The sequence below is a fragment of the Rhinoderma darwinii genome, chromosome 5, assembly GCF_050947455.1.
Source record: "Rhinoderma darwinii isolate aRhiDar2 chromosome 5, aRhiDar2.hap1, whole genome shotgun sequence".
Lineage (NCBI taxonomy): Eukaryota > Metazoa > Chordata > Amphibia > Anura > Rhinodermatidae > Rhinoderma > Rhinoderma darwinii.
Window position 1 is genome coordinate 225,031,758 of NC_134691.1, and position 288,358 is coordinate 225,320,115.

Sequence of the window (288,358 nt, forward strand, 5' to 3'; positions counted from 1 at the left end):
GTATGAAAATCCTTCTACTTTATTCTTATCAGCACGTATATTTATACTCCGACAATAACAAGTTTTCAACAACAAATGAGTCAGAAAGTTTAGATAAAGTTCCAAAACTCAATTGGCTCTTAGGGGGGCCGTTCCCTTATCTTCCCAATTATTGCTGCGTAGTGCTTTGCACACGCACTATAATTCTCCATTTTAATTCTTATTATTGCTGCGTAGTGCTTTGCACACGACACTATGATTCTCCATTTTAATTCTTATTATTGCTGCGTAGTGCTTTGCACACGACACTATGATTCTCCATTTTAATTATTATTATTACTGCGTAGTACTTTGCACACGGCCTACTGCCTTAAAGTCCTAGAGCATCTACCTTCTAATATAACTAACTTATACAAGCATATAAAGATATGAGTATATAAGGTATACAGTAAGTCTAAAACACTTTGTCAGGTTTCAAGGGCTCTTTCGGTGCCAAAACAGTGGAAATCCACCAAAAGTGACCCCAGTTGGGAAACTACACCCCTTGAGGAAATTATCTAGGGGTATAGTGAGCATTTTGACCCCGCAGGTTTTTTGCAGAAATTATTGGAAGTAGGCCGTGAAAATAAAAATCGTCATTCTTTCAAAGATAATGTAGGTTTAGCTAATTTTTTCTAATTTCCACGAGGACTAAAGGAGAAAAAGCACCACAACATTTGTAAAGCAATTTCTCCCGAATAAAACAATACCCCACATGTGGTTATAAACGGATGTTTGGACACACGGTGGAGCTTAGAAGGGAAAGAGCGCTATTTGGCTTTTGGAGCTCAAATTTAGAAGGAATGGTTTGCGCAGGCCATGTCGCATTTGCAAAGCCCCTGAGGTACCAAAACAGTGAAAATGCCAAAAAAGTGACTCCATTGAGAAAACGACACCCCTTGAGGAATCCATCTAGGGGTGTAGTGAGCATTTTGCCCTCACATGTGTTTCATAGATTTTATTAGAATTGGGAAGTGAAAATAAAAAAAATCCTTTTTCTTCAATAAGACGTAGCTTTAGCTCCAAATTTTTAATTTTCTCAACAAATAAAGGAAAAAAAGAACCCCAACGTTCGTAAAGCAACTTCTCTGGAGTACGGCAATACCCCACACGTGGTCATAAAATGCTGTTTGGGCATGCGGCAGGGCTCAGAAGGGAAGGAGCGCCATTTGCTTTTGGTGTACAGATTTTGCTGCATTTGGTTTCTGGGCGCTATGTTGCATTTGCAAAGTCCCTGTGGGACCAAAACAGTGGATCCCCCCCAGAAGTGACCCCATTTTGGAAACAACACCCTCAAGGTATTCACCTAGGGGTGTAGTGAGCATGTTAACCCCACAGGTGTTTTGCAGAAATTCGTGTGAACACGATGTGGGAGAATGAAAATTGGAATTTTTCCTTAGATACGCCAATATGTGGTGCCCAGCTTGTGCCAGCATAACAAGACAGCTGTAATGATGGGGGTAGGGAAACGGACAAGTGAGCCCTAATCTACCCGCCACTCTGTCCCTGCCTACTTGCAACGACCCGCCCTAGGCGACGGGGTACAACTGGGCGGCAGTCCCTACGCTCAGTAAGTGCACGAGACAAACAGACAAGGGTACACAAGCTAAGGGAAAAGGGGCAGTTGCCCACGGCAACACTGTGAGCAACAAGAGTGGTGAACGAGCCGAGTCAAACCAGGAGAGGACGAGGTACCAAACGCAGAGCAGGAGAGTAGTCAGTAAGCCAGGGTCTGTATGGAGCAGGATCAAATAGTTAGAAGCTGTAGCTGGGCCAGGAAACCACACGAGAAGAATCACAAGCAAAGGAGGAACAGGAAAGGCAGGTATAAATAGACAGAGGGCGGGAGCTAGCTCCGTCTGGCCAGGCTGCGATAGGCTTTCCCACTCCTAAGCCTGCTATCCTGAGTGGTGGAAGATGGAATCAGTCTCAGAGACATAGACTCAGGTGCAGACTGATTACCTATGGGCGTATACACAGAAGTTGTGCCTGGCAGATCCTTTACAACAGCTCTCAATTATTATGCGGTGTTTCCCTGTTTTAGAATCACCCTACATGTGGCCCTAATCTCTTGCCTGGACATTCGACAGGGCTCAGGAGTGAAAGAGTACCATGTAAAATTGCGGCCTAATTTGGCGACATATAAAGTATTGGTTCACAATTGCAGAGGCTTTGATGTGAAATAATAAAAGAAACCCCTGAGAAGTTACCCCATTTTGGAAACTGCACCCCTCAAGGTATTTATTAAGAGGTGTAGTGAGCATTTTCACCCCACGTGTCTTTTCCATAAATGATTGCACTGCGGAAGGTACAAATTTAAAATTTTTCCCTAGATATGCCAATTCAGTGTCAAATATGTCATGCCCAGCTTGTGCCACTGGGGACACACACCCAAAAATTGTTAAAAGGGTTCTCCCGGGTATGGTGATGCCATATATGTGGAAGTAAACTGCTGTTTGGGCACACTGTAGGGCTCAGATGGGTGGGAGCGCCATTTGGGTTTTGGAGCGTGGAATTTGCTTGGTAATAGTTTTGTTTGGAGTATCACTGTTTCCGTTTATAATGTGGGGCATATCTGAGCTGGGCAGAGTACATCAGGGGCATAGTCAGGTGGTATAATAAGGTAAAAAAAATAATAAAATGATCCATAGATGTGTATTACGCTGTGATCGATCATTTCTGCACAGGCCGGTGTCGCACTGATAAATGTCCTTCCTTATCCCCCTTTTGGTCCTCACTCCGCACCTTTGCAGTTTGGGGAATTTTGCCGGGAAAGTGTTGTCCTGGTATAATACGGGCACCGTTGCTTCCAGCAGATATGTTTGGGCCCTCCCCTTCCTGGTTCCCTAATTTTAGTGCCTTGATACATCGCCTTTTGAAACAGAAGAAATGTTCCCTTCGGGCCTTCACAACTGGATATTTTTCTTTCCTGAATTATTGGAGCCTTAACTTATTTTATTTTTTCATAGACGTAGTGGGGGCTCTTTTTTTACGGGACGAGCTGTAGCTTTTATTAGTACATATTGGGGTACATGCGACTTTTTGATCACTTGTTATCCTTTTTTTGGGAGGCAAGGTGACAAAAAAAAACAGCAATTCTGCCATAGTTTTTAAGTTGTTTTTTTTTATACAGCGTCCACCATGCGTTATAAACTACATGTTACCTTTATTCTGCGGGTCAGTACGATTCCGGCGATACCAAATTTATAGAACTTTTTTATAACTTTTTGCACAATAAAATTACTTTTGGAAAGAGAATGTATTTTTTCTGTCGCCAAGTTGTGAGAGCCATAACTTTTAAATTTTTTCATCGATGGAGCTGTGTGATGGCTTGTTTTTTACGAGACGAGGTATAGATTTTATCGGTACCATTTTTGGATACATGCGACTTTTTGATCACTTTTTATTTCAATTTTTGGAAGACAGTGACCAAAAAACAGTAATTATGGCATTGTTTTTGAGTTTTTTTTTTACGGCTTTCACTGCGCTGGATAAATAACATAATATTTTTATAGTTCAGGTCGTTACGGTCACAGCGATATCAAATATGTATGGCTTTATTATTTTTTTCTATAATAAATGACTGAAGGGTTTTAGTGTTTTATTTTATTACTTGAAACTTTTATTGTATGTTTTACAACTTTTATTTTTACTTTTTTTACACTTTTTTTTACACTTTTCTTTAGTCCCACTAAGGGACTTGAATGTCCAACTGTTTGTTTGATGTTCTAATACATTGCACTACCTATGTAGTGCAATTTATTGGAACTGTCAGTTGTTCACTGACAGCAAGCCGATCAGGCTCCGCCCCTGGGCGGGGCCTAATCAGCTTACGTAATGGCAGACAGGAGTCCATTGTTGGGGCTCCTGTTGCCATAGTAACAGTCACCAGCCTTGCCATCGCATGGCAAGGCTGCCGATTTTTCTACAAACCTCTAGGATGCAGCGATCACAATGGATCGCTGCATCGAAGGGGTTAATGCCAGGAATCGGAGCTAGCTCCGGTTCCTGGCGATAGATCGGGGTGTCCACTGTAACATACAGCGGACACCCACTGCTGATGACGCCGGCTCAGCTTCTGAGCCGGAAGCTGAGCCGGCGCCATCTTGCCGATAGTACCGGAAGCCTCCTGGGCCCCGCTGACTGATCGGGAGGTAAGCATTAGCCCTCCGATCGCCTTTGCAGCCACCGGCAAACCAGCGATCACGTTGCTGGGGTGCCGGTGGCTATAAACTCCTCACATGCTGCGATCTCTATTGAATGCAGCATGTGAGGGGTTAATCGGTTGGATCGGAGGCTAGCTCCGGTCCTGCCCGATACCTCAGGGTGCCAGCTGTAACATATAGCTGTCACCCGGCGGTGATGTTGCTGGCTCAGCTCCTGAGCCAGCTTCATCTCCATGACGTACAGTAACGTGAAAATGCGGTAAGACACCAGTTTTAATGACGTTACTGTACGTGATCCGGCGGGAAGGGGTTAAATATAAAGAAAACGAATATGTTTATATTCTGTTTTAACGCCCATGCACTAATTACTCCGTTTGTGATTGGAGAAAAGTGACATTGTTATTACTACTCCTAGGTGTTACTTAGAATCAAACAGTCAATGATATTAATTGATTGTGACCAAGATAAAAGTAAAGGGGAGGTTATTTGAAAAGAAATGCAAGGATAAGGTGGAAGAAAATATAGTGGCTAAAAAACTTTAACATGTAAGAAACATATAACATGCATGTACAGTTGGTTAAAATGTGAGATGGAATAGGTTGGTGAGGATCGACTGGATAGGAATAATTGCAGGTGACTCATAGGGTTTAATGTAATACTTGTAGCTAGGCTGCGTAATTATAGTATATTCTATCCAATTTGATTCCTAATGTATGATCAGACATTAGTTATTAATAATGTATAAGGAGGAAAAAGCTGGAGGAGAGACATGTGTCTTGTGAAGTATGAAAAACTCTCAAAATCTACGGTGAAATGTACGGTGTGACCGGAGATTCCACTACAAGAATAGCCCCTGTCGTATGTGTCCATTTATGAACAGTGACGTCACTTCTCCTGGAGTGGAATCCCCTTCAGGAGTTGCCCCTGATGTCACTGTCCATATATGGACAGAGACATCAAGCGCTCCGGCCACACGGGGATTCCACTCCTTAAGGGAGTTAGAGTGGCGCTAGTACATAGCAGGGCAGGAGATACCTCCCTGCTCTGCTATAGTGGCATCACTACCGCTGTAGAAGCCGCAGCGGCATGGGGGGCCCGTCCGGCACGGGCTCCAGCATGTCCGGTGTCGCCGCTAGCAGCCGCTATGGCTGCTACAGCGGTAGCGATGCCACTGAGTGAAGAAGTGCCCGGGACCCCGCAATTCAGCAGCCGCCTTTCCGCCCGGGCGCTTCTTCAAACAAGCAGGGGAAGGGAGCCAGCCCAGTGCCCCCTTCTACCTGCTGGAGTGATGCGCACTGTGCAACGGCACAGGTCACACATCCCTAAGGCCGGCCCTGTGTACTATTCTGTCCTCATACACGTTAGCACGGTGTGTAATCTGACATGTAGCTAAACCCCCTGTCTTCTTAAGAAAAAGGCTGTGAAACTGTGAAATCTTTCTCTTTATTGCTGGTAGACAGGAAAGGGTGAAACTATAGGATGAAATAACAGCAGTATTCAGAATATATCAACTGTACAGTGCATAGGATACAGATAATCTGCTATACATACACAATATAACATGAGGTAATACTGCAAGCTGACAATGTGATATCTGATACAGCAAAACATACAGTGAACCACAGGATTATAACATATAGATATGGATCTTACCGACTATGCTTAGAACAGGCTGTTGGCACTGAACTTGAGGTAGAAATGGAGAGTGGCCCCTCACACTGGCATGATGAGGAAAATGGCTGCTACTCATACACAAACAGGAACAGGAAATAACCCACAATGCCTCAGGTGCTTTCCCATAATACATAGAGAACTACAATCTAGGAATACACAAAACCACCAGTAGATGGTGCTATAACCATACAATACAATATAGATGGGGTACAAGAATAGGCAATTGCAATATCTGTACTGGTAATCATACACAAAAAAGAGGTATTATTACGTAAATAACTGGACTAGCTGGCGAGGACAGAACACTCCCCGCTTGACGTCAGCCGACGTCACTATTGGGTTCGTTGGGTGAAAACAGTAGAACGAGTTCCCCTACTGGTCTGAGGAACAATTTGGTCTCACTCTGCTTCCGTACTTTTACTTCGACCTTACGTATATTTCCGTCTTTACTCGGGAATGTCTTGGTAATAAGACCTAATGGCCACTCATTTCTTCGTGACTGGCAATCTTTCATTAGCACCACATCGCCAGGCTGGAGGTTAGGCTTTGCCACTTTCTCCTTGGTTGCAGAGTGGGAATGTATTGCTTTTTCCACTTGTCCCAGAAAGTATTGGAGAGACTCTGTACTTGCCTCCATCGACTTCTGTAGAGGTCTTGAGCATTAAATTCTCCAGGTGGAGTGCAAATAGTGTCAGTCTTCTGAGTAAGCAGCGTGGCAGGGGTGAGAACGGTTGGGTCATCAGGATCACTGGAAATCGGAATCAACGGTCTGGCATTTATGATGGCCGATACTTCCGCCATAAAGGTGGTCAAGCTTTCGTGAGTCAGCTTTGTAGATCCTACTTGTAAGAAGATTGAGTCGAGGATTCTACGTGCGATGCCTATCATTCTCTCCCAAGCACCTCCCATGTGTGAAGAGTGTGGTGGGTTGAAGGTCCAAGTACATCCCTGTCCACTAAGGTATCTTTCTATGTTTTTAGCGTCCAAGTTAGAAGAGAGTTGTAGTTCCCTTGCTGCCCCAACAAAGTTTGTGCCTCTGTCAGAACGAATATGTTTGACAGGTCCTCTGATGGCAATGAAACGCCGGAGAGCATTTATGAAGCATGAAGTATCCATAGATTCGATCACTTCTATGTGGACAGCTCTGATGGACATACAAGTGAATATAACCGCCCAACGTTTCCCGTTCGCACGGCTTCCTCTGGTTTGCCGGACAACCACAGACCAAGGACCGACCACATCTAGGCCGACATTGGAGAAGGGTGGATCTGTGCTAAGTCGATCATATGGGAGATTCGCCATCTTTGGAGTCTGTGACATACCACGAAGTTTCCGACAAGTAACACATTTAAAGATGAATCTGCACACACATCTCTTTGCTCCAACTATCCACAGTCCGGCTGATCGTAAGGCTCCTTCTGTGAACAGACGACCCTGGTGCCTTGTTTGCTCATGGTGATGTTGCACCAGCAGAGTAGCTATATGATGCTGTCCGGGAACTATCAAGGGATGTTTCTCTGCAAAATCTACCTTGGCTTCCTTAAGGCGTCCTCCTATTCTTAAGAGCCCATTTTCATCGATGACTGGGTCAAGTTTCCTCAGAACACTGTCTTTGGGTACGGGTCTCTGACCGATTACACAGTCGATTTCCTTGGCATAGATATTGTGCTGTACAGCTCGGATGATTACATTTTTTGCCTGTTCCAGATCGAGAGCCGTGTAAACATGTTTACAACGATGCCAGCCTTTACAGTCCCTTTTTATTTGCTGACGAGGTTGTCTTGTACGACCGAGCCATGTGAGTCAAGCAGGTGATTGCACGGACAAGTGATCTCCAAGTAGAGAATCTACTGAATCGATGAGATTTCAGGTGGCTGTCCAAAGTCTCCGTGTGCAACGCAGATACCAGAGGGCGTATCTCAACATCTGCATGTGGGTCCACTAGTTCAAACATGGCGCTTTCTGCTGTGCTGGGCATCGGTCTATACAAGAACGTAGGGCCTGTAAACCAGATTGTGTCTTTCAGACGGTTAGCGGCAACGGATCTGGTTGCTTGGTCTGCAGGATTGAGATGCGTAGGTACGTAATGCCATTGTTCGGGAGAGGTAGATCTTCTAATCCTTAGCACTCTGTTGCTTACGTAGACATAGAAGCGTCTAGTTAAGTTACAGATGTATCCTAGTACTATCTTGCTGTCAGTGTAAAACTCAGCATCTTTAATCTCCATGTTCAATTCCGTAGTGATGAGTTCGGCTAACTCCACTGCTAACACCGCGGCGCAAAGTTCCAGGCGTGGTATTGTGTGTTCAAGAAGTGGCGCTAGTTTTGCTCTGCTCATGACGAACCCTACGTGGCATTGTCCGCTGGTATCTATTGTCTTTAGGTAAGCTACAGCAGCAATCGCTTTGACTGAAGCGTCGCAGAAAACACAAAGTCTTTGTGTCTCAACCTTGGTAGTTGGTACAGAAGCATACGGGCGTGGTATGTGAAGACCAGATAAGTCTGTGAGGGAATTTCTCCAAGCCGTCCACGTGGCTCTTTCCTTCATGGGAAGAGGAGCATCCCAGTTCGACACTTCCCTGGTGTAGTCTCTCAACATAGCTTTACCTTCGATGGTTACAGGAGCTGCAAATCCCAGTGGGTCGTATAAACTGCTTATGGCCGACAGTACTCCTCTGCGAGTGAAGGGTTTTCCTTCTCTGCTGGCCTGGAAGGTGAAGGTATCAGCTTTTAGGTCCCAGAGTAGGCCAAGACTCCGATGCATGGGAGGGGAGTCGATGCCTAGATCTAAATCCTTTAAGTCACTTGAGTGGTCATGAGTAGGAAAGGCTTCCATCACTTTCTGGCTGTTAGAAGCGATCTTGTGTAACCTCAGGTTAGATAGAGCGAGCATTTCCTGGGCTCTCTTCAGAAGACAAATTGCGGTTTCATTTGTGGGCATTGATTTCAAACAGTCGTCCACATAGAAATCCTTTTCTACGAAGGGTCTGACATCCGTTCCGTACTTCGTTTCGACCTCTTGAGCCGCACGCCTCAGCCCATAGATGGCGACTGCAGGGGAAGGACTATTACCGAAGATGTGTACCTTCATTCGATACTCTGTAACATCTTTAGAGGGATCGTTATCCTTGTACCAAAGGAATCTCAAGAAATTTCTGTGTTCTTTTTTGACGAGGAAGCAATGGAACATCTGTTGTATATCAGCGGTGAATGCAATAGAGTCTTTGCGAAAGCATAGAAGTACTCCCAAGAGCTTGTTGTTTAGATCCGGGCCTGACATCAGGACGTCATTCAACGAGACACCTTCATACTTGGCACTTGAGTCAAATACTACTCTGATCTGACCTGGTTTCTTCGGGTGATACACTCCAAACAGGGGCAGGTACCAGCGCTCTTCAGAGTCTGGAAGTATAGGTGCTAATTCCGCATGGCCGTTCTGGAATATCTTTTCCATGAAGGTAAAGAAGTGGTCTCATCTCTGGTTTTCTTTGCAGGCTGTGTCTGAGAGAGACGAAACGTTTGTAAACCTGTTCTCTGTTGTTAGGTAAGCGTTGTCTTTGAGGCCTAAATGGTAGAGGTGCAACCCAGCTCTTCATTTCGTTCTGCACCATTCCCTGCTCCATTATGTCTAGGAACAGTCTATCTTCGAATGACATCGCCATACGATTGTCCTCCTTTGTCTGGCGGAAGATTGTGCACCCTAGGTGATCTTGGTTGCCATCCCAGATGTAGTCATCGTAAGCAGAGCCTACAAGGATACTTGATGATGAAGTGCTGTGTGGCAGTTCCTTTATGAAGAAATTATTTTCACATGGTCGGAGGAGAGATGGGCGTCCATTCTCCAGTGTACTGGTAAGCATGCTGTTGACAGTTGTCGGTTTGTGTACACCTCCCAAACAGACCTCTCCTACGACGACCCATCCTAGGTCGAGTCTCTGTGCATATGGAGCGTTGTGAGGGCCATTGATCTGTTGCCTAACCTTGTGGACTTGAAGAATATCTCTCCCGAGGAGCAAGACTATCTGAGCCTCTGGATCAAGTTTCGGGATCAAGTGTTCTATACGCTTCAGGTGAGGTTGGTGCGCTGCTACTTCCGGCGTAGGTATCTCAGACCTGTTATCAGGAATTTGGTTACACTCCAGTATGGTTGGTAAGGGCAGACACACTTGGCCATTTATAGACTCGACTACATAGCCGCTTGCCCTCCTTCCAGCTGTCTCTACAGTACCGGCACAAGTTTTTAGAGAGTAGGGGGCGCCAGGGCCTCTGACGTTAAAGCTATCAAAGAAGGCAGACTTGGCTAACGAATTGTTGCTTTGATCGTCTAGAATAGCATATACTTTGATGGCTTTGTCCCGGTCGTCTGCTGGGTAAATCCTCACTAGGGAGATTTTTGAGCAGGACCTTCCTCCTATGAGGCCTCTACAAACCTCTGTGCATTTAGAAGTAACCGCTGGAGTGTCAGTACTTGTGTCCTTCAGCTCCCCGCTATGCTCTTGGTCTTGGGGCGAAGTCCACGATGGTGCTACAGGGTGTAGAGCTGTGTTATGTTCTGTGCTACCACATTCGATACACTTTGCACGAACCTCGCAATCTCTGGCGAAGTGTGATGTTGAAGAACAGCATTTGAAGCAGATGTTGTTTTCCTTAAGGAAGGCCTTGCGGTCCTCTAATGACTTTTTTCCCTGAAGGCTCTGCACCTAAGTAGGGAATGTGGCTTCCTGTGTAAGGGACACTGTCTGCTCGGGTCTTTGGGTTTGTCTCCTTGATGGGAGCTGAACTCTTTATGGACTGAACCTGTGGAGGAAACGTTAATTTTGTGGACCTCCACCATTGCTCTACGAGGTTTACCAACAGGGGTGGCGGCACATGACAGCGTGAAATCAAAGCTAGGATCATTTCTAATTTTAGCTTGTTCAGAGACAAAATCTACAAACACATTAAATGGAGGAAATAGTACATTATAAGTCTGTTTATATCTAGAACCATGCATAACCTATTTCTCTTGCAGGTTGTATGAGAGCTTCTGAACTATGGGGTTCACACCTCTTGCAGTGTCAAGAAATGTCAATCCTACCAGATCCCCTTCTGCCTTTGCGACACACAACTCCATTAACAGATCACTTAACTCCCTAAGCTTTGTATAGCCTTTGTTCGCTATTTTAGGAAAGTCCTCAATTCTCTTGAATAAGGCACTTTCTATGACTTCGGCCGAGCCATAGCACTCTTCAAGTCTGTCCCAGACCCTTTTAAGACCAACATCTGGATAATTGACATTGATATCTCTGATTCTTTTAGCGTGTTCGGCGGACTCACTTCCTAGCCACTTTACCAGGAGATCCAGTTCCTCACTACATGATAGATCTAAGTCTCTGGTGGCATTTTGGAAGGAAGCTCGCCAAGCTCTGTAGTTTTCAGCGCGATCGCTGAACTTTACAAGTCCCTTGGTGACCAGCTCACGTCGAACAAGGAATCTGGCAAAGTCCATTGTGGCTTGATTAACGTTAGATCCGACTACTGGTGTGTGGTCAGAGTGCATGTGTGGTGTGCGACCATACCTGTTGGGAGTCTCTGGTTTAGTACAACCTGCATAGTACCGTTCTGAAGCGAAGGACGTCTCTCTTAGCTTCAGCGGGTTTTTGATCTTCTGTTCTGAAGAGAAGTTGTTATAGCCGGTTTCCCTTTGATGTGTATTGTCTTGTTTGCAGTAAGGAGACTGATAGTCAACTTTCTGGCGGTCTGAATAATCAGGGTGGCTTGGCTTGTTAATAAAACCCTTTGTGTTGAGTTGGAAGTCGGTATCGTATTCTGACTTGGAATGTTGATAGACGTATTGTAAGGTACACTGTTCTGGATCTTGGTGTTCAAGTTCTGGCTGGAGAACGCCGCGACGATTCTCGATTTCTGGAAGTTCTACCGCTTCTAGAAATTCTGCTTCTGCTATGGCAGCCGCTGTCTCTTTCTCAACAGTGAGTTTCTCTAGAGTTGCTTCAAGGCGCGCTTTCTCTAGCTTTATCTGTATTTCCTGTTCTGCGAAGCCGGCTTTCGCTTTTGCCGCTTCAGCTTTTGCGCGGGCAATGGCGGCAACTTCTCTGATCAATGTCCTGTTAGAGCCACTTGTCAGGGACCTTGTCTTGACCGAAGATGCTCGACTTTGAGACATGATGCGACCGTTAGGAGGTTGCTGCGATATCCGTATGCAGGCTCTGCGTGGATAATGGCGGCCACCCTATGGTCTGATCTTCTGAGCTTGTTCTCAGCAGTCGTTTCATTATTCTGTCCTCATACACGTTAGCACGGTGTGTAATCTGACATGTAGCTAAACCCCCTGTCTTCTTAAGAAAAAGGCTGTGAAACTGTGAAATCTTTCTCTTTATTGCTGGTAGACAGGAAAGGGTGAAACTATAGGATGAAATAACAGCAGTATTCAGAATATATCAACTGTACAGTGCATAGGATACAGATAATCTGCTATACATACACAATATAACATGAGGTAATACTGCAAGCTGACAATGTGATATCTGATACAGCAAAACATACAGTGAACCACAGGATTATAACATATAGATATGGATCTTACCGACTATGCTTAGAACAGGCTGTTGGCACTGAACTTGAGGTAGAAATGGAGAGTGGCCCCTCACACTGGCATGATGAGGAAAATGGCTGCTACTCATACACAAACAGGAACAGGAAATAACCCACAATGCCTCAGGTGCTTTCCCATAATACATAGAGAACTACAATCTAGGAATACACAAAACCACCAGTAGATGGTGCTATAACCATACAATACAATATAGATGGGGTACAAGCATAGGCAATTGCAATATCTGTACTGGTAATCATACACAAAAAAGAGGTATTATTACGTAAATAACTGGACTAGCTGGCGAGGACAGAACAGTACATCTAATAAGTTATGTTTGTTCTATGTGTCGTTACGATTGCAGCGGTACCTAATATGTAGTTTTTTTTTTATAGTGACCCATTTTTAAAGAAATGTAATAATTTTGAATGAAAAAAGGATTTAATAAAAAATTTTTTGGGGGGGTTAATGTTTACATTTTATTACATTTATTTTTGTCCCACTATGGGTTTTGAAGCAGTGATTCTTTGAACACCTGTTTAATGCTTTGGAAGACGTAGATTTCCAAAGCTTTATTGCCTGTCAGTGTATCACTGACAGGCAATCTATTAGGCCATGCCTCTGGCATGATCTAATAGGCAGTTACTGACGGCAGACTTGGGCGCCTTTGTTATGTCGCGGGGAGCCGATGGGCTGACAGAGGGAGCTCCCGGTGTCAAACACCTTAGATGCCGTGGGGGCTGTTGACTGCGGCATCTAAGGGGTTAAAATGCTGGAATCAGCGTTCTCTCCAATTCCAGCAGTTTAGGCAGGAGCCTGGCTGATCTTGTCGGTACAGTGGCAGTATCGACCTTAGTGCCGCTGATCTCGTGGGTACAGTGGCAGTGCCTACAAGATCCAAGTGACGAATATATCTGTCGCTTGTTGTTAAGGGGTTAAGAAAGGTTTTAAAACAAAAAATAATAAATAGCAGGTACAAGTTACCAGCCTATTTTAGGCCTTAGTAACTAAGCATTTTTTTCTGTTTTTTCATCGTTGCATTCAAAGAGCTATAACTTTTATTTTTTCATCCATATCCAGCTGTATAAAGACTCGTTTTTTGTATTTTGTTGTATTTGTAGTATTTGTAGGTTGTATTTTTTAATGCGACCATTTAGGCCCCATGCACACGACCGTAAAAACTACGGCCCGTAATTAGGGGCCCATAGACTTCTATTGGCTACGGGTACCTCCCCGTATGCTTACGGGAAGGTGCCTGTGCCGTTGAAAAAGATAGAACATGTCCTATTTCAGGCCATAATTACGGCACGTGCAGCCCATAGAAGTCTATGGGGCTCCTGTAATTACGGGTGACTACGTATGTGCACCCGTAATTACGGGAGCGTTGCTAGGCAACGTCAGTAAATAGTCACTGTCCAGGGTGCTGAAAGAGTTAAACGGTCGCCAGTAACTGTTTCAGCACCTTGGACAGTGGCTACCGATTACAATATAGATAAAGCTGTAAAAAAAAAAAAGACGTTCATACTTACCCAGAACTCCCTGCTTCTTCCTCCAGTCCGGCCTCCTGGGATGACGTTACAGCCCATGTGACCGCTGCAGCCAATCACAGGCCAATCACTGGCTGCAGCGGTCACATGGACTGCTGCGTCATCCAGGGAGGTCAGGCTGGATGTCGAAAGAGGGACGCGTCACCAAGACAACGGCCGGGTAAGTATGAATTTCTTTTACTTTTATTACGGAAAGGGCTGCCCCTTCTATCTATCCTGCACTGATAGAGAGAAGGGCTGCCGATTAGTGCAGTGCAATTTTGCAGCCAAAAACGTGCCCATAAATAAGGGTGGAATATGGGTGACACCGGACCCGTATTTACGGGCATGCTTCCGTAAATACTGGTGCAATACGGGTCGAATACGTGTAACCAAGGACCTGTATTTACGCCAGTATTTACGGGTGGACAAAAATACGGTCGTGTGCATGAGGCCTTAGGGTACATAATTTATTGATTAACTGTTATTACATTTTTTAAGTGGGGTAATGGAAAAAAAATTATTTCGCCAATAGTTTTCGCATCTTAAATTTACGTCATTTACCGTGTGGTATAAATAACATAATAACTTTAATTAGCGGGTCATTACGACAACTTTTTTTTTTTAATCAAATAATTTTTATTAATCATTTTATAGTTATAACATACAACAATAAACCTGACATATAACCCCCCCCCCCCCAACCCCACAAGAACTCGTGTGGGGTAAATCCTCCCCTCATTCTACAAATCCAGAGTCATTGTTATTACAATCATAAATGGAGCAGTATATACATAATGTTGCACAGAGTCAAATACAGAATTGCCCATAACATACGCACCTTTAGCATTTTATCTTTGCAGTTGTCTAGGAACAACAAACAGAGACCTTTGTATTTGTAGTGAAGGCAATCCCGGACTATCTACCCAAGGACCCCAGATTCTTTCAAACTTAGCATCCACTTTTCTTTTACAGTATACTTCTTTTTCCAATCTAATAATGTTATTCATTTTAGCGACATATTCTAAAATCCTCGGGGGGGGGGGGGGTGTCGACGGATGAACGACTGCATCCAGTGCTAGGCAATCAGTTTTCTTGTCTGATATAGCATTCTGGGAATTCCCTGGGATATCCCTTCATTAATTTCGCTCTGTTCCAACAGTCCCAATACACAGATTTAAGGATCTGCCTGGATTGTAATTCCATAGAGCTTATTTTCAAAAGGAGCCTAGGAGGGCATATTCCCACATCATGTAAAGTAAATGGGCCCCATCCATATCACAATGAGGGCATTTTGCATCCCCTCTAAATCCAACCCTATGAAGCCAAACAGGTGTTCTATACACTCTATGGATTAGTAGCGTCTGTGAATACCTCTGGGCCTCACAAAGAGATAGCTCAGGTGTGTGGGTCAGAATATCACCCCGTTGTTCATCCATTAAGGGGCCTACATCCGCTTCCCACTTTGCATAGATGTCAATGAATCACTATTTGATCAATTCCCCAGAGTGCAAGCGTTTGGAATTGCTATGCAAGACTGTCTGGATCAAGCGTACAGGTAAATAAGCTACTTCAGGTCCGTCACCACTCTGGTCAGCAGAGTCTAAGGCTACTCTAAGGTCTTCACCAGGGCCCGCAGCTAGGCAGGTTGGATTTAGCTGAACAGAACCCAGGTTACTTTTACAGAATAAGGAGTTGGACAGGAGGTGCACATGCAGGCAATACCAGAATGGATAACCAGACAAGCAAGAGGGGTAATCAACAAGCAGAGTTTAAAACCAGGAGATAGTAAAAGTCCAAGTCGCAAAACAGAAGAATACCAGGAGTTGCAGAGGTCAAAACCAGCCGAGAGTAGAATGTCCAAATTAGTGACCAGAGGGTAAATCCAAAGACAAAGCCGAAGTCCAAAGAGTCCAAATAGTCAAGGTAATTCAGGGTGTAACCAGGGGCTTGATCAGACACATGCATACACAAGAAAATCACAAGCAACAGTGAGAAAACTGAACAGATTCAAATACTCCACTCTTGGTCCTGATAGGTTGCAGACAGAGAAATGGAATTGGCTCTGCATCTCAAACCAGTAGTCATGACAACCTTAAAATGGCGGACGTTTCCTAACAGTACCCCCCTTTCTACGAGGGGCCACAGGACCCTTAAACTTCGGGCTAGGTTTCAAAGGAAACTTCAAATGAAAAACTTTAACTAAAAGATTAGTATGGACTGAATAAGCAGCAACCCAAGTTTGTTCTTCTAGGCCATACCCCTTCCAGTGCACCAAGTACTGGAGTGTACCCCTGACTCTTCTGGAATCCACAAACCTTTGAACCTCAAATTCCGTATCTCCTCCTACTTGAACTGGAGGAAGAGGTTTCTTGAGTGGATTAGATGGTAATACAAATTTTTAAAGGAGAGATTGTGAAAAACATAAATTTTAAAAGAAGCAGGAAGATCCAAGCAAAAAGACACAGGGTTAATAACTACAACAATTTTGTACGGACCAATAAACCTAGGAGCAAACTTACGAGACGGAACTTTCAGTCAGATTCTTAGTAGAAAGCCACATCTTTTGACCCACACTGAACACAGGACCCACCGTACATTTTTTGCCAGCATTTTTCTTTTGAATTAATTGGGAATTCTTCAGGTTCAATTGAACCTCAGCTCAAACTATGCACAGTTTATTTGATTAACTTCCACCTCAGGGTTATCACTAGAAGAGGCGGAAAATGAACCAAAATGTGGATGAAAACCAACGGCGAGGTATCAAGAGAAACATGGTGGAGATTATTTATAGAAAATTCCGCTAATGGAAGATACGAGACCCATTCTGCCTGGTTATCAGCAATATAACACCTAAGATACTGTTTCAATATTTGATTAAAGCGCTCCATTAGTCCCAGGGTGAAATGCCGAAAAGAAAGATAACTGTACACCAAGTTTCTTACAGAAAGCTCTCCAGAAGTTAGCCACAAATTGTACACCTCTATCAGAGACAATATTTTCCAGAATACCATGCAGACGAACCACTTGATCAATAAATAATTTAGACAAAGTTTTGGAATCACGGAGTTGAGGCAATGGAATGAAATGGCACATTTTACTGAAAAGGTCCACCACAACCCAAATGACAGCTTTCCCTTCAGAAGGAGGCAAACCAATAATAAAATCCATAGACAGATGGGACGAAGGTTTCTGTGGAACAGACAATGGAAGTAGTTCATCCATAAGACGAACTCGAGGAGGCTTAGCACGAGCGCAGACATCACAAGCAGAGACATAGGAACTAACATTACGAGATACAGACGGCCACCAGTAGAGCTGTGAGACTAATTTTTTAGTACCAGTTATCGCTGGATGACCACACAAAACAGAATCATGTAACTCATTAAGCAAACGAAATCTGAACTGAGGAGGTACGATCAATTTCCCAGCAGGAATGGTTTGCAGAGCGAGTTGCTGACATTCTTTAATCTCAGTTGCAAGATCTGACGATATTGCAGAAACCACTATCCCTTTAGACAAAATAGGTTTAGGCTGAAAGTCGGGGACCTGTGAGGAGCAGAAACTTCGAGATAATGCATCAGCCCTGACATTTTTAGACCCGTGTCTTTAGGTTACTAAAGGGTGGAGAACAATAGGGCAATCATATGGTCTATGAGGAGGGAAAGATTCACAACAAATTTTAAAAAATACATCCTCAAAATCTTGAATACACTCAGGCAACGATGGTGCATTACAAGATACATTAGTAGTAGACAGAGACATGCAAGATACATAACATTTGGGATTCCACTTACTCAAATCTGCCTTTACCCAATCAATAACAGGATTGTGTGCCTGTAACCAGGGGTGGGATTAAAATTTTTAACAACAGGTTCCCTGTTTTTCGGACGAAGACATACGTGCCACGGGGGGTCATGGTGTTTTGCGGTGTATCGCGCCATTGAAAATGATTCTAATAATAAAATAAAACAATTACGATATTCCAAATACCCCCTACATTAAAATGGACTCTAAATAAAGAAATTCCCTGTCCAGAATGCTTTAGTGTGGATTGCCACACTATGTATATAATTACATAAGCGTACAGACCTACCCACACATTATATTAAACTCACCCATTACGTATAAGCCTATATGGGCATATTCCTAAGCGTGCTCAGCCCATTTAGTTAGGCTGTGCACATGAGAAGGATATAGGACAGTGCAGAGTGCGCCGTAAGCCGCAACAACTCTCCCAGCTAATGCACAGATACGGTGCCAGAAGCAAGCTCAGTACATATATACAGCACTAGAACCAAGCTCAGTACATATATACAGCACCAGAACAAAGCTCAGTACAAATATATAGCACCAAAACCAAACTCAGTACATAAGTACAACACCAGAACCAATCTCAATACATAAATACACTAGAACCAAGCTCAGTACATAAATACAACACCAGAACAAAGCTCAGTACATATATACAACACCAGAACAAAGCTCAGTACATATATACAACACCAGAACCAAGCTCAGTACATAAATACAGCACCAGAACAAAGCTCAGTACATAAATACAGCACCAGAACAAAGCTCAGTACATATATACAGCACCAAAACCATGCTCAGTATATATACACTAGTCCTTCTCAATGAATTCGAATATCATCAAAAGTTAATTGATTTCAGTAATTCAATTCGAAAAGTGTCTCTCATATATTATATAGATTCATTACACACAGAGGGATCTATTTCCAGCATTTTTTCCTTGTAATGTTGATGATTATGGTAACAGTTAAAGGGGTTGTAATGGCAGGAAGGAGGTGAAGGGAAAGTGAGCCCTAATCTACCCACCGCCCTGTCCCTGCCTACTTGCAACGACCCGCCCTAGGCGACGGGGTACAACTGGGCGGCGGTCCCTACGCTGTCTAAGTGCACGGGAGAACAAACAGGGAACATGCAAGGGAAGGGGCAGTAGCCCACGGAACGCCGCGAGGAAACGGAGCGGTGAATGAGTAGTCCGGACCAGGATGAAGTGGAGTATACCCAGGTGAGCACGGAGGAGGAAGCAAGCCAGAGGCAAAGCAAAGCAGGTTAAGCGGAACTGCAGCAAGGCAGAAGCATGGCAGAAGCAGGCTGGAGCAAGCAGCAGTGGGGCCAGGAATCCAGAAGAATTACAAGCACTGAGGAAGAGAGCACGGCAGGTAATAAAGGACAGGGGGCGGAGCTAACTCCGACTGACCAGGCCGCGATAGGCTCTCCCACTCCTGAGCCTGCCACCCTGCTTGGTGGGAGATGGTGTCAGTCGAACAGGTCTGGCCTCAGGTGTGGATTGATTAATCCCAGGAGTATACCTAGACGTAGTACCTGGCAGATCCCTAACAGTACTCCCCCTTTTATGAGGGGCCACCGGACCCTTACTAAGAGGACCCGGTTTAGTAGGGAAGAGAAGGTGGAACCTCCTGATCAATACCCCAGCGTGAACATCACGGGCAGGTACCCAAGTCCTCTCCTCCGGCCCGTATCCTCTCCAATGGACCAGGTACTGGAGGGAGCCCTGGACCATCCTACTGTCCATAATCTTGGCCACCTCGAATTCCACCCCCTCAGGGGTGAGAACGGGAACAGGAGGTTTCCTCGAGGGGGACCAGGACGGGGAGCAGCGTTTAAGGAGGGAGGCATGGAAGACGTCATGTATGCGAAAGGATGGGGGCAGCTCCAGACGGAAGGATACAGGGTTGAGGACTTCAATGATCTTATAAGGTCCAATAAATCGGGGAGCAAACTTCCTGGACGGGACCTTAAGGCGCAAGTTCCTGGACGACAACCAGACCAAATCCCCGACGACAAACCGGGGGTTAGCAGAACGTCTACTATCCGCCTGAATCTTTTGTGCGCTCTGGGACGCCTCTAGGTTCTTCTGAACCTGGGCCCAGACAGTGCACAGTTCCCGATGAACATCCCCTACCTCAGGATTATTGGAACAACCAGGGGAAACGGAGGAGAACCTTGGGTTAAACCCGAAATTACAGAAAAACGGGGAGACCCCTGACGAGTTACTGACCCGGTTATTCAGGGAAAATTCAGCAAGGGGAAGGAATGAGACCCAATCGAATTGACAGTCAGAAATGAAACACCTTAAATATTGTTCCAGGGATTGGTTAGTCCTTTCCGTTTGGCCATTAGTTTCGGGATGGAAGGCGGAGGAGAAGGACAGATCAATCTCCAACTTTTTACAAAAAGCTCTCCAAAATAAGGAAACAAATTGTACCCCTCTGTCAGAAACGATATTGACTGGGGCCCCATGGAGACGCAGGATGTGTTTCACAAACAAAGAAGCTAACGTCTTGGCGTTAGGTAGCTTCTTAAGGGGCACAAAGTGGCACATCTTGCTGAAGCGGTCTACTACCACCCACACCACCGACTTGCCCTGAGATGGAGGCAAATCGTTGATAAAATCCATGGAGATATGGGTCCAAGGTCTCTGGGGAATGGGCAAGGAACGTAGTAGGCCCGCAGGTCGGGACCTAGGGGTTTTGGACCTAGAAGCGAACCTCACAGGCGGCGACGTAAGCCCTAACGTCTTTAGGCAACCCAGGCCACCAATAGTTTCTGGTAATGAGGTGTTTGGTGCCCAAGATGCCAGGATGACCAGATAGAGCGGAGTCATGGTTTTCCCTGAGTACCCTTAGCCGGTATTGCAGGGGAACAAACAGTTTGTCCCCAGGAACGTTCCCGGGAGCTGCACCCTGATCAGCCGCGATATCAGAAGCTAAATCAGAATCCGTGGCAGAAACGATTATACCAGGGGGTAAAATACAAGCAGGATCCTTCTCGGAAGGAGGATTGGCCATGAAACTACGTGACAGGGCATCAGCCTTAATATTCTTGGACCCAGCCCTATAGGTAACCAAGAAATTAAATCTGGTAAAGAATAGTGCCCACCGAGCTTGTCTAGGATTAAGCCTCCGGGCCGATTCTAGGAAAACCAGATTCTTGTGATCCGTAAGGACCGTTACCTGGTGTCTGGCCCCCTCCAGGAAGTGCCGCCACTCTTCAAAAGCCCATTTAATGGCTAGAAGTTTGCGGTTGCCAATATCATAGTTACTCTCCGTGGGCGAAAACTTCCTAGAGAAGTAAGCACAGGGGCGGAGATGGGTGAGGGAGCTGGTACCCTGGGACAAGACGGCCCCCACTCCCACCTCGGATGCGTCAACCTCCACAATAAATGGCTCCTCTTGGTTGGGCTGAATCAGCACGGGGGCCGAGATAAAGCACTTCTTGAGGGTCTCAAAGGCCTGGACGGCCTCAGGGGGCCAATGGAGGACATCAGCACCCTTGCGAGTAAGGTCCGTAAGAGGCTTAGCGACAACCGAGAAGTTGGCAATAAATCTCCTGTAATAGTTGGCGAACCCTAAAAAACACTGTAACGCCTTAAGGGAGGCAGGTTGGACCCATTCCGCCACAGCCTGAACCTTGGCAGGGTCCATGCGGAATTCATGAGGAGTGAGGATTTGCCCTAAAAATGGTATCTCCTGTACCCCAAAGACACATTTTTCAGTCTTAGCAAACAGATTATTCTCCCGAAGGACCTGGAGCACCTTCCTGACATGCTCCACGTGGGAGGACCAGTCCTTGGAAAACACCAGAATGTCATCAAGGTACACAACAAGAAAATTACCCAGGTAATCTCTCAGGATTTCATTAATAAAATTCTGGAAGACAGCAGGGGCATTACACAACCCAAAGGGCATGACCAGGTATTCGAAATGACCCTCGGGTGTGTTGAACGCAGTTTTCCACTCATCCCCCTCTTTGATGCGGATAAGGTTATATGCCCCCCGTAGATCGAACTTAGAAAACCATTGGGCTCCCTGAACCTGATTAAAAAGATCCGGAATCAAAGGAAGTGGGTACTGGTTCCTTACGGTGACCTTATTCAGGTTACGATAATCAATGCACGGCCTAAGACCACCATCCTTCTTCCCCACGAAGAAGAAGCCAGCACCTACAGGAGAAGTCGAGGGGCGAATGAAACCCTTGGCCAAGCATTCTTGAATATACACCCTCATAGCTTCACGTTCAGGACATGAAAGATTAAATATCCTACCCTTAGGAAGCTTGGCACCAGGCACCAAATCGATTGCGCAATCGTAATCTCTATGGGGGGGCAACACCTCGGAGGCCTCCTTAGAAAACACATCAGCGAAGTCCTGAACAAACTCAGGAAGCGTGTTTACCTCCTCCCGGGGAGAAATAGAGTTAACAGAAAGACATGACATAAGACATTCATTACCCCATTTGCTGAGATCCCCAGTATTCCAATCAAACGTGGGATTATGCAACTGCAACCAGGGAAGACCTAATACCAGATCAGACGATAATCCCTGCATCACCAGTACAGAGCACTGCTCCAAATGCATGGAGCCAACCAGGAGTTCAAAAACCGGAGTATGCTGAGTAAAATAACCATTAGCAAGGGGAGTTGAGTCGATACCTACTACAGGGATAGGATAAGGTAAATCAATAAATGGCATCTTTAGAGACATAGCAAATTCCACAGACATGATATTAGCAGATGAGCCTGAATCCACGAAAGCACTGCCCGTGGCAGACCGGCCAGCAAACGAGACCTGAAAGGGAAGCAAAATTTTATTGCGTTTCACATTAACGGGAAATACCTGTGCGCCCAAGTGACCTCCCCGATGATCACTTAGGCGCGGAAGTTTTCCGGCTTTTTATTCTTGCGCCTGGGACAGGTGTTCAGAAGATGCTTGTCATCCCCACAGTAGAAGCAGAGACCATTCATTCTGCGAAACTCCCTACGTTGTCGAGGGGACATGGAGGCCCCGAGTTGCATAGGTACCTCCGAGTCCTCCGTGGAGGGGCGAGGAGACGGGACCTCGGGGGGGATCGCAGAAAAGTCAGAGGCGAGCACATTGAAGCGTTCAAGCTGACGTTCCCTGAGACGTCGGTCAAGTCGTACTGCTAGGGCCATAACCTGGTCAAGGGAGTCAGAAGAGGGGTAGCTAACCAGCAGATCCTTCAGGGCGTCAGATAATCCTAACCTAAACTGGCACCTTAGGGCCGGATCGTTCCACCGAGAAGCTACGCACCACTTTCTAAAATCAGAACAGTATTCCTCAACCGGTCTCCTACCCTGACGTAAGGTCACCAACTGACTCTCGGCTAAAGCAGTCCTGTCAGTCTCGTCGTAAATGAGTCCGAGGGCAGAGAAAAAACGATCAACAGAGGAAAGTTCAGGGGCGTCAGGAGCCAAGGAGAAGGCCCACTCTTGGGGCCCTTCCTGGAGTCGGGATATGATGATACCCACCCGCTGGTTCTCGGAACCTGAGGAGTGGGGTTTTAGGCGGAAATACAGTCTGCAACTCTCCCGGAAGGAGAAACGTCTTACGGTCCCCTGAGAACCGGTCAGGTAACTTGAGGTCGGGTTCTAGAGGTGAGGTGAGGGGATTTACTAAGGCAGCGTCACCCTGGTTGACCCTCTGGGCCAGGGCCTGGACCTGTAGGGAGAGGCCCTGCATCTGCTGGGTCAGGGTCTCAAGGGGGTCCATGATAGCGTCAGCGTAGGAGAAATGGTAGACTAGGTATGGGCTTGTAATTATGTAATGGCAGGAAGGAGGTGAAGGGAAAGTGAGCCCTAATCTACCCACCGCCCTGTCCCTGCCTACTTGCAACGACCCGCCCTAGGCGACGGGGTACAACTGGGCGGCGGTCCCTACGCTGTCTAAGTGCACGGGAGAACAAACAGGGAACATGCAAGGGAAGGGGCAGTAGCCCACGGAACGCCGCGAGGAAACGGAGCGGTGAATGAGTAGTCCGGACCAGGATGAAGTGGAGTATACCCAGGTGAGCACGGAGGAGGAAGCAAGCCAGAGGCAAAGCAAAGCAGGTTAAGCGGAACTGCAGCAAGGCAGAAGCACGGCAGAAGCAGGCTGGAGCAAGCAGCAGTGGGGCCAGGAATCCAGAAGAATTACAAGCACTGAGGAAGAGAGCACGGCAGGTAATAAAGGACAGGGGGCGGAGCTAACTCCGACTGACCAGGCCGCGATAGGCTCTCCCACTCCTGAGCCTGCCACCCTGGTTGGTGGGAGATGGTGTCAGTCGAACAGGTCTGGCCTCAGGTGTGGATTGATTAATCCCAGGAGTATACCTAGACGTAGTACCTGGCAGATCCCTAACAGGGGTTTTCCGGAAGTAAAAAATTACTTTTAATTAAACTAAACAATAAAAAACATTTAACTTTGTAATGTACTTACGTTTGATTAGCTGGCTGTATCGTCGTATCCCCTCTTCCGTCACGTGACCGCTTGTCCATGTAAAATTTGCACTTCCTGTGCATACCCGTCCATTCGCGCCTAACTTCCGGTTTGCGGTTTCCGGTTTGCACAGTGTACGGCTACGTCATAAATGACGTAACTGTACCACGTGTTTTCCCCATCTGCTTAGAGCATGCGTGGTTGACACTACCACGCATGCTCTGTTAAATGATATGGCTGCGTCTTCAGCAGCAGTGTTTCATTGCGCATGCGCAAGTCTTAATATGTGGTGTCGGTGTGCACTGTGACGGCCGTGTCTGCCGTAGCTCGCTCTCTCCTTCTCCTCCTCACAGTCCGAAGCGCATGTGAGGAGGAGGAGGAGGGTGTTAATTTGCTCACTGTAGGAGCGGAATCCCCAAACCCGGGATTGGGGATTCCGCTCCAGGAGAAGTCACAGACTTCACTGTGTCCATATATGGACACAGTGACTTCTGAAGCGGAATCACCGGCGAATTGGCCGGGGATTCCGCTCCAAGAGAAGTCACAGACTTCACTGTGTCCATATATGGACAGTGACGTCAGGGACTAATGAAGCGGAATCCCCGCCGATGTGGCCGGGGATTCCGCTCCAAGAGAAGTCACAGACTTCACTGTGTCCATATATGGACAGTGACGTCAGGGACTTCTGAAGCGGAATCCCCGCCGATGTGGCCGGGGATTTCGCTCCAGGAGAAGTCACTGACTTCACTGTGTCCATATATGTACAGTGACGTCAGGGACTTCTGAAGCGGAATCCCCGCCGATGTGGCCGGGGATTCCGTTCCAGGAGAAGTACCTCACTTCACTGTTCATATATGGACAGTGAAGTGAGGGATTTCTCCAGAGCCGTCCCCTACAGGAAAGTACGGAGGGTGGCATTGCCTACAGGGGGGGCTATGTGGCATTACCTACAGGGGGGGCTATGTGGCATTACCTACAGGGGGGGCTATGTGGCATTGCCTACAGGGGGGGGCTATGTGGCATTGCCTACAGGGGGGGGGGGCTATGTGGCATTGCCTACAGGGGGGGGGGCTATGTGGCATTACCTACAGGGGGGCGGCTATGTGGCATTACCTACAGGGGGGGCTATGTAGCATTACCTACAGGGGGGGCTATGTGGCATTACCTACAGGGGGCTGTGTGGCATTACCTACAGCGGGGCTGTGTGGCATTACCTACAGGGGGCTGTGTGGCATTACCTACAGGGGGGCTGTGTGGCATTACGTACAGGGGGGCTGTGTGGCATTACCTACAGGGGGGCTGTGTGGCATTACCTACAGGGGGGCTGTGTGGCATTACCTACAGGGGGGCTGTGGCAGTATCTATAGAAGGTAGTGAATGGGGCCGCAATTCTCTCGTGGATTTTCGGGGGAATTGCGCCCACAAAAGCACGTTAGTGTGTATGGGGCCTTACATACATTTATAGTAAATTATGTAAAAAAAAAAGAAACGTTTTACCATTGTTTGGAGTAGTGTTTGGCGTTTGCTTCACTGTAAGGCCCTGTTCACACAGTTATTTGCAGGCAGAAAATTCTGCCTAAAAATTTCACTTGAATTTTCAGCCAGATTTTGATCTGCCTCCACGCCGTTTGCCACGATTTTTTCCCGCGTGCATTGAGCGCAACGGGCAAAAACGCTGCGAAAAATGCTTTCTCTGCCTCCCATAGATGTCAGAGGGAGGTCAGAGGAGTAAACGCCCGAAGATAGGGCATGTCACTTCTTTTTCCCTCAATGGCCGCGGACAAAAAACGTCGCAAACGGCGTGCAGGCAGGTCAAAATCTGCCTGTAAATTCAAGACAGAATCTTGATGCAGAATTTTCTGCCAGCAAAAAAACTCAGTGTGAACAGGGCCTAATACAGGATCTATTGGAACAGATCCAGCAGCAGGTGAGGTAAATGTGCTGACTGGATTGTGTGTACCAAGATGTTGGACTTAGGTGGAGTGGGCAGACTTAGGGCATGTTCACACGGCCTATTTTCGTCCGTTTTTCGGGCCGTAAACTCCCGAAAAATGACCGAAAAATCCGAAGCAGAACGCCTCTAAACATCTGCCCATTGATTTCAATGGGAAAACGGCGTTCTGTTCCGAAGGAGCGGTTTTTTATGTGTTTTTTTACACATAAAAAAACGACCGCGAAAAAGAAGTGCAGGAAACCTCTTGAGACATTTTTGGAGTCGTTTTCCATAGACTGTAGTGAAAAAAGCTCCAAAAACGGGCGTAAAAAATGCAGAGAAAATCGCGATTTGCACAAAAAACTTCTGAAAATCAGGAGCTGTTTTCTCTTGAAAACGGCTCCGTACTTTGAGACGTCTTTGCCTGTGAACATACCCTGACATTTATCAGGCTGTGGAAGGGGCGGGGGAGGGAGATGGGTGCCTGGACTTAGATCAGGGATAGATGGAGGCATAAAGGATAATGATGATTATTACTGTGTAAGGGCTTATTCAGACGAACGTGTAATACGTCCGTGCAACGCGCGTGATTTTCACGCGCCTCACACGGACCTATATTCGTCTATGGGGCCGTGCAGACTGTCTGTGAGTTTCATGCAGCGTGTGTCCGCTGCGTAAAACTCACGACATGTCCGATATTTGTGTGTTGTTCGCGCATCACGCACCCATTGAAGTCAATGGGTGCGTGAAAATCAATCGCAGCACACGGAAGCACTTCCGTGGTACGCGCGTGATTCGCGCAACAGCAGTAAAAAGTATGAATGAAAACAGAAAAGCACCACGTGCTTTTCTGTTTACAAACATACAAACGGAGTGTCATAATGATGGCGGCTGCGCGAAAATCACACAGCCACGCATCATACGGGGCTGACACGCGGAGCTGTTATGTACCTTTTGCGCGCACAAAACAACGTGTTTTTTGCGCAAGCAAAAGGCACACGCTGGTGTAATCCGGCCTCAGACAGTGTGCAGGGAGGGAGCGTCTGCCTGTAATCTGTAATTAGAGCAGGGAAGGACCATGTGACCATAGAGGGGCGTGGCAGTATGCAAATAGCTGAGGTGCTTTGGAGGAAGGGGGAGGATGCAACTGTCTCCTCAGATGCAGCCGGGGATCATGGGTATAGTGGGTTACAAGACAGGAAACAGCCAGTAAGGGATGTAAACAAACAGCAAGGGATGTAAACAAACAGAAAAAGCAGCAGTGACGATGGAAATCAAACAGAAACTGGTTAGAAGTTTAATAGGGGGTATTAGGGAAGGCAAATCAAGGCTGGGGGACATTTTTTAGAATTTTTTTTTTTTCCTGGACAACCCCTTTAATGAAAACCCAAAATTTAAGTCACTCCGATAATTAGAATATTATATAAGCCCAATTTCACAAAAATTATTTTTAATACCGAAATGTTGTCCTACTAAAAAGTATGTCAGGTATCTGCCTCAATACTTGGTCGATGCTCATTTTGCATGAATTACTGCATCAATGGTGTGGCATGGGGGCGATCAGCCTGTGGCACTGCTGAGGTGTTATTGAAGCACAGGTTGTTTTGATAGCGGCCTTCAGCTCGTCTGCATTGTTGGGTCTGGTGTCTCTCATCTTCCTCTTGACAATACCCCATAGATTCTCTGTGGGGTTTAGGTCAGGTGAGTTTGCTGGCAAATCAAGCGCAGTGATACTGTGGTTATTACAACAGGTATTGGTACTTTTGACAGGGTGGGCAGGTGACGAGTCCTGCTGGAATATGAAATCCACATCTCCATAAAGCTTGTCAGCAGAGGGAAGCATGAAGTTCTGGAAAATGTTCTGCTAGACGCTGTGCTGATTCTGGACTTGATATAACACAGTGGACCAACACCAGCAGATGGCATGGCCCCCAAACCACCACTGACTGTGGAAACGTCACACTGGACCGCAAGACACTTGGATTGACGCCACTCTACTCTTCCTCCAGACTCTGGGACCACTGGTTTCCACAGTCAGTGATGAAGAAACCTGGGCTTCCATAACAGCTCAGCAGTGCCACAGGCTGATCACCTCCATGCCACGCTACATTGATAACACCTCAGGAGTGCCACAGGCTGATCGCCTCCATGCCACGCCATTGATGCAGTAATTCAGTAATTCGGAGCCCCGACCAAGTATTGAGGGCATATACCGCACATACTTTTCTGTAGGACAACATTTCGGTTTTAAAAATAATTTTTTTAATTGGGCTTATATAATATTCCAATTTTCTGAGACACAAAATTTTGGGTTTTCATTAACTGTTCCCATAGTCATCAACATTAAAAGAAAAAATGCTGTAAATAGATCCCTCTGTGTGTGTAATTAATCTATATAATATATGAGAGACACTTTTTAAATTGAATTATATATGTTTTGAGCTTGGTTTTTCTGATATATATGTACTGAGCTTGGTTCTGGCGCTGTATTTATGTACTGAGCTTGGTTCTGGTGGGTATATATGTACTGAGCTTGGTTCTGATGCTGTATTTAAGTACTGCGCTTTGTTCTGGTGTTGTATTTACGTACTGAGCTTGGTTCTGGAGTTGTATACATGTTCTGAGTTTGGTGCTGGTGTTGTATATGTGTATGAGCTTGGTTCTGTTGCTGTATATATGTACTGAGCTTTGTTCTGGTGCTGTATTTAAGTACTGAGCTTTGTTCTGGTGTTGTATTTATGCACTGAGCTTGGTTCTGGAGTTTTATATATATACTGAGTTTGGTACTGGTGTTGTATATGTGTATGAGTTTGGTTCTGTTGCTGTATATAGGTACTGAGTTTGGTTCTGGTGTTGTATATGTGTATGAGCTAGGTTCTGATGATGTATATATGTACTGAGTTTGGCTCTGATGTTGTATATATGTACTAAGCTTGGTTTTGGTGCTGTATATATGTTCTGAGCTTCTCTTTGGTGCTGTTTATATGTATTGCTATTGGTTCTGGAGTTGTATATATGTTCTGAGCTTCTCTTTGGTGCTGTATATATGTATTGAGCTTGGTAGTTATGATGAATATAACTCCAGAACCAAGCTCAGTACACACACACACATATATATATATATATATATATATATATATATACACAGCACCAGAACAAAGCTCAGTACATATATACAGCACCAGTACAAATACAGCTAATTACAGAGATAATTTGCACATTTAGTTTAACCCCTGCCATATAAGTTCGTACGGAATAAAACTACAGCTCCCAGTATAGCCAGAACGATGGTAAGGATATGCTGGGTGTTGCGGTTTCACAAAAAAGAATGATACACACATCATCTCGCTGCAGATTATACAGTGACTCCAGTACTGAGCAGTCACAGGGAGAATTTATATTTAGTGACACACCGGTGACGACTTCTTAGATTCGTTCTTTTTCTCTTTACTTTTCCATCTGGTCCCGAACTCTATGATGTCTCCTGGCCATGACCCATTTCTGCGGAAATGGGTCAATTTGCTCAATCAGATGTCTGCGGAAGCTCACTTTTTCAACATTTCTGCACCTATAAACGAAGAGCAAATTATTATGGTGCCACACTCCATGCCACTAAATATAATAGTATCATACACTGTGTCCCAGAATATAATAGTGCTACACACTGTGCCCCTGAATATAATAGTACCATACACTGTACCCCTGATTATAATAGTAACATACACTGTGCCCATGAATAAAATTGTGTCAAACACTGTAAAGTAATGCACCACACACAGTGCCCCCTGTAGATAGTGCCCCTCAAAAAGCCCCCTGTAGATAGTGCCCCTCAAAAAGCCCCCTGTAGATAGTGCCCCTCATAGAGCCCTCTGTAGATAGTTCTACTAGTAGAGCCCCCTACAGATAGTTCTCCCCATACAGCCCTCTGTGGGTAGTGCTCCCCATAGAGCCTTCTGTAGGTAGTAGCTTTCCCTGCAGCTAGTGCCCCATGTACCATTCCCTGCAGACAGTGCTCACTGTAGCATTCCCTGTAGATAGGGCCCCTTGTGGCATTCACTGTAGCGTTCCCGGTATAGTGCCCCCTGTAGATAGGGCCCACTGTGGTGTTCCCTGTAGAGAGCCCCCTGTGGCGTTCCCTGTAGATAGTGGCATTCCCTGTAGATAGGGCCCCCTGAGGTGTTCCCTGTAGAAAAGGGCCCCTATATAGTCCCCTGTAGTTAGTGTTCCCTATATAGTCCCCTGTAGTTAGTGTTCCCTATATAGTCCCCTGTAGTTAGTTCCCTATATAGTCCACTGTAGTTTGTGTTACCTATATATTGTCCCCAGTAATTACTGTTCCCTATAGTCCCCTGTAGTTACTGTTCCCTATATAGTCCCCTGCAGTTAGTGTTTCCTATATTGTCCCATGTAGTTACTGTTCCCTATATAGTCCCTGTAGCTAGTGTTACCTATATAGTCCCTGTAGCTACTGTTCCTTATATAGTTGTAACGACGGGGGTAGGGAAACGAACAAGTGAGCCCTAATCTACCCGCCACTCTGTCCCTGCCTACTTGCAACGACCCGCCCTAGGCGACGGGGTACAACTGGGCGGCGGACCCTACGCTCAGTAAGTGCACGAGACAAACATACAAGGGAATACAAAGCAAAGGGAAAGGGGCAGTTGCCCACGGCAACACCGTCAGCAACCCGAGTGGTGAACGAGCCAAGTCAAACCAGGAGAGCACGAGGTACCAAACGCAGAGCAGGAGAGTAGTCAGTAAGCCAGGGTCAGTATGGAGCAGGATCAAATAGTAGGAGCTGTAGCTGGGCCAGGAAACCACAAGGAAAGAATCACAAGCAAGGAGGAACAGGAAAGGCAGGTATAAATAGACAGAGGGCGGGAGCTAGCTGAGTCTGGCCAGGCTGCGATAGGCTCTCCCACTCCTAAGCCTGCCAGCCTGAGTGGTGGAAGCTGGAGTCAGTCTCAGAGACATAGACTCAGGTGAAGACTGATTATCTATGGGCGTTAACCCCGAAGCTGTGCCTGGCAGATCCTTTACAATAGTCCCCTGTAGCTACTGTTCCCTATATAGTCCTCTGTAGTTACTGTTCTCTATATATAGTCCCCTGTAGCTACTGTTCCCTATATAATCCCCTGTAGCTACTATTCCCTATATAGTCCCCTGTAGTTACTGTTCCCTATATAGTCCCCTGCAGTTAGTGTTTCCTATATAGTCCCATGTAGTTACTGTTCCCTATATAGTCCCTGTAGCTAGTGTTACCTATATAGTCCCTGTAGCTACTGTTCCTTATATAGTCCCCTGTAGCTACTGTTCCCTATATAGTCCTCTGTAGTTACTGTTCTCTATATATAGTCCCCTGTAGCTACTGTTCCCTATGTAGTCCCCTGTAGCTACTATTCCCTATATAGTCCCCTGTAGTTACTGTTCCCTATATAGTCCCATGTAGCTACTGGGGACTATATACAACGCTGCCCACGGTAGAAGGAAAAAAAAAATGTCTTACTTGTCCCGTTCCCGCTCCATCCTCCAGCGGCGCCAGTCCTCCTCCAGCAGAACGATGCAGCGGCGTGATGACGTCATCACCAACTGCATCATCACTAAAGCGCCGAATGGTGAGGCATCATGTGCCTTGCCAGGGCAGCGCAAGTGAAGTCAATTGTATCCGCGTCCTAAGGACGTGAATAGAATTGAGTGCAGGGGACCGGCTCCGGCTTCTCGCTTCACCCGGTTCTGCGAACCGGCTGTAATTTTAACAACCGGTTTGGGGGAATCGGGGCGAACCGGCTGGATCCCACCCCTGCCTGTAACCATGGAATACCCAATATTAATTCAGTAGGAAAATTTTCCAGGATAAAGAAAGAAGTTAGTCCAGTATGCAAGGTACCCACCTCTAAAGTAACAGGAGAACTTGACCGACCCCTGATAGAGAGGGGTATTAGCTACAGCAAACACTTTGACAGGGCTCTTCAGTTGAACGAGGGGAATAGCCAATTTTTTAGCAATCTGAAAATCCCAAAAATTACGCGCAGAACCACAAACTACAAAAGAATGACAAAGAAATACCAACATTGTTAACCCCTTCCCGCTCCTGGACGTACTATTAGGTCATGGTAGCTGTATCGTTCGCGCTCCATGACCTAATAGTACGTCTCGGGAGTAACGGCCATTTCGGCCGTCCTCCCAACACATACAGGAGCTGTGACAGCTGCTGTCTCGTACAGCAGCTGTCACAGCTCCTACAGCGGGGACCGATCGCTGTGTCCCCGCTGATTAACCCCTTAACCCCTTTAGGACACAGCCTGTTTTGGCCTTGTGGACACAGCCTATTTTTTAAAATCTGACATGTGTCACTTTATGTGGTAATAACTCCGGAATGCTTTTACCTATCCAAGCGATTCTGAGATTGTTTTCTCGTGACATATTGTACTTTATGTTAGTGAAAAAATTTGGTCGATAAATTCAATATTTATTTGTGAAAAACTTCAAATTTTAGCAAAAATTTGCAAAAATTTGCATTTTTCTAAATTTAAATGTATTTGCTTGTGAAACAGATAGTAATACCACACAAAATAGTTACTAGTTAACATCCCCTATATGTCTACTTTATGTTTGCATCATTTTTTTTCACGTACTTTTATTTTTCTAGGACGTTACAAGGCTTAGAACTTTAGCAGCAATTTCTCATATTTTCAATAAAATTTCAAAAGGCTATTTTTTCAGGGACCAGTTCAGTTCTGAAGTGGCTTTGAGGGCCTTATATATTAGAAAGTCCCCATAAATCACCCCATTTTGAAAACTGCACCCCTCAAGGTATTCAAAACCACATTCAGAAAATATTTTAACCCTTTAGGCGTTTCACAGGAATTAAGGCAAAGTAGAGGTGAAATTTACAAATTTCATTTTTTTTGCCGAAATTCATTTGTAATAAAAAAAAATCTGTAACACAGAAGGTTTTACCAGGGAAACGCAACTCAATATTTATTGCCCAGATTCTGCAGATTTTAGAAATATCCAACATGTGGCCCTAGTGTCCTAATGGACTGAAACACAGGCCTCAGAAGCAAAGGAGCAGCTAGTGGATTTCGGGGCCTCCTTTTTTTAGGAATATATTTTAGGCACCATGTCAGGTTTGAGGCGGTCTTGTGGTACCTAAACAGCCGAAACCCCTCCAAAGTGACCCCATTTTGGAAACTACACCCCTCAAGGCATTTTTCTAGGGGTATAGATAGCATATTGACCCCACAGTTTTTTTGCAGAATTTAGTGGAATTAGTCTGTGAAGATGAAAATCACCTATTTTTCTGTGGAAACATAGAATTTTTTCATTTTTACAAGGAATAAAGGAGAAAAAGCACCCCAAAATTTGTAAAGCAATTTCTCCCGATTACGGCAATACCCCATATGTGGTCGTAAACTGATGTTTGGACCCACAGCAGGGCTCAGGAGGGAAGGAGCGCCTTTTGGATTTTGGAGCGCAGATTTTGCTGGATTGGTTTTCAGTGCCATGTCGGGTTTGCAACGCCCCGGAGGGACCAAAACAGTGTAAACCCCCCAAAAGTGACCCCATTTTGGAATCTACACCCCTCAAGGAATTTTTCTAGGGGTATAGTGAGATTTTGGCCCCTCAGGATCTTTTTTAGAGCTAAGGTGACCAAAAAACAGCGATTTTGGCGCTTTAAATTCTTTATTTATTACAGCGTTCACCGTGCGCAATAAATTACGTTTTAATTTATTCTGCCGGTCGGTACGATTATGGCGATACCATATGTGTATAGATTTTTTTACGTTTTGCAGCGTTTGCACAATAAAATTAAGTTTCTATAAAATAATTTATTTTCTGGGACACGCTATTTTGAGCCGTAACGTTTTTATTTTTTCGTCAAAAAAGCTGTGGGAGGTCTTGTTTTTTGCGGGACGGGTTGTAGTTTTTATTGGTACCATTTTGGGGTAAATGCGACTTTTTGATCACTTTTTATTCTATATCTTGGGAGGGGTGGTGACTAAAAAATAGCGATGCTGACAGTTTTCCGTTTATTTTGTTTGCGGCGTTCACCGTGCGGAAAAATTAACATTATAGTTTCATAGATTGGGTCGTTACGAACGCGGCGATACCAAATATGTGTACTTTTTTTTAACGTTTTCATTTTTTCCCTATAATAAATGACTTATTATAGGAAAACAAAACCTTTTATTTTTACACTTTTATAAAAAAAATTTATTAACTTTTTTTTACTTTTTACACTTTATATTTTTGTTTATTAACTTTTCTTTTACTTTTTACACTTTCTTTTTTTGACCTGCAGCTCTGATCGCTGCTAGAATACATTACACTACCTAGGTAGTGTAATGTATTCCAACTGTCAGTGTGACGTCACAGTCACTCTGACAGTTGGTCTACGAGGATCAACAGAGGCTGATCCTCATAGGCTGACATACATGGCAGACCTGGGGGCCGTTGTCTGGCCCCCGGGTGCCATCACAAGCATCAGAAGCCCCCACGATTGCATGGGGGCTGCTGATGCGCTACAAACCCGCTACATGCGGAGATCGCAATCGAGCCCCGCATGTAACGGGTTAATTGCCGAAATCAGCGGCGATGAGCCGCTGATCGGCAACACTGGAGAGTGTCAGCTGTCGGGGACAGCTGATCTCCAAGTTCCCGATGCACACTGTCGCCGACAGTGTGCATCGGGAACGGCACAGTGACTTTCTTTCACTCTGACAGGAAGCCTATCAGGACCAGCCGAAGGTTGGTCCTGATGGGCTTCTGTCCATGGCAGACCCGGAAGCCATTGTTTGGCTTCCGTTTGCCATACTAACTATCGGCAGACCCCGCGATTTCGGACGGGGGTCTGCCGATATGTTAGAAACCCCTAAAATTCGGCGATTGCACCCGATCGCCGAATTTAAGGGGTTAATGCGCCGAAATCAGCGGCAAAGGACCGCTGGCCGGCAAGAGGGGAGTGTCAGCTGTCGGCGACAGCTGACCTCCTGGTTCCCGGTGCACACTGTCGCCGACAGTGTGCACCGGGATTAACTCAGTAACTGTACGTCCTCGTGCGGGAAGTAACTTCCCGCAACGACGTACAGTTACGTCCTGGTGCGGGTAGGGGTTAAAAGCCGCGTTCAATAGAGATCGCGGCTTTTTAGGGGTTAAGCTGCCATCGCCGGCCTGCTACACGATAGCGGCTGGCGATGGTGACTATGGCAACCGGACACCAAACAATGGCGTCCGGCTATGCCATCGACGGAAGCCTAGTGGGCCCTGACAAAGTCAGGACCCACTATGCTTGCTGTCAGTGAGTAGCTGACAGTTCTAATACACTGCACTACGCATGTAGTGCAGTGTATTAGAATTGCGATCAGGGCCTCCTGCCCTCAAGTCCCCTAGTGGGACAAAGTAATAAAGTAAAAAAAAAGTTTAAAAAAAGATGTGTAAAAATAAGAAAATAAAAGTATTAAAAGTAAAAATCCCCGTTTTTACCTTATCAGTCCTTTATTATTAATAAAAATATATAAACAAACAAATGAACTATACATAATTGGTATCGCCGCGTCCGTAACGGTCTGAACTACAAAATTATTTCATTATTTATCCCGCACGGTGAACGCCGTAAAAGAAAATAATAATAAACCGTGCCACAGTCACAATTGTTTGGTCACTTCACCTCCCAAAAAATGGAATAAAAAGAGATCAATAAGTCGCATGTACCTAAAAATGGTTCTGATCGAAACTACAGTTCGTTACGCAAAAAAATAAGTCCTCGCACGGCTTTATTGATGGAAAAATAAAAAAGTTCTGGCTCTTAGAATAAGGTAACACAAAAAGTGAATGATTTTTTACAAAACGTATTTTATTGTGCAAACGCCATAAGACATAAAAAAACTATAAACATATGGTATCGCCGTAATCGTATCGCCCCACAGAATAAAGTGAATATGTCATTTATAGCGCACGGTGAACGCTGTAAAAAAAATTGAATAAAAAAACAATAGTAGAATTGCTGTATTTTAGTCACCATGCCACCTAAAAATAGAATAAAAACTGATCAAAAAGCCGCATGCACCCCAAGAAAACTACAATGAATTCCTCAAGGGGTCTAGTTTCCAAAATGGGGTCACTTTTGGGGGGTTTCCACTGTTTTGGCACCACAAGACCTCTTCAAACCGGACATGTTGCCTAATAAAAAGGAGGGCTCAAAATCCACTAGGTTCTCCTTTGATTTGGAGGCCGATGCTTCAGTCCATTACCGCACTAGGGCCACATGTGGGGTATTTCTCAAAACTGCAGAATCTGGGCAATACGTATTAAAGAGGCTCTGTCACCAGATTTTGCAGCCCCTATCTGCTATTGCAGCAGATAGGCGCTGCAATGTAGATTACAGTAACGTTTTTATTTTTAAAAAACGAGCATTTTTGGCCAAGTTATGACCATTTTCGTATTTTTGCAAATGAGGCTTGCAAAAGTACAACTGGGCGTGTTGAAAAGTAAAAGTACAACTGGGCGTGTATTATGTGCGTACATCGGGGCGTGTTTACTACTATTACTAGCTGGGCGTTGTGTATAGAAGTGTCATCCACTTCTCTTCACAACGCCCAGCTTCTGGCAGTGCAGCACTGTGACGTCACTCACAGGTCCTGCATCGTGTCGGCACCAGAGGGGACCTGTGAGTGACGTCACAGTGCTGCACTGCCAGAAGCTGGGCGTTGTGAAGAGAAGTGGATGATACTTCTATACACAACGCCCAGCTAGTAAAAGTAGTAAACGCCCCGATGTACGCACATAATACACGCCCAGTTGTACTTTTACTTTTAAACACGCCCAGTTGTACTTTTGCAAGCCTCATTTGCATAAATACGAAAATGGTCATAACTTGGCCAAAAATGCTCGTTTTTTAAAAATAAAAACGTTACTGTAATCTACATTGCAGCGCCTATCTGCTGCAATAGCAGATAGGGGTTGCAAAATCTGGTGACAGAGCCTCTTTAAGTTGCGTTTCTCTGATAAAACCTTTTGTGTTATAAAAAAAATGGTATAAAGAGGATTTTCTGACAAAAAAAATAAATATGTAAATTTCACCTCTACTTTGCTCTAAATTCCTGTGAAACACCTAAAGGGTTCATAAACTTTCTATATGCTGTTGTGAATACTTTGAGGGGTCTAGTTTCTAAAATAGGGTGTTTGATAGGGGTTTCTAATATATGGGCCCCTCAAAGCAACTTCAGAACTGAACTGTAACCTAAAAAAATAAATAAATTAGGCAATACTTCGCTTCTTACATAATACTGATAATGAGCAGTGCCCACCCCGAGATGACCCCAGTTTTGACCGTTTCTATAAACGGAGACCCCTATTAGACCGTTTCAGTGCCCGGTTTTCCCAAGCATAAACCCCCGAGAATTGTATTTCTATTGATGAGTCCTTGGTACATTTTAAAGGGAGGCTTCAATTCCGCCAGTACCTCCCGGGTAAGAGGGCAAGGTATGGCGTGAAGATGTATAAGCTGTGCGAGAGTGCATCAGGGTATACCTACAGATTTAGGATATATGAAGGGAAGGACAGCAGTATTCAGCCCCCAGAATGCCCCCCCTTACTGGGAGTTAATGCAAAAATTGTGTGGGATTTGGTGCACCCACTGCTGGACCAGGGTCACCACCTCTACCTGGATCATTTTTATACCAGTGTCCCACTCTTCAACTGCCTCGCTTCCAGAAGTACTGCGGCATGCGGTACTGCTAGAAGAACTCTGAGAGGCCTCCCTAAGGCCCTGTTCACACAGAGTTTTTTGACACGTTTTTTGACGCGGAAAACGCGTCGGAAAACGCGCCAAAAACGACCCAAAATGACTCCCATTGATTTCAATGGGAGACGGAGGCGTTTTTTTACCGCGAGTAAAAAAAACGCCTCGCGGCAAAAAGAAGGGACATGACCCTTATTGATGCGGTTTCCGCGTCCAAAACCGCATTGAAAGCAATGGGGACACGTCAAAAAACACCTCAAACTAGTGAGGTGTTTTCTGACGAGTATATTGCCGAGTGTTTTGGAGGAGTTTCTTGCAGGACTCGTCTCCTGCTGCTAGTCCAGCCCAGCAAGGGGCTGTCATTTCCTGTCTGCTCGTGGAGCCTGAAAAACATCGTGGACAGAACTCAGGGATACAGAAAACCGAAGTCCTGCATCCAAATCGAATACAAGTAAGTGCAATTGCTCCTATGTTCCATACATGCTATACATGTATGGAGCTGTGCATTTTTTTTTTTAGATTTTTTTTTTTAATTTTTTTTTTTGATTTTTTTTTTTTTAATTTTTTAATTTTGTTATGCAGTTGTTCATGTATGTCATCTCTTTTTTATTTTTTTTTAACATTTCAGGAACAGAAATGACGACAGCAGAGGTGTACCACCGAATGGACATTGATGTTGGGAAATTGATTCAAGAAGTAAGTATACTTTTTTTTTTTTAATGTGGGCCTGTTCACATCAGCGTGGTTTCCGCTGAGGGGTTCCGTCGGTGCTTTCAGTCAGGGGAACCCCTCAACGGAAAGGCAAGTGTGAAGTGGTGACAGATCCGTTGCTAATGGTTTCTGTTTGTCCCCATTGTGCAAAGGGTTCTGTCGTTTCGACTGAACCAATACCGCAGTGTAGGGAATCCCATTAGCAACGGATCCATCAGCATTGAAGTCAATGATGATGCAAACAGAAAACAATGTTTTTTTTAATGTGGGCCTGTTCACATCAGCGTGGTTTCTGCTGAGGGGTTCCGTCGGTGCTTTCAGTCAGGGGAAGCCCTCAACGGAAAGGCAAGTGTGAAGTAAGTTCCGTTTGCATCACCATTCATTTCAATGGTGACAGATCCGTTGACAGAAGGATGTCAGGCTGGGTTCACACGACCATGTTACGTCCGTAATGTACGGAACGTATTTCAGCCGGAAGACCCGGACCGAAGACAGTGCAGGGAGCCGGGCTCCTAGCATCATAGTGATGTACGACGCTAGGAGTCCCTGCCTCGCTGCAGGACAACTGTCCCGTACTGTAATCATGATTACAGTACGGGACAGTAGTTCCACGCAGAGGCAGGGACTCCTAGCGTCGTACATCACTATGATGCTAGGAGCCCGGCTCCCTGCACTGTCTTCGGTCCGGGTCTTCCGGCCGAAATACGTTCCGTACATTATGGACGTAACATGGTTGTGTGAACCCAGCCTCATGCGTGTGAAAACCTCGGCAAAAACAGCCTGAAAAACCGCCTGAAAAACCGCCTGGAAAACCGCCTCAAAAACCACGTCAAAAACCACATCAAACATGAAAACCTCCAGGGTCAGTTTTTACAGGAGGAATTTTCCTCCTGCAAAAAACTCTGTGTGAACAGGGCCTTAGACTCTGCTTGGGCAAACACTCAGAAGGGGTGAGAGCAGGGCACATTCTAGCAGCAACATATTGTGTGTCAAGTACAAGGACAAGAGAGATGTCCTTGTATTGACAACAATACATGCCCACACCAGTACCCATGTACCTGTACGACGTACCAGTACAGAGACCCCAAACCAGACTGCATCCTGGACTACAATAGGTACATGGGAGGGGTGGATTTGTCAGATCAAGTCCTGAAGCCCTACAGCGCCATGCGGTGTGGTATAAGAAGCTGGCCGGGCACATCATACAGATGGCTTTGTACAATGCGTACGTGCTACATCGATGTGCAGGCCAGAGGGGAACTTTCCTGGAATTTCAAGAGGTGATTATCAAGAACCTAATCTTTAGGGACCAAGAAGGGGGGGGGCACCCAGTACTTCTGGAAGCGAGGCCACACGCATCGTACCAGGGAAACACTTTCCAGGAGAAGTTCCCCAAACTGGCAAGAAGGGAAAAAGTCAAAAGAAGTGCAAAGTCTGCTATAAGAGGGGGATAAGGGAGGACACAATATATCAATGTGACACGTGTCCCGAAAAATCAGAGCTCTGTATGAAAGAGTGTTTTAAAATTTATCATGCATCCCTTGGTTTATAATTTACCCCAATTTTACTTACCCTGATGTACTCCACACAGCTTATCCCCCCTCGTCTTTTCCCCTCTGGGCCCTGCTGTGTGCCCAGGCAGCTGATAACAGCCACATGTAGGGTATTGCCATAACCGTGAGAACCCACATTACAGTTTATGTGGTGTATGTCTCCGGTCAAAACGCTCACTACACCTCTAGATGAATGCCTTAAGGGTGTCGTTTTTAAAACGGGGTCACTTCATGCGGGTTTCAACTGTACTGGTACGTCAGGGGCTTCTGCATACATGACTTCGCACCAGAAAATCGCCAGTAGGCAAAATGGTGGTCCTTTCCTTCTGAGCCCTCCCAGGGGCCCAAACCGCAGTTTATCACCACAAATGGGGTATTGCCGCACACAGGACAAATTGGGCAACAAAATGGAGTATTTTATTTCTTGTGAAAATAAGAATTTTTGAGCTAAAACTACATATTATTGGAAAAAATATTTTTTTTATAATTCCCAGCCCAATTCCTTGAGGGGTGTAGTTTCCAAAATGGGGTCACTTCTGGTGGGTTTCCATTGCTTTGATACCTCTGGGGCTCTGCAAATGCGACATGGCACCCGAAAACCAAACCAGCAAAATCTGCACTCCAAAGAACACACAGCACTCCTTCCCTTCTGAGGCCTCCCATGGGCCCAAACGGCAGTTTATTGCCACAAATGGGGTATTGCTGCACTCAGGAGAAATTGGGCAACAAAATTGGGTATTTTCTTCCCTGTGAAAATAAGAAATTTTGATAAAAAATGACACCTTATTGGAAAAAATGAAATTTTTTTCATTTCACAGCCCAATTCAAATAGGTGCTGTGAAAAAACTGTGCAGTCAAAATTGTAACAAGAACCATATTTGAATTCCTTGAGGGGTGTAGTTTCCAAAATGGCGTCAGTTATGGTGGGTTTCCATTGCTGTGATACCTCTGGGGCTCTGCAAATGCGACATGGCACCCGAAAACCAATCCAGCTAATCTGGACTCCAACAAACACATAGCGCTCCTTTCCTTCTGAGCCCTCCCATGGGCCCAAACGGCAGTTTATCACCACAAATGGGGTAGTGCCGCACTAAGCACAAATTGGGCAACAAAATGGGGTATTTTGTTCCCTGTGAAAATAAGAAATTTTGATCACAAATGACATTTTATTGGAAAAAATTACATTTTTTTAATTTCACAGCCCAATTCAAATAGGGTCTGTGAAAAAACTGTGTGGTCAAAATGGTAACAACAACCATAAATGAATTTCTTGAGGGGTGTAGTTTCCAAAATGGGGTTACTATTGGGGGATTCCTACTGTTTTGGCACCTCAAGACCTTTTCAAACCTGGCATGCTGCCTAAAATATATTCTAATAAAAAAAGAGGCCTCAAAATGCACTAGGTGCTTCTTTGCTTCTAGGGCTTGTGTTTTATTCCACGAGCGCAGTAGAGCCACATGTGGGACACTTCTAAAAACTGCAGAATCTGGACAATACATATTTAGTAGTGTTTCTCTGGTAAAACCTTCTGTGTTACAGAAAAAAAATTGAATAAAATTGAAATTCAGCAAGAAAAATGAAATTTGCAAATTTCACCTCCACTTTGCTTTAATTCCTGTGAAATGCCTGAAGGGTTAAAAAACTTTCTAAATGCTGTTTTGAATACTTTGAGGGGTCTAGTTTTTAAAATGGGGTGTTTTATCAGGGTTTCTAATACATAGGACCCTCAAAGCCACTTCAGAACTCAAGAGGTACCTTAAAAAAAAGGCTTTTGAAATTTTCTTAAAAATATGAGAAATTGCTGTTTATGTTCTAAGCCTTGTAACGTCCAAGAAAAATAAAAGAATGTTCAAGCAGATGCATTTAAATTCTGAAAAATGCTATTTTTTCAAAATTTTCTCTACATTTTGCAATTTTTCACCAATAAACACTGAATATATCAACCAAATTTTACCACGAACATGAAGGCCAATGTGTCACGAGAAAACAATCTCAGAATCACTTGGATAGGTTTAAGCATTCCGACGTTATTACCACATAAAGTGAAATATGTCAGATTTGAAAAACTAGGCTGCGTCCTTAAGGGGTTAATGACTAAGCATTCTTTTATATTTTTCTCATTTTCACATTCCAAGAGTTAGAACTTATTTTTTCATTGATATAGCCGTATGAGGGCTTGTTTTTTGCAGGACGAGTTGTGTTTTTCAGTGGCACCATTTTTTGGTGCATATATTATATTGATTAATTTTAATAAACTTTTTTTTTGGGGAGGGAATTGAAAAAAAACGCTTTTCCAGCATTGTTTTTTGCATTTTAAGTTGACGCCGTTCACAATGCAGCATAAAAAACATGTTACCTTTATTCTATGGGTCGGTACGATTACGGCGATACCACATATAGGTTTTTTTATGTTTTACTACATTTGCACAATAAAAAACCTTTTAAAACAAAAATAATACATTTTTGCATCGCTACAGTCCAAGAGCCGTAACTTTATTATTTTTCTGTTGATATGAGGGCTTGGTTTTTGTGGGATGATGTGTAGTATTCATCGCAAACGCTTGAAAATGCAGTTTAATGTGTTAACTTTATTCTTCGTGTCATTACGATCGCGGCGATACCATATATGTGTACTTTTCATTGTTTTTTTTCACATTTTTATTAAAACCACTTTTTATTGAAAAAAATCATTTTATTTTTACTGTTCACCTTTTTATTTAATTTTTCAAAAGCTTTATTTAACTGTTTTTAATTATTTTTTTAAGTCCTACTAGGGGACTTCACCATGCGATTGTCAGATCGCTTATATAATGCTTTAGTATACCAAAGCATTATTGTCTCTCAGTGTAAAATTGACAGGCAATCTATTAGACCATGCTCTTATTAGGCCATGCCTTTGTTAGGGCTTCGACTGCCATGGTAACCTGTCGGCAGCAGGCGATCGCGGGCCGCCGATGCTTGACAGAAGGAGCTCCCTCCTTCTGTCAAAAAATGTAAATGCTGTGGTCGCTATTGACCGCGGCATTTAAGGGGTTAAACGGCTGATTGAAGAAATCTTGCAGCGGGAGCCCGGCTGTCCGTCACAGCCGGGGTCCCGTGGTAATCATGCGGGCACAGCTTCTGTGCCCATGCGGTCACCATCATGTACATGCTTGTCATAATGCGGGAAGGTGCCCCTTCCCATGACATGCATGTACGTGAAAATGCGGGAAGGGGTTAATATATATAATTGTACAAATTTACAATGTAACCCACATGACGGAATGGCACTATACAGGTCATTAGGTCGTGTTATCATTTATTTATCATGTGTTTTAGACAGTTTTTACGCCTCATCAGATATCTTTGGAAAAGGGGGCAAAGTTGTAAAATGCACCAGATTCGTGAAAGGCGTGCACCATTAAATTGGCACAAAATATTGGTGTAAAATAAGCTAGTGAAGAGATGGCATAAGGAAAAGTCCCTGACATGTCTACCAAAATGCGCCAAATATCTCACACAATAAATTGGTCTCATTTGCACACAAGTTTCCGTTCCATTCACAGAAAAATAAAAAAAGTTCTTGCCCATAGAATATGGTGACACAAAAGAAATGTTTTTTTTTAACAAATTATTTTTTCTTTGTAAAAGTAGTACGACATAAAAAACACAATAGAATTTTGGTATTACCCTAATCGTATTGACCTGCAGAATAAAGTAAACATGTTGTCTTTCCTGCACATCAAAAGATAGAGAAACTGCAGCACACGATTTATATCTTTCCTGCACAGTGAACAGCGTAAAAATAAAACCCAAAAAACTAATAAGGAATCCCTATTTTTTCACATTCCATTCCACAAAGATGTTGTTTTTTTTTTACATTCCCAGTACATTATAACATACTTTATCCTGTGTCCTCAATTTAAAAGGTTAAAAGGGTTGTATGTACATGGATACTTTCTTATGGAAACAGCGCTACTCTTGTCCATAGGCTGTGTCTGGTATTGCAGCTCAACCCCATCCAAGCGAATGCAATACCAGACATGGCCCATAGATAAGAGTGGCACTGTTTTTATAATCTCATACAACTACATTAATGGTATTTTTTTACATATAGTACCAAACTCCAAATCAATATGTGGGGAAAGGAGTGTTATAAAGGAAAGAAGAAGGTGGAGGTTGTGGGGCTGATATGAGTGACAGGCCTTGGGGTTGGAAGAATCACATAAATATATTGTAGCCTGCTGGAAATCTTTACTCCAATGGTCCAATCTGTATACTTAGCAAGTAAGGGAAAAAGTGCCTCCCACACTGGTACCCTTGTTGTCCACAAACCTCCTCCAACGGTACCCTTGCTGTTGCCCCCCCCCCCCATGAGGACATCCATCTTTTTTAGTAAACTAGAAGAAATCAGTCTACTTACATTTGTTGTACAGGTCGGAGGGTGTGCGTCTTCAGGAGGGCTGCGGTGGTCCGGCAATGCCTCCTTGTGGCCTACCCCGCCGAACGCTCTCACTTGCTTGTTGAACAGGTTGGCAGCGGGTGTCTGTAGACAGCAGTAGTCCGACGTTGCTTGGCTGCTGACTGCTCTTACTCTGATCTGTGGAGCAGCGGACAGCAGCCCATGCTGACTGCTGCTCCACCAATCAGCATTGTGCTAACTGAGCTGACCTGAGAGTGCTATGGGTAAGCTCAGCACAAACCCGCATGTCGTCATCCTTCTCCCTTCGCCCACCACATCAAAGATACCGGATTTACTGGAAATTAGGTTGAAGAGTAGGGAAGCATGTTAAAAATAAAATTAAAAAAATGTATGTTGTCATGCGCCGCCCCTTGCAAGTAGCCGCCCTAGGCACTGGACCCCCAGTGCCTAGTGGAAAATACGGGCCTACAGGGGCTAAATAGGGGCCCTATCTACAAGGAACACCTCAGGGGGCACTATCTACAGGGGTTGCTTCCAAAGGGCACTATCTACAGGGAATGCTACATGGGACACTATCTACAGGTAAAGCCACAGGGGGCACTGTCTACAGGGTATGCCACAGGGGGCACTATCACCAGGAAACGCTACAGGGGGCACTATCTACAGGGAATGCCACAGGGAACGCCTCAGGGAGCAATATCTACATGGAACACTACAGGGGAAACGGCAAGGGGCACTATCTACACGGAACGCTACAGGGGGCCCTATCTTCAGGAGACAATACAGGGGGCCCTATCTACAGGGGATGCGGCAAGGGGCCCTATTTACATGGGACGCTGCAGGGGCCACTATCTACAGGAAACAATACAGGGGGCACTATCTACAGGGAACGCCACAGGGAGCACTATCTACAGGAAACGCTACAGGGGGCAATATCTTCAGGGAACGCTGCAGGGGAAACTGTAGGGGGCACTATCAAGGGGAACGCTACAGGGGGCCCTATCTTCAGGGGGCCCTATCTGCAGGCGATGCCGCAGGGGGCCCTATCTACAGGGAATGCCACAGGGGGTCCTATCTACAGGGAACTCCACAGGGGGCCCTATCTACAGGGAACGCTACAGGGGGCACTATCTACAGGGAACGGCACATGGGGCACTATCTACAGTGAACGCCAGAGGGGACACTATCTACAGGGAACGCTACAGGGGGCACTATCTACAGGGAACGGCACAGGGGGCACTATCTACAGGTAACGTCACAGGGGGCACTATCTACAGGGAATGCCACAGGGGGCATTATCTACAGGGGGCACTATCTACAGGGAACACTACAGGGGCCACTATCTACAGGGAACGCTACATGGGGCCCTATCTTCAGGGGACAATACAGTGGGCCCTATGTACAGGGGATGCTGCAGGAGGCCCTATTTACAGGGGACGTCACAGGGGGTCCTATCTACAGGGAACTCCACAGGGGGCCCTAACTTACATGGAAAGCTACAGGGGGCAGTATTTACAGGGAACGCCACAGGGGGCACTATCAACAGGGAACGGCACAGGGGGCACTATCTACTGCGAACACCACAGGGGGCAATATCTACAGGGAACGCATCAGGGAGCACTGTCTACAGAGAACGCTACAGGGGACACTATCCACAGGGAACGCTACAGGGGGCTTTATCTACAGGGGATGCTGCAGGAGGCCCTATTTAGAGGGGACGCTGTAGGGGGCACTCTCTACAGGGAATGCTACAGGGGGCACTATCTTCATGGAAATCCACAGGGGGCACTTTCTACAGAAAACGCCACAGAGGGCACTATCTACAGGGAACGCCAAAGGGGGCACTATCTAAGGGAAAAAACACAGGGGGCAATATCTACAAGGAAAGCTACAGGGGAAACTGCAGGGGGCACTATCTATAGGGAACACTATGGGGCCCCATCTACAGGGGACACTACAGGGGGCCCTATCTACAGGGGACGCTGCAGGGGAAACTGCAGGGGGCACAATCAAGGGGAACACTACAGGGGGTCCTATCTTTAGGGGGCCTTATCTACAGGCGATGCTGCAGGGGGCCCTATCTACAGGGAAAGCCACAGGGGTCCTATCTACAGGGAACTCCACAGGGGGCCCTATCTACAGGGGGCACTATCTACAGGGAACACCACAGGGGGCAATATCTACAGGGAACGGCAGGGGGCACTATCTATAGGGAACACTACGGGGCCCCATCTACAGGGGACACTATAGGGGGGCCTATCTACAGGGGACGCTGCAGGGGAAACTGCAGGGGGCACAATCCAGGGGAATGCTAAAGGGGGCCATATCTTCAGGGGGCCCTATCTACAGGGGACGCTGCAGGGGGCCCTATCAACAGGGAACACCACAGGGGCCCTATCTACAGGGAACTCCACAGGGGGCCCTATATACAGGGAAGGCTACAGGGGGCACTATCTACAGTGAACGCCACAGGGGGCACTATCTACAGGGAACTCTACAGGGGACACTGCAGGGGGCACTATCTACAGGGAATGCTACAGGGGGCCCTATCTACAGGGGACACTGCAGGAGGCCCTATTTAGAGGGGACGCTGCAGGGGGCACTAACTACAGGGAATGCTACAGGGGGCACTACCTACAGGGAATGCTACAGGGGGCACTATCTTCAAGGAAAGCCACAGAGGGCACTATCTACAGGAAACACCACAGGGGGCACTATCTACAGGGAACGCCACAGGGGGCACTATCTATAGGGAACACTACGGGGCCCCATCTACAGGGGACGCTGCAGGGGAAACTGCAGGGGGCATAATCCAGGGGGCCCTATTTTCAGGGGGTTATCTACAGGGGATGCTGCAGGGGGCCCTATCTACAGGGAATGCCACAGGGGGTTCTATCTACAGTGGACGCCGCAGGGGGCACTATCTATAGGGAACGCATCAGGGAGCACTATCTACAGGGAACGCTACAGGGGACACTGCAGGGAGCACTATCTACAGGGAATGCTACAGGGGGCCCTATCTACAGGGGACGCTACAGGGGACCCTATCTACAGCGGACACTGCAGGAGGCCATATTTAGAGGGGACGCTGCAGGGTGCACTAACTACAGGGAATGCTACAGGGGGCACGGCAGGAAAAGCTACAGGGGGCACTACCTACAGGGAATGCTACAGGGGCACTATCTACAGGGAACGCTACAGGGGACACTGCAGGGGGCACTATCTACAGGGAATGCTACAGGGGGCCCTATCTACAGGGGACGCTACAGGGGACCCTATCTACAGCGGACACTGCAGGAGGCCATATTTAGAGGGGACGCTGCAGGGTGCACTAACTACAGGGAATGCTACAGGGGGCACGGCAGGAAAGGCTACAGGGGGCATTAACTACAGGGAATGCTACAGGGGGCACGGCAGGAAAGGCTACAGGGGGCACTATCTACAGTGAACGCCACAGGGGGCACTATCTACAGGGAACGCTACAGGGGACACTATCTACAGGGAATGCTACAGGGGGCCCTATCTACAGGGGACGCTACAGGGGACCCTATCTACAGTGAACACTGCAGGAGGCCCTATTTAGAGGGGACGCTGCAGGGGGGCACTAAATACAGGGAATGCTACAGGGGGCACTAACTACAGGGAATGCTACAGGGGGCACTACCTACAGGGAATGCTACAGGGGGCACTATCTTCAAGGAAAGCCACAGAGGGCACTATCTACAGGAAACACCACAGGGGGCACTATCTACAGGGAACGCCACAGGGGGCACTATAGGGAACACTACGGGGCCCCATCTACAGGGGACGCTGCAGGGGAAACTGCAGGGGGCACAATCCAGGGGGCCCTATTTTCAGGGGGCCCTATCTACAGGGGATGCTGCAGGGGGCCCTATCTAAAGGGAATGCCACAGGGGGTTCTATCTACAGTGGACGCCACAGGGGGCACTATCTATAGGGAACGCATCAGGGAGCACTATCTACAGGGAACGCTACAGGGGACACTGCAGGGAGCACTATCTACAGGGAATGCTACAGGGGGCCCTATCTACAGGGGACGCTACAGCGGACACTGCAGGAGGCCATATTTAGAGGGGACGCTGCAGGGTGCACTAACTACAGGGAATGATACAGGGGGCACGGCAGGGAAAGCTACAGGGGGCACTACCTACAGGGAATGCTACAGGGGGCCCTATCTACAGGGGATGCTACAGGGGACCCTATCTACAGTGAACACTGCAGGAGGCCCTATTTAGAGGGGACGCTGCAGGGGGCACTAAATACAGGGAATGCTACAGGGGGCACTAACTACAGGGAATGCTACAGGGGGCACTACCTACAGGGAATGCTACAGGGGGCACTATCTTCAAGGAAAGCCACAGAGGGCACTATCTACAGGAAACACCACAGGGGGCACTATCTACAGGGAACGCCACAGGGGGCACTATAGGGAACACTACGGGGCCCCATCTACAGGGGACGCTGCAGGGGAAACTGCAGGGGGCACAATCCAGGGGGCCCTATTTTCAGGGGGCCCTATCTACAGGGGATGCTGCAGGGGGCCCTATCTAAAGGGAATGCCACAGGGGGTTCTATCTACAGTGGACGCCACAGGGGGCACTATCTATAGGGAACGCATCAGGGAGCACTATCTACAGGGAACGCTACAGGGGACACTGCAGGGAGCACTATCTACAGGGAATGCTACAGGGGGCCCTATCTACAAGGGACGCTACAGGGGACTCTATCTACAGCGGACACTGCAGGAGGCCATATTTAGAGGGGACGCTGCAGGGTGCACTAACTACAGGGAATCATACAGGGGGCACGGCAGGAAAAGCTACAGGGGGCACTACCTACAGGGAATGCTACAGGGGCACTATCTTCAAGGAAAGCCACAGAGGGCACTATCTACAGGAAACACCACAGGGAGCACTATCTACAGGGGGCACTGTCTACAGGGAACGCTACAGGGGGCACTATCTACAGGGAACGCCACAGGGGGCACTATCTACAGGGAACACTACATGGGAAACTGCAGGGGGCACTATCTACAGGAAATGCTATATGGGGCTCTATCTACAGGGGACACTACAGGGGGCCCTACCTACAGGGGATGCTGCAGGGGGAACGATTTACAGGGGACGCTGCAGGGGGCACTATCTACAGGAAACGCATCAGGGGGCTCTATCTACATGGAACACCAAAGGGGGTCCTATCTTCAGGGAATGCCACAGGGGGCCCTATCTACAGGGAATGCCACAGGGGGCACTATCTACAGGGAATGCCACAGGAGGCACTATCTACCGGGAACGCATCAGGGAGCACTATCTACAGGGAATGCTACAGGGGACAATGCAGGGGGCACTGTCTACAGGGAGCGCTACAGAGGGCCCTATCTACAGGGGATGCTACAGGGGGCCCTATCTACAGGGGATGCTGCAGGGGGCCTTATTTACAGGGGACACTGCAGGGGGCACTATCTACAGGGAACGGTACAGTGGGCCCTATCTACATGGAACGCCACAGGGGGTCCTATCTACAGGGAACGCCACAGGTGCCTTATCTACAGGGAATGCTACAGGGGGCGCTATACAGGTAATGCTACAGGGGGCTCTATCTATAAGGAATGTCACAGGGGGCCCTAGCTACAAGGAACACCACAGGGGGCCCTATCTACAGGGAAGGCTACAGGGGACACTATACAGGGAACGCTACAGGGGGCACTATACAGGGAACGCTACAGGGGGGAAATATCTACAGGGAACGCTTCAGGGAGAACTACAGGGAATGCCACAAGGAGCACTATCTACAGGGAACGCTACAGGGGGCCCTATCTACAGGGAACACTACAGGGGGCCCTATCTACAGGGAATGCTACAGGGGGCCCTATCTACAGGGAACGCTAATATCTACAAAGGGCTCTATGGGGAGCACTATCTACAGAGGGTTCTATGGGAAGAACTATCTACAGAGGGCTCTGTGAGGGGCACTATCTAAAGGGGGTGCTATGAGGGGCACTATCTACAGGGGGCTCTATGAGGGGCACTATCTACAGGGGGCACTGTGTGTGTGGTGCATTACTTTACAGTGTTTGACAGAATTTTAATTATGGGCACAGTGTATGGTACTATTGTAGTCAGCGGCGAAGTGTATGGTACTATTATATTCAGGGGCACAGTGTATGATTCTATTATATTTAGGGGCATAGCGTGTGGCACCATGAGAATTTTATCTTCGTTTATAGGTGCATAAATGTTAGAAAAGTGAGCTTCTAAAGACATCTGAGCGGCAAACTCTGCAGAAATTGGTCGTGGCCAGCAGGCGTCATCATAGAGGTCTGGATCAGATGGAAAAGAAAAGAGAAAAAGAAAGACTCCAATCTTAGAAGACATCACTGGTGAGTCACTAAATGAAAATGTTTATTCTCCCTGTGACTGATCAGTACTGTAGTCACTGTATGATCTGCAGCGAGATGATGGGTGTATCATTCATTTTTTGTGAAACAGCAACTCCCAGCATAACCTTACCATCGTTCTGGCTATACTGTGAGCTGTAGTTTTATGCCGTACAAACTTATATGGCAGGGGTTAAACTGAATTTGCAAATGATCTCTGTACTGAGCTGTATTTAGGCTTGTGCTGCATTTATATACTGAGCTTGGTTCTGGTGCTGTATTTATGCACTGAGCTTGATTCTAGAGTTATATACATCATAACAACCAAGCTCAATACATATATACAGCACCAAAGTCAAGCTCAGTACATATATAAAACTCCAAAACTAAGCTCACCATATAAATACAGCACCAGAACCAATCTCAATAAATATATACAGACAAAAACAACAAAGCTTAGTACATATACACTACCGTTCAAAAGTTTGGGGTCACCCAGACAATTTTGTGTTTTCCATGAAAACTCACACTTATATTTATCAAATGAGTTGCAAAATGACTAGAAAATATAGTCAAGACATTGATAAGGTTAGAAATAATGATTTTTATTTCAAATAATAATTTTCTCCTTCAAACATTGCTTTCATCAAAGAATGCTCCATTTTCAGCAATTACAGCATTGCAGACCTTTGGCATTCTAGCTGTTAATTTGCTGAGGTAATCGGGAGAAATTTCACCCCATGCTTCCAGAAGCCCCTCCCACAAGTTGGATTGGCTTGATGGGCACTTCTTGCGTACCATACGGTCAAGCTGCTCCCACAACAGCTCTATGGGGTTGCGATCTGGTGACTGCGCTGGCCACTCCATTATAGATAGAATACCAGATGCCTGCTTCTTCCCTAAATAGTTCTTGCATAATTTGGAGGTGTGCTTTGGGTCATTGTCCTGTTGTAGAATGAAATTGGCTCCAATCAAGCGCTGTCCACACGGTATGGCATGGCGTTGCCAAATGGAGTGATAGCCTTCCTTATTCAAAATCCCTTTTACCTTGTACAAATCTCCCACTTTACCAGCACCAAAGCAACCCCAGACCATCACATTACCTCCACCATGCTTGACAGATGGCGTCAGGCACTCTTCCAGCATCTTTTCAGTTGTTCTGCGTCTCACAAATGTTCTTCTATGTGATTCAAACACCTCAAACTTCGATTAGTTTGTCCATAACACTTTTTTCCAATCTTCCTCTGTCCAATGTCTGTGTGCTTTTGCCCATATTAATCTTTTCCTTTTATTAGCCAGTCTCAGATATGGCTTTTTCTTTGCCACTCAGCCCTGAAGGCCAGCATCCCGGAGTCGCCTCTTCACTGTAGAAGTTGACACTGGCGTTTTGCGGGTACTATTTAATGAAGCTGCCAGTTGGGGACCTGTGAGGCGTCTATTTCTCAAACTAGAGACTCTAATGTACTTGTCTTGTTGCTCAGTTGTGCAGCGGGGCCTCCCACTTCTCTTTCTTCTCTGGTTAGAGCCTGTTTGTGCTGTCCTCTGAAGGGAGTAGTACACACCGTTGTAGAAAATCTTCCGTTTCTTGGCAATTTCTCGCATGGAATAGCCTTCATTTCTAAGAACAAGAATAGACTGTCGAGTTTCACATGAAAGCTCTCTTTTTCTAGCCATTTTGAGAGTTTAATCGAACCCACAAATGTAATGCTCCAGATTCTCAACTAGCTCAAAGGAAGGTCAGTTTTATAGCTCCACTAAACAGCAAAACTGTTTACAGCGGTGCTAACATAATTGCACAAGGGTTTTCAAGTGTTTTCTAATCATCCATTAGCCTTCTAACACAGTTAGCAAACACAATGTACCATTAGAACACTGGAGTGATGGTTGCTGGAAATGGGCCTCTATACACCTATGTAGATATTGCATTAAAAACCAGACATTTGTAGCTAGAATAGTCATTTAGCACAAAAAAAAGGCTATATGGGTCCGCTGATCCAAGCAAACTCAAAAACCTTAACTGGATTGGAAATTGAGATTGAGGAAATCCAGACCAAAATTAAACAAGATCTATCAAATGAGGCGCTGGAGAAACTGAACACTGACCTCGACAAAGAATTTCAAAAATGGGAGCAGGAAATTTGCTCCATCAAAACCACTAAATTCCAGAGAGATACTAATGATTTTCAACAAAATAGAGTCTATAAGTGGCGACGACAGAGGACTCATTCACTCTCTCGTTCGAGGTCGGGTTCAGTTTCTTCTGCAGCCTCTAATGAGGAGCTTGTAAGGGGCGGACGTAATGGAGACATATCCCAGAATCCTCAAGAGATAGCCTTCCCTAGACGGAATAGGGAGAGACAAGCCACGAAACGGAAAACGCCATCTGCATTCCAAGGCGGGAAGAAATACAAGAACAGTCTAGAGGTAATCAACTTGTCTTCGCATGTCCTCTCTGACACACAGCATTTCGTCTTAAGTAAGGGACTAACCTTCTCCCCAAGTAACCCCTTTGACTTCTTCACAGCACTAAAAGATTTACATCTATTCGCACGCAAACTGATTTAAAAAAAACTACACAGCAGGGGTGAAAGAGATCTGGGACTAAATAGCGATGTGGAGCGTGAAGCATTACTGGCCCTTGAGGACTTATTACTTGAACAAAGCCCAGAACAAGGTACGTTCCCACGATCTATACTACCACGTTCAACGAGATTTCCCCCTTTGGCGATCTGTCCACAAGTGGAGATTTTTACTAAATTGGTAGTAAATGACTTTAAATTCATTTCAACCAATAGACATTACGATAATCTAACAATCTCCCAACGGACTGCCCTGAAGGAATTACAGGCATATGACGATGTCGTATACAAGGCAGCGGATAAAGGGGGAAATATCGTTATCTGGCCCGTCACATTGTATGAAAAAGAGGTCTTTAGGCAGCTTAGGGATAAACAGACATACTCTAAGATGACATACAACCCAGTAGGGGCCTTTTCCTCTGAATTAGGACAGATCCTGAACTTGGCTTTTGAAAAGGGAATAATCTCTAAAAAAATCCTTGAAGGTTTAATTGTGACTTACCCCAAAATCCCGACTTTCTACTTGCTGCCGAAGGTTCACAAAAATCTGACAAATCCGCCCGGAAGACCGATTGTGTCGGGAATTGGAGGGCTTTGTGAACCGATCTGTAAGTTCATCGACTATTACTTGAAACCGTTGGTCGAATGCCTACCCTCATATGTAAGGGATACCACAGACGTACTTACCCATCTGGACGGGATCACTTTAGAACCGAACATGATCCTGGTGACGGCGGATGTGGAGTCCCTCTACACTTCCATCAGACACGAGGATGGAATTGAAGCTGTCCGCCTCTTCCTGGGGATGAGCAATTGGGACAGCCAAACTTGTGACTTGATTGTGAGTCAGGATGTACCTTAGTAAATCCACAATCTCTTTGTGTTTAGGGATGTGTTTTACTTACAGAAACAAGGCACTGCCATGGGGGCGGCGTGCGCACCGTCATATGCTAACCTGTTTCTCGGAGCTTGGGAGAGGCAGGTTTTGCATGGTGGCGGGGCCCACGCCGTGGACCATGTGCAGTGCTGGCTGCGGTATATTGACGATATACTATTCATCTGGCAGGGGACGGAGGAATTGCTTCTCGGTTTCATGCAGGAACTGAATGTCAATGACCGCAATATCAAATTGACGTACGTGGCCAATGCACACAAAGTCAACTTTCTGGACATATCCATCAAGGCAGATACCCATGGGATACTGCAGATGGATGTGTTCAGAAAGGAGACATCTACTAACTCTTTACTACATGCCACATCGGCACACGTGCATTCCACTTTTAAGGCTGTCCCGGTTGGTCAGTTCCTTAGGATGAGGCGGATTTGCTCTTCAGATGCCAGCTTTGAGAGGCAAGCTAGGGATTTAAAATCACGATTCCAGGAAAGAGGGTATAGTAATAGATGTATCAAGAACGGCTACAGACGGGCTAAAAATATTGACAGGATGACACTTTTACACCCTGCTAAGACTGGGACTAAGGACAAGAACGTGGTTAGATTTATTTCAACTTTTAATAACCAATGGGAAACAATGTGGTCAATATTAAAGAAACACTGGCCGGTTCTGCAGACTGAACACGCCTTTTCGACCTCGCTGCCAAAAAAACCCCAGATGACGGCCAGGAGGTCTAAAAACCTTAAAGATATCCTCATCAAAAGTCACTATGTGCCCAAACAAATACACCCTTTCTCAACCAGAGGCCCTATCCAGGGCTGTTACCCATGCGGTGACTGTGTGGCCTGTGTCAATGTAGTTAGATCGACCACGTTCACATCTACAGGTGGCGAACGAACTTTTAAAATTCTGGACTACATATCATGTAATACTAGCTACGTGGTTTACTATGCCACATGTGGTTGTCCTAAAGTTTATGTGGGCCTGACCACCAGACAATTGAAAATTCGCATCAGAGAACACGTTAGGGACATAATAGCGGCAAGGGAAATTGAGGACCTAACATCACTTAAAACCATCCCCAAACACTTTAAGCCCTGGCACGGGGGACACCCTAAGAGCTTTAAGGTTAGGGGGATTGACCGGGTACACTGTGGTGTCAGAGGTGGAGATGCGAAGATAATGTTGGCCCAAAAAGAATGCAGATGGATTTCAGTTCTGAACACCATGACGCCTATAGGTTTAAATAAAAACTTGAGCTTTGCAGCCTTCCTGTGATATTTCTACCGGTTTTTATTCTTTTAACTTTTTAATATGATATTAAAGTGCTTTCTGTCTCATTTTAGATTGTGCCTAGATCTGAATACCTATTAAAGTTCGGTATCTCTGTCCTATATATATGCCACCAACGTGAAGTTCAGGATGAATCATGGATAGAAGAAGCGTTTACTCTATCTTTACTCTCCTTAGTATTTTTTACTATATATTTTTTATCACTAATGCAATTTATTATAATCTATATGCATATATGTACCTATATTATCAAGTCTTTTATTAATGACACTATTGTTGTTTTTTGTTGTCCTTTACATTATTTCATTTTACTTTTCACTTTTTATTATGTATATATTTCTTATATGTGCTTTAATATGCACTCGTACACTTCCTTTACTGCATACTCTGTATTGCCTTATTCACTGTTTGTTTTTTTGTTTTTTATATAATGTAATTTGAGTTTTATGGTTATATCATTTAATTTATGAAATTGATGATTATACTTTATTATAATATTCACTGTATACAACAAAAATTCTGTTAGATTATCCAATGTATATGCACTTGCAATATGTATTTATTTAATTATTTATTTGTATTACTGATCATGTATAATAACACTTTTTTATTAAATTTGAATACATTTAATGAGATTTATATCTTAACCCTACTCACAATGCACTATGCCTTGAGATTTAGCTATTCTCTCCATTTTTCACTTTATCCACTAGATGGCACTGTTTAAGACCGATTATAAGAGTGAGTAACTGTGTATGTATAATAGATCCATGAAGAGAGTTGTAGTTGGGGTTTTTTCTTATTAATTACCTTTCATATATATATACACACTCACTGTTCTGCTGGGATAGTTGGGACAGAACAAGTAGATGGGGCGCCGATTCCTGCCCGTGGGCTGTCTTTCTGGTTCTGCGCCTGCGCTGTCTCCCTGGTGACGCGTCCCGGGATTCGCGCATGCGCAGTAGGATAATGACGTTCATCGGCAGTGCATCCCTGCGCGTCATCCCTGGGCGTCACCACTGTCACAGTTAGGCGCCGCTTATACCGGCGCCTGATTGGCTTACAACGATTAAAGGACAGTGAAGACCACTATTTAAGCTAGGCACAACCAAAATACCGGCACCCCTTGAGAAAGCTATAAGCGAAACGCGCGTCGGGGCGCACTTCCACACTCTGGGTCACACGATTCTCCTCAAAACATGGGTAAGTGCATTTGCTGGACTCATAGGGACACTTGTTATTTTCCTAGGAACACTAGTCTCCTTAGGCAAACGGTCTAACGGTCTGGTCTGCTGTACTTTTTGTATTTGCATCTTATTTCTTATAGATGTACCCTGTGTAGGAGTAATTTCGATTATTAATAAAAACTGTATACTCTAATGTGATTTAATATATTCTGTTTAATATAGGTACTTGTGACTTAGTCAAGGATCCATTTTTAGATTCTCTGTTTTTTGTAATTTTATGTATTTATTACTAATAAAGATGTGTAATTTTTTCATATGTGGATATATACGGACTCTTTTTCTCTAGTTTATCACATTAACAATGTATAGAGTGTATTTCTGATTAATTTAATGTTATCTTCATTGAAAAAAACTGTGCTTTTCTTGCAAAAATAAGGAAATTTCTAAGTGACCCTAAACTTTTGAACGGTAGTGTATATAGCATCAGAACCAAGCTCAGTAAATATATACAGCATCAGAACCAACCTCAGTACATAAATACAACACCAGAACCAAGCTCACAACATATATACAGCATCAGAACAAAGCCCAGTACATACAGGTCCTTCTCAATGAATTATGTCACGATGCGGGGTGTTGACACACTAGGCCGTACCGCATAGCGGGATGGCAGCTGGACAAACAGGTATAGTACAGAGTCTATAGTCCAGAAAGGGTACCTGTGGCAACTCGGATAGTAGCAAGGCAGGCTCGGCTGGGACCAGGCAGCAGGTAGACATCAGGCGTGGAGTAACAGAACACGACAACAGCTTCATCACGGCACTTGACCAGGACAGCACGGGATACAGGATACACTTGGGAACTGGAAGACCCTAGGAGACCATTTGCAAGACCAACTTTGGGTAACGAACAACGCTCAGGCAAAGAACAAGAGGGCAGAGCTGTTTTTATAGTCCAGTAGTATTCTGGGCTTGATGCAGGCTTCCTGCAATTATGCGCGAACTGGTCCTTTAAGACCGTGCATACGCGGGCACGCGCGCCCTACGGAGACAGTCTAGATTCCAGGAAGTGAGTGCCGGCGCCTCACAGGAGGACGACGCTGCAGGGAACTCACATGCCCATGGCAACGGCGGTCGAGGGGTAAGTCGGAACGACGGACCACAGCCATAGACGTTACAGTATCCCCCTCTTACGCCCTCTCTTCTTGGGACCAGAGCGGGAGAGAAACTTCCTCACGAGGACAGGAGCATCGATGTTCTCCTCTGGCTCCCAAGACCTCCCTTCTGGACCGAATCCCTTCCAATCCTCGAAATAAAACGTCCTTCCTCCTACCTTCTTGGTGGCCAGAATCTCCCTCGCCAGGGACCATTGCTGAACTAGGAGTCCTGGAGTAGTTCAGGACCACGGGCTTTAGCAAGGAGACATGGAAGGAGTTAGGGTTCTTGAAGGGGTAGGAGGCAGCCGCAGCTTGTAAGACACCGGGTTAATCTGCAGCAGGATCTCGAAGGGTCCGAGGAACCTAGGAGCTAATTTGCAGTACGGCACCCTCAGCCGTATATTCTTTGAAGACAACCAGACCCTAGTACCTGGAAGAAACTGAGGAGGATCCTGTCTTCTACTATCTGCCTGACACGCTCTCTCTGCCTGCGGCTCCCTCGGTCTCCAGGACATCGAGGGTTACTCGCTCGGGCACTGCCCGGCCTGGCAGACTGAGGCAGTCTGCAGCCAATAGGAGCTCAGGAGCGTCAGGCCAATCAAAGCCTGGCTGATGTTCCTGAGCTCCCGCCTTCTTATTTAGTTCAGCCTGGGATAGTTGGCCTTTGTCTGTAATTAGAGTTTCCTAGCCTGGTGCTTTCCCTTGTTTCAGACTCCCCATAGCGACTTGCTTTTTGACTTCTTGTGACCTGACCTCGGCTGACTTTTCTTTGACTTCTGACTTTTGTTTTTTCCGCACTCTCCCGGTTTGACCCTGCCTGCCTGACTCCGCTTTTTACACCCGGACTTTTCCGCGGCACAATTGCCCTGCCTCTCCCTCCATGTACTTCCCAGGTGACCCTTTGTTATTTCGTACTGTCTCTGTCTTATCTGTTTATCAGTTTCACTTGTACCAGTATAGGGAATGCCGCCCAGTTGTGCGCCGTCGTTTAGGTCAGGTCGTGCAAGTAGGTAGGGACGGAGGTTTGGGAAGAACAGGGACCTCACTGTTTACTGTGTATTTGTTCATGACACTGCCTTTCTCTTCATGCGGTCCACCGCTAGCAGGATAGAAGATCGGGTTTGTTGCCATATCTGCAGAAAGTCCCTGAAGGTAGTCAGTTGCAGGTACCTGGGACATAGTAGAGACAGGGAGAGGTATTCGAGGGTATTTGCTGTAGACGATGAAGAACGGACTGGAGGTGGTGGACTCACTACTGTGGTTATTATAGGAGAAATCTGCCCACGAGAGCAGCTGCACCCAGTCATTATTCCGCCTGGAAACAAAGTGATGTAGATAGTTCTCCATAATCTGGTTAACCCTCTCGACTTGTCCATTTGATTGGGGATGATAGGCCGAAGAGATACACCGAGGAGAACGCAGAGTGCTCTCCAAAACTTTGAGGTGAAATGGACCCCTCGATCTGAGACAATATGCAGAGGCAAGCCGTGCAGACGGAAGATGTGTTGAATGAAGAGGTCTGCCAATCCCACAGCAGAAGGCAGACCAGTCAAGGGAGCAAAATGAGCCATTTTAGAAAATCGATCCACCACCACCCAAATCACACTGCAACCCGCAGAAAGAGGGTGATCCGTGACAAAGTCAATTGCGACATGCTGCCAGGGAGCAACGGGCACAGGCAGCGGCTGGAGCAGACCAGACGGTCTGGAGCGGGCAACTTTATTTGCTGCCCATACCGTACATGAGGAGACAAAGTACATGACGTCTTTGGGCAGCGTGGGCCACCAGAACTGACGGACGATTAGATCTTGGGTCTTACGAGCACCCGTGTGACCTGCCAGCTTGGAGCTGTGACCCCAGCGGAGGGTTTTTCCACTGTCTGCCAGACGTACAAAAGTCCTTCCCGGAGGAATGTCTCTAACTTGCAGAGGGTTCACAGACGAGATGCAGGAAGGATCAATAATATTCTGTGGGGACTCCACACTGTCCTCTGTTTCAAATGACCTAGACAAGGCATTAGTCCTCACATTCTTGTCGGCAGGACGGTAGTGGAGTTCAAACCGGAACCGAGCAAAGAACAACGACCATCCGGCTTGACGAGGATTCAACCACTGAGCCGTCTGTAGATAGGTCAGGTTCTTGTGATCCGTGAAGACCAGGATAGGATGGGCTGCGCCTTCCAATAGGTGTCTCCACTCCTGTAGAGCCAGCTTGATGGCCAGTAACTCCCGATCCCCAATCGAGTAGTTGCGCGTCTGCGGAAGAAAACAGATTAGATTAGTAGCCACATACCACAGTCTTGCCTTTTGAACCTTTCTGGAACAACAGTAAACCAGCACCAACAGAGGAAGCGTCCACCTCTAATGAAAACTGTAAGGACACATCAGGGTGGTGAAGAATAGAGGCTGACGTGAAGGCTTTTTTTAAGGATTCAAATGCGGCTTCTGCCTCCAGAGTCCACACATTGGCATTCATGCCCTTTTTAGTGAGGGTAGAGATGGGAGTGGGAATGGACAGCCGGTAGAAGTTGGCAAATCCCAGGAAGCGTTGTATGGCCCTTAAGCCTTGGGAGCGTGGCCATTCCAGGACAGCCTTTACCTTCTCAGGGTCCAACTTGAGACCCTGATCGGAGATGATATAGCTGAGGAAGGGAAGAGACTTTTTTTCAAACACGCACTTCTCCAGTTTGGCATAAAGATGATTCTCCTTTAGACGAAGCAAAACCTGGCGGACATGATTCTGATGAGTTACTGGATCTGGGGAAAAAAATCTAAATGTCATCGAGATACACCACAACACAGACATAGAGGAGATCACGAAAAATTTCATTGACAAATTCCTGAAAGGCCCGATTCAGACGAGCGTGTGCGTTTTGCGCACGCAAAAACCGCAGCGTTTTGCGTGCGCAAAAGGCACTTGACAGCTCTGTGTGCCCTGTTCATATGGATGCGCGACTGCGTGCTTTTCGCGCAGCCGCCATCTTTATGACACTCCGTTTGGATGTTTGTAAACAGAAAAGCATGTGGTGCTTTTCTGTTTACATTCATTCTTTTACTGTTATTGCGCGAATAATGCTTGTCCCACGGAAGTGCTTCCATGGGGCATGCGTGATTTTCACGCACCCATTGACTTCAATGGGTGCCTGATGCGCGAAAAACGCAGAGATATAGAACTTGTCGCGCCTTCAGGGGTGAGAACAGGGACCGGAGGTTTCCTCGAGGTAGCCAAGGACGGGGAGCAGCGTTTCAGGAGGGAGGCATGAAACACGGCCTGTGATACTGTAAAGGATCTGCCAGACACAGCTTCTGTGTCGACGCCCGTGGTTAATCAGTCTGCACCTGCTCCTAAGTCTGATAGAGTGACTCGATCATCTACCACTCGGGCTGGGAGGCTGAGAAGTGGGAGAGCCTATCACAGCCTAGCCAGACGGAGGTAGCTCCCGCCCTCTGTCTATTTATACCTTCATTTCCTGCTCCTCCTTCGCCTGTGATTCTGACTGTTTCCTGGCTCGCTTCTGCTGCTCGTACTATTGACCTCTGCTTCATATTGACCCTGGCTTTACTGACTACTCTCCTGCTCTGCGTTTGGTACCTCGTACACTCCTGGTTTGACTCGGCTATAAAATGACTGGCACGTTCTCATGTGCATCCTCCAATGTAGTGTACATGATACTGTGTACTAGGTGCATCAATAAAGGTGTAATGTCGGGGTAGGGAGACAGACAGGTGAGCCCTAATCTACCCGCCACTCAGTCCCTGCCTACTTGCAACGACCCGCCCTAGGCGACGGGGTACAACTGGGCGACGGTCCCTACACTCAATAGGTGCACGACAGACAAACAGACAAGGGTACAAAGAAGCCAGGGAAATGGGGAAGCTGCCCACGGGGACACCGTGAGCAACAAGCAAAGTGAACGAGCCGAGTCAAACCAGGAGATGAGCGAGGTACAAAAACGCAGAGCAGAAGAGTGGTCAGTAAAGCCAAGGTCAATCACAAGCAGAGGATCAGTAGTTCAAGAAGCTGCAGCAGGGCCAGGAAACCTATAAGAGAAGAATCACAAGCAAAGGAGGAACAGAAAAGGCAGGTATAAATAGACAGAGGGCGGGAGCTAGCTCCGTCTGGCTAGGCTGTGATAGGCTCTCCCGCTCCTAAGCCTGCCATCCTGGGTGGTGGAAGATGGAGTCAGTCTCACAGACATAGAAGCAGGTGCAGACTGATTAACTATGGGCGTCGACACAGAAGTTGTGTCTGGCAGATCCTTTACAAAAGGAATCTACATTGGGGAAACCATACAAAAACTACAAACGATGATGAATCTTCACAGACATACAATAAAACAGGAGGTGGATACACACGTGGGAAAATACTTCTCTGGACTAGACCACAGTTTGGCAGATTTAAAGGTCCTAATACTGAAGGGTCATTTTAAGAACGACAGAGAAAGAAAAATTTGGGAATTCAAGCTGATGGTAACATTCCAGTCATTGACACAAGGCCTCAATCTAACACCTGGATTTATGAGCCACTACATGGACACACGTCACATCCCCCATCAGATTGACTCCAGATCCCTTAACTCCTAAGGCTTCTTTCACACTGGCGTTACTATCAGTTTACCTCTCTTCCGTCAGCGGAAGAGAGGATCGATACATTAAACGGAAAGCAACGGCCCTGTTAGTATTACCATTGATTTCAATGGTAATTATTTTGTTTTAGTTTCTTTCCGTTTGTCTCCGTTCACTAGGTTTCCGTTTTTTTGAACGGAAACAAAAGTTCTGTAGATTGTATTTTTGTTTCCGTTCAAAAAACGGAAACCTAGCGAACGGAGACAAACGGAAAGCAACTGATACAAAAGAATTATCATTGACATCAATAGTAATTCTAACGGAACCGTTGCTTTCTGTTTAATGTATCAATCCTCTCTTCCTCTGACGGAAGAGAGGTAAACTGATGATAACGATAGTGTGAACTTAGCCTTAGGCCCCATAGACACGACCGTAAAAAATGTCCTTAATTGCGAACTGCAGTACGGTCCACAATTATGGACCCGTTCAGTTCTATTGGCCACGGACACCTTTCCCTATCGCTACGGAAGGGTGTCCGTGCCACAGAACCGTGCCGGGAATTATGGAGCATGTCCTACTTTGCGTATTTTACGGGGCCGGCTGTGCCCGCAATCGCGGGCTGTGATTACGGGCACAGCCGTGTGAATGCGGCCTATGTCATCACCCTTCTAACCTTAGTTTTATGGCTCCGGCTTATCTTAATGATGTATCACCTCATATACCAATTGTCTTTGTGTAACATCTTAAATGTTGTACTTTTTTCTAAGTCATTAATTTGTAAACCAGCCTGAAGAAGGAGCCTGTGTGATCTGAAACCTTGCATATACAATTTCTATGGTTAGCCAATAAAGGTATCATAACTATAATACTTATGTCTTTTATGACACAAAAGTATTTAACATTGCATGCAGCTGACAGTGAAATTAATGTTATTACTGCATTAGTACTAGTTAGCGGAGGATTAACATTTTAAATACAGTAATTATAGTGTATACAGAGTAATAATATCTGATGTCCTCCAGCTGTGAATTCGCTGTTTTAGAATCCCCTCTGCTGTCCCAAAGTCTGAGACACTCTCACTGTCCTCAGGTTGGCCAGAGCTCCTCACGTGAGCAGGTCTGAGAAGCGATGTGGCAATTTTGAGACAACACAGAGGGAACCCTAAAACTACGGATCCACGGCATAGGACGACAGCTAGAGGGCACCAGGTAATATTACTCCAAATACCCATTCACATTTCAAATTTTGTCCTGAGGCCGGTGAGTCGCTTCAAGGGCAAAATGACGGGTCTAGTGTTCTGCTTCTGATGGTGGTCAACCTACACATTATGAGGGCCTCAAGTGTAGCTTTTGACCCAACACATCGTGCTGAAACAGGGCTAGTATAAGAACTAAATACATATAGAGGGAATGACATAGACTGCAAATATGACTATATAAATAGGCTTAGGGTATGTTCACACGCACTAATTACGGACGTAATTCGGGCGTTTTTGCCCCGAATTACGTCCGAAAATAGCGCCTCAATAGCGCTGACAAACATCTGCCCATTGAAAGCAATGGGCAGACGTTTGTCTGTTCACACGAGGCGTAATTTACGCGCCGCTGTCAAATGACGGCGCGTAAATAGACGCCCGCGTCAAAGAAGTGACCTGTCACTTCTTTGGCCGTAATTGGAGCCGTTATTCATTGACTCCAATGAATAGCAGCGCCAATTACGTCCGTAATGGACGCGGCGTTCAAGCGCCTGCACATGCCGGTACGGCTGAAATTACGGGGATGTTTTCAGGCTGAAACATCCCCGTAATTTCAGCCGTTACGGACGCCCTCGTGTGAACATACCCTCACTTGCAGACACACATACGTGAATCTAACATTTGGATATAGGAAATATGCCACAATGCTTCAACAACAGACAGATGACAGCTCTTCTGTTCACTATAATTGGACAGAGCTCTCTGTGTATAGCAGTGTTCCTATATGAACATTGGAGAGGACCAGTCGTCATTCCTGACATGTCTATTTTAGTACATACTTGCAGACCCCATTTAAGAGGTTCTCCAGGCATTTTATATTGATGGCCTATTCTTAGGATAGGTCATCAATATCAGATCAGTGGGGAACCGATCCCACCGATGAGCTAATTGCAGGCACGGTGCCGTACACATCCGTAGTGGCTTTGCCTGGAATTGCAGTTCCGGTCCCATTTAAGTCCAAGTTAATGGGACTGAGCTGCAAACCCAGGCACAGAAGAGTCGGCGGTGAAGAATGCTGCGGCCCCTTCAGTCAGCTGATCGGTGGGGTGCCGAGAGTTGGTCCCCCACCGATCTTGTATTGAGGACCTGTCCTAAGAAAAGGTCATCAATTTTAAAATCTCCCAGAGAACTTCTTTAACCCTTTCAGGACTAGACAAATTTTTATTTTTATGCTTTTGTTTTTACCTCCCTGCCTTCAAAAAGTCATAACTCTTTTTTTTTTTCCATTGACAGTCATATGAGGGCTTAATTTTTACAGGACAAAGTGTACTTTCTGATGGTACTATTTAGAATTATGTGTGATGTACTGGGAAGCTGGAAAAAACCTCAGAATGGGGTGGAATTGGAAAAAAACAGCAGTTCCACCATTTTCTTTTGGGTTTCATTTTTACGGTGTTCTCTGTACGGTGAAAATGATACATTACCTTTATTTTGCGGGTCAGTACTATCATGGTGATACCAAATTTATATAGTTTTTGTGATGTTTTAGTACCTTTAAAAAAAATGTAAAAGTTTGAAAGAAACAAACAATTTTTTTCATCGCCATATTGTGATCCTCGTAACTTTTTTATGTTTCTGTGTACAGAGCTGTGTAAGGCGTCTTTTTGGAGAAAGATGTCGTTTTTATTAATATCATTTTGGGGAATGTCTGGCAATTCAATAACTTTTTGTTCGATTTTAGGGGAGGGGTTTGCGATTCTGATATTTGACCTTTTTTCCCACTACGGCATTCACCATATTGGAAAAATATTTAAAAATGTGGGCATTTTCGGACACGGGGATACCTAATATGTTTATTTTTGTTAATTTATTTTTATATGTGATCTAGGGAAAGTGAGATAATTTGAATTTTTATATTTTTTTAAATATTTTTCAAACATGTATTAAAATGTTTTAGCCCCACCCCCCTAGGGGGCTTGAACCTGTGATTATTAGATCGCTTAGGCCATAGACTGCAATATCACAATATTGCACTCTATGGCAAAATTAGTGCATTGCTATTGAGACCTGCCACAGGAAATAGCAATCTTCCTATAGCAGGGCTGGGTGCTTTCACAAGGCTCCCAGCTGCTATAGGAGTACACCGGCTCCTGCGATCTTGCCGCGCCGGACCCGGTGACCAGCCTCGAAGTGAAAGGGGCAGTAAAAACCCTACAGATGCCGATGGTCACATCTGACATCAGCATCTGAGGGGTTAAATGCTTGCGATCAGAAATTTTTCTGATCGCAAGCATTGCCGCTGGGTCCCTGCTGTGCATGACAGTAGAGACCTGGCGGCTATAGCGCCCACTTGGATTAGTGTGACGTATCGGCATGTGCACAGTATATCCAATTCGACCTCTGAAACTTCAGTGGTCCTGTCAATCAGAGAAGGAAGGGAGGGACGGACTGGGGAGGGAACTTAGAGCTTTTTGGAGCAACGGTGACTACCACATTGCTCCAAACTGCTCATTTGCATATTACAAATAAACTTAGATTGCTGCAAAGGAGCCACGTATCTGAAAATGGAAAACAGCATCAGATGAGGCTACGCTATATTACTGTGCTGCTCCTTTTATAGCGAAATTTCTGCGGTCAGGCTCCCTTTACCAACAGTTCTGGAACTTCTGTTCTTATTATACATTGTGCTGCTCCTTTGTCATTCCTGCTAGAAATGTATGAATGAATTGACAACTGGGCGTTACCATTGTCTTGTCAAAAGGGTGTGTCTCTACACAGTATGAGACTGTGAGCTCTGATTGGACAGTGTAGGGACACACCTCCAGCTATTAACACCCAGTTGTCAATTTATTCATATCTTTCTAGGAGAAACTGTGGAATTTATCATTCTAATAGAAGATGTTCCAGAATTATTATTCCATGGAGAATACAATTATTTGCTAAAATAAACATTTCCGGAGTGGTGACAGGTCCCCTTTAACCTGGGGGTAAGCATTGTATCCTATGAAGATACTGGTTGGGCATAACTGGTGTAGCTGGCTAATGCAGAGTATAGGAGGGACAGACCGGTCATTGCAAGTTCTAGTAGAGGGGTAACTCGGAGCTCCTGCACCCCAATTCAAACATTGTAACAGGGCTGCGGCCCCCAACTATGACAAATCATTTGTAGTACAAATTTCCTTACATGGGGCTGAGGGACCTTTGGGACCACTATATCTCCAGGGCCCAGGTGTGACCAAATCCCCTATAGTTACACCACTGACTTTCAGACTGTAACAGTAAAGCATCCCTTTCCAGCTGTATTGATGGGTGAGGACAGTACCATTGAGTACTGTGTCTAGGAAGTAAATAATGGCTTACTATAGAATAAATGACTAAGAAGTAGAAGTTAGGCAGTACCAACACACGGAACTGTTAGATAGCGAACGCACTTGGCAAAGACGAGGACCGGGAGAAGAACAGGACGAGACGTCCTCCGGAGTACAGTACATAGGAGTCTGTAAAGGGGCGTGGTCACAGAAGCGATGACTGTTCACATGCATTGTCCCTTCCAGCAGCCCGTAGCTCCACGTTGGCCACACATGCGCAGTTGATTCTGCACGTCAAGCTGCACCAGTGTAGTGACCACCAGGAAGCGGAAGAGCCGGGGACAGTAACCTGTACAATAATAAGTATTGTGCTCCGCTCCATTGTGTATGTGTATATAGGCAGCCAGAAAGTCCTCCTGTGTGTATGTGTAGCTATGTAACACTGTAGAGGCCGGTCTCCACACGTCAGTGGTATGGTCTCCTGTACAACCTTCACTAACTGCTGTCACTGTGTGCTGTCTCCTGTCTGATTCCTCCATTAGTAGTAGCCCTTCCCTCATAGTGTAAAGCTGCTGCATCCACCAGCACTTCCTGCAAGATGTTCAAGAAGCTGAAGCAAAAGATCACGGAGGAGCAGTCCCCTGTAAGGAGCAGCCTCCAGCCCCAAGCACAGGTATGACGGGGCATTGCTGGTTATTCACTGGCCACTGGGATCAGAAGGAAATCTCTTCACATGGCTACTAATTCATGTTTAGTTTATCATTTTGTTTACAAACAGTAGTTTTACCAAAAAATATAAAGTGTTTAACTGTGTGTGACCCAGGTAGCATGAGACAGAACAGAAGGTGCCCCCCAGGAACAGCGCCACTCTTGTCCATAGACTGTGTCTGATATTGCAGCCACGTTCAAGTGAATTTCTGAGCTGCAGCACCTAGCACAGGAATACTCCGACATGAAGTGGTTAACACTGGAGTCATGATCATTGTTGTCCCTTGGAATCTTAAGTCTTCACTACGTTCATGTATGTAGAGTATTTCTTCATGTTGCACGTATACTGACCCCAAAATTGTCCCACACGCAACCAAAAATCATTAAAAGTGAGTAGTTGTTCTTTACGTATTTGAACTTTATGGCTATGTTCACACGCAGCAGAAAAATCTGCCACGGATTTGCATCTGCATGTTACACAATCAGTCCACAGTCTGGTGGAAACTATTTAACGTAGTAATTGTAATTTTTTTTAAAAATTTGGCGACCACAAAAAATGAATTTCACTCTCAAATGTGTATGCTAAGGAGCCGTGTCTATGGCTAGCTGTAGATTGTACCGTCAATGATAATTTGTCAATATACAGGCACTTGGGGGGGTACAGCACATCCACGTGTAAGCTCCTCCAGGAAGCCAGTTATACAGGTCTGTGATCAGCAGTCATTCGTGAACAAGCTGTGCCCATACAATAGGATCCAGGGTGTGTGAGCGCATATGTGTTTACATTAGAAAAGGTGGAACATGTATAACTGGGATCATTTGCTGTAAAAGTCACTAACACCGTATCCGCAGAGGTCAGGTGCTCAGCCTTGTATTTTCAGGCCACTGGAGTAGAATGGCAGTTCCTGTACAGCGCTGGGTTGGGAGTGAAATCTGAGGCTCCTAGGGAAGAATAGTAAGAGCTCATGCACATGGCAAAGTTATGTATAAGGACGTGTATGGCTTCACACTTAGTCCTGTATAACCTCCGTTATAAGGCAATCCTTGGAACATGCCACAATCATTGTCACAGGTTCTGTATGAACAACCATTGACCCATATCAGGCTATGTATGACAGATCTGTGCATCACAGGTGCATGATACAGCCTTGTGTGCCTTCTCTTAGGGATATGCCATCACTGTGGTGGACAAAATCTTTTTAACCCCTCTGTCAACTACTTAGATGCCGTGGTTGTTATTGACCGCAGCATCAAAGTGGTTAACCAAATCGATCCGTTACTCCCACCTGCTTACCCCCCACTCGCTGTGTTCGTATTTGCGGTGGATGTAAAAGGCAGCGCTCTGATGGGAAGCCGTAAAACCTCTGCTCATTCTGGGCTCAGGAGTCCAGTGGGCGGTCAGCGAATAAGAGCTTCAGTCATTGAGACCGCCCACTGGACTCCTAAGCACAATATGAGCAGGGATTTAGATAAGACATTACAAGTTAGACTGAATTTTTCCCCACAAATCTATATATCAGTAAGCTCAGCTCCTCCAGCTCTATGATATGCTGCCTGCAGATAGGACACCTTGTTCAACATGACAGGTTGTGCATGTTTGATAAACAAGTATGCTTAGTGTGCTGATAAACCACTTCATAACCAGGGTACTTATGGTGTGTACCCCTACAAATGTTTCTTCAAGTAATAAACAAAGTCACAAAATTGCCATCGTCTGATGTTTATTTTGATATATATTGGGAATTTATCAAACTTTTGTGTAAAGGAAAAGTGGAGGAGTTGCCCATAGCAGCCAATTATTTTCCAGGTGTCCGTTTTCAGAGGCCCCATTAAAAATAAAAGCATTAATCCGATTGTTATGGGCAACGTGCACCAGTTTAATAGATTTTCCCCAATGTATTTACTGTTTTGACTTTGCAATATGGAGATTTTTTTTAAATTTATTTTTACTACTTTGTATAAACTTTCATTCCCCCCAAAAGGTGTAGAATAAACCCTGGGAGATGCTATAACTGTATATTTGTGTACACCAGTTTCCCTTTGTAACTTTAGCTGACACTGGAGCTAAAATAAGCATGTAGGTGTGAAGCGGTCCTCGTCTTGAAATATACAAAATCAGCAGAACCATAGGTGCCATCTACATGAGCCGAGCGAGAAAAGAGGTTGTCCCATTGGGGAAGATATATTGAAGCAGCACTCCTGGAAAATCCCCCCCCCCCCTTCTGTATATAAAAATGGTCCTACAGTGTCTGCTGTGTAGACCGAAGTTCAGCGCCTGTATTCAAGCCTATGGGACTCACATCGAGGATCTTGTAGACTTGCATAGAGAGACTGAGCTCCGGTCCACACGGCAGTCGCTGTAGGTTTTATAGAATCAGCCACCGGTAAAAGAATACATTTCACTACCTTTCACCTAACCTAGTTTAGAATTGCATTTCGTATGCCAGTCTTAAATGCAAAAAAATTAAATCTACAACCGCGCCATTTTCTGTCTTTAAAAATGATAACTCTCCCGCAATGTGCTTATGGGCATTGTAAAGACTGCTCTACTCTGTACGTTCAGCAAACCGGTACAGTACATGAGGCCTATTTTCTGCTGTCGGGGCTGCTGAGAGGCGTTTGAATTTCCTGGGGCTGCCTATTGCTAAAACAGCTAAAAAAATATTGATAATTCAGGTAATGCGTATATGTGAGGGCTTTGCAGAAGTTGGGTATTCTGACGATTGACCTATAAATATGTGATAGGTAGGGGTCTCAACTCTGTGTCCCGTTACCCAGTTGTTCTGCAAAAAAAAGCACACGATGGCCATTATAGGGACGGGAAACCGTTGGGACCTGGTCATGTGAGCATCACTCTCCCTTTAGACGTCCAGATTTTGCCGCTTATGTTAGGTGCAATTTTGCATCGGATAAACTCCACTGCGTCTGAACTCTGAGAGGGGAATTTATTAAAACTGGTATTTCATACACCAGTCTTAATATAAATAAAGTTGAAGTAATGACCTCAGCCGTGCACCATTCAGGGTCATTACTTCAACTTTATGTCCCCATCGGACATAAAATAAAAAAAGGTATACTGGCCTCGCTGCTCCTTTTGTCCCATCAGGCTTCCTCGCATGCTGCGGCACATAAAAGGTTCTGATGCGGTGCAGCGTCAGGGTATTAGAAGCGACGCAGTCCTCAATGTCATCAGTGCTGTCACATACAATGTCCTGATACTGCCTGGCATCAGAATATTGTGTGAGCAGCGGCATGCTAAGGGAGTCTGAGGGGAGAAGAAAAACTTAGTTGAGCTTACTTTTTTTTTCCTTTTAATTGTCCGAGGACAACAAGGTACGTGGCTGCAAGTCAGTGTGTCTAAAAATGAATGAAGTGATGGAAATTGCGGCCTTAGGGAATGTTCTCACGATGGATTTTTCAAGTGAAAGTTTACGTGGATTTGCAAGAGAATCCATGGCTGACCCTCAGATGCTTGCTATGGATTTGCATGCAGATTACCTCTATTTAATGGGGCTAATCCACGTGGGGCTACCCAATGCGCGATGTTTGTACGCAAACCACGTCAAGAAGTCACATGTCACTACTGTTTTCTGGGCAAAACACTTTTCAATTCTGCGTCGTATGATTAACGGGGCTGTTTCCATTGAGATCAACAAGACACTGGGTGGTTTTTGCATGGGTTTAACTGTGGAATACGTGATTCTTCTGCGCCAAAATCCGTTGTGTGAAGATGGCCTCAGACTTAGTGCATCCTGCTTCTTTTTACTGCTTGTCCAATTGGCCTAACCAGTTTAATGCTCCACCATCAGATGTCACAGCCCTTGGTTGATGTCTTATGCTGGCCATACACATGGAATAGCCTCTGTTCAGCTGTCCGCTGCCTCTCGTGACTCCTCTCAGGAGTTCATGCATGCATGTTTATTTTAATAGGGAAAGGGGGATAAACAGCTGCCATACACCTCTGGCAACGGTTATACCACATGGGGCACAAATTATTGGGCATGTTGAAATTGAGCATGACCAATCCTTTCTCCTTATGGCAGACATTGGGCTGCCCCCTCATACGTTAGATTGTTGAATAATCGTCGGGTTTGGTTGACCTATACCTAATATGTACAATATGTCCATTTTAAATATACAGTGTTACAGGTTTAAACAAAAGATTTATTTCCACACCTCTGTTTGATACAAACCAACTCTGAACAGAGATTGATGGTTTGTTTTACTCTTTAAACGCTGGGTGGTCCTACACACTGAATAAAGAAACGGTGCTGCATTTTTTTTCAGTCGCTCATTACCTGAAAGAGTGTGTGTGTTTGTCATATTCAGCCGATCCCGAGCAATTATTTGCCACTTTGCAGATGCACGTTTTGTGAAATGATGTCCCTTGTTGGGTCAGTTCAGTGTGTCATATTGATGGTGGGGTTGTTTGTACGAATGGTCTGAAATACGATTGATTGCAGCTAATCTTTGTCTAATCTGTATAGGTAGCTATTACAAATAGTTACATAATTCATATAGTTGAAGACAGACCTATATGAACATCAAGTTCAACCATGGGAGGGAAGAGTATGTGGATGAAAGAAAAAAGGGAGAGAAGTGGGTATATCTGCCCTAAAAAAGAAAATAATCCTTCCTGACCCCAAGAGACGTTCAGACTGGATCAACATTTAGAAAAGGATTCTATACATAAGGGTATGTGCACACGTAGTGTTTTAAGCCATTTTTCGGGCCGTAAAAGTCCTGAAAATCAGCTGAAAAATCGGAAGCAGAACGCCTACAAACATCTGCCCATTGATTTCAATGGGAAATACGGTGTTCTGTTCCGACGGGACGTTTTTTTACGCCTCGTTTTCCAAAAATGGCACGTAAAGAGATGCCCGTGAAAAAGTGCATGTCACTTCTTGGGATGTTTTTGAAGCTGTTTTTCATTGGCTCTATAGGAAAACAGCTCCAAAAACGGACGTGAAAATCGCGAGTGGCTTCAAAAACGTCTGAAAATCGGGAGCTGTTTTCCCTTGAAAACAGCTCCGTATTTTCAGACGTTTTTGATTTTGTGTGTGCACATACCCTAAGAGTTTATTCTGCTTCAAGACATCATCTAAGGCTATGTTCACACTTAAATCGTGGTTTTTGTTTACAACAGAAACTACAAAACAAGGCAGGATCTGTCGTGCGACGGACTCCATTGACTCACAATGGAGCTTGTCTGGTTCTGTCGCGGTGACTGTCATTTTGACAAAAACGATTCATGCAGAGCTATTCTTCATGTCATATCTGATTGAACTACTGACGGAAACTCCGAACAAGATCTCTGAAAGCAGTGTGAACAGAGCCTAAGTCTTTCTTGAAGAGTGAACCTTTTTTCTCCAGCTGGATAGTGCCTGTGCCCCTTGTCTTTTGAGGGGTCTTTACATGGAACAGGTTTTTACCATATTTGTTCTATTGGCCATTTATATGTATGAGTTTATCATATCTTTTATTATAAATATGAGTTACTAATCTATCAAACCTTTCAGTAGAGCATTGCAGGGTAGAAATGGAAATTATAAAGTAAATGAAATATTAAAATAGATTTTTCCATTTTTTTTACTTGAATAAACACTTCTTTATTAGGGGCAATCAAGAGTGTCACCAACTGGGAACAGGAGCCGCACATCTTCAGTGACAGACCAGCAGGACGACAGCATGGCTCCTCCTGACAAAGAGGTCAGTTTCTAGCCTATTCTTAACTTTTCCAAATGTAGGTTTTATCAATAATTTTTTACTAACGTTTCTACTGTGTGGGGGCAGATATGGGGGCTTTATACGGTGTGGAGGGCAGCTATGAGGCATTATGATGTGGGGGAGCACTATAGGGGCATTATACTGTGTGGGGCACTGTCAGGGTATATTATATACGGTAGTATACAGCAGGCTCAGGGGATATACATTCAATGGCATAGCATACAAATAGGGGAGTGGCATGCAAAAGGGGTGTGGCATAAATAGTTCATTAATCGTAATTGAGGTTACATGTTCAATTAATTGTGATTTTGATTTAGATCATAATCTAGCGTACAGGTCTATTACATAACATAGAAAAGTATGTTATATAATCGGTATTTAACCAAATGAAAATAAGTTGGTGAATAAAATAAATCTAAAAACAAGAGAGAAATCATTGTAAAGGCTTTCCATTCACACTCTATATAAAGACCTATCTGTTCATTTTGTTTTATTGTTAGGGACCGTTGAGGTAATTCTTTATGGCTGTCGTTCTCCTTTTTTTGGGCCATAATATGCACTCATTAACCTCATGTTTGGTATTGGTAGACTTTCACATTAATTCCTAAGGAGGCGGTGGGGTAATGCAATTCTCCCCCAACATTTATTTTTCGGGGAATATATCCATAGTATGAAATGTGATATGAAAGAAACCATTTCTTCAGTTTGTGCTGTCTGATGATCTGTCTCATTCCATTGTATTGTATGGCACAGCTGCTGGCCGGGATGATAGCAGAGCCTGCTTTACTTTCTGAATACACTATTTTTGCTCTGGACCACACCAAACGGTCCAGACCCCAGAGTGGCAGTGTGGTGAGTCCACCCATTCCTTCTAGGAAGAGGAATTACTCTAGATCTGCTTCTAGACCCCTCCAGTAGTAATTCCGTATCGCTTTGTATTAGTAACCTGCACTAAATTCACTATGGTTTCTATGTGCTTCTTTGTGGGGTGTTAACTTTCTGTGTTAATAGGCAAATGCTTGCTCATAATTCTTTGTAGACGAGGCCATTGCTTCTGACTCATTAACCTGCAGTATTAACAGATATTTCTTTTTATGGTCTCTGTGCCTAAACATCAATTTTCAACCAGTAAAAACGTATCCACATGGCTGTGATATGGCCCAATGCATGGAGTCTTGAGAGATAACAGGAGTCTTTTTGAGCCTTTTTTTCCGAGACCGAATCCAGTCCAATCCGCACTAAACACGCAGGAATTTTTGTCTGTTTGAAACTTGTTTGGTTTTGGCTAAAAAAAAACCTGAGCCAAAACAGGGAACATTTGTGGTGCCAGGCAGGTAGTTTTTGTTTTCTATCGTATTAGCTGTTGTGAGGCCGCATATGTGCAATGAATGAATACAATATTTTAGGATGTAAAAGGATATGTTGAAATCTCCAGCCAGGAGCCACTTTAATTCATACAGAATATTATTTTATCAGCCATGTAATAAGATTTTCTTCTGTATCATGCAGCCCAGCTAGAGGAGGAGGAGGAGGATGATACAGCTGCTTGTAAATGGTTAATCTGGTAGAGGAGACTGCTGCTTACTAGAGTTTCTCACTACATTCACACAGATCCAGCAGCAGCCATACACTGAAGACTTACCTTCCTTGTATTTCTGGTGTTTCTTGTGAGAGACACTTCAGATTACACAGCAGCCTCTTCCTCCTTTAGTACATAATACACAGAAATTGATCTTACATTGCTGCTAATACAAAAACATCCAGCATGAAGTAAAATAGAAGCAGAGATGTTCATTGAACATATGCTGCACACTCAGTCGTCGTCGTCCCCCCACAGTGGGCTCTCCAAGCTTAAAAGCCACAGGTCTCAGGCCCCATGCACACGACCGTAAAACCGCGGACCGTACCACGGTCCGTGGTTTTACGTACCCATTTGGTTCTATTGGTTCTATTGGTTGCAGGCAATTATGGAGCATGTCCATTTTTTCCTACACTTTGTATGGGAGCACGGCCCGAAAATGCGCCGTGGGCTGTGATTACGGGCATGGCCGTGTGCATGGGGCCTTACAGAGCATTACAAATTTTAAAGGGCCAGAGCTTTTATTTCTTAATTCGAGAAGAAATGTTTTCATTTTCCTAAATATACATATTTGATAAAGATTTTTATTTTGGACACGTATTACTTCATGAGGTTTTCCAATAAGTGATGGGTCCTCTTTAAATAATACGTGTCACCTCTCCTGACATGTCTGTTTTAGTAAATACTTGTATTCCACATGAAATAACAATTCTGGGATATATTTTCTTAGAACTCTGAATTGTGCCCTTCCTCTGTTATCTCTCCTAGAAATGTATGACTAAATTGACAACTGGGTGTTACCATTCCATTAAGTCAAAGGGGTGTGTCCCTACATAGTCTGATACTTTCATCACTGATTGGACATTGTCAGTCTGCGTAAGGATGCACCTCCAACTCGGAACACCCAGTGGTCAATTTATTCATATATTTCTAGGAGTAATTGTGGAACAGTACAATGTAGATCTTTAAGAACAGATTCTCCAGGATTGTTATTTCTTGCTAAATACAATCATTTACTAAAATAGACATATCAGAAGAGGTGACTGGTTCTCTTTAAATTCCTAGGTTCCCTCTAGTGGCAGCATGAATTTAACTCTTGGGCATCTTTTAGACAAGCGTAGTAAAACTCGTCTGTGTTTTATCAGGTAATATGGACAATTTTCCATCTGAGTTAAATCAGTATTGTGTCTGAGTTAGTTCCATTCGTCAGTTTTTTACGTCCATATAGTATCCATTATCAGCGCTTTTTCACGTCCGTTCCTGCTTTAGTCTGACGTGAGAATCGGACCAAACTCGTGCATGCTGCAATTTTTTCTGCACGAACCATCGGGCCTCGTGGAAATTTAGACGTGAATTGGTTCATTGATTTTTAATGTGACTGAGTTTAGTCCATTCTACAATCTACGTGAACAATTCTCATCTGAATAGGGCCTAAGGCTATGTTCACTCTAAGGCCTCATGCACATGACCAGAGCCGTGTGCACGGGCACAGAGGGCCGCGTAGTGTCATCTGCGGGCCGGTTGCAATCGCGGACCATGCACATACAAGATGTGCATTGACTTTCAGTAACCCGGCCCGTAAAATGACCTCCTATTTTTTGCGGTCCGGGCTCCTGGCCAATGCATGGATCGTGGAAACCACGGTCGTGTACATGGGCCCATAGAATTGAATGGGTCCGCAATTCATGCGCATTTTTGCGGATGCAAAAACATGTTCGTGTACATGAGGCCTTAGGCAAATCTGACATTTATTTACTGTAGGATCCGCGGCATTAATCCAAGGCTTATCTCGGATTTGTGCCGCGAGTGTGTAGTTTGATCTACACCTGGATTAGCCCTATTGATTAGGGTTAAAGTAGGTGTGGAAATCAGGATGCTACTTATCCTCACGGATCTTTTTTTCTGCACCATGGGAAAAATCCATGCTGATTGTTGGTTTTGACTTGGATATTGATCCGAAATCCGCATCAAATCAAACGTATGAACAGGGCCTATGAAGGAAATGTGGAGCTTTGTGTCAGAAAAACAAAGCTCCAACCACTATAAAAATATATTAAGTATCTAATTATTGTATAATGTTGCACCTAAAAACAACATAGGGTTAAAATGTGGACATTCACTATAAAGCAGAGGGTGCATACTACTTTAGCTCAGAAACTCTTACAACGTTCCAGCTAATGTTAAAGGGTTTTTCCCATCAGGGATATTTGTGACATATCCACAGGATATGTCATAAATCTCAGATAGATACGGGTCCCACCTCTAGGACCCGCACCTATCTCCGGAACAGGGCCCCCTAAAGCCCGTTCTACCTTTTTCTGCTGCAGCTGGCTACCATCCACTTCCTATGTGGTCGGGAGTACGAAAACTGCGTAAGTCGCTGAGCTATGCTGTTTCCGTAAGTCCCATCGTAGTGAATGGCAGTTACAGCACAGCATATGAGCTACTGTTTTTGTAACTGCAATTCAGTTCTATGGCACTAACGAAAACAGCAGAGCTGAGTGAGCTACGCCGATATCATCTTCATGGTCGGATATCTCCTGCTTCAGCTTTAACACAGAGCGGCAGAACGGGGTTTAGGGGGCAGCGTTCTAGAGATAGGTGCAGGTCTCAGAGGTGGGACCCGCATCTCTCTGACATTTATGATGCATCCTGTGGATCTATCATAAATATCTGATGGGAAAACCCCTTTAAGTCCTGCCAAATGTTCTTTTTAATATAGCTGTATTCGACTACGCTATTGCTTCATGCAAAACGACGGGTGCGGTGCAAAACAGAGACAAACGGAAACCATGGGCACCGGATCCGTCACCATTGAAATCAGTGGTTATGGAAACGGAAACCTCTGGTTTCCATCTGTGTCAGTTTGTGTCACAGATGCGTGAAACCCAACACAGATGTGAACGAGGCCTAAATAGAGCCTTAGTAGCTCACTACAGTGTTTTATTGAATATACTGTAGGCTGTGTAGCGAAATACTCAAAACAAAATCAAATTATTCTAGTAAAGTATCAAAACATCCAGTTGGAAATACAAAGTGTAAATACGTCTATAATATACAATCTGTTATGAATTTGAAGATAAGATGGAAGCACATTCAAGCCTTAGCCAGTGGGTAAAATCTCCTGTATGGGATGACACAAGTCAGACATAGACACATCCCCAATGTCTCTTGTTACTAGCTGTGCTTTTGCTGACCAGTCTTAGGCCTGTTTAGAAGTTATTTTTGTGTATTGTTGCTGAGTTAATGCTCTTCAATAAATGATGAAAAGCTTTCTGTGATGTAGATATCCAAACACTAATAAACATATTGCATGGGTGAGAGGGAATTAATTTACTTAACTTTTTCAGTACTGACTACCTCACTAATACAGTTATTTTTTTTTAATGGAGGGTGTGTGCAAAGGAAAACATATACTCGTGTGTTGTAATGCTATTTACCAAGTAGTTTCGTTTATAGTAGTAGAAGTTTGTGCATTTATGTATACAGAACTGTTATTTTTTTTGTATGCTCCCCAATATATACATTCATAGCCACTCCCACTAGTCTTGAGGGGAGTGGTGTGTGGTGCATGGGATGTGTAGTAAGAAATAATAAATGAATAGTGTGTGTGCAAGTGTAATACTATAAGTGAAATATAGGGGGCAGTAATGAGTGAAGTGCCTCAATGGGAATAAATGGATAATGGGGTGCAAGTGAGTGAAACATGGAGGGATAGTGTGTACGTCATGAGGCACACCGTGTATAGCCAGGTAGAAGCCTATTTGTGACGCCTTGATAATTCATAGAGCGGGCTACCCTGCTTGCTATGCCAAACAACAACACACCATGCTCTCCCAGCATCAAAGACCTGGCTGTGTCCAAGAGAAGCGAATATACATAATAATGAAAAATACCTGGGGTATTGGTAATCATTTTGGCCAAAAGGACGCAAGCTCGCAATCCACGACAAGGATCCCCAGACTTGCGAGTCCCTTCACTCATTACTGCCCCCTATATTTCACTTATAGTATTACACTTGCACACACACTATTCATTTATTATTTCTTACTACACCTCCCATGCACCACACACCACTCCCCTCAAGACTAGTGGGAGTGGCTATTATTATTTAAAGCACCTGCTCACCCTTTCATTTGCGTTTCTGACCTGGCTGTGTCCATTTGTAAGTATGGCCTTTTTCGGTGTTTTTGTATATGTCCCCTTGTTTTTATCGGTTCTGGATGAAGTAATCCTGTAGTTAACAGGAAGTCAGCCACACTGGGGAGACTGACTTCCTGTCTACACATGAGAGCATGGTCTATTTTTGTGGTCAGACTGACATGACCTGACACAGCTGCCCATAATGAAAGGTTTCAAAATGTATTGATGCAACTGAGCTGGGAAGAAACAAATGACACTGCTAGAATATTGCTGGTGAGTTAGCGTTATTTGTGCAAATTAGCTGGACTGCTTCTTTAAACCAGATAGTAAAACACAATCTTATTTTCTAATCCTGTCTTTATTTTTTTATTTCTATTTTTTTAAATTCTATTTTCTCTACATGATTATGGGGGCATCCATCTTGTCTGAGCTGTTATAAACAACATTTAGGGATATGCTTTACAGCAGCCACAAGGACCATAGGAACCTGTGAACAAGACCCATGGACTTCTATGAGAGAGTTTTCTAGGCATGCTCTGCGACCTGTGCAGAGGTTATTGTGCAGAAAGGGATAGGGGGGGAGCTGTGTCCATCACCTACTATCCATGACCGTTCTTGTGTCCTCTATATATAGTTGTCACCTCTCATTGCAATCCTAAAAGAGATGAATGCTGAGAAGTGAGCTCTACAGAACCAGAAGTATCAGTCTATTGTGATATTCCTTGGCCAGAGAAAAAAACGCTAGATTTTAGGATTATATATATATATATATATACACATACAGTGAAGGAAATAAGTATTTGATCCCTTGCTGATTTTGTAAGTTTGCCCACTGTCAAAGACATGAACAGTCCAGAATTTTTAGGCTAGGTTAATTTTACCTGTGAGAGATAGATTATCTAAAAATAAAAACTGAAAATCACATTGTCAAAATTATATATATTTATTTGCATTGTGCACAGGGAAATAAGTATTTGATCCCTTTGGCAAACAAGACTTAATACTTGGTGGCAAAACCCTTGTTGGCAAGCACAGCAGTCAGACATTTTTAGTAGTTGATGATGAGGTTTGCACACATGCTAGATGGAATTTTGGCCCACTCCTCTTTGCAGAACATCTGTAAATCATTAAGATTTCGAGGCTGTCGCTTGGCAACTCGGATCTTCAGCTCCCTCCATAAGTTTTCGATGGGATTAAGGTCTGGAGACTGGCTAGGCCACTCCATGACCTTAATGTGCTTCTTTTTGAGCCACTCCTTTGTTGCCTTGGTTGTATGTTTCGGGTCATTGTCGTGCTGGAAGACCCAGCCACGAGCCATTTTTAATGTCCTGGTGGAGGGAAGGAGGTTGTCACTCAGGATTTGACGGTACATGGCTCCATCCATTCTCCCATTGATGCGGTGAAGTAGTCCTGTGCCCTTAGCAGAGAAACACCCTCAAAACATAATGTTTCCACCTCCATGCTTGACAGTGGGGACGGTGTTCTTTGGGTCATAGGCAGCATTTCTCTTCCTCCAAACACGGTGAGTTGAGTTAATGCCAAAGAGCTCAATTTTAGTCTCATCTGACCACAGCACCTCCCAATCACTCTCAGAATCATCCAGATGTTCATTTGCAAAGTTCAGATGGGCCTGTACATGTGCCTTCTTGAGCAGGGGGGCCTTGCGGGCACTGCAGGATTTTAATCCATTACGGCGTAATGTGTTACCAATGGTTTTCTTGGTGACTGTGGTACCAGCTGCCTTGAGATCATTAACAAGTTCCCCCCGTGTAGTTTTCGGCTGAGCTCTCACCTTCCTCAGGATCAAGGATGCCCCACGAGGTGAGATTTTGCATGGAGCCCCAGATCGATGTAGATTGACAGTCATTTTGTATGTCTTCCATTTTCTTACTATTGCACCAACAGTTGTCTCCTTCTCACCCAGCGTCTTACTTATGGTTTTGTAGCACATTCCAGCCTTGTGCAGGTCTATGATCTTGTCCCTGACATCCTTAGAAAGCTCTTTGGTCTTGCCCATGTTGTAGAGGTTAGAGTCAGACTGATTAATTGAGTCTGTGGACAGGAGTCTTTTATACAGGTGACCATGTAAGACAGCTGTCTTTAATGCAGGCACCAAGTTGATTTGGAGCGTGTAACTGGTCTGGAGGAGGCTGAACTCTTAATGGTTGGTAGGGGATCAAATACTTATTTCTCTGTGCACAATGCAAATAAATATATATAGTTTTGACTATGTGATTTTCTGTTGTTTTTTTTAATATAATCTATCTCTCACTGGTAAAATTAACCTAGCCTAAAAATTCTAGACTGTTCATGACTTTGACAGTGGGCAAACTTACAAAATCATCAAGGGATCAAATACTTATTTCCTCCACTGTGTGTGTGTATTTATATATATATATATATATATATATATATATATATGACATTATATAATATATGAATTTTTGATGATTTTTAAGTATGTTTTAACATAAAAACTTGATGTAAACAATAGGTAATTTTTTGGATGACACATTCCCGTTAAGCTATATTTACACATGATGTCTTTTTGACTAAGGCTTCATTCACGTCTGCGTCAGGGCTTCGTTCTGGTGTTCCGTCTGAGCTTTCCGTCAGAACGGAACCCTGACTGAAACAAACGGAAACCATAGGTATTCGTTTGCATCACCATTGATTTCAATGGTGACGGATCCGGTGCCAATGGTTTTTAATTTGTCCCCGTTGTGCAAGGGTTCCGTAGTTTTGACGGAATGAATAGCGCAGTCGACCGAAATCTCAGGGCTCCGTTCTGGCGTTCCGTCTAACGCAGATGGGAGCGAAGCCTAACATAGATTTTTTTTCGGGCTCTCCAATAAAAAAACTTTGCTGAATAGGCATATTTCAACAGGGGGAGGGAGATAAGTGACTGCCAGATTCCCTGATCCCCAAATTTTGATGGGATCTGCGATCATTAAAATCCGAATGGTCCGCTTTAGAATAAGATGTTTGGCTAATATACCTAGGTTGATTTTTTTAGTATTAGATTTCTGAACGAAAGCTCTCTTACCTAAATATTTATTTAAAGTTTGTATCCTGCTCTGTCCTGTATACATCTTGCATTAAACTCCTACAACGTTTTTTTGATATAGTATGTGTATATATAGTTTGGGTTTTGCAAATCTAAGCGACTAATCTTGCTATGACTAATAATTCCGGTTAACCCCACATTGCACATGTATAAATATTTGTCTTTAATTCTATTCAAAAAGAATGTATCAAGGTCTGCAGACAGCGTGAATGGCAATGATCCAGTCTCCAATCAGGTAAGCTCTACATATTATTATTCAAGCTTTTACCTGAGTCTTAAAGCATCTCCTTACCTTATAAACACAATTTTATAGAATTCATTTGCATCCCATTCTGTAACTTGTACTGATCCTATAATTATAATAGTCTAGAGCAGCATTCACAATTTTACAGACTTCAGGGCTGAAATCAAGCTCTGCATGCAGGGAAATTTGGTCATTTGTGTTTTGGGAAATGTCGTTTTTGCACACGGCACTGTACAATAAAGTGATATAGGGGTGCGTCTAATGCAGGGGTCTCAAACTCGGCCATGTAAGTGGGCCACATATAGAAAAAATGGGAAGTTGACGGGCCGCATTACTTTCAAATTTGATACAATACAAAATTATTGTTAATCAATTAGTTATTTGATCTACTATAACACTATAATACTACATTACTATAATAAAACCGCTAGGATTAGAATTTGAGATATTTCTCCACATGCTTATTTCAACAATCCAGTTTTCCAGTTTGTGTCGCTAAATGCAGTCCGGCGGATGAGTTAGCCGTGTTTGGCAGACACACGTGTCAAGATTTGGCAGCCCCTTTATGGACAGCGATGTCAGGGAATTCCACAGCGTCCCGGAGCAGAGTCTGTACTAGCGGCTCTGTGTCCCGTGGGCCGCGTGCTTGAGACCCCTGGTCTGAAGAAAAGAGAAATACTGCTGTCAATACTTGCCACTTTGTACATCAAAGAATCCGCTCCGATGTCAGGAAAGAAAGCCCAGTGTTATGCTGACCAGGTTTCCCCTAGGTTCTAGAAGGGACCTGGGATACCAAACAATATCCGTTTTTGGAAAGAACTACAGAAACTGCCGCGGAGTGAAGAAACGTTGCAGATTTGGAGCACAATAAGGCTATGTTCACACGGCATGAAAAAATGTTCAGGCTGAAAAAGATGAGGCTGAATTCAATTCCGAAAACAAGCTCTGAAATCCAGGCGTTCTTGGAGCTGATTTTTAAAGGGTTTTTTAAATTTTTTTTGCTTTAGTATTTTTAAGTTAATTTTGAGGCATATTTTCTTTAACCCCTTCCCGCACCTTGACGTTCTGTTACGTCTGGGCTTTGACAGTTAACCGCCGCGCGTCACCACACCGGCGGTTAACTGTGCAGGGAGTCTGCCCTGCATTCCCCGTTGTCGATCAGCGGCCCATCGCCGCTGATTTTGGCAATTAACTCCTTCGGTGCGGCGGTCAATTGTGATCGCCACATTTAAGGCGTTTACAGCAGATCGGCAGCCCCCACATGAAATCGCGTGGGCTGCCGATGTTAGCCATTGCAATCGGAAGCCAGACAATGGCCTCCAGGCTGCCATGTACAAAAACCTATGAGGACCATGGTACCACGTCACCATGACCGTTAGAATACATTATGCTACGTAGGTAGTGTAATGTATTCTATCAGCGGTCAGTGCTCCAAGTCTTCAAGTCCCCTAGTGGGACAAAAAAAAAGGCAAGAATTTTTTTTTATAATAGTTACAAGTTACAAAAACAAATATTTTTATTTTCCAATAAGAAGTCTTTTATTATAGGGAAAAAATGAACACATTAAAAAAAGTACACATATTTGATATCACCGCGTTCATAACGACCCAAACTATAAAACTATAATATTATTTTTCCCGCACGTTGAACACCGCTAAAAAACTAAGTAAAAAACTGCCTGAATCACTACTTTTTTGATCACCACCCACCTATATATAGAATAAAAAGTGATCAAAAAGTCCCCCAAAATTATACCAATAAAAACTACAACCCGGACCGCAAAAAACAAGCCCTTACACAGCTTTTTTGACTGAAAAATAAAAAAGTTATGGCTCTCAGAATATGGTGACGCAAAAAAGAAATAATTTTATAAAAAAAGTGATTTTATTGCACAAACGCTGTAAAACATAAAAAAAAACAATATACATCTGGTATCGCCTTAATCGTATCAACACACAGAATAAAGTCAAATTGTTGTTTATAGCCCACGGTGAATACCATAAAAAACATTGTTAGAATTAATGGTTTTTGGTCACCCTGCTTGCCAAAAAATGAAATAAAAAGTGATAAAAAAAAATCACATGTAACCCAAAATGGTACCAATGAAACTTAGATTGTCCCACAACAAATAAGTCCTCGCACAGCTCCGGTGGCAAAAAAATAAAAAAGTTCTGGCTCTTTGCACATTTTGCATAGCCATATTCTGAGTGTTCCAGAAGCGCATAAGATCAGGTCACCATTTATCAGTGCGACACTGGCCACATATCTGCGGATCATTATTTACTGCATTATTATACCCAATTATTATATCCTGATGTACTCTGCCCAGCTTACATATTATAATCCGAAATACCACTAAAACTCCAAACAAAACAACCACCAAGCAAAATCTGCGCTCCAAAAGCCAAATGGTGCTCCCTTTCTTCTCAGCCTTGCAGTGTGCCCAAACAGCAGTTTACGTCCATGTATATGGCATCGCCATACCCGGGAGAACCCGCTTAATATTTTATGAAGTATTTGTCTTCAGTGGCACAAACTGGGCACAACATATTGTGCACTAAAATGTCAAATCCGTGGAAAATATAAATTTTCACTCCGCAGCGCATTAACCCCTTCGCGCACAACGATTTATCACGTTATGGTGCATGGGCTGATGTATTGAGCGGGGTCACGCACTGAGCTCCGGCCATACGCTGCGGGTGTCCGCTGTGTACGGTAATACAGCTGATACCCGGGACTAACGGACAGGAACAGCGATCGCGCCGTTACAGATGCCTGTAAAAATGAAAATATGCTGCAATACATTAGGGATGCACGGTGCATCGAAACTTCGATACTGTTTCGATACTGTGCATCCCTAAACGGTTCGATACCGCTATTTCCTGTATTTCGATACTGAGCTGTGCAGCCGCACAGCTCAGTATAGTAATACATGAATGTATGGTAGCGCGGCTGTGTAATTCAGCCACAGCCCCGCTCCTGAGTCATAAGTTCGCGGGGTCAGGATGATGCGATGCGGCCAGCGCTGCACTAATGAGCGGCGGCACTGAAGACAGAACATGGCGGGCACTCTACAAAACACCCCCGTGTTCTGTTGTCAGTGCCTGAACTGCCGCTCATTAGTGCAGCGCCGGCCGCATCACCTCATGCTGACCGCGCACGCACTTCCTGTCAGGAGCGGGGCAATGGCTGTATTACACAGCCGCAGCCCCGCTCTATAACGGCGGAGATCAGAGAAACCTCTCATCTCCGCCGCTATTCCCGTGAATGCTGCGATCACAGCTGACTGCAGCATTCAAGAGGAAATGAGAAGGGGGGATGCCCCTGGATCGCGTCACAGGGAATTCCTGTGACGCGATCGAGGGCCATACCATATATGGGCAGACAGCCCAGGGTCTATTGACGGACCCCAGGGCTGTCCTAACATATTTCATGTTGTTAGGACATACTCAAGTATGTCCTAACAACTGCCTGTGTGCTATCCGTCCACAGGCTAATGTACTGGCACATATCTGATATATGTCAGTACATTAAAGTGTAAAAACAAAGTAATGTTAAATTTAAAAAAAAATACACATTCACCTTTTTTACAACAAACCTTAAAATAAGTCTCAATACATAAAATATACACATTCAGTAATGGCGCGCACAACAATTCTTTTGCATCATTTATGATGTGTACGCTGTAAAAAAATTAAATAAACACGGCTTTCTATCACTTATTCATGTGAGGCGCGAGGTGCGATGAATTTAACCTCCATGTTACTCACATTAATAGTAATTAACCCCATCATGTACCTCGCACATTAACCCATTATGACTGAGAAACAGGATGGGATTAATTACTATTAATGTGAGGCACATTCAAAAATCATCACACGTCGCGCCTCATATCAGAAAACGGAAGAATTTTTTTTTTTTCTACTGTTGGCAAAGTATCGAAATTGGTATAGAAATCGCAATACTAAACGAAGTATCGGTATCGAAGTCCAAATTCTGGTATCGTGACATCCCTACAATACATTAGTATTGCAGTGCATTGTACCATCGATCTAATGATCGCTGGTTCAAGTCCTCTAGGGGGACTAATAAAATGTGTAAAAAAATAAATAATATATATATATATATATATATATATATATATATATATATTAGGTTAATAAAGTTATTATTAGTGAAAAAAACAAAAAAAAAACAAAACAACCCTTTTCCCAGTTTTTTTTCTCTAAACTAAGTGTAAAAAATACACAAAATTGATATTGCTGTAAAAGTCCGAACTATTACATTATACCATTATGTAAAAAAAAAATAATTTAAAGTGCCAAAATCTGTTTTTCCGTCACCTTCGCTCTAAAAATACTTTTCATAAAAAGGGCTTGAAAAAGTTGTATGTACCAAAAAATGGTAGCAATAAAAAATACAGGACATCCCGCAAAAACTAAGCCTTCACACCGCTCAATCGACCAAAAAATTAAAAAAATTATGGCTCTCGGAATGTGGTGAAACAAAACAGTTAATTTTTTTTTTTTAACAAATACTTTTTACTTTGTAAAAGTAGTAAAATATATATATATATATATATATATATATATATATATATATATATAAAACAAACTATAAATTTGGTATCACCGTCATTGTATTGAGTCACAGAAAAAATTGAAGTTGGCGTTTTTACTGCACTGTGAAAGCATTAAAACAAAACCTAAAAAACAATGTAGGAATCAGTTTTTTCCAATTTCTGCCTGCAAAGGATTTTATTTTCAGTTTCCCACTACATTAAGTGGTGTCAATAGAAACAACACCTCCCACAAATAATAAGCCCTCACACAGCTCCATTGACTGAAAAATAAAAAAGTTATCGCTCTTGGAAAGCGGGGAGGGAAAAAAGAAAAAGCAAAAAATGGATCAGTCTGGAAAGGGTTAATTAATTTCTAATAAAAAACACATTTATGACCACATGTGTGGTATAGCCATAATCGGGGATAATTGCTTTACACATGTTGCGGGTGCTTTTTCTTCCTTTATACTGTGTCAAAATGAAAAATTTCAACATTTTAGTGGAAATAATGTTGATATTCATTTTCACGGCCGAATTCTAATAATTTCTGAAAAAGACCTGTGGGGTTTAAATGCCTACTATACACCTAGATAAATTCCTTAAGTAATGTAGTTTCCCAAATGTGGTCACTTTTGGGGGGTTTGCAAATACGACATAACCTCTGAAAACCATTTCGGCTAAATTTAAGCACCAAAAGCCAAATGGCGCTCCTTCACTTCTGTGAGTCCAAACAGCAGTTTATTCCCACATATGGCGTATTGCCGTAATTGGGAGACATTTCTTTACAAAAGTTGGGGTGTTTTTTTTTCTCCTTTTATTCCTTGTAAAAATTAAAAATGTCTAAAAAATCGATTTTTATCTTCAGACTAATTCCAATGAATTCTGCAAAAAAAAACTGTGGGGTCAAAATGCTAACTATACCCCTAGATTCCTTGAGGGGTGTAGTTTCCATAAAGGGGTCACTTTTGGGGAATTTTTACTGTTTTGGCACCACAAAACCTCTTCAAACCTGACATGGTGCCTAAAATATTTTCTAAAAAAAAAAAGGCCCCAAAATCCACTAGGTGCTCCTTTGCTTCTGAGGCCTCTGGTTTAGTCAATTAGGACACTAGGGCCACAAGTGGGATATCTCTAAAAACTGCAGAATCTGGGCAATAAATATTGAGTTGCGTTTCTCTGATAAAACTTTTTGCGTCACAGAAAATTTTTTATTAGAAATTAATTTTGGCAAAAATAAATAAATGAAATTTGTAAATTTCACCTCTACTTTTCTTTAATTCTTGAGAAACGCCTAAACGGTTAAAACACTTTCTGAATGCGGTTTTGAATAATTTGAGGGGTTCAGTTTTCAAAATTGGGTGTATTATGGGGCCTTCTAATATAGAAGGCCCTCAAAGCCACTTCAGAACTGAACTGGACCCTGAAAAAATAGCCTTTTGAAATTTTCTGGAACGTATGAGAAATTCCTGCTAAAGTTCTAAACCTTGTAACATCCTAGAAAAATAAAAGAATGTACAAAAAACGATGCAAACATGGAGTAGGCATATGGGATATATGAAATAGTAACCATTTTGTGTGGTATGCCCATCTGTCTTACAAGCGGATAGATTAAAATTTCGAAAAATGCAAATTTTTTCAAAGTTTCTCTTTAACTCCTTAAAGAGGCTCTGTCACCAGATTTTGCAACCCCTATCTCCTATTGCAGCAGATCGGCGCTGCAATGGAGATAAGAGTAACTTTTTTTTTTTTTTTTTAAACGAGCATTTTTGGCCAAGTTATGACCATTTTTATATTTATGCAAATGAGGCTTTCTAAAGTACAACTGGGCGTGTTTGAAGTTAAAGTACAACTGGGCGTGTATTGTGTGTGTACATCTGGGCGTTTTTACTTCTTTTACTAGCTGGGCGTTGTGAATAGAAGTGTATGATGCTGACGAATCAGCATCATCCACTTCTCTTCGTTAACACCCAGCTTCTGGCAGTGCACAGACACACAGCGTGTTCTCGAGAGATCACGCTGTGACGTCACTTCCTGCCCCAGGTCCTGCATCGTGTCGGACGAGCGAGGACACATCGGCACCAGAGGCTACAGTTGATTCTGCAGCAGCATCAGCGTTTGCAGGTAAGTAGCTACTTCGACTTACCTGCAAACGCCGATGCTGCTGCAGAATCAAATGTAGCCTCTGGTGCCGATGTGTCCTCGCTCGTCCGACACGATGCAGGACCTGGGGCAGGAAGTGAGTGACGTCACAGCGTGATCTCTCGAGAACACGCTGTGTGTCTGCGCTGCCAGAAGCTGGGTGTTAACGAACAGAAGTGGATGATGCTGATTCGTCAGCATCATACACTCCCATTCCAAACGCCCAGCTAGTAAAAGAATTAAAAACGCCCCGATGTACGCACATAATACACGCCCAGTTGGACTTTTACTTTAAACACGCCCAGTTGGACTTTAGCAAGCCTCATTTGCATAAATACAAAAATGGTCATAACTTGGCCAAAAATGCTCGTTTTTTAAAAATAAAAACGTTACTCTTATCTACATTAAAAAAACGAAAAACCTATTGGTACAGACAGGAAGCGATCTCGCTAATGAATAACGAAGCATATCATATGCTGAATTTAAGACAAGATCTTACGTGAAACCAAGTATGACTTGGTGCATTGACCCTCAACATCTAATATAAAACCTATAAAGTGTGGGGTACAATTAACACAAAAAGTATGGCAGAAAAAAATCACAAACTTTATTAACATATGTCACAAATATTAAAAGGTGAGTCATACAGAGCATGAATAAAAACGTTCAAAAATTGCAAGAGATATAAGTACAAAAAATGGAAACAATGTCTAGTAAATGTACTGGGGCAACCAGACTGATTAGTTGTGTAATCAAAGCAATGGTGCAAATGATAACATGTATAATATAGCAATATGCATAATGATACTGATGATATATAATAAGGACACTGGCAGTCTGTTGCCGATCACCATCCTCCTATAATGCCGCTTTAGAAGCAGAGACATGCAAGTAAGTATCACTCCAAGTGAGTGTTATGAAAGCAAGCAGCATAGAAGGAATGAAATCAATGACATACCCATAATGATATCCCTGCAATGAGAGACCGTCAGACCCGACGCGCGTTTCGGCGGGATGCCTTCGTCCGGGGGTGGCGTCTCTCCAGCTAAGGTCACCCTTTTGTAAGATCCCCCGTCCAATCATGTGCATTTGTAAAGCAAATCTTGTAAATCAATGGGATTTTGCAATTGGCGTCATGCGCCAGGTGTAGAGATGGCCGCTAGTGCACTTCCGAAAATGTGTCATCGGAGCGGGTCAACGGCGTCTAACGCCCGGACACCGCACCCACTCCAATGCAGACGCACCAATTGAAGGAAGCAAAGCCCCTCCCCCTGACGTAAGCGCACAGAACAAGCTCCGGTATAAAGAAAATGATTGGATGTACAAAAAAAGCACACGATTGGGCAGGTTATCGGAGGGCATTGAGACAGCATTACCGCATAATATGCTGAAACACTGTTAACTTGTTACATTCCATAACGGAAATCGAAACATATATATATATAGATGTATATATGTATATAAAGGTGATTATTCAAAATAGTATGAATTATATAATAAATATCAATCTTTAAATAGAAAACGATACACAACAAGATAGTCAGATGCCTATATATATAACTTTAGAATTATTTTGATGTGAAAACCGCATCCATGTGAACAGTGCAAAACACAAGGAAAAAGTGACTAAATGTAATAATTTAATTAAAAAATGAAAGTGATACGTATTTATAGATAATATCCCATACATAGGCATTAATAATCATAAAATACAAAAATAATGATAAATCAAAATGCAAATAAGAGAGTATATAAGGATATATACATATAAATAAGTGTAAGACCGATAAAATACCAACACATAGGATGCAATGGAAAATAGTGCTAGAAAGTATCAACAAAATGAACTATGAGACAACATTACTGGCCATAATAGATGCACTATATATTGAATCCTACGAAGTAACCAAGATATACTTGGTGCGTCGATCAGAAATTGACAGAAAACCAACCCAAGAAAATATGATCGACTACAGCACAAATGTAGAGAAAAATACAAATGATTCTTTATTGGAATAAAAACATGAGACAGATAAAAATGGAACTAGGGGATGAGTCACACAGTAAAAAAGGACGTCTGATCAGTCAAACATGCCAGGTATGGATATTGTGTCCACGTATTGTGTAATAGCAAAATAGGAGTAAATGCATGTAGTCATATAAAGAGCCGTGTCTAATGGAAAACAGCACGGATATAATCAAGGTACATCAGATGACAACAGCACAAATCGCAGAGAGGTAAAAAGCAGATGCCGATAGCTGTGGTAATTACAAAATACGTATATACCATCAATAATAATTACAACTAGTTACCAATGTAATGTGCACCAAGTAGTGCCAGAAAGTGCTTGAAATCAGAAGATGACCATAAATGATGAACATAATGGAGCTATGCTTGCTACACAGGACAGAAAAGATAACACTACATACCAGTGGACATGATGGAAACAGGGATGAAACGTCCTGACCCGACGCGCGTTTCGGCGATTGCCTAACCCCGGACGAAGGCAATCGCCGAAACGCGCGTCGGGTCAGGACGTTTCATCCCTGTTTCCATCATGTCCACTGGTATGTAGTGTTATCTTTTCTGTCCTGTGTAGCAAGCATAGCTCCATTATGTTCATCATTTATGGTCATCTTCTGATTTCAAGCACTTTCTGGCACTACTTGGTGCACATTACATTGGTAACTAGTTGTAATTATTATTGATGGTATATACGTATTTTGTAATTACCACAGCTATCGGCATCTGCTTTTTACCTCTCTGCGATTTGTGCTGTTGTCATCTGATGTACCTTGATTATATCCGTGCTGTTTTCCATTAGACACGGCTCTTTATATGACTACATGCATTTACTCCTATTTTGCTATTACACAATACGTGGACACAATATCCATACCTGGCATGTTTGACTGATCAGACGTCCTTTTTTACTGTGTGACTCATCCCCTAGTTCCATTTTTATCTGTCTCATGTTTTTATTCCAATAAAGAATCATTTGTATTTTTCTCTACATTTGTGCTGTAGTCGATCATATTTTCTTGGGTTGGTTTTCTTTTTATATAAATAAGTGTATATAAAGTGCTAAAATTGGGAAATTAATTTATATATATATATATTAAATGAATAGATATAATCAGCAATCAACAAAATATAGAATAAATGTAATGCTATACAGTGTGCATATATATATATATATATATATATATATATGTGTGTGAAAAAATTCATTACATAAACACTCAAGTGTAGTAGAAATGATCAAAAATATAAATCTAAGAGATACATAAAAATTACATATATATATATATATATATATATATATATATATATATGTATAAACAAGTATATAAAATATATATACATAATAATAAATAATAGAAATAAAATAAATAATTATTCAGTAACATATAGCATTTCACGAAAAACCAGGTTTCTTCAGTTTTTTCGTAATTCTCAAGTCTCAATTTTCTCCAACTATAAACTAATCGATCAGTTCTATGATCAGAAAAAAGGGGAAAATAATTAGATAAATATACAAAATGAAGAAAATAGATAAAACATACTTAAAATGACCCGCTGGAGGTCAACGGTCAGAGAAACGGAGCGAAATTTAGGTTTTCATTGAGTCCCATGGGGCGCATTGTTCCCAGAGTCCAGATCCATTTAGACTCACACTTCGCCAAGTTTTTTGCAGTATCGCCTTTACGGATATTTTGTTTAATGCAATCTATCCCTTTTATTTTTGTACGACGTAGTTGTATGAGACTTTGTTTTTTGCGGGACGAGTTGTACTTTATGTAGGTACCATTTTTTGGTACAAATACGTTATCGTTTAATTTCTATAAATTTTTATTTTGGTGAAAATGCAGAAAAAAAGCAGTTCCGCAGCAGTTTTAATATATTTTTTTTACACCGATCATCATAAATAATGTTATACATTTGTTGTACAGGTTGTTACGGTCGGGGCGATACCAAATATGTCTCTATTATTTCATGTTTTAGGACTTATATTTTAAAAAGTTTATTTATTATAAAAAAAATGTGTGGTTCTGTGTATTTTTGAAATTTTTTATTTATCAGAATTTTCTTTTTTTACATTCATTTAACTTTTTTTTTTAATCCCATAAAGGGATTTATCATTTTGATTTTTATTTTGTAACTGTAATGTACTGGCATAGGTCTATATGCTAGTACATTAGCCTGTGGACTGATCAGTATGCCCTAACAGGAAATATGTTCAGACAGCCCTGGGGTCCTTCAATGGACCCTGGGTTATCTGGCCATACGAGTTGTGGGCTTTGATCGCGTCCGTTATTTTCTGTGACGCGATCAAAGTGCAGTCCCCTCTCCTTGAACGCCGCGATCAGTTTTTATCCCTGCATTCAAGGGGTTAACGGCGGAGAGAAGAGGTTTCTCTTCTCTCGGCTGCCAGAGCGGGGTTGTGGCTGTGTATTACAGCCGTTGCCCCGCTCTCGATCGCGCGCACAGACTGCTGTCACACAGGACGAGAGTGCTCGTCCTAATGCTCCAAGTACTCGTCGCTCAGGACGAGCGTTCTCGTCCTGTGTCGGCAACCAGTTAATATTGGTGTTTTTCACACGTAAATATAGCATTTATCGAACAAATGTGTTTACTAACAAAGTACAAGATGTCACGAGAAAACAATCTCAGAATCGCTTGGATACATGAGAGCATTCCAAAGTCATTACCACAAAAAGTGACACATGTCGGATTTGAAAAAATTGGCTTAGTCCTCGAGGCCAAAACAGGCTCAGTCCCAAAGGATTTTGAAGTGTCAATGAGAAATTGGAAGAATCCGCTTGTAAAATGCTTCAAGAAGTGACCTGTCGCTACTTTTTTTTTCATGAGGTTTTTTTACTAATTCGGCAGAGTAAAAATATGCCTAATATTAACTAGGCAGCGTATATCCCATTAAAATCATTAGGAAGCTGTCTGCAGGCATATTTCAGGCCCGTAATACGAGCACTTTACGCTATGAAACACGCCTAAAAATATGCCGTGTGAACAATACCCTAAGTCTTGGTGGGGTAGTGGAGGAGTTGTATATAACCACTGTATGACAACCTCAAAATTCTTTTTATACAACAGATGTTAGGTTTATAGACCTACATGAGGCAGTGCTTGATCCCTTTTTTAAATTGCTTTCATCCTCTGTTCATTAAATATCCTACTTCTGCACTAACCTGGTTGGCATTCATTTAAGAATCTGTGTGGTCATTCTCTGGTCAGTATATTAACATTTTTGTAGTTATGGCTTTTAGACTTTTGTACATTTATTTTATTTTTTAATATAAAAATGGTTTTCTAAGTTATAATAAAAAGTTCATATTGGCACAAAATGTAAGAAAAAAAACCTGTATACTTTAGATCTTCCTAATTTTTAGTTTGCTCTATTCCAACAGCTAGTACTTGATCTTATCTCTAATTAAATGAACGTGATGATGTGACTCACTATGGGTTAAATGTCACTGTGGATTGGCCACTTCAGTCACATGATCTGTATATAGCTATAAATAAGATGGAATTTTTCTATCATTTCACTTGGGATGATTCTTGTATACCTTCCATATAATATGTAAAGCGTTAAAGAGGCTCTGTCACCACATTATAAATGGCCTATCTTGTACATAATGTGATCGGCGCTGTAATGTAGATTACAGCAGTGTTTTTTATTTTGGACGGAGTTATGACCTATATTAGCTTTATGCTAATCATTTTCTTAATGGACAACTGGGACGTGTTTTACTTTTTGGTCAAGTGGGTGTTGTACAGAGGAGTGTATGACGCTGACCAATCAGTGACCAATCGGCGTCATACACTTCTCCCCATTCATTTACACAGCAAATAGTGTTCTTACTAGATCACTGTGTGCAGCCACATTCACACACATTAACGTTAGTCAAGTGTCCTGACAATGATAAGAGTTCACTACCAGCCAAGACGCGATGTCTATTCAGAATCCTGACACTTCACTAACGTTTGTGTGAGATTTACAGCAAGGCAAGCGTAATCTCGTGAGCTTGCCTTGCTGTAGATCTCACACAAACGTTAGTGAAGTGTCAGGAGTCTGAATAGACATCTCGTCCTGGCTGTTAGTGATCTCTATTCATTGTCAAGACGCTTCAGGAGTGTGCGAGTGTGTGATGATCTAGCAAGATCACTATGTGCTGTGTAAATGAATGGGGAGAAGTGTATGGCACTGATTGGTCAGCGTCATACACTTCTCTCCACAACTCCCACTTGGTCAAAAAGTAAAACACGCCCAGTTGTCTATTAAGAAACTCATTAGCATAAAGCTAAAATAGGTCATAACTCAGTCAAAAATGATTGTTTTTCTAAATAAAAAACACTGCTGTAATCTACATTACAGCGCCGATCACATTATGTACAATATGGGCCACTTATAATGTGGTGACAGAGCCTCGTTAATTTGCAATGTATTGATATTCCGCATTTTGACATTTCTGATGCAGTTAAACGTTTGTTATTGCAGAAGAGCGAAGCTCAGTCTTTTGCACAAAAACTTCAACTCCGTGTTCCTTCAATGGAGTCACTATTTCGAAGCCCGGTAAAGGATACATTGTTCCGATCTCCGTCTAAAGAATCGCTTGTGAGAAGCAGTTCACGGGAGTCATTAAATCGGATTGATGGAGACAGTTCAGGGCCTGGGTTCGATCCTCCTTCTGATATTGAAAGTGAGGCAGAAGATGTGGGTAGTCATGAAGGACTCAGTAAAGAACAACTTTTTCATCGACTACATAGGATGGAGAAGAGCTTGGGCAACTATCGTGGGAAATATTCTGAGGTATGTCCGGATAATGTTATTATTGAAAAAAGTGTCCTCAAACTGTGGATCATAGGAAAATAACCTATCCATCTCTAACTTTGTGGAAATAACTTGCTTCTAAAGTTTCGAGTTCATTTAGTACCAATATATTGCTATGCTATACACCTAAAATGTTGGTAAACGCTATTCGTTGTGGGTGAAGTGCACTTATTCCAGAAATATAATAGCCTGCACTAATAGAAAGCACTCCGGCTACTACCCCGAGGAGTTGTCTTCCAATATCAGTTATCTTTATGTTTAGTGCCGGTAGAAACTCTTTTAAAGAGGCTCTGTCACCAGATTATAAGTGCCCTATCTCCTACATAATCTGATCGGCGCTGTAATGTAGATAACAGCAGTGGTTTTATTTTGAAAAACGATCATTTTTGAGCAAGTTATGAGCAATTTTAGATTTAGTTTCTTAATGCCCAACTGGGTGTGCTTTTACTTTGGTGAGCCTCATACACTTCTTTACAACACCCACTTGGTCAAAAGTAAAAACACGCCCAGTTGGGCATTAAGAAACTAAATCTAAAATTGCTCATAACTTGCTCAAAAATGATCGTGTTTCAAAATAAAACCACTGCTGTTATCTACATTATAGCGCCTATCAGATTATGTAGGAGATAGGGCACTTATAATCTGGTGACGGAGCCTCTTTAAGCAATTTCAAAATTCTCTGTTTAGCAACTGAAAATATTAGGATTTCTGTCCCTGCTGTGGGACACAGCTGATTCTCCTACTATTTTTAGCCTGCCACGTTCTACTAGCAAGTTACTGCATGTTAATATGAAGTTACAGTTCCTACATACAAATCTCCCTCCTCTCCTACCATCCTTGTGTGCATGCCCTTAGTATAGTGTGGGAGGAATGAAATACCAGCCGGAGTAGTATCTATGATAACAAGGCAAGCTTTCATTGGGTCTGGGCATTTTCTGACTGCCAACTTCACTTGTGGAAACGTTAATATTTGTCTTTATTTTTTATTGTTGTATCCATAAGTACATACAGTGCCCACCAAAAGTTCTGGAACACACTCAGAACTTTTGAACGTACCGCGCATACCGAAATGTGTACACATGAAATCATGTTACAATCGTAGACTGCTAACACCGGCAGTAGCCGATAATGAAGATGACATATTTAATGTTAAATATCTCAGCAAATTAAAATCCTATCTCAAAGTTGTTTGCAGCATCGTTTTTGTATTGAAAAGAGTTTTCAAATGAGCCCCCACTCGACCCCCCTGTGTCATTTAAGATTTTGCTGCAAACGCCCACCCCAACCGCCCCCAAGGGGGTGGGGGTGTTTTTTTTGGCGTTAACTGGTAGATTTTATGACCGCATTAAAGCCCAACAAATTTCAACCGTTCTACCTCGAGCCGTTCAAAAGTTATGAGGGTGTTCCCGAACTTTTGGTGGGCACTGTATATTACATTTAAATTATTTTGCCCACCTCAGAAATCGCATTGTTGAAGTTTCCAGGGATATTAGCCATTGTGATTTTTTATTTTTTTATTACCATATCTTTTAACCCCTTAGTTACCAGCCTACCTTAATGACCAAGCAATTTTTTCCATGTTTTTCCATCTTGACATTTAAAGAGCTGTAACTTTTTTTGATTTTTGCATCGACATCTGTATGAGGATTTTTTCTTTTTTTTGCGGGATTAGTTGTATTTTTTTTAATGGCACCATTTTGGGAAACCTAATTCTTTTATTAACTTTTGTGGGGGGGAGGGGGGGATAGAAAAAAAACCAGCAATTCTGCCATATTTTTATCTATGCGTTTTAAATTTACTCTATTTACCGTGCGGCGTAAATAACGTGTTACCTTTTATTCTATGGGTGGGAACGATAACGAGGATACCAGCTATGTATAGTTTGTTTTTGTTTTTTCTACTATTGCGCAATAAAAACAGTTTTGAACTGAAATTATTTGTTTTTGCATCGTCGCTTTCCAAATGACATAACTTTATTTTATTTTTCCGTCAATTTAGTTATATGTGGGCTTGTTTTTTGTGGGACGAGACGTAGTTTTCATCAGTACTTTTTGGGGGTACATGGGACTTATTGATTAACTTATTATTTATTACTTTTTGGGGGCAATGGGAAAAAATAGCAATTCCACTAGTTTTATGCAATTTTTTTTTTTTATTTTTTTTTTACAGTGTTCACCTTGCGGTTTTAAAGAGGCTCTGTCACCACATTATAAGTGCCGTATCTCCTACATAAGGAGATCGGCGCTGTAATGTAGGTGACAGCAGTGCTTTTTATTTAGAAAAACTATCTATTTTTACCACTTTGAGTGATTTTTAGCTTTATGCTAATTTTTACACTTTGTTTTTACTAAATAAAACCACTTTTTAATGGAAAAAATGTTTGTTTGTTTTTTAACTGTAATCTTTGTTAATAATTTTTATTTAACACTTATTACCGTATTTTTTGGATTACAAGACGCACACCCAGATTTTAGACCACAGAAAACAGGGAAAAATGTCATACTACTTTACTTCTTTTACAAAGAAAAAAACTATAGGTTAAAAAAAATAATTTGTTCAGTTTCACCACATTCTGAAAGCCATAACTTATATTTTCCCATCATTTGAACGTTGTGAGGGTTTATTTTTTGCGGGACGAGCTATAGTTTTTATTTGCACCATTTTTTTGGTACATAGGATTTTTTTTTTATCACTTTTTTTTTAATTTCATTCTTTTTAGCGCTATGTTGAGCAAAAGACAACGATACTGGGGTTTTAAATGTGTGTTTTTTTTTTACACCGTTCACTGTGTGTCAAATAATGCTATATTGTAATAGTTTCAGAGGACTTTAACGGATGCAGCGATACCAATTTTTTTATAATTTTTTTATTTTTACATTGTTCTTGGGGAAAAATGGGAAAACGTGTTTTTTCTTTTTTTTTTTCCTTTTTTGACTTTTTTTTTTTTACGCTCCTGAAAATGTATCTCTTTTTGTAAAATGTTTTATTTATTTTTTTCTTACACATTTTATTAGTTTTCCTAGGGGACTTGAACCAGCGATCAATACAGGTACAATAAACTGCAGTACATGGATGAGTTACGGAAACAGCGTAACTTGATGAGCTACGCGGTTTACGTAACTCCCATAGTAGTGAATGGCAGTTACATAAGCAGCGTAGCATGCTACGTTGTTTCCGTGACTACTATTCAGTTCTATGGAAGTTGCGAAAACCGCGTAGCTCAGCGAGTTACGCTATTTCCGTAACTCGACCATGTAAGCAGGAAGTGGCAGGAAGACAGCGGAGCCGGGTAAGATAGAACGGAGCTGAGGGGGGCCCGTTCTAGAGATTGATGCGGGTCCCAGAGGTGGGACCCGCATCTATCTGACATTTATGACATATCCTGTGGATACGTCATAAATGTCGTTCATGGGAAAACCCCTATAAATGCCACAGTTGCTATTGACAGCGGCATTTAACTAGTTAAACTTCACTATGCGATCTTTTGATCGCTGCTATAATGCTTAGGTATACTTAGTATACCAAAGCAGTATTGCCTGTCCGTGTAAAACTGACAGGCAATCTATTAAGCCATGCCTCTGGCACAGCCTAATAGGCATATAGCCAGGGCAGGCCTGGCGGCTTTTGTTAGGCCCCCGGCTGCCATGACCCATCCGAGGGCTGCGATTGCGGGCTGCCGATGGGTGACAGAGGGTGCTCCCTCCCTCTGTAAACGACTTAAATGCTACGGTCGCTATTGACCGCAGCATTTAAGGTATTAAATGGCCGTAATCGGCGTAAGCGTCATTCGTTACCGTTGGAGCAGGAGCCCGGCTGTCGTCAGACAGCCGAGCACCCAATCCAGCCTGCATGGGGCACCCGCTCCAGCCTGCATGGTACACCCGCTCCAGCCTGCATGGGACACCCGCTCCAGCCTGCATGGGACACCCGCTCCAGCCTGCATAGGACACCCGTGCAGGACTTCGACTGGGCTGCCATGAAAAGGAGGCAGCCTAGCCTAAGGCCCCTTAGTGACCGTCGTGAAAAGGCGTATTGGTGGTCACAAAGGGGTTAAACCGAATTCCCACACAATCACCAATCTAACAAAACCTGTTGCTCTATCCACATTACCATATTACTTTTTTTTTTCCTTTTTTGCATTCCTTCGTTCCTCCCAACTTAGCGGATTTACGAGTTCTTTCATAACTGCTTCTGGCTTAATGAGTTTGTAGCCTCCCTGCCCTGTTCTCTCTAAGCCTCTATTGGAATTTTTGTCTGTGACCATAACCATTCTGTTAGGAAACTGGACTCCATGATGTAATTTGATTGATAGATGTAAACAGGATGACATTCTGAATTATGCATTCTGTTGTATTGCCTTACAGTTAGTCACAGCGTACAGAACGGTTCAGAGGGACAAAGAAAAACTTCAGGTGAGATTTAATCTGTTCATGTTTTACAGGGGTTCAACTGGATAATACTTATTTAAAGAGACTCTGTCACCACATTATAAGTGCCCTATCTCCTACATAAGGAGATCGGCGCTGTAATGTAGGTGACAGTAATGCTTTTTATTTAAAAAAACGATCTTTTTTCACAAAGTTATGAGCGATTTAAGTTTATGCTAATGAGCTTTCTTAATGCCCAAGTGTTCGTACTTTTACTTTCGACCAAGTGGGCGTTGTGGAGAGGAGTGTATGACGCTGACCAATCGGCATCATGCACTCCTCTCCATTCATTTACACTGCACTAGCGATATAGTTATATCACTATGTGCAGCCTCATACACAAGCCCTAACTTGGTCGAAAGTAAAAGTACGCCCACTTGGGCATTAATAAAGCTCATTAGCATAAACCAAAATTGCATTACTGTCACCTACATTACAGCGCCCATCTCCTTCTATAGGAGACAGGGCACTTATAATGTGGTGACAGAGCCTCTTTAATAAGTGCTGTTCTTCAGGACTAAGCCCGAGTGGATGAGGATTTGTTTCTACACTGAATCCACAAGAGATTATGGATCTGGGATAAATCCATAGAGTGCAGCACACTTACTTTTCAATAGGCTAGCTTAATGTATGAAAAATAAAGCGAGAAAATAGGACACACAGCGCATGTAGTGTATCAACTGGTTTAAATGAGAAAACCAGTTGAGTGATCAGTTGTGCTGACCTGGTATAGTTGTGCTAGGAGCACAACATCCATAAGTGTGTGTCTCCATAAGGTTCCTAGCACTACTCTATGAGCATTTTCTACCACGTTTTTTATTGGTTTTAATACAACTATGCAATCTCTGATTGTCTGACAGTCTGCACGATGTTGTGCCAAATTTATACGATGTCATTGATTTGCATAATCTTTAAGCCTATGACACTTTTTCATGACAAAGCTTTCCTTTGGTGGTTCTTTTCTGTATATTAACCCTTACAAGGGGATTCTACACCGTTTGTATTTTTACCTGATGAAGAAGCCAGTCTGACTTTGAAACACGTCGTACTGTTTTACAATAAACCCTATGAAAATACATGTTCTAAGAACTAGCTTTCTTGCACAAAAGCAATCTACGATCTCCAGCAGCACCACGATGGCATTCCCGTTTTTTGTTTTTTTTTTAACGGTCATGTTCTCTGCTTCTTAAAGTATGAGACCTAGTGAATAAACACTGCATCACCCTGCTGCAGCAGAACAGTCCTCTGGGAATTTATGGGTGGAAGGCTGAGCGAGTCTTGCTATAGATATGAGAATTTTTGGCCAAAACCTATGATTCTGCCTGTTTTGCCCAGTTGTTGGACAAAAAAAATCCTGCTCAATCAATGGTTAACCCCTTAGTGCCCATTTTAGGCCTTAATGACCAAGCTATTTTATTCGTTTTTCTATAGTCGCATTCAAAGAGCTATAACGTTTTTATTTTTTCGTCTACATAGCTGTATGAGGACTTGTTTTTTGCGGGATTAGTTGTGCTTTTTAATGGCACCATTTTTGGGTACATATAATTTTTATATTAACTTTTATTAACCTTTTCTGGGGGATTATTAAAAAAAACTGAAATTCCGCCATTGTTCTATGCGTTTTTAAATTGACGCCGTTCACTGTGCGACGTAAATAACACATTACCTTTATTCTATGGGTCGGTACGATTACGGTGATACCACATATGTGGAGGTTTTTTTATGTTTTACGACTTTTGCACAATAAAAACACTTTTGAACTAAAATTATTTGTTTTTGCAGCGTCGCTTTCCAAGAGCCGTAATTTTTTTATTTTTCCATCAATGTAGTGATTTTTTGGGCTTGTTTTCTGCGGGACAAGACGTAGTTTTGAATGGTACTGTTTTGGGGTGCATGGGACTTATTGATTCATTTTTATTATGACTTTTTTGGGGGGCAATGGAAAAAAATTGCAATTTCGCCATGGTTTTTGGCGTTTTTTTTTTACGGTGTTCACTTTGCGGTTTAAATTACATATTAACTTTATTAATGGATTCATTACGGTCGCGGCGATACCACATATGTGTACTTTTTTTTTTTTTTTTTTTTTTTTTTACACTTTTACTTAATAAAACCACTTTTTATGGAAAAAAATGGTTTTATTTATTTTTTTACTGTACTTTTTATTAATAATATTTATTTCACTTTGATAACTGATTTTATTAGTCCCACTAGGGGAATTTACTGTGCGATGTTCCGATCGCTGCTATAATGCTCTGGTATACTTCGTATACCAGAGCATTATTGCCTGTCAGTGTAAATCTGACAGGCAATCTGTTAGGACGTGCCTCCGGCGCGTCCTAACAGGCATATGTCCAGGGCAGACCTGGGGGCTTTTATCAGTCCCCCGGCTGCCATGACACCCCATCGGAGACCCGCGATTGCATTCGCGGGCCGCCGATGGGTGAGAGAGGGAGCGCACTCCCTCTGTAAACAAAGTTAAATGCCGCGGTCGCTATTGATGGCGGCATTTAACGGGTTAAACGGCCGCGATCGAAGTAAACTTCGATCGCGGGCGTTGGAGCAGGAGCTCAGCTCAGACAGCAGAGCCCCGGCTCCTGCCTGCACGGGAGACCCGTGCAGGACTTAGACTAGGCTGACGTGAAAAGGCGTCAGCCTAGCCTAAAGCCCAGTAGTGAATCACGTTAAAAGGCGTATTAGTGGTCACTAAGGGGTTAATAGACCAACTACTAAACAGGCAATCTGTTTAAATAAAGGGGCTTTTACACTGCGCAATTATCGGGCAAATGATTGTTCATAGAACGCTCATTGCCGATAATTGCCCTGTGTACACAGGGCAGCGATCAGCAGATGAACAAGCAAGCGCTCGTTCATCTGCTGATCGTATCGTTCTAAAAAGTAAAATATCGTTGTCGGCAGCACATCTCCCTGTGTAAACAGGGAGACGTCTTGCCGACATGATGATGATGTATGGGGACGAGCGATCGGAGTAACAACTGCTCGTCCCCATGCATAGCTCCTTGTGACAGGAGCAAACGAGTGCCGATCAATGAGCTGTCTCGTTGATCGTCACTCGCTGCACGATCCAAAATCGGCCGGTGTAATAGGGCCTTTAGACTTTTTATGTTCGATTTATCAGTCTGCCGTTGGCTGTAACCTTTCTTTTTACAAACAGCTGTTTGGGTATTATAAAAGAGCACCTACAGGGGCCTTTCTATTTTCTATCTGATGCTAATCATGCTATCAGCCAAAAGTACTGTCAGACAAATGACCATTATCCATCTAACTACCAGATTTAATCTCTTGTCTATGGCAAGATTAAAACCTTGAAACCTAGTCCTCTTTACTTCAAGAATTTACCTGAATCTGTTTTCATTGCTTTTCTTTGTTGTTTTGTTACTCATTTCAGTCAATTTTGAGCCAGAGCCAGGATAAGGCATTAAGGAGAATTGGCGAACTGCGTGAGGTAAGTATTGAACCTTCATCTTGACTAAATATAACTAGACAAGTCACAAGGGTTTGGATTGCAGTTGCTAAACTTTAACAGTTTCTCAGTCTTATTTTTTCATCCTGTGATAAAATGTCTAGGTTGCGTTGCCAGTACTGATGCTTCTATTTATCTATTTGGCCTTCATCAGGACAAGTGTGTTGTAGGCTGAGGCTAAATAGCAAATGATGCTAAAATGGTGCCACTATTATGCTTCGTTCACATCTGCGTCGGGACTCCGTTCATGGGTTCCGTCGGAGCTTTCAGTCAGGGGAACTCCTGAATGGAATCCAAACTTGACGGTGACGGATCCAGTGCAAAAGGTTTCCGTTTGTCACCGATGTGCAAGGGTTCCGTCGTTTTGACGGAATGAATAGCGCAGTCTACTACGGTTTTGTCAAAATGATGGAAACTTTACACAACGGTGACAAACGGAAACCATTTGCACCGCTTCCTACGGTTTCCGTTTGTTTCAGTTTGGATTCAGTTCAGACGCAGATGTGAACGAAGCTTTAGTCCAATAATTTAGACTGGTCCAATTGCTGCGATGAAGTGGTTTGTCAAACAGTGTTGCATCACATCAACCTGCACATTACTGTGAAGGTCCAGCCTAAGGCTATTCATAATAGTTTCTCCACGCTAGTGTAAAATGGCACAATGAACATAGTAAGTGAATCAATATTGTAACGTGTAAATGATTTCCGATAGATGTAGCCGGTCAGCTGTAGGGTGCTCTCTTTTGTCCCAAAGATCGTGCTGATCAGCTACTGCTGCGTATCAGTGATTGTATTAATGGCAGTTTACCTCATTTGTTAAAATGACAGGGCTACGTTTTTTTTTATGCGGTGTTGTGTAAGCATATGGGCAAGCACAGGAACAAATATAGATGAAGTCCTAATTGTGTAACTTGTCATGCAAGAAACTCTTATCTGATCATGCCAGGTAGCCTTCAGTAGTCCCACTGTTGCATCATAACTTGACCTAGGCAAATATATCTGAAAGCGAAGAAGCCAGTCTAAAGAATTTTGTCCTGATAGACCGTGTACTTCTAGAACACTATTATCGTAGTACTTAAAGGGGTATTCCGGAACTAAAAAATTACATTTATTTAAATAAAACAATGAAAATGATATAACTTTACAATGTACTTACGTTTCATCAGATGGCTGTAGCGTCGTATATCCTCCTCCGTCACCGCCCCCTTAGTGAAGCAAAATCTGCACTTCCTGTGCAGACCCGTCCATTTAGTCTTCTGCCTTGCTTCCGGTTTCCGGCTTTCACACTGTACGGTTACGTCACAAATGACGTAACCGTACCACGTGCTTCTTTATCTCAGAGCATGCGTGGTTAACACACTCCACCGCGCATGCTCTGTGAAATTATAACCCCTTATAAATTACCGACGGAATACGAAGTTGCGGGAATAACGGCCGTTTCGGCCGTCCTCCCGACAGGTGCAGGAGCTGTGACAGCTGCTGTCTCGTACAGCAGCTGCCGCAGCTCCTACAGCGGGGACCGATCGCTGTGTCCCCGCTGTCTAACCCCTTAAAAGCCGCGTTCAATAGAGATCGCGGCTTTTTAGGGGTTAAGTTACCATCGCCGGCCTGCTACACGATAGCGGCCGGCGATGGTTACTATGGCAACCGGACACCAAACAATGGCGTCCGGCTATGCCATCGACGGAAGCCTAATGGGTCCTGACAAAGTCAGGACCCACTATGCTTGCTGTCAGTGAATAGCTGACAGTTCTAATACACTGCACTACGCATGTAGTGCAGAGTATTAGAATAGCGATCAGGGCCTCCTGCCCTCAAGTCCCCTTGTGGGACAAAGTAAAAAAAAAAGATGTGTAAAAATAAGAAAATAAAAGTTAAAAAAAATCCCCTTTTTTTCCCTTATCAGTCCTTTTTTATTAATAAAAATATATAAATAAATAAAATATACATAATTGGTATCGCCGCGTCCGTAACGGCCTGAACGACAAAATTATTTCGTTATTTATCCCGCGCGGTGAACGCCGTAAAAGAAAATAATAATAAACCGTACCACAATCACAATTGTTTGGTCACTTCACCTCCCAAAAAATTTATTAAAAATAGATCAAAAAGTCGCATGTACCGAAAAATGGTCCTGATCGAAACTACAGTTCGTTACGCAAAAAATAAGTCCTCGCACGGCTTTATTGATGGAAAAATAATAAAGTTCTTGCTCTTAGAATAAGGTAACACAAAAAGTGAATGATTGTTTACAAAACTTATCTTATTGTGCAAACGCCATAAGACATAAAAAAAAACTATAAACATCTGGTGTCACCGTAAGGCCGAGTTTACACGAGCGTGTGCATTTTGTGCAAGCAAAAAGCGCGGCGTTTTGCGTGCGCAAAAGGCAATTAACAGCTCCGTGTGTCAGCCCTTTATGATGCGCGGCTGCCTGGTTTTCGCGCAGCCGCCATCATTATGACACTCCGTTTGGATGTTTGTAAACAGAAAAGAACGTGGTGCTTTTCTGTTTTCATTCATCCTTTACAGTGCTGTTGCACGAATCACGCGCGTCCCACGGAATTGCTTCCGTGCGACATGCGTGGTTTTCACACACCCATTGACTTCAATGGGTGCGTGATGTGCGAACAGCGCACAAATATAGGACGTCGTGCGTTTCACGCAGCGGACATACGCTGCGTGAAAATCACGCCCACCTGGCTGCACGGCCCCATAGACTAACATAGGTCCCTGCGACGCGCGTTGCACGGACGTATAACACGCTCGTGTAAATGAGCCCTAATCGTATCGCCCCGCAGAATAAAGTGAATGTGTCATTTATAGCGCACGGTGACGCTGTAACAAAAATAGAATAAAAAAACAATAGAATTGCTGTTTTTTAGTCACCACGCCACCTAAAAATAGAATAAAAACTGATCAAAAAGCTGCATGCACCCCAAGAAAACTACAATGAATTCCTCAAGGGGTCTAGTTTCCAAAATGGGGGCACCTTTTGGGGGTTTCCACTGTTTTGGTACCAGAAGACCTCTTCAAACCGTTTAACCCCTTAATGACCGGGCCATTTTGCACGTTAATGACCAAGGATTATTTTTGTTTTTTTCACGGTCACATTCCAAGAGTCGTAACTTTTTTTTTATTCCGTCGACATAGCCGTATAAGGGCTTGTTTTTTGCGGGACGAGTTTTATTTTGTAATTCCACCATTTTTAGATGCTTTTAATATATTGATTAACTTTTATTAACTTTATTTTAGGAGAGAATTGAAAATAAGCAGCTATTCCAGCATTGATTTTCACGTTATAAATTTACGACGTTTACTATGCAGCGTAAATAACATGTTAACTTTATTCTATGGCTCGGCACGGTTACGGGGATACCAAATATGTAAAGGTTTTATATGTTTTTTCTACGTTTGCACAATAAAAACCCTTTTAGAAAAAAATTACTTGTTTTTGCATCGCCGCATTCCAAGAGCCGTAACGGTTTTATTTTTCCGTCTATGTGGCCGTACGTGGGCTTGATTTTTGCGGGACAATGTGTAGTTTTCATTAGTACTATTTTGGGGTACATAGGACTTAGATTAATTTTTATTTAATTTTTTATGGTGGGAATGGGAGAAAAGAGCGAATTTTGCCGTTGTTTTTTTGGACGCCGTTCATCCAGCGGTTTAATTAATGTGTTAATTTTATTGTTCAAGTGGTTACGATCGCGGGGATACCATATATGTGTATGTGTGATTTGTTTTGACACTTTTACTTTAAAAAAAACACTTTTTGGGCAAAAAAAGTAGTTTTATTTGATTTTCACTGTAATTTTTTTTTAGTTTTTTCACCAACTTTATTTAACGGATTGACATTTTTTTTTTAGTCCCACCATGGGACTTCACTATGCGATGTGCCGATCGCATATATCATGCTTTGGTATACTTCGTATACCAAAGCATTATTGCCTGTCAGTATAAAACAGAGGGAGCTCCCTCCCTCTGTCAAACACATTAGATGCCGCTGTCACTATTGACAGCGGCATTTAATGGGTTAAACTGCCGGAATCGGAGCGCGCTTCGATTCCCGCAGTTGCAGCAGGAGCCAGGCTGTGTATAACAGCCGTGCTCCTGCCGCTGATCGTGTGGGTACACTGGCAGTACCCGCGCCATCACAGGACGGATATATCCCTCCTCCTGCGCGAACTAGCAGCTGCTGAGGACGGATATATCCGTCCTTCGGCGTTAAGAGGTTAAAAACGCAGATATCCAGTGATTTCAGCTTGTGCTATCAGTAATAGAATGAGAGCACCAAAATGAAGACTGAGATTGCAGAAGTTAGTAGAGCTGGGTGTAGTAGGCGGAGCAAGTGCACTGCTGCATGCACATTGCATGCTGGGACTAGAGCAGTGCATGCAGGGAGGAGAAACACAGGAAGAGAAGAGGAATGAACTTACTGAGCAAAACAAACCTCTCAAGGTAAACAATAGGGAGTAATGTTACTAAAACCATTTATTATCAAGAAAAAGATAGTCAGAGTGCACTAATATATTAATAGAGGAACATTGCATTGATTTAAAAAAAAAAAAAAAAGGATTGGAAAACCCCTTTAAAGAGGCTCTGTCACCAGATTTTGCAGCCCCTATCTGCTATTGCAGCAGATAGGCGCTGCAATGTAGATTACAGTAACGTTTTTATTTTTAAAAAACGAGCATTTTTGGCCAAGTTATGACCATTTTCGTATTTATGCAAATGAGGCTTGCAAAAGTACAACTGGGCGTGTTGAAAAGTAAAAGTACAACTGGGCGTGTATTATGTGCGTACATCGGGGCGTGTTTACTACTTTTACTAGCTGGGCGTTGTGCATAGAAGTATCATCCACTTCTCTTCACAACGCCCAGCTTCTGGCAGTGCAGACACAGCCGTGTTCTCCAGAGATCACGCTGTGTCGTCACTCACAGGTCCTGCATCGTGTCAGACGAGCGAGGACACATCGACACCAGAGGCTACAGATGATTCTGCAGCAGCATCAGCGTTTGCAGGTAAGTCTATGTAGCTACTTACCTGCAAATGCTGATGCTGCTGCAGAATCAACTGTAGCCTCTGGTGCCGACACGATGCAGGACCTGTGAGTGACGTCACAGATCTGCACTGCCAGAAGCTGGGCGTTCTGAAGAGAAGTGGATGATACTTCTATACACAACGCCCAGCTAGTAAAAGTAGTAAACACGCCCTGATGTAACACACATAATACACGCCCAGTTGTACTTTTACTTTTCAACACGCCCAGTTGTACTTTTGCAAGCCTCATTTGCATAAATACGAAAATGGTCATAACTTGGCCAAAAATGCTCGTTTTTTAAAAATAAAAACGTTACTGTAATCTACATTGCAGCGCCTATCTGCTGCAATAGCAGATAGGGGCTGCAAAATCTGGTGACAGAGCCTCTTTAAAGTACCATGTCAATTAACAAAGATTGTAAATATTTGTTACTATCTTTTTAAGATTTTAAATAATTCACAATGACATTTGTATGGTTTGCACAATTTTTTTTAGGCAGAATTTATATCTGCATTGTCAATTCTGTTTTTCTGTTACGTCAAAAGGGCAGAAAAATTGAATTTAAGCTATGACAGACACAAAAGGTGCCTATCGGAACTCATTGACTTAGGCCCCATGCAAACTAACGTATTTATTCGGCCACAATTCAACCGCAAATCTGCAGGTGAATTGCGGCCCCATTCATTTCAATGGGCCCATGCATCGCGACCGTGGTTTCCACAGTCCGTGCATGGCCCAAAAGCCTGGACCGCAAAAAGAACAGACATGTCTTATTACAGCCGTGTTTTGCAGTCCAGGCTCATAGAAATTAATGCACACAGCCGTTTTTCGTGGGCGGCTCGCGGGTGACACTCCGCAACCGTCCAAGCCGCATATCATGGCCGTGTACATCACTACGGTCGTGAGCATGAGGCCTTATACTAGGGTCCTTCAGGTTCCGTCGTTTTGCCGGAACAAATAGTGCAGCATGTAGAGCTATCGGAAACCGCGCCGCAAAACATCAAAAACCGGCCGAAAATGCCTCCCATTGATTTCAATGGGAGGCGGAGGCGTCTTTTTCCCGTGAGCGGTAAAACCGTCTAGCGGGAGAAAGAAGGGACATGCCCTATCTTCGGGCGTTTACGCCTCTGATCTCCCATTGACATCAATGGGAGGCAGAGAAATCGTATTTCGCTGCCTTTTATGCCCGCGGCGCTCGATGGCCGCGGGCGAAAAACGCTGTTATAATCGGCGCGCAGGCAGAGGAAAATCTGCCTCAAACTTCCAAATGGAAAAACTCTGTGTGAACCTAGCCTAATGGTGAACATGATTTTTGCAGCTGTCTGAACAAGCGTAGAAGCTTCACCCCATAGACTTGATCTCAGCTAATTACATTTCTTGGTAAAAATAACTCAACATGACACCATAAAAATAAGACCATACTTATTTGATTAAAGCGCATATTATAAGCAAATTAATAAAAACGGTGACCGATGTCCTTAACCTTTTACCAACATTTGACGTAAATGTACTTCATAGTTGGCAAAGGGTTTCTGCAATTTCATCTAAATTTTCTTCATGGTGATCTCGGGGGACCAGCAGTGACTGACAGTTGGGCTCCTGCTGTAACGGCTGGGATCGGAGGTAACTCTAATCCCGACCACAATGACCGCATCATCTCCGTGGTTTACAGAGCATTCGGCACACACGTGATGCGATCGCGGGTTGACGATGGTTGCTATGGCAACCGGAGACCTAACCATGACCTCCAGGTCTGCCATCTATGGAAGCCAGAGGCAGGGCCTAATAAGTTGCCTGTCAGTGTAAAACTGACAGGCAGAATACACTGCAATACCCAAGTAGTGCAGTGTATTATGGAAGAGATCAGGAAGTTGGAATTTCAAGTCCCCATATTGTATATTTACCCTTCAGTCCAAAAAAAGATGCATAATGGGTATCGCCGCGTCTGTATAGACGCAAACTTTAAAATTATACTGCTATTCATCCCACACAGTGAATACCTTAAAAAAATAAAAATAAAAACTATTGCAGTGTAGCCTGTTTTTGGACGCCTAGCCTCCCCAAAAAAATAATTAAAAAGTCACGTGTATCCCAAAATGGTACCAATAAAAACTACAACTCATCCTGCAAAAAAACAAGCCCTCATGGAAAAATAAAAAAGTTACAACTCAGAAGATTATGTCTCAATTTTTCTAAAATAGTGTTTGTATTGTGTAAAAGTAGTAAAAAACAAATAAATACTCAAATTTGGTATTGCTCTAATCGTACCGACACACAGAATAAAGTTAGCATAACTTCTACCGCTTGGTAAATGCCATAAAAAAACAAGATGCTCTTTCACTACTGAGCCCTGTTGTATGCCCAGGTAAAAAAAAAACTGCACTTTAAAATCCAAATGGCGCTACTTCCCTTCTGAACCCTGCCGTGTGTCCAAACAGCAGTTTGCGACCACGTATGTGGTATTTTCCTACTCTGGAGAAATTACATAACATGTGGGGAGGAGCTCTCCCCTCATACATACTCATAACGGTGTCCGTTGTATTCTTCGATTGCTCCTATGAGCAAAACAGCACATTATTTTTTTCCTGTTTGGGCCAATAGGAGAGCAGACCTGTACCCACACTATACTGCCCTTATTTAGGGCAGCAAAGTCTGATGTCAGATCCGCTTTAAATGGAACTGTGTCATGAAAAAATGACCTATGTTGTAAATCAATTCCATTGTATTATTTTGTTTGGCTCCACTAGCCAAATGGCACAAAATTTTTTGTGCCGTTTGGGTTAATAGCAAAGCGGACCTGTACTCATACTAGTACACATAGTCTGATGACAGATCTGCTATAAAGTCCATTCACACGACTGTGTAAAAGGAAGAAGTTGAATAGTTTCACAAGAACATTTTCTCTGTTCACAATTCCCAATAGGAACTTCAAATGGATCAGCAGGCCAAGAAACATCTGCAGGAAGAATTCGACGCATCTCTTGAGGAGAAAGACCAGTTAATAAGTGTGCTACAAACTCAGGTAATTGCTACCCCATTCACACGCTGCGTAAAAAAAATCTACACTGTTTTTTGGACATGCTGCAGTTTTTCATGGTCTATGTGGCATGTTTGTGCTGGATTTTTGCTGCTGAGTTCACCTTTTGCATGGCAGAGGGTGAAATCCGCAGCAGATCTTCATCAAAATCCGTGGTGGAGGACTTGGTCTACACGATGAAGTTAAAGGGGTTGTCCACGACTGGACAACTGATGACCTACCCACAGGATAGGTCATCAGTATTAGGTCGGTGCAGGTCCGAGATCAGCGGTTCCGGGTGCGGGATGTTTTGAACGATATGCAGTAGTTGGAGCCGAAAGCAGATGCCTGTGAACACTGCAAAGTGGCCGTTCTGCAGGTCATCAGTTGTCCGGTCATGGAAAACCCCTTTAACTCCTTAACGCCGAAGGACGGATATATCCGTCCTCAGCAGCTGCTAGTACGCGCAGGAGGACGGATATATCCGTCCTGTGATCGCGCGGGTACTGACAGCGTACCCATGCGATCAGCGGCAGGAGCACGGCTGTTATACACAGCCTGTCTCCTGCTGCAGCTGCTGGAATCGAAGCGCGCGCCGATTCCGGCAGTTTAACCCATTAAATGCTGCTGTCAATAGTGACAGCGGCATCTAATGTGTTTGACAGAGGGAGGGAGCTCCCTCTGTCACCCGATCGGCGCCCCCGCAAACAAATCGCGGGTCGCCGTCAGGTTTCCATGACAGCCGGGGGTCTAACAAAGACCCCTAGGTCTGTCTTCAGCATCAGCCTGTTAGGCGATGCCGGAGGCATGACCTATTAGATTGCCTGTCAGTTTTACACTGACAGGCAATAATGCTTCGGTATACGAAGTATACCAAAGCATTATATATGCGATCAGCACATCGCATAGTGAAGTGTCCTGATGGGACTTAAAAAAAAAATGACAATCAGTTAAATAAAGTTTGTGATAAAAAAAATAAAAATAATTACAGTCAGTCAAATAAAACTACTTTTTTGGCCCAAAAAGTGGTTTTATTTAGTAAAAGTGTCAAAACAAATCACACATACACATATATGGTATCCCCGCGATCGTAACAACTTGACCAATAAAATGAACACATTAATTAAAACGCCGGATGAACGGCGTCCAAAGAAAACGCAAACGGCAAAATTCTCTCTTTTCTCCCATTCCCCCCATAAAAAATAAAATAAAAGTTAATCTATAAGTCCTATGTACCCCAAAATAGTACTAATGAAAACTACACATTGTCCCGCAAAAATCAAGCCCACATACGGCCACATAGACGGAAAAATAAAAACGTTACGGCTCTTGGAATGCGGCGATGCAAAAACAAGTAATTTTTTTCTAAAAGGCTTTTTATTGTGCAAACGTAGGAAAAACATATAAAACCTCTACATATTTGGTATCCCCGTAATCGTGCCGACCCATAGAATAAAGTTAACATGTTATTTACGCTGCATAGTAAACGGCGTAAATTTATAACGTGAAAATTAATGCTGGAATAGCTGCTTATTTTAAATTCTCTCCTAAAATAAAGTTAATAAAAGTTAATCAATATATTATAAGCATCTAAAAATGGTACAATTACAAAATACAACTTGTCCCGCAAAAAACAAGCCCTTATACGGCGATGTCGACGGAATAAAAAAAAAGTTACGACTCTTGGAATGCGATCGTGAAAAAACAAAAAATAATCCTTGGTCATTAACGTGCAAAATGGCCCGGTCATTAAGGGGTTAAGAATGTATTTCTAAGCATAGGAAACATTTTGGACATAGAACGGGGCCAGCTAGAAAGTTAATCATGAAGAAACATTTTACACATAAATTCAGAATGTTTTTGTTACCATTCCAATAGCGTTTGTTACTGGTTGTAATTGTTACTTAGGTCATATATTATTCAGAGAAACCTAACACGCCTCAATACATTAAAAGAAACTGCACCTATTAATAAGGCTGCATTCACACATGTGTAATACGGCTCAGGGAGAAAAAAGCATTAAGAAAGGCTTTCCTGATTACACGACTGGATCCAAACCCATTTTTGGCGCTCTTTATTTATTTCAGCTCTGTTACAGTTGTACGACTGAATCCTAAGACAAGGACTATTTTTCTTTTTCCTTTCTTTAGGTAATTTTGCTTAAACAGCGGGTTGGAAAGGGACAATTGGAATCAGAGACGTCAGTCGCTGCATCAGAGCCTGAAAATCAGAGCATGGGACAGGAAGGAGATGTGGACAGCACTCCCACCTTTGGTAATTTCACAAGGATAAAATTATTTAGGAATACTTTTATACTATAATAATATTTAAAATGTTGATATTAATCAGTATATTAAAGGGGTGTACTACGGAATATTGTTTATAGTGAAAATCCAGCCCGAAATTCTGATGATTTGTATGTACGCTTTAGGCTATGTTCACACGGGGTCTTTTGCCGAGTTTATTGACGCGGAAACCGCGTCGCAAAACTCGGCAGAAACGGCCCGAGAACGCCTCCCATTGATTTCAATGGGAGGCGTCGGCGTCTTTTTCCCGCGAGCAGTAAAACTGCCTCGCGGGAAAAAGAAGCGACATGCCCTATCTTCGGGCGCTTCCGCCTCCGACCTCCCATTGACTTCAATGGGAGGCAGGAGAAAGCGTGTTTTCTGCCCGCGGCGCTCAATGGCCGCGGGCGAAAAACGGCGCGATCATTGCTATTCACACGGAGTATTTTGGGGGAGGAATATCTGCCTCAAAATTCCGTTTGGAGCTTTGAGGCAGATATTCCTCCCCCAAAATACTCCGTGTGAACATAGCCTTACAAAAAATGCATGATTATATCTCCCTATATTTCAGGAATAATGTTCGCATTGTGCCACCTTCTGTTTCTATTCAATAGCCTCTACTGTGTCCTCCTCAGTAAATGTGCAAGTTGGTGCTCTATCTTGCTTCTGTTTCTGCTCCGGACCCTCCGGAGCTGCAGCGTCTCTTTGCTTGTCAGATGAAGATGCTGAGCGAGCCCTATTGCAGTAACGCTATCTCACTCTTTTGTCACTTGCTCAGCATCTCCCCTGATAAGCCGAGGAGACACTACAGCTTCAGAGACAGCGGGCTCCCCATATAGGGGATCCCTCCACATACCGGATGAAGCAGAGAAAGACCTAAGACTGAGCACCTTGGCACATATACTGAAGTGGACATAGTAAAGGCTATTGAATGGAAACCACAGGTGGCGCTATTCTAACATTATTCCTGAACTATCTGGAGATATTTGAAACAAAATGTATGTAAATACAAATTTTTTGGGGCTATAAACAAACATGTTTTCGGACAACCCCTTTAATATCCATGGTAAATGGTTCCAAGTAGCTTGTTTCACCAGATGGTGCTTCATTATTGCATGTAATATGTGTGTGTTTATTTGGTTTTTTTTCTTCCTTTTTTGAGATGGAAGCGGTGATAGTGCAAAAACAGTTGATTCTCTGCAAGTCAGAGTAAAACGGCAAGAGAACCTTCTTCAAAGATGTAAAGAGATGATTCGATCACATAAAGAAAAGTGCGCTCAACTAAGCAGTGAAAAAGAAGCTCTTCAAAATCAACTAGAGGAGAGGCTTCAAGAGCTTGAAAAGATTAAGGTACTTATTTTTTTTACAACTTATGCAGACGAGTGTCCCATAATATAGGACTTATTATGGAATAAGTGTCATGTCGTGCTTCAACAGACAGCGTGTTATTTTTATTTTAGGAAAAGGTTTTAATTTTCAATTTTAAAGGGGTTATCCTGGTTTTTAAAATTGATAGCTTATCCTTAGGATAGGCCATCAATATTAGAGCGGTCGGTGGCCGACTCTTTCATTCGAGTGAATGGGACTGTGGTGCAATACCTTGCACAGCCGCTACAAATGGAACGGCGCTTGCAAGTACGAACGAGGAGAACCATGTAAACAATGTAGAGGCCACAGACCCTTCAAACAGCTGATGGCGGGAGTACTGAGAATCAAACCCACACCGCTCTAATATTGATGGCCTATCCTAGGAATGGGCCCTTAATTTATAAATAAAACCGATAACCCCTTTAACCCCTTCAGGACTGAGCCTGTTTTGGCCTTCAGGACGAAGCCGATTTTTCAAATCTGACGTGTCACTTTATGTGGTAGTAACTCTGGAATGCTTTTACCTATCCAAGTGAAACTGAGACTGTTTTCTCGTGACATATTGTACTTTATGATAGTGAAAAAATTTGATCGATAAAGTCAATATTTATTTGTAAAAAACACCAAGATTTAGAGAAAATTAGCAAAAATGCCTTTTTCGAAATTTATATGGATCTACTTGTAAAACAGATAGTAATACCACACAAAATACTTACTAGTTTATATTTCCCATATGTCTACTTTATGTTTGCATCGTTTTTTTTTAACATTCTTTTATTTTTCTAGGACGTTACAAGGCTTAGAACTTTAGCAGCAATTTCTCACATTTTCAAGAAAATTTCAAAAGGCTATGTTTTCAGGGACCAGTTCAGGTCTGAAGTGACTTTGAGAGCCTTATATATTAGACAGTCCCCATAAATCACCCCATTTTGAAAACTGCACCCCTCAAAGTATTCAAAACCGCATTCAGAAAGTGTTTTAGCCCTTTAGGCGTTTCACAGGAATTAAAGCAAAGTAGAGGTGAAATTTACAAATTTCCTTTTTTTTTTTTGCCAAAATTCATTTGTAATAAAAGAAATTCTGTACCACAGAAGGTTTTATCTGAGAAATGCAACTCAATATTTATTGCCCAGATTCTGCAGTTTTTAGAAATATGCCACATGTGGCTCTAGTGTGCAAATGCACTGAAACACCGGCCTCAGAAGCAAAGGAGCAGCTAGAGGGTTTTGGGGCCTCCTTTTTCTAGAATATATTTTAGGCACCATGTCAGGTTTGAATAGGTCTTGTGGTACCAAAACAGTAAAGACCCCCCAAAAGTCACCCCATTTTTGAAACTACACCCCTCAAGGAATTTTTCTAGGGGTAAAGTTAGCATTTTAACCCCACAGTTGTTTTGCTGAATTCATTGGAATTAGTCTCTAAAGGTAAAAATCTACTTTTTTTTCTGTAAAAACGTAGACATTTTTAATTTTTACAAGGAAAAAGGGAGAAAAAGTACCCCAACATTTGTAAAACAATTTCTCCCGATTACGTAAATACCCCGTATGTGGTAATAAACTGCTGTTTGGACCCACACCGGGGCTTAGAAAGGAAGGAGCGCTATTTGGCTTTTGGAGCTCAAATTTAGCTGGAATAGTTTTTGAGTGTCATGTCGAATTTGCAAAGCCGCCGAGGGACCAAAACAGTGTAAGCCCCCCAAAAGTAAAAAGCATTTAGACCCCACACGTCTTTTGCAGAATTTATTAGAATTAGGCCGTGAAAATTAATATCAACATTATTTCCACTAAAATGTTGTTTGTTTTTTTTTCAATTTCACAAAGGATAAAGGAGGAAAGAGCACCCCAACATTCGTAAAGCAATTTCTCCCGTGTATTGCTATACCCCACATGTGGTCATAAATGTTTTTTCAATAGAAAGTAATTAACCCTTTCCGAAATGATCCATGTTTTGCTTTTTCTTTTTAGTTTTTCCTTCCCGCTTTCCGAAAGGCATAACTTTTATTTTTTATTTTTCAGTCAATAGAGTGGTTTTTATTGGTACCATCTTTTGGCACATGCAACTTTTTGAGCACTTTTTATAAAATTTTTTGGTAGAGCCAAGGTGACCAAAAACCATCAATTCTGACTGTTTTTTATTTATTTTTTAACGGCGTTCACCCTGGGCTATAAATGACCGTTTTACTTTATTATGCGGGTCGATACGATTACGTCGATACCATATGTATATAGTTTTTTTTACATTTTGCAGTGTTTGAGCAATAAAATAACTTCTTTATAAAATAAATTATTTTTTGTGTCACCATATACTGAGAGCCATAACTTTTTTATTTTTCAGTTAAAGCTGTGTAAGGGCTTGTTTTTTGTGGGACGGGTTGTAGGTTGTGACCAAAAAATGGTGATTCTGGCATTGTTTTTTGTTTTATTTGCGGTATTCACCGTGCGGGAAAAATAATATTATAGTTTTGGTCGTTACGAACGCGGTGATACCAAATATGTGTATTTTTTTTTTACGTGTTCATTTTTTTCCTATAATAAAAGACTTCTTATAGGGAAAAAAGCAGTTCTTGTTTATGTAACGTATAACTTCTATTTTTACACTTTTTTAAAACATTTTTATTCTTTTTTTTTTACTTTCTTTACTTGTCCGACAAGGGGACACTTAGACTTGCAGCTTTGATCGCTGCTGGAAGACATTACACTACACACGTAGTGTAATGCATTCCAACTGTCATTGTGACGTGACAGTCACTCTGACAGGAAGCCTACGAGGATCAGCCTCCGGCTGGTCCTCATAGGCTTCTGTACATGGCAGCCCGGAAGCAGTTGTCTGGCGTCCGATTGCCATGGGTACCATCGCCAGCCCCTGTGATTTCACGTGGGGGGCTGCCGATTTGCGCTAAACACCTTAAATGTGGCGATCGCAATCGAACACCGCATTTAAGGGGTTAACTGCTGAAATCAGCGGCGATGGACCGCTGATTGGCAACGGGGAATGCAGGGTAGACAAGGTGCGGGAAGGGCAAGGGTTAAGCATCACAATAAAAACCAGACCAAAGCCTGTTCATAATGCAGGTGTCAACATACACAATCTACTATCCATCATCGGAAGGAGATACCGATGTAAATAGAGGAAACCTTACATTTAAAGGTTTACAAGAGCAGTATGTCAAACATAGCCGCTGTAAAGAAGCGCTACACATATATTGCAAGCATTTAACGCATATCAAGCACCCCTCCTTCTCAAGACCACAAATCACCTGAGAATGGCAAACCTCTTCAGCATGGGGCAACATTATTGCGGTGGCTACATTTTTCCAGCCATGGAGACCAGATCTTCTCAAATTTCTTGGGCACTTCCGGTTAATGTATAGGATTTTATAAAACAGAATGTAGAAATTAACCAGTTTCTCGCATTGGGCCATTGAGGAATTGTCAGGGGACTTCCAGCGCCATTATAGCAATCAAAAAGTGAGAACTGGTAGAATAGCCTCTGGTCCAATGTATCTACAATGCCCAAAAGGCTCACTGGAGAGACAGAACATTGGGAAGGGCAAAAAAGGTGTTTCCGAGACACAAGAACTACAGACCAAAAGGGAGCCAGCCCGTCGCAGGACAACACTGCATGCAACAACAAAAAAAAAATGCCCTGTGAAATCTTACACCAAAAACATTCATCGCCAGCTGAGGTACTGAGCGTTTTAGCTTCATCTTGTTATTCTTCACTGAGTAGACCGTCCACTACGAATAGTACTGAAAAAAACAGATCATAAGTCCACGGCAATTCCTGCTTCATAACAAACTTTTCTTTAACAGTATTTCCACCCACAACTTACATGCCCATTTTTCAGTAATTTAGAGTTGGTTTGTTAATTTTTTTTTAGCTACAGCAGACATTTTTGCAACATTCACTTTAACAGAGAAGTGCAGTCTTAATGCTGGTCAGATTTGAATTCTTAAGAAAATGTCAATCTACCAATATTTCAGCATGTTCTACGGAAAGTAACCATTTTACCATTAGTTGTTGAAAATCGAATTCAAAAGTGACAACCAATATGGCTGCACTTTCTGTTGTCACTTTTGCGGAAAAGAACAAAACCGAAAGGAAGTAGCAAAGAGCTGTAAGCGGCTTGTTCTTGCAGCCACTGGCATGGACTAGCCTAAAGCCACTATTACAACTCCCTGCTGCCGCATACATTCTGTATCTACTCTTAAAAGCTACGGACACCTTTGAGTTTTGTTCTTTGTTTTTTTTAAACCCCTTCAGGACTGAGACATTTTTTTGACTTTGTGGTTTTCACTCCCCGCCTTCCAAGAGCCATATTTTTTTTTTCATATATTTTTCTGTCAAGAGTGGTTTGAGGGCTTATTTTTTGCAGGATGAGTTGTAGTTTCTATTGGTAGCATTTAAAGTACCATATAATGTACTGGGAAACCGAAAAAAAAAATATTTGCTGGCTGCAATTGGAAAAAACTGCAATTCCTCGATTTTTAAATTTATTTTATTTTTTATTTTATTTATTTTTTTGTTTAGTTTTTACAGCTTTCACAGTGCGGTAAAAACGACAACTTAACTTTTATTCTGTGGCTCAATACGATTAAGTTGATATCAAGTTTATAAAGTTTTATATATTTTACTACTTTTAACCCCTTCCCGCTTTGGCCACTTTTGACCTTCCTGACAGAGCCTCATTTTGACTTCTCACTTTGTGGTAATAACTTCGGAATGCTTTCACCTATCCAAGCGTTTCTGAGATTGTTTTCTCGTGACACATTGTCGTGTTACTGGAAAAATTTGCTCGATACATTCAGTATTTAATTGTGAAAAACACCAACATTTTGTGAAAAATTTGCATTTTTCTAAATTTTAATGTGTCAGGACCGTATTTCAGGGTGGCTTCCTTCCCCCTGTTATTTCACACCGAATAACCACCTCTGTAAATTGAAAGCTGAAGGCATGCCTGGAAAGAAGTAAACCAGCCAGAGATGTTGGTACACAGCTTTCCTCAAATAGGACAGGAAGCGAACTGAACTTTATTCAGAACAAAGAAACACAGGAAAAAGACACATGCCCCCTCCCTAGAGATGTGGGAGTGCCCAAGCCCCCACCGGCTTCTCAGCTGCAAGTTCTTCTGTACACTCCTCTTGCATTCCAGGGGGCGGTGTCTTCCATAGGTGTGTCCGACATGAACAAAGAACTTGTTATATATATATATATATATATCAGTATATTACACAAAAAACTGAAATGTATATACATATGTGTGAGGATAATATTTTTGCAAACAATATACATGGTAATGATCCCTGACAAATGTATCTGCTTGTAAGACAGGCAGTTATACCACACACAATTGTTGCTAATTAACATCCCCCATATGTCGACTTTAGATCGGTTCATTTTTTGAATATCGTTTTATTTTTCTGGGACGTTACAAGGCTTAGAACTTTCTCGCAGCAATTTCTCACACTTTCAAGAAAATTTCAAAAGGCTATTTTTACAGGGGGCAGTTCAGTTGTGAAGTGGCTTTGAGGGCTTTATATATTAGATACCCTGAATGTCACCCCATTTTAAAAACTTCACCCCTCAAAGTCTTCAAAACAGCATTTAGCAAGTTTCTTAACCCTTTAGATGTTTCACAGCAAAGTAGAGGTGAAATTTACAAATTTCCTTTTTTTTTGTTGCCGAAATTCATTTTTAATCAAATTTTTTTGTAACACGGAAGGTTTTACCAGAGAAATGTAACTCAATATTTATTGCCCAGGTTCTACGGTTTTAGGAAATATCCCTAGTGTGCTTATGGACTGAAACACAGGCCTCTGAAGCAAAGGAGCACCTAGTGGATTTTGGGGCCTCCTTTTTATTGGAAAATATTTTAGGCACCATGTCAGGTTTGAAGGGCTCTTGCCGTGCCAAAACAGTGGAAATCTCCCAAAAGTGACCCCATTTGGGAAACTAGACCCCTCAAGGAAATTATCTGGGGGTATAGTGAGCGTTTTGACCCCACAGGTTTTTTGCAGAAATTATTGGAAGTAGGCAGTGAAAATTAAAATCTACATTCTTTCAAAGAAAATTTAGGTTTAGCAAATTTTTTCTCATTTCCACAAGGATTAAAGGAGAAAAAGCACCACCACATTTGTAAAGCAATTTCTCCAGATAAAAACAACACCCCAAATGTGGTCTTAAACGGCTGTTTGGACACACGGCAGGCTTAGAAGGGAAAGAGCGCCATTTGGCTTTTGGAGCTGAAATTTAGCAGGAACGGTTTGCAGAGGCCATGTCGCATTTGCAAAGCCCCCGAAGGGACAAAACTGTGGAAACCTCCCACAAGTGACCCCATTTTGGAAACTTTACCCCTTGAGGAATTCATCTACGGATGTATTGAGCATTTTGACCCCACTGGGGTTTTTACAGATTTGCGACATGACCTCCGCAAACCATTCCTGCTTAATTTGAGCTCCAAAAGCCAAATGGCGCTCTATCCTAGAGAAGTTGCTTTACAAAAAAACAACTATTTCTCCTGCATAAAACAAGGCCTCATACAGCCACATCAACGAAAAAATTAAAAAGCTATGGCTGCTGAAAGGCAGAGAGGCAAAAACAGAAATATGTATCCGGTCATTAAGGCCCGTTCGTTAAGCAGTTAGGCAACCCATTGCATCCAAGGAGATTGCTTGTAGTTGAACTTTTTTTATGTTTCGTAGAATGTTTTTGCTGCTTTGAATTTGTCATGAAATATGTTCTGCATTGGAAAATTGTGGAATACTTTTGATTATTTTGAAACATATTTTATCTGATTTCCTACGTGATGTCTTCAAATATGAGCAGCTACAACAGATTGCGCTTTTCATAATCTGCTTGAAAACATGTTGTCAAGCAGGGAGAACGTTCAGTGTCACGAGTATTGTGTGTTAAATTGCAGGAACTTCACACCGGTGACAAGGCCAAGCTTATTACCCAGCTGAGGGATGCCAAGAATTTGATTGAGCAGCTGGAACAAGACAAGGTAAATATTCGGCTCGGATGGATGTCGGCAGGACTCGACATTGCCAGGGTACAGACCTGAAGTTCAGATGTACTCTCAATGGAAGCTTGTTTTACCCAACACATCTGAACCTTGCATATAGTCATGGATTCTCTTCAGCCCTGTTACCTGTTCTGCTTGAATGCAGCAGTTCTAGAATAAGAACCGATAGGTTTGTTGTTTTCTGAAAGCCTGCGGTTTCCAGAAGGAAGCAGCATCAGGAGTTAAGATGTCAGGGAGGAGTGATGGAATCTACTGAGAGGGTAATCCATCGAGTGGGGGGTAACTCTCCTGACTCCCATACACAGGCACTATTGTCATGTTAGTAAAGTCTAACTGTTAGGCCTCATGCACACGGCAGAGGTTATGTGATGGCACATGGAGTTCTGTATGTAGAATTACCTCTGTAATACCTCATGCACCTTTATGGGGGCCCTATTACAGCTTCATACAACAGGGAGCCATAATACAGCCATTTAAATTATATAAATGAAAACTGGAATGCACCCTTTAGTGTTTTGCGATTTGACTTAAGCAGTTGGCTGAATTACTGGACATTATTACTGTCTTTGCTTGCCAAACACAAGAACAGCGCAAATGTGTTGTACATACATGCTGCTTTTTTTTGCCAGTTTGCCTTTTATATGCCATTTATCTTTCTTGTCCAGGGAATGGTTATTGCAGAGACTAAGAGACAGATGCATGAGACTTTAATGATGAAGGAAGAAGAGGTTTCTCAATACAGAACAAGGGTCAAGCAGTTAACCACAAAATGTGAAAAGCTACAGGAACAGAAGGAGAAATCAGAAAAAGCTGGTAAGCGGGTCATCTTACCTTAAATTCCACATCCAAACCTGTAGAGCTCTAATGACCAGTCCGCTTCCTATTTCTTAGCTGGATTTTGTGTTTCCTCATGTACTAAAACCATAGGGAACTCCTTAAGAATAGACTTTGTAAATGAAATGGTATACATAGGAATCCACATCCCATACAGTAGATTATTTAGGTAATTCTTTCCTCCGTTAATTGTTTTAATTTGTTCTAAGGTAAAGAAACAGCATTTTGACTCATAAAAGGTAAAGTCTAGGATGGTATGCTATACATTAAAAAAACAGGTTGGCGTCATGGACACGATATAGAATAACAGATAAATGAAAAATAATTACTATTAGCTAGATAGTTTTCTGTGAAGTATATTTTATGGGGTTAAAAAAAATAACCTAAAAAAAAATACCCTTAATAACAGCACATATAGTGTTAATGTGGTCCCCGATAGTGCATAGTGTTTGTATACCAGCTGACTACACCGCCACCCGCACTCCCCTTCTTTCGTATCCATACTCCCTGTGATCAACCACACTATGGGTGTATTCCTATGTTGTGGTTGAATCACTGTTTTTGCAGTAATTTCGAGGTAAAAAAATCATGAGTTCACTCTAAATGTGATAACCTACAGTTTTAAATTTTTATAGCAGAACTGTGACTCATCCAGAACTTGTGAATTGTTTCTTTATCAGATACTAATGCAAACTCCAGCTCTGTTCAAATCTGCGTTACTATTTCCGTTGTTATGCTCCGATATAGTAGCAGGACAATGAAAACAACGGCAGTGATGGATCAGTCTCACGACGGTCACCAACGGCGCCCTGACAGAACCCATTTACTTTAAAGGGTTCTGCTGGATTTCAGTCATGTTGTCCATAGCTTTCCCGTTAAAAAATAGCGCAGGAAGCCCCTAGCCTTATGGATCGGTGGCACATGGGTTCTTTGCAATACTCCTTCAGGACGCAGCCTGTTTTGGCCTTTTTTCAAATCTGACGTGTCACTTTATGTGGTAATAACTCCAGAATGCTTTTACCTATCCAAGTGATTCTGAGATTGTTTTCTCGTGACATATTGTACTTCATTATAGTGGAAAAATTTGGTCGATAATTCAATATTTATTCGTGAAAAACACCCAAAATTTAGAGAGAATTTGCAAAAATTAGCATTTTCTAAATTTAAATGTATCTGCTTGTAAAACAGATGGTAATACCACACAATATAGTCGCTAGTTACCATTTCCCATATGTGTACTTTATATTTGCATCGTTTTTTGAACATCCTTTTATTTTTCTAGGACGTTACAAGGCTTAGAACTTTAGCAGTAATTTCTCACATTTTCAAGAAAATTTCAAAAGGCTATTTTTACAGGGACCAGTTTAGTTGTTATGTGCTTTCGAGGGCCTTATATATTATAATTCCCCCAATAAATCACCCCATTTTAAAAACTGCACCCCTCAAAGTATTCAAAACAGCATTCAGAAAGTTTCTTAATTCTTTAGGCGTTTCACAGGAAATAAAGCAATGTAGAGGGGAAATTTACAAATTTTTTTTTTTGCCGAAATTAATTTGTAAGAAAAAAAATTCTGTAACACAGAAGGTTTTAAAAGAGAAACGCAACTCAATATTTATTGCCCAGGTCCTGCAGTTTTTAGGAATATCCCACATGTGGCCCTAGTGCCCAAATGGACCGAAACACCGGCCTCAGAAGCAAAGGAGCACCTACAGGATTTTGGGGCCTGCTTATTTTTAGATTATATTTTAGGCACCATGTCGGGTTTGAAGAGGTCTTGTGGTGCCAAAACAGTGGAAACTCCACATAAGTGATCCCATTTTGGAAACTAGACCCCTCAAGGAATTTATCTAGGGGTATAGTTAGCACTTTGACCCCACAGGTATTTTGCTATATTTATTGGAGTTAGTCTGTGAAAATGAAAATCTACTTTTTTTCTGAAAAAACATAGACATTTTTAATATTTACCAAGAATAAAGAAGAAAATGCACCCCAACATTTGTAAAGCATCTTCTCCCGATTACAGAAATACCCCATATGTGGTAATAGTGATATTTGGACACACAGCAGGGCTCAGAAGGGAGGGAGCGCCATTTGGATTTTGGAGCGCAGATTTTGCTTGGTTGGCTTTTCAGTGCCATGTCGCGATTGCAATGCCCTGGAGGGAACAAAACAGTGGAAACGCCCCAAAAGTGACCCCATTTGGGAAACTACACCCCTCCAAGAAATTTTTTCTATGGGTATACTAAGCATTTATACCACACAGGTTTTTTGCAGAATTTAGTAGAATTAGGCCGTGAAAATGAATTCAAACATTTTTGGCCACTAAAATGTTGAATTTTTTCATTTTCACAAGGGATAAAGGAGAAAAGGTCGCCCTAAATTTGTAACGCAATCTCTCCCGAGTATTACAATACCCCACATGTGGTAATAATTTATTTTTTTAATAGAAATTAATTAACCTTTGCAGGACTGATCCTATTTTTGTTTTTCCATTTTAGTTTTTCACTCCCCGCCTTCCAAATTCCATAACTTTTTTATTTAATTTTTCCATGAATTGAGCAGTGTGAGGGCTTATTTCTGGCAGGACGAGCTGTTGTTTTTATTGGTACCATTTTTTGGTACATACAACTTTTTGATCACTTTTTATTACATTTTATTTAGAGCTTTGATGACCAAAAAAGTGATTTTGGCGTTTTAAATTCTTTATTTCTTACGACGTTCATAATGCGCTATAAATGACAATTTTACTTTATTCGGCGGGTCAGTACGATTACGGCGATACCACAAGTATATAGTTTTTTTATGTTTTGCAGCGTTTGCACAATAAAATCACTTCTTTATAAAATTATTTATTTTCTGTCACCATATTCTGAGAGCCGTAACTTTTTATTTTTCAGTCAAAAAAAGCTGTGTAAGGACTTGTTTTTTGCGGCACGGGTTCTAGTTTTTATTGGTACTATTTTGGGGTACATGCGACTTTTTGATCACTTTTTATTCTATATTTTGGGAGGGGTGGTGACCAAAAAATTGTGATTCTGGCATTGTTTTTAGTTTGTTTTTTTTGCAGCGTTCACCGCGCGGTAAAAATAACATTATAGTTTTATAGATTGGGTCGTTATGAACGTGGTGATGCCAAATATGTGTACTGTTTTTTTTAAAGGTTTCATTTTTTCCCTATAATAAGCTTATTATAGGAAAAAAAAAAACTTTTATTTTTACACTTTTGTAAAACATTTGTATTAACTTATTTTAACTTTTTTTTTAACATTTGACACTTTTTTTACCTGCAGCTTTGATCGCTGCTAGAATACATTACACTACCTAGGTAGTGTAACGTATTCCAACTGTCAGTGTGACGTCACAGTCACTCTGACAGTCTACAAGGACCAGCCAGAGGCTGATCCTCATAGGCTTCCATACATGGCAGACCCGGAGGCTGTTGTCTGGCCCCCGGGTGCCATCACAAGCATCAGCAGCCCCCACAATTGCATGGGGGCTGCTGATGTGCTACAAACCCCCTACATGCGGAGATTGCAATCGAGCTCTGCATTTAACGGGTTAGTTTCCGAAATCAGTGGCAATGAGCCGCTGATCGGCAACAGTGGAGTGTCAGCTGTCAGGGACACTTGACGTCCCGGTTCCTGATGCGCACTGTCGCCGACAGTGTGCAACCCGAACGGCACTGACGTCCTGTGACTCTGACAGGAAATCTATCAGGAGGCTGGTCCTGATAGGCTTCCGTACATGGCAGACACGGAGGCCATTACTTGGTCTCCGGTCGCCATGCTACCCATCTGCAAACCTCACAAATTCATTGTGAGGTCTACCGATGTGCTAGAAGCCCCTAAATTGCGGCGATTGCAATCGATCACCGCAATTAAGGGGTTAGTTGCCGAAATAAGCCGCTGATCGGCATACAGTGGAGTGTCAGCTGTCAGGGATAGCTGGCCTCCCGGTTCCCGGTGCACACGATCGCCGACAGTGTGCACCAGGAACTGCGCAGTAACTGTACGTCCCCGTGCGCTAAGACACTGGCCACCCGGACGTCCAGTTGCGTCGTGGTGCGCCTAGGGTTTAAGCTGGACAGGCTTCCATAGCTCTTCACCCCTCATGGAGCTTATTTGAGCATGCTAAACACTTTAATGTTTTTATTTTAAGTGAAACAAGTGCCTACAAAAATCTATACATAGGAAGGCTAGTTTTGTTGTACAGTTAGGCTGCGTTCACACAGAGTTTTTTTTGCAGGCAGAAAAAAGAAAACTCGTAAAAAAACTCAGTGTGAACATACCCTTACATGCCCCTTTTAAGATTAAGGAGCCTACTTAGAGCCATAACTTAGAATTTTTCTGTCAATGGAGTGGTATGATGGCTTGTTCTTTGCGGGTCAATCTGTGGTTTTTATTGATATATTTTTGGGGTACGTAAAACATTTTGATCACTTTTTATTCAATCTTTTGGGGTAGCTAGGATGACCACAAAACCGAAATTCTGCCCTTTTTGTTTTTTGTTTTTTTACGGCGTTCACCCTGCCGGACAAATAATGTTATATTGTGTAATCGTTTTTGACCTTTACGGACGCGGCAATACCAATTATATTTCATTTTAATTACTAAAAACTTTTATTTACACTGTAATACTTATGGATTGCCATGTGTTTTTTATTTTTTACTGGCTCCTATTAAGGCTTGATTCAGGGAGAACTGGGGGCCTTAGTCAGGCCTCCATGCTGCTATGACAACCATTGACACCCTGCGATTGCGGCGTGATGGAGTGACACAGGGGGCTGCTCCCTCTTTATAACTGCTTAGATACCGCCATCGCCCGCGACATCTATGTGGTTAAACAGCCAGCATCTGAGTTTTCCCAGCCGTTAGCAAAATATCAGCTGTAACGTATCACCAACACCTCCTGGGTATTCTCCATACTCCACTTTGCCGACTGATGTACAGTTATGTCAAATATCAGTAAGGGGTTAAAAAGGTTTTTTTTTTTTTCCATTTTCCTCCCCATGAAGTATGCAATGCTGAAAACTGCTTCAAAATTGCTGTTAACCCAAATGAGGGTGCTAATAAATAAAAGAAGGTGAGTGAGTTAAAGAAGCTCTGTCACCACATTATAAGTGGCCCATATTGTACATGATGTGATCGGCGCTGTAATGTAGATTACAGCAGTGTTTTTTATTTAGAAAAACGATCATCTTTGACAGTTATGACCTATTTTAGCTTTATGCTAATGAGTTTCTCAATGGAAAACTGGGCGTGTTTTACTTTTTAACCAAGCTGGCGTTGTGGAGAGAAGTGTATGACACTGACCAATCAGTGACCAATCAACGTCATACACTTCTCTCCATTCATTTACACAGCACATAGCGATATATCTATATCGTTATGTGCAGCCACATAAACACACTATAACATTACTGCAGTGTCCTGACAATGAATACACATTACCTCCAGCCAGGACGGGATGTGTATTCAGAATCCTTACCACTTCTGTAGCGTCTCTGTGAGTTACATCACAGCAGGCATAGTCTCGCGAGGTTACGCTGTAAGTTGTCATTTACAGCGAGATCTCGCTGTGCTATGCTGTAAATCACAGAGACCTGCAGAGAAGTGGTCAGGATTCTGAATACACATCACGTCCTGGCTGGTGGTATTGTATATTCATTGTCAGGACACTGCAGTAACGCTATAGTGTGTTTGTGGCTGCACATAACGATATAGCTATATCGCTATGTGCTGTGTAAATGAATGGGGAGAAGTGTATGACGCTGATTGGTCACTGATTGGTCAGCGTCATACACTTCTCTCCACAACGCCAGCTTGGTTAAAAAGTAAAACACGCCCAGTTGTCCATTGAGAAACTCATTAGCATAAAGGTAAAATAGGTCATAACTCCGTCAAAAATTATCGTTTTTCTAAATAAAAAACACTGCTGTCATCTACATTACAGCGCCAATCACATTATGTACAAGATAGAGCATTTATAATGTGACAGAGCCTCTTTAATTCTCAAAGGAACATGTCCCCTTCCCTAGAGGGAAATGTTGAATGTCCACTTTAAAGAGGTTGTCATTGTTCATATCAGTACATGTCCATAATAGGACAAGCAATCCAAATTTTCACTCAGACACACACACATGTACTATGTCTGATTTCGTAGGATGCCAAATAACCTATCCGTATATTTTTTGGAGTGCGTAAGGAAACACAAGGAGCACACACAATGCCGTTGTTGCCTTGGTTGGATTCTAAGCCAGGACCCCAGTGCTACAAGGCAACAGTACTAACCACGGAGCCATCATGCTGATACCATTAGGACATATGACATTACAGATGGGGTCCCCCAATTCTATTAGCTAAAACTAAGATGCACCACAAAGTAGATTGTGCTCTGGAGAGCTCAGCTTGACCATGTATTACACATAAATCTGTGCCATGTAATTCTGCAGCTGGGGGGATATGCACCTGCCCGCAGCTTTCCTAGGTGGTAACATGATTGCCGGGGTATTCTGCTAGCAGCGGGTTTGAATTACAAAATAGGACAGCACTTTTAAGTGTATTATAGTAAAAAAAATGGCATCATAATATAAAAAAAAACATATTAAGTGGGGTATAGGCAATTCTCATGCACCAGCTTTAAACTTTAAATCATATATGTGATCCCTTTCTATGTATTAGTTTTGGAGATATTCTATTGCTATTATTTCTGAATATTCTCTTACCTAGTTACTGTTTACATACTAACTTTTATCACTTTGCTGGCTTTACACGCTCTCACACAAGTCCTCTTATTTTTGTGTATCCATGCATGCCAATTCATGGTGCCTTTCCCAAGCCTTGTATGAACAGGATTGGGGTAAGGGATGTTTATTTTCTTCAGTTTTTAAATTCAGAAGGATAATTATAATAAAAATATTCTTGCTACTCAGACAATCAAGTATACGTTGCCTCATAGAATTGGATATACAATTTTGTCTGTGTATGTTAATGCAGATTCTTGCTTTTTAGACCATTTTATTGATGGGCGGAGAGGCAAAAAATGGTTAAAGGAGTGTTTTTTTATTTTTAAGGAGTAATCCAACTGAAATTATCTTTTCATATGTCATAGCTGTATGTAGGAAGATGAAATTCGCCACTGATTTCTAGAATAAAAAAGCTCTATATACGCTTAAAGTGAATTATGGGTAAATTAATTTGGATCTGTGGCGATCAGCTCATCCTTAGGCCTTCTTCATTTGTAAATTAGAATTCCTGAGAAGCAATTTTTAATGCAACCGTACATTTAAGCAGTTTGCTGGTATTGGCACTAACTTTCCATAATAATTAAGGTCTGGCTTTGACAGCACCTTTTGCTCATGTACGGCTGGCTGTCCTGGATTAGCACATAGAAAGGCCCTTAGGCTAGGAAAATTTCTGAAAGAAAAAAAGTAAACAAATTTATACTTTGTACAAATTTCATACTCAAAAAAATTGAAAGTTGGGTTAGTGTGCCTTTTTAAAAGCTTTAGATATGTTAGTGTCGTCACTTAGATGATATTTCTTTTCTCAATGCATGATGTTTTGATGAATTCTGCATAGTAAGAATAGCTATAAGTTGCTAGAGGGTGTAAAAACTGATACAAGAAAAGTATAAGATTCCATAAGAAGGTACAATTGAACAATTGTCTGAGCAGCAACCTAACGGAATAAAAGTCTTTTTGCTTGTGCGTTTTGGAATCTGCTATTTCCGTACTATTTTATATCTCTGAACACTCGACTATTGATATTCCTGCTTTCAAGATAAGGTTGTAGTGGTTCCTTGCAGTGCACGTAGGACTAGTGCATGTTGTCGTCTTGGTTTGCAGTGTGTCTTACGTTAAAGAGCTTCTTCGTCTTAATTTATTTTTACAAAAATGTGATCTTGCTTTAAAGGAAGTCTGTCTGAATGTTTTAGGTTAACAAACGTCTGGCACCGCTTGTTAGCAATAGGATAAAGGAAGATGTACATTCCCGTGAGGTGGATCATAGGGCTTGCAATTGGGTAAAAAACTTTTTTATTCCACCGCGCACCGTATGCTAATAAGGTTGACGTGTGCTTCACCACTCCCCTCCCTTCTGCAGTTGACTGACGGTTCTGCTTGTCTTTGTTATCATATGCAGAGCCTTCAATCAACGGCAGAGGAGAGGGGGGTGGTTAGAGCTGTAGATGCCGGACACTTCCTGGTTTAGCGGACTCTACAGCCTAATTATTATACGACGTGGCGGCATTACATTTATTGCTTAACGTGTTTAAGCCGTTATTAGTCAAGCCCTCCTGCCCCTTCCCTCTGCCTTTAATTCAATGACATTTCTGCCTTGAACTATATAGCCCTGAGCGATCTGAGACAGACTGGTTGAAAGGGATACACTGCCTAGAAACCTCATTAAAGAGACGGATTATCAGGCAGTGTCTCTCTAGCAACAAGACTGTCAGACATGATGCTGAATTTGCACTGTGTAGAGAAGACAGAAATGTATCTTGGCAGCAATCATGCCATACCATTCCCCATATCAGGCTGTGACCATTCTTTTTTTTTTTTTTCCAAAATAAAATGTAATTGGAGAACCGCTTTAAAAAAGAATTGTAATCTAGTGGAATAAAATAATTGCTTTTTATATTGTTTATAATGTTACTAGATTTTAGGTATAAATTAACGCCATGCTGTAGTAGTGCTTTCAAATACTTTTGCAGACATGGCCCTGTTTAAATTGACTGTCTTCGTATTTTGTATAAAAAGATGTTCTAAATTGGCGTGCCCTATATATAAATAGCTTACCCGGAGTCATCTGGATAATGCTGAAGGGATGAGGTGTCCTGATGTCCTGGCTGTTATCGCGCCCATTCTGCCTCGTTTGATCTCCCAGTCCTCACTAGCTCTGCTGAGCGGGACATAAATCAAGGCAGACTGGGCGTGCAAACTCCTCATCCCTCCAATACCACCAACATGATTCTGGGTACAGCACGCACCAATTTATAACTTCTTTTTATACATAATCTGAGACAGACTATTTTGACAGTGGTATTGACAAGCAGTACATCATCATGGCATTGGTTTAATCTCCTAAAATCTAGTGGCCGGTTCTCTTTAAATAGGCTTATTTGTTGAACTGTAGTTACAGTTGAATTAACAATCTGGAAGGGCTATAAATGATCTTAAGGTATTCAACATGAAAGGATAAAACTGATTGGCTGTCCATAGCAGCCAATCAGATTCTAGGTTATAAAGTGATCTGATTAGTCGCTGTAAATAACAGTGGAAATTTTGTAAGACTTCAGTTTTCTGTTCTCATTGTTTGCTTGATTGTTTTTTTTATTTTTTAATAAAGAAATTCTCTTGAATTTTGTAATTCATACTTGAGAACTTGAGTGGAGAACTCTATGTAATAAAGTATAAATAGTATATTACAAGCTAGATGGGCTGTATAAAAAATGTACTTGTTTTTTTTAAACACACAAATCACTAATAAAAATACAACAGGTTTAGGCCTCATGCACACGACCGTAAAAACTCGCGTTATTACGGGTCGTAATTACGACCCGTAATAACGGGCTCATAGACTTCTATTTGCGACGGGTGCTTTCCCGTTTTCTCACGGGAAGGTGCCCGTGCCGTTGAAAAAGATAAAACATGTCCTATTTCAGGCCGTAATAACGGCACGGACAGTCCATAGAAGTCTATGGAGCTCTCGTAATGACGGGTGGCTACATGTGTGCACCCGTCATTACGGCAGCGTTGCTAAGCGACGTCAGTAAATAGTCACTGTCCAGGGAGCTGAAAGAGTTAACTGATCGGCAGTAACTCTTTCAGCACCCTGGACAGTGACTACCGATCAGAATAAACCTGTAAAAAATAAAAATAAAAGACGTTCATACTTACCGAGAACTTCCTGCTTCCTCCAGTCCGGTCTCCCGCCCGTTGCCTTGGTGACGCGTCCCTCTCGACATCCGGCCCGACGTCCTGGATGACGTTTCAGGCCATGTGACCGCTGCAGCCAATCACAGGTCAATTACAGGCTGCAGCGGTCACATGGACTGCCGCGTCATCCAGGGATGTCGGGCTGGATGTGAAGAGAGGGACGTGTCACCAAGACAAAGGCCTCATGCACACGACCGTATTTTTTCCCACCCGTAAATACTGGCGTAAATACGGGTCCGGTGTCACACGTATTCGACCCGTTTTGCACCAGTATTTACGAACCCGTGCCCGTAAATATGGGTCCGGTGTCACCCGTATTCCACCCGTATTTACGGGCACGTTTTTGGCGGCAAAATAGCACTGCACTAATCGGCAGCCCCTTCTCTCTATCAGTGCAGGATAGAGAGAAGGGACAGCCTTTTCTGTAATAAAAGTTAAAGAAATTCATACTTACCCGGCCGTTGTCTTGGTGACGCGTCCCTCTCTTCACATCCAGCCCGACATCCCTGGATGACGCGGCAGTCCATGTGACCGCTGCAGCCTGTGATTGACCTGTGATTGGCTGCAGCGGTCACATGGCCTGAAACGTCATCCAGGACGTCGGGCCGGATGTCGAGAGGGACGAGTCACCATGACAACGGGCGGGAGACCGGACTGGAGGAAGCAGGAAGTTCTCGGTAAGTATGAACGTCTTTTATTGTTATTTTTTACAGGTTTATACTGATCGGTAGTCACTGTCTAGGGTGCTGAAAGAGTTACTGCCGATCAGTTAACTCTTTCAGCTCCCTGGACAGTGACTATTTACTGACGTCGCTTAGCAACGCTGCCGTAATGACGGGTGCACACATGTAGCCACCCGTCATTACGAGAGCTCCATAGGCTTCTATGGACTGTCCGTGCCGTTATTACGGCCTGAAATAGGACATGTTCTATCTTTTTCAACGGCACGGGCACCTTCCCGTGAGAAAACGGGAAGGCACCCGTCGCCAATAGAAGTCTTTGAGCCCGTTATAACGGGAGTTTTTACGGTCGTGTGCATGAGGCCGGTGATATAAAGGGGTTCCCTGGGGTGGTTTCTGCCACCATGTCTGTTACAGGTGATTTATTTATGTGAATAACATTATCTTTTGTGGCCTATTCACCTAGGGCTGGACTCTAGACAGACAGCCATTAGCCTTTGATACATTACTACTGCCTGACAAGTTGTCATGGTAGATCTTATGTCAGGATGTTTTTATCTTATTTTTGGAGGTAAATTAGTTTGTCTCATTTGAGACTCTGTCACCACATTATAAGTGCCCTGTCTCCTACATAAGGAGATGGGCGCTGTAATGTAGGTGACAGTAATGCTTTTTATTTAAAAAAAACGATCTTTTTTCACAACGTTAGGAGCGATTTTAGTTTATGCTAATGAGCTTTCTTAATGCCAAAGTGGGCGTATTTTTACTTTCGACAAAGTGGGCGTTGTACAGAGGAGTGTATGACGCTGACCAATCAGCATCATGCACTCCTCTCCATTCATTTACACTGCACTAGCGATATAGATATATCGCTATGTGCAGCCTCATACACAAACCCTAACATTACTACAGTGTCCTAATAATGAATATACATGAAATCCAGCCTGGACGTCATGTGTACTCAGAATCCTGACACTTCTGAATCTTTTTTTGTGAGGCTGGATGGTCATGTGTATTCATTATCAGGACACTGTAGTAATGTTAGGGTTTGTGTATGAGGCTGCACATAGTGATATAACTATATCGCTAGTGCAGTGTAAATGAATGGAGAGGAGTGCATGATGCTGATTGGTCAGCGTCATGCACTCCTCTGTACAACGCCCACTTGGTCGAAAGTAAAAGTACGAACACTTGGGCATTAAGAAAGCTCATTAGCATAAACCAAAATCGCTCCTAACGTTGTGAAAATAGATAGTTTTTTAAAATAAAAAGCACTGCTGTCACCTACATTACAGCGCCAATCTCCTTATGTAGGAGATAGGGCACTTATAATGTGGTGACAGAGCCTCTTTAAGACTGAAATTTTCTAGACAATTGATTTTGCTCATTTTATTTCTAACTTGAGCAGTATAGGTTCATTATTTTATACAGGTTAATATAAAGGTAGTTGTTAATCGTACTACCAATAAATCCCAGTAGCTGTCAGTTTTTTTTAGGCAACGTTCAAACATGGTGTATTCTTTGCGGATTCTGCACCGGAAATATGCGACAAAGTACAGTAAGATGACTCGATAGGTTTTTTAAAACCACGTGCACGTTTGTTGGAATGAAAACACTGTAGATTCGAAAATCTGCAGCATGCCTGGTATGTTGCGGATTTACTGCAAATTCTGCAGCAGAAAAATTCACCTGCCTTTTTGAAACCTCCCTTCCACTATGCTGCTACTTTAATACGCTGCGGAATTGCTGCATTGAAAATCTGGATGGAAATTCTGCAGTATTTATGCTACGTGTGAACTTGGCCTTAGGCTACATATACACATGAAAATGCCCCGAGTTGCACAACAAAAAACGCACCGAAAAACGTACGATTAGGTGCGGCATGCGAATTTCCTGTGGTTTTGATGTGTATTTTCCGCAGCAATGTACGCAACGTACATTGCTGCGGAAAATACACATCAAAACCACAGGAAATTCGCATGCCGCACCTAATCGTACGTTTTTCGGTGCGTTTTTTGTTGTGTAAATCGGGGCATTTTCATGCTGCGGGTTTTGGTGCGTTTTTTTTCCATGGAACTAAGCAGATACAGTGCGCAAGCAGAAACGCAAGATAAATTGAAATGCTGCGGATTTTAAAATGCGCAACGCAAGTCAATTTACGTTGCGAAAGAAACAGCATCGTGTACATGAGATTTCCTGAAATCTCTGGTAGTGTATTATGCTGTGGATTCGCCACATGCAAATACGCGCGGCAAAACGGCACGTAATACGCATAGTGTGCATTGAGCCTCATGGTGAATATGCTATGTAATGAGTCACATATGTCTCACTTGACTCTCCTTGCTTGACCAAGACGTTGGATATGTGTTTTTTTTGTTGTTTTTTTTTACACTCGAACTTGAGGGCGCACTTTAGATAACTATTTTCTCCTAGTAATCATATGATAAAAATGATCTTCGGATGCCTATCCTGTTCCATCCCTTTTGCCATTCTATGTGTGTCCTTTTGCATCCTGTTTTAAAGAAAAAGTAAATAACTACCTTTTAACAGCATGCAAAAAAAAAAGTGATGTGAACAGGGCCGAATAGTGTCCTTACATTATTTCATGTCCCTTGCATTTAAATTTATTACTATACACATGATGAATTGATGCATACACAGGTTTTATTTTCCTAGATATTCTCTTGTAGTTTTAGCTCTCTGTACTTTGTTACCTCGGTTACTATATTTGCTAGCTTTTTACTTCTGGGTGATGCAGTGTCACTCATTACGGTATTGATAAAGCTTTTTTTGACCAGTTTCAGGTATTGAAGGTTTGGGTATTTTCTCGCCTGCTCCGGAGTATATTGAAAATATATTGATTATGTTGATGGTAATTTTTATGCACGGTTGAGTTCACACGTGCGTTCGGTTTTCCGTTCTGCTGTGTCAGGAGAAAAAAAAACCAATAAAAAAAAAATGGAAAAGCTGCATCCGTCGACTGAACCCATTAACTTCAATAAATTCCATCATGGTGTCCCCTGTTTTAGCCCCTCTCATATCACGCTCTCGCGATCCCAGCACAAGGGAAAGGGGAAATGTTTCTTAATATTTCCTTAAGCAATTTTACTCTTCTCCCTTGTGCAAAAGACCTGGTCTTCCCTTTGATAAAAAAAAGGCGTATAAGTGAATGGATCTACCGAATGTGATGTGAAATGGGCCTTCAATGCCGATGTGAATATGCTGCCTTGACATATTAGGTCTGTGCCAACATAGTGAGCCACCTCTTCATATCATCCCTCTACAGAATCTTCTTGCAGTTGATATGAGAGTTTATGGCACCCTGCACACATTGCATATTGGCTGCAGCATTTCCATTTGGGTTTTCGGTGCAGAAAATCTGCCACGTTTTTGCAACACAAATTGACCTGCTGCAAATTCAGAATCCGCACAGTAGGTCAATTTCTGTACGTCTTTTCTCCAGATTTATTTTCACCGCTTGTGGATGAGATTTTTTTCAAATCTCAGCCACTTTGCTACTACTGTAATACAATACGCTCCAGAAAATCCAGACAGAAAATTTGCAGTAAGCACGTAACGCATGCAGTAGGCCTAGTACTGGCCTAATCTACCTTCATATCTCAGAACAAAATAACAGAGATTTGTGGTTTTTGAAAATTTGATTTTGCGGTGAGGGAAACTTTTGATACAGTTGGTGTATTATAGAAATGTTTGTTTTGTTGAGCTTTTGTCTCATACCCTTGTAAACTTGTGAAGAAACTCCTCCAAAGTAAAATATCAAATTGTGCTCTTTGTCTAACAGCCATACACCGTAAAGTGTATTGTCCGCAATTATGTACTGTTAGAAAAGCTATGATTTTATTAATTTAACCACTTCTGTATATAAATGGTTTGATGTCACTTGATATGAACCCTGTTTACTTGATGCTGAAGTAATTTGGATTTTATTCCCATATTAGCGTTTGAACAATTAGAGAAAACTGTAAGCGCCTCACAGAGCACAGAGGAGGCCCACAGAAAAGGAAAGCAAGAAATGGAAGAACACATTAAAGCCATAGAGGAGGCCAGTGAGGAGGAGCGCGTAAAAATCCAAAAGGAACTTAGTCGTGTCAAGCAAGAGGTGGTGGATATTATGAAGGTAAAGATTTCTTCACTGAATTTTACAAGATTAGAAAAATAAATGGAGAAAAAAGTGGATAAAATTCTCCATTGCTGTCCAAATGTTGTGGAATTTAAGGATTCAATCCAAAGCATGTATGTTTCTTTGCCTGATGAAGAGATCGGTCCGATCTCATAACGCGTAGCATTCTTATCCATTAAACTTATATCTTATTTAAAATACTTGCCTTGGATTGAATCCTTCAATTCCACAACATTTGGACAGCTCTGGAGAATTTTATCCACTTTTTTTCTCCATTTATCTCGATCTACTGAGGGAGCCCTGACAGCCCCTGCACGGATTTACCAGCTGCAGTCCATTGAGACCATACAGGCACTTCTGGGTGTTGTGCTCCTAGCACAACACCACAAGGTAAGCACAACCGCTTACCCCCGACCCTTTGTCACTTTAAACAAGAGATGATTCACGAGGTGCGCCGGGCATTTTTTTTTCTTTCTCGTCTATAGATAAGATTAGAAAAATGGTTATGTATTTGCAAAAACAGTACCATCCATGGGCTGTGTCTGGTACTGTAGCTCCGCTTCCGTTACGGGAATACCAGACCCACAACCCATAATCCGGAATGGCACGGTTTCTGGAAAAATAAAAAAGTAGACCCTTACAAATGCCATCTTTTATTTGTAATACTCCCACTTGAGGTAACATTTGATAAAATTTCCCATATTTATGTCTTATAGAAAAACTCTGATGAGCGTATTCATGAGATGGAAAAATTACATGTTGAAGCCTTAAAGAATAAAGAGCAGGAACACAAGGAAACTCTAAGTGTGTTGGAACAGGAGTATCAAGAAAAGTTAAAAAAGGCTTTTGTAAGTCACAGTTTTATTTTTAATTCGGATCAGATAACTACTTGTTACCGTATTATGTCTGTGGCAGTTACATAACTTTAGCAGCTTTCTAATCATTTTATCTTTGCACTATTGGCATACAGCACTCCATGCTGACTGCCCGCTGGGCTTGCACAAGGTATAAAAGTGGGCCAGTCTTGACGAGCACGGCAGCGGTGTAATGTATTAGAAGTGATTGGGGGCAAATAAGGAGCAGCAGCCAGAGGCTCAGACATCATCATATAGAGAGTAGGTAGATTTATGATCTCCTGTACATGTTAAAGGTTAGCTGGAATCATTGTTAAAAGTTGTGCTTAAATGGAGCAGAACTGCAATGCAACCAAGCAGCTCACACCTAAGAAATAAAATGTCAGACTAGCAATAGACTTTTCTGGTTTTATGAAAGTAAGGGTATGTTCACACAATGAGAGGCATTTACGTGTGAAAAGACAGACTGTTAACAGCTGCCTCGTTTCACACGTAAATGCTCCTCCTCGCATTTTGCGAGCCGTCTGAGACGCTCGTATATCTTGAGCTGCTCTTCATTGAGTTCAATGAAGAGCAGCTCAAATTACGTGGCAAAGAAGTGCCCTGCACTTCTTTGCCGAGGCAGTCCATTTACGCGTCGTCGTTTGACAGCTGTCAAACGACGACGCGTAAATTACAGGTCGTCTGCACAATACGTCGGCAAACCCATTCAAATGAATGGGCAGATGTTTGCCGATGTATTGTAGCCCTATTTTCAGACGTAAAACGAGGCATAATACGCCTCGTTTACGCCTGAAAATAGGTCGTGTGAACCCAGCCTAAAGCATAAGCATTGTGTGTGTGTGTGTGTGTGTGTGTGTGTGTGTATGTATATATATATATATATATGTGTGTGTGTGTGTGTCTATGTTGTGAATCTTTGCAATATTCTTTGTTTCAATTCCTCTCCATTTTCAAAATGTATGCTTTGTCAGTGAATAGAAACACCCTTGTGGACAACCAGAAGCTGAAAACCTGTCCAGAAAATATGCCTCTCACACAGTTGAATGACTTTCATACACTTAACATAATCTGTACGCATATTATCAGGTCAGGTCTTAGAAACATTCTTATTAGCAACCAGAGGTCTATTTGCTAACCGCAAACAGATCTTGAAAATGAAGAGGAATTGAAAAACATAGGGGGAGATTTATTAACCCCTTGAGTACCCAGCTCATTTTGGCCTTGAGGACCAGACCCATTTTTTCAAATCTGACATGTATCACTTTATGTGGTAATAACTCCGGAATGCTTTTACCTATCCAATTGATTCTGAGATTGTTTTCTCGTGACACATTGGACTTTAGTTTAGTGCAAAAATTTGGTCGATAAATTCATTCCTTATTTGTGAAAAACACCAACATTTAGCGAAAATATGAAGAAATTATGATTTTTCCCATTTTAAATGTATCTGCTTGTAAAACAGATGGTAATACCACACAAAATAGTTACCAATTAACATCCCCCATATGTCTACTTTATGTTTGCATCGTTTTTTGAACATTCTTTTATTTTTCTATGACCTCACAAGGCTTAGAACTTTAGCAGCAATTTCTCATATTTTTAAGAAAATTTCAAAAAGCGATTTTTTCAGGGACGAGTTCAGTTCTGAAGTGGTTTTGAGTGCCCTATATATTAGAAACCCCCATAAAACACCCCATTTTGAAAACTGCACCCCTCAAAGTATCTAAAACAGCATTCAGAAAGTGTTTCAACTCTTTAGGCGTTTTACAGGAATTGAAGGAAAGTAGAGCTGAAATTTTCAAATTTCATTTTTTTTTACAAAATTCATATGTAATACATTTTCTTCTGTACCACAGAAGGTTTTACCTGAGAAACGCAACTCAATATTTATTGCCCAGATTCTGCAGTTTTTAGAAATATCCCACATGTGGCCCTAGTGCGCTAATGGACTGAAACACAGGCCTCAGAAGCAAAGGAGCACCTCTTGGATTTTGGGGCCTCCTTTTTTCAGAATATATTTTAGGCACCATGTCAGGTTTGAAGAGGTCTTGTGGTGCCAAAACAGTGGAAACCCCCGAAAGTGACCCCCATTTTTTAAACTACACACCTCAGGGAATTTATCTAGGGGTATAGTTAGCATTTTGACCCCACAGGTATTTTGCTATATTTTCTGGAGTTAGTCTGTGAAAATGAAAATCTACTTTTTTTCTGGAAAAACGTAAAAATTTCTAATTTTTGCAAGAAATAAAGGAGAGAAAGCACCCCAACATTTGTAAAGCAATTTCTCGCGATTACGGAAATACCCCATATGTGGTAATAAACTGCTGTTTGGACCCACAGCAGGGCTCAGAAGGGAGGGAGCGCCATTTGGATTTTGGAGCTCTGATTTTACTGGAATGGTTTTCAGTGCCGTGTCACGTTTGCAACGCCCTGGAGGGACCTAAACAGTGGAATCCCCCCAAAAGTGACCCCATTTTGGAAACTATACCCCTCAAGGAATTTTTCTAGTGGTATAGTTATCATTTTGACCCCACAGGTTTTTTGCTGAATTTATTGGAATTAGTCTGTGAAGATGAAAAGAGACTTTTTTTTGGAAAAAACACAGAATTTTCTAATTTTTATAAGGAATAAAGGAGAAAAAGCACCTCAACATTTGTAAAGCAATTTCTCCTGATTACGGAAATACCCCATATGTGGTAATAAACTGCTGTTTGGACCCATGGCAGGGCTCAGAAGGGACGGAGCACCATTTGGATTTTGCAGCTCAGATTTTGCTGAATTGGTTTCTGGGGGCCATGTCGCGAGTCCCTGAAGTACCAGTACAGTAGAAATTCCCCAGATGTGATCCCAATTTGGAGACTATACCCCTGAAAGAATTAAATTAGAGGTGTAGTGAGCATTTTGAGCCCTCAGGTGTTTTATAGATTTTATTAGAATTGGTCCGTGAAATATAACCTGTAGCTTTAGCTCAGAATTTTTCATTTCCACAAGGAATACAGGAGAAAAGACACCCCAAAATTTGTTACACAATTTCTCCTGATTACGGAAATACCCCATATGTGGTTGTAAACGGCTATTTGGACATACGGCAAGAGTCTAAACGGAAAAAGTGAAATTTCGTTTTTGGAGTGGAGATTTTACAAAATTTGTTTTTGACGCCATGTTGCATTGCGCTGAGGTACGAGTACAGTGAAAACTCCCGAGAAGTGACCCCATTTAGGAAACTACACCCCTCAAGGAATTCATCTAGAAGTGTAGTGAGCATTTTGACCCCCAAAGGTTTTGCAGAAATTAGTGCACAGTGGATGTTGCAGATTGAAAATTGACATTTTCCACATATATGCTATTTCAGTGCCCAATGTGTTGGGCCCAGCTTGTACCACTGGAGACATACGCCCCATAAATTGTTAAGCAGTTCTCCAGAGTACGGTAATACCCCATATGTGGTCATAAACCGCTGTTTGGGCACACTGCCAGGCCCAGAAGGAGCGCCATTTGGCTTTTGGAGCGCAGATTTTGCTTGGTAGTAGTTTTGTTTAGTGTTTTACTGGTGTTTCAGTTTATAATGTGGGGGCATATGTAATCTGTGCGGAGTACATACATTTTTTGCGTGACACACTGTCGTTTTTATTGGTACCATGTTTGGCTACGCGCGACTTTTTGATCACTTTTTATTCCATTTTTTTGGAAACAACGTGACCAAAAAAGGAAATTCTGCCATTGTTTTTTATGGTATTTTTTTTACGGTGTTCACCGTGCGGGATAAATAATATGATATTTTTTTAGGTCAGGCCGATACGAACGCGGCGATACCTATTATGTCTAGTTTTTGTCTTTTTTTTTCATTTTTTTTCTAATTATAAAGGGCTTGATCAGGGAAACAAGGCGATTATTGTTTTTATTACGTAAAACTTGTATTTATTTATTTATCGAAAACTTTTTTTTTACTTTTTTTTCACTTTTTATTTTACACATACTAGGGGACTGGAAGATCTGATCTTCTGATCCCCTGTACAATACACTGCACTACTTCTCTATGTACTGATGTAGTGCAGTGTATTGTAACTGTCACTTTACAACTGACAGTTGAGCCTATTACGTCCTGCCTTGGGCAGGACCTAATAGGGTCCCGTACCTGGCAACCAGGAAGCCGTTGCTAGGCTTCCTGGTTGCCATTGCAACCATCAGAACCCCGCGATTTTTCGCGGGGGGGGCAATGGGGTGCAGAGGGAGCCCCCTCCCTCTGTATCAATCACTTAAATGCCGCTGTCGCTATTGACAGCGGCATTTAAGGGGTTAAACTACAGCGATCGGAGAGGACAGTGATCGCTGTAGTTGCAGTGGGATGTCGGCTGTATATTACAGCCGACATCCGATGAAGATGGAGCGAGCACAGCTCCTGTGCCCGCTTCATTCTCAGGGCGTTACTATACGCCCATTTTCGGGAAGGGGTTAATAAAAAGTGTTTGTTTTTTTTTACACCGCTTTCTCTGATCTCCTCACGTATCTCACAGAAATGAGGAGATCAGAGAAAGTGACAGGAGCTTTCTCCTGCAGACGACGTCACAGACGGCTGTGATTGGTCAGTCTTCAGAGACTGACCAATCACAGCAATCGCCGGCATTGGGGACTGCTAATTGGTCCCCAGGCCGGTAGCAGAGACGGTTAGCTGTCAATGACAGCTGCCGCCGCTGTTCTGTCACTATGTGATTTCACATAGTGACAGTTTATTCCTGCGCCGTAATAGTACGTCGAAGGTACGCTGGCATAAGTGGCCAGCGACGTACTATTACGTCAAAGGTACGCAAGGGGTTAAGACTGCCGTTTGATACGCTAGTCTTAATATTAAGAAATGTGGAGCAAAATGTGGCTAATTTATTAAGAAGTGCGTGCCTTTTAACAAATTAGGTGATTTTCTGGTCAGCCGTGTGCCACAAAAGCAAACCTACGCCAGCTATGAGTGTTTGTAGCTTTGTGCTATACTTTATACCCGATTCTAACGTAAGTTATAGTGATTTTGGCAGGTTGTTTTTTGCTAAATCCTACCCACTTTTTATAGAAAAGTTACGTGCGTGGTGGAAATGCACAAGCCACAATTTTTCCCGCAAATTGCGACTTTTGTGCCGTTTTATGATTTTTCTGCACCAGGAAACTAACTTTGAAATGTTAATAAATCCCCCCTCCCCCGTATAATACAAAGTTGCACCACTTGCGCACCAAAAAAAGGCCAAAGCAACCCATGTCAATACATGTGCTTTTTATGTACACACTCGTTTTTTCAGAGGAAAGATCCAATGTAGAATTGACCGAAAATCTGCAGCAGAAATCTGAGAATGACCCTCGGGTTGTTGCCACTGATTTGCCGTAAAAGCAGCCACTTTTCTGCGTGCAGTTTATCCCCATCCAATGGAAATAATCTGCGCGTGGCTACCTGACGCTGCGTTTTGGGGTTTGTTGTCCATTTGGAGCCAATCAGAAGCCTCCCTAATGATATTGCATGATGGATAAGTATCTGCCTGTATTTCTCAGCATTGAGGACACCATTAATCAATTTGCTGAAATGCAGCCCCAAACTTGCAAGGACCCTCCACCATGCTTCAGTGTTGCCTGCAGACACTCATTATTGTACATCTCTCCAGACCTTTGGTGAACAAACTGCCTTCTGTTACAGCCAAATATTTCAAGTTTTGACTCCTCAGTCCAGAACACCTACTGCCATTTTTCTGCACCCCAGTTCCTATGTTTTCGTGTATAGTTGAGTCGCTTGGCCTTGTTTCCAGGTTGAAGGTATGGCTTTTTGATGCTAACGGCACTGCTGGACATCTTCCAAATTTACAGGGGAAGCAAACATGATGTGCCTTTGTTCTTCCGCAGTAAGTTTCCTTGGCTGATCATTGCGTCTATGGTCCTCAACCTTGTTTGTTTCTTTGTGCTTCTTCAAAAGAACTTGAACAGCACATCTTGAAACACCAGTCTGCTTTGAAATCATTACACAGAGTGATCTATTTCCAGCATTTTTTTCTTTTAATATTGAAGATTATGGATAACAGTTAATGAAAGCCCAAAATTTTGTGGCTCCGAAAATTTTAATATTTTATATAAGCCCAATTTTAAAAAAATGTTAATACCGAAATGTTGGCCTACTGAAAAGTATGTACAGTATATGCACTCAATACTTGGTCAGGGCTCCTTTTGCATGAATTACTGCATCAATGCGGCATGGCATCGAGGTGATCAGCCTGTGGCACTGCTGAGGTGTTATGGAAGCCCAGGTTGCTTTGATAGTGGCCTTCAGCTCGTCTGCATTGTTGGGTCTGGTGTCTCTCATCTTCCTCTTCACAATACACCGTAGATTCTCTATGAGGTTTGTCAGGCGAGTTTGCTGGCCAATCAAGCGCAGTGATACTGTGATTATTAAACCAGGTATTGGCACTTTTGGCAGTGTGGGCAGGTGCCAAGTCCTGCTGGAAAATTAAATCTGCATCTCCATAAAGCTTGTCAGAGGAGGGACGCATGAAGTGCTCTAAAATTTCCTGGTAGATGGCTATATTGACTCTGGACTTGATATAACACAGTGGACCAACACCAGCAGATGACACGGCTCCCCAAACCATCACTGACTGTGGAAACTTCACACTGGACCGCAAGCAACTTGGATTGTTGCCTCTCCACTCTTCCTCCAGACTCTGGGACCTTGATTTCCGAATGAAATGCAAGATTTATATATATACATATATATATATATATATATATATATATATATATATATATATATATATATATATATATATATATATATATATATATATATATATATATATATATATATATATATTAGAATATATTTCACTTTTCGAATTAAATTACAGAAAAATTTACTTTTTAATATTCTAATTCATTCAGGACTAGTATGTATGTATGTATATGTATGTGTATAGATATATATATATATATGTATGTATGTATCTAGAGTCACTTGAGTTGCACTGGACTTTATTACATGCTAAGTAATAACTATTTTGATTAACTGCAGTACAATTTTGCATTCCATCACAGACAAAAGGCCAGGATGATCATTTGAATATTATGCAAGAAAAAGAACAGCAAGCATTACTTGCTTTAGAAGAGATTGAACTTCAGAAGAAAGCCATTCAAGCACAAACTGAAAACCAGCTTCAAGAAATGCAGCAAGAGCTTGAAGAATGTAGAACGGTAAGTGTTAGTGCTTGTAAATTTTCAATTTTTAGTCAAACTGATCGGAACTAAATATAGGATTGTACTGTGAATTATATGAACCTCTGACTGTTCACACAAGTGTTCTGGTACCTCGAAGTCCACTTTTAATTTACAATAGGAAAACCCTTCTGGTGAGCTTTTTTTTTTTTACTTGTGCTTTTACAAAGCAGCCTCCTTCCTTATGTAGAAGTGCTAAAATGTAATAAAGCAACCAATACTGCAAAAAAAATAAAATTAAATGTTTAGTGCTTTCTCGCTATTTAAGCTGGAGTGACCTATTTATAGCAAATTGCTTCAATAGCATTTCATCCTATCCTATTATAGTAAATATGCAAACTCCTTCCTGAAGAGGTTATTTGAAAATACCCATGTGATGGCTTGTCAAACTCAAAAAACGTAATTCTAATTTAAAGGAGACCTGTCAGAAACCCTGTATGCAAACTCCAATAATGGAACCCTATAGACTATAGGATATATTTTTGCTTTCTACCAAGCTGGTAGACCCTTTCCATGCAGGAAAAATGCTACCGGGGTTCAAACAAAATAAAAGGTGCTTGACCAGGGTCAGGGTTATGTATAATTTAGAACTAGTTGGTATCTCATAATTTGACAGTATATCTAACACTGGAGCACTTGATAATTAGAGTTTAATAGACATATGTTTTGCTCATTTTGAACACGTCCATTCACATGTAAAATGTGACAGACTACCTCAAATGTAAAAGCGATTGATCACTTTTAAAACAATCTTCTACACAGTTTACCATACAGTTGCAAGAAAAAGTAAGTGAACGCCTTTGGTATTACCTGGATTTCTGCATTAATTATTAATAAAATGGGATCTGATTGTTATGTAAGTCACAATTCTAGACACACCATCTAACTAAACTAACACACAAACAGTTGTACTGTTCATGTATGTTCATTGAGCATGTTGAGGAAACATCCACAGTGCAGGGAAAAAAAGGATGTGAACCCTTGAATTTAATCCCCCTGATGATCCCACTTCATCAGCAATCAACTCCGCCATATGTTTACTGTAGCTGCAAATAATATTTGTACACTGTTAAGGGAGGAATTGGACCATTTCTCCCTTCAAATGTTTCAGTTCATCAACCTTTCTGGAATAACTTCCATGCACAACCGTCTTCAGATCAGCGTTAAAGCGTACCTAACCTTTCAGGTGACTTTTCTGTATAAGCTCTTATATGTGTACAAGAGGAAGAACACTATTTCTTGCCATTATATTACTTTTTTTATTATGCATTTTTTGGCAATTTGCCCCTCCGCTAGCTCTATCTCCAATTATCTGTTGTCTCAGCTAGTAGGTGGAGCCTAAATGCGATCATGTCTTCTAAACACAGCACACATAGAGAAGAGGAGAATCCTGCTCTCCTATCTCTATTACATATATAGAAGTTGCAGCAACCTTGAGGACATCATACAGTACTAATGAGCAGTGCATCTGTGAATCCAGCACTGGGGGGAGATATAAAAATAGTACTTACTAGGAAGCTACAGCAGCATCTTTGTGTTTCTCTCTGCCTCTGCTCCCTCCCCCTCCCCCTCCTCCTCCCCTCTCCATAGACTTTTATAGGCAGCTGTAATCTGATCCCTCAGTGAGCTGATAGCCCATGTACTCTTGAGAAGATGATCAAAGCAGTAAATTCAGAGCGAGTTAAAGAGGATCTGTCACTAGTTTATTAATGCCCTATCCCCTAACTAATCGAATAGGTGATATGATGCTGACAACTACAGTGTAATTGTTGTTTTTAAAAACACTTATTATTTACAAAGTTATGTGGTTTTAAAAAAAAAAAATAATAAAAAAAAAATAAATATATATATATATATATATATATATATATATATATATATATATACTAATTTGGCTATACTTGCCAAATGTGAGGTTACTCTTTCTTTTCACTCTGGGCGGTGCAATGTTTTCTGTATGACGCTGACCAATCAGCGTCATACAGTTCTCCTCTTCCCAGCCCAGCAAAACAGCGTGATCATATAGTATACAGCTTCCATTCCCGACTGTGTTTTCAACTGGTGTACCTCCGGTTGTTTCACAGCTAGAATTAGAATCTGTGGTCCACAGGCAGAGATATGGCTATTTGAAGTGGAGTCTGTTCCCTCCAGCCTCAGTCTCTCACACTGTGTGAAGCAGCTTCATGCTGATAGGAAAGCATCAGAGGCTGTGAGGTAGCTCCACCTCAGGAGAATTGCTGGTGTTGACACCCACTTGTCTAGTATAGCCTCATTTACATATTTAGAAATAAGCTCATAACTTTTAAAACAAGGTTTTGTGGCACAATTTTCACTCATCAGTGTGACAGCGCCTAGGAGATTGAGCAGTACTAAACTAGTGACAGATCCTCTTTAACAATTAGAGGTGGGAGGGTGAGAAAAGATGCCTGATAAGTGGAGAAACAGGCATATTTCTCTAATAATATATATTACAAAGTTTCCTGTATTTGCTTGTACTATTGTTTTATGCAAAGTTTGTTGAAAAGTTAGTGACCATTTAAGGTCAGGACTCTCATTTGGCTGTTTCAAAACACAAATCTTCTCTTTTCAAGCATTCTTTAGGTCATTATCTTGTTGCATTACCCAACGTTGCTTCAACTTTAGGTTATGTACTGTAGTGCTGCCCCTACATTCTCCTATAAAATGTTTTGAGACACCTTTGAATTTATTGTTCACTCAATGATCGCAAGGTGTCCAGGCCCTTAGGCAGAAAAGTAGTCCCAAACCAATATGCTCCCTCTACCATGCTTCACAGTTGGTATGAGGTTTTGGTGTTGATGTGCAGTGTTCCTTTTTCTTCCAAGCATAGCTTTGTGCATTTGTGCTAAAAAGTTCCACTTTTGTCGCATTGGTCTAAAGAGCTTTTTTTCAGAAGTATTGTGGCACATCCAGTGGTCTTGGGAAAACTTGAGGTGGGGGGGCGTGGTTTGGACATGGCGCTGACCAAACGTGCTGCTTGAGAGCTCCGTTCCTGCACTTCCCTAACTCGAGCATTAGCACATTAATAGACTGAAATTTACCTACCTGATGGTCAGGAAATCCAAGGCCACCTCTGGGACTCCTTATTGCACGAGGCAGATGTCAGCAGCCGGCTCCATTCAGCGTTTCCTCATGGACGTTGCTGTTGGAGCGCCTTCCAAGTTGGTGCCGCTGGAGGGGAGATGGCGGCGGGACTCCGCTTTCTGAGGGGATTGCATCTACGGCCACCGCTGCTGCTTCAGGTACCGATTGTACCCTTTCCTATTCCTGTGGGACAGTTTCCTTCCTTGCTGGCCGGGGACGAGCTGAGTTCTCCTGGGACTGTCATGGCGCCACCTGCTGTGGAACGATCGCCACGTGGTGCCTGTCATGGCGGCCGGGTCTCCCCTTCTTCCTCCTCTTCTATACCGGGGCCTGCATTATTGCCTTCCATCTCTTCCAGGGATACAGCTGGTCACCTCTCACAATTTAACCGCACCAGGGGATGATTTACAGGGATTGAGGCAACAGTTGTCTGCTTTGCCTACTAAACAGGACATGGAGCGTTATATTAACCGCTTGGAGACCACTTATAAATCAGAGATTCAATCTCTCACTGCCAATCTCTCTCACTTGTCTGATCAAGTGCAACGTATGGAAGGAGATATCTCATCTGTCTCAGTGCAGCAGGGTTCACATGCGGATCGTTTGGATCAACACTCCCATCAGATTCATATGCTCTTTAATTTATCGGAGGATCATGAAAACCGGAACCGTCGTGACAATATTCGACTTCGGGGCATTCCTGAGGATGTTTCTCCTGGGCAACTCCTACCCGTTTTACAGTCCTTGTTTAATTCCTTACTGGAGCAGGGCGCTGGTGATCCTCTGGAGTTAGATAGAGCTCACAGGACTCTTGGTCCTCGTAATCCGGATCCTGACAGACCTAGAGATGTTCTATGCCGTGTTCATTTCTTTGCTTTCAAAGAACAGATTATGCGGAAGGCCAGTGATAAAGGCAAAGTGTTCTTGAAGGGTGTCAAGATTCAAATCCTGTCTGATTTTTCTAGGATGACTTTAGACAAGCAAAGAGTGCTGCGTCCTTTGCTGGATTTGCCAAGAGAGCATGAGATTTCTTACTCGTGGGGTCACCCCTTTCAGTTACAGGTTCGCAGGGATGGAGGGTTTTTGATTGTTCGAGACCCCGGGGATATCTCGCATTTTTGTGCTGCTCCATTTGCCTCGAGTCTCCATACCTGAATGGCCTTGCGTTCCTCAGCCACCTCCACGTCCACGATCACGCAGGCGTGGTCGCTCACCTGCATCTCCTATGAGGCGTAATGGTGGTCGTGATGCTGATCCACTGTGATTCCTTCCTGACGTCTACTCTGCGGTCTACTGATGGAACTTTATTTTTGCCTCCGCCCAGTGAGGCTGTTATTTGCTGCTTCCATGTTCACATGATGGAACTGTCGCCTGTTTATTTTCTTTTTATTCTAGGTGGATACTCCTTCCTGGAATTTTTGCCATTTCTTGTTGGTTAATTGGTCCTGTTGGGCTGTCAGACGTAATTCCAAGTGAATGTGTTTTTCATTATTTTATTTGCCTAAATGTCCATTTATGCTGTCAATAACTGCATTTAGGGTGGTTCTTTTTTGGGGTTTTCTTTCTGTTCCTGACCATGTCATGTGCCTTATACTATATGCTTTCGGTCATTGATCTTTTGACCTAACTTCACGTCCCTTGATTTCCTTTACTTTTATTTTTTTATTTTTTCATTTATTTCTTTATCAATTCAGCTATGTTTTCTATTATTGCTGGGTTGGGGGTGCGGGGCGGGGGCTAGACCTTGTTCTGACACTTCTCCTCTTAGGGACTCACTGGTTGTATCCGGTGTTTACTGTATTTGGATTGTTTCTCCTTGATTAGATCAGGGAGTGGGTGATCATTTCACCCGTTTTGTTTGTCTTTGTTGTCGTTTTGTTTGTCTTTGTTGTCGTGTTATCCCTTCCCTGTTTGTCTTGTCTTTGTTGCATTAGTACACAGTAATGGCTTGCTTATCCTGAGTACGGTGAGATGGCACAGTTGAAAGTATGTACCTTTAATGTTAGAGGGTTTAATGTCTCTGAAAAATGCTCACAGGTACTGTATCACATGCACAAAGAGCGGGTTCATATCTTGTTCCTGCAAGAAACGAATTTTCAGGTGGGCCATACACCACAGTTCACAAATCGGTATTATCCGGTTTGGTTTCACAGTGCCAACCCGGAAGCCAAGTCCAAAGGGGCTAGTATTGGTATACACAAATCGCTTTCAAATAAGACCATTGATGTCCTGGTTGACCCAGGTGGTCGGTTTGTCTTTCTTAAGCTGTCCATTAGGAATAAGATTTTCACGTTGGCTAACTTTTATCTTCCCAATCAGGATCAGGCTCGGGTATGCTGAGTATTTCTCAGGAAATTAGAGTAGTTTTCGGAGGCTGTTTTACTTGTGGGAGGTGACTTTAATTTGACATTTGATTCTAGACTTGATACCTCCTCGGGCAGGTCTGCTGTTCCTAAAACACACTTGGCGGCATTGAAGACTAAGATGCACTCTATGCAATTGATTGATGTGTGGCGTATTCTTCATCCTCAGGTACGAGAATATACTTATTTCTTTCCGTTACACAATATGTACAGTCGCTTAGATGCTTTTCTCGTTAGCCACCATTTGCTTTCCTGGCACCCTACTTCTGAGGTGGGCCCCATGTTTTGGTCGGATCATGCTCCGTTTTTTTTTTTTTGTCCCTTACTTTCCCTGATTCGGTGCCCAATTTTCAATCTTGGAAGATTAATGATAATCTCTTGCGGGATGCAGTGTGTATGTCCGCTTTTAAAGATACGCTTCGCTCTTTCTTCGCTGTGCACGCTCATGACTCTACTCCGTTACCATTACAGTGGCAAGCATTGAAGTGCGTGGTTAGAGGTGTCCTAATTCAGCACGGGGCTCGCTTGAAGAGGGAAAAATGGGTAGCTATTGCACGGCTCCTTGAGCGGATACGGGAGTTGGAGTCCAGTCATAAGCGTGCTCCTTCACCGTTTTTTTCTGAACTTACTACAACGCGAGAATCCTTGCATTGTCTGCTAGACCAATCACATGCTAGATTTCGGGATCGGATGCACAAACACTCATACGAATTTGCGGATAAATTTGGCAGGTCCTTCGCAAGGATTTTACATCCCCGTATGCAAGCATCATATATTCCTAAAATTGCGTCTCCCACTGGCGGCGAGGTTCATGACCCGGTCGGTATCACTGAATGTTTCCGGCATTATTACTCTACTTTGTATAACCTCAAAGGTCATTTTCATGATATGCAAGCTGATGCGTTGCGTGAAAAAATTGATCAGTGTGTACAGGACACTGCATTGCCGTCTTTGGAGGCTGGGGACGCCTTTGGACTTGAGGAAGAATTTTTTTACTCTGAAGTGTTGCGGGCGATTGGGGACTCTCCTTTGGGCAAAAGTCCAGTACCTGATGGGTTTAACAATAGATTTTATAAGACGCTTAAGGATCAACTCACTCCCTCGAGTCCTTTAACTCTGTGTCTTCCTCTTGTCCCTTTGCGCCTCAGTCTCTTGGGGCTCATATTACCCTCCTACCAAAACCGGGTAAAGACCCCACGACATGCGCAAATTTTAGGCCCATCTCATTGATTAATGTAGATGTGAAAAACTTTGCGAAATTGATTGCCTCTGACCTCTCTCCATTATTGCCGAACTTGGTCACGGATGATCAGGTAGGGTTTGTGCGTGGTAGGGAAGCCCGGGATAATACTAACAAGACCCTTCTTTTAACATCATTTTGTCAGACACGCAAGATACAGATGTGTCTACTTTCTGTTGATGCCGAAAAGGCTTTTGATAGGGTACACTGGGTGTTGACTCAGGTCGGACTTGGCTCTGCAATGGTAGATAGGATTATGGCACAATACCACAGGCCTACAGCTCGGATACGAGTTAATGGTCTTTTGCCTGACTCCTTGCCTATTACAAATGGGACGAGACAGGGGTGTCCACTTTCGCCTCTGTTATATGTGTTGCTCGTGGAACACCTGGCTGTGGCACTGCGGAATAATCCTAGTATTAATGGCATTTGTGTTGGTGCTCAGCATCACACGTTAGCACTGTACGCTGATGATCTTCTTGTGTACCTTACGAATCCTATGATTTCTTTGCCGTCTTTGACTGGAGAGTTTGAGCAATTTGGTCACTTGAGTAATTTTAAAGTCCATTCTAAATCGGATGCGTTGAATGTATCTCTGGATGTTCCTCTAGCTGCTCATCTCTCTCGGGTTTTTCCGTTTAAGTGGCAATCTACACCTTTAAAATACTTGGGGATACATATTCCCACACATTTGTCTGACTTGTTTACCTTGAACTATACACCTATCCTACAGCGTACCTTGCGAGAGCTGGAGGCGTATGGGGGTAGGCGCATGTCGTGGTTCGGGCGTATTAACGCTGTTAATATGGATATATTGCCTAATTTTCTGTATATATTTCACTGTCCCTATTGTGGTTCCTACGTCCTTCTTCAAGACCTTGCATAGGGCCATAACCAAATTTGTATGGGGCTCTTCTAAGCCTCGGATTAGATTTTCTGTCCTCAGTAGGCCCAAGGTGGAGGGGGGCGCGGGCTTACCGGACTTTAAACGTTACCATCAAGCTGCGATCCTCATGAGACTGGTGGATTGGTTCCGCTCGGCTGCAGGTAAGCAATGGGTGCGCATTGAGAAAGGTATGTCCTCTCTTGCATTGTCAGTTTCTTGTGGTCTGGAAGCGGATCATTGGTGCCCTGGACCTTGCTCACCATCTGGGTCCTTTGACTCCTCTTTTTGATAACCCTTCCTTCCCTCCAGTGGTGTGTGTGGACACATTCCTGTGTTGGGGGAGACAGGAAGGCGGATACCTAGCTCAGACCCTTACGTCCGATGGTGCTTTTTTGTCACTTGCTGCTGTCTCGGAGTCCTTCCCGGGGAGACGGTCAATATGGTGGTCGATTTTCCAGCTACGTTCGTATCTCTCTTCCGTTGGTGATTGTTTTGTGTTGCTTCAGGATAAGACTCCTTTAGAACTTATCTGTCCTTGACTTCTGCTCCTTCTCACATGCTGTCCTATCTGCATGGGATTCTCCGCCCCAGCTATTCTTTTTCTCAATTGGTGTTCACTACAGCATGGGATGAGGAAATGGGGGTTCAATACTCTGAAGAGGATTGGGGGACTTCCTTTTTCTTGGCTCAAGAATTGCCGACGACTTGTTTTGCTCAGGAAAAAAATTATAAAATCCTTACCAGATGGTACCGTTGTCCTTCCTTCCTGCATAAGATATTTCCTGATGTGTCTGCTGATTGTTGGAGTTGAGGGGACGCTCCTGGAACCATGTTGCACATTTGGTGGGATTGCCCCAAGCTCCGTCCCCTTTGGGGAAACATTTTTGACCTCGGAAACAAGCTGTTTGACACTGAAGTTCCTACATCTCCTTCTATTGGCTTGCTTTCCATGGTTCCTGGATCACTCTCACACCTCAAAAAGGGTATCCTTTGGCATTTTTTGACTGCAGCTCGAACTATCATACCAGGTCACTGGAAGTCCATTCATGTGCCTTCTTTGCAGGAATGGGTAACTGAAATGAACAGGATTATGGTTATGGAGGATTTGCTGTCTGCTGATCGGGTTAAATCTGACATCTTTGCACAAAATTGGTCAGTTTGGTCGGAGTTTCGGGGTGGTGCTGACTTGCCTCTCTGGTTGGTTGGCCTCTATTGAACGTTCCTATCACCAGTTCTGTGTGCTTTTGTTTGTGCTTCCTACTGTTGTCTTGTGTTTGTGTCATTTTGTGTTGGAATTAACACCAAAAAATTGTCATTCTTGTTTTTGGGACTGGTTTCCCTACATAGTGCACTACTTTTGAATATGGATATTGTGCTGTTATTTGCCATTTGATGTTATTTCCTCTATCTTATTTTTTTTCTGATGTTTGGGAGAATACCTCCTTCCTTTGATTTTATGTACTTGTACATTTGTGTACTCTGAACTTCTTGCACTGCGTGCAAAGTTTTGAAATATCGTATGATGTCTTATTTGCGGTTTTCTATTCCAATAAAAATTGTTGATAAAGAAAAACTTGAGATGGCAGCAGTGTAGTGGGAAGTTCCCAAAAATGAGCCCTATGTATGGCGCTGTTCCCTTTTCTATCCTGTTCCCTGTTCTACTTTTCCTCGGATCAGGGACTCTGATAATTTTTCACGGACCCGATTCAGCCGCTAATGTGTGTGGGTCTGTGAAGACTATCGGGTGACACTCGGACGCCGTCAAAAACGGCCCGAGTGTCACAACGGTCTTGTTCATGAGGCATTAGTGTCGCATGGCAAGGAGGCAAACACTGTATAGATGAAAGTTCTTTAATAAAATTGATGGATACAAGCGACGCGTTTCAGAGCCGGACCGGCTCTTTCCTCAGGTAGTATCACAGAGATAGATCTCTCTGTGATACTGCCTGAGGAAGGGGTGCCGGTAGTGGGAACTTCCCACTACACTGCTATCATTTCTGTTAACCGGACATAGAATTTTGTACCTGGCACAACCCGTGGCCTGCAGTTCCCTGGAAAATCCACTTATCAAAGACACTATCTGCAGGGGTGTTGTGCTCCTATCACGACATCACCAGGTGAGCAGATCACTACAACATTTACTCTATATCCGATGGTTTGTGCCATTTTTCACTGTTCAGCTTCACTAATTTTGAGATGGCAGCGGCTCCCTTCCTTGTAGTTTCATGAGAACCATTCTTGTTCCGTGTCTTTCTAATAGAGATATTTGCAGTTTGTAGAGTCTTCGATAGGTTTTTTGCTCTTACCTGTGGGTTCTTTCACACCCCTTTAAGGTCTCCCGTTGTGCTCTTGGAGTTATCTTAAAAGGATGTCCACTCCTAGGTAGAGTAGCAACAGACCTGAATTTTCTCCATTGTAGACAATTTGTCTAACCATGTACTGATGTACACCCAGGTCTTTAGCAATGCTTTTTTTAGCTTTTTACAGCTTAATGCATCTCTCTAACACATCTTTGCCTCAAGTCATGGTTCACACTAACCAATCTTTAGGCAAAACAAATTTGTTAGTAACCAGGATTTGCGTTCCTTTATTTAATGGGCAAAGCACCTGTGAAACCCACACTTCCAATCTCATCTCCTTAATTGAAACACCTTTTGCCAATTAGCTGTTGAAGTCATTAAGGTTCACTTACTTCCCCGCACTGAGGGATGTTTACTTAATGTGCTCAATAAAAGACATTAACAGTACAACGGTTTGTGCGTTATTAGTTTACTTAGATTGTGTTTGTCTATAATTGTGACTTAGATAATAATCAGACCACATTTTATTAGTAATCAATGGAGAAATACGGGTAATTCCAATGGGTGCAGTAACCTTTTCTTGCAACTGTATAAATGGTTAGACCGTTTCACTTTTGAGTATTAATTTTCCCTATGTTGTGTTTTTGATGTCATGTTTTCAAAAACTTTTATTTATACCATTTTCTTTTGACAGAGAATTCTTGAGTTGGAAAGTTTCCTTGCTAAATCATCTCAGGATAGTGACACAAAGTCAGAAGTATTATCAACTCGGCTAGAAAGTGAAGCGAACAAGCACAATGCAGAAATAACTACAATTATTGAGAAACACAAGCAAGAGCTTGAGCTCCGTATTCAGGAGAATGAAAAAGCCTTGGAATTAAAGCTAGAAAGTTTGAAAAGTGAACATGAAGCTGAGATCACTGCATTAGAAGCGAAGTGCCAACAAGAATTTGATATACGGTTAAAAGAAAAGGATCGTACATTTCAGGCTCATATTGAAGAAATGAATGAAAAAACATTGGAGAAATTAGACGTGAAGCAAACAGAACTGGAAGCCCTCTCATCTGAATTGTCTGAAGCTCTCAAGCTACGTCAGGAAATCGAACAGAAGCTTTTGGCATGTGAAAATGAAATGGTCAAAATAAAACTAGAATATGAAGGTCATATTGTTGAGCTTCAGAAGCAGCACCAAGACCATATTGGTGCTATTGAGAAAGAGAAGGAGATAATGACTCAGGGGTTAGAAAAAGGTTTGAAGGAGGAAATTAACCATTTGAAGCTCTTGCTAGATGGAAAAGAGAAGGAGATGGCACATTTACAGATTGAAAAGCAGCAACTGAAAAATGGAGTTGATAAGGCCGATGGGGAGTTGAAATCCGTTTCTACCCGGCTAAATGAGCTGCATTGTTCATATCAGAAGAAGGAACAGGAGGATGCAGAGACTTATAACACAAAGCTAAAAGAAATACAAGAGAAGTTAAGTTTTATCGCCGAGGAGAGGAACCATCTCAAACAGTTGGTTGAAGAGCAAGAATCAAAATTGAAGCTTTTGACTGCAGAGCTGGATTCTCATAAAGAGCAGGTACAAAGCCTTTCTCTAAAAATGTATCAGCAGGCCACACATATTAATGATCTGACATTGCAGTCTGAGAAGAAGATAAATGAATATAAATATCAAGTAGAAGAACTGAACAGAATTGCTGCTGATAAGGAAATTGAAACGCAAAAGCTAAAAGAGACTCATAACCAGCTTAGTAATCAGCTTAACCAAAATTTGTCTTCCAAAGAAAATAAAATAAAATCTCTACAAGAAGAGCATCGAGCAAAAACTCAAAGCCAAGACACCAAAATTGAAAGAATGAAGGAAAGGATTAAAGAAATGCAAGAGACCTCCAAGAAAAAATATACGGAGATGGAAAGTAAACTAAAAAAAGAATTGGAGAAGAAACAATTTGATTTAGACAATAAAGAAAAACAATTCAACGATAAAATGCTGGAGATGGCCCATGCAAGTTCAACTGGAATTAATGATGCATTGTCTCAGCTGGAACAGAACCATAAAGAGCAAATTGTCAGTGTCAAAGAGGCCCACCAGAGAGAATTACTGGAGACTGTACAAGATTGGGAGAAAAAGTTTAGCCAGCACGTGGAGGAAGTGAAGGAAAAGCATGATGTTGAACTTCAGGAGAAAGACCAAGAGATAACCGAGACTAAACAGCTGTTCAGTAACATCCGCAAAGAGAAGGAAGAAGTGGACAAACACATTATTGTGCTAAAGGCAGAAAATAGTAATTTGGATATCACTTTACATGAAATACAGGAAAAGCTAAATCTGATGACTGCTCAGGTTCTGTCTTTAACCCACAGTGAGAGTAATTTGAAATCGGAGCTTGAAAAAGTAGAAAATGAGTACATGTCACTGGTGAACGATAAAAACTTGCTTGAAACCGAGCTTAATAACCTAAAGACGTCGGTTGATGCAAATAAGAGCGAAATTAAAGATTTACTTAATAAACTATGCAAAGCAGAAGAAAAATTTAAATCACTTGAAATGTCTCACAGTAATGAGTCTTCTACACTTGCAAAAGCATTATCAGATAAGCTTCTAGAAAAGGAAGCTTGGTGCAACAAAATACTAGTTGAACAGGAGCGGAAATTTGAAAATTGCTACAAAGAGGCTGTGTCAATGTTAGAGTCATTAACATTAGGACTAAGTAATAAATACAATGATCACATGAATAAATTGATGCTCAGGATTGACGTTTGTGAGAAAGCAGCATGTAGATTGAAGGAATCCATTTCAAAACACGTGAGCAAAAACCAAGATTTGGAAACACAAATTAATCAATTGAGTAATGAATCCAAGACCATACATACATCCTTGGCCCAAAGCAGCCAACAATTACTGGAAAAAGAAAATGTCATCTTGGCTATAAAAGAAGAACTGAACACTCTCTTCATAGAGAAGGAAGCCTTGCATAAAGAGGGAGGAAACCAGCAAAAAGTGGTGGCTGAGAGAGAATCTTTCATTACACAGTTGAAAAAAGAACTCTCCGAAAATATTAATACGGTTACATCTTTGACTGCTGCACTAAAAGAGAGAGACACTGAAGTAAATGAACTGAAGTTAAAACTTGAGAGCAGTGTGGCCTTAGAAGAAAAGGAGAAAGCTATAGCTTTTATTAATTCCCAGTACAATGAAAGTCAGCAGCAATTACTCCGTCAAATCCAAGACCTGACATCAAGTATTGAAGATCTGAATAAAGAAAAAGCTGCCGCTGTGAAAGAAGCAGGTAAACTAAGAAACAAGTTAGATGAGTGGAAGAAAAAAGCAGAATCCAGGTTTGCCCAAAATCACCAAACAATCAAAAATTTACAAGAAAATATTGAAAGCGGTAATAAGCAACTGCTCGAAAAGGAAGGGGAAATTAAGATGGTCCAAGAAGAGTTTGAAAATTTTCGTAGCAACACAAGAAAGGATCAAGCCAACAGAGAAAGCTTAGCGCTTGAGTTAACTAACAATGTTGAACATCAGAATTCAAAAATTCAGGAATTGGAGGCAGAGAGAGCCAAATTAACAAAAGATAAACTGTGCTTGACGGAAGAGGTAGACCGACAAATTCAACAACAGAGTATTGAAAAAAGACAACTTGTAGAACAGCTTTCACATATCCAAAATGTTGCCTCAGAAAAGGACAGTCACTCGATGGAATCACAGCAGCAAGTACTCAAACTAGAAAATGAAATCTCGAGCTTGAAAGAAGATTGTAATACAAAACAAATTCAGTGGGAACAGCTAAAAACAGAGCTAACGGAAAGCAAAGATAAGGCTCTGAAAGCATTGGAAGAGCAACTTACAAGTGAATGCACCAAAAAAATCGCAGAGCTCAAGAAAAAAGCCGAACAAAAAATTGCATCTGTTAAGAAGCAGCTAATGTCTCAGCTGGAAGAAAAAGAAAAATTTAAGCAAGATCTGGAAATCCAACTGCAAAGTCTAAGGGATGAAATCCAAGGCAAAGGCCAGGCATTACAAGCAGGCTTGAACCTGGAGAAAGAAGAACTTGAGAAAAGATATGCAATTCTACAAGATGAACACCTTCACAAGGACAGCGAGTTATCTAGCATAAGAGATGAGTTAGTGCTAAGGGAAAAGAGACTGAAAGAGCTGGAAGACCTAAATGAGACGATCGAGAAAAAGCTCAGCGAAAGTGAAAGGATCATAACCGAAAAAGAGTTGTCCCTGGTAACTAATAGGGAAGCAGAGGAGCTGAAACTGGAACAACTGTCTACCAAACATCAGGAGGTTTTACTTTCTCTACAGGAACAGTTCGCTGTGAAAGATTCAGAGTTGAAAGCTTGTAATGAAAAATTAGAAGAGCGAGTAAAATCTTATGAAGAACTCCAAGCACTTTTTGATGAAATTCAATCTCAGGGGAATATGTTAAAGACAAAACTTCAAGAAGCAGAAGGGGAGATACAAAAATTCCGTAAGGAAGTAATTAAGCTGCAGAAGGACTTGAGGACTTTACGGAGGGAACATAATCAAGAACTAGATTTTCTAAAGAAAGAACTATTAGAAGAAGCTGATCAGAAAGTCAAGTAAGTCTCTGAAAAGTCATTGTTTTCATTTTTATTTTTTATTTTCCATAGTTTATACATATGTTACTTCATGTCTTTTCCTTTTTTATGTTACAAGTTTACTATATAATTTTTATTCCAAATAGGCATGAACAAGAGGATCTAGAATTAAAGCACAATTCTTCCTTAAAGCAGCTTATGAGGGAATTTAACACACAAATGGCGCAAAAAGAACGCGAACTTGAAATTTGTGTTCAGGAGACAATTGGTAAGACTAAATTATTTTTTTGACAAATGTTTTGATTTTTTAAATTTCCTATGTCCATTACATTTAGGGTTTTCTGCCCAACACAAAGAAGGGGACATGACTGTATACATGCTTATTGGTGATATCCGTATAATTTATTAGCTTACGCCATGCGTCTGGTCATTTAAATATAGTAACTATGTGGCCTTCATTTGACAGGGCAGGTTTCAGATTAATTTTTGCATTCGTACGCCTGGATGGTGTTGCAGTCATGTCTTTTAAGAGGAGCTACTGTTAAGTGGTACTCAATGTCCACCCACCTAGATCTGACAAGCTCCTGTCAGTGCCCCTCTTCCCCGTGCACCATACTGAAATCTCACACGTGCTCGGTGCAAGCTGCACTCTCCCTGGCTCTGCAGTGTGAGAAAGCAGCAGATGAAGTTAGAAGTTGTAATTCCACAGGGAAACTGTTGCTGGAAGTCAGGCTCGCTCACTGCAGAGCCAGGAAGACTGCAGCTTGTACTGAGCATGTATGAGAATTGAGCATGGTGGAGGGAAACGGACTTGTCAGCTCTAGGTGGGCGGAGAATAATATTGTTTGGGAACATTTTCAAAAAAGATTATACAGCTATTATTGCTATTAAGTACATCATCAGGTCTAAGATCTATTTAATAATGTATGCAGCTTGTATTGTGAAACCTGGTGACAGATCCTCTTTAAATACTGATGCTGCAAGTATGCCTCACATAGAGCAGGACAGGCAGGGGAATTTCTTTAATTCTTATGACATTCCTTTTAGCCTTTTAACAGGCTATATAATTGTTTTACTTCAGTCTATAATCTTTAATGGATTCTAAATGGGCCAAAAGGGAATTGTCACCTCTACTGACACGTCTGTTTTAGTAAGTACTTGTATTCTCCATAAAATAATAATTCTGGAGCATCTTTTCTTAGAACTTTGTTGTACAGTTCCTCTGTTATTCCTCCTTCAAATTTATGAATAAATTGATGTTACCAGTTAGGGGTGTGTCTATACACAGTCTCACACTGTCCAATCAGGGCTGACCGTATCAGACTTGCTAGGACATGCCCCTTTGACCCAGTTGTCAATTTTGCATACATTTTTAGAAGTAATAAGAGGAATGGCACAACGCAGATTTTATAAAAAAAAGATGCTGCAGAATTGTGAATTTGTGTGGAATACAAGTATTTACTAAAACAGGAGAGCCGACAGTTTCTCTTTAAATACGGTCTATGGCATAATGACGAAATTTAGGCTACTGTTTTTTTATTTCAAGGTCTCCGCTGCGGCCTGATATTTTTTGTATATTCCCAACAAACCAGTGCACATTAACATATGACCGAGCTTATAGAAGCTTATGTGACTGAGCTTATGGAACAGAATATTCCAGCCATTTATCAGGTTATTACAGCCATCTCATTGAACATTTTGACTATAGCTAGACCCGAACACTTCTGATGATAGCAGCATTGTAAATGTAAATGAAATTGAATCACACATTCTAGGTCATATTTTATATTACAGATCATATTCATTCTACCACTAATCCGCAAAGTGTGTCTTTGCCGTCTAATGAAATGTTTGTTTGATCCAGGCAAAGCACAAGAAGTTGAGGCAGAGATAATGCAATCGCATCAGATAGAAACAACCCAGCTCCATAAAAAGATTGCAGAGAAGGAAGATGATTTAAAAAGAACAGTCAAGAAGTATGAAGAAATTTTAGAGGTAAATATTATTGCATTGTTTTTATTGATTTAATTTATTAGATACATCTTTGTACAAATCCGTTACATCTGTATATTTGCATAAAGCTTATTTTCCATAAAATAAATTAAAGGCAAAATCCAGTTAAAAGTGATCTTTCAACATGTCATTGATGAGTATGTCAGAAAGTCAGGACCGTAGAGTCTGCCAGCTAGGACCACCAACAAAACCAATTCAGCTCAGCCATTCAAATCAATGAGAGCTTTGCATAGAATATTATGTCCGTCTTACAGTAACTGAAATCTCAGAGCAGGACCAAAAGAGTTCAGGTAATCTGTGCAGAGCTGCAGCCCCTTCATCCAATGTGATCTGACATGTATCTATGACCCTTCAACAGATCATTTTAAAGGTATTTACGTCCTAAATAGGTTATTGGAGGTGGTACCAAGATGTAACTTGAATTGTTTAACCCCTTCCTGATATCCACCGTGTATATATGGCGGGGGTCAGATAAGGGAGTATGGAGCTTGTCAGCTGTATGAAAGCGCCAACACTTCAGTGTAACGAGCAGGGTCCTGCTTGTTTAACCCCTTAGATGCCGCTGTCTGTAGCGACCATTGCATCTAAGCTGTTAGAATGAGGGGGGTGGCCACCCCTAACTTGCCATAGCAACCGGCTGAATAAAGTTATTGTGTTATTTATATCACACGGTAAACGGTGCAGATTTAGGACGCGAAAAAGCATGGCGAAATTTCATTTTGTTTTCTATTCCCCCCCCAAAAAAAGTTAATAATAGTTAATCAATAAATAATATGTACCTCAAAATGGTGCTATTAAAAAATACAACTTGTCCTGCAAAAAACAAGACCTTATACAGCTATGTCGACGCAAAAATAAAAAAGTTATAGCTCTTGGAATGCGACAATGGAAAAACTTAAAAAATGGCTTGGTCATTAAGGTTTAAAATAGGCTGGTCATTAAGGGGTTAAACAATTTTGTTATTTCCTTATAAAAGTAGTATAACCTAGCAGCAGCTATATAAATTTGGTATCGCCAAATTATTTTTCCTAAAAATGTGAATCAGTGTTTTGTGTAACTTTTACAAGTACTTTTTATTAAAAAATTAGTTTTGCTTATTTAAATACAGCTGTTCTATATTTTGTATACAGAGCAGCTGTATCTAGCACTATTCACTAAATCCGTCAGTCCTACAGACTTGACGGGTTCGGTGACAGCGGGTCCCACGTGTCTGCCACGCAGGATCCACCTGTAATCTATCACATCTAAGTTATGAGCGTATGAAATTTTAAATTAACATATCTTTTTTGCACAGTGAACGTCGTAAAGTCGAAACACCCACACAAAAAAAATAAATGGAGGAATCACTGTTCTTTTCCCATTTCAAATCCACAAATAATTTTTCCCCAGTTTCCTAATACATTATATGGTACAGTAAATGGTGCCGTGAAAAACTACGACTTGTCCCGCACAATTCTAGCCCTCATATGGCTTTGATGGAAAAATAAAAAGTTATTGCTTTTGGAAGGTGGGAAGGAATAAGCAAAAATCCAAATCCCAAAAAATGGCTGATGAGGGAAGAGGTTAAACTAAGGAACTAAAATTATTGACACTTTAATGCCCTATGTAAATGAAAACAATGGAAGCAGTAGCAGCACGTGATCTTCAGAGCACCATAGTCCCTGTCTTGTGATTGTCTAGGGTCTTGACGCACAGACCCCACTACTGACTTGTCAGGAGATGTTTAGAGGTGTCCACAATCTTTTTAAAGGGTTTTCCCGTCTGAACGTTATTTTAGCCAAAATGGAGAGCCGCATACTATGGTAAACTCGGAGTGTATATATATATGTTTTCATTTACCAGTGATAAGACTAAACCGAGTGTATTACTAACGTGTGAGAGCCCCATTGATCTCTGTTAGTTAAGTACTGGATAATGTTCATGCCTGCTACAAAACCGTTTCACCAGTTTTGAATCTTCTCTCCGAAAATATGGCTCAACTGGTAAATATAAAGCAATTTAAGAAATCATCATAAAATGGGAGTGGATGACGGCTTTGATGGTGCATTTCTAAGTTGTTTTTATACATTAAAAGTTTATGGCACACGTGTACCTTTTCAGGAGCTACAAAGAATATTCTTCAACCACATAAAGCTGTATTCCGTTTATTGGAACAGACTACTCTCTAGTGCATGGTCTCAAGAGGTATCGGCCATGGGTGTGCATGGTGTGCTTTCTTCCTACAATCCTATCTAACTTTTTTCTTTTTAAAGACTTCATATGATTTCATATTCATAGATTTATTAGTGACTATTACTAGAAAAAGTCAGGACTTTTGTTCGATTCTTCTTGTGCAGATTCTTAATATTGCTGTGACGTGAGGCATGTTGAGAGCGTTACCTCATGATTTACTGTAGATCGTTTACTACTTCGAAAAATTTGGATCCAATGAACGGATTTGATTCTTACAGAAGTTTTATTCTGTTCTAGGCACGAGAAGAAGAAATGACAACTAAAGTGACTGAATTACAGGAGCAACTAGAAGCATTGCAGGAAGAGCTGTCAAAGAGACAGGAAGAGGAGGCAGCTGAAGAAGCGGAGGTGAGCCGCCACGTATCTCTAGGAAATGTTAATAACTGTGCTGCAAAATAAACAGCCTAAAAGGGAAAAGTCGAATTTCAAGTGATCGTGAGATCTAAAACATAGAAGAAGAAACAATGGGGCAGATTTACCACAGTGTTGGTGTCTAGAATGTGCCGAAAAATGCCTACATATCATCGCACATATCATTTTAGACTAATTTATTAAGCAAAAATCACTGCCCAAAAAACAACATGTTTGTGTCTCACTGGACACTTTTAAAAAGTGTAGAAAAAAGGGGTGGGACTTAACCGGGTAGGGGTGTGGCCTAAATGCACTAAACAAAAACTAAGTGAACCAAGAGGTGGTACAAGGAAAATAAGTGTTCTAGCATGTCCAGCAAGGTGCACCAAATTAATTATATAGCATGCGCCAATGTGATAAATTTGGCGCATCTTCAGACTGCCTGTTTAGTTTATGCTGTGTAAATCTTAGACATCTCATACATTGGGGCAGATTTAATAAGAAGTACAACACTACATGCTATATTGCAGTGTTCCTCAACCATTGGCTTAGAAGCCACATGCGGCTGCCTATCAGGTGGCCCGATGACAATTGCACTGCTGAGACCCGCACCTATACAGAGAACGGGTTAGATCGAGAATTTGCGCAGCCCTCTCCTCTAATCAGCAGCCGCTGCACCATGCGAAGCAGTGGTTGGATGACCCTTGTTTCTGCCTATCTCGTCTAGTATTGTATTGTCCATCTATAAGATGGTATTATTGACTCTCCCTCAATGTCTTTTCACTGAGATTTGCTGCATGAAGTTTAAAATTTTGTGAGGAACATCTGACAAAATATAACTAAGCTGTGTGTTCCTTTTAATATGGCTTAACACCACCGGTCTTATTAGAATCATACTAAATAAAGTTGGGAACATCTGCTATATAAAGGGTTATTCATTCCAATATATGTGATTTTAGTACAATTCTACACCTCGTCCCAAGCTTCACAGTTAACGGTACCACCTATAGCCAAAGGAGGAACAAAGGGCATCAACAAATACCTCATTAAATTCTTCTTTATTGGAGCAGCATTATAATAAAAATATTTAACCTCTTAAGTACACTGCCAATTTTCGTCTTGAGGACTGAACAATTTTTTTTTATATTTCCCTTTTTGCATAACATTTTCATTTTTTGTCCGACGTAGCTGTATAAAAAAGTTGTATGAATGAATGAGTTGTACTTTATGTTGGTACCATTTTTTGGCATATTTACATTATCATTTATATAAATTTTTATTTTGCCAAAAATGTCGAAAATAAAGCAGATCCGCTGCAGTTCTCTTTTCTTATTTTTTTTACACCTTACATTGATCATCATAAATAACGGTATACATTTATTGTACATGTTGTTACGGATGTAGCGATACCAAATATGTGTATATTATTTCATGTTTTGGGACTTATATTTTGAAAAGTTTATTTATTGTAAAAAATGTGTATTTCTGTGTATTTGTTTTTTTATATATTATTTTTTTTTCATTTAACCAAACTTTTTTTATTTTTTTAATTCCATTGCCGGATTTTTTATTTTTGAACATTAATGTACTGGCATGTATCTATATGCCAGTACATTAGCCTGTGTACTGATTGTACACAGGCAGTTGTTAGGACAGACCTCAGTATGCCCTAACAGGAGATATGGTCAGACAGCCCTGGGGTCCTTCAATGGACCCTGGGCTGTCTGCCCATACCAGGAATAGCGATTGATCGCGTCACAGGGATTTGCTGTGACGCGATCAAAGGGAAGACCCCCTTCTCACTTTAGCTTTGAATGCCGCGATCAGCTTTGATGGCGGCATTCAAAAGGTCAGCTCCGGAGAGAAGGGGTTTCTCTTTTCTCCGCCTATAGAGCGGGGCTGTGGCCGTTGCCCCGCTCATCATGGCCTGCGGACACTGGCCAAGTACCCGCCACTCAGGACGAGTATTCTCGTCCTGTGTCGGCAACCAGTTAAAAACACATGCAGATAAACATCAACACAGAACACCATGATATCCAGTCCATCACTGCTACGTTACTAGTAAATGTTGGGTAGATCCTCATAACATCTAGTACATATCCAGTTGCCGGTTAGCGTATTGGAGAACACTGACCAAGTAAAGTTGTGACAATTTTGCATAAACCTTAAAATAACCAGCAACCATCAATGTTGATAGGGACCTTAGTGCCTGGGGAAGTTGCAGCTGACCATACTGGGAAAATGTAGTATTATATGCCATGTAATACATGCGTGGACTGTGTCAGCCAGGCCATTACTTAGTGGCTTCCCACTCCAGCTCAGAAGTGAGGTTCTCAGGCAGGAACACCACACTTTGACTTCCATATTCCCTAATAAGGCATATTGACATATAGTTTTCTGTTATAAGAAACTAGCAATCTAGAAGTGGCTTTCTTTTTTAAGGTGATAACATTTGTTACACTTGTCTATTACAAATGTTACTATTTATTATTGCTTCTATTTTAATAATGATTAGATGTGAACAAGCTTTTTTGCCCGATTTACAAATTCACCGGTGCATAGGATACATTGGGAGAATCAAACGCCAGTCTCAAGCATGGCAAATTGATTCACCAATGCTTCCTAATGGCAAACTGATTTTGATCAATTTTAATACAATATAATTTTTTTTCAGGATCCTGATCATGGAGAAATTCAGGTGAGATCCAGTTATAATGCATGCTTGTCTACTAGTGAAATTTACGAATTCATTAAGAATACATTACACCGGATTTGAAATGAAATTAGTTTTTTCACTTTATACATTTATGGTTCACCTCTGGGAGCCCTTCAATTGGGAGAACAGTGGTCCCGGACTCCATAGATAAAGTCAAGGTGCCAGAGGGCGTGTGGGGGCAGCTACAACCTTGAAGAAACAAAATGGAGAGATGGCCGTTCTTTATTGAAGCCTAGAAGAGTTACAGAAAAAACTAAGCTCGTTTCTGTCATATGCCATTATGAGACTTCTAAGTAAAATTATCATAAAAAGTTAAGGGTTTTAACCGCTTTTCTAGGTACACGTGTGGTTTTGTTCAGATAGCACCAGTATCTTCGGGTGCTCGAAATAGGGTCCCAACCCAGTTATAGGTCAGAAGAATTGTACTTGGCACACCTTAGTAGTATTCAACATAGATTTTTATTCCTTTAGATATATGCCAGTGGCTATAAGTGCAACGTTAACGTTTCCGTCGTGAGACCTTCGTCGGCCACTGAGCCGTACTGGGGACTGATTCCGTGTTGCTATTGGCGCTGCTATAACCAAATATGGCGGCTTACCGCCCTATAGAGAAAAAGAAAAAGCTTAACTTTTTCAAAAACAAGCCTCATGCTGTTACACCAACGTAGAAAAAAAAATTCAAGTTATGACTGCTGGAATGCAAAAACAAGAAAAGTCCACGAATCCGAAGTCTAATTCCGGGCAAAGATTGAAAGAAAAACAATGTTGCGATTCCTTGCTGCTGATTGATGACATTAACCCCTTCCCGCCGCAGCCCTTTTTCAGATTTTCGTTTTTCCCTCCCCACCTTCCAAAAGCCATAACGTCTTTATTTTTCCATCGATTATAGTACTATGAGGGCTTGATTTTTGCGGGACGAGTTGTAGTTTTTCATAGCACCATTTATTTTGCAATATAATGTACTAGGAAATGGGAAAAAAATTATTTGTGGGGTAAAAAATGAAAAAATCCGATTCCTCCATGGTTTTTTGCGTGTCGTTTTTTACGGAATTCACTGTGCAATTAAAACAACATGTTAACTTTATTCTGTGGGTCAATACGATTACGGCGATACCAAATATATATAGTCTTTTCTATATTTTACTACTTTTACGTGTAAAAACCTAAGTGTAAAAAAGAAAATATATTTTGTGTCTCCAAATTCCGAGAGCCATAACTTTTATTTTTCCGTCGATTAAGTGGTATGAGGGCTTACTTTTTGCGGGATAAGCTTTAGTTTTTAATAATACCATTTTGGTGTACATGCGACGGTTTCATCACTTTTTATTTCATTTTTGTGGGAGATGAGGTGACCAAAAATAAAGATTCTGGCGTTTACAATTTTTTTTTTTACGGCGTTCACCGTGCGGGTTAAATAATGATATATTGTAATAGTTCAGACTTTTACGGACACGGTGATACCAATTATGTTTATTTATTTTTTTTTTTTTTACTATGCTCTAGGGGGAATATGGGAAAAGGGTTTTTTTTTTTGAACTTTTTAAAAAAAAAATGAACTTTTTTTTTTTTTTACACATATAAAAGACTTTAACTCATTTTTACTTATTTTATTAGTTCCCCTAGGGGACTTCAACCAGCGATCGTTAGATCGCTTGCACGATAAACTGCAATACTAATGTATTGCAGTATATTGTGATTCTGACAGGCAACTATTAAGCCCTGCCTTAGGCAGGGCTTAATAGGTGCACATAGATGGCGGACCTGGGGGGTTTCATTAGGCCCCCAGGCCGCTAGTTACTCTGAAGTGTCAGCTGTAACAAACAGCTGACACCGGCATCGTATGGAGCGGTTTCACTCCGTGAGCCCACTTCATACTTCCCCTACCCGACTTTGGCGTATGGATACGTCAAATGTCGGGAAGGGGTTAAATGTGTTTTCCAGTTTTATGTAAATAAACTTTTAAGTACTATATAAATGAAACGTTCTATAATGGATTTCAATGATAAACTGTGCCGAGATCATCGATAATTCCAATCTCGGCCTTTTAACCATTTGATGCCACAGTCCATACCGACTGTGGCATCTAAGCTATGAAAACAAATGGAAGGTGCTCCCTTTGATTCCTCATCGCCAACCCTCACGACACGATTACACGAGACAACCGTTAAATATGGCAGTCTGGGGCCTAAGAAAAGCCTACATGGCTGCCATATGTAGATGCCTATTAAGCCTTGGCATGGCCTAATAGATGCCTGTCCATGTTTCACTCACAGGCGCGAATACATTGGAATACAGAGGTATTCCAATGTATTATTTGTTAAAAGTAAAAATCATTGCTATTTGGATTAGGTATAACCGAATAAATCTCTTCAGTCATGTATAATGGTGGTTGGGGGGGGGGGGGTTGTATGTTTTGTACTGTTTTTGTATTGTTTACTTTGTAAAATGTTAAAAAAATATCTGATTTAAAAAAAAAGTAAACATCATAGCAGCGGCAAACCGTATTAAGGGAAGGAGAGAAAGCTGTAAATACTGTGCTCTGCCGCTTCGAATGTGTCGACGTTGTATAGTATTGAGCTGTGTAAGGAATGAAGCTGGAGCAGTAGTGATCTGATCGGCACAGTAGCTGAGAATTGGACCCCCACCGATCAGATATTGATGGCCTATCTGCGTGCGTACACATTAACATAAGAAGGCTGCAGTGTGTTACGCTATATTAATGAGTATATGAATCTGCACATACAATGTTCTTTTTGTAAGGATATTATCTTGATGCCTTGTTATTTTTTATGTATTCATTCAATACCAGATCCTAACACCTGACTGCTCTTTAGAAGTACTGGTAGTTTATTTTCTGTCGTGTTATAGACTGTTCTGTGTTTCTTCTTTAGGCACAATTGGTAAAGAAAACCACACAACTGAATGATGCCAAACTAAAAGAGCAGGAGCTTAAAGAAAAGGTAAGGTGTTTGGGGTCCTTTTTTATATACCGTATTTTTCGGACTATAAGACGCAGTTTTTAGCAAGAATAAATCTTGCTAAAATGTCCTTTCGTCTTGTAGTCGGCAGTAAGGGCCCTGGCAGCGCTGGGTCCCCTGACCGCTTCTTACTTAACAGCTTCCCGACCCATGATGTGGGTCGCGGGAGGGGATGATGTTTGGAGCCCGCTCCATCCAATACAGGTGTCCGCTGTGTTTTACAGCGGACATGCTGCTCTAATGGCCAGGAACAGCGATGGCACTGTTCCTGGCTGTTTAACTAATTAAATGCCGAGGTCCATAGCGACCGCGGCATTTATAGGGGTCTTCCCATAAATATCAGATAGCTGCAGGTCACACCTCTGCGACCCGCACCTATCTCTAGAACGGGGCCACCTAAGCCCCGTTCTAGCTTACTCGCTCTGCTGTCTCCCGGCCACTTCCTGGTTAGGTGGTCGATATTTACGGAAACAGCCGAGTGCTCGCTGAGCTACGCTGTTTCCATAACTCCCATAGAAGTGAATGGGAGTTACTTTAACAGCGTAGCACCGCGAGCTACGCTGTTTCCGGAACTCGGTAGCTCCGAAAACAGAGTAAATGGTCGAGTTACGGAAACAGTGCAACTCGCTGAGCTACACTGTTTTCGGATCTCCCATAGAACTGAATAGTAGTTACAGAAACACCGTAGCATGCTACGCTGCTTTTGTAACTGCCATTCACTACTATGGGTGTTACGGAAACAGCGTAGCTCAGCAATAACTTAGAATGTGGTGAAACCGAACAAATTTTTTTTATCCAATAGTTTTTGCTTTCTAAATGTAGTAAAATATGAAATGTTTCCTATTTTCTGTTGTCTAAAACCTGGGTGCATCTTATAGTCCGAAAAATACGGTACATTTTTTTTTTCCATGCTTTAAAATAAGGTGGGGAATAGGTGCTGAATAAAGCAGTAACCAACAATAAGGTGAAGCAAAAGCCAGACGGTGGGCACAAAATGATGTGGTATATCAGGCGCAACTCTATGAATGGGCTTTTGGATTAAAGTGTAGCTAAACGTTCGACAAACTTCTGACATGTCATAGTGACATGTCAGAAGTTTGTATTGGTGGGGGTCCGTGCACAGAGACCCCCACCAATCGCTAGAACGAAGCAGCTGAAGAGTTTGTGTGAGCACTCGGCTGCCTCGTGTCTGTTCGGCTTTTTCCGGAAATAAACGTATCGGTGTACGGACTCAATAGAAAGTCTATGAGCCCGTACTCCGATACATCGGCTTTCCGGAAAAAGCCGAACAGAAACGAAGCAGCTGAGTGCTCACACAAACTCTTCAGCTACTTCGTTCTAGCGATTGGTGGAGGTCTCCGTGCTCGGACCCCCACCAATACAAACTTCTGACATGTCACTATGACATGTCAGAAGTTTGTCGGACATTTAGCTACACTTTAAGGTTTATTGCTTTACTAGCTGTGGCCTTCGTGGAAATCCGATCAGTAGATAAAGCCACAAGTAGATGAAGGAAACCAAGATCTTTCAGGCACAGTTATTTTCTAATAGACTGGCACTCATCATAGAATACTAGTCAATTGGAACACAGCAGCACCTGGAATATCTTTTGCTTCTTTAACCTATTTTGTGTATTTTACTACATACTGTGGGAATGTAAAATGTTTTGCAGCTTGTTGTGGTGTTATTTGCAATAAATGCTGAGTTTCAATGTCTCTTTACAAGAGAAAATTGGAAATTCTAATGTAGAACAGACTTTTCTTAGTAGGATATTCTTATGGGGACCTCCTAGTTTTATTCTTTTTCTTTCACCTTTTTAAATCATTTTTTTTGTTTGCATAGATAAACACTTTGGAAGACCAGTTACAAAACTACTCACGTGGTGTGTTTGTCACTCCCCTTGGTACTCCATATAAAGGTGGGAAACAGTTTGCTGGAATCCATGCTATTGTTTTGTAACTGATTAAATGTTCGGTGAATACTAACCTTTTTACTGCCAGAACAATGTTTACACTTTTGTCAAACACAAAATCTTAATTATATTGTAGCCCCATACCCATCCATTTAATAAAGGTGGATACCTGTAACATTGTGAAAATACCACCCAACCCTTCACACTCATGGGCATCTTCACGCAATTTTGCATCAAAAACATAACTTTGATATACATAAAAATTCATGTTTGTGGCTTAAGGTCGGACCAAAGCAGAGCCTGAGATGCACAACACCTGCAAGAAATAAAAGTTCAGAATGTGCAGACTTCATACATGCCACTTATGCCTATGTCCACATGCAAATATCTTCACATAGTCAGCCGATCTAAATAGACCAAATGCCTCCAAGTCACGCTGTCCACAAATGTTCGGGTTAGTTCTAATGGCCAATTACATGTGTTCATCTTCTCACTACTTTAGTAGAGAAGAAAAAAAAACAACATTCCAAAATGTGACACAAATACTCGGTAAGAGGGTGAAAACATGAATAAATGTTCCTGTATCACCCCCCTCTGAGGTCACTGGAAGGCTGTACAGGGAGAGATGACAGTAACAAGCTGTGCTCGTTCTGCCTGATGTCACTCGTAGATTTTTCTCTTCCCACTTCTCCCTGACACAGAACCATAAGATTTAAAGGCTGTCTAAATGTTTGAAAGTGTTGGTTTGTTTTTTAAATATATTTTTACTTTTTAAAATGCTGCTGCTCTGTGTGCTCTATACAGAGCAGCTGTATCTATCGCTATTCACTGAATCAGTCAGTCCCGCGGGTCATGCGTGTCTGACACACAGGATCCACCTGTAAACTTAGATGTGTTAGTTTACAGGTGGATCGACACGCAGGACTCGCTGTCACTGAATCCGTCCGGTCCGGGGGACTGACTGATTCAATGAATGGAGCTAGATACAGCTGTTCTGTATAGAGAACACAGAGCAGCTACATCCTAAAAAGTAAAAAAAAATGTTTAATAAAAAAAATGTATATAGAAAGTTTTATTAACACACACGAAGGCCAGTTTCACATGAACAAGTGCAAACTCTCTCCAAGATGCACCAGTGCGGGACCCGTTTTCACTGATCCCCCCCCCCCCCATAGACTTGAGTCTATCGAGCGATCCGTGAAAACTGAAGAAAATAGGACATGTTTTTTTTTTTTTTCAACGGACCCTTCACATGGTCTGTTGAAACAACGGCCGTGTGTACGGTCCCATTGAAATACATAAGTCCGAGGGACAGCCGTTAAAACGGCCATCATGCGTACATATACTATAGAAGTCTGAATTCGGCTTAATACACATTTTTATTTATAAAAAAAAAACACTTTCAAACATTTACATAGCCTTTAATGCTGCTCCCTGACCTCAAACTAGTGCTGGACCTCAAATATTGCACATAGAATATTCAACCTGGTGTTCTTTAAAAGTGAAGATTCTGGCCATGAATATGATTATCTGAGCACTATCCCCTCTACTCGAGCCATGGAAAGCTTTTAAAGTCGTGACCTATTACATACGTATTTGGCGATGAAAGGGTTCAGGAAATAGGGACTTCTGTTTTCATCATCACACAGATAAGGCATTGCTATACAATGACTTCACTAACTTGTAGAGCAGTCGTAGGCAACCATCTGACATCATGGCAGAATCTGTTGATTTTATCCTGCCTTTGACATTGTGGTCAAGTCAGGCATATTATGACTCTGCAATCGGGCCATATGTTTAGCTTCTAAGACAAGATCTAATTCTTTCATGGCAGACATTAAAAAATCTTTTACAAAACAAAAACTACTACTTAGGAAAGGTTTCCTGCATTCATATGATGGGATCTGAGCCAGTTATTGGCTCTAAATATGTAGCATACACTCTTAGACACCGCAGGATTTTTCTGCCTCCCATTGATTTCAACATGTCGCTTTTTTTTTCACGTGAACGGCCAAAAGCTGCCCAAGGGAAAAAAAAACGCCCCTGTCTCCAATTGAAATCAATAGAGGGTGATGTGGCCCACTTTTTTTGGCGATGATTCAGATGCGAATTCTTTATTAAAATCCACACCAAACTAACGTGTGAACTGAACCGCATACTTCCATGGTTAGGGAGTGGAAGAAGAACCAATACCACAGTCCTGCACAACTTAAAGAGGCTCTGTCACCAGATTATAAGTGCCCTATCTCCTACATAATGTGATCGGCGCTGTAATGTAGAGAACAGCAGTGGTTTTTATTTAGAAAATAAATTTTGACCAATTATGTCCTATTTTAGATTTATGCTAATTAGTTTCTTAATGCCCAACTGGGCGTTTTTTAGCTTTTGACCAAGTGGGCGTTATAAAGAGAAGTGTATGACGCTCCATTCATGTACTCAGCATAGCGTAATCTTGCGAGATCACGATGTGCTGTCACTCACACTTCGGTAACGTTTGTGTGTCACTTACTCACACAGCACATCGAGATCACGCAGTGCTGTCATTAAGTCCCACACAAACGTTACCGAAGTGTCGTGAGTGCGAATAGACATCGCGTCCTGGCTGGAGGTGATGTCTATTCACTGTCAAGACACTTCAGTAAAGTTACTGTGGGAGTATGTGACAGTACAGCGTGATCTAGCAAGATCACGCTATGCTGAGTACATGAATGGAGAGAAGTGAATGACTGATCGGTCAGCGTCATACACGTCTCTTTACAATGCCCACTTAGTCAAACGCTAAAAAAGGACCAGTTGGGCATTAAGAAACTAATTAGCATAAATTTAAATAGGTCATAACTTGGTAAAAATTGGTTGTTTTTCTAAATAAAAACCACTATGGTTATCTACATTACAGCGCCGATCAGATTATAATCTGGTGACAGAGCCTCTTTAATTATATTGATACTATAGAGTATAACGTAACATCTCTTGTTGTCTGCATACAAATCACAGGAAATTGAGGATTAGATTGACAGGATCTCATGGAGGCAGTTAAACCTAACCTCTTGAATAAATTGCCATCTATTTGCCTGCTTAGTAGTCTTATAAAGTTTGATTTCCATTCAGTAAAAAATCTAGTGTTTAGGAAAGTAAAAAAAAATTCTTTCGTATAATTACCTTTGTAATGAGATCTTTAATTTTTACTACAGATGTCAATCATCGGTACACAGATGTGTCTGTTTTTGGAGAGCCTACGGAATTTGAATATTTGAGAAAAGTATTGTTTGAGTATATGATGGGAAAGGAAACTAAGGTAAGGAGCTGCATACCACATACTTGCATGAATACACGAATGTAAAGGGGCTGGCTGCCTGGCTCAGTTAATTAGATAAGCCAGCCCCCTTCTCTGTCACATCTAATACACAGTAGTTTTATGTCCAGTTTGCAATTGCTCCTCTTCCTCCTTCTTTCCATATCGGTTAGTTCCCTCTCTTGACTGTCAGCACGGAGCGATCTGTTTTCATTGTGAGCCATCTTTATTATTATTGCTGTGTACGACTTACACTGAACGCAGATAGCTCCGTGCTGACAGTCAAGGGGGGAAATGGAGCTAACAGTTAGGAAGATCAGAAGGAAAAGGAACAATTGCAAACTGGAGATAAAGCAACTGTGTATTAGATGTGACCGAGAAGGGGGCTGGCTTATCTAACGAACTGAGCCATGCAGCCAGCCCCTTAATTACGACACCGACACACAGATGGGGGGGGGGGGGTAGCTCCGTGCATCCTGAAGCTGTGTCGGCACGTCACCGAAGGGGGAAAGCTCCACTTCCAGCACCACATCACAGGGCAGGGAAATCTGGACATCCTTGCGGTTTCGAAAGTGAAAGTATATTAGTAAGTGTCTCCATTTTACATTTCCTAACCAATTAGGAACAATTTCTGTCACCATACAATCCCCATTCTAAACTCCTTTAATACTGTAGGGAGCGTGCTTATTTCTGATTTGAATGTGACTGCAAGAAAAAAAAAACATAAAACACCCAGGTATGCAATTTCGGGGGCACAACAAGTATAATTTGGACACGATGCGGCAGTATTTTGGTGCTACAGTCCTGGCCAAAAGTTTTGCAACTGACACAAATTTCGATTTTCACGAAGTTTGCGTCTTCAGTTTTTTTAGATCTTTTAGTCAGATGTTTGTATAGTATACTGAAGTACAATTATAAGCATTTCATACGTTTTTGAACTTTTATTGACAAATACATCAAGTTTATGCAAACACTCAATGTTTACAGTGTTGACATGTCTGCAATTCGCCCTGGCATGCTGGATATCAGTTTCTGGGCCAAATCCTGACTGATGACAACCCATTCTTGCCTAAAGTGCTTGGAGTTTATCACAATTTCTGTGTTTTTGTTTGACCACCCGCTTTTTGAGGATTGACCACAGGTTCTTAATGGGATTGAGATCTGGGAAGTTTCCTGGCCATGGACCCAAAATGTCAATGTTTTGTTCACCGAGCCACTTTATCACTTTTGCTTTGTGACATGGTGCTCCATCACGCCGGAAAAAAAAAAATGTCATCACCTAATTGCTGCTGGATTGTTGGGAGAAGTTTTCCTTGAGGATGTTTAGATACCTTTCTTTATTCATGGGAGTATTCTTAGGAAAAATTGTGAGTGTGCCCACTCCCTTGGATGAAAGCAACCCCACACATAAATGGTCTCAGGATGCTTTACTGGTGGCATGAAACAAGATTCATGGTAGTGCTCTCCTTTTTTTCGCCGGACAATCATTCTTCCAGATCTCCCAAACAGTCTCAAGGGGGCTTCATCAGAGAAAATAACTTTACCCCAGTCCTCTGCAGTCCAATCCCTGTACTTCTTGCAGAATGTCAGTCTATCCTTGATGTTTTTTTTGGAGAGAAGTGGCCTCTTTGCTGCCCTTCTTGACACCAGGCCAGCCTCCAATAGCTGAATCCTCTTTAGGAGACGGTCCTGGCACTTGCTGGACTTTCTTGGGCGTCCTAAAGCCTTCTTCACAGTAATTGAACATTGGGGCAATCTTGCAAGCAGCAATGTGCTTTTAATGCAAAGCAATAATTACTGCACGTGTTTCCTTGGAGGTAACCATAGTTAACAGAAGAAAATTATTTTAAGCACCATCCCCATTTTAAAGCAACCAGTCTGCTCTTATAATTCAATCAGCATGACAGAGTTATATCAGCTGCCTTGTCCTCTTTAACGCTTTCTCCAGACTGAACGAGAAGATCACTGAAATTATGTTAGCAGGTCATTTTGTGGCAGGGCTGAAACACAGTGGAAATGTTTTGTTTTTTTGTTAAGTTAATTTTTATTGCGAGGAATGATTTTGCAATACATCTGATCACTCTTCGTAACAATTTAGAGGAAATGCAAATTGCCACTATAAAAACTGAAGCAGCAAACTTTTTGAAAACCAATATTTGTGTCAGTCTCAAAACCTTTGGCCAGTACTGTATATTAGAGTATCAGCTGAAAAGCACAGTAATCTTGCACGTGCAAGTGGAGGTTGTACTGACATCTAGTGGTCATTGTAAAAACTGTAAACCATTATTTCACAATGCAGTACAAAAAGCCCTTGTACATTTCCTTTTCAGCTGTCCATACATTTTATATTTCACATAAAATCTAATGGCATAGTGGCTCTGTTCTTAGCATGGTTGACTAAAACTAGGGCCCTGAATCCGGCCAGGGCAACATCTGCATGTTTTATTAAGTTTTTAATGCACCCTCTTTTTTTTCTTTTTTTTTTTTTTTTTTTTTCTGTTTTCTTAGACCATGGCAAAAGTTATCACTACAGTGCTGAAATTTCCAGCTGATCAAGCTCAGAAGATCTTAGAAAGAGAAGATGCCCGGCCTGTGGTAAATCTCTTTATATCTCACACATACAAAGATATGTAGTGGACAGAAATACATTTGAATGCACTTTATTGCTCATGTAGTTCAGAGCTACTGGGTTAATGGGCTGTCAAGTCTCATGTAATGTACAAATATAGTGTGTATTTTAACAACCCACCACCACCACCACCACCACCACCATCAAGTTCCCTGCTTTCTGTTAGTAAATGAAAAATGTCAATTTAAGAATCTATGACCTGCACACTACCTTTTCTCCAGGGATAGGTCAGACATCTAACAGCTGATGGGTGCAAGCGCAGAGCCTCCTATATGCCGACTGAAAAGGGATTGAATACATTAAGGTCTATTCACATGTGCAGGTTTTGTTCAGGTTTTTAGTTGCAGTTTGTAAAGTCAAAACCAGGAGTGGTTTCAAATAAGATTAGAAGTAGTATACTTCTGTACTTCATACTTTCTCTCCCTTTATAAACCACACCTGGTTTTGGCTTAAAGGGAACCTGTCACCAGAATTTCACCTATTGAACTTCACTTATCCCTCACTGGCCGCTGCTATCAAAAGTTCATTGCCATTATCCCCTCTCCTAAACTCCTCCCCCGACTGTAAATAACGGTATGCAAACATTTCGCGCTTTTTATCGTAATAATCCGGCGTCCCTTTGTGCGCACACCCCAGAAGAGGACATCAATGCACAAGCGCAGGATTTTGTGTGCTGGGGGAAGGCGACGAGCTGTCAATCAAAAGTAAGGAGGCCGGTAAACTCGGAAAGACTTGAGGAATGAAAATATGACTTTTTTCAAACGAAGATTTGACTCTTTTCTGCTCATTAGCATACGGTGTGGGAACACTAAAAAACTGAATACTAAAGCTACAGAGCCGACTAAGAAGACAATTATAGGTTATATAGAAATGATTTTTCACCCACTACCACCAGGTATTGCTGGTCTAATAGGTGAAATGCTGGTGACAGGTTCCCTTTAAACCTAATCAAAACGTGCACATGTAAATACACCATTAGGCTGAGTTCACAAGGGGCGGTTACGCTGCGTAAAAGCACGCAGCGTATCCGCCCTGTGCGCAAAAGGGAATTCCGGGTGAAAAACTGCACCAAATAAGCCAATATGTCTAAGCTATATAACTATCAATCCTCACAGACATATAATGTCCGTAAATATCCTTTATTATACCACAATTGTGGAACTCCCCAGAAACAACAAATATACATACAAAAATACATTTAAAACATCATAAGCTCTATACCAAAAATTGCCGTATAGAATCAATTCGATAAAATAGTCTGAGAACAAACAATAATGCAGGGACAGCATAAGGTGAACACAATCCTAAATCTCCATGTGAAAGATACACAGTCCATACAAAATCACAAAGCGTATAAGGCATCTATTACAATTACCCGTGGCTGGCATGATGGCTGCTTATGGTCTCCAAGGAAGACACCTTGACGTGCGTTTCGCACCCTTCGTCAGGAGAGGATAAGTGAAGTGGAACAGGGATTTTAAATAGTACTTCATTATTTCTGCGACCAAAGGCGCATAGCTATTGACAAAGTCAGACCACATGTGCCATCTGCATCACAAGCGAGAATGCAGACAAGGGAACGTACGCCCCTGCGTGCACTTCCGCCCACAGTCTGACAGCTTCCGGCCACACGCGAAAGATAGCCCGTCAAGCGCATGCGCACTCCACAGCCATTAATGGAGATAGATAACTACTGTAATAGGTAATAATAGGTATCTACTGTAACTCAAAGAATTCCAAGCTGAAGATATTAAGGTAAATTTAGGGATCCATCAACAGCCATTCTGCCAGAACACATTACTATTAACAAGAACACACCCATACATCCTTTACTCATAAAGGCTGATACATGGTTAAAGTATAATTATTATGTATAATCTAAAATGCATCACTAGAGTGTATAATAGATAATAAATCACAAAATGAAATATATAACTATATCCGAAAAACTGCACCAAACTGTGGTGCAGTTTTTCGCCCGGAATGTCCGCTGCGGACAACTGCAGCACTTAACCGGCCTGCTAGCATTTCATCCCAGGAGCCTGTGTTTGGCTGCAGCGATGGTCACATGGGATGAAGCGTCATCCCAGGAGGCCGGCCCCCTGACATCATCCAGGCAGGCCTCTTGGAATGATATTTCATCCCATGTGACCGCCGCTACAGTCTGTAATTGGCTGCAGTGTTCACATGGGATGAAACGTCATCCCAGAAATCCGCGCTGGGGGAGGAACCCTGACTTCTGGGTAAGTATGGGTTTTTGTTTTTTTCTGAGCTGCGTTTTTTTGCGGCAGAATTGCTGTGGACCCGCCGCAAAAAACCGCAACAACTACTATTTGTTGCGGGATTTACATCCCAAATGAATTCAATGGGTAAACCCTGCAACAAATAAGCAGCGTTTATGCAAATACAATTGAAATGTTGCAAATAAATTTCCGCTCTGCAGGTCAATTTCTGTGCTTTTTTTTTTCCGCTCCGCATTTACGCAGCATGTGGCTGAGATTTGTTTTATCACTTTGCTGCTGCTGTATTTGCTGTGGATTTTCGGCAACTAATTCTGTTGCAGAAAAACCACAGTATTTACGCAACGTGTGAACTGACACCTTAGGGTGTATTCACATAGTACATTTTGCCACACTGTTTTTTGTTACGTGACCAGAAAACTGCACTCCAAAAATGTTATTTACCACAGTTATCGTGCTAACTGCCAAACCGCAGCAAATTGCTGTGAAACATATGCATTTTTGCACTGTGTAGCCCTATGGTGCACCGTGTGTTGTCTTTATTTTAACAGGTGGTCCTGACATACTTTACAATGGTGCTGCAGGAAAGCTAGCAGGGTATAAGGGTGTATTCACAAGTTGCAGTTATATTGTGGGTTTTTTTCTGTGATTTTTGCTAAATCGCAGCAAAATACTACTGCTGCATGGAACTGTAACATGGCCTTGTGTACAGAGACCTATAAAAAAAAAAAAATCTATGCACGTGCTTTATAAATCTTCCCCCAAAGTATATCTCAATGTGGATAATTTTGCATTAGGCAATGAATACACTCATTCAAAGGAGATGTACGGTCGTAGAAAAACATGCCACATCTGTCCACAGGTTGTGTGTGGTATTGCTACTCTACCCTATTCACTCCGATAGAGCTGAGCTGCAATACCAGATGCATCCTGCGGACTGTTTTTTGGAAGGAAGTAGCGATATTTTTCTAATCCTGTACAGTCTAACAATTTCCCATTTTGACTTTCATTCCTTTTGTAATTTTGTACTAAACAAGAAAGTAATGCGCTGCATGGCGTAATGTTACTTCATAAAATATCATGCAATGGGATAAAGTTTTCTTTATTTTAGCATTTAGAACCCTATATAAAGTGGAGAGAATGTAAATCCTCAGTCTTTCCAGATCAGACAGAAGGATTATAGTAGTACAGAAATCCTTGTAAGAATGACTAAAGCAGGTAATACACTTCAGATGAGATGTAAGTGGTTCAGTTCCAGCCTCCACGGGAAACCAGCATTGGGCAATCCTTTGTTACCCTAATAGAGAAGTGTTGCCACAAGTGTCTGGCAGCAGTTTATCCCCCTCTTCCCATGGCGGTAAACAAGCATACTCAGCAGATCTGAGCTTGTATGTTTATCAGGATTTGGGGGTGATGGCTGTTGGCTAAACAGGCAGATAATGTTATGTGTATTTGAAAAATGATACAACTTTTACTGGGATACTGTCAGATATCCGAAAATATAAGCAAATCTTCAGTTCAAAACAAGACTATAAACATTACGGAACCTTGTCACATGGTAGAAGCCCCCAACCCCCCTTATGGCCTTATATGGCGCATGGAAGGGGTTTTCTTCATGGCAGTCCTTCATTTTTAAACAGATCTATTTTTGACTAATAATGTTGACTTCTATCACCGGTGAGATTCCAGTGATGATTTAGCGGTGTCACAATAATGGAGGCGAACGGTTGTGCATTAGTTTATATTGGGTTTTATGAATGAATGTAGTTTATTTGGTAGTAACATGTCCTTTTCTATAAAAAGCCTGATTGTATGAATTGAGTCAATGTTGTTAAAGAAGTATTTCCATCTCAGACTTTTATAGCATACCCACGGGATATACTATAAATATCTGTTAGATGCAGGTCCCACCACTGGAACCCACATCTATACCAAGAATGCAGGTCCCCTGATACCCGTCCTGCCTGGTAAGGTAGGTGCCACATGCAGGAGGAGAATGAATGGATGAACAGGTGCATGTGCGTGGCTCCCATTATTTACTTTTATGGGAGTTACATAAACATCTGAGCATGTGTGCCCCGACCCGTTCCCCTCTAACAGACATTTAATGGTATATACTGTGGATATGCTATAAATATCTGATGGGAATACTCCTTTAAATTTAACGTGAAATAGTCCAAGGTTGATGCGGGATGTTGATTTACTTTCTCTAGTCAGTGGCGCAGTGGAGACTTTTGTCTAAGGATGAGTTATTAACGCTGACCTTTTTTCAGTTCCCTCTGCCTTTTACACAAAGATTTGAACACCATTTAAGTATCATCAAACCCAAATATTTTCAATGGCAATTCATTTGGAACCAAAATGGTAATTTCTTGCCTGACTGAGACACCTTAAAGCCCTATTACACCGGCCAATTTTGGCTGCTGCAGCGAGCGCCGATCAGCGAGACATCGTTGATCGGCGCTCGTTTGCTCCTGTCACATGGAGCTATGGATGGGGACGAGCGGTCGTTACTCCGATCGCTCGTCCCCATATATTATTATGATGTTTTCAACGCGTCTCCCTGTTTACACAGGAAGATGTGCTGCCGACAATGATAATAATTTTTATTTTTATTTTAAATGATACGATCAGCAGATGAACGAGCGTTTGCTCGTTCATCTGCTGATCGCTGCCCTGTTTACACAGGGCCATTATCGGCAACGAGCGTTCTATGAACGATCGTTTGCACGATAATAACCCGTGTAAAACCCCCTTAAGTTTGGTGGTGGTGGGGTGCCAGTAGCTATTGATTTTAATAGGAGTCCTGATCTGTGTCATTCATTCCTATTTGAACAGGAAGTTAAAGTCAGGGGGAACTGATTCCCCCCTCCCCCCCCTTACGTTAAGTGTGAACTCACCGTATATGCACTCCAGTCAGCATCCCCTGTCCATGCTATATCTGTACTATCTGAGCCATGAGAGATGAAATCCAGTTTTGGTAGGCATAAATATGCCCGGTTTGGTCAGTAAATCAGTTGATTGACCCATGGGTTAAGTAGTATCATCACTCTCATGTTCAGCTTATTGTTCCTTTCAATCACATGATCAGCTTAATACGTTAATGAAACATCATCTGAGTAATATATAGAAGGCACGAACAGCAGCAAACGCGCTTTGAAGTTTTATACTTTGGGCTTTCATGTCTAACCTAATTTCTCTATCATTTTGCATTTCGACTAATATTGCCTCTTTTGTCGTAAAGTAATTATACGTTACCAGTGTGTAGCCTAGTGAGACTGAGAATGACATCTCTCTATAGTTGACTACCACCATCTCATCGGTTTATACATATTCCTTTTAATGTCATTTCCTGCTTGTACCACTCAGAAGTGTAACAAATATGTAGGATCCATTACCAGAATGCCAAGGCCTAACCGTTACCTCGTGTGCTAACTAACTCATGGTTTACCCTGACTGTCATGGTAGTTGATAATACAATGATTTTACCATCAGTGTCAGCCATTTCTTAGAAGTACTTCCACATCACAGCTACCGTGTAGGGCCCCTCACCTTTCCTTGTGGTACAGTAAGGCCCCATGCACACGAACGTGCTTTTGCGGCCGCAATTCCCCCGAAAATCCACAGGAGAATTGCGGCCCCACTAATTTCTATGGGGCCATGCACACGACCGTTTTTACGGTCCGTGCATGGCCCAGGAGCCCGCACCTCAGAAAGAATGGACCTGTCTTATTACGGCCGTCTTCTGTGGTCCGGGCTCATTGAAAATAATGGCCACGGCCATGTGCATGTCCCGTGATTTGCGGGCGTTTCGCTGCTGACAGTCCGCAGCCGGCCGACCCGAAAATCACGGCCGTGCACATGGCTACGGTTGTGTGCATGAGGCCTTAAGGTATCATATCAGACCCAGCGCTGCCGAACAGAAGCATAGATGCCAACTAACAATACTCTTCTTAGTGTGCATATCTAGACTGAACACAGTAAATTAAACAACATAAAGGGTTACTGTAGCACAACAAACCATGTTGGGCTACGTTCACACGTGGCGCATTGTTCTAGATTTGCATTTTTTGCACCGAAGATCTGCATCATGGCACAGTACACAGTGTATGTTAATGTGATTCATACACTGCGTAAAGAAACGAGCACTAATTTTAGGGCATTCATTTCTAATATGTCGCGGATTTCTTCTGGATTTTTGCCGCAGATTTCACCCTTTGCAATATAACATGCAGAGTGTTCTGTGAACTTCAATTTTCGGCTGCACTTGAATGTCTCCATACCAACGCCTATTTCTCTGTATGCCTATTGACTAATAATATCCAATCAACTATGGAAATATTATGCGTTTGTATAGGGGCTTAATCATTGATGGGGCCGCTTCATCTCTTACACAGGGGTAGTGTGGCTGTGCCCGCTACTGCTGCTCAGTTCTTTTCACTTCGATGGGACTGAATTGCAGCATCGGGCCCAGTTGCCTGTATCGACTAGGTATTCTGCCTGTGTAAGAAATGCTAATCAATGGGAGACCAGGGATCAGAACCCACCAACCATGGCATTGCTGGGAGTAAAAGCCCTATAGAATAGTATATGTCTTTTATATGGTATATGTATCTAGCTCACTTCACCGTTTACCATATAATCCCTCCATGCTAATCTGCATAGACATGTGTGTTACTAACCTCCTATGTGTGAATTTACTTCACTAAGCTCTTTTCTCCCTGGCTTTGTAGTATATCCCGCCTCGGAGTGGTATCTTCTGAATCAGTTAGCATGCGGGTGAGTGAAGAAATGTTGTATTGTAATAAAGCTTGTGTTATTCCTATTCTTAGCGCTTCTTAATATTCATCTGCAACTGGAGATCAAAACTTCTGACAAGTATGACTGTCTCTTGTCATTCTTCATAGTAATCGTGTTCTGTGAATGACTTTCTGGCTATGGCGTCATGTACATCCATTATCATCCTCCATGCTATGTTTTAGTTCTTGACATATTTGACATCTTTCCGGATGCTCTCTCTTTTTAGTAATCATTTGTTATCTTTGTCCCTGTCTCTTCCAACCTGTTTTTTCAGCTACACATATAAGCAATAGTTGTTTTAGTAGTTTGGCCTCTAACAACCAATACTAATTGATGCTAAAAAAAAAGATTTAAGGAGTACAGGAGATTTTGTTTGTTCTTTGAGACTATAGCCCAGGCTACATTGTGACGTCGGTCATCTGCAACACCTTTGTTAACGTTGCTGCGGCAATCCCTGCTGATTTGGGTTGTCTCAATCGTGACTTAGCAGACCATTACAGCAGTGAAACAGTTTAAAGGGAATGTATCATATATTTAGTTTAATTAAATAGATTTAAAGGGCTAATAGTTTCTCAGACATTTATAGCATATTCACAGGTCAAACCATAAATGTCTGATAGGTACAGGTTCCCCCACTGGAAAACGGGGGTTCCGATTGCTCGGCTGTTTACTTCGCTCCCGTAGAAGTGAATAAAGAGAGCCACGCACATGCGCGGCCACCTCTCCATTCATTCTCTGCCTGGATGCAGCGGCCACCTCAGCAGGCGGGTTGGGGGCCACAGTTCTCGAGACTGGTGCGGAGCCCACCTCTCAGACCTGCACCTATCCGACATTAATGAGATTGCCCCTTTAAATATGGACAAAAGAAACACGAGGGGGTATATTATGGAAACACAGCCTTCCTGTATTGTGTGCGTGTGTGCGCTATGGCCGCTGCAATGGATGGAAATTAATTGACACAGAAGTGTCATAGGCTATCTGTGGGATGTGCTGGAAAAAAAGGTCCGATTTATGGAGGCCCCACCTCGCAACTTAAAGGATCTGCTGCTTCCATCTTGATGCCAGATACCACAGTGGAGTCCATACCTTTACGGGTCAGAGATGTTATGGCCGCATGAGGGAGACATACACAATATTACAGCTGATTAGTGTATGTAAATATACCAACTTTAACAATCAAACTTTTCTCGTTGTTGCTTGAGTTGAGCTGATGCTACATAGTTATCGCTGTCACATTCGATGCATTAACTGCCAGAAGAAGAAAGCATTTATTGGGCTATATGCACATAAGTGGCGTAGCTATCGGGGTCACAATTGTGACCGAGCCCAGAAGCCAGGGGGGCCCATGCCCCCCTGCACCACGTCTATTAAAAGTTACTATAGTAACTGGGGCCTATGCAATAAACTGCACGAGCCCCTGTTACTATTGTGACTGACAGTATACTTACCCGCCTTATTCCTGAGCGCAGATGGTTATAAAAAATGGGGGGGACCCCACAGAATTTTTTTATTTTGTAATAAATTGGGAAAAACTATGTGGAGTCACCCCCATTTTTCATAATCAGCCAGATTTAACATAGCAGCAGCAGGCTAGCACTACCAGAGTGGGAAGGGCCACAGTTTCTGGCCTTTCCCAGTCTAATTAATATCAGCCTGTGGCCACCCAGTTCCCGGCCATCACTACAGATGGTCGGGTACTGGATCGCACCCGGCTCACCCCGGTAACCCTGGTGGCGGTGGGTACCAGGGTAATAATGGGGGTTAGTGCTAGTCTTTTCACCGGCTAACATTAAGCCCCGCCTTAGTAATGCACGCTGTAAATCAGCCAGTGGCCATTACTAAGGCAGTAGTAATAAAGTTTCCAAAAATACGAGGACATGGATAAAATATTTTATTGAATACAAAACCCCACCCATCCGCCTTAACAATTTTATTTAAAAAAAAAAAAAATAATCGAAGTAGTCCTCGAATCGGATGTAGTCCAACAACCGAACCTGTATTAAAAACACAAAAAAAATGAACACATAAAAGAGCAATTCTTATACTTACCTTTCTTGGGTCCAGCGCTGGAGGCGCAATGTCAGCAAGCTGGTTCCTATATCTAAGCCTATCCTGTGTGATAACGTCGTCTGAGCCAATGTATTTAATCGTATCCATAGCTATAGGGTCAGAGTGCTACAGATATGCTGTCTCCTATATATTTACAGACGCATACACTTTTTTTTGTGAGGGGGGGGGGTGGCATATGTATTGGGGCTATTGCCCCTGACTTTTTAAGACCTTAGCAACACGCCGGGCTGCTAGTGCTACATCGTTGGTCACTTAAGAGACCCAGCAATACATCTAAAGGGCTGTCTGCCATGAGAAGAAGTTGGGGGAGGGACCCGAGAGGGACTTTTGCACCGGGGCCAATCAGCCTTTCGCTACGCCCCTGCATATGATCTTAACATTTTAAGAATATATATTTAAATGTTGGAGATGAGCAGCATTTGTTGATTTTATTGTTGTTTTGATTGTAAGGGCGGATTCAGACGAACGTGTTTTGTGTCCGTGCCAGCCGCGTGGTTTTCACGCGGCTCGCGCAGACCTAGAGAAGTCTATGGGGCAGTGCAGACAGTCCGTGAGTTTTGCGCAGCGTTAGTCCGCTGCGTAAAACTCGCGACTTGTTCTATGTGTCGGCGTTTTCCGCGCATGAAAATCACCCATGCCCCACGGAAGCACTTCCGTGGGACAAGCGTTATTCGCGCAATAACAGTAAAAGAATGAATGTAAACAGAAAAGCACCACGTGCTTTTCTGTTTACAAACATCCAAACAGAGTGTCATAAAGATGGCGGCTGCGCGAAAAGCACGCAAACGCGTATCCATATGAACAGGGCACACGGAGCTGTCAAGTGCCTTTTGCGCACGCAAAATCGTCTGAATCAGCCCTAAATGTGAAGCGTGTTAATCGATAAGAATAGAAGCACCCTGCAAATTCTAATGTTTGCTTTTCAAAGTCTGTGTTTTCTTAACAGCATTTTAAGAGAATCTGTCACCATGTTTAACAGCCCATAAAGCGGGCGTGTCCGATTTGCGCACGTAAAAAACGCAGCGTTTTTTTCCTACGTTTCTTGTCCGTGTGTGTAACGTTTTGCATCCGTGTTCTTTGCGTGTGGCGCTTCATTTTTCTTTTTTTTCCATTTTATTTGTCTGCTTTTCTATGTATTTGATGCGTGAAACACGGACAGCACATGGATCTCGTCCGTGTGCTGTCCGTGGTTTTCACGCACCCATTGACTTCTTTGGGCGACTACGTGAGTGAAAACGCACCAATATAGGACATGCAGTGTATTTCACGCAACGGACACTCGCTGCGTGAAAACACACGCATGTCTGAATAGCCCCATTGAAATCAATGGGTACGTGTGCTGTGCGTTATTTCAACGCACAGCACACGGTCAGGTATTGCGCTCGTCTGAATGAGCTCTTACTAATATAACCACTAAATAGATGAAAAGATGTTGATTCTAAATATGTAAATAAAATTACTAGTTTACTAGCAATCCACTGCTGTAATCCCGTATTTGGTTCACGCGCTGAAGCACTTTGTAGGCCCCTCTATTGTATCGCCGAGTTTAGGGATATGCAAATTGCCATAGCCAATCCCTGTCCACCCTCTGTGATTAATAGAAGACCGCCGCCGGTGTCACCAGCCATCCTTCAGCAGCAGTGTGTGAGGACAAAAGGACAAAAATATGGGTCAGAGAAGAGTGGTAGAGTCAGTGGAGATTGTCCATGTGCTTTATGCTAATATAGTTAATTCTGCAGGATTATTGCAGGGGAATGCTGGAAAGTGGAAATATGAAAAGTACATATTTTGACATCTGTCTTTTGACCGATCATTCATTACAGTAGTTTGTGGGGGTAATACAGAATAAAACTTATTTTTCCACTAATGCAAGCAGGAACACAGGTTTATCGCTAATCCATTACCCGATAGCTAACTAGCTTTGTCAGCCGTTTGGTAGCGCAAAATCTACTGACTGACTCCCTTTAAAGGGAACCTGTCACCAGCATTTCACCTATTGAGCTTTACATATCCCTCACTGGCCACTGCTATCAAAAGTTCATTGCCGTTATCCCCTCTCCTAAACTCCGCCACCGACTGTAAATAACGGTCTGCAAACATTTTGCGCCTTTTATCGTAATAATCCGGTGTCCCTTTGTGTGCACACACCAGAAGAGGACATCAATGCACAACTGCAGGATTTTGTGTGCTGGGGGAAGGTGAGGAGCTGTCAATCAAAAGTAAGGAAGCAGTGTAAACTCGGAAAGACTTGAGGAATGAAAATATGACTCTTTTCAAATGAAGATTTGACTCTTTTCAAATGAAGATCTGACTCTTTTATGCTCATTAGCATATGATGTGGGAACACTAAAATGCTGAATACTAAAGCTACAGAGCCGACTAAGAAGACAATTATAGGTTATATAGAAATGATTTTTCACCCACTACCACCAGGTATTGCTGGTTTAATAGGTGAAATGCTGGTGACAGGTTCCCTTTAAAGCCGCACTCCAAGGATTTATTTTTTTTATCATTTGGAAAGCATACTTGGACTGGTAATCCTTTTCTCTATGCGTTGCTATAATACGCTTACTTTGAGTCTCATAGGAATGAATAGTGAAAGTTACTTCCGGACCACACAGCAGACGGTGTAGGAATTGTGGTCACGTAACATAATGGTGGCCGAAATCAGAGGAGAAAGTTCGGCAACAAAGCACCCAGTAAGAGTATTACCTGCCCTTCCTTTTATGGGGTGTACTTTCCTAATGGGGTAAAAAAAAAAAAAATTAGCGCTTGAACTAAGAAGAACGAAGTCTTCCTTTTGTATAAACTGAAGGTGTTGTGAACAGGCTTATACACAAGGAAGATCTTCCGATGTATGCGCCTAAGCCGGGCTATATGTTCATTACATATTGAACATGTTGTAAACGGATTCCAAACCATACTTTTGTAAATAAAGTTAACCAAAATAAGTGCCAAATGGAAGCGCTTGCTTGTGTTTGATGGTTCAATGCGCTTCTATGGAGAGTGGCGGTCATACTTTAATCGACTGTTTTACACTCCTCAACATTGAAATTGCAACTCCAAGAAGTGTTGGAATTGTGGAAGTCATGGGTCTGATAGAACAGTTAATGATGTGCAAAAGATAAAAAAAATGGTAACAAAATATTACAAACATCTTGATTTATTCAGTATTGAGTATGAGTGCCACACGCACTTACATTCCTTAGCATGCTATCAATGACGTTATTAATGGCTGTCTGAGGAATGTTATGCCACGCTGAATGCACTTGGGCACACAAATCATCAAGATTGGCTGCTCCCTTTGCAATTGCCGACCAATGACGTCCCAGATGTGTTCGATAAGAGACAAGTCTGGAGACGCTCCAGGCCATGGCAGCACATTTTAGACCACAGCATGAGCAACATGCAGCCTGGCTTTGTCCTGTTGAAAAACTGCTTCTGCGACACTTTGGAGAAATGGCCATACCACTGGTTCCACGACCAAATCTATGTAACGCCGAACCTGAAATGAAGACTAGAGGGGTCCGGCTACCGTACATTATGCCACCCCACACCATAATCCCAGGAGTAGGACCGGTGTGATGTTCCCTTGTGAAGGCCTCTTCATGTTGTTGCCCACGTGATCTCCAGACCAATCTCTGGTTATCATTGTGTCCGAGACCAAAGCGGGACTCGTCGCTAAAGAGGATAGTCCTCCATTCCAGCCTCCACTGCCGTCTTGCTGTGCACCATGATAGCCTTTGAGAGCGGTGATGTGTGGTCAATGCTATACCTGTAACTTGACGTCTGACTCGTAGCTAAATGTCGTGCAAGCACCTTCTGATGGTTTGTGTCAACACTGATTGCAGCCCTAGGCTTGGGATGTGACGTCCAATTTCAGTACAGAATGGATCACTACCCGCCAGTCTTTCATTCAGATGATCCGTCCATGCAGAGGTTTGCCTTCGCGCACCTCTTTCTATCATTCCCGTTGTCGTTCTCCCAACTCCTGGGACACACAATATTGAACAGTGCTGACATGTCGACTTGGTGCGTAGCGATCTGCCGGAGTGATAAACTAAGATCTCTCTGTTAAAGGATTCTGTCCCTCACCGTTTACGATAAGTGGCAATAACTGGCACGTCGATGAACGGGAGGCATCGTACAATCATCCCACAACACTTAATCTGATTTTCAATGTTTTATGTGGCTAAAAAAACTTTTCTTTCAATCTGACTTTAAAGCCCCTCCCACGTGCCACAGATTGGAGCTCGGTGCTTGAATATTTGATCATTTGCAGATCTTCGGGACATCTGCTACTTGGTTCTTGGTGTTGCGAATTTTATGTTGAGGAGTGTAACTGGACCGGTCATGAAAGCAAAACAAAACAACTTTTTGCCGGTTTTGAGTAGAGCTAAACTTATAGGGTGAGATTTATCAAAAGTGAAGTATTTGCCTATAGTACCCAATCAGATTCCACCTCTTATTTATCAGAGATTTTTAAGAAAATGAAAGAAGCAACCAAAACTGAAAATGGAATAATTGTTTCTAACTTTTACTAGGCATAAATGTCTTTATCTAGTGATAGACGTTTTGTCCAGCCATAGATTTGAACCTCACATTGACTGACTTTTTTATTTATAGGGTTGGCTGAAATCATCTTCCTGAGGACCTTTTGTGATGTCTTCTTCAGGATCTGTTCCTGGATATCCGCGCTCCTTCCTCCATCTACCAATGGAATGAACTGAGAACCAAAACTATTTCAAATGTTTAAGAACTTTTACCATTACTGCCTTGAGCTGAGCTGATGCTACATAGTGACCGCTGTATCACAGTCAATGTTTTCTTATATATTCTGTATATTTACTACCAGAAGAAATCATTTATTGTGTAAACGGTTTGCATTGCTGACTGCTTATGATCTTAACACTAACTCTAAAAACGAGATTTCTATAAATGTTAAAATTAACTTGAATTGTTAAACCTACTAAGATATTAACATTTTTCAAGCATGTTGCAGCAAGCTGATGTTCTCCCAATAAACCAGCACGCCCTGTCATTCTATCCAGAGTTGTCCTATTCCAGGGCTAGTTTTATTGGATATGTCTTATCCATTTAACATAGTTTAGTTGGATTCATAGAGCGAAGTCAAATCGGGTTTCCTTGAGGTTATTTATCATGTAACCTGTGTTATGTTTTCTTTCATTTTGTGTGAAATGATGCATATATTTTAGTGCAATATTTTACTAAGGGGAGAAATTGGGGTTACTGCGCTCACACTTAATTCGTTTGTTGCTTTGCTTTCCCCTAGGTTTGATTTTCGGTTGCTATGGGTCAGTTCTATAAATTTTCATCTATGATGAATTTTTCTAAATTGGAGTACCTCATTGGGGGTTCTCCTAGCTTTTGTATCTATATTTTCGAGAAATTGAATACACTATTGTACTGTATATTGTAAATAGTCAATACATTAATGTATTATAATGCAGTTCTTGTGATGGTTTAAATGTTAATCTTGGAAAAATACAGAGCAAAATAAATTTTATTGACATATTTTTTTTAATATATATAGAAGCCCTGAACATATTACATACAGCCCATATTTTCCTTGGCTAGATTAGTACTTTTAGCATATTTAGAAGTGCTTTGTAACAACGGAGTTGAGGAATGTGTAAAGATTTTATCGTTGGGGCTACACAGGACTGCTAAAACATAGGGGCCTTGGCACTCTGCTAATAAGCTTAGATTCTAAAAGAAATACAAATAAATGAAAAGGGTAGTAATGGTTTGTGCATCATGCCAAGGGGCAGGGTCACCAAAAATGAGGGTCCCAAGTGCAGGTTTATAAGTGAGAAGTCTGATAAACCCTCTAAGAGTATATTCACACGCAGATTTGTTGCAAATGTATGAAACTTATTTTGAGTTGCAGACATTTTTGCAACAAATATCTGGCACTTATAGATTTTACCGTAGGAAAGTTCTGCAAGTGAAGTAGCCTGATTATGTAATGGTGGAGGGCAAGAGCAGTATGTACACGAGCAACTACCCAATCATACCTTGCATTCGGAAAGTCTTCAGACCCTTTCACTTGCTTATTACTTAGTTGAAGCACTTTTGGCAGTGATAACACCCTCCAGTCTTCTTGGGTATGATGCCACAAGGTTTGCACACCTGGATTTGGGGATTTTCTGCCATTCTTCTCTGCATATCCTCTCAAGCTCTCAGGTTGGATGGTGACCGTCGGTGGACAGCCATTTTTAGGTCTTTCTAGAGATGGTCGATTGGGTTCGAGTCAGGGCTCTGGCTTGGCCACTTAAGGACATTCATAGAGTTGTCCCTAAGCCACTCCTGTGCTGTCTTGGCTGTGTGCTTAAGGTCATTGTCTTGTTAGAAGGTGAAACTTCGGCACAGTCTGAGGTCCAGAGCACTCTGGATCAGGTTTTCATTAAGAATATCTCTGTACTTTGGTCAGGGTTGAGGGAAAGATGAATGGAGCATTCCCTGTCCCAGTCACTGAAAATCTCCCCCACGCCATAATGCGGCCATCCTCATGCTTCACTGTAAAGAGGCTATTGGGCAGTGGCTTGTTTCCTCTAGACATGACTCTTAGAATTGAAGCCATAAAGTTAAATCTTGATTTTATGAGACCACAGAATCTTGTTTCTCACAGTCTGAGAGTCTTTTAGTTGCTTTATTGCAAACTCCAGGCGTGCTTCCTTATGTCTTTTACTTAGAGGCTTCTTTCTGGCCGCTATAAAGCCTAGATTGGTGGTGTCCTGTAGTGATGATTGACATTTTGAAAGTTTCTCCTATCTGCACTCAGCATCTTTGAAGCTCAGCCAGAGTGACAATTGGGTTCTTGGTCTCCTCTATAACAAGGCCATTCTCCCCCGATTACTTAGTTTGGTGGGTCGGCCAGCTCTAGGAAGAGTCCTGGTTGTTCCAAACATAATCCATTTAAGAATTATGGAGGTCACTGTGCTCTTGGGAACTTTCAGTGCCACAGACATTTTTTTTTTTGTACCCCTCTCCAGATCTGTGCCTCCATACAATCCTGTCCCTGAGCTCTACAGGCAGTTCTTTCCTCCTTATGGCTTGGTTTTTGCTCTGATATGCATTGTCAGCGGTGAGACCTTAGATAAGCAGGCGTGTGTCTTTCCAAATCATGTCCAATCAAATTAATTTACCACAGGTGGACTCTAATCAAGGTGTAGAAACATTTCAAATATGATCTAGAGAAATGGGAGGCCCCCAGAGCTAAATTTCACGTTTCACAGCAAAGGGTCTGAATACTTGCGTCCATGCGAAATTTGAGTTTTTAATTTTAATAAATTCGCAGAAATTTCTAACCTTTTGTTTTCACTTTGGCATTATGGGATATTGAGAGCAGGATCATGGGAAAAAACTTGAATGTTACTTTAGCACAAGGCCCCAACATAACAAAACGTGAAAAAAGGGTCTGAAGTGTTTCCGAATGCACTGTATGTGGTTTGAACTAAGACACAGTGATGCATGTGTAACACAAGAGGGAAGCTATGCAGACCATGTCATGATGCAGGTAAGTAACAACAACAAAGCAAATTACTGTATATTTTATACCCAACAGTCCAATCCTAGAACAGCCCTTACCTGCCACCCCCCCCCCCCACTACCACATGTATGTGGCCGTTGTCTACTTGTTTTTAACAGGCTCCAAAAGAACCAGAAGTTAACTCTTGAGTTATCATTGACCCTTTTGCTACCAGGGGTTTCTGGACATTTTACACCACCGGTAGCCAGGAAAATTTTCACATTTTAAATCTGTACAAATAAAACCTAAATTACAAAATAAAAAAAACGCTAGACCCAAATACCTATATATTTTCCAAAAGTAGAAACCTTGCACATTAGCAAAATTTCCACTTAGCACCTTATACACACAGGCACCGTCATTCCAAAAAAAATAAAAATAAGCATGCTTAGGAATTTATAATTTTTGGCTAAAAGTGTGACCCAAGCAGAAAGTTAGATGCACCACACATCCAGAATTTATACATAACATCTATTCCTATGTCTACATACACATATGTTCATAAATTCACCAGAATTGGAGACCAAAAATCTGGTTTTAAGCTGGAATTTTAAAAAAACAACCTATAAAATACTGGGGCTACAAACCCTAAAAAGTGAGCACAACTGCAAACCCTCTATTTTTATTTTTATTTTTTTTTAAAAGCAGACAACTTGAAGATTGCAGTTGTACTGGAATGTGGTTAACGGCTACGTTCAGCTTCACAAAACTTTGTGACATACGGAATTATTTGTTTTTTTTATACAAGCCGAGGTTTACACTCAAAAAACAATGTAAAAATAACAGATCAAGGTGTGAAAAGTTCATATATACCACATACTTTTTACATCAACACAAGCTCGTGCTCTCAAAAACGCTATAACAGAGCACGTACAATATTTGGCCATCATGCACAAATGTGTTAAAAATATATACTGCATGCAGCAAACCGCGACTGTGCTACCAAAGGCAACATTTTTTTTATAAAAATACAACTTGGTCATATCAAACCGTGATTGTAATAAAAAATTGCATGAAAATTCTACTTTGTGACTAAAATGTGTACTCGACAGACCACTTATGCAAGCAAAATTGACTCTGCAAAGATACCACACATATCTATGTTCACAGGTGTATGTGTTAGGCTGGGTTCACACGACCTATTTTCAGGCGTAAACGAGGCGTATTATGCCTCGTTTTACGCCTGAAAATAGGGCTACAATACGTCGGCAAACATCTGCCCATTCATTTGAATGGGTGTGCAGACGACCTGTAATTTACGCGTCGTCGTTTGACAGCTGTCAAACGGTGACGCGTAAATTGACTGCCTCGGCAAAGAAGTGCAGGACACTTCTTTGCAACGTAATTTGAGCTGTTCTTCATTGAACTCAATCAAGCACAGCTCAAGATTTACGAGCGTCTCAGACGGCTCGCAAAATGTGAGGAGGAGAATTTACATGTGAAACGAGGCAGCTGTTAACAGTCTGTCTTTTCACACGTAAATGCCTCTCATCGTGTGAACATACCCTTTCAGAAACACTAAAACCACAGGAATGCATCAACCAATTTTTACATGCAAAAAAATTGGGGATTATTTAGATATATAATTTTCCATCCCCCTATACAAACTCTAAGGCTGAGTTCAGTCAAATATTATTTTTTGACATGATTTTTTACCCCTTCCCAACATATGACACACAGTTACGTCATAGTTGGTTAGGAGAAGTATGGATTGGGCTTATGGTCTAGAGTGCGATCCTGCTAGTTTAACCCATTCAATGCCACGGTCAATAGCGACCACAGTATTTAAGGGGGCAGCCCCCTGCGATGTGGGATGCCAATGGTTGCTATGGCAGCCTGGGGGCCTAATGAAGGCCCCCAGGTCTGCCATCTTTGTTTTCCGATTAAGCCCTACCTCTGGCAGGGCTTAATAGAAGTATTGCAGTATATGGTGCAAGCGATCCAACAGTCCCCTAGGGGGACTAATTAAAAAAAAAAAAGGAAAATACAGATAACATTTTTATGTACAAAACAAAAGTGAAACTCTTTTTAAATGTTTTCCCCTAAAGCATTATGAAAAAAATAAACGTAATTGGTAACCCCGCGTCCGTAAAAGTCTGAACGATTACAATATATCATTATTTAACCAGCACAGTGTATGCCGTAAAAAAATGAACCGCCAGAATCAGTTTTTTGGTCACCCAGTCTCCCACCAAAAAATTTGCAAAAAAAGTGAAGACCTCGCATTTACTCCAAAATGGTCAAATTAAAAACGACAGCTTGTCCTGCAAAAAATGCCTTAATGCTGCACAATCTATGGAAAAATAAAGTTTTGGCTTCTCAGAATTTGGCAAAATTTTTTATTTTTTACAGGTTTTTTTTTCCTTGTAAAAGTAGTCAAATATAAAAAAAAATACATAAATTTGGTATCGCCGTAATCGTATTGACCCATAGAATAACGTTAACATGTTTTAATTACATGGTGAATACTGTAAAAACGAAGTGCAAAAAACTATGGAGGAATCGCAATTTTTTTTTCATTTTCTACCCCATAAATAATTATTTGCACGTTCCCTAGTACATTATATGGTACAATAAATGGTGCTATAAACTAGAACTCGTCCTGAAAAAAATCAAGCCCTCATGGGACTATATAAACGGAAAAATGGCTGCGGCGAGAAGGGGCTAAATTAATTGCATCAAAAACTGACTGCAGCGTGTGGACACAGTTTAAGGGCTTATTCAGACGAAGGTGATATACGTCCGTGCAACGCGCGTGATTTTCACGCGCCTCGCACGGACCTATATTAGTCTATGGGGCCGTTCAGACAGTTGCGTGATTTTTATGCAGTGTGAGTCCGCTGCAAAAAAACTCACGACATGTCCGTTCTTTGTGCGTATTTTGCGCATCACGCACCCATTGAAGTCAATGGGTGCGTGAAAATCACGCGCACCACACGGAAGCACTTCCGTGAGGCGCGCGTGATTCGCACAACAGCTGTAAAACTGAATGAAAATAGAAAAGCACCACGTGCTTTTCTGTTTACAAACATATAAACCGTGTCATAATGATGGCGGCTGCGCCACGCATCATATGGTGATGACACACGGAGCTGTTAAGTGCCTTTTGCGCACGCAAAACGCGTTTTTTTGCGCGCACAAAACGCACACGCTCGTGTGAATCCGGCCTAACCCTAATCAATAATCTCTACTCCCTAAACTTAATCTAGTGCGTTAACGATTACACCATTTTTTTTAGTAGAAGTAGATGGAAACGATTGGTTAAGTCGATCGTCAGTGGATGGAAAATTATTTTCTGACTAATGGAATTCAGAAATGTACAGTGATCGCTAAAAGAAGCGGTCAGCAGATTTTACATTAAAGATCAGGTACGAACAGTATAAGGACACTGTAAAATGTACAAACTGCTTGATGCGGCTTATTTAACGCCACAATCCAGACGCTGGTCAATATCTGGGTCGTTAAGTGAAACATCCTAATAAGATGTAGAGGGGTGATGATATGAGCTACTGTTCTTCTCGCTCCTTTTCTGAAAAAAACAAACAAAAACAGCACCCCTGCCGCATATGATAATTAGAGGGTAAGTATGCTCCCTGAATAATAATGGGGATGGGTAATAACCTGATGATAAGTTAGGCTGGGTTCACAGAGTTTTTTGCAGGCAGAAAATCTGCCTCAAAATTCAGTTTGGAATTTTGAGACAGATTTTGCTCTGCCTGCATGCTGATTTTCGCTGCATTTTTCGCCCGCGGCCATTGAGTGCCGTGGGCAAAAAAACGCTGCGAAATACGCTTCTTCTGCCTCCCATTGATGTCAATGGGAGGCAGAAGAGTAAACGCCTGAAGATAGGTCATGTCCCTTCTTTTTCCCGCAAGCTGGTTTTTCCGCTCGAGGAGAAAAAAACTCCTCCGCCTCCCATTGAAATCAATGGGAGGCATTTTCGGCTGTTTGCGCGTTTGGAGACGCAATTTCCGCGTCAAAAAACGTGTAAAAAAACTCTGTGTGAACTGGCCCTTAATGTTAACCCCTCCGCCTGGGGTCATCTACTGCCATAAACTTGATAGAATGAGGATCACTTCTATTCCTCTCCCTTTATGCTGCCAGTAGGTCCACAACCCGTCTGCTGGCCCCCTTCTCCACACACTGAAGTGAAAGCTGAACATATATGTAGCTCCTACTTCAACCTGCTCCAACTCTAGGTGTCGCTATGATTCCTAGCTTTCAAACGATCTGGATCGCAGCTCTAGCTACCTGTGGACAGGTGTGGTGCAGGTTTTGGGGAAAAAGTAGTCATGTTTTTCTAATCCTGTTCGACCCCTTTGACCATAAGATGAAATACCCACACTAATATTGTGGTAGCCATTGTTGCATTTTTTATTTGTGTTTTTTTTATTATATTTCTGTTCATTAAAATTACTCGTGCCCGTTGGGAGCATCACTGGTTATTCTTGGTCATTTCTAGCTGTAGAACTTTTTTGCTTTCACAATAAATCCAACATATTCTTGACATCAAACATCCTCTATTTTCCGCAGTACCTTTTTTGCAGCTTTTTTTCCTTGTGCAACATGTGGAATCTATTTTCTTACACTTCCTGATTCTGGCTAGTTGCTAGGGGGATGTCTTACTGTGTGTGATGTTTGCCAGTACTGAATGCAATATTCAATCTGCCCATAGTTCCTATCATGCACCTAAACAGCCAGTCAATCAGGAAAACACCAGGTTCTTGTGCTGCTTATTTTTGCTTTAAATATATGCACAGAGCTGCCTGTGCTGCTGCTGCTGCACTGCCCCCTGAACCCCGTTCAGCCGCTGTGTGTTGCGGCTGAAAGGTAAATTCCGACCATGAAAAAGTTTGTATGGTCATGAGTTAAGTCAACAGCGTAACTCGCTGAGCTACGCGGTTTCCGTAAGTCTCATAGAACTTTATGGTAGTTACGGAAACCGCATCGCTCGCATGCTACGCTGCTTCTGTAACTGCCATTCATTACTATTGGAATTATGGAAATAGCGTAGCTCAGCGAGTTACGCGGTTTACGTAACTCACGACCATATAACCTTTTTCGTGGTCGGAATTTTACCTCCGTCAGCCGCAACACACAGCAGCTCAACGGGGTTTAGGGGGCCCTGTTCTGGAGATAGGTATGGTACCCGCATCTATATGACATAGCCTGTGGATGTAAAATGTGTATGCAGGTGCAAGAACACTTGTGACTGCAAATATACAGCAGACAAAAAATGGCAACAGCACACTGCGACACTAATGCAACCTAAACCATTAAATATAAATAAATATGCATTACTGCTAAATCTACTTACAAGAGGGAGGTTCTTAGTGCACATTTTGATCAAAAAGTGTTTGCCCACCTGTCACGACAAGGCGACCTCTGTAAGGTGGGAAACTACGCTGCACATACACCTAGAACTGGGACTAAGCCTACATATATACCTGGGGATGGTAGGAACCGGCATTAAACTAATTAAAATTACCCAGGGCAGAATGGGAGGAGTGCAAGAACAAAAATGGAGGCAGTCACTAACCCCATATATATGGATCACATAAACACAAAAGTTTGAACAGCACATTCCAACTAAATGATATAAAATGTGTATGCAGGTGCAAGAACACCTGTGACTGCAAATATACAGCAGACAAAAAATGGTGACAGCACACTGCGAACGCCAATGTAACCTAAACCTCTAAATTCAAATTAATATACATTACTGCTAAATCTACCTACAATAGGGAGGTTCTTAGTGCACATTTTGATCAAAAAGTGTTTGCCCACGACAAGGCGACCTCTATAAGGTGGTAATGCATAGTTATTGGTTTAGGCGGCAGTAGAGTCGCAGTGTGCTGTCGCCATTCTTTTTCTGCTGTATATTTGCAGTCACAGGTGTTCTTGCACCTGCATACACATTTTATATAATTTTGTTGGAATGTGCTGTTAAAACTTTTGTGTTTATGTGATCCATATAGGTGGGGTTAGTGACTGCCTCCATTTTTTGATCTTGCACTCCTCCCATTCTGCCCTGGGTGATTTTAATTTGTTTAATGCTGGTTCCTACCATCGCCAGATATATATGTAGGCTTAGTCCCAGTTCTGGGTGTATGTGCAGAGTAGGTCCCCACCTTATAGAGGTCGCCTTGTCGTGGCAGGTGGGCAAACACTTTTTGATCAAAATGTGCACAAAGAACCTCCCTATTGTAAGTAGATTTAGCAGTAATGAATATTTATTTATATTTAGTGGTTTAGGTTACATTGTTGTTCGCAGTGTGCTATCGCTATTTTTTTGTCTGCTGTATATCCTGTGGATGTGTCATAAATATGTGTCCTAAAGATCTCTCGTGGGGAAACCCTTTTAAGTGCAGACTCTCTAATTTGAGGGTATTCACATCCTAATTTGAGGAAGGGGTTAGGAATTACAGCTCTTTAAGATGTAGCTGCCTCTTTTTTATGGGACCAAAGGTAATTGAACAATTATCTCAAAAGATATTTAATGGGCTATTCCCTCATTAATCCATCATCAATTAAGCAGGTACAAGGTCTGGAGTTAATTCCAGGTGTAGCATTTGCATTTGGAAGCTGTTGCTGTGAACCAACAACATGAGGTCCAAAGAGCTCTCAATGCAAGTGAAACAGACCATCGTTAGGCTGAAAAACATGAAGAAATCCATCAGAGAGATAGCACAAATGTTCGGAGTAGCCAAATCAACAGTTTGGTACATTGTTGAGGAAAAAAGAGCGCACTGGTGATCTCATGGACTCCAAAAGGCCTGGATGTCCACGGAAGACAGCAGTGGTGGATGACTGCAGAATCCGTTCCATCGTGGGGGGAAAAAACACCTTTACAACATCTACCCAAGTGAAGAACACTCTCCTGGAAGTAGGAGTATCAGTATCTTAGTCTACCATAAAGAGAAGACTTCATGAGAGCAAATACAGAGGGTTCACCACAAGGGGCAAACCATTAATCAGCCTCAAAAATAGAAAGGCCAGATTAGACTTTGCCAAACAACATATAAAGAAGCTAACCCCGTTCTGGAACAGCATTCTTTGTACAGATGAAACTAAGATCAACCTGTACCAGAATGATGGGAGGAAGAAGATATGGAGAAGGCTTGGAACGACTCATGATCCAAAGCACACCACATCCTGTGTAAAACATGGTGGAGGCAGTGTGATGGCATGGGCATGCATGGCTTCCAAAGGCACTGGGTCACTAGTTTTTATTGATGATGTGACTGAAGACAGAAGCAGCTCGATGAATTCTGAAGTGTTCAGGGATATACTTTCTGCTCAGATTCAACCAAATGCAGCAAGGTTGATTGGATGTCGCTTCACAGTACTGATGGACAATGACCCAAAACATACTGCAAAAGCAACCCAGGAAATTTTTAAGGCAAAGAAGTGGAATGTTCTGCAATGGCCAAGTCAATCACCAGATCTCAACCCGATCGAGCTGCATTTCAATCGCTTAAGACAAAACTTAAGGCAGAAAGACCCACAAACAAGCAACAACTGAAGACAGCTGCAGTAAAGGCCGGGCAAAGCATCACAAAGGAGGAAACCCAGCTTTCGGTGATGTCCATGGGTTCCAGACTTCAGGCAGTCATTGCCTGCAAAGGATTCTCTACAAAGTATTAAAAAAAAACATTTTACTTCTGGTAAGTTAATTTGTCCAATTACTATTGAGCCACTGAAAAGAGGAGGCTGTGTAGAAAAATGGTTGCAATTCCTAAACGTTTCACAGGATATTTTTGTTCAACCCCTTGAACTAAACCTACAAGTCTACTCTTCATTTGCATCTCAGTTGTTTCATTTCAAATCCAATGTGGTGGCCTGCAGAGCCCAAATCATGAAAATTGTGTCACTGTCGAAATAATTCTGGACCTAATTGTGTATGCATAGATATATACTGTGTGTATATATATATATATATATATATATCATAACCTACTGGGGTGTTTGTGGGAGCTGTACATTATATTAGTACACTTAGAGCTATAATAACCTGCAGTTTCCTTACAGAGGGCGCACGAGCTGTTAGGCCCTGTTCACACAGAGTATTTTTGCAGGCAGAAAAATTGTGCATCAAAATGTCTTTAGGAATTTTGAGGCAGATTTTGACCTGCCTGCACTTTCTTGCCGCGATTTTCGCCACAGTGCCCTCTGTAGATACTGCCACACACCGACCCGTAGATAATGCCACAGTGCCCTCTGTAGATACTGCCACACACCCAGCTATAGATAATGCCGCAGTGCCCTCTGTTAATGACACCCCTCCTAAATAATGCCACAGTGCCATCTCTAGATACTTCCACAGTGCCCTCTGCAGATACTGCCACAGTGCCCTCTGCAGATACTGCCAGTGCTCTCTGTAGATAATGCCACACACACCGTCTGTAGATAGTGCCACACACACCCCCCTCCAGCAGATAGCTCCATTGGGGCCCTGACAGTGATGTCAGGGCAACCCCAGAGCCGGAATCCACGGCAGAGCGCTGCTAGTGCACTGCCTGGGACTCCAGCTCTGCTCCTGACATCACTGTCCATATATGCCCAGTGATGTCAGGGGTAACCCCAGAGCTGGAGTCCCGGGAAGCTTTGGGACTCCGCTCTGGGGAAGCCCCAGACATCACTGTCTATTTATGGACACTGATGTCAGAGGCTTTCCCGGAGTCCCAGAGCAGAGCCTATACTAGCGCTCTGCCAGGGACTCCGACACCGGGGAAGCCCCAGACATCACTGTCCATATATGGACAGTGATGTCAGGGGATTCCCCAGAGTCCCGGAGCAGATCCTATACTAGCTGCTCGGTATCCCGGGCCGCGTCTTTGAGACCCCTGGTCTATATTGAGGGGGAAGATAGGTCCAGGGAGGCGGCAGCGCCGGACGGAGGCTTCTACAGTACCTTTATATACACTATGGAGCGGGTAGTAGCAGAGTGCATCATATTCTCTGCCTCCCCCAGTTCCATAGTAAATATAGAGGGGGAAAAGAAGTGCAGGGAGGGTGCGCCGGACAGAGGCTTTCTCTACACTGCCGCTATATACACTATGAAGCCGGCAGTAGCAGAGTTCATCATATTCTCTACTGCTGCCGGTTCCATAGTGTATATGGAGGGGAAGAGAGGATGCAAGGAGGTGGCAAAGGACGGAGGCTTCTTCTCCCCAAGCACCTCTGTACACATGGACAGCAGCAGAGCACATCACATTCTCTTCCCTGCGCTCTGCTGCTGCCTGTTACTCCATAGAGAACTGTATAGTATATAGAGGCAGAGAGACCTTCCTGACGTCACGATGGGGGCGTGCACATCTGACGTCGGGATAGGGCCTCCGCCTACCCGTACTCACAGGCAGCAGAGTCTGTACACCTAGTACATTCAAACGGTGTACAGATTTCTGCTAGCAACAGCATAAAGTCAAGAAATAAAATGTGGTAGAAAAGTGGCTATTTCAAACACATATAACACAAAGAGTAGCCCAAATTTATTAATAAAGTTTATTACAAAATCTATTTATAGTACATATGCCGCTAGAAAAGAAAAAGTTGATTGAAAGTTTAGTTACGCTTTAAAGGTTTTATACGAATGAATACAAAGTTGGATAAGTATTGAACGAATGGATAAGTATATTGTTCCATATATCCAGTGACAATTAGTTGGTCAAAACATTATACAATAGGCTATATGGAGTGCATATTTATCGTGAGTTGATACTCTAAGACCAAGCCAATGAAATGTAAGTTTGCTGAGTTAGGGCCTTTAACACAGGCCAATTATCGGGCAAACGAGCGTTCACAGAACGCTCGTTCCTGATCAGTGCCCTGTATAAACAGGGCAACTATCAGCCGATGAACGATCAAGCGCTAGTTGATCAGCTTATTGTTTCCTTTTAAATGTAAACAGGTAGATGTGCCGCCGATATGATAAAAATGTAAGAAAAGGAGCGATCGTAACAAGTGCTCGTCCCCATACATAGCTCCTTGCAAAGGAGCCAACAAGTGCCGATCAATGAGCTGTCTCATTAATCGGCGCTCGTTTACACGGCCAACGTCGGGCCGTGTAAGACCACCTTTAGTATATTGCCCTATAATGATATACAAATAAATTGAGAGTACTAAATATTCTTAATCCGGAGAATAGACAATGTAAAAGACGGACAAGAAACCTCTAGAGAAGATCAGGAGGGAAAGGATTAGAAGGCATCTTAAAGGGGTTTACCCATGAGGGACATTTATGACATATCCACAGGATATGTCATAAATGTCAGATAGATGCGGGTCCCACCTCTGGGACCTGCACCTATTTCTAGAACGGGGCCCCCTAAATCCTATTCTACCTCTTTGTGTGTCAGCTGATTTCCGGCCATAAAGGTGAAAACAGCGTTTTCGTAAGCCCCAATAGAACTGAATGGTTGTTACGGAAACAGCGTAACTCGCATGCTACCCTGCTTCGGTAACTGCTATTCACTACTGTGGGAGTTACGGAAACGGTAGCTCAGCGGGAAATTCTTATCATTAAAATCTGCATCAAAACTGCAGGAAGTTCCGAAGGTAAAATCCGCACTTAATATTGTGGGTTTTATTTAAATGCGGTTTTAGATGAGGATTTTATGGCTGCAAACATAAATGGCCACTCCAGGCGATCAAATGCCTTTTCTTCTTCTAGGCTTAGAGAAGGGCACTATCTTTTATCTATGACTTTTTAATGGGCAAGTAATTACATAGAATCGTCAGAGAACTTTAACAAGTTTCTTTTCATGTTTTGCAAAAAAGATGTAGGGAAAAATGCTGTAATTTTGTGACTGAGATTCAATACATTACACGTTCTGTGTTCCTTATCTTTTTCTACTCCTATTTCTAGCTTTTTGTTTGCTTCTACTTTATATTTTAGGACGGCACTACATTCAAGTTTGCTTCCACCACACATAGACCAGACTAGTAATATTTGGATTCCTGGAACCAAAATCAACATTTTTTGTCTGGATTAAAACTTTGTAGACTGATAAGGTCATTCTTGAATTTGTGTGATAGAGAACTGTATAATTCGCACAATCTTCTGCATAGCAGTTCAGAAAAGGCAGCCAAGGCGTGGGAGACGCATGTGAATTACTTCACTATTTATAATTTCCTTTGCTCCTTTCATATTGTTCTGGATGTTGTCCCTGCACATCCTATGATTTACATTTACAGTAATTATATAAGGTTTTTCCTTGAGACCACCAAAATGTAAGGAAATTAGAAAGCTGAAGAAAGTTTATGTCTTTATACAAACACAGATTTAGAACAGTACAATATAAACATTTCCAGGTTATTCATTGCTCAATATATGTAGTACATATGTACAGTTAACCCCTTAGTGACCACCAATACGCCTTTTTACGTTATTCACTAATGGGCTTTAGGCTAAAAAAAAAAAAAAGTACACATATGTGGTATCGCCGCGACCGTAATGACTCCATTAATAAAGTTAATATGTAATTTAAACCGCAAAGTGAACACCGTAAAAAAAAAACGCAAAAAACCATGGCAAAATTGCAATTTTTTTCCATTGCCCCCCAAAAAAGTCATAATAAAAATGAATCAATAAGTCCCATGCACCCCAAAACAGTACCAATCAAAAGTACGTCTCGTCCCGCAAAAAACAAGCCCAAAAAATCACTACATTGATGGAAAAATAAAAAAATTACGGCTCTTGAAAAGCGACGATGCAAAATCAAATAATTTTAGTTCAAATGTGTTTTTATTGTGCAAAAGTCGTAAAACATAAAAAAACCTCTACATATGTGGTATCGCCGTAATCGTACCGACCCATAGAATAAAGGTAATGTGTTATTTACGTCGCACAGTGAACGGAGTCAATTTAAAAACACATAGAACAATGGCGGAATTTCAGGTTTTTTTTATAATCCCCCCCCCAAAAAGGTTAATAAAAGTTAATATAAAAATTATATGTACCCAAAAATGGTGCCATTAAAAAGCACAACTAATCCCGCAAAAAACAAGTCCTCATACAGCTAATTAGACGAAAAAATAAAAACTTTATAGCTCTTTGAATGCGACTATAGAAAAACGAATAAAATAGCTTGGTCATTAGGGCCTAAAATGGGCTGGTCACTAAGGGGTTAAGGTGTCTTGGGATCAAGTTCATTTTTACCCCCCTCCTCCACTTGATCAGGATGGCCTAGGATTTGAAGTGAGGAAATCTATAACAGTTTGTTGTCAATTAGTCAATGACATTCCATTTGATTATACTAGAAAAGGTATGGCTATATGACCAATTACTTTTAATTTATTTAGACAATTTTACACCATAGTAATGTATATTGTGAATTAGCAAAAAGTAACTACGAAAATGTATTTATCTGAAATTTTTGTTTCTTGGAGTCTTAAAGGCTGTGTAAACCTTTTGGAAAAAATGCAAACATAAATGTCTATCTGGTGCAACTTTCTAATTACATTTTATTAAAAAAGAATTTTTCCTTTTTGAGATACAGCTGGTTTGTATCCTGTATACAGAGCGGCTGTATCTTGCGCTAAGACCTGAATCCACCAGGTCAGCGGCATTGACGGGTTCAGTGACAGCGGGTCCTGCGTGTCTCTGACACGCATGATCGAGCTGTAAGGATATGTTCACACGGCTTGGCAAAATACGTCTGAAAAGACTAAGCTGTTTTCAAGCGAAAACAGCTCCTGATTTTCAGACGTTTTTGTAGCAACTCGCGTTTTTCACGGCCATTTTTGGAGCTGTTTTTCAATGAAAAACGTCCCAAGAAATTACCTGCATTTCTTTTTACGCGGCGTCTTTTTACACGCCGTATTTTGAAAACGACACGTAAAATTACACTTAGGCTTTATTCAGATGAACGGGAAAAACGTCTGTGCAACGCGCGTGATTTGCACGCGCGTTGCACGGACCTATATTAGTCTATGGGGCCGTGCAGACATGTGCGGGATTTTTGCGCAACGTTGCTCCGTTGCAAAAAGGTCACGACATGTCCGTTCTTTCTGCGTTTTCCACGCATCACGCACCCATTGAAGTCAATCGGTGCGTGAAAACCACGCACGGCACACGGAAGCACCTCCGTACGCACAGCGTTTTTCACGCAACACTTGATAAGCCTATGTAAATGAGTTGACCAAACTAGACAAAACAAGCACAAACCAGGAAGTGGCTTTTCACTTTCTGGGCACATACGCACAGTTCCAACCGACATCTGCTGCAATGCCACGTGCGTGCGATGATCTGCTTGGTCCATGAGAGGCCACAGTTGTGGAACACCAACGCAGAGGCCTACCACGACCGCACGGGCAAGGAGGTTGGCTTTGATGAGGTCGCGCAGAGCCTCTTCGGACAGGAGTGGGATAAAAGCACCACAAGAGACCGCAAAAACATAGGTAAGCGCAGATCTGTATTGATGCTAATGCAATCGGCCATGCTGTAGTGTATATCCTTGTTGTAGTGTATGTTCCTACTGAGCTGGGTCACGGGTGTGTCACAGCATCATTAGGCAGGTGTATAATGTTTAGATGTGTTTAAGGAATGGCGACGTTTCGGACAAGTGCAGTTTTCTGTGATGTCACATGATGTCCTTTTTTTGTTTGATTGCTGTTCCTATGTCCAGTTGATGATGTTAAAACCCAGTGGAGGAGCTGTCGGTATCAGTTCCGGAGGGAATTTGGAAGCAGAGGGCGAAGTGGGGATGGGGCGCCCAAAAAGCGGCCATACATATACATGAAACAACTAATGTTCCTGAAGGACATAATGGAGATGCGGCCGTAAGTACTGACTGTATCTTGATGACATGTGTGTGTTCACTGTATAGTCGGCCAAAAATGGTTGTTTGTCCCTTGTGGACATGTTAAAAGTAACGCAAAATGTTTCTGGTAGATGCAGTGATAATCTGAACGACACCGAGGAGGAGGCTGGCCATGCGGAGTCCCAGCCGGTCACGGAACAACATCCCGTGCTGCCCTTAACCCCCGAGCCAACGCAACCACAAGCAGCCACCCAGTCAAGCAGCCAACCACAGCTGCCACGGGACGTTGACAATCCCCGGACGCCACCAGCCAGGCGCCGGCGCAGCCAGGTTGCCACAACAGGTGCCAACGTGGACTCCAGAGTCCTGGAGTACCTCCGCCGCTAATCTGAGGAGGATGCCTGTGACGCATTTGGCCGTAGCATAGCGCTGCTACTCCGGCGAGTACCGGACTACCGGATGGCACGCGTCTAAGGCTCCATCCTTGCCATTATTGACTCCGCCACTCCTAACAATCCACACCAGTGCTTCCAGGTAATAGAGCAATGGCATTATAGATTGCCTGAGGATTTGGTGCCCTCTACTGCACCTCTCCCTTCCCAGCCTGCAAACCCCTTTCCACGGCCACAGTACCAACAGCCAATGATGAGCATCATGTCACCTGGTCATGTGGTGCCTCGGGACCGCCCTTTGGCCCCCTACGGCAGTCCCCAGCAACCCTTTGCCCAGGGCCCCCCGGCAGGGTTCAACCCTCTGTATCAGCACCACTATGCTGTTGAGGAACCTCCTCAGCAGGCCCAGGGACAGTATAGTGGTGCTGAAATGCAGAGCTATCAGTCGCCATCACAGAGATTTCAAGATTTGTAGCTGTGTGTATCCAGATTATGGGGGGCTCGATGTTGTGAGCTAAACAGAGAAGACCGAGGAGGTTAATTTAGCATCATGTTGGTGCGTTTGCAATTTTTGGATGCCTGCAGGTTTCTGTAAAGTTACAGTTCTAAATTACACATTAAAGTATTTTTTTGGTTGCAAGTAAGATTTGATGTGTTTGTCTCCATCTATGTGCTGGAACCCAGGTTCCCCAACAGGTTCTTTTTGGTAACGTTCGAACATTATGCCCACGTACCAAGATTGTTGCATACCATGATTGAGGTATTAGTGTATCTTTTGTGGTTTTGCTCAATTCCTCATATTGTGCTCGCCTGCATTGCAGTGGTGTGAGAAATGCCGACCAAATGTCTTTTGGCTTGGGATTAGTGAAAATTGGCTAAGGCAATGTGCCTCCCATGCTAATTCGTTTAGAGGACATGAAAACAAAACATAAAAACCACCATAAATATAACCTCACAACCCACGTCAAGGGTCCTCATGTCTTGCGAGTCCCTAATAAAAATATCCCCTCCCCAAATAACGACAAATTAAAAGAACAAATGCTACATTGGGCCACTAATCTACACTAGGACACCCTTCACAGAACATCCTCCTGCCATGGCAGAGCTCCATCGGGGCTGTCAAAATATTGGGCAAATATGTCGCGTACTCGAATCCCAGATGTTTGAGCCCTTCCGAGTGGAATTTGCTGCAGAATGGTTGATGTTGAATCATTTTGCCTAATATATTCGGCATCACAACCGGCGTCATGTATGCGACAAAGATTATGAAGCACGACACACGCTTGTATGACACGGGTGACATATTGCGGCGTCAGTTGCATCGTGGTGAGAAAAACACGCCATTTGGTGGACATTATGCCAAATGCACATTCCACACATCGGCGTGCTCTGCTAAGCCGGTAATTGAATATGCGCCGACGGTCATCCAAGCCTCTTCGAGCAAATGGGCGCCTTACTTGACTTGTGAGTCCAAAACCCTCATCTGCCACGATTACATAAGGGACTGGTGGTCCTCGCGAGCCAGGCAGGAGGCTCGGTGCTGGCACGGAAAGTAGATTGCACATCAGACGATGGCCCATCCTGGATGTGCGAAAGATGCGGGCATCAGCTGAGCTTCCATAGGATCCTATATGTACAATGGTAAAACAATAATTGCTGTCGGACAAGGCCAACAAGACGATGGAAAAAAACTGTTTATAGTTATAGAATCGGGATCCTGAGTGGGGGGCTTCTTGACCCAAATATGCTTGCCGTCTAGGGCCCCAATACAATTTGGAAATTGGGTGGTGGTGAGAAAATCCTCAGAAATCGAAAGCCAGTGCTCTGTCGTGGGCTGAGGCATCACTGTGGCCTTCAATCGCTGCCACATCACAACACAGGTGCCTGTCACAATGCCCGAAATTGTGCTCACTCCAAGAAGGAATTAGAAATGTAATGAATGATAGATGTTTCCGGTAGCAAGAAATCTACATGGGCGAGATGCAAAAACACAACACACAAATAAACGTGATGTGGGACATGACAACCACATACCATCCTGTAAGCTGAAATTGTTTAAAACAAACATACCTCAACGTCACAAGGAGCCGCTCCTCGGGGAAAATGCAGCGCCGCATATTTGTGTCCTGGTAGGTTATTCCTGTGCGAATCAGGTCCAGCAGAATATCAAAAGTCGACACAGACATGCGGAAAAACGACCGAAATTTCTCGGGGTGGCTGCGAAGGTCATCATATAGAGTATGAAAATGGCCTTTGGAGGTGCGCTGGGCCACAAGTGGATGAACCCAAATTCTCCCTCTTCTCCGGGTTCCCTCCTGAAGCATGGGTCGGCGCTCACCAAATCTCCGAGAAACCATCCAGGATATCAGCACACGGCCCAGCGGAGTCAAGGGCATAGTGTTGATTTTATACCTGCAAAAACAGCCTACACGACCAAAAGTAGTTTTGCAAGGTGCAAACTTGATGCGAACATGTGCTCACATCAAGCAGGTGTTGGAGAAGGTGTCTTTTTGTAGGCTGCCCTCTCCATTACTCCACCCTCTGTTATTTTGACGCGCGTCAGAAACGCATGCCATACGCGCGTAAATAACGCAGCCCTAACGGATGCCACATGCAACTACAACGCAACCAAAACGCCGCGTTTTTCACGCGCGCAAAAACGCAACGCTCGTGTGAATCCAGCCTTAGTTGGAACAGAATGCCGTAAATCCCATTGCAAGCATTGGGCAGATGTTTGAAGGCGTAATGGTGCCGTTTTTTCACGCGTAATTCGAGGCGTAAACGGACCGATTTACGTCTGAAAACACATCGTGTGAACATACACTTACTGATCACATCTAGGTTTATAACTTAAATTTGATCAATAACCGGTGGATCCTGCTATCGATCACCTGAAAGTCCCGGACTCAGCGCAAAATATTTTAAGAAAAATGAATTAGAACGTTGCATTAAACACACTGATACACATTTTTATTAAAAAAAACAACAACTTTTCAAAGGAACAGGAATGGGTTAAATTATCTTCACCCCTGATTAGACAGACAATAAGATAATTAGCAATAAAACAATTAACTGGTGCTCCCTATAAAGTAACAGGACACAAGAAACCAGACGTCTTATATGCAGCAATGGAAATTGATATGGGGGGGGGGGGGATATTGTGCTGCTTTCAGACCCCACGAAACTAAAATTTCAGTTAAGTAGGAGTATTGGATTAACTAGCTGGTAGCTCATTTCCTTCAGAATAAAATGTTAATTAATTTATTACCCGCAAACGCTTTCCACAGTGCTGCACCTTCTTACATCTTCTCCCTCATCTCTGTCTACCACCCTACCTGTGATGTACGTTCTGCCACCAACCTTAAATTAACATTTTACATAAACCGAACCACCCACTCCTGTCTCCAAGATTTTTCTTATGCTGCATCAGACCTCTGGAATATACTACCCAAGACAATCCGATTAATTCCCAACATCCACAGTTTTAAACGCGTCCTGAAAACACATCTTTTTAGACAGACCTATCACATTCCCTAATCTACCTCCTTTCCTTGGCCCCACTGTTACATTAGTCATCAGAACCTGACCCATTCATTCAGCAGTATCCCCCACACCAGGGGCGTAACTAGGAAAGACTGGGCCCTATAGCAAACTCTTGACAGGCCCCCCCCCCGGGTGCCACAAGCAGCCTCCCTTATAAATAGTGCCCCCTGTAGAATGTGCCATACAGCCCCCCTGTAGACAGTGCTATATAGCCCCTGTAGACAGTGTAACACCCCATTTGTAAATAGTGCCCCCACCTCCCCCTTGTAGATAGTGTCATACAGCCCCCCTGTAGATATCAACATAAAGCCCCCACTGTATATAGCGCTGTACAGCTCCCACTGTATATAGTGCCACACAGCCCCACTCCCTTGTATAAAGTGCTCACAGCCCCCCCCTTAGTAGAAAGTGCAGCACACAGACCCCTGTAGATTGCGCCATACTCAGCCCCCTGTAGATAGAGACACAGCCCTCCCCCTTGTAAATAGTGCCACGAAGCTCCACCTTGTGTATAGTGCAACGCAGCTCTCCCTTGTGTATAGTGCCACACAGCTCCCCCTTGTGTATAGTGCCACACAGCCCCCCCCCTTGTGTATAGTGCCACAAGGCAATGGCGCATCCGAGAAAGTTGTATCAGCCAGGGAGATGTCACTCAAACATGGAAAGGTGGGTTTGGAGGCAGGACTATGTGACTCTTCAGAATAGCTGCACCACCCCATGGCCCTCTAATGAGTAATTAGCATATAGTGTGCGTCGTTTTAAAAGTGGATTTAAGGATTTTGCTGCATCTGAAAAAAACATACAAGGGAATGTTTGGAAATATTGTCAGGTCATGTATTACCGCATGGAGGCGGTTCGAGGGGTTAAAACTACTTTACAAATGCCTATTAAATTTACAATGAATTGAGAAAAATTCCATCTGCCCTGCAATTTTGTTATTATAAATATATCCTATATAATTAGAGATCCTGAACCAAGCTCTGGCATATATACAGTACCACAACCAAGCTCAGTACATAAATACAGCATCAGAACCAAGATCAGTACATATATACAACACTAGAACAAATACAGCTCAATTTAGTGCAACCCCTGCCGTATAGGTTTGTATGGTGTAAAACTACAGCTCCCAGCATGTCCCGAACAATGGTGAAGAAATGCTGGGAGATACTGTTTCACAAAAAAATATCATATCATAATCCTCTCGCTGCAGATCACATAGTGACTACAATACTGATTAGAGGCAGAATAAACATTTCCATTATGTGACTCACCGGTGACGTCTCAGATTCTAGTTATTTTCTTCTCCCTCCGGTCCAGACCTCTATGATGGATTTCTACCAGCAATGACCCATTTCTGTCGTTTTCCGCTCAGATGCCTTCAGCTTCTCACTTTTAAAACATTTCTGCACCTATAACAAAGTTAAAATTCTCAACACCTCTAAATATAATAAAGCACCATACACTGCACCACTAACTATAATAGCGCCATACACTGTGTCCCTGATTATAATAGTACCATACACTATGTCACACACACACGGTGCCCCCTGTAGATAGTGACCTACATAGAAGCCCCTATAGATAGTGCCCACATATGGACTCCAGAGCTGCAAGGCAATAGTGCTAACCACTGAGCCACCGTGCTGCCCTACATATAGCTTCCCCTATAGATAGTGCTCCACGTATAGCCCACCTCTGTAGATAGTGTCTCACATATAGCTCCCCCTGTATATAGCCCACCCCTGTAGACTGTGCACTACATATAGCCACCCTGTTGCTAGTGCCCCACAGGTAACCCACCCCTGTATATAGTGTCCCACATATAGCCCACCCCTGTAGACTGTGCACAACATATAGCCACCCTGTTGGTTGGTAGTGCCCCACAGGTAACCCACCCCTGTATATAGTGTCCCAAATATAGCCCTCCCCTATAGAAAGTACCCTAAAAAATAGCTCCCCTATATATAGTGCTCTACATATAGCCTACCCCTGTATAGTGCCCCACATATAGACCCCCCTGTAGATAGTGGCCCACATATAGACCCCCCTGTAGATAGTGGCCCACATATAGAGCCCCCTGTATATAGTGGCCCACATCCCCACATATAGACCCCCCTGTAGATTGTGCCCCACATCCCCACATACAGACCTCCCCTGTAGCTAATGCCCCACATATAGACCCCCCTGTGTATAATGGCCCACATAAAGACGACCCCCCCTGTAGATAGACACCCCACTATAGATAATGCCACTCACATTTTTATGAGAAAAAAATAAATAAACTTGATATACTCACATGCTCCCGTTCCCACGCTGTTCACTGGCGATGCAGACATGCTCTCTTCTGAGCATGTCTGCTGGAGGTGAACGAGCGTCGTCCAATGCTGCTGATTGGCGGGGAAGAATGACTTGCCCCGTCAATCAGCACCTTACAAGCATGGCAGCTAGCCAATCAGTGTCATTGTAAGCGACTGGATGGTCGGGCACTGAGCATGCCTGGCCATTCAGTGCTAAATCATGTATTTGGCTGCTGCTAGCACCGGGGCCCCCTCCGGTGCTAGCGACACCTACAGGCATGAGAGGGCCTGTGTCGCCCAGCCCATACTTTAGGCTCGGCGGCGCGGGCCCCATTGTAGCAGCATAACGCCATAACGGCTGCTAGCGGCGCCACCGGGCATATGCGGGAGCATGTTGGCTGGCGGCACGGGCCCCCTCAAGCCCCGGGCCCCGTAGCAGCCGCTACGGCTGCTACCACGGTAGTTACGCCACTGCCCCACACTCCTTGCACCCTAATGCACTTCATGTCTGTCATACACAGATACTGGTGGTGACCACCTCATGCAGCTTTATGTGTACTACCCCATGTCTATAAAAATGGCTGGACCATTGTACTGAACAAACACTTTTTACATTTTGTGTCTCCCTTATTTCCTCATAGATTGTAAGCTCCTGTGAGAAGGGTCCTTACTCCTCTTGTTTGAATTGTAAATTAGTTTTGTCACTATATAATGTCTGGTATTGTCTGTACATGTTCCCTCTGAATTGTAAAGTGCTGCAAAATATGTTGGTGCTACATAAATAAAGATTATTATTATTATTTATTATTATGGTAAAGTAAGGCAGTAGAAACTTATAAAGAAACTCCTTATCAAAGCAGTTGAATCTAATTGCAGTAGTAATGGTTTGTAGCAAGCGGGCTACAAACACCCAAATTAAAATTAAAACAAACGAGGCCCTAGCCTAAGACCAAACCAGGGGAGGTCAGGGAGCACCAGAGCCTCCTTTTTATACTTGTCTAAAAGAAAAAACACGTTTGGTTTCTTGTGCTCTGTAACTTTAAGCTAGGGCTACACAGCAACTTTGGCCGGGACACAAGTCGCATGGCCAAAGATCGCTGTGTCATCGCACTGATGCAGTGGCTGCGTCGCAGTAAGGGGGGATTCACACGAACGTGATTTGGCAGCGTGTAGGCCGCGTGGTTTTCGCGCGGCACGCAATGCCCTATAGAAGTCTATGGGGCAGTACACACAGTCCGTGTATTTTGCGCAGCGTTTGTTCGCTGCGAAAAATACGCGACAGGTTCAATAACTCTGCGTATTTCACGCATCACGCACCCATTGAAGTCAATGGGTGCGTGAAAACCAGGCAGGTCGCACGGAAGCACTTCCGTGCGAACAGACTGAAACAGCGCACGAGCTGTCAAAAGGATGAATGGAAACAGAAAAGCACCACGTGCTTTTCTGTTTCCAAACATCCAAACGGAGTGTCTTTGCGAGGAGCGAACCCCGACAACCGAAGCTAACTTCACCGGGTTCGGCCAAACTCGTTTTGGCCGAACCCGGCAAAAAAAATTCCGGTCCGCGACGTCGGGAGACATTCACTGTGCATGGTGCTGAAAGAGTTAAACTGTTTCAGCACCATGGACAGTGATTTGCGATCCCAAAATACATTAACCTGTAAAAAAAAACCGAAGTTCTAACTTACCGATTACTCCTGTCTCCTTCCTGCAGTCCGACCTCCCGGGATGACACTTCAGTTCAAGTGACAGCTCCAGCCAATCACAGGCCAAGCACAGGCTGCAGCCAATCACAGGCTGCAGCGGTCACTTGGACTGCCGCGTCATCCAGGGAGGTGGGGCCCTATGTCAAGAGAGGCGTGTCACCAAGGACGCGTCACCAAGGCAACGGCCGGGAAGTTCTCGGTAAGTAGGAACTTTATCTTTTTTTTTTACAGGTTTTTCGCTGTTGTGTTCGGCATTCACTGTCGAGGGTGCTGAAAGATTTAGCTCTTTCAGCACCTTGGACAGTGACGGGCGTTGACAAGCCTCATCTCTATGATGCCGGCTGCGCGAAAATCACGCAGCCGCGCATCAGACACGCATGACACACGCAGCTGTCAAATGGTTTTTGCGCTCGCAAAACGCCGCGTTGTTTGCGCGCGCAAAAACGCAACGTTCGTGTGAATCTGCCCTAATGAAAGTGAATGTGGCTACAGTTTGCCACAACTGCAACATGATAGTCACAAGAAATCCAAACATGATGGGTTTCTTGCGACTGTGGGTCGCAACGTGGCTTCATTTACGTTCGTTACTGTGGTGCACGCAGCGCATCACAGTGGTCACATTGTGATCTTTGGCGGTGGAACCTGTGTCAAAGTCACCGTCTAGCCCTAACCTGTCACGCCTGTGGGGTATGTGGACCCACTAGACCGCTCCGCTCTGATTCAATCCATGGTAGTCGATGCATGGTCGGAGTGACCCATCTTTTTTCTCCACAAAGAAGAATCCGTCTCCGGCAGGTGAAATAGACTTTCTGATAAACCCCCTGACCAGGTTCTAGGAAAGTGGGTAGACTCGTCCACGAGGGAGAGAAGCTTTAGGAAGCAACTCTATAGGACAGTCATATGCACGATGAGGAGGAAGGACCTCTCCCTCCTTCTTACTGAAGACATCCACGTAGCTGGTATATTGTGGGGATAATCCAGAAAGAGACTGAGTCAGTGGAGACAGAACAGGACGAATTTGAGGCAGGCAATGGTGCAGACATCACGATCCCCAAAGGAGAACCTCTCCGGAATTCCAATCAACGACTGGAGCATGTTGGCGAAGCCAGGGTCATCCCAATAGGATGGGGTTGATAGCTTTGGACAAGACGTAGAAAGCAATTCGCTCAGAATGATGGACTCCTATCTGCAGCGTCAGTGGTTTGGTGATAGACAGAATCGGGTCAGGCAGAGGTTGTCCATTTACAGAGGTGACCGCCAAGGCTTTCTCCAGAGGAACTGTGGTCAAATGGAGACGATCAACTATGTCCTGTTGGATGAAATTTGCAGCCGCTCCGGATACCAAGTATGCAGGCACACAGTGCGATCCTTCACTGGTTACGATACACATGGGAATAGACAATTTGGGAGAGAATTTAGCGGTAGAGTGATTCACCTAGGTTAGTCTCTCCAATCAAACCTAGGTGCTGGAGTTTCCCTGCTTTTGAGGGCATTGGCGCACGAAATGTCCCTTGTGGCCACAGTACAGACACAATCCAGTCGTTCATCTGCATTGCCATTCCTGGTCGGACAAGCGGAGTCTATCTACCTGCATAGGCTCCTCCGAAAGTAGTAGGACAGGGTAGTAGTGGCCTTTGAAATTTTGGTGTCAGTCGACAAGGTCTCCTCACCCGATGGACTTTCAGAGTGCGCTCTTGGATCTGCGTATCGATCCGGGTAGCCAGAAGTATTAAGGCTTCCAAGGTAACAGGAAGTACTCGAGCGTACACCCCTCCGTTTGACTCCCCCTGTTTGAGTGTTAGCAGTGAGGCAGCTGCAGAGGATGTTCGACCCGGTTCCTCGAACACTGTACGGAAAGTCTCTAGAAACAGTGGTAGATCAGAGAATTCCGTGCCCTCACGTTCCAAGAGGAGGTTCGCCCATGCCAGGGCTTTGCCAGTGAGGAGAGAGATAATAAATGCTACCATGGCCTCATCTGAGGGGAAGAGATGGGCCCGCAACCTTAAGTGGATCGTACATTGATTGATGAAGCCTCTACAGGCTCTAGCGTCCCCGTCATAGCGAGGCGGTAGAGGGAGCAAAATTGTAGATCCAGGGCAGGCAGGAGGGTTAACAGGTAATTGAACAGCAGCAGCATCCAGAGGAGGTGCAGAAAGATGATCAAAATGGGTGGTGATAGAATTTACTGCCTGTAAAACTGATCCTGGCGTGCCCGCAGATCACGCATGTCCGTTATTTGGATCACCTGAATTGCCATCTTAGGTTGACCAGCGGGATCCATGGCCTGAGCGTACTGTTAGAGGGGCTATTGAGGGACTATATACAGGAGTATGTGACAAAAAATAGTATTATAAGTGACAGCCAGCACGGTTTTATTAAGGACAGAAGTTGTCAAAACCATTATGAAGAGTTGAGTAGAAGCCTAGACAGAGGGGCCGCTGTGGATATAGAGTTTTTGGACTTTGCAAAGGCATTTGACACTGTCCTTTATAGATGTCTAATGGGTAAATTAAGGACTATAGGTTTAGAAAGTATCGTTTGTAATCGGATTGAAAGGACTGTCTCCAGAGAGAGTTGTGGTCGATGATTCCTACTCTGAATGGTCACCGGTTATAAGTGGTTCAGTGCTGGGGCCACTATTATTCAACTTATTTATTAATGATATAGAGGATGAGATTAATAGCACTATTTCTATTTTTGCAGATGACACCAAACTATGTCGTATTGTTCAGTCTTTGGAAGATGTTTGTAAATTGCAAGCTGATTTGGACACATTGAGTGTCTGGGCACCCACTTGGCAAATGAGGTTTAATGTAGATAATGGTAAAGATATACATCTGGGTACCAACAATAAATAACAGCATGCAATGTTAGTCAGCTGCTTCTAAGGCCAGCAAGATATTGTTGTGTATTAAAAGAGGCATGGACTCGCGGGACAGGGATATAATATTACCACTTTATAAAGCATTAGTGAGGCCTCATCTAGAATATGCAGTTCAGTTCTGGGCTCCAGTTCATAGAAAGGTTGCCCTGGAGTGGGAAAAAATACTAAGAGGAGCAACTAAACTAATAAGCGGCATGGAAAATCTAAGGACGAAAGAGTAAAATAATTAAACCTTTTGAGCCTTGAAAAGAGACGACTAAGGGGGGACATGATGAATTTGTATAAATATATGAATGGCACATACAAAAAATATGGTGAAATCCGGTTCCATGTAAAACCCCCTCAAAAAACAAGGGGGCACTCCCTCCGTCTGGAGAAAAAAAGGTGCAACCTGCAGAGACGACAAGACAAGCCTTCTTTACTGTGAGAACTGTGAATCTATGGAATAGTCTACCGCAGGAGCTGGTCACCGCAGGGACAGTAGATGGCTTTAAAAAAGGCTTAGATACTTTCCTGGAACGAAAAAACATCAGCTCCTATGTGATTGTGCAGAATTTTTGTTTCATCCACTCCCTTTTTCATATCCCTTGGTTGAACTTTATGGACATGTGTCTCTTTTCGACCATACTAACTATGTAACTATGTAACAACACTCAGGCAAGGAGTGGAAGGGCAGAGCATTATATATAGTCCAGGAAGTAAGGGGAAAGGTTAAGGAACATTTCGTTTTGTGTGCGCTAGTCCCGGGCCTTAAACGGGGAGGGAGACGCTGACAAGCTCCCGGTGTCCCGAGGATGCCGGTAAGTACAGCGTGCCGGCGGTCAGCGACCGCAGACACAACATAACCTAATAGTGAATCCCAATTAATTGATTTATTTCTAATTATCTTCTGTCTAATCAAAAGTAAATATAACTTAACCCATTGCTGTGCTGCAAGACCAGGAATTATATGTCACTCTGATTAAAGCATGCTGGAAAATCATCTGACACAAATTTGATCTCTGCAGTTGAATGTCTGTGCGTTGAAGGTAGGGAAAATCGCAAATATATTTGCTGACGTTTAAAGTGTAAATGATCATAGCAATCCACATAATCCATTGATTTGATTGGATCTATAGTTTTAAGTAAAATCTAGACAACAAATCTTGACAACAGTTTTTTTTATTATTTCATCCTATACTGCTCTTTGCGGAAAAGGAATTTCAACCAATAAGAAAGTAACTTTTATAGGGTGACAGACACTGCATGATGTTATGTTAAGCTGATATTGATTAATGATGCCACGCAAGGTGGGGATAAAAGTCGCAAACGTGTAATTTTATGCAATTGTTGTCTGCTGCTTTACCTCGAATTGTATGCAATCTTGTGGACTGCAGGTGTCACTCAATAGTTTAAATCAATCAGTAGCACTACAATAAGTCTGTCTAAATGTAGCCCAGGCCTAAAGGGATTCTATGAGTTTAAAAAATATGTCTACTTACTGCCAGAATCAGCACCGCTCTTGGCCATAAATTGTGTCTGATGTTGCAGCTCAGCTCACACTTGGGTGAGGCATAGCTCCAATACGATACAGACCATTACAAGAGTGGCACTATTTATAGACGAAAGCAGACATGCTTTTGAATCTTATTCAACCCCCGTTAAGGACCAGTGTCCTAATGGGTTAAGTGGACCTCCAGTGAAAAATAAAATCTTTACAATGCTCTTAGCTCCTCATGTACAGTACTTTTGTGAAGCCTTCCCTTCAAAACTCAACTTTTTGTGCTGCAGACCTCTTCTTCCAAGTTGTTAGGTTAGATCAGGGGTCTCAAACTCGGCCGGGTAAGTGGGCCACATATAGAAAAAATGGGAAGTTGACGGGCCGCATTACTTTCAAATTTGATAAAATACAAAATTATTGTTAATCAATTAGTTATTTGAACTACTACAGAGGCGTAGCTAGGTTCTCCAGCACCCGGAGCAAAGATTCAGTTTGGCGCCCCCCCAACCTCTTTCCCGACAGCTCCTTCCGCCTCGCCATGTTTGTTTTCTCTACCAATCAATGACGTGTCATTTCTTTTCCACATTTTTTTTATGTAACTCGAGCATAAAAACATTTGTACATTTTACAAGCAATACAGTTCTATACACAACACCAGAACCAAGCTCATTACATATATGCAGCACCAGAACAAAGCTCATTACATATATACAGCACCAGAGCAAAGCTCAGTACACTTATACAGCGCCAAAACCAAGCTCAATAGATATATACAACACCAGAACCAAGCTCATTACATATATACAGTGCCAGAACAAAGCTCATTATATATATATATATATATATATATATATATACAGCACCAGAACCAAGCTCAGTACATGAATACAACACCAGAGCAAAGCGCCGCGAAAAATGCAGCGAAAAACGCGAGTTGCTCAAAAAAACGTTTGAAAAGCAGGGGCTGTTTTCCCTTGAAAACAGCTCTGTCTTTTCAGACGTTTTTGGTCACTACGTGTGCACATACCCTTAATGTCTGCAAAAAACTCCATGGACATTAACAATCATTTGAAAACTGCTCTGACTCGTTGGAATGCAGCATGTTGACATGGTTTGCAGCTTTATCATTGTAAGACAGCAGCTACTATATGTATATACTGTACGGGTATGTTCACACAGGGCAGATACGCTGTGTAAAAGCACTGCCCTGTGGTGCAGTTTTTCGGCCAGGAATGGCCGCTGCGTAAAACTGAGCAGAAAAAAAAATCGATACTTACCATGGCGACACTTCCCTTCTACATCCTGCAGCCCTGGGATGATGTTTCATCCCATGTGACTGCTGCAGACTGCGATTGACTGCAGCGATTACATGGGATGAAACGTCGTCCCAGGAGGCCGGCACGTATTTTTCGTACTGCAGCATGTCAATTCCTGCTGCGGAAAGTGGACTCAATTGCTGCCTTTTTCAGAGATGTCACCATCCCCCAGCATTGTGAAAAACACCGCAAAATCTGCACCATTTTATGCAGCAAAAAATGGTGCTGTTTTTCCACAGCAGAATTTCTGCTAGTTGCTGCAGAAATTTTCTGAAGCAATTCCAATACGTGTGGAGAATCCCTTGTACTGCGGATTTAGGGTTTGTCAACACACACAACAGAATTGCTGCAGAAAATTTCTGCAGCAATTCCGTTGAAAGTCATAGGCACACATGAACACGTACACATCACACACTATATATACACACACACATGAACACATCACACACTATATATAAACACATCACACACTATATAAACACATGAACACCAAACACATGAACACATCACTCACTATATATACACACACACATGAACACATCACACACTATATATACAGACATGAACACATCACCCACTATATACACACACACATTAACACATCACACACACTATATATACACACATGAACACATCACACACTATATATACACATGAACACATCACATACACTATATATACAGACATGAACACATCACACACTATATATACACACATGAACACATCACACACTATATATATATACAGACATGAACACATCACACACTATATATACACACATGAACACATCATACACTATATATACAGATATGAACACATCACACACTATATATACACATGTACACATCACATAAACTATATATACACACACACATGTACACATCACAAATATGCACATATAAAGTACACATTGTAAACACACATGCACTTACCTTTTATGTAGGATAATTGTGAAGGGAGTTCTGCAGCTTGTTGGCCCGACACAGTGTCGCAGACAGTCTCCCCTCCCCCTCCCTCAAGTCCCGAATGGTAACAGAAGCAGCCCGAGGAGAGGTGTAAAGAGTAGAGAGGGGGGCTGAAGGGGGAGATTTGTTAGCAGCAGAGACAACTGCCCTGCGCCTGAGGCCAGAAGCTCACCTAGAAGGCAGTGATCGTTGGCCCCCCTCTAAGTTGCGCCCAGGGCACATGCCCCGCCTGCCTCCCTAGCTACGCCCCTGACTACTATAACACTATATTACTATAATAATACCGCTAGGTTAAAAATTTGGGAGAATGCTCCACGTGCTTATTTCAACAATCCAGTTTTCCAGTTTAAATGTCGCTAAATGCAATCCGGCGGCTCAGTTGGCAGTGTTTGGCAGACACACATGTCAAGATTGGGCAGCCCCTTTTTATATAGTGCCACAATGCCCTCTGTTGATAATACCACAGTGCCCATTGTAGATAATGCCACAGTGCCCTCTGTAGATAATGCCACAGTGCCTTCTGTAGATAATGCAACACACCCCTAGATAATGCCACAGTGTCCTCTGTAGATACTGCCACACACCCACTTATAGATAATGCCACAGTGCCCTCTATAGATGCTGCCACAGTGCCCTCCGTAGATGCTGCCTCAGTGCCCTCCGTAGATGCTGCCACAGTGCCCTCCATAGATGCTGCCACAGTGTCCTCCATAGATGCTGCCACAGTGCCCTTCGTTGATGCTACCCTGGTGCCCTCTGCAGATGCTGCCACAGTGCCTTCTGCAGATGCTGCCACAGTGCCCTCTGCAGATAATGCCACACACACCCCAAGTAGATAGCTCCATTGGGGCTCCCTCTAGGAGTGGAATCTCCAGCCAGAGTGTTGCCGACACTTTGGCTGGGGATTCCTCTGCTGTTGGAGCCCCTGACTTCACTGTCCATACACAGTGACGTCAGGGGATCCTCCTGGACCGGAATGTGATAGGGGCAATAGTAGAGCCGGTGTCCCGAAGCAGAGCACTAGTATAGGCTCTGTGCCGAAACTTTGGGGAAGCCACTGACATCAGTGTCCATATATGGCTTGCCCAGAGCTGGAATCCCGGAGCAGAGCCACTTCTAGCGCTCTACCTGGGATTCCAGCTCTGCTCCTGACATCACTATCCATATATGGACATGGATGTCAGGGGCAACCCCAGAGCTGGAGTCCCGGGCAGAGTGTTAGTAGGCTCTTCCTGGGACTCCAGCTGTGCTCCTGACATCAGTGGGACTCCTGCTCTGGGGAAGCCCCTGACATCACTGTCGATGTATGGACAGCGATGTCAGAGGCTTCCCCAAAGTCCCAGAGCAGAGACTATACTAGCGCTCTGCCCGGAACTCCAGCTCTGGGGAAGCCCCAGACATCGCTGTCCATATTTGGACAGCGATGTCAGACAATTCCACAGAGTCCCGGAGCAGAGCCTATACTAGCGCTCTGCACGGGACTCCGGCTCTGGGGAAGTCCCAGACATTGCTGTTCATATGTGGACAGCGATGTCAGGGAATTCCACAGAGTCCCGGAGCAGAGCATGTACTAGCGGCTCTGTGTCCCACGGGCCGCATATGACAGCCCCAGGGGCCGCATGCGGCCCGCGGACTGCGTGCTTGAGACACCTGGGTTAGATACTATAGTTGTTATCAGTGCCTGTCATGTTACAGATACAGTGGAGATGCAGGCCAGTCACACTGTAGAGTGAGTGCTTGAACCAGTGCTGGGCCTCTGTAATCATAGAACTTTATCAGTTTGCAAGGTCTCCCTCTGCAGACGCAAAACGACTTGTAACTCCCAGTTTACGTGAGACATTCAAATTATTTTAGCTATATCTCTAGCTTTCTACTTCTGCATCTGGGAACAGTACCTCCCTAGCCTGGGCCAATTTTAGGCAAAGTGTGGCTCTGGGCAAAATTAAAGTGTGGCCTCAAATTATGAAATATTGTATGAACAATACAATGATGTACTATATACTATAGTTACAATCACTATAGTTAGCAATAATACCACTATACAAGGCCCAAATAACACCTTAATAGTGACTGAATAATACCACTATACTGCTACACTATTAAAATACTTTTATTACCACCATATAGTAGTAGATACCAGTTCTACATAGACCATATATGTGAATACAGATACACCCAGTGACGTATTCTCTGATCATAGTCATTTTGCCATCTTTCCATCTGGCCCAGACCGCCATAAGGATTACTTCCAGATGTGACCTTTCTGCAGCGTTAGCTAATATTTGGCTACTCACTTTTGCAATACACTCCCCACATATTTCCCACGTACACACACTCCCAATCATGCTGCTTTCCCCCAATTTTGAGCCTGTTACTGCCCTATATGCCCCTATAACTGCACCTGTTGTGTTGCACCGTCCCCCCAAATACTGTACTTCAGAAATAATGTCATAACTATAATTACCCCCCAAAAAAGTGTCAAATAGACAGCACCCCTGAAAACAATAGTGCCAGATTGTGTCGCCAAAAATAATACTGCTAAACAGGGAGTGCCCAATATTTTGCTCCAGATGGCAATAGTGTACCACACCATAATAGTGCCCCCCTTTGTTTCCCAGAAAGAAATCGTGACACCTTTGGTACCCTACATAGTAATAGTGCTAATCTTCGTGCCCCACCCAGTAATAACACCCACCTTAGTGCCCCCTACAAAGTAATAATGCCCCCTGTGTGTCCCCTAGAACATAATGAAGGTAGGCATTTTTTATAGTTTGGGGGCCGAAAGGGGGTATAATTAATTTAAAAAAAAAAACTCTGCCCAAAAACTGTAACAACCCACTTTGTGACCCTGGACAAGATTAAAAGTGGGGCCCCAAATGCGTCAGGGGAACCCATGAACGCAAACCAAAAGGAAACCATAGGATTAGTTTGCATTACTATTGATTTCAATGGTAATGTTTCCGTTGCAAATTGTTTCCTCTTGTCTCCGTTCCGTAAGGTTTTTCTGTTTTTTTTTGAGGAAACAATAGTGCAGTCGACTGCGCTATTAATTCTGTCCGAAAAATGGAAACCTTACGGAACGGAGACAAACTAAAACATTAACAATGAAATCAATGGTAATGTAAACTGAAGCTATGGTTTGCGTTCCCCTGACGGAAAGGTCTGACAGAAGTCATTAATGGAACCCCAACGCAGATGTGAACACACACATACTGTATCAATAATGCAGTCAATTCAGAAGGCGGTGTGCAGAGAACTGCATCACTGATTTCTAGCGAGTCCAAGAGTGTTGCGAGAACCAAAGCATTTGATGAAATAATACCCGCATACTCTTACTGAATAATACTGCCACACCATAACCACATACTGTTACTGAATAAAAACCACTATACAAAGACCAATATTACTGTAACAACTTATTACAGCTGTGACTCGTCTCTGCATAATTTGACACACAGACATGTTGGTTTCCTGCTTTTCAAGCACCCTCCACACCTATACCCCATCCTCTAAACAAAGTCGTAATCCACAGTGCCCCAGATGGTAATAATGTTCCCTTAGCGCTCGACACAATTTAAGTGCCCCATCCGTAACTGTGCACCCTTTGTGCCCCCCACAACAGTAATGCCCCCTTTGTGTCCCCTGTAGATAGTACCACACACAGCCCCCCTGTAGATAGCGCCACAGTCCCCCCTTATATATAGTTCCACACAACCCCCCTTTAGTAGATAATGCCACACAACCCCCTTAGTAGATAGTCCCACACAGACCCTCTTGTATATAGTGCCACACAGCCCCCTGCCCTTATATATGGTGCCACACAGCTCCCCTTGCATAAAGTGCCACACAGCCCCCCCTTGTATGAAGTGCCACACAGCCCACCTTGTATATAGTGCTACACAACAATCCCCCCGTATATTGCCACACAGAACCACCCTTGTATATAGTGACACACAGAACCTCCTTGTATATAGTGTCACAAAGCCCCTTGTATATCGTGCCACACAACCCCCCTCACTTGTATATAGTGCCACGATGCCACCTCCTATTATATAGTGCCAGACAGCCCCCTCTTGTATATAGTGCCACACATCCCCCTGTATAGTGCCACACAACACCCACTTGTATATACACCGTGTTCCAAGTTATTATGCACATTGGATTTAAGTGTCATAAACATTTAATTATTCGTTTTTCAATTAAACTCATGGATGGTATTGTGTCTTAGTGCTCTTTGGATCATTGTAATCAATTTCAGACACCTGTGATAATTAGTTTGCCAGGTGTGCCCAATCAAAGGAAAACTACTTATTATTAAGCAGGCCACAGGTTTCAAGCAATATGGGAAAGAAAAACGATCTCTCTGCTGCCGAAAAGCGTGAAATAGTGCAATACCTTGGACATGGTATGAAAACATTGGATATTTCAAGAAAACGTAAGCGTGATCATCGTACTGTGAAAAGATTTGTGGCTGATTCAGAGCACAGATGGGTTCGTTCAGATAAAGGCATAATGAGGAAGGTTTCTGCCAGACAAATTAATAGGATTAGGAGAGCAGCTGCTAAAATGCCATTGCAAAGCAGTAAACCGGTATTTGAAGCCACTGGTGCCTCTGGAGTCCCACGAACCTCAGGTGTAGGATCCTCCAGAGTTTTGCAAGTGTGCATAAAGCTATTATTCGACCACCCCTAAACAATGCTCACAAGCAGAAACGGTTGCAGTGGGCTCAGAAATACATGAAGACTAATTTTCAAACCGTGTTGTTTACTGATGAGTGCCGTGCAACCCTGGATGGTCCAGATGGATGGAGTAGTGGATGGTTGGTGAATGGCCACCACGTCCCAACAAGGCTGCGACGTCAGCATGGAGGTGGCGGAGTCATGTTTTGGGCTGGAATCATGGGGAGAGAGAGCTGGTAGGCCCCTTTAGGGTCCCAGAGGGTGTGAAAATGACCTCTGCAAAGTACGTAGAGTTTATGACTGACCACTTTCTTCCGTGGTACAAAAAGAAGAACCGTGCCTTCCGCAGCAAAATTATCTTCATGCATGACAATGCACCATCTCATGCTGCAAAGAATACCTCTGTGTCATTGGCTGCTATGGGCATAAAAGGAGAGAAACTCATGATGTGGCTCCCATGTTCCCCTGACCTCAACCCTATTGAGAACTTTTGGAGCATCCTCAAGCAAAATATCTATGAGGGTGGGAGGCAGTTCAGATCAAAACAGAAGCTCTGGGAGGCTATTCTGACATCCTGCAAAGATATTCAAGCAGAAACTGTCCAAATACTCACAAATTCAATGGATGCAAGAATTGTGAAGGTGATATCAAAGAAGGGGTCCTATGTTAACATGTAACTTGGCCTGCTAAGATTTTTTTGATTGAAAGAGCTTTTGATTTCTGTAAATATGACCTACTGATGCTGCAAATTCAACAAATTACCATTTTAGTTCTCTTTACAACCTTTAAAATGTCTTGATCTATGTTGTGCATAATAATTTGAAACAGTGCATTTTGAGTTTTTTACTTCTAAAAAAAAATCTGTTATCATTAGGAGATTTGTTCAATAAAATTTGCATTATACTCCAACGGTTGATGGCTTGAAGATTATACTGACTGTCATTTGCAACGACTATTTAGGAAAATCAGCAAAAAATAACATTTGCATAATAATTTGGTATCCGGTGTAGTGCCACACATTCCTTCCTGCATAGTGCCACACAACCATCCCACCCTTGTATATAGTGCCACACAGAACCCCCCTTGTATACAGTGCTACACAGTGCCCCTGTTGTGATTGTGCTATACAGTGCACCCCCGTTGTATATAGTGCTACACAGCAGTCCCCCCTGTATATTGCCACACAGCCACCAAAAAAAATAAAAAAAATGTACTTACCTTGACCGTTCCAGCGATAGACAGAGCGATGCACAGCCTCCAGACGGGTCGCATGCGCAGACCAGCGTGATGCAGTGACGTAACCACGCCGGCCTGTGCAGGGAATCTTCCCAGCTCCTTATAGGCTGCAGGCCTAACGTGGCCTGCAGCCTATAATATTAATTTGCATATGCGTCCTGAGGACACAAATACAAGTGAATATGGCTGTTGCTAGCACCGAGGCCCCCTCCTGTGCTAGAGACGCCACCGGGCATGAGGGGGCCTTTGCCGCCCAGCCCATAAATGTTATGGGCCGGGCAGAGTAGGCCCCATAGCAGCCATGGGCAGGGGGCCCTAAGAGTATGGAGGCCCTGGGCAATTGCCCAGTTTGCGCCCCTAACGTCGGCCCTGTACCCAGCGTGGGATGATGTGTGCACTGCTGTACATTACGTCACGATGCTGTGTGGCACTTGTAGCAAAAAATAAGCCAACTAAGCCAGGAGGGTAAGTATACCAACAGCCCGCACAGCGCTCCTGCCTGGGCTAATTCTATGGTAGATCATAAAGTGAGTCTTTACCTGGCTGACTGTCACTGCTTTTCAGCAACGGATGGGCACCTGAACAACAGCGATCGAAGAGGGGTCCCCTTTGGGGTTGGTGGCCCTTGGCAATTGCCTAGTCATCGTCCCTCAACGCTGGCCTTGACCTTTGCTGACATCAGCAAGAAGGAAGCAAAAGGCTCCAATTAGTCAAGCCCTCTCCTCCTCTGTCATATTCAAATGGAATGTGCAGCCTGCAAGTTAATGAAGCTAATAAACAGCATAGGGCACTCCATTTTTTTATTCTAGATTAGAAACTTGATTTTATATGCTGAGCGTTATAACACACTATAACGCTACTCATGTGTCATGACAATGAATATACATTACCTCCAGCCAGGACGTGATGTCTATTCATTCTCCTGACCACTTCTGTAGCGTCTCTGTGAGTTGCAGCACAGCACAGCGAGATCTCGCTGTGAATGACAATTTACAGCGTAATCTCACGAGACTACGCCTGCTATGCTGTAACTCACAGAGACGCTACAGAAGTGGTCAGGAGAATGTACCTTTGACTATTGTACCTGTACCTTTGACTATTTGCTCTTTTTGGAACTGGACTTCGGCTTGTCTCTGGATTACCCTTTGCTTACTGATTTGAACTTTCTGCTCCCGGCTGGTTTTGACCTCTGCAATCCCTGATATCCACTAGTGATTTGGACTTTCTGTTTACCCTCGGGCTGTCTTGTTATCTGTTCTGGTATTGCCTGCATTGCACCTCTTATCCAACACTGAACTCTGCTAAAACAACCTGGCTTCTATGCTGCAAAGTCCAACCTGCCTTGCGGTGGGCTCTGGCGAAAAGCATGAAGAAGCCTTAGATTCTTTTGATCAGAGTTGTGACGGATTTAGGCTTGCAAATTTATTAACACGCTTATTCCTGACAGTCTCCAGCAGCCTTTGTGGAATCGCTCACCTAGCAATTCCATAAACATCCACCCTGGGAATTGCTCAACTGGTGATTCCATAACAGGCGATACACTTTTTAAGATATTTGATTGCTTAATCCTGACAGGCCGTATTTTACATGTTTGCATGGCTGATGGATGTGCCTTATTTACTACTGTTCCTGTTTTTGCTTTTCTGTATTATGTTTTCCTCACTTAATAAATCTACAGTGAAAAAAAAATCAGAATGCTGGTCAGATTGGGGTCATATGCCGTGTATGACCGGCTTTAAATGGTCCTTGACCTTCATCCAATCTTCTAAACCTCTCTGTTCATTAGAGATGCATTAGCTATAAAAACTGTTCAGTCATAATACTAGGTCCCCCTTGTGCCACGAATACATTTCTGACCCATCAAGGCATGGACTTTAGCAGCAGTTCCTTTAAGTCCTGTAAAATGGGAGGTTGGTCCTTCATGGATCAGATTTTTTTACAGCACATCCCACAGATGAGGATTGAGATGAGGGAAATATGGAGGCCAAGTCAACACCTTAAACTATTTGTCATGTTCCTTAAACCATTCCTGAACATTTTTTACAGTGTGGCATGGTGCATTATGCTGCTGAAAGACTCCACTGCCCTTAGAGAATACTATTGTAGGTGTTTACAGGGGTCAGCATGGCGTACGCTAACCGGTATGTGGCTGCAATGCACTGTGTGTTCTTATACCTTTCTTTTATAGCCAGCAATAACTTTTTCAGCAATTTGTGCTACAATAGCTCTTCTATGGGATCAGACCAGATGGGCTAGCCTTCAGTCCCCACTCGCATCAATGAGCCTTGGGCGCCCATGAAGATGTCAATCGTTCACCGGTTGTCTTTACACAGACCACTTTTGGTAACATAATAAGACCTCTATACTGGCAACAACCCACAAGACCTGCCTTTTTTTAAATGCTCTGACGGAGTTGTCTAACTATCACAGTTTGACCCTCGTCAAAGTCGCTTCGGTTTTTAGAAGCAGAAAAAATGGGCAAGCCTAACACCTCAATTTCAAGAATTGACTGTTCACTTGCTGCCTAATCAGTGGCGCCGCTAGCACCTGGCATCCTGGACCCAAGCCCCGGATTTTTGGTCCGGATCCCCGGACGACTGCTATATTCAATTGTATCTGCGTCCCTGTCTACAAGGGAGGCTGTGTGGCACTATCTACAAAGAGGAATGTGTGTCACAAGCTACAAGTGGTGTGTGTGGCATCATCTAGAAGGGGTGCTGTGTGGCACTATCTACAAGTGGGCTGTGTGGCCCTATTTACAAGGGGGCTATGTAGTACCATCTACAGGTGAGGTGTGGCATTATCTACAAGGGGTGTGTGTTGCACTATCCACAAAGCGGGGAGTGTGTGGCAATATTTACAAAGGGGGCTGTGTGGCTTATAGGTGTAGCTATAGGGCTTATAGATCTGATGTCTCCAAGATCTATATATTTTTTCCGGGGGATAAACATAGGTCTTGGGGCTTGTGCCCCTGATGTTCAACGCCCCTGTGCCTAATATAGCCCACCACTTGACAGGTTGCACTGTATGGAGATAATCAATGTTATTCACTTCACCTGTCAGTGGTTTTAATGTTATGGCTAATCAGTGTATTCACAGTTCATTTATTTATGTATCCTACAATGTATGTGTTCCTCCTAATTGTGCCCCCTAAATACATCTATCTTTCAATGTACTATCTGCAGGTCTTTTCAGAAACAAATATATAAAACATGACTCTGATACTGATGATATACAGTAATATTCACCTTCAACAAATCAATATGATGTGTCATCATTTACTGAATGGTGATTCCTAATACCTGCTGTCTTTACAACACAGTAAGGCCTCATGCACACGACCGTGGTGTTTTTCTGGTCCGCAAATTCCAGGACCGTGTTCCGTGGAATGTCATCCGCAGTTCATCCGTATGTAGTCCGCAGTTCATCCGTATATAATCCGCAAAAATGCGGATGAAAAAAAAAAAAAAAAAAAAAAGGACTTTGAAACAGGATGCCAAAAGCTTGGTCAAACCCCCTTTAGAAGGTCACATGATCGCTCTGGAGCCATTTCCTGCTGCATTTTCCCTGATCTTTGCTTTGTGCGAGTTCAGTAAGATTGCGCTGCTGATATAGCTGTGGTTTTTGTCAGTTTTACTCACTGCGAACATGTCTTCGGATGATGTGGATGATGTACTCCTGTACTGGCTCCTCTCCAGGCGATTTGGACAGCAACCACCAATGCTGGACGAAGAACCGAGGAGGAGGAGGAGATATTGGGTTCACCCCATTATCTCACAACGGCTTAGGAAGGGTCATTTCAACATGCTGTACTCGGACCTGCGGCAGCACCCGGACAAGTTCCTCAGCTACTGCCGTATGTCCGTTCAAAGTTTTGATCGTCTGCTGGCGGACCTTCGTCCTGGACTCATCTTCCAGGACACCACCATGAGACGTTGCATTTCTCCAGAGGAACGCCTGATCGTCACTCTGAGGTAAGAAAACCTAAATCCCCTTCTACGACATGTCTCTACCCTGCAAACAATATTAGTATAGTTGTCCCCTGTTCATATTGCCGCCTTGCCAGCGTGCTGCAGATATTTTTCCTGTCTGTGCATATTTTGATATATATGTTTTTGTTTTTTTTTACAGATTTCTTGCTACCGGCAACTCCTTTGCCTCCCTACATTTCCAGTTTCTGCTGGGGTGCTCCACTATTTCCAAGATTGTCAAGCTTACCTGCGAAGTCATCTGGCAGCAACTTCGAGCAGCAGTTATGCCAAAGCCCAAGCCAGAGGACTGGATTCGGATTGCCGATGGCTTCTTCCAATCAGCACAGTTTCCCAACTGTGTTGGTGCGCTGGATGGTAAGCACATCCGCGTAAAAAAGCCTGCTCACTCAGGGTCTCAATATTTTAATTATAAGCAGTTTTTCTCGGTGGTGCTGTTGGCCTTGGCTGACAGTGACTATCGGTTTATAATTGTCGATATTGGGGCCTATGGAAGCTCTGCGGATGCTGGCATCTTCAGGGCTTCCAGAATGGGTGAACGGCTAGCTTCTAACCAGCTCGACCTTCCGGAACCTAGACAGCTTCCAGGATCTACAGGACCACCAGCACCCTTTGTCATTGTGGGTGATGAAGGTTTCGGACTGTCCCCTCACCTGATGCGTCCATTCCCTAGGCGTGGCTTAGATGAACAGAGGCGCATTTTTAACTACCGCCTTACACGTGCAAGACGGTATGTGGAGTGCGCCTTCGGAATTCTAAGCAGCAAGTGGCGTGTGTTCCAGAGCTCCATTCAGTTGAATCCTGGAAATGTCACAAAGGTTATCCAAGCCTGTGTTGTCCTCCACAATTTTCTGAGGATTCATGAGTCGGCAGTGGACGCAGAGCTGGACCATTTCTCTACTAATTACATCCCTTTGGACTACACACCACATAGAAGACCTGGAGTGTCTGGACTGGCAGTCTGTAATTTGTATACAGACTATTTTGTATCACCTGAGGGAGCAGTTCCTTGGCAAAGGGATGTGCTTTGTCTGCCAAATTAAAATGTGAGAGGGACTGTTGTATTTCCGGTTTATGTTACAAATGTTAGTAGTTAAAGTTGCAGTAGTAGGTAGAGTAGGGACTCGCAAGAGAATGAGGACCCTTGACGCGGGTTGCGAGCTAATGTATTTCTGTTTTTTTTTTTTTAATTCTTGATTAAAAACAAAAAAAGCGATTGTTTGCATTTGGCAGAAATGCAGACCAATACCTCATTATGTTTTTCAATAATAATAAAGACAAACACATAATTAACTAGAAACGTATTTTATTTCTTGCATAAAATAGTGTCAACAAACATTACCAAAACTATGTTATATAACTAAATTATAAATTGTAAAATGATTGCGAAGGTGCAGGTTCATGCTGTGATCGTGGAACTGCCTCCCCCTGCTGCATTTGCCCATACTGTTGCTGAGAAGGTCCTGGCATGCCATAAACCAAACGATCTTGACTGAATAGCGGCATTGAGTCTACATATGACGGATGATGGATGCCTTGCGCGGTTGCTGCAGGTGCTGGAGGGACAGAGTTGTAGGTGCTTGCATCACACCCCCGTCGATGAAACTCGATGGCCTGATGCATTGCACGTGGGTCCGGATGTGTCGCAAATATTTCCACGACTTCCATTAGTGCTGTTTGGCACCTTATCTGTCTTGAAATTGGCACTCTTTTGAGAATATTAGAAAGAGCGCGACAGAAGGTGCCCTCTTCCGTTTCTGTAGCTCTTTTCTCCAAGTGCTCTAATACGCGCAAGTCGACTTCCTGCCTTGGCTCTGTACGTGTTGGACCTTTGGCAGAACGTCGACGTTTACCTCGGGGTAGAATTTCTTCGTCCGCGGTACAGACTGGATTATCCGCTGTTGTTGGTTCTGCTGGCACAGGAGTGGAAGTGGACCTAGCAGTCCCCAAAGCTACGTCAGGCTCTTCAATTTGCGTCACATCAGAGTCTTCATCTTCCTCCAGATTATCCTTGGTTCTGTTTGAAAATAAAAACATAATGTTAGTGAATTTTTGTAGTAATTTAACGTCATGTCTACAGCTGGTCAAATAAACTATGTATGCATCACTACATGCAGAGCCCTAACTAGGAAAGACAGGGCCGCATAGCAAAGTTTTAACTGGGGCCATCCCTCCACTGGGTGTCACCCCCCCTTGTAGATAGTGCCTTTTTTGCTGCCCCCACCCCTGTAGATAACGCCATACAGCCCCACACTGTACACTGTATGGCATTATCTAACGGGGTACTATATGGCGTTATCTATAGGGGGACTGTACGGCGTTATCTAGTGAGGGGGCTGTATGCCGCTAACGCCATACAGGCCCACCTCCCCGCCCCCCGGACAAATGCCACCTATAGTGTGTCCTACAAATACATGCCTTATCGCTGGCAGCGATAGGGTGAAGGGGGGACTGAAAGTACCCTTAAGTTCTGCCGTCTGCACATCTACCAAAAATTGAAAGGAGCGCTGGTTATGTATGCGCACAAGCACGACTTTGGCTCCATTCATTTTGACGGAGGTGGCGAAAGTACGAGGTTTGGGATGGAGAAGTTCAGGGTACTTTCTGTCCCCCGTTCTCCCTGTCAATGCCAGCGATCACACATGTATCCCCTATTCAGTGGTTAGGGGATACATGTCTGTTGTTTAATGTCAGAGCGGGGAGATACCTCCCTGCTCAGCCGTAGTGTTCAGTTGCGTCCCGCTGTAGCAGTCATAGCGGCTGCTAGCGTAGCCTCCGGACATGGTGGAGTCCCCTCATGTCGCGGTCCCCGTTGCAGTCGCTACGGCTGCTACAGCGGTACTTACACGACTGGCTACATGGGCAGACTACAATGATCAAAGTATATAAGCAATACTTACGGGCCAACCTGCATTACATCAAGAAGAAACGAAAGCTGTTTTGTGTACATGTACGGCTTTTTTTTCAGACGTCCGTCTCCGCTCTTCCCCTTGTCATTAATCTCCCGCTTGAATTGGTCTCGGCACGTGTTCCAGCGTGTTTTGACGTTTTCGACTATGATATAAAATAAACCAATCACAGATCAACATTTTAGAAGAGTACATTACTAGATATTAGGAAATGTTGTTTATTATATGAAAATGATGCTGCAAATTTTTGTGGTTTACGCAACAAATCTGCACCTACATTTGTATATTTGACAGGTAATTCCAACGTTGCAGAAAATACAGCAGACTTGCCACATTTTCCATGTGCACACACGACAGCGTCCGTAACGGCTGAAATGACGTTGCTGGTTTCAGGAGAAAACATCACCCGTAATTTCAGCCGTAAAGGCATTGTCAACGCTATTGCGTATTGTCAACGCTATTGCGGCGTATTTAGCGTGTGTAATAGAGGTCAAACACCCCAGAATTACGTACGTAATTAGTGTGTGGGAACATACCCTCATAGTGACATGTCACGTTTTGATCGGTGCTGTTCAGAGCCATGAGACCCCCACAATCTCACGTGCACTTCTGCAGCTTCATTTCAGCGATTGGTGGGTGATCCAACTGCCAACAATCAAAACGTCACGCATGTCATTATGACATGACAGGAGTTCTCAGAAAACGCATCAAGTTGTGAAACTTACCCATGCGCTTCTTTTGCACTTTGGTTGCCTTCTCCCACTCAGGATGCACCTCACTGCAGACCTCCTGCCAGGCAAGATCTTTCATATTCCTGTCTGCATACTCTTCCACCCGCTTATTCCACAGACAGGGCTTGTGCTGGACCAGGATGATTAGTTTCTCTACGTTTATTGAAGCCATGCTGCTCTCTGCTGCTCTCTGCTGCTCTCATGCACTCTCTCCAGACTTCACGACGACAGAAGTCATTCCCGGTCGACGCCTAGCACACTTCCGGACAATCCGCAAACTGCGGATGACACACGGCGGTGTATCCGCAATTTCCACGGGCCCATTGACTTCTATTGGCATGTCCGCACCGCATTTGCGGCCCATAATAGGACATGTCCGTAGTTTCTGCGGCACGGATGTGCGGACATGCGGAGACCCGTGAAAACACGGATAGTGTGTATGGGCCCATAGAAATGAATGGGTCCGCAATTCTCCCGTGGATTTGCGGGGGAATTGCGGACGCAAAAACACGGTCGTGTGCATGAGGCCTAAGGCTGGGTTCACAAGACCTATTTTCAGACGTAAACGAGGCGTATTGTGCCTCGTTTTACGTCTGACAATAGGGCTGCAATATGTCGGCAAACATCTGCCCATTCATTTGAATGGGTTTGCCGACGTACTGTGCAGACAACCTGTTATTTACGCGTCGTCGTTTGACAGCTGTCAAACGACGACGCTTAAATGGACTGCCTCGGCAAAGAAGTGCAGGGCACTTCTTTGCCACGTAAATTGAGCTGTTCTTCATTGAACTCAATGAAGCACAGCTCAAGATTTACGAGCGTCTCAGACGCCTCGCAAAATGCGAGGAGGAGCATTTACGTGTGAAACGAGGCAGCTGTTTTCTCTTGAAAACAGTCTGTCTTTTCACACGTAAGGGTATGTGCACACACACTAATTACGTCCGTAATTGACGGACGTATTTCGGCCGCAAGTACCGGACCGAACACAGTGCAGGGAGCCGGGCTCCTAGCATCATACTTATGTATGATGCTAGGAGTCCCTGCCTCTCCGTGGAACTACTGTCCCGTACTGTAATCATGTTTTCAGTACGAGACAGTTGTCCTGCAGCGAGGCAGGGACTCCTAGCATCGTACATAACTATGATGCTAGGAGCCCGGCTCCCTGCACTGTGTTCGGTCCGGTACTTGCGGCCGAAATACGTCCGTCAATTACGGACGTAATTAGTGTGTGTGCACATACCCTAAATGACATCTAGCGTGTGCACATACCCTTAGGGGGGATAAGTTTTGCTATTATTTTGCCAACAGATAAGTAATGATAAGATATTGAACAGCTCATGAAGCCTCTGTTTAATGCCATATGGTGGTATCCATCAGCTGTAGGCTACCATGTTAAAACAAAGTGTAACATATACGTTCTTTAACTGGACTCTGCAGGATGGAATCGCATCTACTATACTATGCTATTCCATACCTTTTTCTTCAGCGATATACTGACATATATTGGCCAAACGTACAATAGAAGACACATTTAGCTCATGGCCGAAACATGATGTGAACGGAGACTTAGGATATGTTCACACGTACAAAAAGAAGTGGCTGAAAATTACGAGTCTGTTTTCAAGGGAAAACAGCCTCTGATTTCAAGGTGATTTTGAAGCTGAGAATGAAGCGTTTTTTAATTTGTAGCTTATTTTGAGGCTCTTCTTTTGCCGTTTTTTAGGCCTGTCGATGGAAAATTAGCTCCAAAAATGGCTCAAGAAGTGACACGCTACTTCTTTTTACGAGGCGGTTTTTTAATTCAGTAGCATAAAAATATGCCTCATGTGAACAGCACAGTGTATTTCCCATTGAAATCAATGGGAAACTGCAGGCTTAAAGCGTAATACGAGGCTGCATGGTATTTGGAGCTCCAATGTCCAACCTCTATAAATATATGGTATAGTGTCTTACCTGTGTGTTTTTTTTTAGTTTGCTGTCTACGTATATCGCGGGCTTATGCACCTTCATATAACTAATCCTAGATTTGTATTTTATCTTTTGGATCTTCTTTTATTTCTACTGAATTGATTTATTTTTCTAGGTGTTTTAACCCTTTCACGCCGCAGCCCTTTTTCAGATTTTCATTTTCGTTTTTTCCTCCCCACCTTCCAAAGGCCATAACGCCTTTATTTTTCCGTCGATATAGTACTATGAGGGCTTGATTTTTGCGGGACAAGTTGTAGTTTTTTGTAGCACTATTTATTTTGCCGTATAATATACTAGGAAACGGGAAAAAAATTATTTGTGGGGTAGAAAATGAAAAAAAACAGCGATTCCGCCATGGCTTTTTGCGCGCCATTTTTACGGAATTCACTGTGCAATTAAAACAACATATTCATTTTATTCTATGGGTCAATATGATTACGACGATACCAAATATATATAGTTTTTTCTATATTTTACTACTTTTACAAGTAAAAACCTAAGTGTAAAAAAGAAAATTTATTTTGTTTCGCCAAATTCCGAGAGCCGTAACGTCTTTATTTTTCCGTCGATTAAGTGGTATAAGGGCTTATTTTTTGTGGGATAAGCTGTCATTTTTAATAATACCATTTTGGTGTAAATGTGACGGTTTGATCACTTTTTATTTCATTTTTTGTGGGAGATTAGGTGAACAAAAAATAGAGATTCTGGCGTTTCCATTTTTTTTTTTTACGGCGTTCACCGTGCGGGTTAAATAATGATATATTGTGGTAGTTCAGACTTTTACGGACGCGGCAATACCAATTATGTTTATTTATTTAATTTTTTACTATGCTCTAGGGGGAAAATGGGAAAAGGGGGGTTTTTTGAACTTTTAACGTCCCCCTTTCTAATGTTTTTGTGCTGATGAGAATAAGCTGCTTCTAGTGCACCAATTCTTATTGGCTGGCCTGTGCAATAGCAGGAATTACTTTGCCGTCCATGTACAAATGGATCTGGGCAGTGGGGCTAAGCTACTGGGCATGTGTGTCCACCGACACTCAACACATTAGGTGGATGTTCTGAGGAAATCAAACAAACACCAGAGGGGGCTATAACAAATATGTAACAGCAATATCTAGACACGGGCTTCTTTTAAAAATGATTCTAATTGAAACATTCTTATGTTTTGCATTATATAACAAATTAAATTTAGTACTAAATCGTGGGACAACCCCTTCATATTCTGACATGGAATGTATTCTCTAGTTTATGTAATGCTGATTTTGTTTCTGAAAAGAAAGTAAAGTATAAAAATTAAATAATAGAATAAAATACTGTATATTACATGACTCCCTCTAACCTTTTTCTTATACTTTTTATATATTAGGGCAGCGGTCTCCAACCTTTTATACCTTGTGAGCCACATTTAATTTTGAGTGATGGCCGGGAGCCAAATTCGAGTAAAAAATGTAAACATATTAAACGTAGAGAAACACAAAATCATGAAATTTCAGTTTGCAGGTATATGTTTCAGTTTGAAATTGAAAGCACTGGTATTCCAGCAGTCAAATTGGCACTTTTCTGGCGACAGGATATGTTTGTAATATTGTTAATGTAATATTGTAGAAAGAGCATATGGTTATTACACAGGGCTCCTGTGGCGAGCCACACTGCAGGGAGTTGCGAGCCACATGTGGCTATCGAACCACTGGTTGGGGACCACTGTATTAGAGAATAAACAGCTTGTTGCTGTAATTGCTCCAGAAACCGCTGGTCACCGGGAACTGTTTCTCAATCATTGCTGTACTGAATCTTGCCATGGTGGTGCTCGATACTGCACAGGAGTGCTCTGATATCTGTGTACATACATAGTAGGATCACTGCTCTGTTCAACGGCATTCCACCAAATCCAAAGGACTGATTATTCTAGTGGGGAATCCAAGCACAACCCAATAATCACACCACCGCTAGTAAAAAGTATTTAGAGGGGGAGAATTACATAAAAAAAATTAGCCAGAGGGAAAGCTATTGGATTCACAGGCTTAAAACAATATAGCAGATGTACTAATGTGTCTGCAGTTTGAATAATTCATACATTTGGCGCATCTTTGTGCTGTTTGCCGCATTTCTTGTTAAACCAGATGTTTGAGCCTCACTAAACACTTTTTAAAAGTGTTACCAAAAGGGGTGTGGCTTAACTGAAAAGGGGGCATCGCTTAAAGTGTGCCAAAAAAACTGACATCACTATGACATGTCAGAAGTTTTCTAAACGTTCAGTTACCCTTTAAACCAGCTCACGTGACCGGAGTAATGCTCTGAAAAAGTATTTTGTAAATAAACATTTAGAAACTTTCGTAATTGTTTGTTTTAAAAGGGTCATGTGAGTAGGAAATAAATGCGTTTAAATATGTCATGTGAGAAATATAAATAGTGTAAAAAGTTTTTCCTACGCCTTCTAATAAAAGGCATGGGACACTATTTTACATGAAGTATTTTTTTCAAACATATAAAGACTGTGATACTATACAGTAAAATAAACTGGTTCACATGAGATATCACAGTTCCATGTAATATAGACTGACAAAGTCAAACAAAGTTCAGAGTATACATTACTGCGGTCAATATACGAGCCCTTGATTGGTGGCTCTCTGCACATTTGTCACGGTTTTCGAAACCGCCAAGTCATCCCTCCCCATTCGTATGTCGTCTATGTACCTTTGAACTAAAGTGTTGGAACAGTTAGTTAACTCATCTCCTCCCCTAAGGCCTCATGCACACGACCGTAAAAACTCCCGTTATTACGGGTCGTAATTACGACCCGTAATAACGGGCTCATAGACTTCTATTGGCGACGGGTGCCTTCCCGTTTTCTCACGGGAAGGTGCCCGTGCCGTTGAAAAAGATAGAACATGTCCTATTTCAGGCCGTAATAACGGCACGGACAGTCCATAGAAGTCTATGGAGCTCTCGTAATGACGGGTGGCTACATGTGTGCACCCGTCATTACGGCAGCGTTGCTAAGCGACGTCAGTAAATAGTCACTGTCCAGGGAGCTGAAAGAGTTAACTGATCGGCAGTAACTCTTTCAGCACCCTGGACAGTGACTACCGATCAGTATAAACCTGTAAAAAATAAAAATAAAAGACTTTCATACTTACCGACAACTTCCTGCTTCCTCCAGTCCGGTCTCCCGCCCGTTGCCTTGGTGACGCGTCCCTCTCGACATCCGGCCCGACGTCCTGGATGACGTTTCAGGCCATGTGACCGCTGCAGCCAATCACAGGTCATTCACAGGCTGCAGCGGTCACATGGACTGCCACGTCATCCAGGGATGTCGGGCTGGATGTGAAGAGAGGGACGCGTCACCAAGACAACGGCCGGGTAAGTATGAATTTCTTTAACTTTTATTACAGAAAAGGCTGTCCCTTCTCTCTATCCTGCACTGATAAAGAGAAGGGGCTGCCGATTAGTGCAGCGCTATTTTGCCGCCAAAAACGTGCCCGTAAATACGGGTGGAATACGGGTGACACCGGACCCATATTTACGGGCACGGGTTCGTAAATACTGGTGCAAAACGGGTGGAATACGTGTGACACCGGACCCGTATTTACGCCAGTATTTACGGGTGGGAAAAAATACGGTCGTGTGCATGAGGCCTAAGCAGTTCTCTTATGGGATGCATAGTTGTCCCAGTTCTCCCCAAAGATCAGTGGATAGGTACCACAAAATATTTCGGAAAGGTGTCATTATATGTCTGTTTGTGAACACTTGGAAGAAAAAAAAATCCCATTATTTTATAAACTGTGTGGCTCTAGCCTATTTATGTCTTAGCTTCTGTTCTATGTGTTGTCCCTGATTTTATGGAGCATCAATAAAAGCCGCATTTTGTTCAAGATATTGATGCTGGAACCTTCTTGCCTTTTCTGCTATTTATGTCTTACAGTTTCAATTCTTTCCATCTCCATTAAGTTTCTTAGCTGTAGTTATATATGATCTATTTTTGGGAGAGCTATCAACAGTACAGCTACTTATATAAGGGGGATGGAGCCTGTAGAAGAAGCTTCATAGAACAGAAGAGACTGGGATTCCAAAGGTAACTTGATAAATATCTGGGATTCCAGATATTTGTGATGTAGTGTAATACCATTTTATATTGTGATATTTAAATGGGGATGATAATTTAAATTATTTTGTTATATTTTTATACTTTTATAAAAATTCGGAGTTCGTGTGATGTATATTTTTTCTTTTGTGCATATATACAGAAATATTTTGTTGTATGTTTTGAGGCATTTTTATGTAAGCTGTGCACACCCAGTATGCCCCGGAGAAAGCAGAAACGGCAAAACCGAGGGTCGGGCTAAATGCTTGGCATGCCACATGAAATTCAATGCACGATGAGCTTTGTTTGATTTTACCCTTTTTGGTATAATAAAATCTTTTATCATAAATACGCAATTGGGCTGTGCTGCTCTATGTTTTTATCAATCTATAAAATGGAAGAGCGAACCTGGGTGCTGATCTAAAATGGGTGTAACTACAGAATCCAGCATATGTTGGTAGAGGATGCCTCTGAGAACCATTGGACTGAGTCTGGGGACAGGCAAGAAACCTAACTAAATCATCAACAGGTGTATTGAGCAGTTGCGCTTCTGTTGACATGGCAATCTACTAATTAACAGATTCATTTCCTGCTTACTTTCTCTCTTTAACATTTCAAGAATGACAGTGCTTTCACCTTATTGATATGCACATAATAGACTAAAACCCATACCAAGTAAGCAGTACTGCCCAAAATTATTGATACAAGGAAAGATGTCATATACACTCCTCAACAGTGAAATTGCAACACCAGGAAGGACAAGCCATAAGGTTATGCAAATTGAGGAAGTAGCAGGTGTCGCTAATATCTGCAAATCATCACATTTTCAAGCACCTAGCTCCAATCTGTGGCACGTGGGAGGGCCACATTAGCTAGATCGAGAGCAAAGTTTTTTAGCCACATGAAACCTCACAAATTGGATTAAGTGATGTGGGATGATTGTGCGATGCCTCCTGTTCATCGACGTGCCAGTTATCACCACTTGTCACAAATGGAGAAGGACAGAATACTCTAACTGAGAGACCTTGGTTTATCACTCCGGCAGATCGCTGTGCGCCTAGGCCGAGATGTCAGCACTGTTCAATGTTGCATCTCCCGGGGGTTGGGAGAACAACAACGAACAGGAATGACAGCAAGAGGTGTGCGAAGGAGAACATGTGCACGGACGGATCATCTGATTGGAAGAATGGCGCAAGGAAACCCATTCTGTACTGTAAGTGAAATTGGACATCACATCCCAAGCCTAGAACAGCAACCAGAATTAAAACAAACCATCATAAGGCGTTTGCACGACATTGGGCTACGAGTCAGACATCCAGCTACAGGTGTTCCATTGACCACAAGCCACCGCTCTCAAAGGCTATCATGGTGCACAGCAAGACGGCAATGGAGGCTGGAACGGAGGTCTATCCTCTTCAGCGATGAGTCCCGCTTTTGTTTCGGACGCAACGATAACCAGAGACCACGTGAGCAACGCCATGAAGAAGCCTTCACACGGAACATCACAACGGTCCTACTCCTGGGATTATGGTGTGGGGGGGGGGGGCATAATTTACAGTAGCTTTACCCCTCTAGTCTTCATTTCAGGTACCCTAACAGCTCAGCATTATATTGATTTAGTCATGGAACCAGAGGTACTACCGTTTCACCAAAGTGTCCCAGAAGCCGTTTTTCAACAAGACAATGCCAAGCCACATTTTTCTTGTGCTACTGTGAGCAGCCTGCGTGGCCTAAATGTGCTACCTTGGCCTGCAGTGTCTCCAGACCTATCTCCCATCGAGCACATCTGGGACGTCATTGGTCAACAATAGCAAAGGGAACTGCCAGCAGCCATTCTTGATGATTTTTGTGCCCAAGTGGATTCAGCGTGGCATAACATTCCTGAGACAACCATTAATAACCGCATTGATAGCACGCCAAGGCATATAAGTGCGTGTATTTCTGCGTGTGGCACTCATACTCGATGCTGAATAAATTAAGATGTTTGGAATATTTTGTTTTCATTTTTTTATTATTTGCATATCATTAACATGTGTATCGATCCTGTGATTTCCACAATTCCAAAACTTTTCCTTCTTGGTGTTGCAATTTCATTGTTGAGGAGTGTATATACATGTGAGAAGATCCAGCCATGGGCTATCATCACTGTCTTAATGGCCAGATAGTCATTCCAACTGTGAAGAAGTGCCAATGGGGATTGGGCACTATATCAAGCCCTGTCATTTTGGAAATCAATGGTGGTCCAAGATCACATACTTCCCCAGTGTGACCTACAGTATATCAGATCATTTTGACTGGATTTCCGTGTTATTTCTCTTTTAAATGGGACTCTTGTCATCTTCATCAGTAGATTCATTACGGAATAACTAAAAATAACTGGTAATATCACACTTTTTCTTCCTAGACTTGTAAATTACATCATGTTATAGCAGCTTTATCTAAATAAGCCTAAAAAAACAATAATCCACATTGTAAGGGAACTTTTACATATCACACACACACAGCAGCGTGAAGTGGAATATTACTAAACACTGAAAAACTTGGAAGAGATCAGTAGACATTATGAAACAGTTCAGACAAATAAAAAAACTCAGGACACAAAATAAATCCTTTTATGGTTTCTGAAATCCACAAATTTTCTCTTGCGCATTCAATGTTATTTTATTTTTAAAAAGAGAAATTAACTATTTAATGCTATATACTATTTAATACTATTAAAAATACTAATCTACTATGTAACATGGCACAGACAAAGTATTAAGCTTGTGGGCTCTGATGTAAAATCTTTACCAAGGCCTACCTGCCAACTGTCTGTCATATGCCATTCAGTTGCATAGTTCTGTCTACAATTATTACATTACTATACAATGATCATGACAATCACACCGCTGCATGCTTATTTATAATACTGCTTGTTCTCTCATTTGGGCCCCCTCGGGCAATGTTGACATTAGCACCAGGCAAACCTAATGCCAAGGGCCACAGTATGTCATGCACATGGCCGCGGGCCGTCAGGACCTCCTGACGGCGGCTGGCCCCCTTCTCCTCCTCAGGAGACGCCACCGCTTACTTCCGCTTCTCTCGGCCAGGTCCCGTAGGGTCTTAAAGGGACAGCGCGCACACCTAAGTTAAAGTGCCAAATTAGCCCATGAGCACCCTGGACTATAAGAGGGGCCCAGCCCCTTCCTGTCTTGCCTGAGCTTTGTTGTCATTACACTAGTTTGTCTCTGCAAATGGCCTCCTAGTGTCTTCCAGTTCCCAGTGTTTCCCGTTCCTGTAACCTGTATCCCGTGCTATCCTGGTCAAGTGCCGTATTCAGTTGGAGTCGTGCTGTGCTGTGTACCATGCCTATCCTGCTACACCACGCCTCGTGTCCGTCTGCTGCCAAAGTCTGCCTGCCTCGCTACTGTCTGAAGCTACCACAGGTACACCTATATGAACTATAGACTTTGACCTGTGTCCTGTTGGTCAGCTGCCATACCGTCAAGGCGGTACGGCCCAGTCGGTCCACGTACTCAAAGTGACACAGTGCTTGCTAGCCCATGATGATCTGGGTAACCCTGCTCTATGCAGAAGGCCTACTGTAACTGCCAAAAAGCATGAGGGCCAGTTACATGTGAAACCTCTGCTACTGTACTATATAATGTCAAAAGTCCAGAGTTTGATAGATTATAAGGTGGGGTTGGTATGACGGAAAGTTTCCATGTTTGTAATAACAGGACTCTTCTTGTTTCAACGTTGTCCGATCTACAGAGAAGTGTGTCATGTTATCCTTATCCTTGACAGCTATGACATAAAGAGGTGGAGTGGTAATATATGCCTATTATCATATGTGACAAACAATGAGAGTTTAGAAAAAAAAAAGACATCAGAATGCTTGACATATTGTGGCAAAATCTTTACAACTACGGATAACTTTAGAGATCTCTGTTTAGGAAATTAACAATGCATTCTGAATCCTGAATGTATACAAGTTCAATATAAACTATAAATATAAAATACGAGAAATGCCCCTCATCTGACGCTTTGTATATTATAATAACCACAATGAGATACATCACAATAACAAAATAAATATATATAAAACATATAATACTGAATAGAATCCGTGGCACTCAATTTCAGTATATTCAGAAGCTAAAGTTACGTACTCTCTTGCACATGATTCGTACTCTTTAAAGATTGCTCTAAAAATAAAGCATGTTGCAATTAGCTCGGGTCAGTTGTCCAAAAGTCCAAATTCCATTGCTGCTTTTGTAGATTGAGAGTAGATTTGTAGAACATCTGCTTTTTATTATTCAGCTTTTCTGTGTTTATTATTTCACGTGATAGCTATCATGCAATACTTGTGTGAAAACTCAAGGAGAACAATAACCTATTTATCAAGATTCTGAGAGCTGGGCCCTTTTCAGTAGAAAAAAATTCTTGCATTTGATTTGATTTTGACTTAGAAGTTAATTCATAAAACTAACACCACTTTTTGGAATCCGTATAAAAGACACTTTGAATGGACACACTAAGAGCTGGTACTATGGAATCCTCCCTAAAAATACAACAAGTCATACATATATGCAGATATATTGAGCATTCTGCAATCATAAGCTATTATCATACTGTGCCTCACAGTGGGGTCATATTATAGGAGACAGCATGGGGGTTTACAGAATGAGAGGCTTAGTTAGATATCCTGCTCCTACTCATGAAGAAAAATATGCACAGCCCATATTAAAGTGATATCTGTACTTTTCGTTTTCAGTCGCTACCAGGATTAAACTGGTTGACTGTGCCCAGGTTCTAAAAGTAATGGGCCCCACTGGTTCAGCAGAAGATAACACCATATGCAGCTGATTTGGAGCCAATGACTTGGTGCCAGGGACATATATATGTGTGTGTGTGTGTGTTTGTGTATACAAGGGTGTGTGTATGAGTACACAGACACATGTGTACACACCCACATTTATATACACACATATATATAATCACACATATACACACATACACACATAAATACCCGCACACACACACACACACACACACACACACACACATATATATATATATATATATATAATATATATACACACACATATATACACACTGTGAGACAGTGACAGGTAAAGTCATTGAGGGAAGTTACATTTCCCCTAGAATCCTGTCATATGTATCCTAGGCTCCAGGGAATGAGTAGTTCTTGTATAGAAAGCTCTAGCTTTCCAATCTCGGCTTAAGGAAAAGCCGGAAAAAGGGCCTGGAGTTGGATTGGAGAAGAGCAGGGCGGGTTCCCCAATCCCTAGTCCATCTCTGTTTGTAGGACAAGGCTGCTGCTCAATTAGCTGCACCTGTAGCCTGTGTATAAAAAGGTGCAGACACAGTGTGTGGGAGTCTCACCCCTGACTCAGACTGGAGACTACTAAGGCTGGAGTAGCCTATATGCTATGTGAGTAAAGACCTGTGTTACTTTGTGTCCAGTGCCTGGTAGGAAGGCACTTGGTATAGTTAGATAATATCTTGTTTAGTTAGTGCTCAGACGAGCAGGATTTATTTTGTATTTTGCCTTGTTGTACAAGAGGCTGTTTCTTTGACAAGAATAAAAACACAGGCAAAGCCCTGTTATGACTTTTAATGCACGGTGTCCCTGTCTCTGGCTACAAAGAAACCGCTGTACCAACCTCTCCTGATGCTAAACCCTCACATATGGTGGAGAATGCGGGCATGGTCTTAAAGAGACATACACCTATTTAAAAGGACTTTTTGCTGCTCCAAGTGGAAAATCGTTGCTAGGGGCAACAACACAATTTTTTCTCCCCGAGAGTGCTTGGAAGTGTATGTCTTGGGTGAAGGCGGCAACAGGGCTAAAAGAGACTGTTAAAATGGATTAAATACTTAAACAGCTGATTCAGGCTAATATCAACCAGGGGAAGATAAGCACAGCTCTGCAAGAAGCAAGCGCGACTCAGCGAATGGTGCATGAGGAAGCCATGCGTGCACAGGCTGAAACCAATATTCTGCTGGGTGAAGCCCACAGACTGGCCTTAAAAGAACAGCAGCAAATTAATCGCTATTTGCAAGACCAAATTCAGGCCTCAGTGGAGAGGTCAGCGGGGCCTCATGGTTTGCGCAAAACCACTCGTGCAGCGGTACAGACATCTCTGCAGAAGATGACATCCACCGACGACGTTGAGGCCTATCTCATGGTGTTTGAGCGAGTGGCAGAACGAGAGAAGTTACCTTCAGATCAGTGGGCAGCAGTGGTGCCACCTTTCCTAACCGGAGAGCCGCAAAAGGCGTACTTTGATCTCAATGAGCAGGATGCCAAGGATTACTCCAAGCTGAAGGGTGAGATCCTTGCCCGTCTGGGTGTTAATATGAATGTGCGTGCTCGACGGGTGCACAACTGGACTTTCGTGGAACACCTACCTGCGCGATCACAAATGTATGATCTTGTCCATCTTGCAAGGAAATGGCTACAGCCAGAGGAATCAACCCCTGCGGAGATCGTGCAGAGAGTGGTGCTTGACAAATACATCCGCTCCTTACCACCGAAGGTACAGCGTTGGGTCGGTCAAGGAGATCCTACAGATGCGGAACAGCTGGCGAACCTGATTGAAAGGTACAGAGCTACTCAGGATCTACTCCAAGAAGTACCGCCTGGATGTTCTAACCCCAGGAACAGCAAATCGTGCAGAGCACCCGGTAAGACTGTTCCATTTACTAGAGGGGTGAGAAATGTCTTTAAGGGAGGTGGCTCAGAAGGGGAGTAGACGGAGGGAAGAAATCCCAGAGAGACACTGAAGGCCAGACCAGGGTCTCAAGTTGGGGACCGGGGCCGCATACAGTGCTGGCGGTGTTATGGACCTGGGCATATTGCTGCCAATTGTCCCCTGACTACTGAGCCAATGGAGTGTGATGCAGCAAGGCGAATATCCTTGTTTGCACGTCCTGTTTGTTCTGCTGAGACTGTTTACGAGACTGAGCAACAAATGTGTGTCGTAAAAGTGGAAATGTGTACTGTGAGTGCCTTGCTGGATTCTGGGAGTCTGGTTACCCTGGTGCATGCCAGCCTGATAGACCCTGGAACATTCAGCAGACATAGTATAGGGGTCCTGTGCATACATGGGGACACTAAACAATACCCCACCGCTTTGGTCACTTTAGAGACTTCCTGTGGAACCGCTTGCCATGAAGTCGGTGTGGTCAAGTCCCTGATGCACAGTGTGATCCTGGGGAGAGACTTCCCAGTGTTCTGGGACTTGTGGAGGAAGAAAGATGTAACCTCCACTGTAAATGTTAATGATGGTATTAATGTGTGCGCTGTGATTAGCCCAGACCCCTTTAACGAAGATGCTGAGGTGCCAGCAGTGACCACTCAGGGGTGACCACTGAGCCTGATAAATTTCCTCTGGCTGTTTTTGCTGGTGAAACAGATGAGCAGGAGGAAATTTCTGAGATACCAGAGTTAAATGTATCACGTAACAATTTTGGGACCGCTCAAAATAGCGATCCCACATTGGTAAAAGCCAGGGAAAATACTAAGGTATTAAATGGAGTGCCTCAACATCCAGGGGCTGATAAGGTGTTTCCACACATGGCGGTTAACCAGGATTTGCTGTATCGAATAGATAACGTACGTGGGGAGGTTGTTGAACAGCTGGTGATACCCCAACCGTATCGTAAAACGGTGTTGGACCTGGCTCATAAACACGTGCTGGGTGGACATCTAGGTTGCGAAAAGACCAGAGAGCATATCTTACAACGATTCTTCTGGGGGGGGGGGGGGTATATACGGAAGTTCAGAGGTATTGCGAGTCCTGCCCGGAGTGTCAGATAACGGCTCCTATGCCACATTTTAGGAGTCCACTGGTGCCTTTGCCTATCATTGGGATCCCTTTTGAAAGAATTGCCATGGATCTGGTCGGCCCCTTAGTCAAATCCTCTAGAGGACATCAATATATCCTAGTGGTGTTGGACTATGCCACACGCTACCCTGAGGCAGTCCCTTTGCAAAATTCCTCTTCAAAAGCCATTGCAAGAGAGTTGTTTTACATGTTTTCCCGTACTGGTTTAGCTAAGGAAATCCTTACCGATCAGGGAACTCCCTTTACGTCCAAAATCACCAAGGAATTATGTAAACTGCTGAAAATTAAACACCTGCGTACCTCTATATATCACCCTCAAACTGATGGTCTTGTCGAAAGATTCAATAAGACATTAAAAGGCATGTTGAGGAGGGTGGTTAGTAAGGATGGGAAGGATTGGGACTGTGTTCTGCCCTATTTGATGTTCGCTGTACGTGAAGTTCCTCAATCATCCACAGGGTTTTCTCCTTTCGAACTTGTATACGGCAGACAACCCCGTGGTCTCCTGGACATAGCCAAGGAAACCTGGGAGCAAGAGTCCACACCTTATAGGAGTGTAATTGAGCATGTCACGTTGATGCAAGACCGAATCGCTGCGGTCATGCCGATAGTTAAGGAACACTTGGAGCAAGCTCAGGATGCTCAGAGCATTGTGTATAACCGAACTGCTAAAGTTAGAAATTTTAACTCTGGTGATCGAGTGTTGGTCTTAGTGCCAACCGTAGAAAGCAAATTTCTTGCTAGATGGCAAGGGCCGTATGAGATAATTGAAAAGGTGGGGGATGTAAATTATAAAGTTTACCAACCAGGTAAAAGGAAGACAGTGCAGTTATACCATGTAAACTTAATTAAGCCATGGAAAGAAAGAGAGACCCTCGTGGCAGTAAGGAACCCCTATAGTCCTAACCCAGATGTGTATGTGTCAGAATCCCTCGCAAAGCCACAGAAACAAGAGACAAAAGAGTTTGTGCAGAGAAACACAGACGTGTTTTCAGAACTGCCAGGACAGACCAGTATAATAAAACATGACATTGTGACCGAGCCTCAGGTTCGGGTCCACTTGAAACCCTACAGAGTCCCTGAAGCTCGTAGACAAGCCATATCTGAGGAGGTCAAGAAAATGCTAGACCTTGGGATTATTGAAGAGTCAAAAAGTGAATGGTCAAGTCCCATTGTATTGATTCCGAAACCAGATGGGTCATTGCGTTTCTGTAACGACTTCCGCAAGTTAAATGAGATGTCAAAGTTTGACGCATACCCAATGCCAAGAGTTGACGAGTTAATAGAGAGACTGGGCCATTCAAGGTATTTTTCAACGCTTGATTTAACCAAAGGCTATTGGCAAGTACCCCTCACGGAGGGCGCCAAAGAGAAAACTGCGTTCATCACCCCGGATGGTCTGTTTCAATATATTTGTTTACCATTTGAGCTACATGGGGCTCCAGCGACCTTTCAAAGGTTAATGGACATAGTCCTCAAACCCCATCGTCGGTATGCTTCGGCATATCTGGACGACATTGTAATCTTTAGTGATGACTGGGAAAGCCACTTACCAAAAGTACAAGCAGTACTAAACTCCCTCAGAGCCGCGGGGTTAACAGCAAACCCAAAGAAATGTTCCTTAGGCTTGGAGGAAGCACAGTATCTGGGGTACATAATTGGGAGAGGGTTGATAAAGCCACAGGTCAACAAAATTGAGGCTATCCAAAACTGGCCCCAGCCCTCAACCAAAAAGCAGGTCAGAGCTTTTCTAGGAATTGTAGGTTATTACCGCAGGTTCATTCCAAACTTTGCCAGCACAGCAGCGCCCCTGACAGATCTTACCAAGGGAAGTAAGTCTGTCATGGTCAAGTGGGACACGAAGGCTGAAAGCGCCTTTCAAGAGTTGAAACTGGCCCTGTGTAACCAACCAGTCTTAGTCACTCCTGACTTCAAAAAGGAGTTTGTTGTCCAAACTGATGCTTCTAATGTGGGGCTCGGAGCAGTTCTGTCACAAGAGGTGGGTGGTGAGGAACATCCTGTGACCTATTTGAGCAGAAAACTTACCCCGGCTGAGAAAAACTATAGCATAGTTGAACGGGAGTGCTTGGCAATTAAGTGGGCACTTGAATCCCTGAGATATTATTTATTGGGTCGTCGGTTTAGGTTGGTTACAGACCACTCTCCTCTTACGTGGATGTGTCAAGCTAAAGAGAGAAATGCAAGAGTTACACGGTGGTTTCTTACTTTGCAGAACTTCAAATATACTGTGGAACACAGAGCAGGAAAACTGCAGGGCAATGCTGACGCTTTGTCTAGGACACACTGCCTTGTAGCTAAATGTGTCCGATCCCACGGGCTCGAACAGAGGAAGAGGGTATGTGAGACAGTGACAGGTAAAGTCATTGAGGGAAGGTACATTTCCCCTAGAATCCTGTCATATGTATCCTAGGCTCCAGGGAATGAGTAGTTCTTGCATAGAAAGCTATAGCTTTCCAATCTCGGCTTAAGGAAAAGCCGGAAAAAGGGCCTGGAGTTGGATTGGAGAAGAGCAGGGCGGATTCCCCAATCCCTAGTCCATCTCTGTTTGTAGGACAAGGCTGCTGCTCAATTAGCTGCACCTGTAGCCTGTGTATAAAAAGGTGCAGACACAGTGTGTGGGAGTCTCACCCCTGACTCAGACTGGAGACTACTAAGGCTGGAGTAGCCTGTATGCTATGTGAGTAAAGACCTGTGTTACTTTGTGTCCAGTGCCTGGTAGGAAGGCACTTGGTATAGTTAGATAATATCTTGTTTAGTTAGTGCTCAGACGAGCAGGATTTATTTTGTATTTTGCCTTGTTGTACAAGAGGCTGTTTCTTTGACAAGAATAAAAACACAGGCAAAGCCCTGTTATGACTTTTAATGCACGGTGTCCCTGTCTCTGGCTACAAAGAAACCGCTGTACCAACCTCTCCTGATGCTAAACCGTCACAACACATACATGTATACACAAACACACACATATATATATATATACATACATACACACATGTACACACACACACACACACACACATACACATATATATATATATATATATACACACACACACAAGTATATACACACATACACACACACTTCATTTAACACTTACCTTTCTCAGGTTTTCTTCTCTGCTGTGTCTAGCGTCTTGAAGCTACAGTGATTTGCCAGGACATTTGATCGCATGATAGTTACCTGATTTTCTTTCTAAAGGTCCGGAAATCGCTGTAACATGCAGACAGTGGACGGAGGCTCCTGCATACATCTGTGTATGTGGGGATTGCTTTATAATCACAGTTCAGTGGCCACATACACAGATGTATGCAGGATTGTACAGGAGAGCAGTTACTGAGCAGTGGAGCGGCCGGCCCACTGGGAAATTTCCCGGTAAAGTACATGGCCAATCCGCCGATCGCTGCCGCGCAGGGACACCTGTCAATCTTAGAAGTCCTGACATTGTGGCGTTGCATGTAAAAACCTGATTCAGGTTTTTACATGCAGCGGACTTCACGGCCACATAAAATGAGGTGGCGGGCCGAATTCTGCCCGCGGGCCGTATGTTTGACGTGTGTTATAGAGTCTTTAGCAAATTTTCTATTTATATGCTTATTCTAATAGATTTTGGCCTTTCTATAGTCGTTCTATCACAGGAGAAAAACTACCAATAATACCTGATATAACCTAAACAACAGAGTCCATCCCATGTTTTATTTGGATATAATGTGAGAGAGCGTTATATACATGTTACAAACAGTCATTTCTTAACAAATACATGCAATGGTATTGTAGCAATCTGTATGTATTTATAACTAGACTATACCATTATAGGTAAGGGGTAATATCAGGGCAATGATGTAAAAACAGGCAGTGTATTTGGTACCAGATTGCACAATAAGCTTGTCAATGACCGATCCCAAGATAATAAACTAACTGGAGCTGAAAAGAACAGAACCAAAATAAGACGTGTAAGGTAACTTGAGACATTATACCATTTATCAAATCCTGGCTCACTAGCTGGCGCACTAAAAAGTCATTTGATTTATCCAACTTGGAAATGTTATCAGCAATCTTCAAGCATCTATTGTTTATGCTCATTTGATGCATTGGGACACATTTACTGATGCTGTCTAATAGGTAGACAGCATAAACTTAGACCAGGCAGGCACAAAATGTGCCAAATTTATCACAGTGGGGCATGCTGCATGATCATTTTGGCACATCTTGCATGACCTGTTACACACTCTTCTCTTCCTGATACCACTTTTGATTTTTCTTGTTCTGCGCCAGAATTTTGTGCCATTTGTTTGGCACACATTGGCGCAGTTTAAGCCACGTCCCCTTTCCTGCTACCCCTGAGGACGCTACTTAGTGGCGAAACATGTCGGGGGGGCTGTTCATATTTTAGACACTGCCGCTGATCGGACCTATTGTAATACTGGTTACTGATAATTTAACTGAATAGGGAAGACACAATCCTATGTTACATGCAGATATGCCTGGTCAATCAGGTTACACATGTGTTTGTCCGATCTCGGCTGGTGATAATTTTAAATCCTAATTGTGGTCTGTCCAGCTATAAGTAGCTAATAAAATTGTAACTCCTTTTCATATATTAGTGGTGGCTGGAAAATAGGGTTGGCTGTTGCAGGCAGCTCCTTTCTATGTTTATGTATATTGTGCCCGCCAGCTACCAAGGGTCATATCCTCGTTCGTTTTGTAATACTGCTGGGTTAATCACCCTTTCTATCTGACCCTGTTCCCACCTGGAACGTTTTATTCATCTAGTTACTGACTCATTGCCATGGCAGGTTTTCTGTCTAGAAAGCCAGACCTGGAGACCTTATCTGCAGATGCGGCATATGTCTTCTCTGTAGGTAACATTCCCTTACAACAATTTGACGTCCAAACAGCATTTAGGGACCTCCAAAAAAACCTATCAGAAGTACATCAGATCCTGTTGGGAAGTGGCAAGCCTGGAAACTTACTTGCAACAAAAAATCATATATAGAGGTTTGAGGATTAATATCACACCGAACTCCTATAGAGATAATAAAGCCTTTGTGAAAGGCTGGGAAGAACTCCTCACTGACAGTTCTATGCGCTTGCTCCAGTATTTACTGGAGTTTGAAAAACAGAATTATAGCACTGTCAGTGCTCAACTTGAAAAGGAGATTGTTGACATACAGGCTTTTAGCTCCTGCCCTGAGTTTGGGACCTCTGAGATTAAGTTACAGAAAAACATAGAAAAGCTACAGGGAGAAATAAAGGAACGGAAACACCGCAAATACGTTCGTGATCGGAGAGACTTTGATCTGGGACAGGTTTATACCTACAAGACCAATTCTTACTCTAAGCCTAAACGTAGTACGGTGTTCACCGATTTTTCAGAGTCGGATACTTCGGGTACGGAGGAATTTAGAAATAGTGACGATAGTCTTAGACTTGGTACCAAACGGAAAATAAAAAATAACAGACCAAGTTTCTCCAAGAGAACTCCGTCTGTGCCCAGACAATTTAATACTAGCGTTCCTAACCGTGCTACAACATGTCCCTCCAACACCTTAAGTTCCTCCTTTGTTTCATCTATGCCTGTTTCTACATCCATAACAAACCCTGTGAATATACTGTCCACCCCTCACTCTTCTCGTACCAATCCAAACCTATATGGAGGGGACAATGTAGTGAAACAAAGTATTGGTCCCCCCACTACTTTTCCTTTTTTAGGTCCACCCAGTCTGAACTGGGGGACAAAATCGTAAAATCGAATATACAGGCAGAAAGAGATGATGAGATGCAGATAATAAATTTGTCTTCATGTCAACTTAATTCTCACCAACTAACTTTACTTAAAAAGGGCTTGTCATATACTCCTACTCCATCTTACGATGAATTTACGTGGGTTAAGGACATCAACCTTTTTGCACGAAAATTGGCCCTACATAAGTACTTCAAGGGTAATATATCTGAGAAAATCTCTCAGGATCGTACAGAATGTAACACCTTGAGGGATCTTGAAAGTTTGCTCCATGAGAGCGAATTTGGTGTTGTGGATGTTGTTGGACCACTTTCAACTTTACGTCCTAAGTCTAAGCTCACACCTCCATTCTCACAGTATAGCCATATCGACACCTTTGTCAGGATGGTGTGTAACGACCTTAAAAAACTTAAGACCAAGAAATCCAATGGTTTTAGTAATCTTAATGATGATGAGAGGCAGGCATTAGATACCTTGTGCAAAGATGACAATTTGGTCCTCAAACCCTCTGACAAGGGGGGCAATGTTGTAATTATGAGCCATGCTGACTATGTTCGCATGGTTCATAGATTACTTGATGATAATACCACCTATGTCACTCTGGATGTAAATCCTACAGTTAAATATCTTGCCGAATTATATTCCCTCCTCAATGGTGCTAGGAATGAGAACTTCATCACTACTGATGAATTTAAGTGCCTCTACAATTCCACCCCCACTCTGGCGACTTTTTATGCGCTGCCAAAGGTGCACAAGGCAACTTCTCCTCTCCCTGGCAGACCCATTGTGTCGGGTAATGACAGCCTGACACAGGGTATTAGCCTCTATGTCAACGAAATGTTAATACCGTTTGTCTCCTCTCTGTCCTCTTATCTTAGGGACACCAAGGACACCGTCACCAAGATCCATGAGATCAACGTTACGTCTACCACAATGATAGCGAGCATAGACGTGGAGTCACTTTACACCAATATTCAGCACGAATTAGGACTCACTGCCGTCAAACACTTTCTGAACACTAAAGGCATTCAATTTCAACGTCACAATGATTTCGTTTTGTCACTTTTACGTTTCCTACTTACTCACAATTATTTTATTTTTGATCATAAATATTATCACCAAATAAAAGGTACGGCGATGGGTACGGTCTGTGCACCCACTTATGCCAACCTTTTCTTAGGGTGGTGGGAAGACACTATAGTTTTTTCTGATAATTTCTCTTCTTTCACCTCACACATCTCCTTTTGGGGGAGATATATTGATGACATCCTCATCCTTTGGGATGGGGATGTCAACACTTTCCGTGACTTCATGTCTATGCTCAATACCAATAATATCGGCATGAAATTTACGTATGAAATTCATGATCATACCATAAACTTTCTTGATCTTAAGATATCGTTGGATCCTGGTGGCGGTGTCCAAACGGATGTTTTCCGGAAGGCTACTGCGACTAATAGTCTTCTGCATTGGCAGAGTTACCACCCCTCTGCCCTTAAGAGGGGCATACCAATTGGCCAATATTTGAGGGCCAGACGCAATTGCTCGAGCGAATTAGCCTTTCAAACTGAGTGCGATGGTCTTTTTAACAAGTTTACAGCGCGCGGCTACCCCAAAAAGTGGCTACATAGGGCATATGCTAGAGCAAGGGCCACCGAGAGGAGGGATTTGTTGTCTAGTAGAGGCGATATCACTAAAAAGTCATCTGGAATCATTCGGTGCATTGGCACCTTTGACGCCTGCTCTCCTCAGGTAGTCCAAATTTTGAAAAGACACTGGGCTATCCTTACAGCTGACCCCGACCTCAGAGATGCAGTAATGGCTAATCCGAGTGTCACTTACCGTAGGGGCAGGAACCTGCGGGAATTCTTGGTACATAGCCATTATTCTAAACAATCTAATGTCTCGTCGACTTGGCTTAAGTCACCTCTGAAGGGTTTCCATCCGTGTGGCAGATGTTCCTTCTGTCCTTTAATGCCGACTGTTAAAAACTTTTCCAATCCTGTCGACGGTAGGATGTACCGAATCGAACAATTTTTGAACTGTCAGAGCAGTGGAGTGGTCTATGTTGCTAAATGCCCCTGCCCCAAGTTATATGTGGGTAAAACCATTCAGGAACTGAGACGACGTGTGTCTAGACACATAAGTGCGGTGACCTGTAATGAGGATACCGCTCTTTCTAGACACATTGTTAAATTTCATGGAGGTAATCCCAAGTTGCTTAAGTTTTGGGGTATCGCCCAGGTTAAAATGGGACCTAGAGCGGGCAATTTGGACCGTAAACTTCTGCAGGAGGAAGCGAGGTGGATTCACCAACTTAATACCATGTCTCCATTAGGTTTGAATGAGGGTTTTACCTTCAGTGCTTTCCTTTAATTCCACAGTTGGACATCGAGAATTTTTCTCGTTGATGTTCTTGTCCATACTTTTGGACCTCTGGGAATTGTGTATATACATATAGAAACTACTTATAATGTGAACAATACTTACCTGCCAAGGCGTTCTTTACAATTTTGTGGAGAACTTACACTAATAACAAAACAATGTAACAATATGATAATCATTTCTAATCAAAGGTTAGACTGATCCACCTATCTACATTAATTATGGCTTTGACCACATAGTGGAGGCGGCTTTATTGTCACTGATATATTACATATGTGTATTTATTGATCCTGGATTGATTTTCATGGGTATGGCATATCCCTGAGAGGGGTTTTTGGAGATACCTTTTAGCTGTGAATTGATCTGACTATACTTGGTGGCCCTTAGCCTATCAACCTAGTCCGCTATTTGGATTACAATGTAGCAGCTGAATGTCGGGGACATATATTCTATTTTGTCCCGTTGTATGCCGGCACCGCTGGTGTATGAATGTTTGCTAATGTGTTGCCCCTTTTTATAGAGACGACAAGGGGTTTCAATATATATGATGCTGATGCATCGTTGACTAGAACGAGCCATTCTGGCACTAAGTTACTGTTCTGTGCATCTGCGCAGGCGCGAGTCGATTCGCGGCTTGAATTTGGATAAGTGCACTGAGTCGTTATATATGATGCTTATGCATCGTTGGTTAGAACGAGCCATTCTGGTACTAAGTTACTGTTTTGTGCATCTGCGCAGGCGCGAGACGATTCGCGGCTTGAATCTGGATAAGTGCACTAAGTCGTTCTTTCACCCTTATGCGCATGCGTCGCCTCCCCTTTCTGATTGGAGCACCTTATCATGTCATTCATTCGTTGGCTGAACACAGCTGAGAGGCCTCTGTGTCTCCCTCATTGCCATAGGCCAATTGGCCCGACACACCTTCTGACACGTCATTTTACGTGTCTATATCAGGATCTCCTTTATTCCGCGCCGCCATTAGCCCCGTGTACCCCTGAGGACGCTACTTAGTGGCGAAACATGTCGGGGGGGCTGTTCATATTTTAGACACTGCCGCTGATCGGACCTATTGTAATACTGGTTACTGATAATTTAACTGAATAGGGAAGACACAATCCTATGTTACATGCAGATATGCCTGGTCAATCAGGTTACACATGTGTTTGTCCGATCTCGGCTGGTGATAATTTTAAATCCTAATTGTGGTCTGTCCAGCTATAAGTAGCTAATAAAATTGTAACTCCTTTTCATATATTAGTGGTGGCTGGGAAATAGGGTTGGCTGTTGCAGGCAGCTCCTTTCTATGTTTATGTATATTGTGCCCGCCAGCTACCAAGGGTCATATCCTCGTTCCTTTCCTGCTAAGAGACCCACCCTTTTCGGAATACTTTTAAAATAGTGAGGTGCAAATATTTGGCGCTTTTTTCGACCCTTTCTAGACCCTGGCACAGTAGTAAATCTGCCCTATTGTGTTTTCCTGCTACGGCCAGGATTATACACACCGTTTTAATTAAGTGTTTGGCTCAGTTTTTTAAGCCAAAGCCAAAAGTGGAACCAAAACGAAGGGAAGGTATAAAGAAAAGACTGATGCATCTCCTTTATTTTGTGTCCACTCCTGTGTTTTGTTAAAAAAAACTGAGCTAAATACTGCCACAAAAACTGCATCAAAACTGTGTGTGTTAACCTGGCCTAACACTGATTAAAGGCTATGTACACCTTTGAAAACGTTTGTTTTTTTTGTACATTTTTTTTAATAAGGTGTATCAGTGTGATTGGTGCAACTTACTATTGACATTTTATTAAAAAATATTTTTACTTTTTAAGATACAGCTGCTTTGTATCCAGTATACAGAGCAGCTGTATCGTGCTCTGAGACCTGAATTCGTCAGGTCCGCGGGACAGAGGGGTTCAGTGTCAGCGGTTCCTGTGTGTCTCTGACATCCAGGATCCACCTGTTATTGATCACATCTAAGTTATGAACTCAATTTTATTTACCAATAAAATACAAAAATACATGACGAAGAAAACCCGTGAAAGGGTCCAAAAGTTTAAATTTATAGGCACTTTTGTGTAAGAGGCGCCACTTCTGAAAAGGGGCGCGTCACAGCAGCCCCACAAATTTATTATCATTAAAGAGACTCTGTCACCACATTATAAGTGCCCTGTCTCCTACATAAGGAGATCGGCACTATAATGTAGTTGACAGTAATGCTTTTTATTTAGAAAAACTATCTATTTTTACCACGTTAGCAGCGATTTTAGCTTTATGCTAATTCGTTTCTTAATGCCCAAGTGAGCGTTGTACAGAAGAGTGTATGACGCTGACCAATCAGCGTCATGCACTTCTCTCCATTCATTACGCTTGCTCTGCTGTAAGTACCACAGAAACGTTACGGAAGTGCCGGGATTGTGACTAGACATCCCGTCCTGGCGGGAAGGAATGTCTGTTCACTGTCTAAACACTTCAGTAACGTTAATGTGTCCATATAAGACCGCAAATAGCGAACAACGCAGTGTCACTATGCGCTGACTAAATGAATGGAGAGAAGTGCATGACGCTGATTTGTCACTGATTGGTCAACGTCATACACTCCTCTGTACAACGCCCACTTGGACTAAAGTAAAAACACGCCCACTTGGGCATTAAGAAACTAATTAGAATAAAGCTAAAATCGCTCCTAACGTGGTAAAAAGAGATCGTTTTTATAAATAAAAAGCACTGCGGTCACCTACATTATAGCATACCATTAAGAATTAATAGTCACCTCACCGCTCCTTCTTCCGGGTCCCTTCATCATGACGCAGCTCATACAACATACTGATGCCGGGCAGCATTAGGACCTTGTATGAGCTGCACTGGAATGATGAGGGGACCTGGAGGGAGAAAAGACGAGCGGAGCGGTGAGGTGTGTATGTGGGTTTTTTATTTTATAGCCAATGGGGAAAAAAATGGCGCACATGGGCTGACCAAAAGATGCAACAAATTTATTAAGATGTGTCGCATCTTACTCTAATAATTAAATAATAAATGTGTTGCATCTTAATAAATTGCCCCGTTCTCTGATGAATCTCACACTTCATACTTCATAATCCAACAGTCTGATGAACAAATTTAGGTTTGGAAGATGATGAGTATTCTTCCTTCGCAAATGTGTAGTGCCAGCTATAAGATTTGCACTTTACCAACCTAGACTTTTTTGGGAAGGGTTTTCACTACATTATGAAACACGGATAAGGGCACTAAAGTTTATTTGTCTGTGTGGCACTGATGTTGGACTTGTAGTCAGCATTCCAATTCAACACAAAATAGTTTTATGAGGTTGAGGTCGGTGCACTGTGCAGGCGAGTCTAAATATTCTTTATGGACCTTACTTTGTGCATAGGGACATTTTTGTGCTGAATCCGGAAACGACTTTGCTCAAACTGTTGACACAAATTTAAAGGCATGACATTTTTCCTCTGAATTTTACAGTTGGAACTAAACATTAAAAGATGAAATGTCATCCAGACAACCCAGATCTGTCATTCAGACTGCCAGATGCTGAAGAGTGATTCATCATTCCAGAGAACTATTACTATCTGATGCCTGTGTCCTTTTACACTACTCCAGCCGACAATCGACTTTGTGCATGGTGGCCTCAGGCTTGCTTGATTTCCTAAATGGCCATGGATGCCCATCCCATGAAGCTCCCATTGTTTTGTTCATGAGCTGACATTGCTTCTAGAGGAATTTTATTTATTATCTTTGTATTCCATATGAGTGTTCCAACAAACTATTAACCAGTTCAGTTTTAGTAGGGCAATTTTGCAAACTTGCTTGTTGGAAATGGGTCAACTTATGACAGTCTCATGTTGAAAGTCACTGAGCTATTCAGTGCAACCCTTTCTACTGTACTTCTGTGTGCCTATTCGAATTGCAAGGCTGAATCTTTACTTTATAGCAATGAGCATGGCTAAACTGGAAGAACCCACTAATTAGATGGGATGCCCACATAGTTTTTGCGATGTTGAGCAGATTTATTATTATTATTTTAGCATATTGTTTTAAAAAAATTATATATCTATGCAATCAAATATATTATAGTCTATACTTGACAGCTAAAAAGAATATACATGTGTGTATTAGCCAGCACCAAGTAGCATGAAGACCAGAAAGGTGATCTTTGATGTGATCCCTATGCAATGTGATCCCTAAACACATTGAGATTCTGACTCCATTCATAAACTGGATTAGAAAGGCTTCAGTTGGATTATTAGTTTTGATCTGGGAATCACATTAGATGTAATGCTTGACAACACAGAGCCACAGCATCACTGCTTTTAAGTCTCTGGTGCAAGGTTTTATTTGGATGATATTATAATGCATGGAATTTTAATGCATTTTTTTTTTTTATAGACCAAACTGCATATTAGATCATGTTAGGGTATGTTCACACGGCGTAAACGCCCGAAAAACCTGCTGAAAAATCGGAAGCAGAACGCTTCCAAACATCTGCCCATTGATTTCAATGGAAAAACGGCGTTCTGTTTTTACGCGTTAAAAAAACGGCCACAAAAAAGAAGTGCAGGACACTTCTTGGGACGTTTTTGGAGCCGTTTTCCATAGACTCTATTGAAAAAAAGCTCCAAAAACGACCGTAAAAAACACAGTGAAAATCGCTAGTGGCACAAAAAACGTCTGAAAATCAGGAGCTGTTTTCTCTTGAAAACAGCTCAGTATTTTGAGACGGTTTTGTCTGCGTGTAAACATACCCTTAATGTCAAGTAACATATTCTATTCTTTCAATTATATTGAAGTTATATGTGAATGTATAAATTATACTCAGTTAGCTAAGACTGTTAGGGTATGTTCCCATGGTCTATTTTCGGCCGTTTTTCGGGGCTGTAAACGCCTGAAAAACGGCTGAAAAATCGGACGCAGAACGCCTCCAAACATCTGCCCATTGAACGACCCATTCTGCTCCGACGGGCCGTTTTTTTAAGTGACCGTTTTGTAGGTCAGTTCTTGGGACCTTTTTGGAGCCGTTTTTCATAGACTCTATTAAAAAGAGCTACAAAAACGGCCGTAAAAAGCGCTGCGAAAAACGCAGCGAAAATTGCGAGTGGCTCAAAAAACTTCTGAAAATCAGGAGCTGTTTTCCCTTGGAAACAGCTCCGTATTTTCAGACGTTTTTGGTTAAGCGTATGAACATACCCTTAGTTTTTCATTTATGGGGTTCTCCCAGAGTACATGAAGAATTAATATCTTTTAAAAATCTGCCCTGCGGCGCTGGTCTCAGGGACTGTGGCTGAGGGGATATAGGAGGACTTGTTTGTCTACTTATCAACAATGGATATGTATACTGTATGTATCCCATACAAGAACAAATAAAACCCCTCCCTCCTATCTCTTGACATTAGGTCTTATGCTCATGGCCAGATTATCAGCTTGGCAGAAGAGACAAATCTGTTTGTGAGTTTTGCACTTTTATGCCGCCTCTGCCTCTTAGAAGAGACCTAAATTATCGCATTTTACTTCAGTGTTCTTTATATTAAGACTGGCATGTAAATGCCGGCATTTAATAAATTCTCCCCTTTATACCTATAGGCTCCTGAGATGTAAATACAGTACTGCTTTTTCTTCAGTAGGAATGACTGTTTTTCTATGTTTAATACTAAGTCGCTATTTGTCCAATTATCATGATATGATCGGTATGATTTTAGGTATCGAGTAGCAAGGCTGTAGTAGACCCATGAATATAAAGTAAACATTCCTGCTTTCCTGAAAGGTCTTGGAGACTCCATGAAAAAAGAGCGACCTCCAGGACCCCTGGAAGAGTAGGCTAGTCTCGCAGATTACCAGTAATGACATGGATGATTCATTCATGGCAGCAAGGGCTCTGGAGCTGTCACTAATATAGGAGGCACCAGTGGCGTAACTACCCATATAGCAGCCGTAGCGGCTGCTACGGGGCCCGCGGCATGAGGGGGCCCGTGTCGCCCACCGGCACGGGCCCCCACCATGGCCGGAGGCTCAGCTAGCAGCCGCTATGGCTGCTAAAGCGCGACGCCACTGAACACTACGGCAGAGCAGGGAGGTATCTCCCTGCTCTGCCATTAAACAAAAGACATGTATCCCCTATCCACAGGATAGGGGATACATGTGTGATCGCTGGCATTGATAGGGAGAACGAAGGACTGAAAGTCCCCTGAAGTTCTCCATCACAAACCTCGGACTTCCGGGGTCTGTGTCGGCAGCTCTGTAGAAATGAATGGAGCGCCGGTCGCGCTTGTGCGCATGCGTGACCAGCGCTCCTTTCATTTTTATTGAGCTGCGCAGACGCCGGAAGTCAGAGGTTAGTCATGGAGAACTTGGGGGACTTTCGGTCCCCCGTTCTCCCTATCGCTGCCAGCGATCACACATGTATCCCCTATCCTGTGGATAAGGGATACATGTCTTTTGCCTTTTCCCACTTTAGGTCGCATTTTTTTTTGGGGTTGGGGACGCTGTATGGCGTTCCCTACAGGGGGGGGCTGTATAGCGTTCCCTACAGGGGGGGGGGCTGTATGGCGTTCCCTACAGGGGGGCTGTATAGCGTTCCCTACAGGGGGGGGCTGTATGGCGTTCCCTACAGGGGGGGCTGTATGGCGTTCCCTACAGGGGGGGCTGTATGGAATTCCCTACAGGGGGGCTGTAAGGCGTTCCCTACAGGGGGGCCTGTATGGCGTTCCCTACAGGGGGGGCTGTATGGCGTTCCCTACAGGGGGGGCTGTATGGCATTCCCTACAGGGGGGCTGTATAGCGTTCCCTACAGGGGGGGCTGTATGGCGTTCCCTACAGACCCCCCTGTAGGGAACGCCATACAGACCTCCTGTAGATAACGCCATACAGACCCCCTGTAGATAACGCCATACAGTCCCCACTGTAGATAACGCCATACAGTCCCTCCTGTAGATATCGCCATACAGCCCCCCTGTAGATAACACCATACAGCCCCCCTGTAGATAACACCATACAGCCCCCCTGTAGATAACGTCATACAGCCCCCTCTGTAGATAACGCCATACAGCCCCCTCTGTAGATAGCGCCATACAGCCCCCTCTGTAGATAGCGCCATACAGCCCCCTCTGTAGATGGCGCCATACAGCCCCCCCTGTAGATGGCGCCATACAGCCCCCCTGTAGATGGCGCCATACAGCCCCCCCTGTAGATAACGCCATACAGCCCCCTTTGTAGATATCTACAGAGGGGGCTGTATGGCGTTATCTACAGGAGGGACTGTATGGCGCTATCTACAGAGGGGGCTGTATGGCGTTATCTACAGAGGGGGCTGTATGGCGCTATCTACAGGGGGGCTGTAAAAAAGTCACTATCTACAAGGGGGTGGGTTGTGTGACACCCAGGGGAAGTCAAAAGTTTGCTATGGGGCCCAGTCTTTCCTAGTTACGCTCCTGGGAGGCACTGTGGTTGGTACTAATATAGGAGGCACTGTGGCTGGCACTTATATAGTGGGCACTGTAGCTGACACCAATATGGGTACACTGTGACTGACACTGATATAGGGAGCCTCTGGGTAGCACTGTGGATGTCACTTCTATTGGGGCACTGTGGCTGGCACTGTTACGGCTATTCCACACGTAACAGAATTGCTTTGTATTTTCCGTGTCGATGGAAAATACTCAGCAGAATACAGTAGCAGTAAAGTGGGTGAGATTTAACAAATCTCATCCACACACTGTGCAAAATTTCCGACCACAAATTCACCTGTGGTGTGTATTTTTCGTACCGCACCATGTCAATTCTTGCTGTGGAAAGTGGACTGAATTGCTGAGTTTTTCAGAAGTGATGTCACCATCTCCTAACATTGAGAAAAATGCTGCAAAATCCGCACCATTTTCTGTAGTAAAAAATACAGGAAATTGTGAGCTTTTTCCGTAGCGGAATGTCTGCTAGTTTTAACGGAAATGCTGCAGACATTTTTTGCAGCAATTTGGTTACGTGTGGACAAGACATGTTTTCTGAGGGTTAAGGAGTTATGTGCACTATTCATGATTCAAGGGCATTAGGTTGGTGAAATATTTTGAGGGCATGGCCTAGATATTAAGGGACAGAAGATATGTCTGATAATTTTGCGCAGTTCACCTACACTCTGCTCATAGTACCTCCCTGAAGTCATTTCTCCAAAGAAGGCAAGTATGAAATATAGCCATGTCAGTCAGCAGGGCACATACTGTGAAGGAAATAAGTATTTGATCCCTTGCTGATTTTGTAAGTTTACCCACTGTCAAAGACATGAACAGTCTAGAATTTTTAGGCTAGGTTAATTTTACCAGTGAGAGATACATTATATAAAAAAAAACACGAAAATCACATAGTCAAAATTATATATATTTATTTGCATTGTGCACAGAGAAATAAGTATTTGATCCCTTTGGCAAACAAGACTTAATACTTGGTGGCAAAACCCTTGTTGGCAAGCACAGCAGTCAGACGTTTTTTGTAGTTGATGATGAGGTTTGTACACATGTTAGATGGAATTTTGGCCCACTCCTCTTTGCAGATCATCTGTAAATCATTAAGATTTCGAGGCTGTCGCTTGGCAACTCGGATCTTCAGCTCCCTCCATAAGTTTTCGATGGGATTAAGGTCTGGAGACTGGCTAGGCCACTCCATGACCTTAATGTGCTTCTTTTTGAGCCACTCCTTTGTTGCCTTGGCTGTATATTTCGGGTCATTGTCGTGCTGGAAGACCCAGCCACGAACCATTTTTAATGTCCTGGTGGAGGGAAGGAGGTTGTCACTCAGGATTTGACGGCACATGGCTCCATACATTCTCCCATTGATGCGGTGAAGTAGTCCTGTGCCCTTAGCAGAGAAACACCCCCAAAACATAATGTTTCCACCTCCATGCTTGACAGTGGGGACGGTGTTCTATGGGTCATAGGCAGCATTTCTCTTCCTAAAAACACGGCGAGTTGAGTTAATGCCAAAGAGCTCAATTTTAGTCTCATCTAACCACAGCACCTTCTCCCAATCACTCTCAGAATCATCCAGATGTTCATTTGCAAACTTCAGACGGGCCTGTACATGTGCCTTCTTGAGCAGGGGGACCTTGCGGGCACTGCAGGATTTTAATCCATTACGGCGTAATGTGTTACCAATGGTTTTCTTGGTGACTGTGGTCCCAGCTGCCTTGAGATCATTAACAAGTTCCCCCCGTGTAGTTTTTGGCTGAGCTCTCACCTTCCTCAGGATCAAGGATACTCCACGAGATGAGATTTTGCATGGAGCCCCAGATCGATGTCGATTGACAGTCATTTTGTATGTCTTCCATTTTCTTACTATTGCACAACAGTTGTCTCCTTCTCACCCAGCGTCTTGCTTATGGTTTTGTAGCCCATTCCAGCCTTGTGCAGGTCTATGATCTTGTCCCTGACATCCTTAGAAAGCTCTTTGGTCTTGCCCATGTTGTAGAGGTTAGAGTCAGACTGATTAATTGAGTCTGTGGCCAGGAGTCTTTTATACAGGTGACCATGTAAGACAGCTGTCTTTAATGCAGGCACCAAGTTGATTTGGAGCAGGCGGAACTCTTAATGGTTGGTAGGGGATCAAATACTTATTTCTCTGTGCACAATGCAAATAAATATATATCATTTTGATTATGTGATTTTCTGTATTTTTTTTTATATAATCTATCTCTCACTGGTAAAATTAACCTAGACTAAAAATTCTAGACTGTTCTTGACTTTGACAGTGGGCAAACTTACAAAATCAGCAAGGGATCAAATACTTATTTCCTTCACTGTAAGTAGCTCCTGTGCCTACATCTGGATGAGTTCGGAAGTGGTATTCTGCCTAGTCCCGCTCCTGCATGAGCTGGCATGCACCTGCCTCATTCACGCTCGGTGCAGCAGGAGGGCAGCACAGCTGAGCAGAAAAGAGGATGGCATCAAAAAGCAAGAGAACAAAGTGGTGAAAATAAAGTAAAGAAGAAAAAACTTCTACACACATCAACAGCTGGCGGTGACTAGGAGAAAAACGTAGAAAGTTTATTTAATTGACCTTTATTTAGTTACTTAAGGATTAACCCCTACTGGTGAACCAGATTGTATTATTCATCAGCACATCATATTCTATGAACTGAAGTTCCTTGAGAATATGCAGGCTGCTGTGAACAGGAGAAAACCGCTGATATCTTGGGGTGGAAAATATTTGCTTTTCTGCAAGTGAATGTTCTTGATTGAGAGTCTTTGACAGCATTTGTGGTCAGGGTCATATGACACGGAGGGAATATTTGTAGTTTGATTCAAAGTTTTGTTTGGGGCTCAAACTGTGTGGTAAGGGTTACTCTTAAATCCTAGTTGTGCATCGGAGGCCTTGATAGTTTCCTTAACAGCCACTTAATTCACACACCGTTTTATTTAGTGTAGTCTTATGAGGTACATCTAAAAAAGTATCCAGTATTAGGGCTAGTTCACGCAGAGTTTTTTGGTGATGTTTTTGATGCGGAAAAAACGTCGGAACCCGCGCCAACACATGGCCAAAATCGCCTCCCAAAAAAAAGCGAGATTCTCTTTCTTCCAGCGGTTTCGCCTCTGACCTCCCATTGAAATCAATGGAAGGCAAAGAAGCGTTTTATGCCCGCGGCGCTCAATGGCCATGGCTGAAAAACGCCGCAAAGAAAGTGCAAGCAGGGCAAAATCTGCTTGCAAAATCTCTGTGTGAGCAAAAGCAAGCAGTGAACGGGCTGGAAGGGGGGGGGGGGGAGCTTATTTTCTAATGAAAAGATTTATAAAAATAAATAAACATAGCCAGTATCAGCTTTTTATATAACACCTGCCAACATCCAAGGTTTCAATCACATCTGCATCGGGACTCTGTTCGTGGGTTCCGTCAGTGCTTTCCGTCAGGGGAACCCATGAACGAAATCTAAACTGAAACAAACGGAAACCTTAGGTTTCCATTTGCATCACCATTGATGTAAATGGTGACGGATCCGGTGCAAATGGTTTCCGTTTGTCACCATTCTGCAAGGGTTCCGTAGTTTTGACGGAATCAATACGATAGTCGACTGCGTTATTCATTCCATCAAATTAACTGAACCCTTACACTACGGTGATAAACGGAAACCATTTGTACCGGATCCGTTACCATTGAAATCAATGCTGATGCAAACGGAAACCTATGGTTTCCATTTGTTTCAGTTTGGATTCCGTTCTTGGGTTCCCCTGATGGAAAGCTCCGATGGAACCCACGAACGGAGTCTCAACGCAGATGTGAACAAAGACAAATTTAGGCTCTGTTTCATCTGTGTCAGAGGCTCCGTTAGGATCTGGCAGGGTTTACCAGAGTTTACTGGAAATAGTGCAGCATGCTGTGCTATTGTGTTTGGTAAAATCACAGACACCCCAACGGCAAGCCAATGGAACCCATTAAAGTCAACCGGCTGTGTCCGTTGTGCAACAGAAACTTTGGTTCCGTTATTCCCTTGTTCTGCTCCTCTAACGGAGCAGAACAACGGAGCTGAAAAACACAGATGTGAACATAGCCTTACATATAAAATATAATTTGCTAAACAAATGCAGGATTTCTTAAACAAGCCACAGTACTGTCCCCAAGTGTCCTAACATTCTCGCTGTGACAGGGCTGGATAATAAAATAGATTGCATAGCAGTCTGAAGAATCCACATAATGAAAAGTGCCAAAGAGACATTGACATTACGACGTAGTATAAAAGCCTTTTATTTTTAGTGACTCATTCTGTACAAATGCCAGTGGATTGCTATTAAGTTTATATTGTAGAGTGTGATATGATGGGATTTGAGGAGTGGGTAGTTTTACATCATTGATGGGCAGCTGATAGCTTGGTACATCGGATCTGTGCTTTCATACCAGAATAACAATCTATTTGACAAGGAGACATTATAAGAATAAGATGAAGAGGAGTTGGCATATTTGTGGAGGTTTTTCTAAGTTTAATAAAGTTTAAATGTCTTCTGCATATTTATTTCATACATACCTCTCCATCTGCATCCTACATACTGACTTAAATTTTACAGCATCCAAAACAAGACGACACTCATTCCATACTTATAAAAGGGGGCAGTATGCCTACAAACATTCCCTCCAAAGATAAAACTGGCTATTATTTATTTATATTGCTTATATAGCTATGACATATTCATACAGTGATTGTCATCACTTACATCAATCTCTTACCCCAATAAGGCTTCGTTCACATTTGCGTCAGGGCTCCGTTCATGGGTTCCGTCGGAGCTTTCTGTCAGGGGAACCCATGAACGGAACCCTGACTGAAACAAATGGACACCATAGGCTTCCATTTGCATCACCATTGATTTCAATGGCGATGGATCCAGTGCAAATGGTTTCCGTTTGTCACCGTTGTGCAAGGGTTCTGTCGTTTTGAAGGAATGAATAGCGCAGTCGACTACGGTATTGATTTCGTCAAAACAACGGAACCCTTGGACAACGGTGACAAACAGAAACCATTTGCACTGGATCCGTCGCCATTGAAATCAATGGTGATGCAAATGGAAACCTATGGTTTCCATTTGTTTCAGTCAGGGTTCCGTTCATGGGTTCCCCTGACGGAAAACTCTGATGGACCCATGAACAAAGCCCTGACGCAGATGTGAATGAAGCCTTAGACTCCTCTACCTCAAACACACACATTTGGGCCAAATACATCGGAAGCCAATTAACCTCCCAATCAGTACGTATAGGACGAAAACGGAGAACACAGAGGAAAGCCACGCAGACATGGGGAGGACATACCGTACAAGCTCCATGCAGATGGTATCCTTGGTCCGATTGGAACCCAGAACCGCAGTACTGTAGGTTATTAGGGCTAACCACTGACACAGTGCTGCCCTCTAGCTGTTGTTATTTACCAAGAAAACCCAGCAGTTGCTTAAAGTAGATTTAGCCATACTAAAGAGTTAGGTGCATAAAATATTTAAAATGTAAGACACAAAAGTCATTACAAAGTGTGTTGGTGTACCTTATGCAGCAAGGTATTAGAAAAAACAAAACTAAAGCTGCCGGATATACAGAAATATGTCATGTCACTAACCAGGGAGGGTTTTCTCAGAGGATTAGTAGACAGGTATGATTAATATTTTTTAGTGATTTACAGTAATAGAGATTAAATTGTCAGGGTTGCTATCAGGGCAGTATTCGGGATACTTTTGAATGTAAATCTTAAACTACTAGAAATTAATAAAATTTACAAGCAAAAGTCATGTCATAATTTGACATGTATTGTGTTCCCCCAACTCACCCTCCCTTAAAAAAAATAAACAACACAAACCCTCCAACCAAGCTGCATTTCTTGCTCCTGGCAGCTAGGGTGCATGCCCGTGATCTCCTTCCCAGCTGCACGAGCCACATCTTTCAATTTTAACTGCACCTGAGGATGTAGATACAACTTTACACTGCCTGCGGCTGCAACGGTTTCTTGGATTATCTAGTTTCAGCTTTCCTCCAAGAGGAGACAGTGACCTATAAACATCTGCTGATTCGATGCTGTGCATATAGGGGCACTCTCTGGCAGGTAGTATATAGGGGCACTCTCTGGCAGGTAGTATATATGGGGCACTCAACAGGCAGTGTGCATAGGAGCACATTTGGTACTTGCCAGGCTCTGTATATGGGGGCTCCTTGAAGGCACTGTGTATGGGGGCTCCTGGCAGGCAATGTGCATGATAGCACATAGCGGGCACTGTTAATGGAACAAAATGGCAGAGAGTGTGTGTGAGGGGGGGGGGGGGTTGCTTTGCATGAGGGAAGGGGAGAGATGTACAAGAGTACACTATATGGGTCTGTTCTTCGGACACTGTATTGTGGTGTTATTTCCAGTTATAATAATCACATTATACTTTTACCTGAAGAATTAGGTGTCTTTTCTGAGGGGGTAAGGGTGGTTATGGCGTCAACCACCCCCTTCACTCCTCAGCTGTTGCTTATCCCTAATAGAGCTTATCTACTAGCACTTGGGAAACTTTACAGTATATGCATTTATACAGCTCAACTTCAATGAGAGCTTCACAAATCTGTATGCAGTAAGCTCCCCCTTGTGGTGGCTGTAGGGAGCCAGAATTTGATCATGTAACTCTATGGCTATGTCAAGGGAAGAAGGAGATTTAGAGCTCTGTATCGGAAAAATGGAGCTCTGACTAATTAAAATATATAGTGTGATGTTAATCGGCATAGAACCTTAGACGTATAAAAAAATAAAACCAATAGTAACACATGAACTCTCTTACTACCCTAGACCACCAGGGATGTAACCATTAAAGGGGTTGTCCCACCACAAAAACTTATCATCTGTCCACAGGATAGGCAATAAGTGTTTGATCGCTGGGGGTCCCACCACTGGGATCCCCACTGATGAAGAGAAGGGGGGTCCGAAACCACCTGTATGAACGGAGCGGCAGGTCACGCAGGCGCCCTGCCACTTAATTCAATCTTTTTCGGACTGCTGGAGAAAGCCAAGTACAGCACTCGGCTATCTCCGGTAGTCCCATAGAAAATCAATGGAGCGTCAGGGCGCATGCATGACCTTCCGCTCTGTTCATATAGGGATTTGGAATCCCCTGTTCTCTTGATCGGTGGAGGTCCCAGGAATGGAACCCCCAGGGATCAAACATTTATCAACTATAATAAATGTACTAGTATATATAAGTTGTTGTGGTAGGACACCCTCTTTAAGCCCTTTTACTGACCTAGACCACCACTTATACCATTGAACTCTGCTGGCACTATTGTGTATAGAGGCACTGGTTATAGGTCACGCTGCCAGCATTATTGTTTATGGGGGGGGGGGGGCACTCTGCAGACTATGATGCATGTTGTTCATTACCTGTTATATAAATTTGGTGTGGCCCTCATTCTCATACAGTAACTTTCTATTGGGAACAAGTAAGAAAATATGTATCTATGAGTATAAATAAGACACATATCTTGGCTGAACACTGGTATATTTGTAAAGCAGGACATACCATTATCTACAGTATAAATATATGTAATAGGAGCTAAACAAAAATCTGCACAAGTCTAAAATGAGACGCAAATATACTTCCCACATATGTGTGTGTTCTGGAGATATGTGACTGATCGGCTTTGCTTGATAAAAGGGAAAAATTTAATCAACTGTCCATAAATTGACAAAACATTCTTAACCCCATCCTGTCATCCCCCGTATATATATGCCGGAGGCAGGGGGGGGGGGGAATGGAGCGGTCCCACAGGCTGAGCACAGCCGACACATCAGTGCAATGATCGGGATCCCGCTTGTTTAATCCCTTAGATGTTGTAGTCAGTAGCGACCACAGCATTTAAGCATGGGGTGGACCCCTCTGACGTCCCATCACCCCTTCTCCCCGCGAAGTGATCGCAGGGTGACGATGGTTGTCATGGCAGCCTGGGGGCCTAATAAAGACCCCTAGGTCTGCCATATTTGTAGTCCTAGTAAACCTTGCCAAAGGCAGGGCTTAATAGGAGCCTGTAAAATCATGATATACTGCAATACGTTAGTATTGCAGTATTTCGTGAAAGCGATCCAACGATTGCTGGTTCAATTCTCCTATGGGGACTAATGAAAAAAAAGTTAAATACAGTTATATAAAGTGTTTTTATATATAAAAAAATGTAAATATTGAAAGTTAAAAAAAAACTTTTTACATTTTTCCCCAAAAGCAATGTAAAGCAAAAATCCAAATAACATAACTGCTATCGTCGCATCCGTAAAAGTTCAAACTATTACAATATAACATTATTAATAGCAAAAAGGAGGAATGATCCAGCGATGTGTGGTAAAGGTGGGGGAAACTCCGTTCCCACTTTATTGGAAAAATAATCACACGGATAATACAACAAAGTGACAGAAAACACCAGGAGGGGTAACAAGGTGGTTGAAATGGCACGAAATGAAGCCTACGCGTTTCAAGCACTGGCTGTGCTCTTAATCATGGCTCAGACCGTCTGAGCCATGATTAAGAGCACAGCCAGTGCTTGAAACGCGTAGGCTTCATTTCGTGCCATTTCAACCACCTTGTTACCCTCCTGGTGTTTTCTGTCACTTTGTTGTATTATCCGTGTGATTATTTTTCCAATAAAGTGGGAACGGAGTTTCCCCCACCTATACTACACATCGCTGGATCATTCCTCCTTTTTGCTACTGTTACCTGCCGTGAGCCGTCGCGGCTGATCCGGGCGATATTGAACACAGGAGTGCGAAGCTGGTGAGCTGGAGGTTTCCTCCCATTCCCTTTTTCCCTGCTATTATCATAACATTATTAACCCTCACGGTGAAGGCAGTAAAAAATACATTTTAAACACCAGAATTGCTGTTTTTTGTTAACTTCATCTCCCACCAGAAAAAAATGGAATTAAAAGTGATCAAAAAAGTGTTATGTACCCCCCAAAAAATGGTACTAATAAAACGATAGCTTGGCCCGCATTATATAAGTCCTCATACCGCTCAACGGAAAAATTAAAAAGTTATGGCCCTCAGTATATGGGGACACAAACACATTTTATTTTTAACAATCATTTTTTTCCTTGTAAAAGTAGTGAAACATAAAATAAACTATATAAATTTGGATTTGGTATTGCCGTAATCGTATTGACCTGCAGAATAAAGTTTACATGTCGCTTTTATCGCACGGTGAACGCCGTAAAAAAAAAACCTGAAAAACAATGGGGAAGTCATATTATTTCCCCATTACTCCCCAGACTCGTCCTGCAAAAAACAATCCCTCATATGGCTATATCGGCAGAAAATTTTAAAATTATGGATTTTAGAAGGTGTGGAGAAAATAGCAAAAATGAAAAAATTTAAAATGGCTAGGAGGGAAGGGGTTAAAAATAGTGAACTTTTAGCCAGTGACTGTGATGTCTGGAATAAAAATGATGCGTCCATGACTTTTTTTTTTAGAAGCTGGAGAGGTTCTGCGGTTCACAGACCCTAGGCTGATTTTGGAGGGGACTATATCTGTCTTGCAGTCCTTCAGGGATAACTGGTTCTTTTCAATACAGGGAGGGAGAAAAGTTGTACTAATATATCAATTTATTATTATATTAATAATACACCAGTTAAGTAAAAACTTGCTTACCCTATTACTATGATTGAACTATCATCATTTTACAATTAATGTGTTCAGATAAACATTCTCAGTTATAGACATTTATTTGGCTTCTCCATGTTGCTTTTCTGATTTTCTATTCTGTCAATAAAATGCGTTGCCTACTGGTACTGTGCACTACCCCATATTGTACACTAGATGTCGCCCGTGCGCTGCCACCGCTATAATTGCAGGCCGAACATTTCGCAGAGTTCTTCACTCATCCACTCCCTCACAGGACGGACCATAGTGTGATCTGTAGTATTGGTGTGAGGAGTCCGGTGAGCAGTTACCCCTTTGCCGCAACTCTACCCCCTGGAGACTTTACTTTGTTGGCATCAGTGCCCCGGAAGCGCGGAGTTGGGTAAAGCTCAGCAGTTTGGATCTGACACGGGACGATGGCTGCAGGACCCTGGTGCACGGCTCGCTGGAGTCTCTATGAAGTGCTGCTCGGGCTGCTGTCCCTCAGTTTGGTGTGTGCTTACAATATCGATTTGGATCACCCTGTGCTCTTCCAAGGTCCCAATGGCTCCTTCTTTGGCTATGCGGTTCTGGAGCATCACCATGATGACACAAGATGGTAAGCTCGTGGGGTCACTGGGTCACACAGTACAGAGATGCTCCCCCATTACTATGTAGCTAGCTGCTGTGACACATCCCATACTACTGCACATCTATACCAGTGCACACTTCTATAGTGACACTTTCTGAAAACCTTCTCTCATGTGCCTTTCACATGTCCCCTTTTATAGTTGACAAACATGGCGCTAAGAGCGTGAAAAATGGTGTTAAGAAATATAGAGCACCTCATGAAATGAAACCCCTTAGTACATTTCATATAGTAATTATGCTTCTCCAATATGACTGTTGGTGGGGATCACTGGGATATTTCCGTTACTCCTTCTTACTCCTGGATTGGACACTCAGATACTCTTCTTGTCAAACTGAAATATCAATAAATGCCATGCTATTCAATATCGCTAATCAATGACTACACTGTTAACGTTGAGGGATGTCTGTGAATAAAGTTAATTGAAATGTGCATATGGTGCTCAGGAGCAGAACTCTGTGACTGGGGCTTCAGGACAGCAATGTTTGTTGACATTCTGAGCATGGCATGGCTACATAGTGGTGTCATGGTGGCAGTGGTGCTCAGGGTCTACTCTTAGGGACCAAACTAATGAACAATATAAATGATATTCAGTTCACGTTTAAATGAACTTTATTTATATAAAGCTGGAGAGCCCCTTTATTGTATTTTAAGAAGGTCCCTTTTCTGCATACATTATGATGGATGGTATGAGCTGGTCAGTAACACATGATTTCATGCCATCTATGTGCGGCATCCCTTCTGGTAGTGTCTTGTGCGGACGTAAGGCAGGATAATAAGGAGTTGATCTGTTATCTGATTTCCTTCCTCTGCTCAGCAGGGTCGGTCGCTGCGCTCCAGAAGCTGTGGGAGTTTTTCTTCCAGTTGGTCCTTGTTTCATTTCGGAGACTTTTTTCTATAGAATGTTCTTTATTAGCGCTGGGTGTGGGAAAACCTCTCATCATAAGGAAGCTCTTAGTGTGACTGCAGTAAAAATGTGGCCAACATATAAGGAGGTGACAAGATCAAACCCCCCTCCTGGTGCTGATACCACTGGAGATTGTGCCTGCGTAAACCAAACGATGACAATAATATTCAGGGGATCCACCACTCCCCCAATTATTGTCATTACAGAATATGGAAAAAGCAGGCAGCAGGGGCTGGGTTTCTCTATACTGACCGTGCCCTCTGCCTGGCACAGGGGCACAGAACTTCAGGGGGAGGTTGGCAACTGGACCTGGCTCTGTGGTGCTGAGATATGTTTATTAACAACCACATGGCACCCAGAATCATGTAACTTTGAATACATAAAAAAAATGTCTTTGCTTAGAATTAGAGTAAAAGTTTTGTAAAATAGTGAAACTAATTTTGCCTTTATAAAACCCCTTGTCCTTGAGAAAGTCAGCGTGCACAGATGCCGTCAGTTCTCCGGACCGCTCTTTAGAGTGGCTTTGTAGTCTGGATATTAGTTGTTTATTAGCAATTCCATAATATAATGGTACTATTGGAATAGGCCCCTTTGTAACTGGAATTGTTTCTAACAATAATTCTACAGAACTATTGGGAATTCAGCTTCTGCCATTTCTGTCAGCAGAACAGGGACACCATTTACGGCAGCCTGTATTATGTACGTGGCCTGCTCACAGGGACTGTCGGGATGCTTACCATTATAACGGTTCTTTAAATGGTACCTGAAAGACAGTGGTGGGAAATGCCACTAGAGGCAGTGGCCTAGATAGGGGTTGTAGCGGTCACAATTGGGACTGGGCCCTAAAGCCCCCCCAACCACCACCACATGCAGCCACTGTTACTGTAGTAAATAGTATCTATGTAATAAACTACACTGGTCCCTGTTACTACAGTAATAGTATACTTACCCTCCCCGCTTCTTCGAGTCGGGTCCGGACGCAGCGCGGGTCCTGTCACCTTTTAGTGTCACAACGTCATGACGCTGAATGGCAACAGGACCTGCGGTACCGAAGATGACATGGCTCAGGAACAAGTAGGGTGAGTATAAGAATACTTTCTGATGGGCCCTGTATCTTAGCCTTTCATTTGTGATACAGTCTGCTGGGCCTATTATTCAATCCTATAATTTGTGATACTGTCTGCTGGGCACTGTATCTAAGCTTTGCCTATGTGATACACTCCGCTGGTCCCTGTATCTAAGCCTACCATGTGTGAGTCTGTCTGCTGGGCCCTGTATCTAAGCCTTTTATTTGTGATACAGTCTGCTGGGCCTATTATCCAAGCCTATAATTTGTGATACTGTCTGCTGGGCACTGCATCTAAACCTTGCCTATGTGATACACTCCGCTGGGCCCTGTATCTAAGCCTACCATGTGTGATGCTGCCTGCTGGACCCTGTATCTAAATCTAAGCCTATCATGTGTGATACCGTCTGCTGGGCCCTGTATCTAAGCCTTTCATTTGTGACACAGTCTGCTTGGCCCTATACCTAATCCTATCATGTGTGATACTGTCTTCTGAGCAGCTGTATCTAATGCTATCCAGTGGCAAGGCTATAGGGGTAGTCCTATAGCTATGCTGTCTCTGATATTTTTATATATATACATTTTGAGGGGGCAAAACATATGTCTTAGGGCTTGTGCCCCTGATGTCTTAAGACCTTTGCAACGCCCCTGGCTGTTGGTGCTGCATTGATGGGTCACTAAAGAGACCCAGTCGTCGGCAATGAAGAGAATTTGGGGGGGGGGGCAAGAAGAACTTTTGCATCGGGACCCATAAGCCTTTATTTACACCCCTGACTACAGGAAATTTCAATTCAACCCTAAGGTATCATAGTGACAGCTGTATTACAGCTCAAGTACCGAAATGTACGGAGACATAATACTGCACCCATAGCCGTCTATGGTACCATGCTGTCCTTGTGCCCTTCAATTTGAAAATCACGCCATGTTCCATCGGATGCTTTATTGCGAACATATACTCCCCAAGAAGCATAGCTTGTAAGGGAGAATACCTCCAGAATATGATGCTGTACAGAGGCACCATAGAATGAGACATGGAGTGCCTATGATGCCGTAGTATGAAATGGAAGTTACTGTATGTGCCTCTATACAGGTTCCGTATCATTGGAATCACTATCACCTGTCTCACAGCTAACATCACTGTCCATTGCATCCAGTATGACAAAAGAAGTATTTCATCAAATATAATCATTTTCCCAAAATCCTCACACCAATGGCCTTTCTATTTGTTTGCATAGGTTGCATAGGCTTTTAGACACAGCCACCAGCGGAACTGTGCACCACTGGCCCGTCTGACGGCTATGGGCATGCGCTGTAGGATGAAGCAACTCGGGAAACCTAGTAGTAGCTTGCTATATATATATATATATATATACACGCATTTTCAAAAATAGGCTCCAAGTTAAGCACTCCAAGATAAGATAAATGTGAAAAAAAGAGCTCCTTTATTAGCCCTTGTGCAATGTTTCGGCTCCACACACTAGAGGGCTAATAAAGGAGCTCTTATTTTTCACATTTATCTTGGAGTGCTGCCTATTTTTGAAAATGTGTATCCAGAAGGGACGAAGGTCGGGTCCCTAGGGTGTGCACCCGATTTTTACCATACACTGGTGCTGCTGGACTGGAGGCCACCGGAGCAGCTGATAGGTGTGGGGTCCGGGTGTCGAAACCTCTACAGATCATGTACTGATGACCGATCCGGTCCGCCAGTGGACAACCTCTTTTAGTGTCTAAAAACTCTACATTCTTTCACTGCTTGCTGAAATTCTGTAAATGTTGTGAATGAGTTGTCATGCTTGTGTCTTGGAATCTAGTGGTATGTTCACCTGTAACAGATTTGTTGCTGAATTTCTGTGACTGATATTCCATTCTATACATGTGAATGGGGTTGTTCCTACAGCTTGTATATAGATTTCTGCAAGAAATCTTAAAATCGACCCTAATTCTACTCAAAACTCGAAATGCTCACCAATGCAGTTAACCCCGATATCTTCTGCTCCTGCCTCCCACTGCCCCCTACAAGGATCCAGGACACTGACACTCTTCTTTCCAGCGGGTGATCTCAGTGTAAGGGCCTGGTAGATTTCTATCTTTGTGGGACAATTTTATAGAATATACTTTTCATATTGTGGCATCTTGCCAGGGAACTTGAATCACAGAGGAAAGCTGCAGTCAAACTGTGATGTAGAACCTGCATTCCAGCATTTAACGTGTCCCCATCATGACTGCAATTCTATCTGGACTGGTATGTGTTCACATGAATTAGTCATGTCTTGACTGCTTGCTTTGGACGCAGTTATTGAATATAAGAATGGCCAAAATTCATGGTTAACTATAACTATATAAACTAAACTAAACTGTCTCTGGCCCAGGCCTGGCCCGCTCTCAAATATAACATGGCCTGGCTGGATGGATCATTAAATAATCTTCATTACTGCATGTACAAGGTCCCATTTGGGACTTTAGTTCCTTTACACTTTCCATCCCTGAGTATGTGAATGGCCAGTGTGCATGGTTAAGTACCGAGCAAGGAAAAAGCAGGCAGCAGTGTCTGGGCTTGTGTGTGGTTTACATATGGTCTGTGTCAACCGACTCCTTATAAAATCCCTGCATACACATGTGAAATAAACATGTAGTCCAGAATTACAAAACTCTATATGAGGACTTTATTAAGACTGGCGTTTCATACACCAGTTTTAAACTGAACTGTGCCAGAGTAAAATGTTCCAAATTTATTAAGATGCGCACGCCTCCTTATAAATTAGGTGCATCTTTGCCTGTTCATGAGCCAAATAATCAAATCTTCGCCTGCTATAGACAAGTGTAGATTTGCTCTATAATTTACATCAATTTCTGGCATAAAGTTTAGCAAAACTTCCAGTCCATGGAGACCACGCCCCCTCCCACTAAACTACCGCCTACTTTTGAAAGTTGTGAGAGTAAGTGTAAGTCTGCATAGGGGTACATTTCTTACCATGTTTTACTGGATTTGCTCACTGGGGCTGTATAAGCTCAAATATTACTTTTCTTGGCAAGCTGTGGAGGAACTCGACTGCGCTATTGATTCCATCAAAAAAACAGAAACCTTACGGAACGGAGACAACGGAGTTTGCCCTTCCGTTGATGAGTTCCTCTGACGGAAAGCTCTGATGGAACTCATCAACAGAAAGCGAACACTGATGTGAACAAGCCTTAACCCCTTTAATACATACCCTAGACCGGAACCCCTAATACAGACCCCCAAAATAAATACAGACCACAGACCAGACCCACTAAATAAAAATCCCAGACCAGACTGTGCAGTTCTTTCTTCGATCTTGTAGCTTTTAATAGACAGACAGGTATTTTTAACCTCTTCGTTCAAAACCACGTAACTGTATGTTGCGATTGTTAGTGCTTTACCGCAGTCCCTCGTACAGCTATGTTCATGGGATGGCCGGGCACAGGAGCTGAACCCGTGCCACCTACAGTGGGTAAATGGTATAATATTTAGCCGACATCCCACTGCAACAACTGAGATCGGAGTTACCGCCGATGCCAGACTTTAACCCCTCAGATTCAGTAGCAACTGTGGCACCCTGCGAGCGATCGCGGGGTGCCAAATGGCAACCAGGAAGTCTAACAATGGCCTCCCGTTCTGCCATGTATTGAAGCCTATTAGTACCTTAGGACCCAAAAAGGCTACCTGTCAGAGAATTGACAATTACAATACACTGCACATACATTAGCAGTGTATTGTACAGGCGATCAGAAGATCATACCTTCAAATTCCCTTAGTGGGACTAAAAAAATAAATAAAAAAAGTATACTTTTTTTTTTTTTTTTTTTTAAATAAAACTTTTATGCAATAAAATTAATAACTGCCTTTTTTCATGATCAAGTCCCTTATAATTGGGAAAAAATGAAAAAACACTGTAAATAATTGGTATAGCCACATTCTTAACGACCTGAACTATAAAAATATGTTATTTATCCCGCACGGTAAATGTCATAAAAAAACAACCTATTTAATAATAATTGTGTAAAAGTACTACATTTGGTATCACTGTAATCGTATTAACCCGCAGAATAAAGCTAACAAGTTATTTATACGCCACAATGAACGCCGTAAGATAAGAATAAAAAACAGTGCTAGAATTTCTGCTTTTTTGGTCTCCTTGCCTCCTCAAAAATTGAATAAAAGGTGATAAAAAAAATTGCATGTACCCTAAAATCGTACCAATAAAAACTACAGCTTGTCCTGCAAACAACAAGCCCTTACACAGCTTTATCAACGGAAAAATATAACTCTCGGAACACAATGATACAAAATGATGTCCCAGACTAATTTATATGTCCAGAAGTTCTTCATCTAAAACTCCACTGGTAGACCCTGTAAATGCAGCGGAAACGATGACATTTTGGGGTCTTCTGCTACATATGGGGCTAATAAAGAAGTCAAAGATTAGGCAATGCTGGAGTGCAGATATTTTGTACAATACCACGGACTCCCTTTTAGGGATGTCACGATACCAGAATTTGGACTTCAATACCGATACTTTGTGTAGTATTGCGATTTCAGCAGTAATAATAAAAAAAAAAGTTCTTCATTTTCTGATGTGAAGCGCGTGGTGTGATGAATTTTGAATGTGTCTCACATTGAGGGTATGTTGGCGTAATTCGGGCGTTGTGAATTACGCCTGAAAAAACGCCCTTAATACACCTACAAACATCTGCCCACTGCTTGCAATGGGAATTACGATGTTCTGTTCCCACGAGCCTTTATTTTATGCGTCGCTGTCAAACTACGGTGCGTAAAATGACGACTCGTCAAAAGAAGTGCAGGACACTTCTTGGGACGTTTTTGGAGGCGTTTTTGATTGACTCCATTGGAAAACAGCTCCAAAAACAGCCGTAAAAAACGCAGCGAAAAACGCGAGTTGTTAAAAAACGTCTGAAAATCAGGAGCTGTTTTCGCCTGAAAACAGCTCCGTATTTTCAGACGATTCTGGTCACTGCGTGTGAACATACCCTAATAGTAATTAATGTTTCTCAGTCATAATTGGTTAATGTGTAAAGTACATGGGGTTCATTACTATTAATGTGAGGCACATGGAGGTTAAATTCATCACACCACGCGCCTCACATTAATAAGTGAAAGAAAGAAGTTTTTTTTTTTTTTTTTTACAGCGTACACATCATAAATGACGCAAAAAAATTTGTTGTGCGGGTTATTGCGGACGCGCCAATACCGAATATGTGTATATTTCATGTATTGAGACTTATTGTAATGTTTATTGTAAAAAAGGTGTATGTGTATTTTTTTTATTTAACATTACTTTGTTTTTACTTTATTTTCAAACTTTAATGTACTGGCATACTGGAATTCCTGTGACGCCATCCAAGGGGCATCCCCGCTTCTCATTTTCCTCTTGAATGCTACGGTGGCGGTCAGCTTTTAATCGCAGCATTCAGGAGAATAGCGGCGGAGATGAGAGGTTTCTCTGAATTCTGCCGTTATAGAGCGGGGCTGTGGCTCTGTAATACAGCCATTTCCCCACTCCTGACATAAAGTGTTCACACGGTCAGGTCATTTCGAATACCTCGTCATGCCCTTTGGGTTGTGTAAGGCTCCCGTGGTCTTCCAGAATTTCATAAATGAGATTTTAAGAGACTACCTGGGGGTATTTCTTGTAGTGTGCCATGATGACATACTTGTGTTTTCCAAGGACTGGTCCTCCCACATTGAGCATGTCAGGAAGGTGCTCCAGGCCCTTCGGGAAAACAAACTCTTTGCTAAATTCGAAAAATGTGTGTTTGGGGTACAGGAGATACCATTTTTGGGTCAAATCCTCACTCCTAATTAATTCCGCATGGACCTTGCCAAGGTTCAGGCTGTGGCTGAATGGGTCCAACCTGCCTCCCTGAAGGCGTTACAGTGCTTCCTGGGGTTTGCTAATTATTACAGGAGATTTATTGCTAACTTCTCGGTCATCGCTAAGCCTCTTACGGATCTCACTCGTAAAGCTGCTGATCTCCTCCACTGGCCTCCGGAGGCGGTCCAGGCTTTTGAGATCCTTAAGAAGTGCTTTATCTCGACCCCTGTGCTGGTTCAGTATAACCAAATGGAGCCATTCATCGTGGAGGTTGACGCCTCCGAGGTGGGAGTGGATGCTGTCTATTCCCAGGGTACCAGGTCCCTCACCCATCTCCGTCCCTGTGCCTACTTCTCCAGGAAGTTCTCGCCCACTGAGAGTAACTATGACGTGGGCAACCGCAAACTCTTAGCCATTAAATGGGCATTTGAAGAGTGGCGCCACTTCTTGGAGGCGGCTAGGCACCAGGTAACTGTCCTTACCGACCACAAGAATCTGGTTTTCCTAGAATCTGCCCGGAGGCTAAACCCGAGACAATCTCGATGGGCGTTGTTTTTTTACTAGATTCAATTTTGTGGTCACCTATAGGGCTGGGTCTTAAAATATTAAAGCTGATGCACTGTCGCGTAGCTTCATGGCCAGCCCTCCTTCGGAGGAAGATCCTGCTTGTGTTTTTCCCCCAATTATAGTCTGTTGATTCTGACTTAGTCTCCGAAATTGCAGCTGATCAAGGTTCAGCTCCCGGGAACCTTCCTGAGAACAAGCTGTTTGTTCCCCTGCAATTCCGGCTAAGGGTACTCAGGGAAAATCATGACCCTGCACTATCTGGCCACCCAGGCATCCTGGGTACCAAGCACCTCATTGCTAGAAACTATTGGTGGCCCGGGTTGCCTAAAGACGTTAAGGCCTACGTCGCCTCTTGTGAAATTTGTGCTAGGTCCAAGACTCCCAGGTCCCGACCAGCGGGCTTACTATGTTCTTTGCCCATTCCCCAGAGACCTTGGACCCATATCTCCATGGATTTTATCACCGATCTGCCTCCATCTCAAGGCAAGTCGGTGGTGTGGGTTCTAGTAGACCGCTTCAGTAAGATGTGCCACTTTGTGCCCCTCAAGAAACTACCCAATGCCAAGACGTTAGCTACCTTGTTTGTCAAACACATCCTGCGTCTCCATGGGGTTCCTGTCAATATTGTTTCTGACAGAGGGGTACAATTTGTTTCATTGTTTTGGAGAGCTTTCTGTAAAAAGTTGGAGATTGATCTGTCCTTCTCCTCGGCCTTCCATCCTGAAACTAATGGCCAAACTGAGAAGACTAATCAGTCTCTAGAACAATATTTAAGGTGTTTTATCTCCGACTGTCAATATGATTGGGTTTCCTTCATTCCCCCTCGCCGAATTTTCCCTTAATAACCGGGTCAGTAACTCGTCAGGGGTTTTTCTGTAATTTTGGGTTTAATCCACGGTTCTCCTCTGTTTCACCTGGTGGTTCCAACAATCCCGAGGTAGATGTAGTTCATCGGGAACTGTGCACAGTCTGGGCCCAGGTTCAGAAGAGCCTAGAGGCGTCCCAGAGCATACAAAAGACTCAGGCAGATAGAAGACGTTCTGCTAACCCCTTGTTTGTGGTCGGGGATCTGGTGTGGCTATCTTCAAAAAATTTGCGTCTTAAAGTTCCGTCCAAAAAATTTGCTCCCTGGTATATAGGGCTGTACAAGGTCATTGAGGTCCTTAACCCTGTCTCCTTCTGGCTGGAGTTACCCCCGTCTTTTCAAATACACAACGTGTTTCATGCCTCCCTTCTGAAACGCTGCTCCCCGTCCTTGGCTATCTCGAGGAAACCTCCGGTCCCTGTTCTCACCCCTGAAGGGGTATAATTCGAGATGGCCAATATTGTGGATAGCAGGATGGTCCAAGGCTCCCGGACTACGGTACCCGCCCGGGATGTTCACACTGGGGTATTGATCAGGAGGTTCCATCTTCGATTTCCCAATAAGCCAGGTCCACCTAGGAAGGGTCCAGTGGCCCCTCATAAAAGGGGGGGTACTGTAAAGGATCTGCCAGACACAGCTTCTGTGTCGACGCTCGTGATTAATCAGTCTCCATCTGCTCCTAGGTCTGATAGAGTGACTCGATCTTCTACCACTCAGGCTGGTAGGCTGAGGAGTGGGAGAACCTATCACAGCCTGGCCAGACGGAGCTAGCTACCGCCCTCTGTCTATTTATACGTTCATTTCCTGCTCCTCCTTTGCCTGTGATTCTGCCTGTTTCCTGGCTCTGCTGCTGCTGCTTGTACTATTGTACTATTGCTCTGCGTTTGGTACCTCTAACACTCCTGGTTTGACTCGGCTTGTTCACTACTCTTGTTGCTGACGGTGTTGCCGTGGGCAACTGCCCCATTTCCCTTAGCTTCTGTGTACCCTTGTCTGTTTATCTGTCGTGCACTTATTGAGTGTAGGGACCGTCGCCCAGTTGTACGCCGTCGCCTAGGACGGGCCATGCAAGTAGGCAGGGACTGAGTGGCGGGTAGATTAGGGCTCACCTGTCTGTCTCCCTACCCCGACATTACAGGAGGCTTCCGGAGTTTATTATAATAGGAGCTTTGTGGGAGAGGCTTCCGGCTTTTATTATAATAGGAGCTTTGTGGCGAGGCTTCCAGAGTTTATTATAATAGGAGCTTTGTGGGAGAGGTTTCCGGAGTTTATTATAATAGGAGCTTTGTGGGAGAGGTTTCTGGCGTTTATTATAATAGGAGTTTATGGGAGAGGCTTCAGGCGTTTATTATAACAGGAGATTTGTGGGAGAAGTTTCCGGCGTTTATTATAATAGGAGCTTTGTGGGAGAGGTTTTCCGGCATTTATTATTATAGGAGCTTTGTGGGAGAGGTTTCCGGCGTTTATTATAATAGGAGCTTTGTGGGCGAGGTTTCCGGCGTTTATTATAATAGGAGCTTTGTGGCGAGGCTTCCAGAGTTTATTATAATAGGAGCTTTGTTGGAGAGGTTTCCGGCATTTATTATCATAGGAGCTTTGTGGGTGAGGTTTCCGGTGTTTATTATAACAGGAGCTTTGTGAGAGAGGCTTCTAGCGTTTATTAGA

General features: G+C 42.8%; 2 protein-coding genes across 4 annotated transcripts in view; both read left to right on the plus strand.

Moving 5' to 3' along the window:
* The first annotated feature begins 67,434 nt into the window (after positions 1–67,434).
* On the plus strand, positions 67,435–192,907 carry GOLGA4 (golgin A4). Of its 3 annotated transcripts, XM_075826984.1 has the most exons (26): positions 67,435–67,831; positions 73,483–73,575; positions 74,347–74,445; positions 82,564–82,617; positions 95,845–96,156; positions 100,542–100,589; positions 104,014–104,070; positions 112,055–112,153; positions 114,298–114,421; positions 115,595–115,782; positions 122,720–122,803; positions 123,490–123,637; positions 138,236–138,414; positions 139,134–139,265; positions 146,331–146,486; positions 157,093–160,997; positions 161,123–161,244; positions 162,841–162,971; positions 165,459–165,569; positions 168,247–168,270; positions 171,180–171,248; positions 173,109–173,184; positions 176,370–176,473; positions 178,979–179,065; positions 186,073–186,118; positions 192,836–192,907. In XM_075826984.1, the coding sequence occupies exons 1-25, from the start codon at positions 67,757–67,759 to the stop codon at positions 186,100–186,102; spliced, it is 6,507 nt and encodes a 2,168-aa protein (XP_075683099.1). In that variant the 5' UTR covers positions 67,435–67,756; the 3' UTR covers positions 186,103–186,118; positions 192,836–192,907. The 3 variants fall into 3 exon arrangements, with proteins under 3 accessions (XP_075683099.1, XP_075683100.1, XP_075683101.1); XM_075826985.1 differs by lacking the exon at positions 186,073–186,118; XM_075826986.1 differs by lacking the exon at positions 74,347–74,445.
* Positions 192,908–277,042: 84,135 nt separating this feature from the next.
* Positions 277,043–288,358, plus strand: part of ITGA9 (integrin subunit alpha 9) — a 492,766-nt gene continuing 481,450 nt past the window's right edge. The window contains exon 1 of the mRNA XM_075826987.1: positions 277,043–277,406. Within this exon, the coding sequence (XP_075683102.1) occupies positions 277,225–277,406 (182 nt within the window). The 5' untranslated portion in view covers positions 277,043–277,224. The remainder of the gene's footprint in view (positions 277,407–288,358) is intronic.

Excerpts from the sequence above, each read along its gene's own strand:
- GOLGA4 (XM_075826984.1), top strand. The coding sequence starts at position 67,757 with ATGTTCAAGAAGCTGAAGCAAAAGATCACGGAGGAGCAGTCCCCTGTA. Across the intron at positions 168,271-171,179 it reads CTGATCATGGAGAAATTCAG|GCACAATTGGTAAAGAAAAC; the intron begins GTGAGATCCAGT and ends TTTCTTCTTTAG. Across the intron at positions 176,474-178,978 it reads TGATGGGAAAGGAAACTAAG|ACCATGGCAAAAGTTATCAC; the intron begins GTAAGGAGCTGC and ends CTGTTTTCTTAG.